This window comes from Narcine bancroftii, chromosome 3 (genome assembly GCF_036971445.1).
Source record: "Narcine bancroftii isolate sNarBan1 chromosome 3, sNarBan1.hap1, whole genome shotgun sequence".
Taxonomy (NCBI): domain Eukaryota; kingdom Metazoa; phylum Chordata; class Chondrichthyes; order Torpediniformes; family Narcinidae; genus Narcine; species Narcine bancroftii.
Window position 1 is genome coordinate 236421536 of NC_091471.1, and position 259618 is coordinate 236681153.

Sequence of the window (259618 nt, forward strand, 5' to 3'; positions counted from 1 at the left end):
GTTGAAAACAGAGGGGTAAATACAGAGGTGGAGAAACAGAGGTAGTGAAACATTGGGGTGGAAACAGAGGGATAGAAACAGTGGAGCGGAAACAGGTATGGGAACAGAGGTGTGGAAACAGATGGGTGGAATAGAGGGGTGGAAACAGAGGGTTGGAAACAGAGTGCTGGAAACAGAGGGATAGAAACAGAGGTGGGGAAATTCAGGGGTGGAACTGAATGGTGGAAACATGGGTAAAATAGAGGTTGGAAACAGAGGGGTAGAAATAGTGCAAGGGAAACAGGTGTGGAAGAAGATGGGTTTAAATTTAAGGGTAGAAACAGAAGGTTAGAAGGAGAGTGGTGGAAACAGAGTGGTCGAAACTGAATGTTGTAAACAGAGGGATATAATAGAGGGGTGGAAACAGAGGGGTAGAAACAGAAGGATAGAAACAGAGGTGGGGAAACAGAGGGGTGGAAACAGAGGGTATGAAAGTGAGTGGTGGAAACAGGGGTGGAAACTGAAGGGTGTAAACAGAGGGATAGAAACAAAGGGGTGGAAACAGAGGGGTAGAAACAGAAGGATAGAAACAGAGGTGGGGAAACAGAATGGTAGAAACAGAGGGGTAGAAACAGGTGGGGAAATAGATGATTGGAAACAGGGCTGTAATCAGAGGGGTGGAATAATTGGGGAAGAAACTGAGGCGTGAAAACATAGGTGGGGAAACAGAGTGATGGAAACAGAGTGATGGAAAAAGAGGGGAAGAAACAGAGATGGGGAAACTTAGTGGTTGAAACCAAGAGGTAGAAACAGAGAGGTGGAAATAGAGAGGTGGAAAGAGAGTGGTGGAAACAGAGGGTAGAAAGAGAGGTGGGGAAACTGAAGTGTAGAGACAGATGGTTAGAAACAGAGCAGCAGAAACAGATGTGGGAAAACAGAGGAGGGGAAACACAGGTGTGGAAACATATTGGTGCAAACAGAGGTGTAGAAACTAACAGAGGGGTGGAAACTGAGTGGTAGAAAAAGGGGGGTGCAAAGGAGGTAGAAAAAGAGGTGGGGAAACAAAGTCGTGGAAACAGAGGGGTGCAAACAAAGCTAGGGAACCACAGGTATGGAAACAGAGGGATTGTAACAGAGGGCTGTAAACAGAGGGGTAGAAATAGTGGAGGGGAAACAGAGGTGGGGAAACAGAGGTGTGGAGACAGAGGGGTTGAAACAGAAGGATAGAAACAGAGGTGGGGAAACGGGCGTGGAAACAGAGGGGTCGAAACAGAAGGGTAGAAACAGAGGGGTAAAAACTGAGGTGGGGAATAAGATGATTGGAAACATGGGGGTGGAAATAGGGTGGTGGAAACAGAGGCTTAGAAACAGAGGTTTGGAAACAGAGGGGTGGAATCAGAGAGGTGGAAAAAGAGGGGTGTAAAAAATGGAGTAGAAACAAAGGGGTGGCAACAAAGGGGTGGAAACAAATGGGTACAAATGGGAACCACAGGTGTGAAAACAGGGGAGAAAACTGATGGATAGATACAGAGGGGTAGAAACAGAGGTGGACAAACAGAGGTAGGGAAACAAAGGAGTGGAAACAGTGGGGTGGAAACAGAGGGGTGAAAAGAGAGGGGTAGAAACAGATGGGTGGAAACAGAAGGGTGGAAACAGAGGGGTAGAAACTAAGGTGGGGAATAAGAGGATTGGAAACACGGGGGGTGGAAATAGGGTGGTGGAAACAGAGGCTTAGAAACAGAGGTTTGGAAACAGGGGTGGAATCAGAGGGGTGGAAACAGAGGTGGGGAAACACAGGGGTGTAAACGAAGGATGGAAACAGAAGGGTAGAAACAGAGGGGTGGATACAGAGGGGTGGAAACAGAGGGGTAGAAATAGTGCAAGGGAAACAGAGGTGTGGAAGCAAATGGATGAAAACTGAATAGCAGAAACAAAGGGTTAGAAACAGAGGTGGGAAAATAGGATTGGAAACAGAGAGGTGGAAACAGAGGGGTGGAAACAGAGGGATGGAATCAGAGGGGTGGAAAAAGAAGGGTAGAAACATAGATGGGGAAACAGAGAGGTGGAGACAGAGTGATGGAAAAAGAGGGGAAGAAACAGAGATGGGGAAACTTAGTGGTTGAAACCAAGAGGTTGAAACAGAGGGGTGGAAATAGAGAGGTGGAAACAGAGGAGTGGAAACAGAAGGGTAGAAACAGAGGGATGGAATCAGAGGGGTGGAAAAAGAAGGGTAGATATATAGATGGAGAAACAGATAGATGGAGACAGAGGGATGGAAACGGAGGTGTAGAAAAAGTGGGGTAGAAACAGAGGTGGGGAAACTGAGGACTGGAAAGAAAGTTGAGAAACCACTGGTGTGGAAACAAAGGGCTGGAAACAGAGGTGTAGAAACAGAGTTGTGGAAACAAAGGGTGGAAACAGATGGGTAAATACAAATGGGTAGAAACAGAGGTGGGGAAATAGATGTGTGGAAACAGAGGGGAGGAAACCGATGAATAGATGCAGAGGGGTAGAAATAGAGGGGTGGAAACAGGGGTGGATACACAGGGGTAGATACAGAGGTGGGCCAAAAGAGGTGTGGAAACTGAAGGGTGTAAACAGAGGGTTAGAAACAGTGGAGTGGAAACAGAGGGATAGAAATAGTGGAGGGGAAACAGAGGTGGGGAAACAGAGGGGTTGAAACAGAAGGATAGAAACAGAGGTGGGGAAATGGGCGTGGAAACAGAGGGGTCGAAACAGAAGGGTAGAAACAGAGGGGTAAAAACTGAGGTGGGGAATAAGACGATTGGAAACATGGGGGTGGAAATAGGGTGGTGGAAACAGAGGCTTAGAAACAGAGGTTTGGAAACAGAGGGGTGGAATCAGAGAGGTGGAAAAAGAGGGGTGTAAAAAATGGAGTAGAAACAAAGGGGTGGCAACAAAGGGGTGGAAACAAATGGGTACATCCAAAGCTGGGGAACCACAGGTGTGAAAACAGAGGGGAGGAAACTGATGGATAGATACAGAGGGGTAGAAACAGAGGTGGACAAACAGAGGTAGGGAAACAAAGGAGTGGAAACAGTAGGGTGGAAACAGAGGGGTGAAAAGAGAGGGGTAGAAACAGATGGGTGGGAACAGAAGGGTGGAAACAGAGGGGTAGAAACTAAGGTGGGGAATAAGAGGATTGGAAACACGGGGGTAGAAATAGGGTGGTGGAAACAGAGGCTTAGAAACAGAGGTTTGGAAACAGGGGTGGAATCAGAGGGGTGGAAAAGTGCGGTAGAAACAGAGGGGTGGACACAGAGGTGGGGAAACAAAGGACTGCAAACAAAGCTGGTGAAACACAGGTGTGGAAACAAACTGGTAGAACAGATTGCTGAAAACAAATGGGTAGAATCAGAAGGGTAGAAACAGAGGTGTGGAAACAGAAGTTGGAAAACAGAGGTGGAAAAACAGAGGTGTGGAAAAGGAGGGGTGGAAACGGAGGGGAGGAAGCAGTGCAGGGGAAACAGAGGTGTAGAAATATAGGATTGGAAAGAGGAAGGACTAGAAGGGTGGAAGCCATAGGGTGGAAACAGAGGTGTAGAATCAGTGGGGTGGAAACAGAGGTGGGAAAACAGAGGTGTGGAAAAGGAGGGGTGGAAACAGAGGGGAGGAAACAGTGGAGGAGAAACAGAGGTGGGGAAACAGAGGTGGGGAAACAGAGGTTTTGCATCAGAGGGGTAGAAACATGGGTAGAAACAGTGCAGGGGAAACAGAGGTGTGGAAACATAGGATTGGAAAGAGGAAGGAACAGAGGGGTGGAAACAGCAGGGTGCAAACAGACAGATAGAAACAGTGGAGGTGATACAGATGGATGGATTCTGAGGGGTTGAAACAGAGGTGTAGAAATAGAGGTGTAGAAATAGAGGGGTAGAAACAGAGGCATGGAAACAGTGGGGTGTAAACAGAGGGGTAGAAACAGTGGAGGGGAAACTGTTGATTTAGGTTTTCCACGAGTATGTGCACTGCCACAGTGGTATAAATTCACTCTTTCCCAATTAATCTTGCATCAGAGACTTCCCATAATCCTCCATAGTAGAGTGAAGCTTTGTCAGTGAGCTTGCTGGGTCTGTCAGATATATCAGCACATCATCAGCAAATAGGTTGATCTTCATGTTCTTCCTGGCTCACTCTCAACTCCTAGATATCCAAATCTGGTTGTTTGGCTTAGCCAACAATTCTATCGCCACAATGAATAGAGATGAAGACAATGGACACCCTGTCTACTAGATCTTGATAGTGGGAAGGCATAAAATATTTGCCCATTGGTCACAACATTAGCCTTAGGTGCATAGAACAGCACCTTGATCCAATTTATAAAAGTTGACCATAACCCTAATTTCTCCTATACTTTAAAGAAATGCCTTTTCAGCATCCAGGGCCACTTGGGTCATCCCTTAACTGTACCAGATGTATGATGCTCAGCAATCTGCTTATATTTTCTGCAGTGTGACTCTTTTGCACAAAGCCTGCTTGCTCTACATTTATTAGCTTCGCTGCTCCTGTCACTAGCACTTGCTGCATCTCCTGACCCAATGCTGGATCTTCTTGTTAGAAATAGAAGTACCTTAACAGAAATTGCTCGAGACAAAAATTGAGAACAAAGAACATTTATTTTACAACAATGCAAAGTTGGGTGCTTCCCCTTACCCTGGGAATACACACATACACTGGGGCTCACCCAACTTTTATACAGTGAATTTCAGTATCAGAATACCCTCCCCCTTAATTTCTAATTTCCATGCTTAGCCTGTCCATACTGGTTTAATCCATCACTCCACATGTCTGCACTAGTTTCCCCATCTTTCATATTTTTATGTCAAGTTTCCTCATCTCTCACAATCCTCACTTCTCTTTTAGATCAGAGATACTGATCTCTCAAAAAGATCAGTGTTACTGATCTCTCACAATCTTCACTTCTCTTTTAGATCAGTGTCACTGATCTGTCAAATGAAATGTGCTATTGCTAAAGTTGGTCTTTCTCCCAGCGGGTCAATAAACGAATTGCAGTGTCATAAGCATCCATTTGGGAAACACACACCCCTTGAGTTATAGAAATAGGGGTCCGCAAAATCATGAAATGAATACTAGCCTTTAGGTAGGGGAGCACCACACTGACCAGAATAGTAAGTCCTGCTGCTATCAGGGCTGTGAGTATCAGGCTCCAGTTCTCAGTAAAAAGTCGAGTCCATCCCACATCAGTCCAAGGTTGTCAAGTCTGAACATGGGCATGGGAAGATTTTTGTCGAAGTTCTGAAGCAGTGTCTTTAACTGCCTGACTGTTGTAAGCATTGTCAGTACTGGGTCTTACACAAACGCTGCCTCCAGCAGCCAATGAGCAATAGAGAGCCAGGCAGTTTCGTTGAATCGTTGCTTGTAGCTGTCGTCTTTCTTCAGCCCCTACATTCAGGGCCATCGCCGTCCATTCGGCGACGATCTCCAAAGCCACCTGGAGTCTGAACAAACGATTTAAATGCCCAGCAGCTTTAGTATTCTGGAGCTGTTTACTTCGTTGATAATTGGAACTCCCTTTACAGTGGTGGCATTTAACATTTGGAATGGCTGTGTAACCCAAAGGATTCTTTAGAATAGCACAGGTTGGGGAGGGGTGTTTCTTGTAACTTAATCTGTGAGTTGTAGCCTGCCTGCAAACATTAGCATATGTATCAACTCTCTCTCTGCCACATGTACAATCCTTCACAAGTATCCTGTCTGCCTTTGTGCCCACATCTGCCATGTGCTAAACCATTAAAAGTGATGTTGTAAATATCTGCAGAGTCCAAAAACCCATTAAAATCATCAAATTGAGAGGTGTTCTGTGCTCCTGGTCCACATTTGAAATCTCTATTAACCCCTACCTTACTATGATCGTACCCTATATAAAGTAAAATACTGGCCATCTATGCTGTCCCTGTTCCAGGAGGACTTAATACATTTTGAATACTTCAGTGATGTCCCAGAATTTGGGAGGCAACAATTAAGCAGTGCAATAAATAATAAAAACAACATTACAAGACTTTTTCCCAGCGTAGTGTAACTTTCAAGTCAGGATGAAGGACTGCACGCCAGGTGGAGGGTGGATTTTCAAGATCTGTAGTCTGTGATTCAGAAGCTCGTTTGATTCGTTGGATGTGGCTCCAACCCTTTTCTTGGAGCGCTTACATCCCTAACGTCGAAGTACTCGAGATGGCAGAGGTCGACAGCATCGAGTCCACGCTGCTGAAGATCCAGCTGCGCTGGGTGGGTCACGTCTCCAGAATGGAGGACCATCGCCTTCCCAAGATCGTGTTATATGGCGAGCTCTCCACTGGCCACCGTGACAGAGGTGCACCAAAGAAAAGGTACAAGGACTGCCTAAAGAAATCTCTTGGTGCCTGCCTCATTGACCACCGCCAGTGGGCTGATAACGCCTCAAACCGTGCATCTTGGCGCCTCACAGTTTGGCGGGCAGCAACCTCCTTTGAAGAAGACCGCAGAGCCCACCTCACTGACAAAAGGCAAAGGAGGAAAAACCCAACACCCAACCCCAACCAACCAATTTTCCCCTGCAACCGCTGCAATCGTGTCTGCCTGTCCCGCATCGGACTTGTCAGCCACAAACGAGCCTGCAGCTGACGTGGACTTTTTACCCCCTCCATAAATCTTCGTCCGCGAAGCCAAGCCAAAGAAAAGAAAGACAGCGTGTCTGTAATCAAAAGTACACAGTAGGAGCCATCCCAGACAGGTTTTAGTTGTTTATCTTGCCAAGCTTTAACAAATACCTAATCACCAGGTTTAATAGAATGAATAGGATACTCCAGGGGGTGAGTTTGAGCTAGTAAACCCTTCTGAGCTGCCAGTCTATGCCCAGTCTTTTACAAACCCCCTGGAGTACCCGAGAAGTAAAGTGTGTACCCCGATCCAAGTCAATGGTCTGGATCATCCCATACCGTGGAATCACAGAATCCAGCAGTACTCAGATAATGGTGCTAGCACGATCATTTGGGGTCGAGAAAGCCTCAACCCATCGCGTGAAATGATCTACCATCACCAACAGGTACTTGTGAACACCTATCTTAGGTAACTCTGTAAAATCCACTTGTATCCATTGGAATGGGCGTACAGCGATATCGCGACCGCTAGGCATTACCTGGCGCATGACCTTCTTATTAATCTTCTGACAAATTGGGCACCCCTGGGTACTCTGCTTGGCTATAGTGTAAACGCCTGAGCAATGAAAGGAGCGAACAAAAGTGTCGACAAGTGCCTGGGATCCCCAGTGTGTCTGTTGGTGGAGCTGGTCAAACATTTGCCGTGCCAAAGCTTTATTCAGCACTTGGTGTCCTTCGGCTGTCCACCACAACCCATCACTAGTTTGACGCATCCCCTGATCCCTCATATAAACCTCCTCTTCTCGTGAAAAGATGGGAGTCTTTTTAAGCTCCTGTGGGATGGAGAGTAACAGCTGCATGTCCACTTTCGCAGTGAGCGCAGCCTGTTTAGCAGCTGCATCTGCCTGTCTGTTGCCCTGTGCTTCAGGGCTGTCACCAGTTTGATGGCCCTGTACATGAACCACAGCTATTTCTTCAGGTAACATCAGAGCCTCCAAGGATTGAACAATTAGGTTCTCATACATCAATTTCTGTCCTTTTCCCGTTATCATTTCCCGCTCCTTCCAGATTTTCCCAAAGGTGTGCACTACCCCAAAAGTGTATTTGGAATCTGTGTAGATTGTGCCCACCTTATTTTCCAGACCTTGGAGAGCTCGACAGAGGGCATATAATTCGCAAGACTGGGCTGACCAGTGACCGGGAAGGCGACCGGCTTCAATAACTACCCCCTCTTTCCCATCCACTACACTATACCCACTATAGCGAGTGCCATCAATACAGCGGGAAGAGCTATCAATAAACCATCGTTCTCTCTCCTGTAAAGGCTCATCACCTAAATCCTCTCTAATCTTAGTCTGCAGGTCTATCACCTCCAAACATATATGCTCTAACTCATTGATGGTGTTGGCAGAGCTTGGAGAGACTAAAAAGGCTGCTGGATTATGTTCTCTACTTGTAGTCAGAGTCAGATCATCCCTATCCATCAAGATCGCTTCGTATTTGAAAATTACACCATTAGCCATAACGATTCGGCGAGTGATATTAACTGTATTCTGAAATGAATTTATTTTAAAAATAGCCGAGTGGGAATAAGACATGTCTTTGTCACTGCAGACGGCAACGAATTTAACGATTATTTAACATCCCTATTGTAGTTTAAACATTAAATGCCTTGCGCCACAGCCCACAGGAGCTGGCCTTATTTAAAGCAATCTGTAAAAACGGGCACCGAAAACATTCAAAATATGTACTTATGAGGATTGCACACACAATCATTTAAGTACAGTCTAGTTTCTATTATATTCCACTTAGAGTTCTACTACATGAATCCTGGAGCTTGTGGGGTCATTATTGAATCAAGAAATATTGGTGCCCTGCCAATCTCATTCTAACATGCCAATTTCTCCAGTCCTTAAGTCAAGATGTACTGAATAGCATCTGGTACAAGATCTGTGAGCTATTAATGATATTGTTATGCCTATGCACCCAATTGTTCTGAACTATGCCACTAATTAAATCATATTCCAGAACTAAATTACAGCGGCAATACAGAGAAATTGTGCTGAGGCATGAGTTTCACTCCAGAGGAAAATGCACCAGAGAAATCAATCATTAACTTATTGGATTCCCCAGAGGTTTCTTTATTCTCCAGAAGTGGGCGATCTTTAAGCTCACAGACCTTGACTGCTGAATGTGTACTAAATCTATTGAGAGGGCTCCATACCTCTAACTGCAAGAGAGGAGCCTGGAGCCTCAGTTTCAAGTGAACAGCATACAATTCATTAGTGCCACAATGTGCTTAAAGGGACATGCACACTCCCCCTTCAACTGGCTGATCCAGCCACTTTACACATCAGATCCTTTCTTTATCTCATATACACTTAAAGTTAAGATGTATAGAACTCACCCTATTTGCGCAAACATTTCTCCCTGCAAATGTTATAACATCACTCAACTCTCAGGTACTCCCTGTGCAAAATCACATTTGAATACAATTTATTTCATAAATTGGAATTAACTGGTAGTTAAATTCACTCATTCTACAGTATTGATAAACGATCATTTATGACATTTAAATTTTAGCATGAATTTTAATCAATATTGGTCAGTGACTGAAGTGAGAAGTCGTGATTTATGAAATTATGTCTGGTCTCTACTCTCCCACTCCCGGCACTTCTCCCAACGTCCAGGAGCTGGTACACAGTCCCTACCTTTTCCTTGCTGCCCCTCCACAGCCCCCTTAAATGCCTGCATTAAAATCTTAGCCTTTCCCTTCTGCTTATCCTCAGATCTCTGTACAATGGCTTTTTGCGCAATTTGTAGAAGCTGGGTTATTCCCTGCTCATGCCAATTCTCAGTTTTCTGTAATTTCCTCCTTATGTCTGGGGCTGAATTTGTAACGAAACTCGTTAATACTAATTGTTCCCCTGCTGGGGATTCTATATCCAGACCCCCATATTGCTGTATAGCCGTACGCAATCTATTCAAAAATGGCGAGGGGGTCTCCTCGGGTCCCTGAGGAATTTAGAATGCCTTTTTAAAGTTCTGTCCCTTCGGAACAGATTCCCTGATTCCTTTAATCAGATTAGCCCTATACTCTTCCATTAATACCCGACCATCATTGGTATTTTTATCCCAATTAGGTATAGCCAAGAGGAATTTAGCTTCTCCAGGTACCTCATCTGGTCCCCCTTGGTGATCCCGATCCCAGACTCTAATCCCTGCCAGGCGAATCATTCCACACTCATCCAGGGTAAACAGAGTCCTAAATATAGCCGTTAATTCATCCCATGTATATATATATTTGGTCCCAACAACTGATCCAATTGTTCAGCGCATCACTGGGGATCCTCTATCAGGGAAATCATTTCCCTCTTAAAATTACGCACCTCTGTACTGGTCAAGGGCACATTTACAAAACCGAGACCCCCTCCCACGGGAACCTCCCATAGGGGTCTCATCCAGCTAACTTCTAGCTTATTATTTCTGAAATCCTGCTCTTCAAAAACTGACTCACATTGTCCTGCCCTTTCTTCCTGGAGGTTCTCACTCTGCTCAAAACTACCATTGCCTCTGTCTCTCGTCGACCGTGGAGGCAATCTAATACTTTGCGAACGGGTCATCATACCACCCCTATTCTCTTGAGGAAGGGAATGTAACACATCCCATCCTTGTGTTCCAGGTACAAGAGGTTCCTCATCTCTCTTGTCCTCACTTCTCTTTTCTTTCAGGACCAGTTCGTCAACCGATCCTCTGAGCCAGCAGGCGGCCTATTCCCTGCTTTCAATGTCATCCCTTTGATTCTTATACAGCCAGATGTTCAGTTCCTGACACATCCAGTCATCCTCAGATCCAAGCCTCGGCCAATATACCGAGCTCCCTTTAATAGGGCTTTTAACCCATTCCAGACAACAGTACTTAATCATGATAAGTTTGTCTTTTCCTCGGGTTCTCCTCGAACCCCAGTCAGATAACATTACTCCTAACGGACTCTGTTTAGTTATCTGATCATCCAATCCTTCACTAGGACTCTCTCTCTTACTGCCCATACCTCCCATACTGACAGGTATAAAAATTTCTCTTACCAGATCCAGTAGCTACTCTTATCGCGCTTCCTTAGCATTCTCCCGTCGTTTGTTCTCAATGCCTCTTCTCAGATATCACTCGCTTCTTCCACTGACCAGCCACCCGTCGTCCGTGAGTCCAGCTGAATCAGCTGGGGTGCACCTACTCTCGTTGTTGGGCACTCTGTCAGTGGAGGGAGTGTGATCCCGGACGAGCCCCATTTGATAAAAATAGAAGTACCTTAACAGAAATTGCTCGAGACAAAAATTGAGAACAAAGAACATTTATTTTACAACAATGCAAAGTTGGGTGCTTCCCCTTACCCTGGGAATACACACATACACTGGAGCTCACCCAACTTTTATACAGTGAATTTCAGTATCAGAATACCCTCCCCCTTACATTCTTCTGCCCCCTGGATGGGTTTGGCATAGGCAATCCTTCCTGCCTACGTGCAGTTTCAGTGGACTTGTAAGACCAGGGGGTACCCTGTCGGTGTCTTCTCATGTCATTATCCCCATTGTCCTTATTCACAACCTTGCCCTTGTCCCCATTCACACCTTTCCGACTCTCAGAGCTACAGTCCCTTCATATGCAGAGTTTGCTAATCCTGTCTAGGGTTTACTAATTAAATATGCATAACTTGATAAATCTGTGTATGGCTTACTAATTATATATGTAGAACTTGGTACTTCTGTCTAGGGCTAGGAGACCCTTATCTCATCCAGACTATCTCAACTTCCTACATTCTATTATTCCTTACCTCTCCTTATCTTATTCATACGGTGGGCTCACTGATCCTGTTGAAAAGACTAGAAGATTCTTATCTTACAGAGGCTGACTCTGCTTCCTGCATCCTAATTTCCATGCTTAGCCTGTCCATACTGGTTTAATCCATCACTCCACATGTCTGCACTAGTTTCCCCATCTTTCATATTTTTATGTCAAGTTTCCTCATCTCTCACATTCTCAATCTTGCTGGTTCCCAACTCAACTTGGTCCCCGAGCTTCCCGGTTGCTCCATCCTGCTGCTTCAACCAGTTGCAACGTGTATGTTGGATTCAATTTTAAAGCACCTTACCTGGTGCTCTTGCTGCAGGAGGGTACCCCAAGGCCTCCCCCTCCCCCAAAACACTCCTAGCTGCACCAAGGAGGTCCTACTGTCCATTTGCAGATCTGGGGTAACGTTACTTCCTCTCCCCAGATCGGTTTGACCTCAGCACTCCAGTGGGGTGGGCTGTACATTGTTCTCCACAGCAAGCCTCGAGGCAGCACCACGATTCTCCCAACCAGGTCAATCTCCTGGCATCAGAGCCGATTCCTTGCTGCTCTTGCTGGCAGTTTTGTTTCTTTTTGTCATCCTGGACCACTAGTGAGTATTATTTTTTGTTTTTCTTGGTTATTCTCCCTTGTGGATCTGGGAGCTCTGGGGTTTGGACTCCTCTCACTCTCCTCACATCACGTGACCCCTCTCCAAAGATAGGGAATTGTTCGGCACAACTTTGTTGGCCTAAGACCTGTATTGTGCTGCAAATATTCTGCTTCTATGAAAAACCATGTGAATGCATAGGCACTAACTCACAATGGTCACTTTTCAAATTAATAATTTTTAAATTTTGCTTTGTAATTATGTCAGTGTAATACACAATCTTGCTGTTTCAAAACAAATTTCATACCTATCCATGACAATGAACCCAATTCTGATTGGAGATCATGGTTTAGTTACTATACATGTGGTTACTATATATTTAAACACAGAACAACTGATGGCAGGGCATTTTAGCCATTAACTATACATAGAACAATTACAGCACAGAAATAGGCCACTTCAGCCTTCTAGTCTGTGCTGAACCACTTTTTCTACTGACCTCACTCAGTCCATAGCCCTCCATACCTCTCCCATTTGTATACCTGTCCAAATTTCCCTTAAATTTCAAAATTGAGCCCACATTCACCTCTTCAGCTGAAAGCTCATTCCAACACTCACGACTGAGTGAGGATATTACCCCTAAATTTTCTCCTTTCACCCTTTACCCGTGTTCTCTTATTTGAATCCCACCCACCCTCAATGGAAAAAGACTACCTACATTTACTCTGTCCATCCCCCTCATCATTTAAATACCTCTATCAAATCTCCCATCATTTTTCTATGCTCCAGGGAATAAAGACCCAACCTGTTGGACCTTTCCCTGCAACTCAGTTCCTGAAGTCCGGGCAACATCTTAGTCAATCTTCTCTGCACTCTTTCTATCTTATTGATATCCTTCCTTTAGTTAGACAACCAAAACTGCACAAAATACTCTAAATTTGGCCTCACCAATGTCTGATACAACTTTAGCACAACATCCCAACTCCTGTACTCAATATTTTGATTTACGAAGGCCAATCTGCCAAAAGCTCTCTTTACAACCTTATCCACCTTTGTTGCCACTTTCAGGTAATTATGTATCTGAATTCCCAGATCCCTCTGTTCTACACCACTCCTCAGTGCCCTACTGTTCACTGTGTCGAGTTTATCCTTCCAAAATGCAACACCTCACTGAATCTTTAAATATAGAAATACAGAACAGTAACAGGCCATCCCACCCTTCACATGTTTTGAAGGGTGGAAAAAAAGATGCAGGAGATTATAAACTCCTTCCACACAGAGACAGATCTGAACTTGGATTCGTATCACTATAAGAGCATTACACTAACTATGCCACAAATATTTTTAAACTATCATTCCAATCCAATGCCTAAAAATCAGTTAGGTGTTAAATCCATGTAAAGTCATTCTTCTTGAAAGAACAAGCAAAACAGAGCCCTTTCCAAAGCCAAGATCACAAAAAAATGAGGAAAAATAAATTCCTTTTTCAAAGCAACACAGAGAGTTGAGAAGTATTCACAAAACCAAAAATTGACCCATAGTATTTTGACTTTCCTGTTGTTAGCTGTATGGTCAGAAGGGGAAGGACTTCTCCATCATTGCCTGCAAAGAGAATCAATTACTTAAAAACAGCTATTCCTTGCCTCAGTCTTTCACCATAGTTGTGGTAGAGGAAGTTGTGATATCAGAGGAAGTCTTATTGCCCCATCTGCTACATGTTCAGCAACTCTACTTTGGTTCCCATCTTGACAATGTCTCAAAGCTGTCTGTAAGGAGTTTGTACATTCTCCCCATATCTCTGTGGATTTTTTCAGGGGCTCCGGTTTCCTCCCACCCTTCAAAAATGTACTGGGGAAGGTTGATGGGGTGTAAATTGGGCAGCACAGACTTGTAGGGCTGAATTGGCCTGCTACAGTGCAGTACGTTCAGTTTAATTGAAAATTCCCTTCTTTACAAATCTCTATTTTCCTCCTCTCTTTCTGCAAATGCTCTTCCTCAACTTAATCTTTTCTCCCCAGTACTTCAACTCCAGCCTTTTGGCCATTTTTGATTTTTATTGACAGCTGTGGCTCAATTCATCTTGTTCGCTTCCTAGCCTTGGCAGCCTTGAAATCATCTTTGTGCAATGGCTGAAGCTTGTTGTATGGACCCAGAGCATATCCCATCTGGACCCATGGACATAAGACATTGGAGCAGAAATAAGTCATTCAGCCCATTGAATCTACCTGTAATGGAAGATTTAAATCATGTTTTTTACTTTTGCAGCCTTTGCTTCTGGAAGGCTGAGAACCTGCTTGTTTTTTAGAATCAGCAGACATAAGCTAAATTCCACTGAGGGACCTGAGATGCTGTTATCTGATGAAAGGACATCTGTGTACCAAGAAAATTTAATCTTCCTGTTTGTTTTGGTCACAGACTGTCAGAGGCCTAGCCTTGATGCAAAATAAACCATTGTATTCAAAGTGATAAGCTGCTAGCTTGTTCGCTTATCTTTCTTGCTGTGCTGGGAATAGGTGCTTGGGTAAGCAGTTTTTGGGTAATATAAGCCATGGTCCCGCTGCTGAAGTTTGAGACTCTCTGAGAGGTGGCAACATCTCTCAGCAAGAAGAAGAACTTCTAGAGTCCAGCCAACGTCCCAGTCAGGGGAGATGGAGAAGCTGTTACCGGTGCCCTGACAACCTACTACAAGTGTGCAGTCATTGCCTCGCTTTGGCAGTTGGGACCAGTCCAAGCGTTGATAAGTATAGTTGGGAAGGGCTTGCATATTGTAGTGTGAAATCAGCTTTTGAATTTGTAATAAACATTTGTATAATCTGAACTGCTCTCGGTGTGTGTGTCTATTTTCTTTCGGTAGCTCAAACACTGTGACCAATCTAAAACGAACAAAATGAGAGGTATAAGTTTACCCAAGACAATTGGCGCTGTGAGCAGGATTGGTCTCAAGATGTTTCACCGAAAGAAAGAGGTGAGCCCTGAGCAGTTCTTGATTCCAGGATGGACTTCCAAAGATGATGAATTTGGCATGTTGGCCAATACCCTGTCTTTGTTGGGACCACCCATTAGTGGGGATGAGAAGTTAGACCCATCAAGTGCACCTCTGGGAGAGCGGGTTGCCACTCTCCTTCGAGAAAGTAAATTTCCTGGTAAAAAAGGAACGCTGACGGATGGTTTTTGGCTGCTGGCCACAGCCTTACGCCACTCCGTTCAGCGTGAAGCAGAATTAGTTCAAAGAGAAGTAGAACCTCAGCACAAGAGAGAGCAATTAGAAGAGGAGCTAGAAGCCATGCGACAACGTTGTTCCATGATGAGCGAGATTGTTCGCACCAGTCAGGACAGAGCCAAAGAATGGGAAGATAAGCATGTCCAAATGATCTGAAGTAATATTAAACTCCGGCAGCAGCTCTGTGCAGATAAGGAAAGGCATGGAGTAGAATCCGATCCATATTGTATTCATGCCATGATAAGGAATGGCGACAATCCTGATGTAATTGATGATTGGGATGGGAATATCTGGAATGACAATGGTAATAATGCAGATACTCCTCAGCATGTGTCTAACATACTACCCTCTCCACCTGCTGCTCACGCCCACCCCATAAGGCAGCAGACTTCCCAAACAGACGGAAGGGGGAATGATGTAAGGATAGAGATTGAAGGGATAGATACCCCGGTCTCCCACGTGGACCCAGGGGCAAATACCCAAACCCCTGCTTATGCTCTATGGCCCCCCTCCCTATGGGATGGCCTCAGCCTCCTCCCCTAGACTGGGTGGAGGGACCTGTGGGCCAAAGTGGGAATAGGGGTTGGAAGCAATCAATGATACATGACTTCTCTATAAAAGAGCTGGCTGCCATTGGAGATCGATTTAGGCAAAAGGCAGGATAAACTCTGGCAGCCTGGCTCCTGCGTGACTGGGAACAAGGAGGGGGTAATGTATTTTTAACCCCTGAGGAATTGTTGGGATTAGGAACATTGACTACTGATATCCGAGTCACTGCTGAGCTGCGGGGTAGAGGGAGAGAGGTGGATTACTTACTTATTACTCTAGGGGATGCCCTGATATGAGTATACCCATCACCAGTAGATTGGGATTTACATTTACAGAACAATTGGGGCACCCCAGAGGAGGGTATAGCAGTAATTCATCAACAGGCCCTGGCCTCTGTCTTGTATGCAGGGTGTTTGAGGCTGTGCGTACATGGGGGGAGCCCCTATGAAGATATATTCACAGCCGAATGCACACCAGATTGGTTCGTTCCGCCCAACCCACTGTACGGGGACTGGTTCTGTCCATAACTAGTCTGCTAATTGGGCACCCTGTGTCTGAGGCGGTGCACGCCTTATCTGGGCATAGAGAATTAGAGTTGGGAGGTAAAATCCACTCACGTACAACCCAGGTTAAATCAGACGAGCAGGATGAAAGGAGAGGGGCTGCTGGTAATAACGGACCGACAAGGAAGGATCTTTTTCTAACCTTGTTAAAGTTAGGCGTACCTAAAAGTGATATTGATGGGAAACCTACTGCAGTCCTTTATGCCCTTTATAAGAGGAAGGCAGGGGAACATCATCCCCAAGCTGTTGAGTCTTCCTGGCCCAACTGTGCCTTCTGCTCCCACTGCTGCTTCTATCGAGCCGGCTTCTCCTGCTCCAGTTACCCGTGATGAGGTAAAACAAATGGTTAACAAGACTCTTATGGATAATAGTGGCATGTGGGCCTGGAAATCCCCGAACCCTACTAAAGCATGAAGGTGTGGGCAGGGCTCCCGTGTCTACTCCATTGAGATACAGCGGATACACGGGGACCCACGGCCCTACATACCATTAACAATCCATTGAGGTGGGGGTAATGACCGCCAATATTTGGCCTTGGTCGATACCCGTGCAGAGCACTCGGTGATTCTGGGTAACCCCGACCTCTGGACTGGACCAACATTTCAAATAAAGGGGTTGGGAGGAGCGGTCACCCTGGCAAAGGAAATAAAAGTCAGCACCACGGTGGGTGATAGCCCTTCCCCTGTCTGGTTACATGCCCTGGTGGCTGCCACTGACGAGTGTATCCTGGGTATTAATATGTTGGCCGGTACGGCCCTTAATACTAGCCAAGGGGGATTTCCATTTGGAATTCGGACTATTACAAAAAGACTAGTGGTGGGTCAGGCTAAGTGGGATCCTGTGATGGTGCCTCCCCCCCCCCAAAACCAGTATGCATTCCACAATATCGCCTCCCTGGGGGGCAGGAAGAGATTACTGCCACCATCGATGCTTTGCAAGAAGAAGGGGTAGTGAGGCCCGCAACGTCGCCCTTTAATAGCCCTGTTTGGCCGGTCCAGAAGCCAGATGGCTCCTGGAGAATGACAGTTGATTATCGTTTCTTGAACAAACATGCCCCACCATTTGCTTCGGCAGTTCCGGACATTGTTACCCTTATTGAAAACATTGCTACTGGGAACTCGGGAACATGTTATGCTATCATTTATCTCGCTAACACCTTCTTCAGTATTCTTATAGCTGAGGACTCACAGGATCAGTTTGCCTTTACCTGGAAGAGGCACCAGTATACCTTCACCCGCTTCCCTCAGGGCTATGTACACTCTCCCACTATTTGCCACAGCCTAATTGCCAGTGATCTGGAGACGGTGCTAGTATCACCTTCCCTCTCAATTCACTATTATATTGATGATGTGATGATTCAAGGGGCCATGGAAGAGATGGTACAGAAAGCAGGACAAGAGGATGCCTGGTTTACTGATGGTAGCAGCCGGTGAGTGCAAGGAAAGTAAAAGTGGAAAGCAGTGCCCTACCATCCCAAGTCAGGAACTCTCTTATCGGAGGAGGGGGATGGTGGCTCCAGCCAGTGTGCTGAGTTGAAGGCAGTCACTTTACCACTAGATTCCCATGATCACCCTCTTTGCCTGTTTACTGATTCCTGGGCTGTGGCTAATGGACTTGTGGTATGGATGCCTGATTGGCAAAAGAACGACTGGCTGATACATGACCGCCCAGTATGGGACAAACAGTTGTGGCAGCTGTTGTGGGATGCTTCCCACCACCGTGAGATAATCGTATATCACGTTGATGCCCATACCAATGTGGCGACTAACATGGCACAACATAATGCAGTAGCAGATCAGCTTGCCACTATCAGCTGCGCTGATACCGTCTCCCTGGCTCGATGGGCACATGAACAGAGTGGTCATTTGGGGGAGAAGGGATCAGCTATGTGGGCCCATACACATGCTTTACCCGTCCATCAGGATGATGTCCGCATGGCCGTGCGTACATGCCCAGAATGTCAGTTTGTGAAGTCCTGTACCGTTCCTCCTGGTCCGCATGGCTGAATAAAACGGGGTGCTCGCTCAGCTGCGGCTTGGCAAATTGATTACATAGGCCCCATGCCAGACTGTATGGGTAAATGTTACATCCTAGTAATGGTTGACACCTTTTTGGGCCACCAAGATGGCTGACCAAGCTAGACCTATCCAAGGACTGAACCATTTAATTTCTTGTTATGATGTTCCAGAGGAGATTCAGTCTGGTAATGGCTCACACTTCTCCGGGAAGGCAATCTGTGATTGGGCAAATGACAACGGTATCTTATGGGTTCACCATATTCCTTATTACCCGCAGGCTGCTGGGTTAGTTGAACGAATGAATGGCTTACTGAAGGAAAAAATTTGTTTGTTAACACCACTGGGGACCCTGAAGGGGTGGTGCCATGTGCTGCAGCAGGCAGTCGACAATTTGAATCATCGCCCTTTAAAAGGAGGTTCACCTTTCCACCTTCTTCACGCTTCTGAATTGCAGCCTTTTCCTGAGGAAAAACAGTCATTGCCCCCCACTCCAGGACTAGAGAATGTCGGACAAAAGGTATGGGTGGCACCACCAGGTAGTGGCCCTCCTGTAAAAGGAGAAATAGTGACACCTGCTCAGGGTAACACTCGGTGGGTAGCTATTGAGGGACAGGATGATTTAGTTTGATTAAACACTGAACGCTTACAGTATCGTGAGTGACATGTGTCAGGCTTTTTTGTTCCAGGTTCTCCGTCTTAGGCTCCTGGTGATCTGGCTTAACAGTTGCTTTGGTGCCAACAATTGGATTTTCTATTAGCAAAACAGGGTGGCACGTGTGCCATTGTCGGTTCTGAATGTTGCTCGTATATTCCTGATGTATCCACTAATATTTCTGTTATTATTCGGCATGTTTCGAATGCTGTTCGTGAGCTCCAGTGTCTGGGTATTGTGGCCAACAAGGATAGTTTGAGCCTTGGTTGGAATCCATTTTCATGGTTAGCTGGTACATTTGGGGGGGGTTGGGCCACGCTATTCTCCGCTGGTTGCTCGCATTATTGCTTGTTTTTGTGATTATTGTAGATTTGATTTCTCTTTTACGCTCCTTCTGTACTCTTATGCTTGTTAAGTCTCGTGTCTGACAGCCTGTGACCAAGGGGTGGAATGTAATGGAAGATTTAAATCATGGTTTTTACTTTTGCAGCCTTTGCTTCTGGAAGGCTGAGAACCTGCTCGTTTTTAGAATCAGCAGACATAAGCTAAATTCCACCGAGGGGCCAGAGATGCAGTTATCTGACGAAAGGACATCTGTGTACCAAGAACATTTAATCTTCCTGCTTGTTTTGGTCACAGACTGTCAGAGGCCTAGCCTTGATGCGAAATAAACCATTGTATTCAAAGTGATAAGCTGAAAATTATGTTATTCGATAGAAGCCTAGCATGCTAGCTTGCTTGCTTATCTTTCTTGCTGTGCTGGGAATAGGTGCATGGGTTAGCAGTTTTTGGGTAATATAAGTCATGGTCCCGCTGCTGAAGTTGGAGACTCTCCGAGAGGTGGCAACATCTCTCAGCAAGAAGAAGAACTTCTAGAGTCCAGCCAACGTCCCGGTCGGGGGAGGTGGAGAAGCTGCTACCGGCGCCCTGACAACCTACTACAAGTGTGCAGTCATTGCCTCGCTTCGGCAGTTGGGACCAGTCCAAGCATTGATAAGTATAGTTGAGAAGGGCTTGCATATTGTAGTTTGAAATCAGCTTTTAAAAATGTAATAAACATTTGTATAAACTGAACTGCTCTCAGTGTGTGTGTCTATTTTCTTTCGGTAGCTCGAACACTGTGACCAATCTAAAACGAACAAATGAGAGGTATAAGTTTACCCAAGACACTGCCCCACTATTTAATCATGATCCGATCCATTTCCTCACTCAGCCCCACTGCCTGGCCTTCTCCCCATAACCTTTGATTTTCTGGCTAATCAAGAACCTATTAATCTCCACCTTCAATATACCCAATGTCTGGGCCTCCACAATAGCCTGTGGCTGCAAATTGCACAGATTCACCACCTCTGGCTAAGCAGATGCCCACCATGGGAAACAATCTTTCTGCATTCGACATGTTTTAATGAGATCAACCCTCATTCTCCTCAATTCCATTTAGAACAACCAAAGAGGTGTCAAATGTTCCTCATTTGATAACCCTTTCTTTCTGGAATCTTCCTTGTGAACCTCCTCTGAACCCTCTCCAATCCTTTCTTAAAAGACAAGCTGATACCTCACAATTCTCCAAGTTATGTCTCACTTATCTAATGTTTTGTGCCATCTTCTGAAACAGCAATAAGCTGACACTGGACTCCATCACACTTGACCAGGTCAGCCCACATCAACTCACCAGGTCAATGATGGATATCAGGTAAATGGCTACCTGCCTATTGTTAGAGCACAGAGAGCTTCATACATCTCGATAAGATGCGGCAATTCTCCCTTGTAGTAATGCTGGTGAACCAGATCTCCTTGGGCTCCAAATCGCACACAATGAATGTCCAGGGTGACTGCACAGTGACTCTAACCATGCAGGGTACAGACTAGAAAGACTGAACTTTTGGTGATGCCACAGTTCTGCACTGACGTGCTACTGGAACTTGATTTTCAATGTCACCTTGAAAGCTGATGATGGAGTTCGATGGGCCCCATCCACAGTTCAGCCCCACACCCCCCCAACCACATCGTATACAGCCATCAGCGCAGTTGATCTCCAAGCACAACCTCTAAGCTCTCCACACTTAAAATCACCCCTCCACCATTGTTCACCCACCTCACCCTCGACTGTAAACCTGTCGCCACTAAAAGTAGATGATACAGTGCTAGTGAACGGGGCCTTCATTCGGGCAGAGGTGCAGCATTTACTTAAGGAGGGGATCATCAAAGCCAGAACCAGCCCTTAGAGAGCGCAGATAGAGGTAGTGAGAAATGGGGAAAATAACAGGATGGTCATTGACTACAGTCAGACCATCAACAGATACAATTGGACACATACCCACTTCCTCCATATCTGATATGGTGAACCAAATTGCACAGTATCAGGTCTTTTCTACCATCGACCTGAAGTCAGCTCCTATCTGTCCGGAGGACTGCCAATATACTGGGTTCAAGGCAGATGGCCGTCTCTACCATTTCCTCGAGTTCTACTTTGGCATTACGAACGGTGTCTTGGTGGTCCAATGGGAAATGGACCACATAGTGGATTAGTACGAGCTGCAGGCCACTTTCCCGTACCTTGACAATGTGTCCATCTGTGGCCATGACTGCAGGACCTTGACACCAACCTCCAAAAACTCTTCCAAACTGCCAAACTCCTCAACTTCACATATAATAAGGCCAGGTGCGTATTTTGCACGGCCCACTTTGCCATCCTCGGCTGTGTCGTTGAGAACAGAGTCATTGACCCACAACCTGACCCCATGTAGCCGCTCCTGGAACTTTCTCTCCCACGTAGCCTTAAGGCCCTGAAAAAGTGTCTTGGGTTCTTCTCTTATTATGCTCAGTGGGTCCCTAACTATGCAGACAATGCCCGCCCCCTTGTCAAATCCATATCGTTCCCTCTAACGGCGGAGGCTCATACAGCCTTCAACTGCACCAATGCAGATATTGCCAAGGTCACAATGCCCACTATGGATGAATCCGTCCTGTTCCAAGTGGAAAGCTATGTGTCAGATTTTACCGTGGCTGCCAGCCTCAACCAGGCAGGCAAGCAGATGCTTTCTTTTTGACACTGGCAACAGCGGACCTCAAGCTCCCCAGGCAGGAGCTGGACTCTTGGGGTTCCAGCACAAGCCGGGCCTTGTTGGGGAAGTGTCAGTGATCGGTGGCCAGCATTTTTTTGGTGAGAATTAAACATTAAAAAGCCTTCCCTTGTTGCTTGTTGTAGCTTAACACAGTTACAAGTGATTTGTGTTGCTACTGTGCTGTTTATAAAAATGATCGGTTCTCTGAAAAAACCATTTATTTGAAATCGGCCCGGTCCCAACCATTTCAGATAATTAGAGTTGTACTGTACTTCCATGTTCATTGCCTTCATTCTTATTAATTTTCATGTTAAACACATTTCAACCCATCCAATGAGTGCCTTAATGCCCTGTCCACTGCCTGCCCTTTCTCACAGTCTCACTACACATTGATTCAACCTTTCCACCAACTGCTCCATCATCTGATCTAACCCTTTGATTCCCGCCCCCACCCCCCGCCTGGCTAATTTAAACTCCCAACAGTTTGAGCAAACCTACCTGCAAAATTGATCCCTCTCAAGTTTAGGTGCAGCCCATCCCTTTTGTACAGGTCAGAAGAGATCATAAAGATTCACAAATCTGAACCCCTGCCCCCTACACATCTTCTCCCCTCTTTTCTGAGCCCTGAGCCATATTCTGCTATGGCTTTTCCCTGGTAGGTTGTGCCCCATAACAGTATCCAAATGCAGTATACATTATTGAGGAAAACACTTCCATATTTCATCCTTATCCATGCCTATGCTAAAGGTGGTCACTATCTCTGAAATGCGCACCCATTGAGAAATCTGTTACCTGAGCATTGCTCAGTACTAGATGCAGTAGGGCCTATCTTGCAGTTAGCCTGTTCATGTGTTGTGTCAGGAATCATTCTTGGACATATCTGACAAATTCTGTCCCACCTGAAACTTTTGCACTCATGAGGTGCCAGTCAATATTAGTGAAATTAAAGCCTTTATTCAAAGAGCTGCTGTGGGCGGGGCATGACTGGGGCACTCCGCTGGCTGAATGTTTGCTCCCATCTTCACCAAGGGGTTGTGCCTTGCTTCGGAGAACATTTACTTTTACAATTTTAAACTTTCATTTAATTGCTCCTTTGAAATATTTATTTATTTGTTTCATCAACATTTTTTGCCGGTTGCTTGAATTCCAGATACTAGGAATTTTACTGTATATCAGGATTTCTTTTCCACTTTTCAGCCTGATTGAAGAACAAAGTAGCAACAATGAATTCCTCGCAATACCTGTCAATAGGAATTGTAGTCAACCTTAGTTCTTTTTTTTGGTTTCCCGTATAATTTGTATTCTTGATGGAGGCATCTGACTACAATAAGAAGAATATTGTGCACAGAGCTGTCAGCATGGTTTCAACCAAGGTTCTGCTTAATTGAGACTGAGTGACAAAATCAGTAAGCACGGGCATGGACTCATCAGTCTATCATGTCCATTTTGACCATTAGCTACCCATCTCCATTAACCCCATTTACCAGCTCTTGGTCCATAACCTCTCTGTTGGTGATGCAAGTGCTCATCTAGATACTTATTAGATGGTGTGTACCTACCTCCACCATCCCCTCGGGCAGTATGCTGCAGAAGGGTGACACCTCTTTACTCAAATATTGAAATCCTCCTGCTGCAGGGATCATCGTACTCTGTGGTTTCCCATTTGCATTTGCTGAGTGACAACAATCTTCTACTGTGGTGGAAGTAGTTGACACATACCCTCTGGTTCCTTCCTGTTCTGTGATAACACTGAAAGATTGGAGTCATTTGCCGTGGACCTCCACAAAGTGATATGAAGGGATTACTGCAGCTTTCCTTTCTGAGTGAGTCTTTCTTATTAATGTTGTTCAATCAGCTGTTAATTGTGGGGAAAAGAAGAAATTTGGGTTGGGGAAGATGTGTATAGTAAATAGGAATTTGTGTAAAATTTGAAAACTAGAACTGGGAGGGGCACAATGTCATCAGGTTGAAAGAACAAGTAAGTAAGATTGTGGTGCACCCCCTTTCTGAACCATTGCAATCCTTTTATTGAAGATGCTCCCATAATGCCAATGAATAGGGAATTCCAGGATTTTGACCCTGTAGTGAAGGAACGGAGGTAGATTTCTAAATCAAAATGGTGGGTGATATGGAAGGATCTGCTGCCCTTGTATTTTCCTTCTCAGTGGTGAAGTGACATTGGGGTAGCCTGAGTCACTGCGTTGTGTGGATATTGTAAACTGTGGGCACTATAAGCAAGTGGTGGAGGAAATGAATGTTGAGAGTGTAGATAAGGTGCAAGTCAAGCAGTCAACTTTATCCTCAATGAGCATAGAACAGTACAGCACAGGTATGGGCCTAACAACCCATGATGAATACCATACCAATCTAGTTCAAGTATATTCTCATCTGATTGTATGTGTTCTCCAATTCTCAGTGCAAAAATATTCAAGCATATATACAGACGTTACACACACACACAACATATGCAGTACGTATAGACATTATAAAAAAATAAATAGTTGAGTCTCGGAGGATTTAAATGAGCAGTTCATACATTGTTCAGCATCTGATTCTCAGGCTGGTGATGTTTGCTCTGATACTTCTGAATCTCTTTCCTCATGGGAGTAGATGTAAGGGGGCCTCACTGATTTTGCACGCCCTCTTCAGACAATGGACTCCAATGATCCTCTCTGCCTCTCTTTTGGTCCTGTGGATTGACCTCCTATTCAATGCTTTCAGCAACTGTACCATTCTGATATAAATTGACATTGCACATCTGCCTGTACATGGTCTATATTCCTCCATTCTCTGCTTGTTCATTAATCAGACTAAACAATTCTGAAGCATATCTTCATATCTTCTTCCACCCTGATCCCTGGCAGTGCATTCCAGGCACTCACCGTAACTCATAAATCGCCTTTCAATTTTCCCCTCTCACATTGAACTGAAGCCCTATCATGTATGTCATTTCCACTCGGGGAAAAACTCGATCTACCCCACCTATGCCTCTCATGTTTTCAAATAATTCCATCAGGACACCGCGCAGCCTCTGAAGTTCCAGAGAAAACAATTCACATTAATTCAACTTCTTCTTATAGATCGTACTCTTGAACCAAGGCAATGTCCTGGTTTCCTCTGCACCCTCCAAAGCCTCCACATCTTTCCTGTAATGAAGTGACTAAACTTCACACAATACTCCAAATGTGACTGACTAATGTTTAATCCAGCTGCAACATGATGTTTCAATTGCTGACCTCAATCCCCCAACCAATGAAGGCATTCTGTCTGGTTGCATCCCTGTCTGGTATGGAGGTGTCGATGCTCAGTCCAGGAAAAGACTATAGAGAGTTGTGGTCTTGGGTAGCACCATCATGGGCATTAGTCTTCTCTCCATTGAGGACATCGTCAAGAGGTGGTGTCTGAAGAAAGTTCCCTCTCTCCTCAAAGACCCCCACCACCCAGACCATGCCATCTTCACTCTATCATCAGGAAGGAGGTACAGAAGCCTGAAGTCACTCATCCAATGGCACAAGGACAACTACTTCCTCTCTGCCATCATATATAATGGGGTTAAAATTGACAATTTACCTTTTGATCCTAAAATTGTATATTTTTTAGTCCATACCTTTAATAGATTTTTTAATATTGGCACATTATATTCCCACAACAAATTTACATTCCATCAAAATATAAATTGATGTACTTCAACTTCAGAAATACAAGCCATCTCAACTTTAGCCCAACTCAGGGGTTGGTTCAAATCCATCAGTCTACTAATAAATTTCAACTGGGCTTCTTCATAATAATTTTGAAAATGGGGTAATTGAAGACCACCTAATGCATACTTCCAAATAAGTTTATATAATGCTACCCATGGTAATTTACCTTACCATAAAAATTTTCTCATAGCTTTATTTAAATCCTGAAAAAAATCCCTTTGAAAGAGAACACAGTATTATTGAAATAAATATATGGAATTCGAGGAAAAGTATTCATCTTAATACAATTAACTCAACCAATTAAAGTTAATGGGAGATCTTTCCACTTAATTAAATCTGCTTTAATCTTTTTAAATAAAGGAATATAATTTAAAATATAAAGATTGATAATCAACATTAACAATTATTCCTAGATATTTAATTTTATCAGACCATTTCAATTTAATAATATTTTTATATTCTGAATAATCTCCTTCTCCAACTGGAAAAATTTCACTCTTATCTCAATTAACCTTGTATCCAGTTAATGTTCCATATTGTAATAAACATTCCCGCAAATGTGGCAATGATTGTTCTGGATTTGTTAAATATATCAAAGCATCATCTGCAAATAGATTAATCTTATACTCTTCATCCATAACTCTCATCCCTCTTATCTGTTCATTCTGTCCTATTGTTTGAGCTCAATAGGCAATGCAAACAGGGCTGGTGACAATGGACACCCTTGTCGGGTTGAACGTGTCAATTTAAACAGTAATGAAACTTGACCATTTGTCACCACCCTGGCAATCGGGTTCATATATAAAGCTTTAACCCAATCAATAAAAAAGGGCCAAATTTAAACTTTTCCAACACCTTAAATAAAAAATCCCATTCAACCCTGTCAAAAGCTTTTTCAGCATTAAGGACAACCACCATTGGATGGTTGGGCTGCTGTCGATATGCATTGACCAAAGTAATTAATCGAAGAATATTATCTGAAACATTTCTATTTTTAATAAAACGTTTGATCAATATGTATTAATTTAGGTAAATACTTAGCAAGTCGATTTGCTAACATTTCCCCTATGATTTTATAAACTATATTCAATAAAGAAATAGGTCTATACGAAGACAATTTCAACAAGTCTCCATCTTTTTTTGGAATCACAGTAATTAAAGTGCTATAACAAGATTCTGGCAACTCATGCTCTTCACTTACTTGTTTTAATACCTCCTCAAACACAGAAGACAAATCTTCAGAAAAAGTTTTATAAAATTCCACAGAAGATCCATCGTCCCGTGGTAACTTCCCATTTGGTATCTCTAACATAGCTTCCTTAATCTTAAATTCTGTAAACGGAGTTTCAAATTCCATAACATGCTCCTCGTCCAATGCTGGTAACATTAATTTAGATAAATAAGATTCAATAGAACCACTATCCTGTTTCCCCTCAGAAGTATACAATTTTTTGTAAAATGAATAACACTGGTCATTGATTTCCTGAGGTGTATAGGTAACTATTGAATTCTTTTTAACAGCATTAATAGTCTGTGAAACCTATTCCATCTTTAACTGCCATGCTAGTACTTTATGTGCCCTCTCACCTAACTCATAATAACGTTGCTTAGATCAATTAATTAAATGCTCAAATTGATAAATTTTCAATATGTTATAACGTAATTTCAAATTAGTCAAAGGCACTTTTTTTTATATTCTGTTACATCTTTCTGAAATTCATTCTCCAATTCAGCAATTTGCTTCTCCAGTTCCAAACTCTCTGCCATATACTGTTTCTTAACTTTAGCAGTATAACTAATAATCTGCCCTCTTAAATAAGCTTTTAATGCATCCCATAATACAAAATGACTATCTACAGATTTAGCATTCTCAGTCAAAAACAAAGTAATCTGTTCCTTAAAAGTAACAAATGCTGTTTTTTTCAACAACATTGTATTAAATCTCCATCGACAAGATGAATGTACCACTTCTGAACTTACACAAGAGAAAAATAATAAAGAATAATCCGATATAACCCTACTTTTATACTCCGCCTGTAATACTCTTCCTTGTAAATGTGCCGATACTAAAAAAAAATCTATTCTGGAAAATGAATCATGTTGGGACGAATGAAAAGAGAAATCCTCCGTAGGATTGACCCTTCTCCAAATATCCACCAGATTTAAGTCCTTCATCAAAGCCCCAATTTGTGTCGCCATCTTTGATTTCTTTATACTTTTTGGAGATCTATCCAGTAAAGGATCCAAAACACAATTAAAAATCTCCCCCAACTATGATAATGTCATTAGCTTGATTTAACAACAAAAAAGTGTCAGAAATAAAACACTCATCATCCACATTAGGTGTGTAAACATTGAGCAAAGTCCAAGGTTCAGCAAAAACTTTACAATTCACCCTTAAGACCCGTCCAACATTTCCTTCCATATTTTGTAATTCAAAAGGAAAATTCTTATGAATTAAAATTGCTGCACCTCTTGCCTTAGAATTAAATGAAGAAGAAAACACATGTAAAACCCAATATCTCTTCAATTTCAAATGTTCTTTTTCAGTCAAATTAGTTTCTTGTAAAAAGGCAATATCAATTTTCATTTTCTTAATATAAGACAAAACTCGCTTTCACTTAATCAGATTATTTAACCCCTGAACATTAAAAGTTGCAAATTTCAAATTAGACATCCTTACAAATTAACATAATCTATCACTAAAAAATATAAAAAAAGAAATAATAATTATCCAAAAAAAAACTACCCAATGGTAGTAACACCCTAAGAAACTGGGTATGGTAAATCCCACTAGCCGCCCCAGCCAAAAATACATTATTCACATCAACACAATCAAATACGGTAAATATATTCAACCCAGTGACTCCATTCCCAATGATTGTTCTGGAACTTCAATGTCAATAAGACTTTGTGTTAAAACTTTATTTCCATTCTTCCCATTTTTCCCATTCTTCCCATTTCCATTTCCATTTGCCTTCTTTTTATGTGAGAGTGGTGAAGATCTTCCATATCTTCGCAAATCTGGTAGTGAATTAGCAAAAATCAATGCATCATGGTCATTTTCAAAAAATTGAGATTGAAAATGACCATAAAAGACTTTTAATACTTCAGGGTAACGAAAAGCAAATTTGTAACCCTTCTGCACCGCCAACTGTAATATAATTTCTCCGTCCTGGTATTTCAAACAATGAATTAAAACTGCTTGTGGCGGTTGTCCCGGTAACGGTTTCTATGTGCCCATTCCAATTTGAAGCTTTCCAAAAAAAAATTCCTTGCCCAACACCTTGGGAATCCAGTTCTTAAAAAATTTTATTGGATTGGACCCTTCAATATCTTCTGGGAGACCCACAATTTTCACATTATTTCTCCGACTTTGATTTTCCAATGAGTCATTTTTTTCACAAAGGAATCTTCCATCTTTTCCAACTTTCCCTTTTACGTTCAATTTGATTTTTACATTCAAAAAAAGCTGTTTCAATTTAAAAAAAATTTTCTTGCACTGTATCCACTGATTTAATACACTTATTAACATCACTCTTAACTGCAGACATATCTTCAGACATATGGTTGTCAATTCTCAAAATCCTTGAGTCATTTGTTTAAACATATTGTGGATTTGATAAGTAATCCCTTCCAGGACTGTACACACAGACTCTCCTGATGGCAGCCCAGGCTCAAGAGCTCTTCTCTCAGCTGGGTCGCCCGCACACCTGACATCGCGGACGTGCGCTTCGGCACCAGCTGAACTCATCGTCAAGCTGGCGCCATCTTGCAGAGGCAAGGTTGGTGCTGGCATGATACTTAGCTAGGCAGGAGTCCTCTGCACCTTGGAGGTTCCAAACATCGGGTCCATGACTTCAATTGAACAGGTAGGCCTCAATTCTTCAGCACTTTTAAAAGGTAGTTTCTTCTGCAGTTGAGTTTTTTTTTACATTAGTAGCCATTATAACCCACTAATCTTCCCAAAAATAAAAATACAACTTTTAATCACTTTTATAAACTTTAAAAACAGGTGCTTAAAATACTAGCTGAGGGAGGGTGGGACCGCACGTCTGTCCTCTATGTCATCTTGCCATGCCCCCCCCCCCCCCGCTATCAGATTTCTGAAGGACAATGAAACAGACGCTATCTTACTTTCACTTCTTTGGCACTAACAAACTTGAACAACCACCTTTCTTTGTGTGCTCTAACCATTGACCCGAAACATTCAGTCTGTCCACCAGTTGTGCCCTCTGGCTCCCATAATGCCTTACATAGGGCCCTCTGTGAAAAGCTGCTCCAAACAGATCCCCATCCATGATCACTCCCACCAAGAAGGAGAAGGGCAGGTGGTACATAGGAACACTACCACCTGCAGATTCCCTTCAGTCGCATACAACCTCAGTTGGAAATATCACTTAGTCCTTTATATTCATCTGAACTTCAAAAGGCATCCCTCCACCATTTTGTCCAAGGCTTTCAAAAGAACAATGGCCAGTTTTGGAAGTCCACAGGTCTGTTTTAGTATTTTAGAAGAAAAATATTGTTTCCAAATGCACATGAAAAAATTCTGAAAAGATGCCATAAAATTCTTGAAAGTAATGGAGTCAAATGGATAAGGCACAGGAATAATTAACGTGTGTTTATGTATTGAAAGGAATGTTGGGAACATGATTAAAAAAAATTACAATTGAATGTCATTTCAGAAAGTAATTTATATTTTCCAAATGAAGTTCCTTTGTGATTTTCAAACCTGCTGTTGATTATTAATTTCACAGTTGGAAGATGACTAGTCACTTGTAATAAAAAAAAGTCCTCCTGACTAAAGTTATCTTTCTCTTGATAAACAGACTATGCCTGTCAGTACATCAGTAATCTTAATTCAGTTAAGTTTAGAATGGAAATGAAGGTTGGCACTGAAGTAAAGTGCACTTTCCATGATAGTATTCAGATCAAAATGTTGGAGATTAAATTCCATGGTAACTAGAAATTAGTGTAACCCCAACTAGTCCCTGTGCTTGAGTTGCCAAAAGGCATCTTGCTCTGGTAAAACTCCGCCTTTAATGCCAAAACACAAGGATGGAGCCATTGAAGTAAAGAGTTAGAAGGACAAGAGAAGTTATTTTATTTTTTAAAATTTAGACATACAGCACTGTGACAGGCCATTTCAGCCCAAGAGTCTGTTCCGCCTGATTTACACCCCATTAACCTACACCCCCCAGTACATTTTGAACAGTAGGAAGAAACTGGAGTCCCCAGAGAAAACCCATGCAGACAGGGGGAGAATGCACAAACTCCCTACAGACAGCGTGTGACTCGAACCCCGATCTGGACCCAATTTCTGGCACTGAAGAGGTATTGTGCTAAGTGCCTCATCATGCAATGGTTTGGGGGGGAGGGGTAAATCTAAAAAAACTAATATTTCATCAATTCTACTCATGTAACATAAATGCTCATCTTCGTGTGTATTTATTGAGCTCAAAGAAATTGCAATGATGTAAATTTTGGATAGCACATGGCTAATCTGGAATTTTCTCCCTCACTCCTTGCCAGTTTTATGTGTGTGTACCATTTGGAGCAATCAGACAACTGATAACATGAAAGATTTGGGGAGAGGTAAGTATCAAGCACTAAACAGGTAAAAATGTGAAATGTGTGTCATTTCAAAATAATACTTCGGGAGGTATAAAAAATTCTAATTTTCAGTGAAGGTCATGAGTTCCAAGTCCAGCTTGCTGAAGACTAGACTGGAAAGAGTTCACATTGGTGATGGTGAAACCTCACTGTAAAGCTCAGCAATCTGAAACCCTCATACAAAATCCCAAAGAACCTTGGTTATACTGAAGCTCTCAGTATCCACTTCATTAAAAACTGACATTCAAAACATTACATCCGTGCATCTCTTGGAAACAGAGTATCCCTCATGGAGTCATAGACAGATATAGCACAGAAATGGCCTGAGCTGACCATCCTTCATTAATCCCTAATTTTTAAAATATTCCCAGTGGTGGACTAACTATCATCCAGGCCCTAGGCTGATTTTGAGTAAGGCCACTCCCCTCACCCCCGACCTTGCCCCACTGCCCCACCCTTCGTTGAACAGAATAAAGTGAAATTGTTCCATTTATGAGCCTTTGGGCATAATCCCCTCACATATTCTAAATTTGCCCACTTGGTATGTGCTGGGAATACACCAGTTGGTGTTTGGTTGGAGGAGGGGAGGAAAAACCATTAAAACCAAACTCACAGAGGCCGTCTGCTGGCCCCAAAAATATCTGTTAGTTTCAAAAGGATAAATAACTAAAAAACAGTCTCGATACAACATAACACAGGAGAAGGCGGGGGTCTATTTAAAAAAAGTAAACCTCCTGTGAGCGACGCTGCATGAGCCGAACTCTGCTGCATGAGGCAGACCCCAGACTCACTTCTGTGAACAAATGTGAGGATTGATTGACAGGTGGCATTGGGACCAAATTGATAGATGGGACCGAGATATCAGTACTGATTGACAGGTGAATGCAGTACTTCCACGAGCTGGGTGGACCCATGTCTAACACGAGCCCATATTGACAAGTGGTTACATTGGTGTACCAGTGGTTGTGACGGGCCCCCCTTACCTTTTGGGTCCCTAGGCTTCAGCCTAGTCAGTCTAATGGTTAATCCACCAGTGATTATTCCCTCATTTCCATCAACTTCCCTCACATTCTATCACTCTGCCACACACTAGGGGGCAAATTCCTGTGGAAAATTAACCAACTGACCACATGGTTGCAGTGTGGGAGGAAACAGGATTGCACAGAATAAACTCAGGTGATCACAGTGAGAATGTGCATACCCCTCGCAGACAACACCTGCATTGCTGCTCTTCCAGCTGTGCCACCTCAAAGTATAATGTTGGGTTTACCCAGAGAGAAAGAGAGGAAAGAGAATCATCAACCCACATTCTCAAACCATTTGGGCAGCAGTCCCACGTTGGGTCTTAGGTAGTTAGTCTCGTGTCATTTCAGAAGATTTACCAGCTCTTTCCTATAGTGTGACTCATCATTGTTGCTGCTGAGGAAAACTTGGTGACTATTGGAGTTGGATTTGGCATTGCAGACATGGGTCAGTAGCATGAACAATACCAGGCTGAGCACACAGCCCTGAGGTGGGCAAGATGGTGCTCAACATTCTGCTGCCAATCTGGGCAGACTGTGGTTTTTCCATTGGGAAGGCCAGAATCCAGAGAGGGGCATTGAGTCCCAACAAAGATATTTCTCTACAGGCTCTGGGCATGACAGTATTAAATGCTGAGTTGAAATCAATGTCATTCTCCAGTTAGGACAGCATGGAGTGCAGGGACAAGGCTCTAGCAGAATCATTAGTCCAACTAAATCAGCCGTTCAGTGTCCTGGGATAGGTTGGCATGGTTGTAGTTGCCAGCTGCAATCATGGTACCATCAGGATGGGATATCTGGACTTCACAGATGGCACCAGAAAGCTCCTACATTGCATCACCTTTGTTAGCTGAAGGTGGAACAGAAACTGCGGTCTGCATTTCACCATCAGGAATATTGTATTTTGCCTTCAAATTTGACATTCCAAAATGAACCACTTCACACTTTTCTGGGTGAAACTCCATCTGTCACTGCTCAGCTTATCTCTGCATCCTATCACAGAGAGGATCCACAGAGAGCTGTGCGACACCGGAGACATGAGGGTCATGTGGCAAGGAATCAAGACTATAACACATCACAAGTCAACTATGCGAATTAAGGACAATGACACCTCCCTTCAGGACAGACTGAACATCTACTATGCATAAGATGATGCAAAGAAAGCTCCCTGACCCCTTGATGAACGGGCCCTTGCATAGCTGCGGCTGAGGTGAGGAGAAACCTATCCAAGGTGAACCCAGCACAAGACAACATACCTGGATGGATACTGAAGGACTGGACAGACTGAATGACATAGGTCTTCACGGACATGTTCAACACTTCACTGCAGAGTCTATCATCCCTGTGGGTTTCAAGACACCCATCATAATCTCGGTACCCAAGAAGGTGATAATAACAGGCCTCAATGACCTGCACCATTATGAAATGCTTCAAGTGTTTGGTGATGGAACACATCAAAGCACAACCACCCAGAGACACTGGATCCAATTCAATTGAACATAGAAGTAGGGATGTTATACTTCATTTCTATAGGGTATTTGTGAAACCACATCTGGAGTAGAATACATAATATACACTGGCAAAACCACATCAATCGTACTCTGTATAATATCAGTGAAGTTAAATAAGTTTTATGGTCTAATATCAAGAATGGGTGGATTATCTTAGAAGGAAAGATTGGATAGTCTTGTCACGTAGCTTATTTGAACATTTGGGAGCATATGGAAACAGCGAGATCCTTCTTTAATTTCTTATTCTCAAGGGAATATGGTGCCAAATTTATATAAAGTGCCCTTTTCATTTAAGCTCAGGGACACTGGTTTTAATAAATGAACTTCATTCATTGATTCAGGTTGTTGCCAAGGCAATGAAAGTCCGTTACTGAACAATTTCAGGCAAGGTCAGTCCAGGTATTCAAACATTTTGCACTTTGTTTCTCTGTGCTTCAATACACTTGTTTATTGTGCAAATATATTGGCTGACCATGAGGGCACCTCCGTTCTCCTGAATATATCCAAAGCCTTTCCACCCCAGCCTTTATATGGATGTTGTCTGATCCACCACATTCCTCTGTTCCTCCTGCAGTGTTTTTGCGATTTGTCCCATGTTGTACTTCACCCACACTTCATGCCTACCAATGTGGCAATCTGGGATAGTCCCTTATTCTTTTTAAGAGATATTCATTATCTCTTCCAAATATCTTTTGAATATAAGAATTGTGCCAGCTTTTAGTTTCCTTTCACAATTTATTCCCGATGTTTATCACTGTATGGACTGGATACTGGCTATGATGACTTCCAGAAAAATCGTTCCATCATTCTCGATCTGCCACTCTGCTCCTGCAACTCAATCCCTTGCACACACTCACCAATTTTTCTATATTTTTCTCCTTTACCACTTGCTTCAAACTAAAAAACCTTATTATTATTAACAAAGGAACAGTAATGGAAAATTTGCCAGACAATAGTAAATTCAAAATAATAGGTTATATTAAACTGTTAATAACATAACATTTCTTACATATCTTTAAACTTTAACTCTATCTTAAATCCCACTGTACGCAAATGTATGCATGTCGGGGGGGGGGGGGGTGCACGTGCACGTCTATGTGCGTGCATGTCTGTGAGAGCGAGGTTAAATTCAAACCATTACAATTTAAGCTTGATTCTGAAAAAGTCAATTTTAAACTTCAGCTTCAAACAACTTGTTGACCTTGAAGATCCTTTTAAAATCACAGTTCAGAAGTAATTATGAAGCACTTTTAAACGTGATATCTTCAGATCTCTTTAAACTCGCAAGTCCGGTGATGTTGTTTCAGAGAGATATTCTTCAAGTAGGAGTGACCATCTTATGGACACAAATGAGGCTGCCTTTCTTAAAAGAAGGTTTGGAGTAGTCTTACTTATTTAAAATCCTCTTATGTTGTGTATTTCTTATAAGAATGAAACCATACGGAACAGCATCTCCCTCGTTTTCTGGAGACTACTTGCCCAATCCTGTTTTTCCAGGATGTAGTTTCTTTAGTCTTCCGATTCAAAAATGTCCAAGTCTCCATGAGACCCAACAGTTGAAAACAGAGCTTGGCTGATACCAGATGCCATTAGAAGAAGCTCCCAGTGTACAGTGTTGTTTGAGTTTAACAGTAAAGTGTTGACTAAGGTTACTATTTGTGTTGTCTACTTATTTGGTGCAATAACAAAAGCATCCTTCCTCGTCAAAAGAAACAGTGCGACTCTGAACCAAAGATAAAGAAGAATCATTCCCAAGGCACCCAAATTTATTTCAAGAATGTACTTGGCACTCTAAGGTGAAAGTCCCAAGCAGGGGCTACATAGATCAAGAGAAAGATGGGAGTCAGACCTGGGCATTAGAATTGACGAGAGATGTTGGTTGGACTGGTGTGACCACAGTGATCAACTCTAGATATGGAGTGGTTCAATACATCTTTCTACACCAGCTCTACCTCATACCACAAAAGATTCACAAGGAAAAACCAGAGGCGCCAGAGACATGCTTCAGCTATGGAGTGGAGCCAGGATCATTTGTTCATGTAACCTGGTCTTGCTCAAAGATAACTCCATTTTGCCAAGATTTAATTTAATTTTTATTAATAATTATGTTATTGTGTTTCAGAGAATGGTGAATCTTCCAGTGTAGTTGAGAAGGAGAGTGGGAACCTGGGACCAGTGTGCGACAGCGAGCGCAGGGTTTAAGAGCCAGGCAAATCGGGAGAGAGTGTGGGAAATATTACCCAATGAGCTAGATGCCAAATATTCAGATTTTCAAACAATCAGATCATAGATTTTCAGAATGTCATTGCAATTGAGATCACAGTGCCCAAAAATATATCAAGATTTTAATATTTCATGAACAAACTATCCAAGACCTTTTAGTTTGATGATTCCAAAGATACATAGATCTTCCTGAGGAAGTTTCACATCATCTCTTTAGGCCACACCAGCCATCTGAGGTTTATTCCTCAGGAGGGATTAACCTCAGCATTCTCATTTAAAGAAGATAAATAAGAGCATTGAAATCTGAAAGTAGGAATGTATTTTTTAGTTCCTCATTCATAGTCCATTCTTCAATACCAATCACATCCATAATTTCCTTCATATCCAAAAATATTAATATCTGTCAAACACATTCTACATCTGAAAGTCAAAATCCCAGCTATTAAGCAATGTAAGACATAGGAGCAGAAATAGGCCATTCAGCCCAGCAAGTCAGCCCCGCCATTTAATCATGAGCTGATCCATTTTTCCACTCAGCTCCACTGCCCAGCTTTCTCCCCATAACCTTTGCTGCTCTGGCTAATCAAGACATATCAATCTCTGTCTTAAATACACCCAATGGCCTGTGGCAGCAAATTCTACTGATTCACCACCCTCTGGCAAAAGAAATTCCTCTGCACCTCTAAGCGGACACCCTTCAATCCTGAAGTTGTGCCCTCTTGTCCTAAACTCTCCCACCATGGGAAGCAACCTTTCCACATCTACTCTGTCCATGCCTTTCAACTTTCAAAATGTTACTAAGTGATCCACCTTCACTTTCCTAAATTCTAATGAATACAGGCCAAGAGCTGCCAAACGCTCTACATATGGTAACCCATTCATTCCTGACATCATCCTTGTGAACCTCTTTTGAACCCTCTCCAGAGTTAGCCCATCCATTCTGTGAGACCAAAACTGCTCACAATACTCCAGGTGAGGTCTTACTAGTGCCTTATAAAGCATCTTAGTCTCCAACAAATCTCTAGTGATTAGGACATCTGGCTTAACGGACTCATCTGGGACTGATGAACACAAGGCAAATTTGGAATATATAGTTTTTTTTCTCTTCTGTACAGGTATAAAATATTGTAAAGAACGAATGTGTGGCAATAAAGCCCAGTGCTACCCGAAACGTTCGAGTTACATCTGCATCTGCACTCAAGGAAAGGAAGCTTCTGAAAGGCCCTGCATAGGTAAAAAAAAAATGACATGCTCTTTGACACTAATTGAATAGAGTTGCTTAGGAGTAAGCCAAGTAAGAAGAATGCTTTTGACCTTTTTAGTCTAATTTCCTTCTAACTATCTCCTGGTCTTGATCTCTACCTGGTCGTACACCAGAACTAAATTAATATTCCCCATGAGGACATTTTAAAATATGGAATTTCATGAATACATTCACCAAAGCTAACTTTTATATTGAAGAACGTAGCAGCGGCTACATTGCTCCTGCAATAACACACACAACCAGATGGGTTGAGCTCAGTGAGCAGACTAGTTTATTGAAGGCTGCTGGGCTGCACTTATACTCCCAGTCCGGACCTGGCTGAGAACTGCGCTGGAGGGCGTTGACGTCACGTGGTCCCCCAATGCAGGTTTCCGACCCCCTTGCTGGAAGGAAGGGAAAACCTGGATGGCGCCATTTTGGCTGGCTGCCCCGCCACATGGTTTACAAGTGGGGCCGGTTCGCCTGCCTTGCGGTTAGTCGCCACAAACGAATCAATTTTAAATTTCTTGCTTTGAAATTTGACCTAAATTTGCAGGCCTGCTTTCATTGCTCATAGAACTTGAGACTCTGGGAAATTGGATTTGTTAAGTGACAGAAGGTATATGAAGTAATGCTGTGGATGTAGGTACAAAGGAAAAAAATGCAGTGGAGGCAAGATGATACCAGTTCTATGAGGAGGAATATATGGAAACAATGAGTTCGTGGATCATGGTTGGGTGATAGAACTATGCAGTACAGAGTTGGGAATTGGAGGAAAACCTAATATTCTGTCTAGGAATTCTCCAATCAAATGGCATTAACATTGACTTCTGCAGTTTCCTTTAGTTCACCCGTCCTCTCTCTCTTTCTTTCTCTCTCTCTCTCTCCCCTCCCCTCCCCTCCAGCTCTACACGCAGGGAGCTATCTCCCTACCCCCATCACCCACCTTTTCCTCTTCTGCCCTCCCACCCACATCCACCTTTGACCTCTTGCCTGTGCTCCTCCCCTGCCCCTCCCCCACAATTATATTCAAGTGCATGCCTATCTTTTTCTCATACCTTGCTGAAGGGCACAGGCCTGAAATTTTGGTTCTTTACCTTGGTTCTATAAAGAACATTGCATGACTTGCTGAGTTTCTCCAGTATTGAACTCCAATAACAGCGTCTGCAGACTTTCTTCTTTATTGTTGGATTTTGTTTACTTTGTAGATATACAATGTCCTTCCAACCAGCAAAACATGACCGTGAAAGAATGTTCACCAGAGTTGGTATGTGATCGCTGTATCTCTGATAAGTCAGTCAGCATTTTGGCCCTGAGTCACCTCTATCAAATCTCCCCTCATTCTTCTACACTCCATCGAATAAAGTCCTAACCTGTTTAACCTTTCCCTGTAACTCAGTTCCTGAAGTCCAGACAAGATCCTAGTGAATCTTCTCTAAACTCCTTCAATTTTATTGATATCTTTCCTGTAGTTAGATGACCAAAACTGCACACAATACTTCACATTTTACACTTACACCTAGGCCTCCATCGGTTGTGGTCTACCATGGGTATTGCGTCTCTGGTAGTCACTGGCTTGTTGAGCAGGGTTGACTGTGGCTATTGAGGGCAATCCTGAAATGGCAGGCTCTGCCACAGTTGTTGCATTTGTAGGGCATAGATGAATTGTTGTCCGCTGTGCTCTCTGCTCCTCAAAATGGTGCAACATCACTCTTTCTCCTTGCTCTAGGTTTTGATGAAGTGTATCTCGTCATTTGTTGTGGTCATCTGCTGTATCCTCCCAGCACTGTTGATTTTTAAGGCTTTCATGTTACTCTTGCAGAGGTCCTTGACATGAAGCTGGGGTTTACCAATGTTCCTCTTGCCTGTTGTTAGTTCTCCGTAGAGGTTGTCCTTTGGTAGTCAACCATTCTTTATTAGACCTCTCAAATGAGATCTCACCAATGTCTTATAAAACTTTATCATAACATCCCAACCCCTATACTCAGAACTTTGATTTATGAAGGCCAATATGTCATAAGCTCTCTTTACAACCCTATCCACCTGTGACTCCACTTTCATGGAATTATGTATCTGTATTCCCAGATCCTTCTGTTCTACTGCAGTCTTCAGTGCCCAACCATCTTCCGTGTGTTTACCCTACTTTAGTTTGCCCTTCCAAAATGCAACACCTCCCACTTGTCTGCATTAATTAGATCTGCCATTCTTTTTCCCAATTTTCCACCTGGTCCAGATCCCTCTGCAAGCTATGAAAGTTTTCCTCGCTGTCCAGTCTTTGTATCATCTGAAAACTAGGTGATCCAATTTACCACATTATTATCCAGATAAGTGACATAGATGACAAACCACAATTGCCCCAGCACCAATCATTGAGGCACACCTCTAGACACAGACCTCCAATCAGAGATGTAATCGTCCACCACCACTCTCTGGCTTCATCCGTATATGGCGAATTCGGTTTACTACCTCACCATGAGTATCTAACCTTCCTAACCAACCTCTCATGTGGAACCTTGTCAAAGGTCTTACTAAAGTCCATGTAGACAATATCCGCAGCCTTTCCTTCATCAACTTTCCTGGAAACCTTTTTGAAAAACTATAAGATTGGTTAAGTACAACCTATAATGCACAAAGCCATGTTGACTATCCCTGATCAGCCCCTGACTATCCAAATACTTGATTATCTGGTATCCTTGATCATCTTCCAATAACTTACAGACCACTGATGTCAGGCTCACTGGCCTATAATTTCCTGTTATTTTTGGAGCCTTTTTTAAACAATGGAACAATATGAGCTGCTCTCCAATTGTTTGGCTCCTCACTTCCTCACTGAAGGACATTTAAAAAATTTCTGCCAGGGCCACTGCAATTTCTATACAAGCCTCCCTCAAGGTTCAAGGGAATATCTTGTCAGGCCCTGGAGATTTATCTACCTTTATTCATTTTAAAATAGTAAGTCCATGTCCCTTTCTCCTCTTTAATCTGTATAGGTTCCGGGACCTCACTGCTTTTTTGTTTCAATTCCCGAGACTGTGCCAGTTGCCTGAATAAATACCAATGCAAAAAAACTTACGATCTCCCATAACCCTAACCCTAACCCTAACCCATACATAGCCAACCTATCTGACCTTCAAGGGGACCACTTTTCTCCCTTACTATCCTTTTGTTCTTAATATGCTTCCTTAGGATTTTCCTTCACCTTATCTGTCAAAGCAACCTCATGTCTTCTTTTAGCCCTCCTGATTTCTTTCTAAAGCTTTTACTTGCATTTTTAAGTACTCTTCAAGTACCTCATTGGCTCCTATTCAGGCACCTTTCTCTTCTTGTTAACCAAATCCCCAATATTCTTCAAAACCAAGTTTCCTTATACCAGTCAACTTTGCCTTTAATTCTTACAGGAACATAAAAGCTCTGCATTCTCAAAATTTCACCTTTGAAATATTCCCTTACCTTGCACATCCCTGCCAGAAAACCACTTATCCCAATCCATGCATTCTGGATCCTTTCTCATCTTCTCCAAATTGCTCTTTGTCCAAATGAGAATCTCAAGGCCCAGACCTATCCTTACACAGAATTACCTTGAAACAAATGGCATTATGGTCACTGGATCCAAAGTTTTTCCATACACACTTCTATCACCTTTCCGGTCCTGTTTGCTAAAAGTAGTGACCCCTCTCTACTTAGTACCTCAATATATTGATTTAGAAAACTTTCCTGAACGCATTTGACAAACTCAAAGCCATTCTGCCCTTTTACAGTATGGGAGTCCCAGTCAATATGCGGAAAGTTAAAATCATATGCTATCACAACCTTATGTTTCCTGCAGCTGTACACTGCCCCTCTGCAAATTTGCTCCTCTAATTCTCAGTGAATAAATATTTTCCCTGACCAGCAATGCCAGTCCTCTCCGCTTAATACCTCCCATTCTTTTACATCTGAAACAATGAAAGCCCAGAACATTGAGCTGCCAGGAATCAAGTGCAACTCTTCTTTTCTCTTTACCCATGAAATTACCTTTTGAAGCAGTGAATAGAAAAGTGGGTCCTGAATGGGACATGGGCACCTTTTCCCTAGCTACGCTCTCTGGCAGCTTCATCTATAACTATACAGTCTTGCTGATAATATGCTTGATCTCTTTTTCCCATCTCATTCAGGAACAAGGCAATCAAGAAATACATAAGAAAAGAGATAATAAGTTCTTATGTTCCATCTATGATTTGGCCTCCAGCATCAATAATGATTGTCATAAATACAAGAAGGGTAACTCCTCGAAGTTGTTACTGATGGTAAGTTGGATGAAGGTCTCTCCTTGGCTGCTCTGGCTGATTGGTCCCTATGGGTGTTGCTGTTCCTTTAGTCACCACCCATCACTCAGGTGCCAGCACAAATGCAGAGTAAGGTCTTTCACAGCAAGAAGAGGAGCCAATTCAGTACCTCAAGCCTGTTCCATTTTACAAGATCAGTGCTGATCTGTGACCGATGTCCGCATCACTCAGGTATTAATATTTAGTTAATTAAATTCTATCAGTCTCAGATTTAAAATTAACCATTGAACTAGTACCTATGACCATTTGTGGAGAAGATGTGGAACTTCACCAGCATGTGTGCATAAATGTGTCTCATAGCTTCACTGCTTGGATGCTCTGGGCCCCTGATTCCTTGAGAGGATGAATACTTTCTGTTCCATCAATTCCACTAAACATCTTGATAGCTCATATCAAATCATGCCAAAACAATTTCAATTCCACAAATGTGAAGCCATTTGCACTCAGGTCATTTTAACCTTTCGTAATATACTCTGGACTGAGTCCATAGATAAACTACAGTGTGAACACCAGTGTGAACCAGTTTGTGGTTGGGTATAAAACCAATCTCAGAATACGGGACACCGATTAAATGTGCTTGTTGGGGGTCTCTGAAAACAGAGACACCGTGTCAAAAGGTTTAATCTTCTAACCAGAATTTATGTTGGTAAATCCATGCTGCACATCTCCAAAGCCATAGTAATTTTCCAGGATTGAAGACTGCCAGCTACATGCATGCCTTTGTGCTTCCCTCATTGATGAGCTTCTCTGCCCAGTCCAAGCTGTCGGAGTCCTGAATAAATCAGAGGATTTTTTGACTAACCATGGAATTGTCAAAAGGGCAGCAGCTCTTCATTAGAATCCAGCAACTGGATTGTCCAATCAACTCCATAGCCAATTTAATGGCTGCAATTGTCATTGACCCCTCACACTCCATTTCTTGTACCTTCAGTGCTGTGTCCCTGCCAGAACTCTGAATCCCTGGGCTAAGCACAACTGAAAGTTTATGTGGACCTAAAATACTCCAGATATCTTTAAGTAGGTGGTGCCACACACGGGATCATGTCCATCTCTGGGATCTGGGGGAAAAGGCAAAGGCAGTTCCAGCTGGCTCATGACTTAGATCAGTAACATTCAAGGTGTGCAGTCAGAAGGAAGCAGGTACCGAGGCCATCTCCATGATTCCCTGTCCTCCCATCTGAGCTAGCAATGGGCCTCAGCTCACATCCAGGTTGCTCTCTCTCTTCACAGAATGTATCTCATGAAATAAACCAGATCATGAAAGGTGATGGCAAATGGCAGGAAATGGGGCAGTATCATCGGAGGAAAGCTGGCTATCTTCTGACTGAGGCTCTGGAGAGCACCATGAAGATGACTGTGGTAAACATGGACAAGGAAAAATACAACTTAACAATGGATTATTTAGGTAGGACTCTGTAAGATCCGCCTTTCATTTAGCCAGCTGTTAACTTGCACATTCTCGAAGATTCTGGGCAAGGCTCCTTCTCTGCAGTGTGAGGTTATGTGTATGTCCTGCATTTCCAGTGCTCCAAATGCAGATACTTGAGATTCTCTGACCCACCTGTTCTACTTGGAACTGCCATGGGCCAGAAGTCCCCAGGAGTCATGTCGGGATGTTGCATTTTCTCAAAGAGATTTTGAGCATATCCTTGAATCTGACTGCCTGGTAATCTCTCACTATGAATATAGTGGAGAATAGTGTGGAATCTAGCTCCGCAGTTACTTTCCTTTCTGGGTACCACATACTGCATCTCAGGAAATGTACTCTGGAAGGAAAAGCATATCTGGGCAATAACCTAAAGGCTAACTTGATTCATTATCAGAACTACACGCATAGACCAAATGTTTTGCACAAGTTTGTGAATTATCCTGATGGTGGGGAGGAGAAGTAGGATTGAGGTTAGGAGGGGATGATGAGTCGATGGCGAGAGTGGAAATTCTTGGTTTGTAAGCTGCCAAAACAGAGTATGAGATGTCCTTCCTAATCGTATTTGACATCTCCATAGTAATGCAAAAGATTCTGCAAAGTGGTCCACATTTGGTCTCCCCGATGCAGAGGAGGCCACATTGAGAGCTCTGAAAGTAATGGAGCAGGTTGGAGGAGGAGCACATGCCTCACCGAGAAGAGCTGTTTAATTTCCAGAATGGCTTAGAGGGAGGAGATTTAAATTTAAATTTTGACATACAGCATGGTAATGTGTCCTTCTGGCCCATGAGTCCATGTCACCCAAATATCCTAATTAACCCATGCAGACATGGGAAGAACATACAAACTCCTCACAGACAGTGTGGGATTCGACCCCTGGCCCCAATCACTGATGCAGTAACAGCGTTGCACTAACCATAACAACCGTGGCATTTGGGGCATGAGTTATACTTTTTTTTCACACAGAAATTACGGGAATGGGGAGAGGTGCATGGGAAGAGAGAGATCCCAGATAGCAGAAAACCTGAGACGAAGGGAAAATTTCAATTTAAACATGGCTGGTGGCAGATTACCTCTCTCATTCCATCTCCTTATCCGGTTCCACCTGGCCAACATCCCATCCTCATCTGGCTCCTCCAATCACCCATCAGCTTCTGTTCCCCTGCCCACCCCTTCGTACTGCCGCATGCCCATACATTGAGGTGTGCCTAGGTATAGTGAAATATGTACTAATGGGTCAAAAACCAGGGAGAGATTTGTAGAAGTTAGGAGAAGAATGAGAAAGCAGAAGAGGAAAGAAGAGTTAAACAGGAAAGTCTGCAGCTGCTGGGGGAAGTGCAGTACACAAATGTGCTGAAGAAACTCAGAACTCAGCGGTCATGTAGCATCCACAGGAAGTAAAGAATGACCAATATTTATGGGCCTGGTCCTCATAAGGTTGTGGGACCTGAAACCCACGTGTGAGAGTGTGGGAGAGGCAGAGGGGCTTGTCACAGTCAAACCCTTGTATGTGTGCATAAAGAGCTGTCACCTGCAGGCTGCTGACCCTTAACCAGGAGGTAGGATTATGCTGGGAGGCTTTTTCTAAACTGGCATAGACTTAATGGGCTGATTGGACTCATTCTGTGCTCTACAGTTTCTTTGAGGACGTCATCAAATGTTGCTTGAGAGCAGTTCTGTGAAACACAAGGATATTTAGGAATGTTGAAGGTGCTACATGAATACAATCCCTAGTTAGTGAACTGTGTCTCTGGATTGAGTTCTGGTGGGGAATGTTTGATCAGAACATACCTGTTAGCTTGTCTGTTTCTTTAGCACTTCTCCAGGAAATACAATGTCTAAAACATGCTCATGGTTTTCAGTTACTTGTGTTCTATTTCAGATCTCCAAATCCAAGTTCTTAAAAATGAAAACATCAGCGTCAATGGAACTGTGATATTATCAGCTAAAGAAGATCAGATAAAATTTCACTGGGAAACAAAAAAGTCAATATCTCATTCTGGTAAGATCCTTTTGCTTTGTGATTCGTGAATTCTTAAGATACATTTGTGCATATTTAGTCTGGTGCCATTCAGGAGAGACTGAATACATGGACACATTAGCTCCGGGGCTCAGGCAGTGAGACTATAATGTACCTTTTAACCAAAGCTTTCTCACAGCAAGGGATTGAATTCATTTCCTTTTCTGGAAGTTTTCTTTGATTCCAACTCCAGTTTGGTCTATTTCTCCCTTTGTTCATCTCTGTTACCTTCTGGTCAGATGTCTATAAATCTGAAGAGGGTATAACCAGTGTAAATCTAGAGCAAGTTTCCACATTCACTCTGTCACCACAATTGATGGTGCTACTACTAGTACTAGTTTCTAAGTTTGTAAGGATCACTCTGGGAATGTAGTCCAGCCCAATAGGTCAACTGCATTTATACAAGTTTCTAGATGAAACCACATCCAAAAGTGTTTTATCTATGAACTCCTGCCACTGTGTACAATGGCATTCACTCAGAAAGTCATTTGGTCAACATATGCATGGGTATGTTGGGGAGCTGCAAGTGAGTGGGACATCAGCCAAGTGGGAAGATTGTTGGGATCTGGAAACCCCGAGAGGCAGCAGGCATTGGAATCTGGAGCCACACATAGCTGGATGGATGAACTCAACGGGTCGAACAGCATCAGTGAGAAAAAAAGAATGGTTGAGATTTCAGGTCAGAACCCTTCAACGACACTGAGAATACAAAGAGAGACATTCAGATGGTGAAAGGCTATTGGCCAGGGATGTGAAGACAGTGGGTGATTATAAGATGACCAGTGTGGAAAGGTACACTATGGAGATGTTCAGCCAAAAGGGATGGTGCCATTTGTGCTGCCCAATGGTGCAAGTCATCTCATTTATCAAAGAGTAGAATATAAGACCCTCGAGGTGATATTCAGGGTAGGCAGCATCTGCAGAAAAAGGACAAGGGTCATCAAGTTCAACTTGAAGTTGGGTCATTGGCAAGGATAAGGGAACAGGTTAGATTGAACTGAATTGTTTATTATGACATGACTGAGTTTTATGTACTCCTGGGCAACACAGCACACTAGTATAAAGTAAGCAAAGTGCAGAGTATAGTGTGATAGAGAAAACATTCAGTGCATGGGCAATCTAACATTACCATCAGGAAGTCCATTCAACAGTCATAGAAACATAGAAACATAGAAGATAGGAGCAGGAGTAGGTCATTCAACCCTTCGAGCCTGCTCCGCCATTCAACGAGATCATGGCTGATCTTAAAGTTCAGTACCTCGTCCCCGCCTTCTCTCCGTAACCTTTAATACCCTTATACTGAAGAAATAGATCTAATTCCTTCTTAAATATATTTAATGAACCTGCCTCTACTGCCCTCTGTGGCAATGAATTCCACAGATTCACCACCCTCTGGGTAAAGAAATTCCTCCTCATCTCGGTCCTAAATGGTTTGCCTATTATCCTCAAACCATGACCCCGGGTTCTGGATTTTCCCATCATTGGAAACATCCCATCTGCATCCATTCTGTCCAGTCCTGCCAGAATTTTATATGTCTCTATGAGATCCCCTCTCAATCTTCTAAACTCCAGCGAGTACAATCCCAATTTGCGCAATCTTTCCTCATAAGTCATTCCTGCCATTCCAGGTATCAGCCTGGTGAATCGCCTCTGCACTCCCTCCATTGCAAGAACATCCTTCCTTAGATAAGGTGACCAAAACTGCACACAATACTCCAGGTGGGGTCTCACCAAGGCCCTGTACAGCTGCAGTAAGGTATCCTTGTTCCTATACTCAAACCCTCTTGATATGAAGGCCAACATACCATTTGCATTTTTAACCGCCTGCTGTACCTGCATGCTCGCCTTCAGAGACTGGTGTACAAGTACTCCTAGGTCTCTCTGCACTTCCCCATCTCTTAATCTATTGCCATTCAAATAGTAATCTGCCCTCCGGTTTGTATTACCAAAGTGGATAACCTCACATTTATCCACATGTAATGCATTTGCCATGTATCTGCCCAGTCCCTCAATTTATCCAAATCACACTGGAGCTTCCTGACCCCCTCTTCCCCTCCTAGCACACAACCCCTCCTAGCTTAGTGTCATCTGCAAATTTGGAGATATTACATCCAATCCCCTCATCCAGATCATTAATGTAAATTGTGAACAGCTGGGGTCCCAGTACAGATCCCTGTGGTACCCCACTGGTCACCGCCTGCCACTCAGAAAATGAGCCATTTATCCCAACTCTCTGTCTTCTACCTGCCAGCCAGTTCTCAATCCACATCAATACTTTTCCCCCAATCCCATGAGCCTTGATTTTGGAAGCCAGTCGTTTATGCGGGACCTTATCGAAGGCCGTTGGAAGTCCAGGTACACCACATCCACGGCTCTCCCCCATCTATTTTACCTGTCTCCATCTCAAAGAATTCCAATAGATTTGTCAAGCATGATTTACCTTTTGTAAATCCATGTTAACTCCGTCCGATCCCTTCTCTGCTAGTCATATGCTCTGCTATTATATCCTTAATAATGGATTCCATCATTTTGCCTACTACTGATGTAAGGCTCACTGGCCTATAATTCCCTGCTTTTTCTCTACCCCCCTTTTTAAATAGTGGGGTAACATTAGCTACCCTCCAATCCATGGGTACTGATCCTGAGTCTATCGAGTTCTGGAAAATAATTCTTAAAGCATCTGCTATCTGAATGGCCACTTCCTTAAGTACCCTAGGATGTAGATTATCAGGCCCTTGGGATTTATCTGCCTTCAATCCCATCAATTTCCCCAAGACCATGTCCTTAGAGATACTGATTTCTTTCAGTTCCTCCCTTGCATTAGTCTCTGTTTCCCAACATCCTTGGGAGGTTATTTGTATCCTCTCTTGTAAAAACAGAACTAAAGTAAGAATTTAATTGGTCTGCCATTTCCTTATTCCCCATTATATATTCCCCTGATTCCGACTGCAAGGGACCTACTCTGGATTTCACCAATCTTTTCCTCTTGACATATTTATAAAAGCTTTTGCAGTCGGTTTTTATATTTGCCGCAAGCTTACTTTCGTAATTTACTTTTGCTCTCTTGATTAATCCCTTTGTCCTCCTTTGGTGCATCTTGAACTGCTCCCAGCCTTCGGTTGTGGTACCTTTTTTGACCAATTGATACTAATGCTGTCTCTAATTTCCCTTGTTATCCATAGTTGAGTCTGATAACAGCAGAGAGGAAACTGTCTTTGAATCTGAAGGTTCATGTTTTCATACTCACGTATCTGCTGCCTGATTGGAGGGGGCAGGGGAGGAGGGGTGTGGGGGGGTGGGGGGAGGAGGAGAAAAGATTGTGAATGGGTTGTTAATATGATAGCAGCTTCCCCAGAGCAGCAAGAAGCATAGATGGAGTTGACAGAGGGGAGACAAATTTCTGTGAAAACTTCAGCTGCACCCATCAACCTTTGCTTGGTCTTGCACAGAGTAGCTCCCATACCACATTGTGATCCATTTGGACAGGGTACTTTCTATGGTGCTTGAATAAAACTTAGAAGTAGGTGGAGGTACGTTTTCTTGGCCATTGTGTCGATTGGTTGGATCAGACAGGTGTTTGATGCTATTTACATTGAGAAGCCCATCATTATCAGCACCATTGATACAGACTAGCAATATCTGTTCTCAAATTAGCACAAATGTCAGGAGGGCAATGGCCTTCTTCAAACATTCATTCTCACAAACTGCATCAATCGAGTGATTTCCTTTATCATGTTTCTGAACAGATTTTGCAGCTATCTCCTTCATTGCCTGCAGACAGATGGGCAGTCTTCTGGGTGTGAATGAGCTGGAAATGGAGAATAAGAAGTTTGGGAAGGAGCATCTGGAACTAAATTCAAACCTGTTGATGGCCATAATGACCAGCTCCAATCAAAGTCTTCAAAATGCCACATTTATCATCAAAAACAAAAAGGTTTAAAATCAGGGAAATTTAGACTGCTATGATTAGCCCTCAAAATGAACTGTGACAGTGAGAGATGTGGGCTATATCTGAGTGCTACTATGAGGGTTGAATTGTGCACTAGAGTGTTACAGGTGTGATATATCTTAATGTGAGGGGTGTGTCACGTCATAGACACAGCAAGAGAGGAGATGTATGACCATCAGGAAATACAGGAGTCCCCTGGATTCATTCTCTTCTCAAACAGGTAATCTGTATTGCTGGGGAGCATGGCCTCACAACTGCACAACTGCCCAGGATTTCACTGTACAGCAGTGGTTCTCAACCTTTTTCTTTCCACTCACATACCACTTTAAGTATTTCCTATGCCATAGGTCTCTCTGTGATTAGTAAGGGATTGCTTAAGGTGGTATGTGAATAGAAAGAAAAAGATTGAGAACCACTGCTGTGCAGTAAAGTCCTAGGCAGTTGTGAGGCCATGCTCCCCAGCATTACAGTCTATCTGTTTTAATCATCCCGAATTGACTCGTTATGTGCACGGTTTCAGAACTTCAAAGGAAATGGGCCATTGACAATTTTTCTGAAGCAAAATATTTCAGTAACAATTGGGGCTAGATCAGTGATTCTCAACCTTCCCTTCCCACTCACATCCTACCTTAAGCAATCCCTTACTAATCACAAAGCACTGATGGCTACTTAAAGGGACTACTTAAAGTGCAATTTGAGGGAAAGGAAAAGTTTGAAAACCACTGCTGTAGAGGAAGAATCACACTGGAAGAGTGATAGTAAAAGGGAAGAAGACATTTCCGTGGCTCCAAGTATGTTGCCTCCCTGGTGTTGTGTCAAAGATGTCTTGCTGTGGTTGAAGGAAGGTAAACAGCAGAGGTTGTGATACATCTTGCTTCCAAAGTGGAAACTCTCTGTTTTGCTCATGGTATATAAAGTTAAAGAATTTCATGTATGTTACATTGTAAATGTAGTATTAGATGATAATAATGGAACTAAGCTTTCAATGCAAGGAGTCCAACTACTTTAATCAACAGCAGGAATTATGATTTTGTTGCCATCACTGAGTTATGTTGAAGGACAGTCAGGGCTGGTAACTCAGTATCCCGGGGTACAGAATCTTCCGGAAAGATAGAGAGGGTGGTGTGATTCTGTTTGACAAGGAATGCACTGCTTGAGTAAGGATTAGGAACAAAAAGGATCTTGGACTTTGCAGGGGTGCATTTCAGACCTCTGAACAGTTACTAGGATGGAGAGGGACATAATAAAAAATAGGGGATTTCAATTTCCTAAATACGGATTGGTACTATCTTGGCATAAAAGACTCTACACTTTTAAGATGCATCTAGAGCAGGTTGTTGGACTCTGTCTGCAGACAGACCGATGAGGGTCAGAGCATTACTGGACCATGTTTTGGGTAATGTGGCTGGTCACTTGGAAGGAGTATCAATGAGTGAATACTTTGGAAACAGTGACTGCAATTCTCTACATTTCAAAGTAATTATGGAAAAAAAAAGATGAATAAGAAAGATCTTAAAATGGGAGAAGGCCAATTCTATTAACGTAAGAAGGATCTGGCAATGGTAGCTTCAGGGCATCTACTTGCTGGTAAGTCTTTCTGCAAAGAAGGAATAATGAGAGTTCAGCACCACCAAGTTCCTTTATGGGTGAAAATCAAGTGTAGCAAGTCTATGAAATCCTGGATGTAAAAAACAAGTTTGGCAATTAGAAGAAGAGAAAAATGGAAGCATAAGGCTTGTGTTGAGAACTAAAGATGAGGGAAGTCTGTCATAATATAAAAATATTTATCGATATGCTTAAAAATGAAACTTGGAAGACAACTTGGAAAGCCTTACAAAGAGGTAAAGATCATGAATGTAAGGGCACTTGGGAGCACAGAATGTGGGAAAAGAGGAACCTTGATGTGCAGGTCCAAACATCCTTGATGATGGCAGCTTACATACTGCAGCTGTTATGGTTAAGAAGGCTTATGGGATATTGGCCTTCATTAGTTGGGACACTGGGTACAAGAGGAAGGTTATTCTCTAACAGTGCAACACACTATCATATTTCAGCTGGAGTACAGCATGCATTTCTAGTCACCACATCGTGGGAAGGATGTGATAGCACTGGGGGAGGTGGAGAGAAGATACACTAGGATGTTGCCTGGGAATAGAGCATTTGGGTTCTGAGAAGACCCTGAAGAGATAGACTGGATGTCCCTAGAGCTAAAAGGACATGATTGAAGTGCATAAAATGATGAAGAATATAGAGAGGGAAGACTGCAGGAATATTTTCCCTTTATCTGAGATGAATAAAACTAGAAACGTAAATTTTGGGAGAAGGGCAACAGATTTAGAGGGTACCTTAGGGGGAAGTAAGGGAAGCACTGCAGAAAGGTATGGAAGGTTTACTTGTGAAAGTGAGAATGGAAACAAAAAAAATTAAAGGAACCTTACAAGGAATAGATTGAAAAAGATGCTGAATTCTAGGAAATACATTCATCTTAATACAATTAACCCTACGTATTAATGTTATAGGTAAATTTTTCCATCTATTTAAATCCTCTTTAATTTTATAAAATAAAAGTAAATAATTGAGTTGATATAAATGATCTAACTGATTATCAATTTTAATATCTAAATATTTGATTTGATCTGACCATTTAAATTGAACAATTTTCTTACATTGAGAATAATCAACAGCTAATGGCAAATTCTCACTTTTATCCCAATTAATCTTATAAACTGATATTTTTCCATATTGTTTCAAACTCTCATTTAATAACCTTAATGAATTTTGTGGTTCTGTTAAGTAAATCAAAATCAGCAAATAAATTAATCTAAATTCCTCAGAATTAACTCTAATACCCTTTATACCACTATCCTGTCTTATCAATTGTACTAAAGGTTCAATAGCTCATACAAACAGTGCCAGGGACAAAGGGCATCCTTGTCTACTAGATCTCTCTAATAAAAAAGATGATGATACTAGTCATTTGTAACCACTCGAGCAGAAAGATTTAATCTAACTAATAAAGAGTGTTCAAACTTAAATATTTTAAAGATTTCAACTCTATAATAAGAAAGTTCTTGTGGAGAGGTAAAATGGCAAGGGTTTCTTTACAAAAAATAACTTGAAAATATAAACTGGGAGGTTTGCAGCTTCCAAATTTTCAAAATTATTACAAAGCAGCACAATTGAAGTTTGTTAATTCAGGTAGAATGTTTGATTTGGATAATTCATTAGTATAGGCTAATATCAAATCAGCTAATATTGGTGATAAAAATATGATGCAAGTTATTTATAAATGGAATACTACATTATTAATTATTAATATTGGTCCACCAATTTTGAGATATTTAATTGAATTATGGAATAAAATAAATGATGAGATAGGTATCCAGGGGAAAAGTTCAGCAAAAACATCTTGACATCAGAATAAATTCTTTTACTCTTAATAATCAGTTTTTGAAAATATGGAATCAGAAAGGAATTAAAACAGCACAATATTGTTATGAGGCTGATTATTTTATTTCCTTTCAGAGAATGAAAGAAAAATATGAAATTCTAAATAATACTCTTTTGATATTATCAAGTTAAGACATTAACTATGGGATAATTTTGGGCATACCTTAAGTTTACCAAAACAATCAGGTTTTGAAATTCTACTTACAGAAGGTGGATAAAAATAAATTTACTTCTGAAATGTATAAATTGTTACAAAGTAAAATGCCTAAATTAGATATTCATAAATCGAGATTGAAATGGGAAAATGATTTGGGAATTACAATTATTACGAGCCCAGGGGATCCCAAAACCCAGCAGCAATAGATATGCACCAAGACAAATGGTTACTTAAACAAAAGTTGCTTTTAATTATCTTTAAACATGAAAACAAGGTAACACTTTAACTTATCACTATTAAATTAACTAACCTAACTTAGCCCCCTTCTAATTCTAAATGCACATATATGTAATGTGTATGTAAGTTCAGAAAAGTTATTTGATTCACAGTCCAATCTCACTTCTAATTCCTCCAAGTTGCAGGCATTTCTTATACTGTGCACAGAATTTAACATTTATGAATCTTCACCAGGCCTTGGTGCTTGAAAGGTAAATGCTTACCACTCAGGAAGATTCTTGTTGGTTTTCAGAGAGAGATTTGTTGTTCCTGGACACAAACTGATCCATTTTAATCAGCCACGTCAGTGTCTTGCTGAAGAGACTTGACCATCAGGGTTTTCCAGATGATAACCTCTTTCTTTCAGGTCACCACAGAATTCCTTTTTGCTTTTCTTATTTCAAGTGAAACATTAGACAGCCAGACCTCTCCTCTTGCATGAACCACAAGGGTTTTGACCAGGTTGAACTAAGGTCTTCCAAATGGGGTTTTTCTACAAGCTTTCCAGCTTGTCCTGTTCCAGTCCCAGCTGCTGCTGACTGTAGCATTACAAAACTGATCTCTCTCTCTCTTTCAGAGAAAAAACTGTTCAACTCTCTCTGCTTGCAAAAACCACATGTCCCTCTTAGAACAGCAATCTGCACTCCCAGACAGCCTGCAGCTCCAAACTACTCCTCCGATTTCTTTCATCTGTTGCTTTTCAAAACAACAATCCATTAGTGAAGTCTCTTGGGCACTCCCCAAAGTTTTTCAAAGGCCCCCAGGAGCCGACTTGTCTGTCTTGAGCAGAGCTCCAGCATTTTAAATGAGATCTGTTTTGAAGTGTTTGTATGTGACCTAAACTAAAACACCTGCCCAATTTATCTCCCAAAAACATATCTATATACAATACAAATGCAACATAAACTGTCACACAATCGACCATGATGATTGGAGATCTATTTGTAAGGATAGTACATCTAAGATTATTAATGTTTGATATGGGTTAGTTCATTATAATTCTTGCATTAATTGCACTTAACTCCTCAGAACTTAAAGAAATATAATTTAAGTTCTTCAGATTTATATTTGAGATGTTTTAAAGAAGTAGGCTCTTTTTTACATTCGACTTGATTATGTGATAAGGTTAAACTTTTTTGGAGATGGCTTAAGGAATTTTTAGAGAAAGTCTTAAAGATCCAATTACCAATGGACCGCAACATTGTTTTTATTAGGGTAATGTGAAAAGGTTGAGTTTGATTTAGCGTTTGACTAAGTATCAAATTGGGCTTTTAAGGTTGGCGATTGCAGTAGCAGGGAAATGTATAGATTTTACTTGGAAAAATTAGATTGATTTGGGTTTGCAGAGGTGGGATCTGGAATTGAGGTCATGTATTCCTTTGGAAAAAATAATGTATAATTTACTTGATAATTATCTTTTTTCTGAAGTGTGGAGCCCCTATTTGGACTATATGGGTTTAAAATGTTGAACTCCCTGAAGCTTGTTGTGGTGATGTTGCTTTGATGTGGTTTACTGTATTTTGATGTTCAATCTCCATTTTATTTCTCTTTTCTTTCTTTGGGGTCCTTGGGGGTAGGATGTGGGTGGGTATATTGTACATTTAAAATTTTAAATAAAGTATCGAAAAAAAAGAAAGTGAGAATGGAATACATAAGATTTGCTATTGGAGAAATTAAGGAAATGAGAGTCCACCTGATTTTGCCTCCTGTTGATTTTCTTGCTGTAGGAAGATAACATTGATGATTATACAATCTGTGTCTTCTTGCGTAAGACAAAGGACAGGATTTTCTGGTCCACTGCTGGCTGTACAAAGGTGTCCTCTAATCATTCTCACACCATCTGCAACTGCAGACACCTGAGTAACTTTGCTGTGCTGGTCGCCCTGTACAAAGTGGAGGTGAGACGCTTCCCCCCCCCCCCTCCATAACAGTATCTGTGTGCAAATGCATTTATGCTTCAGAATGTGCCAATGAGCTGTCTTGCAGCCCTCCTGTTTGGTACAATGGACCAGTTTGGGTCTGGACCCTGCTGAACTTTCTAAGTATTGTGACTTTTAAACCATATCAGCATCATCAATTCCCCCCCCACCCCCCCGCCCCACCATTGCATTTATGTATTATATTCCACTAGGCGAAGTTGCTGAAGTACCACAGAAGATCCTGCAACCTTCTGCTGGAGACTGATTCCTAATCGATCTTCTAGGTGAGGGTTAGGGTTGCATTACAACCACAGAACATCCTGTCTCCTTCCTAAACATGGAGACACCTGTCAGTACAGGTCTGTCTGAATCCATCCTTCCCTGCTGAACCTCAGAGCCTGTCATTGTACCACTGATCTTGCTGTTCCTGCTGACCCCTGAAATGTCATCCCCCTGACACACATAAGTGTATCCAATACAATTACTCAGAGGAACAGCCATAGCGGAACCCTACACTCCCTGTCTTCTACCCTTTCTCATGGTCACTTGCCTGGATCTTAGGTGTGACCATCTCACTAAAGCTCCTGTCTTTGATGCTCTCAACATTGCAGATGGCCCGGAGTGAGTCCAACTGCAGCTACAACTACTCAGAGTACTCAGTCAGGAGTTGAGGTGGACACACTGCCCAGATGTGTTGTCACCAGGGACACTGGAAGTCCCTGTTTGACATCCTGGAACAGCACAACTGCCCTAACCTCCTCCTATAAACCAAAAAACCTGTAGAAAGTGGTAAAGGTGTTTCCTGCAACTTTGAATTGGCTTGTTTCTTAACTATAAGGCCATAAGACATAGGAACGGAATTAGGTAATTTGGCCCATTGTTTACTCTGCCATTCCTTCATGGCTGATGTACTATCCTCTTAAACCCAATTCTCCTGCCTTGATTCCTTTCCTGATCAAGAACATATCTACGTCTACCTTAAATATTCCCAATGACAGCCTCCAACAGCCATCTGCAGCAACGAATTCCATAAATTCACCACCCTCTGGGTAAAGAAATCCATCCTCTCCTCTGTTCCAAAGGGATGGTTGAGTATTCAGAGGCAGTGGCCTCTGGTCCCAGACCACCCCCCCCCCCCCCACAATAGAAAACATCCTCTCCACATCCACTCTATCCAGGCCTTTCAGTATCAATGAGACCTGCCCCTCTGTCCTTTGTATTGCCTCCAAACCTGGCCACAAAGCTATCAAATCCATCATCCAAATCAGATTTTCTACTTCTGATGAAAGGTCATCAAACTGGGATAATTCCCTTGATCTGCCTTGCCATGTCCTGTAAAACGTTTGAACATTCAAGAGAAATCACCTCTCATTCTTCTAAGCTCAACATGGAATAAACCAAATGCAGACTGGGCAATTATTTTTCTGAATATCTCCATTTGATCTGCAAGGGTGGCTAGAAACTTCCAGTTGTTGATCACTTTAAATCTCCATTCCACTCTGATACTCACCTCCAGCTTTTGGGCTCTTGCACTGGTCCATTGAAGAAAGCTGGAACACACTCAGGTCTCAATATTGAACTCTGCACTTTCAGAAAGGGAGCCTTTTTGATTTGTGTCAGAAGTGGGCAATTCTGATAAGAAGTATCAATATATAGCATTAACAGTTCCTCTCTCCACCGATGATGCCTAACTGGATGTGAACTTCCAGTATTCGCTGTTCCTATTTCACATTTCCAGCATATGCTAGCTTTAGTGTTCCGTGTGTTTCTTCCTGCAGGGCCATCAATGGACAAATTCATTGCCCTTACACAGTATCACGTTCCACTCTGTGATTCAAATTCCAAAATGCAGCTTGGAACAGCCTGGTTGAGATGTCAAAGTTGCAGTCACCTGATTGGTACACAGAAGTGTTCCAGAAGTGGGAACCTTCTGTAAAGAGAGCCAACTTTCTACATGGAGTAATAATGTCCTTTAACTATAGAACATGACAGCACAGAAAATAGGCTCTTCAGCCCCTCTAATCTATGCCAAATTATTTTTCTGCTTAGTCCCACTGACCTGCACCCAATCCATATCCCTCCATACCCCTCCCATCTATGTACCTGTCCAGATTCTTCTTTAATGTTAAAATTGGCCTGCATTCACCACTTCAGCTGGCAGCTTGTTCCTCTCCCCTGCCACTCTCTGTGTGAAGATTTTCCCTTGTATTCTCCCCTAAGCCTTTCCTCTTTCATTCTTAACCCATGCCCTTTGGTTTGTATCTCACCTACCCTCAATGGAAAAAGCCTAGCCCCCTCAAAGTTATAAATACCTCTATCATATCTCCCCTTATTCTTCTACGCTCCAAGGAATAAAGTCGTAACTTGTTTAACCTTGCCCTGTAACTCAGTTCCAATGGGGCTAACTAATTAACTCAAGGGGAGAGAGCAGGAATGTAGCATTGAGAAAGATGATCTGCAATGAATGGTTGAAAGGGCCAAATGGCCTTACCTTGCCCAAATTTTCTGTGTTTCCTTTGATACCCATGTGTAACTACAATTAATTCACCACCTTTCTGCCTCCTCTGTAGGATCCTGCTCTGAACACCATTACTTATATTGGGATAATTTCCTCATTGGTGACACTGCTGACTGCAATCATCACATTCTTGTTGTGCCGGACCATTCAGAGCCCACGGACCAGTATACACACCCACCTGTGTCTCTGTCTATTTTTTGCTGAACTGCTGTTCCTCATCGGCATTTCCAAAACCGAAAACAAGGTAAAACTCCGAGCTTTGGCTCTCAATCACTAACAGATTTCTCTGACGCAGCATGCACTGTCAGCTCCAAATCTAACTGCAAAGGGGCTTGAAAAACCTGGAGACAGCCACTTCCAATCAGATCAGAGTCATTGAACATCTTCAAGGCTGAGACTCTTGGTCTATGGAAGAGTCAAACGCTCTGGGGTTCAGACAAGAAAATGGACCAGAGACTATTCTGGATGTCTGATTTCTACTCTTCAATCTTGTGTTCTACCATGCTTGAAATTCCAACTGCATTTACCTGGATTGCATTTGCCAACACACATTGTATGACTCCAGAATGCTTTACAACCAAACTCTGTTGTCATTAGGTAAAACACACATAAGCCCACACTGACCATCAAGTGTCCAAGAATATTCAACCCATTTACCATCACTTTGTCTGTAACCTCCTCTGCCTTACATCAGATAACATACAATCAGAAATAGGTTATTCAGCCCGCCATGAGCTGATCCATTTTCCCATAGCCCCACTACCCAGCCTTCTCCCCATAACCTTTGCTGCCCTGGCTAATCAAGAACCTATCAATCTTGGCCTTAAATATACCCAATGGCCCAGGCTCCTTAATCACCTGTATCATCACATTCCACAGATTCATCACCCACCCTCTATTGAAGAAATTCCTCCACATTTCTGTTCTAAGTGAACGTCCTTCAAGTGAACGTCCTTTAATGCTGAAATTGTACCCTCTTGTCCAAGACTCTCCCACTGTGGGAAACATGCTTTTTACATCTACTCTTTCCACACCTTTCACCATTTGAATGCTTCAATGAGATTCCCCTCCCCTAAATTTCAACAAATGCAGGCCAAGAGCTTCTCGTCTGATAACTCTTTCATTCCTGGAACCATCCTTGTGAACCTCCTTTGAACCCTCTCCAAGGTCAGCGCATCCTCTCTGAAATGAGGAGACAAAAACTGCTCACGATTCTCCAAGTAAGGTCTCAACAGTGCCTTATAAAGCCTCAACATCACATCCCTGCTCTTTTATTCTATTCCTCTTGAAATGAACTCCAGCATTACATTTGCGTTCTTCACCACTGGCGCAACCTGCAAGTTCAGGTTATCCTGCACGAGGACTCCCAGGTCCCTTTGCATCTGTGGATTTTCTCCCCATTTAAAAAATAGTCTACTCATTTATTTTTTTCTACAAAAATGCATGAAACTTTCTAATATTATATTTCATTTGCCACATCTCTGCCCATTCTCCTAATCTGTCTCTGTCCTCCTGCAGCCTCCTTGTTTCCCCTTCACTATCTGATCCTTCACAACATTCGTATCATCCACAAACTTGGCCAGAAAGCCATTTATTCTATGATCCAAATCATAAAAGAAGTGGCCCCAACACCAACCCCTGTGGCAGACAAGCAGAATATGACCCCTGTGTTCCAACTCTCTGCTTCCTGCCAATCAGCCAATGCTCTTCCCACGCTGGTACACCAGGGGCTCTTATCTTGTTAAGTAGCCTCATGTGCGGCACCTTGTCAAATTCCTTCTGAAAATTCAAATACATAACATCCACTGCATCTCCCTTATCCAGCCGGCTAGTCACTTCCTCAAAAGAATTCCAATAGGTTTGTCAGGAAGTATTTTCCCTGAAGGAAACCATGTTGGTTTTGGCCTATCTTGTCATGGGCCTGTAAGTACACTGTAATCTCATCCTTGACAATCGAGGCCACCATTTTTCCAACCACTGACGTCAGGCTAACTGGTCGATAATTTCCCTTCTGCTGCCTCTCCCACTTGTGAACCATGGGGTTACATTTGCAATTTTCCAGTCCTCCAGGACCGTGCCAGAATCTATTGATTCCTGTATTATTACAGATACCTCCACAATCTTTACAACTGTCTCTTTTAGGACCCGAGTGTACAGTCCATCTGGTCCTGGAGAGTTATCTACCCTTAGACCATTCAGCCTTCTGAGCACCTTCTCCCTTGAAATAGTAACTGCACTCACTTCTGTTCCCTGATACCCTTCAACATCTGGCCTTGATAATTAAAATACTTGTCTGGATATTTCGAAGAGGTTCTGAGAGTGGCTTTCTCCACTAACCCCTCAGGCAGTGTGTTCTAGATTGAACTACCAGGTTCTACACTGAATGAATCTTCCTCACCTCCCCGTCCAACATTACAGAACACCTCTCTCCACTGTCACAGGACCCCCCTTCATTATCATAGTGCCAAGAAGAGACAAGTGACAGAATATCAGCTGGAATGTCACAGCTTGGTAAGGTTTTAATTTCTTGGGAGTCCTTACATTTGTCCTCTATGGTCCAGGGGATCCGTGTTGAATTAATTCCTGTCTAAAATGCCTAATGGCTCCTCTCATGCTGAGCATGACTCTCATATTAAAATGATTCCTCAGAACCAGAACAGGAAATAGACCAGATCCTGGTCCCCTAGCAACCTGCTACCAGTTGCATCGCTGGCTGACTGGATGCAGCAGTTTATCTCAGATGGAAACACAATAACTAAGACAACGGACTGTGTAAGGGTTCAATGCCACTGAACAGATTCTCTATTCCTAGGCAATATGTGGTGCCATTGCTGGTATCCTTCACTACCTCTTCCTGGCATGTTTCATGTGGATGCTTCTGGAAGGATTCCAGCTTTATCTAATGGTGGTGAAGGTCTTTCAGGCCCAGAGTCTTCAAGGGATGTACACCTACCCCGTGGCCTATGGCATTCCAGCTCTGATCGTTATTGTGTCAGCAGCGGTGTATCCACAGGGTTACGGCACCAGAGAACAGTGAGTGAGCCTGCCAACATGTTTCCCGTACACTTTGGCCTTGGATTCCTGGGCCAATGAGCACCAGACTGAATCAGACAGACAATGCCTCTGTTAAATTAGGAAAGTTATTGACAGAGAGAATAGGGAAGGAGATGTGAGAATAAGGAAAATGAGTAGCATTTACAATGATGTCGAATGAAAACAAGAAAACAAAATGTCCATACATCTTTCACGGATCTTTCTAGCCAGTGTAGTATATTCTGAGGTGGTGTCACAGTTCTAATGTAGTTGGTACAGCATCTTTGGCTTGGCTTCGCGGACGAAGATTTATGGAGGGGGTAAAAAGTCCACGTCAGCTGCAGGCTCGTTTGTGGCTGACAAGTCCGATGCGGGACAGGCAGACACAGTTGCAGCGGTTGCAGGGGAAAATTGGTTGGTTGGGGTTGGGTGTTGGGTTTTTCCTCCTTTGCCTTTTGTCAGTGAGGTGGGCTCTGCGGTCTTCTTCAAAGGAGGTTGCTGCCCGCCAAACTGTGAGGCGCCAAGATGCACGGTTTGAGGCGATATCAGCCCACTGGCGGTGGTCAATGTACAGCAGCAACGAGTACAAAACAGGCTGATATCTCATCACTAATCACTTCACTTGGGTCTCCAGACACACCTTCCTCATGCCACACCTACCTGGGGAACATCAGCCATGATAAGCTAGTTACTTGTCACTTATCAGCCGATGCCTGAATGTCATCTCTGTCCTGCCACATGAAGCCAGGGAGGGTTCAATATGCTTGAAGATACAAGTGGAATTGAACATGATGCACTTATCAATGAACACATCAGTTACTTACTGATCTTACATGATAACTTGTTGGGTCTGGAACACCACCCTGAGGAACTATCTTAAGGTTGAGATGCCTGATCTCCAACAACCACAATCATATTCCTTTAATTCAGGTATGACAGTGACGTTGGACAGTTTAGCCTTTGGTGTCCATTGTCTTCACGTTTACCATGAACCTTGATGCCCCCCTCAGTCAATGCTGCATTGACGTCAAGGGCAGTTAACTCAGAATCAGAAGTTTTCTCTTTGGCCCATGTTTGGACCAAAGGCTGTGACAATGTCTGAAGCTGAGAGATCTTGGCAAAATCCCAAACCATGCATTGAGGAGTAAGATATGAGTAAATTTTGGTTGCTTGATAGTGACTCCTTCCATCACTTTGCCGGAGATTGAATATTTTCTTTTGGACAGAATAGATTGATCCTGGTGTTAAACTCTTTGTCTGGATCCTTACACCAGCATTATATTTTAAATCTAAAGAGGTCCCTGCTCCATCAGAAGAGAGCTCCAAATACCGCTGCCCTCCCTCAGCCCTCCCCTTCTCTGCCCTCCAGCCCCAGATCTGGGCCTAGTCAGATGGAAATAAAGAAAAGGGGCAGAAGCGGGATGTTTTTCAATGAACTGATTGTGTTTATTTTTCCCTCAGCTGCTGGCTGGCCATGGAGAAAGGGTTTAAATGGAGTTTTTTAGTTCCTCTGTGTGCCATTTGCCTGGTAAGTGTTGTTAAATCCACCTGCTCTAAGGCTGTGACTCAGTAGCAAGAGCTCCTGACAAACTTAAGGTCAACAACTCAAGTTCAAGTTTATTGTCACATTTTATTTTAGATATCCAGCACAATAACAGGCCCTTCCAGCCCATGAGCCTGTGCTGCCCCATTAATCTATAACCCCCGCATGTTTCGTACAATGGGAGGAAACTGAGCCTCCAGAGAAAACCTACGCAGTCATGGGGAGAACTCCTTACAGACAGTGCAGGATTTGAACCCTGGTCCCAGTCGCTGGCGCTGTAACAGCATCACACTAGCTGCTATGCCAACCATGCTGGCTCAGTACATTGAAAAATGTTGTTTTTATGAACAGTCCAGTTGGACATCTCATGCATAGTACAGCAAGTAAGACACAGTACTGAAGTGCAGAGAGAGATATGTTGGTACGGAGCAAAAGCAGCATAGGTGCACAATTCTGAGGGTCACTCAGGTGTCTAATAGCAGTAGGAAAGAAACTTTCCTGGAATTTTGTGGTGTGTGATCTCACCCTCTGCAATCTTCTTCCTGATCGAAGGGGTCTGAAGACAATATGGCCTGGGTGAGATGAATCTCTTATTATGTTAGCTGCTTTTCCTGGTCAACAGGATGAAGGTTTATATGATGGACTGAGCCCTGTTCACAACCCTCTAGACTTTCTTGTGGTCTTGGTGGAGCAGTCCCTGTAACATGACAGGAAGCTTTCAGTGGTGTATCAGTAGAAGTTCAGGTGTTAAAGTGGACATGAGGAAACAAACACGAATACAGCTGCAAGAACAAACTTTTAATCACTTTGCATGAGAACTCCATTACAGCAAGAAACATTGCTGCAAGCAGCTAGTCTCACCCTAAGAGAAACTCCTCGTGGCTTACAAATCTAGAACATTCAAACTGTCTGCTCCAGACAAGTATATATTCCTCTTGGGATTCATTCATCAAGGTCATGCCCCTCACGCAATGGTTAATGATCTGTGATATTATTGTGGTTACAGCTTTAAAATATACATTCACAGAGGCATGTTGGTGACATGTCAAATTTCCTCAGGTGTGCTGTCTTAACAATTGCATTGATGAGAATGGACCAGGTCATGACTCTGGAGAAGTTTACTTTGAGGAAATGACAGCTCGGGTTTGACAGCAATATAAGTCATAGTACAAATGAATGAATTACCAAGGGGTCTGGATGTTCTTGAGCATGAATTGCAAAACGTTCAGTAGCAGCTGCAGTACACAATAGGAAGATGAACAGCATGTCAGCCCATATTGTAAGAGGGTTAAAGGTTACTAATTGTAAAATCTTGTTACAATTGAACAGGGTACTTGTGTGGCCACACCTGGAACAGTAGGCACAGTTTTAGTTCCTTATTTAAGAAAGAATATACTGGCATTGGGGACAGTCCACGAGACCCAAGGGGTAATTCCTGGGGTTAGAGGACCTATCACAAGTGGCTAAAGAGATTAGGTCAATATTCATACATAGATGGTAGAGGGGAGCAGGTGGCATTGTGTGGTAAGCCACTGTTATGTATAATTGTCTAGTCAGGTATACCCATTGACATGTAGCCCCTTTCAACAGTGTCCTGTATAAAGGTGGCTGCTCCACAGCCCCATCCTCAGTGCAGGAGAGTCGAACAGTATGGGTGTGGAGTGGTTCTTCAGTAAATAAAAGTCTATTGGTTTCTCAACAACAACCTTTTGAGTAATTAATTCACTTAAAGTTATTTTTTACAATGGAGTAGATCCTGAAGCCACAAAAGCTGGAGATTGACCCTCAATCGCCTGAGGCATCCTCCAACTTTGAGCTTGCTGTGCTGTTTTGAAGCATTCCTACAGGCTTCCTCCACAATTGTGTGATCAGAGACCCATAAACTACAAGTGCTGCACTCCTGGGTCGGCACCCTGGTGTAGTCCATGATCAGGAATGCTACATCGTACCAGGAAGCCATGGCCATACTTAAAGATGTAAGATTAATGTCATCTACACCAGACACCTAGTGATCCACAAACAATGACTGGTGAGTCCAACACCAAATATATTCGAGCCCTGCGAGCACTCAGCAGAGCCTGTGAATACATGGCTGTGTCCATCGTGGAGTACACAGAGGACCTGATCAGGGATGCCTACATCGCAGGGATCAGGTTGAACTACATCTGACAGAGACTCTTGAAGCAAGGAAAACTCAGTCTGCAGAGAGCAGTCGAGCTGCCAGGCACGCTGGAGATGGTTCTCCAGAACATGGAGCCCTACTCAACCAACATCACAGCTGCCTCGTGGTTACTTTGGGTGCCGCCATCTTGGGATGGGCCGCCACCCCTCCACTCCACTAATGACTCAACCATGGCAGCAGTGCTCCACGACCACCTCTCGTCACTTTAGTCCGACTGCGGAGGCGACCTGCACACAACCACGGTGCTAAGTGCTACTTCTGCAGCCTGGGCAAGCATCAGAGGAAACGCTGCCCAGTGAAGGATTCAACATGCTCCAGCTGCCAGAGGAAGGGACACTGCATCAAAAGCAGAGGACCACCAGTATACAGTGTTCGAGGTGGATGGCTGCCTCTACCACTTCCTGCGTCTTCCCTTCGGTGTCACAAATGATGTCTCAGTCTTCCAGCGGGAGATGGACCGTATGGTGGATCAGTACAAGTCGCAGGCCACTTTCCCATATCTCAATAACATCACCATCTGCAGCCATGACCTGCAGGACCATGACACCAATCTCCAGAAATTTCTCAATGCAGCCAAGCTCCTTAACCTTACATATAATTAGGCCAAATGTGTGTTTCACCCAACCCGACTGGCCGTCCTTGGCTGAGTCATGGAGAACGGAGTCATTGGCCTGGACCCTGACCGCCTGCTCCTGGAGCTTCCCCTCCCACACAGCCTCAAGGACCTGAAGAGGTGCCTTGGGTTCTTTTTCTATAATGCTCAATGGTACCCTGACTATGCAGACAAGGTCCGACCCCCTCATCAAATCCACATCCTTCCCCCTGGCGGCGGAGTCTCATGCAGCCTTCAATCACATGAAGACAAATGTCGCCAAAACCACAATGCATGCTGTGGACGAATCCAGCCTGTTAGACGTTGCCCTGGCAGCCACCCTTAACCAGGCAGGCAGGCCAGTCGCATTGTTTTCACTTACTCTGCAGGGTTCCAAGATTCAACACTCCTCAGTCGAGAAGGAGGCCCAAGCCATTGTTCGAGACATGCAGCTTTTGCACCATTACGTGGCCGGAAAGAGATTCACCCTGCTGACTGATCAACGTGGAGTCACATTCATGTTTATCAGCAGCGAAGTAAAATCAAAACTGACAAAATACTGAGGTGAAGGATTGAACTGTTCACCTACAATTACAATATCTTGTACTGGCCATGGAAACTTAATGAGCTGCCAGACGCTCTGTCCCGCACAACCTGTGCCAGTGTGCAGATTGACCGGCTGCAAAACCTCCACGACGATCTGTATCACCCTGGAATTACCAGGTTTTTTCATTTTGTCAAAGCACGCAACCTGCTGTACCCCAACGACCAGATCAGGTCCATGACAAAGAACTGCCAGGTCTCCAGTGAGTGCAAACCACACTTCACCCAGACAGACAGGGCACAATAAATCAAAGCCAACCTCCCCCTTGAGCAACTCAGGGTCAATTTTAAAGGACATCTACCCTCCACCAACCTCAATGTGTATTTTCTGAACATCACTGAAGTATACTCCTGTGGTGAGATGTAATTACACCACTAGGTAACCAGGGGTCACCCCGGTGACCTTGTATATAAAGCAGTCCAGAGCTACAGTCTATCTGGTCGCAGCACATGGCTAAGCCGCAGTCTCTGGTAATGTGGAGGCACCCCGGGGGTCGTTCCTGGTCTCCACGTAGTCTCTAGGTCTAAGTGTAGCAAGGGTAGACCCTGAGGTACTGGGAGCTGCTGGTAGAGCCTCTGTGGGGCTTATGTCGGCTGGAGGAGTAACCTGGGTGCTTGGGACTGTTGGCTGAGTCTCTGTCCTCGTGTGCACATGTGTGCTGGTCGTCCCTGGATTCCTTTCCTCAGGAAGAGTCTCCAGGTGGTTAGGAATGTGCGTTGGAGCAGAAGCAGCTTCCATCATAGTAGATATGATATTAGTTTATTAAATTGTACTAACAATAACCACACCAGCATTGTGAATATAAGACAGCTTTAATAAACTAATATGTACCCAAAGAGGTCTTGTCTCTCTGCAAGACAAACCTGGAAGGCTAGACTGTAGCTCTGGACTGCTTTATATACAATGTCACCGGGATGACCCCTGGTGACCTAGTGGTGTAATTGCATATCACCACAACTTCCATTTTCCATTGGCCATCCCCTGCTCGGACATGATGGCTGCCACAGTTATCAAGGCTCTGTGCAGCCTCTTCACCCTGTTTGGATTCCCCTGTTATATCTACAGCAAGCGGGGGCCTTCCTTAATGAGTGATGTGCTGCACCAATACTTGTTGGCCAGGGCATTGCCATGAGCAGAACCACTCATTCCTGGGGTAACGGGCAAGTGGAGAGGGAGAATGCTATAGTTTGAAAGGCAGTTGTCCTAGCCTTGCAGTCTAAGGGCATCCCAGTCTCCTTTCTGCAGGAGGTCTTCCCAGAGCCATGCCACCATCAGGTCCCTGCTGTGTACTGTCGCAAATGCCATACCACATGAAATCTGCAGGAAATCTGTGACAGGGACTACTTTACTGGCATGGCTGATGTCCCCAGCGCCCATCCTACTCCAGAAACATGAGCCACAAGTTTGAGCCCTTGGTTGAAAGGATCCACCACCTCCATGCCAACCTCCAATATGCCTTTGTGGCATACCCTGACTGACACAAGGACACCATCTCTGTCAGGGAATTGGCTCCCTCGGGGGCCCTGGAAACTGCTGCTGATCACCCTACACCGCCTCTCCGTTGAACACACATGATACACCTGACCCCTGGTACCCTGCCTCCACCCAAAGGAGGATACACTGGTCTCATCAGCTCCTACCTACCAGTACAGCACTGACGTGTATGTACAGGTTCCCGAGATCGTCCAGGATCCCGCTGCGGCATCACAGCTGCAACCGGTGCTATGACGGTCCCAGTGAACAACCACACCACCTGAAAGACTGAACTTGTGATTTTGAATTGTAACTTGTAAGTCCCACTTCACCCCACTGGACTCTTTAAAAATAAGGGGTGAATGTGATAAACCACTATTATTTATACTAGACTCTTTAAAAACAAGGGGTGAATGTGATAAACCACTATTATTTATAATTGTCTGGTCAGGCACACCTATTGGCCGATTGTACCTGTGGCCCCTCCCCACAGGCTCCTGTATAAAGGTAGCTGTTCCACAGCCCCTTCGTCAGTGCAAGACAGTCAAACAGTATGGATGTGCCGTGGTTCTTAAGTGAATAAAAGTCTTGGTTTCTCAACAACAGTCTTTCAGGCAATTGATGGAGTATCACATTGTTTACTTGGATTTCCAGAAAGTGTTTGATAAAGTGCCACATAAAAGGTGTATAGAAAACAAGGATGCCTGGAATTGGGGGAGATGTGTGAGCATGGATGGAGGATAAGTTAACCCGTAGAAAGCAGAGAGTTGGGGTACAGGGGTGTTTTTCTGGTTAGCAATCGGCAGTGAGGAGGGTGCCGCAGGGATCGGTGCTGGTCCCACAACTGTTCACAATTTACATGAATGATCTGGAAGAGGTCAGAGTTTATTGTATTTGTTGATGACACTAAATTCAATGGAAAAGCGAATTGTGCAGAGGATATGGAGAGTTCACAGAGCGATACAAATAGGTTGTGAGTGGGCAAGGGTCTGCCAGATGGGGTATACAATGTTGGGAAATGTGAGGTTATCCACTTTAAGAGGAAAAATGGTAGATCAAAATATTTTTTAAATGGCAAGTGATTGCAGCTTGCTGCTGTGCAGAAGGACTTGGGAGAGCTTGTGCATGAATCGCAAAAGATTGGTTTGCAGGTGCAGTAGGTAGCAAGAAAGCAAATGGAATGTTGGCCTTCATTGCCAGAAGGATTGAATTTAGGAGCCAGTGGGGGGTGGGGGGCGGGGGTATTCTGCAACTGTACAGGGTACTGGTGAGGCTGCCTCTGGAGTAAAAGCACAATGCTGGAGAAATTCAGCAGGTCAAGCAATGTCCTTTATATAGGTAAAAATACAGAACTAATGTTTCAAGCTTGAGCCTTTCCTGGTCATAGAGCTTGAGAGCAGCAGGGATTACAGATGGGATGCAGTGAGAGAGATTCCCACAGAACGCTCTTTGGAGAGCAAAGGAAAACTTCTGCAGGGTGGGCATCCCTAAAAGAGATTTCTCAGATTTTTCCAGTAGACAGAAGTAAAACATGAAAATCTGTAGATACCGTGATTGAAGTAAACCATAGCGTCTACAGATTTGCTTGTGTCTGGAGTACTGGATACAGTTCTGGTCTCCTTTCTTGAGGAAGGATGGACTGACTTTGGAGGGTGTGCAGAGGAGGTTCACCAGGTTGATTCCAGAGATGAGGGGTTAATCTACAAGGAGAGATTGAGTTATCTGGGACTGTACACACCGGAATTTAGAAGAATAAGAAGGAATCTTATATTAACATTTACAATTATGAAAGGCATTGATGAGACCTCACTTGGAGTACTGTATGCAGTTCTATTCACCCAGATATAGGAAGGATGTCGATAAGTTGGAAAGGGTGCAGAGCAGATTCACCTGGAAGTGGCCGGGACTGGAAGGAGAGATTAGATAGGCTGGGTCTTAAGCAGAGGAGGCTGAGGGGTGACATTGTAGCAGTTTATAAAATCATGAGGGATAACGTGGATCTGACAGGCTTTTCCCATGACAGATAATTGTGGAACTAAAGTGAAAGGGGAGAGATTTAAGAGGGACATGAGCAGCACTTTTTAAGTTCAGAGGGTGATCCTTATCTTGAATGAACTGCCAGAGGAAACAACAGAAGTGCGTACCACTATGATGTTCTAAAGACATTTGGGCAGATAAATAAATAGGAAGAACTGAGAAGAGTAAAGGGCAAATGCAGGCCAATGGGACAACTTAGTCGTGTGGATGTGTTGGGTCAAAGGGTCTGTCCCTGCAGTATGACTCTTTGACTCTTGGTACACAAGCACTCAACCTTGCCATCTGCACTCAAGCACACATACACGGCTCCATTCGGAATCACCCACACCAGGACAGACACAGCATCCATCCCTGCACACATGGGCACGCACATATGCATCAAAACACAGTAAACATTGAAGTACACAATAATTTATTTTCTTTTTACTTCCTAGGTAAATATCGTTTTCCTCACTTTGACAATATGGAAACTGATTCAGAAATTCAACTCTATCAGTCCAGATCTACCATTTTTACAGAAGATCCGGTATGGATTCAATCTATATTATTACATTAAAACTATAGTTTTAACCAAGTTCGGGCATCTGCCTACATTTTGGAAGTGTTAAAGGACAATTACAATGCTTAAAAGGAATTTAGACAGGTTCATGGAGAGGAAAGGTAAGTTCATTATAATCCCTGGTATCCGGCACTTACAGGGATTGCTAGATGCTGGATAAGTGTATTTTCCGGTTGCTTGAGACTTACACTTACAATGCCTAACTAGTACACCTGCATTAAGAATAAACAGTTTAAAAGACAAAAATACTAGACTGTCCTTACACTGAACAAACTTCACTTGCATGAATATGTAAGCTTTAAAGCATTTTACTTTATTTTCAGTCACATTCTTTGAAAACATCTGCAAGTTCCTCCTACTCCATGGAGTCGCCCGAAAGATGAACAATAACATTATAGATATAATTAACCCCCCTCCCCAAGTTGACAGATAAAGATGAGGTCACACAATTAGACAGCTGGCAGGGAGATTGCCTGGAAAGACAGGCAGATTGAATAAACACGCAGCTATCGGGATAAGTTGCAATGCAACAGGGACAGAGTCAAAAAAAGTAAGAAATACAGGGCAAAAGGTTTTATATTTAAATGCATGCAGTGTAAAAAATAAAGTGGATGACCTTGTAATACAGAAACACATTGGCAGGTCTAATGTTGTGACCGTCAGAGTTCTGGCTTGAGGATGGATGTCATTGGGAGCTGAATGTCCAAGCATACACAGGGTATCAAAAGGATAGACAGGTCCGCAGAGGGGGTGGTGTGGCTCTGTTGGAAAGGAGCAGCATTAAGTCATCAGGAGATGAAGAATTATTGTGGGTCAAACACAAGATTCTGTTGACAAAGTGGTTGCGAATTATTGTGGATTGAGTTAAGAAATAACAAGGTTAAAAGGATACTGTTGGCAGTTGTATACAGATCTCCAAACAGTAACCAGGACAAATTACAACAGCAAATAGAAAAGATATGTCAGAAGGGAAATATTATGGTAGTCATGGGGGATTTTAACATGCAATTAAATTTGGAAGACCAAGTTGGCACTGAATCTCCAGAGGGAGAATTTGCAGAATGTCTACAAGGTGGCTTTCAAGAGCAACTTGTTGATGAGCCCATGGGGGATCTGTTGTACTGGATTGGGTGTTGTGTGATGCACCAGAGGTGATTAGAGCATTGAGAGTAAAGGAACCATTAGGGGGCAAGAAGAATCTAAAATCAGATGTGTTGGTATTTCAGTGGAGAGGAACTGGCCGGAGTAGACTGGAAGGGCCCACTAGTAGGGAAGACGGCAGAGCAGCAATGGATAGAGTTTCTGCAAGAAACGGGGGGAGGTGTAGGATTAATATAGACCAAAACAGAGGAAATGTTCAAATAGAAAAATGTCACAACTGTGACTGACAAGAAGAGTCAAAGTTAGCATCAAAGCAAAAGAGAAGGGCACACAAGGAAGCTAAAATTAATGGAATATTGGGTTTTTTAAAACTTACAGAAGGTAATCAAAAAAACCTCATTTAGGGGAGAAAAGATAAAGTATGAAAGTAGACTGGCAAATAATATCCAAAAGATACAAAAAGCTGCTTCAAGTATATAAAAAGTAAAGGAGAGGTGAAAGTAGATAAAGGACCTCTAGAAAATGACCCTGGAGAAATAATAATTGGAGACAAGGAGATGGCAAAGGAGCTAAATGAGTATTTTCCATCAGTCTTCACTGTGGAAGGCATTAGCAGTGTGTCATATATCAAAGAGAAGTGAGTGTGTGGTGTGCTGAGGTAGCAGCAAGACTATACAACAGCCTTGGTGACTCCCCATGTGACTGGCTCAGGAGGGGCCGGCTCAGGTCTATATTCAGGTCAGCTGATTGACACCCTGCCAGGTGGAGTCATCCCCTTTGATGGTCTTCCTGCAGGTAGAGAGATCACCCCCCTCAGTATGCTGTGGTCATGTCACCACAGAGTGCAGTTACTATTTCAGGGAAAAGGTGCTCAGTAAGGGTAGATAAGATGGACTGCACCCTCGGACCTGAAAAAGGCAGTGGTGAAGATTGTGGAAGCATTGGTAATAATCTTACAGGTAATAATCTGGCATGGTTGCAGGAGACTGGAAAATCGCAAATGTCACCCCACTATTCAAGAAGGGAGAGAAACATCAGAAAGGAAATTATAGCCCAGTTAGCCTGGCGTCAGTGGTTGGGGCGATGGTGGACTCAATTGTCAAGGATAAGGTTATGAAGGCTCATGACAAGATAGGCAAAAGCCAGCAGGGTTTCCTTAAGGGAAAATCTTGCTTAGCGATCCTATTGGAATTATTGGAAGAAGTAACCAGCTGGCTGGAAAAAGGAGATGCCGTGGATGTTGTGGATTTTAAGTCAGCCTTGGACAAGGTGCTGCACATGAGGCTACTGAACACTGAGGCCCTGGTATAACAGGAAATGTACCAGTGTAGGGAGAGAATTGGATGATTGGCAAGAAGCAGAAAGTTGGAATACAGGGATCCTCTTCTGGTTGGCAGCCAGTTGCTGGTGGTGATCCACAGGGGTCGGGGTTGGGGCTGCTTCTTTTTATGTTGTATATCAATGATTTGGATAATGGAATGAATGGCTTTGTGGCCAAGTTTGCAAATAGGTGGTGGGGCAGGTAGTGACGAGGACAGGGAGGCTGCAGAAGGACTTAGACAGATTAGGAGAATGGGTAAGAGAAGTGGCAAATGAATTACAATTTCGGGAAGTGCACTTTGGCAGAAGAAATAAATGAGCAGAATATTACCTAAATGGGAAGAAAATTGAAAATTCCCAGATGCAAAGGAACCTCGTGCAGGATGGCCTGAAGGTAAACTTGCAAGTTGAGTCGGTGGTGAAGCAGGCAAATGCGATGCTGGCATTCAGTTCAAGAGGAATAGAATACAAGAGTAGGGATGTGATGTTGAGGCTTTACAAGGCACTGGTGAGACCTCACCGAGTATTGTGAGCAGTTTTGGTCTCCTTGATTAAGAAAAGATGTACTGATGTTAGATAAGGCTCAGAGGAAGTTCACAAGGATGATTCTGGGAATGAAAGGGTTATCATATGAGGAACACTTGATGGCCCTTGTCCTGCACTCATTGGAATTTTGGAGAATGAGGGGGATCTTATTGAAACATTTCAAATGTTGAAAGGTGTGGACAGAGTAGATGCAGAAAGGTTGTTTCCCATGGTGGGAGAGAGATTCCAGAACAAGAGGGCACAACTTCAGAGGAATTCAAAGGAATTTCTTCAGCCAGAGGCAGTGAAACTGTGGAATTTGTTGCCACAGACTGGGTCATTGGGTGTATTTAAGGCAGAGATTGCTTGGCTCTAGATTAGCCAGGGCATCAAAGGTTATGTGGAGAAGGCCGGGCATGGGGCTGAGTGGGAAAATGGATCAGCTCATGATGAAATGTCAGGAAAGACTCAATGGGTTGAATGGCCTATTTCTGCTCCTATGTCTCATGGTCTTATAAGTGATATGTGATCTGATTGACTGACAGATGACTGAGGCTTTCAGGCCCATTAGGAATCAGCTTATCTCAGGATCATCCTAAAGATGCTCTGCTCTGTTCCACACATTGTGCAGATGAGGAGTGGATAGTATATGGTGTGTAGGTGGAAGGGATACAGGGTGTTTGGAGATCAATGTTTATGACTGGCTTTGAAGTGTCCAGTAAGCACAGAAGTTCTGCAGTGCTCACAACTTCTTAAAAATCCTAATCTGACTGATGCATCTTTCCCACTGTACAGCTCTCTCACTCTCCCTCTACCCTCACACACAATGCAGAACCCACTCTCACACCACTTCCACCTTCTCTCACTGTATCCCCCAGCTCTACTCACTCAGGCATGATCCTGCACCCACCAAACCTTCACACCCTCTCCTTCATACACTGGTCCTACTTTCGCTAGCACTGTACATCACCTCACACCCTGCCTCATGTAGCCTGACACTCACACATCTTGCCCCATCTCCACAACCCCTGAAATCCCCTCCCCCTCTCTCTCTACCAGCCCCCTCCCTACTTCTCTCTCTCTTTCTCTCCCTCCCCCCACCCCCTTCTTCTCCCTCCCCTCTATTTCTCATACCTAGATCTTGACATTTAGGTTATTGATGTTCTGAGCCTATTTTCCTTTTCCCCATGTAGAAGGTTCATTGTGACTGCGATTGCTCAATTGACTGTGCTGGGCTGTGCCTGGATATTTGGAGTATTCCATTTCCAGAAAAGGACCATTGCATTAGCCTACATATTCACCATCCTCAACAGCTTCCAGGGAACATTCATCTTCATTCTGCACTGTGTCAACAACAAGCAGGTAAGAGCCAAAACAGCACAAAGCTAAATGGTGCAGCACATTGAAAAGGTCACAGGGCCAACTCTCACTCCTCCATCATCCTTTCATCGCATATTCCAAAGATGGTACCAACATGGAGTGTGAGCGACAGGGATCATGTCCCCACACTGAAAATGTGGGGACAGGGCACTGTGCCCCCCCACTGACTGTGTGTGTAACAGGTACTGTGACCCTTGTTACGAGCCTAGAGGACCCATAAACCCAGAAGCAATCGATATTCACCAAGACAAATGGTTACTTAAACAAAAGTTGCTTTTAATTATCTTTCAACATGAAAACAGAATCACACTTTAACTTATCACGATTGACTTAACTAACCTAACTTAACTCCCTTCTAATTCTAAGCAGATGTGTGTGTGTGTAAGTTCAGAAAAGTTCTTTGGTTCACAGTCCAAACTCACTTCTCATTCCTCCAAGTTCACTGGTTGCAGGCAATTCTTATACTGTGCTCAGAATTTAACATTTATAAAGTTCACCAGGCTTTGGTTCTTGAAAGATAAATGGTTACTGCTCAGGAAAGTTCTTGTCGGTTTTTAGAGAGAGATTTGTTGCATGATGGACACCTAGCCACTTCAGTTCTTGCCGAAGAAACTTGCCTCCTCAGGGTTCTCCAGATGATAACCTCATTCTTTCAGGTCACCACAGAGTTCCTTTTTGTTTCTCTTATTTCTTTTTTTTAAATTTTTTATTTTTCACACCATAAATCACATTAGCCATGATATACACTTTTTCTTTTTCACACATTTACAGTGACTTTTTCTCCCCCCCCCACCTCCTCCCAAGCCACCCCCCACCCCCCCCCATCCATTTTAGGTATACAATCTAGGTTGCATTAATTCAGTCAGACAATGTTGTCATTCAACAAAAATACACCAGAAATTCTACAGAGTCCATTCTTTTCTTTCCTTCTCCTTCCATCAACTTAGGTAATGTTTGTCCCCGGTAGGTTTTCGCTATTGTATTTAATGTAAGGCTCCCATACTTGTTCGAATATTTCAATATTATTTCTTAAACTATATGTTATTTTTTCTAATGGAATACATTTATTCATTTCTATATACCATTGTTGTATTTTCAAATTATCTTCCAATTTCCAGGTTGACATAATACATTTTTTTGCTACGGCTAGGGCTATCTTAACAAATCTTTCTTGTGCATCCTCCAAATCAATTCCAAATTCTTTGTTTTTTATGTTACTTAGGAGAAAGATCTCTGGATTCTTTGGTATATTGTTTTCTGTTATTTTATTTAATATCTGATTGAGATCATCCCAAAATTTTTCTACTCTCTCACATGTCCAGATTGCATGAATTGTTGTTCCCATTTCTTTTTTACATCGAAAACATCCATCAGATACTGTTGGGTCCCATTTATTTAACTTTTGCGGTGTAATGTATAGTCTGTGTAACCAATTATATTGTATCATACGTAGCCTCGTATTTATTGTATTTCTCATCGTTCCAGAACATAATTTCTCCCATGTTTCCTTTTTTATCTTTATATTTAAATCTTGTTCCCATTTTTGTTTAGTTTTACCATTTGTTTCCTCATTCTCCTTTTCTTGCAGTTTAATATACATATTTGTTATAAATCTTTTGATTAACATTGTATCTGTAATCACATATTCAAGGTTACTTCCCTCTGGTAAACTCAAATTGCTTCCTAATTTATCCTTCAAGTATGATCTCAGTTGGTAATATGCCAGCACTGTATCTCCAGTTATATTGTACTTATCTCTCATTTGTTCAAAGGATAAGAATCTACTTCCTGAAAAACAATTTTATATTCTTTTAATCCCTTTTTTTGCCCCATTCTCTAAAGGAAAGGTTGTCTATTGTAAAAGGGAGTAGCTTATTTTGCGTCAATATTAGTTTTGGTAATTGATAATTTGTTTTATTTCTTTCTACATGGATCTTCTTCCAAATATTGAGGAGATGATGTAATACTGGAGAAGTTCTATGTTGTACCAATTTTTCGTCCCATTTATATAATATGTGTTCAGGTGTCTTTTCCCCTATTTTATCTAATTCTAATCTCGTCCAGTCTGGTTTTTCCCTTGTTTGATAAAAATCTGATAGGTATCTTAATTGTGCGGCTCTATAATAATTTTTAAAGTTTGGCAATTGTAAGCCTCCTTGTTTATACCATTCTGTCAATTTATCTAGTGCTATCCTCGGTTTCCCCCCTCTCCATAAAAATTTCCTTATTATTTTCTTTAACTCTTTGAAGAATTTTTCTGTCAGTTGTATTGGCAGTGCCTGAAATAAGTATAATATCCTTGGAAAAATGTTCATTTTAATACAGTTTATCCTTCCTATCAGTGTTAGTGGTAGATCTTTCCAATGCTCTAAATCGTCCTGTAATTTTTTCATTAGTGGATTATAATTGAGTTTATATAATTGGCCTAGATTTTTGTTTATTTGTACACCTAGGTATCTTATTGCCTGCATTTGCCATCTGAATGGAGATTCCTTCTTAAATTTTTAGAAATCCGCATTATTCATAGGCATTGCTTCACTTTTATTTACGTTTATCTTGTAACCCGACACTTCTCCATATTCCTTCAATTTCTTATATAATTCTTTTATTGATAGTTCTGGTTCTGTTAAGTACACTATAACATCATCCGCAAATAGACTGATTTTATATTCCCTGTCTTTTATTTTTATTCCTTTTATATTATTATCTATTCTTATCAATTCTGCTAGTGGTTCTATAGCTAGTCCAAACAATAAAGGTGATAGTGGGCATCACTGCCGCGTTGACCTGCTTAAGTTAAATTGCTTTGATACATGTCCATTTACTGTCACTTTCGCTAACGGTCCCTTATATAATGCATTAATCCAATTAATATACTTCTCCGGTAAACTGAATTTTTGCAATACTTTGAACAAATAATTCCATTCTACTCTGTCGAAGGCCTTCTCTGCGTCTAAAGCAACTGCTACTGCAGGTGCTTTATTTCCTTCTACTGCATGAATTAAGTTAATAAATTTACAAATATTGTCTGTTGTGCGTCTTTTTTTGATAAATCCAGTTTGGTCTAAATTTACCATTTTCGGTACCTGTTCTGCTAATCTGTTTGCTAATAGTTTAGCTATTATCTTATAATCTGTGTTAAGTAAAGATATTGGTCTATATGACGCTGGTGAGAGTGGATCTTTCCCTTGTTTTAGTATTACTGTAATTATTGCTGTTTTGCATGAATCTGGTAAGCTTTGTGTTTCATCAATCTGGTTGATTACATCCAGGAGGGGCGGTATTAATAAGTCTTTAAATGTTTTGTAGAATTCTATTGGAAATCCATCCTCTCCTGGTGTCTTATTATTTGGTAATTTTTTTATTATCTCTTGTATTTCTACTATTCCAAATGGTTCTGTTAATTTATTTTGTTCCTCTATTTGTAGTTTTGGTAGTTCAATTTTAGTCAAAAATTCCTCTATTTTCCCTTCTTTCCCTTCGTTTTCAGTTCGGTATAATTGTTCATAGAATTCTCTAAAGTTTTCCTTAATTTCTTTTGGATTATATGTAATTTGTTTGTCTTTTTTCGTTGATGCCAATACCATTTTCTTAGTTTGTTCTGTCTTAAGCTACCATGCTAGGATTTTGTGCGTTTTTTCCCCTAGTTCATAATATTTCTGTTTTGTCTTCATTATATTCTTCTCTACCTTATATGTTTGTAATGTTTCATATTTTATTTTTTTATTCGCCAATTCTCTTCTTTTAGTTGTATCTTCCTTCATTGCTAATTCTTTTTCTATGTTTACTATTTCCCTTTCCAACTTCTCTGTTTCCTGATTATAGTCCTTCTTCATCTTGGTTACATAACTTATTATTTGCCCTCTAATGAATGCTTTCATTGCGTCCCATAGTATAAACTTATCTTCCACTGATTCCGTATTTACTTCAAAATACATTTTTAATTGTTTTTCAATAAATTCTCTAAAATCCTGTCTTTTAAGTAGCATGGGGTTTAATCTCCATCTATTCATTCTTGGAGGGATGTCCTCTAGCTTTACTGTCAATATTAAGGGTGAATGGTCCGATAGTATTCTCGCTTTATATTCTGTTTTTCTTACTCTATCCTGCATACTAGCTGATAACAAAAATAGGTCTATTCTTGAGTATGTTTTATGTCTAGCCGAGTAGTATGAGTATTCCTTTTCTTTTGGGTTTTGTTGCCTCCATATATCCAAAAGTTTCATTTCTTCCATTGATTTAATTATAAATTTGGTTACTTTGTTCTTCCTGTTAATTTTTTTCCCCGTTTTATCCATATTTGGATCCAAATTCAGGTTGAAATCCCCTCCTATTAGTATGTTCCCTTGCGTATTAGCTACCTTCAAAAAGATATCTTGCATAAACTTTTGATCTTCTTCGTTAGGTGAATATACATTAAGTAGATTCCAAAACTCCGAATATATCTGACATTTTATCATAACATATCTCCCTGCTGGATCTATCATTTCCTCTTCTATTTTAAATAGCATATTTTTACTAATTAATATAGCCACTCCTCTTGCTTTTGAATTATATGATGCTGCTGTTACATGTCCTACCCAATCTCTCTTTAATTTCTTGTGCTCCAATTCAGTTAAGTGTGTTTCTTGGACAAATGCTATATCAATTTTTTCCTTTTTCAGTAAATTTAGTAGTTTCTTCCTTTTAATTTGGTTATGTATTCCATTAATATTTAAAGTCATATAGTTCAGCGTAGCCATTTTATACTTTGTTTATCTTCTCCTTCCGTTTTTCCATCATTACCTTTCCTCCTTTTCCATTTCTGTTTTCTTATTTTCAACTCTTTATAAGACAACATTCCTACAACATCCAACATTTTCCTTATTCTCCTATTTATATCTTCTTTATCCCCAATCTCCCCTTCCCCTCCTGAGTTGTCCTTTATCCCTTGTCGGACAACCACATCTCCCCTCTCCATTTGGGTTTGCGAATTCACTCGCAAGCGTCAACTGATTTTGCAGTGATCGCTATTTCTCCTCACCCAGCCCTCCCCAGAAAAGATTTCACTTTTCATATGTAACAAAGGTCACTCTTTTAATTCCCTCCTTATTCTCTCTATTCCATTACCTTCCCTTATTCATTCTTGTCTATACTATCTATATTTTTCTCTAAGTACAGATACCTTCACGTATGCACAATTTATCTATTCACTCTTATACCTCTTTACCCACATACATATCAATCGTGATCATTTTTACTCTCATTACCCGTCTTCATCCCTCAGTCTATTTTTGTAATTGTTCTGCAAATTTTCGTGCTTCTTCTGGGTCCGAGAATAGTCTGTTTTGTTGTCCTGGAATAAATATTTTCAATACCGCTGGATGCTTTAGTATAAATTTATACCCTTTCTTCCATAAAATCGCCTTTGCTGTATTGAACTCTTTTCTCTTCTTTAGGAGTTCAAAACTTATATCTGGATAAATGAAGATTTTTTGCCCTTTATACTCCAGTGGCTTGTTGCCCTCTCTTACTTTTTCCATTGTCTTCTCCAGTACCTTTTCTCTTGTAGTATATCTGAGGAATTTTACTACAATAGATCTTGGTTTTTGTTGTGGTTGTGGTTTAGAGGCCAATGCTCTATGTGCCCTTTCTATTTCCATTTCTTGCTGTAGTTCTGGACATCCTAGGGTCTTAGGGATCCACTCTTTTATAAACTCCCTCATATTCTTGCCTTCTTCATCTTCCTTAAGGCCCACTATCTTTATGTTATTTCTTCTGTTATAATTTTCCATTATATCTATTTTTTGAGCTAACAGTTCTTGTGTCTCTATTGCTTTTTTATTAGATTCCTCCAATTTCTTTTTTAAGTCTTCTACCTCCATTTCTGCTGCTACTGCCCGCTCTTCCATCTTGTCCATTTTCTTTCCCATTTCTGTTAAGGTCATATCTATTTTATTCACTTTCTCTTCTGTGTTGTTTATTCTTTTTCTTAAATCATTAAATTCCTGTGTTTGCCATTCTTTAAATGACTCCATGTATCCTTTAATAAGAGAAAGTACCTCCTTTATCTTGCCTTTCTTTTCTTCTTCTATTTCACTGTACTCTTCCTCTTCCTCTTCTTCTTCCTCTGGGTTGGCCATCTGTTGTTTCTTTGTTGCACTTTTCTTCTCTTCTTTCTTGTTTCCATTGTCTTCTGTGGTCTCTTCTTGCTGCAGGTGTTCTGCAGCTGTCGTTGCTGGCTGTGGAGATCGACTCCCCAGCTGGTCCCCCCTCCTGTCGGTGTGTTTTTTTTCATGCGCGGTTGCGCACTTTTACTCGGCTCAACGAGCCATTTTTGTAGTCCATTATCTACCGACCTGAGGGAGCGGGTTTCTCTCTCCACCGCGGGCCTCTTCGAACAGGTAAGGCCTTCACCTTCTTCCTCCGTTGTCTTCTCTTCCTCTCTTCTTACCGTTGCTTTCGATTTTTCTTTTTTTGTCGCCATCTTCTTTCCACCTTTATACTCACTTTTCTTTAACTTTTATTTCTGTGCCTTTGTGTTTTCCTTTGTTTTTCCCGACTTTTCTGGAGAGGGCTGGAGTTCACTGTCCGGCCACTACTCCATCACGTGACTCCTCCTCGTTTCTCTTATTTCTAATGAAACATTAGACAGCCAGTCCTCTCCTCTTGCATGAACCACAAGGGCTTTGACCAAGCTGAACTAAGAACTCACAACCCATCTTCCAAATGGGGTTTTCCACAAACTTGCCAGCTTGTCCTGTTCCAGTCCCAGCTGCTGGTGCTGACTGTAACACTGTAGAAGTGATCTGTGTGTGTGTGTCTCTCTCTCTCTCCCTCCCTCTCTCTCTGAGATAAAGCCTGTTTGACTCTCTCTTCTTGCAAAACCACATGACCCTCTTAGAACAGCAAGTACCCCTCCAGACAGAAGGTGGCTCTGACAAGCTCTTTCATCTGTTGCCTTTTTGTAAACAACAATCCATTAGTGAAGCCTCTTCTCTTGGGCACTCTTCAAAGCTTTTGCAAAGGCTCTGAGGCCCTGGCATATCCAGCATTAGCAGAGCTCCAGTATTTTAAATAAGACCTGTTTTAAAGTTTTTGTATGTGACATACACTAACGAACCCTGCTCCAATTTATCTCCCCAAAACATATTTATATTCCGTCACACCTTGCACCGACTGTGTGTGTAACTGGTATTGTGACCCTGCACTGAGAATCCCATACATAAGCAACTTGCATGTAGGTGGCCTGCTTCATGAATTTATGGATGACTCCACTATGAATGGCAGAACGCTACAAGTTCGCTGAAAGTTGTGACACAGGTGGTCAAGGTGCCAAAGGAGGCCTTCATTAGTTAGAGGTCTGAGTACAAGAGTTGGGATTTCATGTTACAGCTGTACAAGATACTTGTGAGGTTGCAACTGGAATATTGTGCGCAGTTCTGGTTACCACAATATTGGAAGGATGCCCTTCATCTGGAAAGGGTGCACAAAGATTCACCAGCCTGTTATCAGGACTGCAGAGCTTGAGTCGATGGACAGGGACTGAATGAGTTCACAAGGCAGCTATAAATAGTTTGTTTATGGTGAAAACATTTTCTGCTGATTTCTTAACAGTTTTCTACTTTGGGTGTTACAGGTGAGAAATGAATACCGGAAATGGACTGCTTATTTCTGCAAAACCCTGAAGATCCAAAAATACTCGATCTTCTCTGATTTGACCCATCCTTCCTCCTCTTCCCATGTTGGCAACTCTGCTACCTCTATGTAAAATATGTCACAATGCACTGATTTTTGTACATTGGTGTGAGTGATGAAATCTATTCTCTCAAGGTCCTTCCAGTGAATTTCCTGCATTAGAACCCCTGTAATTTTTAAAGAAAATGAATGATAAAATATCAGCTTGGATAGTTAATATCACTGGACAACAAATGTTTTCAAAAAGTTTGCTTAATGAAAATAAATTGTGAATGCTGATAGACAACTTAAAACAACACAAAGATCATTTTAGATTTGCTCTATCACATAGGAAGTTGGAGAAGCATTAAATTAACTTTAGCACATTTAAACACATTCTGATGCTGACACGTTGCATTAGTTCAACTGACCTAAAAATGTTTTGCCACTGATTTTCATTTGTACTCAGCATCTGATGCCTCTCATGTCAGGGTCCAACAATAGTCGGCTGGCATTGATGGATTCCAGTTGCCCTGATCCTGCTTTTGCAAGGTTGCAATGTCCCGGTGAAACCTTTTACCATGTTCATCAATGACCAAACCCAGATCAGCAGGGAAGACGTCCAAGTGCGAATGCAGAAAGTGGATTTTCAATGACACGTTGCAATTCGTAGTTTTGTCTGCTTGAAATAGACTGTAAAAATATGACAGGAAATCACAAAAATAGTTTATATCTAAAAATGGTACGTGATAGGAAATTTTTAAGGTGATTTTCATGATCAGCAGCCCCAAATCCATAAAATACACCCAACATTTTAAGGGAGCAAAATCGTTCTTGTCTGGTATATTCAGTCACTATTCGTGGCCAGTAAGAAATTTTTTTTTAACTGTTTCCTATATCCTGGGCTTCATATCCATGGCTTTTGGTTTGTGATTTCTTGGTAATGACCAGATGAGCATGTAAACAACTTATCTTGACATTTTATCACATGCTATTGTTGAACAACTTTCCTACCTGCCAATTATACCCTTTTGATACATCTCATTTCCTTTTTCACTCATTTCATACTTTGTGGCACTTGGTGCTTCAATACTTAACCCTTTCATCATCAAGAATTCAACAACTGAAATAAAATAAACAGAATTTGGGTGAGATAGACAGTTAATTATAGGCCTGGTAATTATAGGCCCGTGAGTTTGACGTCTATGGTGGGCAAGTTGATGGAAAGTGTTCTGAGGGATGGTATTTACAAATATTTGGAGGTACAGGGATTGATAGGGAGTAATCAGCATGGTTTTGTCAGGGGTAGATCATGCTTGACAAACCTGACTGAGTTTTTCGAGGGGGTGACAAAAAAGGTTGATGAAGGGAAAGCTGTGGATGTTGTCTATTTAGACTTTAGTAAAGCTTTTGACAAAGTTTCCCACAGGAGGTTAGGAAAAAAGGTGGAGGCATTAGGTATAAGGAGGTAGTGAAATGGATTCAGCAATGGTTGGATGGGAGGTGTCAGAGAGTAGTGGTAGAAAATTCTTTGTCCAATTGGAGGCCGGTGACTAGTGGAGTTCCTCAGGGATCGGTCCTGGATCCACTATTGTTTGTTATATATATTAATGATCTGGAAGTAGGGGTGGAGAATTGGATAAGCAAGTTTGCGGATGATACAAAGATTGGTGGTGTTGTGGACAGTGAGGAAGATTACCGTAGATTAAAAGGTGATTTAGGAAGGCTGGAGATGTGGGCTGAGAAATGGCTGATGGAATTTAATACAGATAAGTGTGAGGTGTTAAATTTTGGAAAGGCAAATCTAAATAGGTCATATGCATTAAATGGTAGGCTATTGAGATGTGCAGAGCAACAAAGGGATTTAGGAGTGATGGTAAATAGTACCCTCAAGGCTGATAGTCAGATAGATGGTGTGGTGAAGAAGGCATTTGGAATGTTGGCCTTCATAAATCGGAGTATTAAATTCAAGAGTAGGGAGGTTATGATGAAATTGTACAAGGCACTGGTGAGTACTCAAATTTGGAGTACTGTGTACAGTTTTGGTCACCAAATTATAGGAAAGATATAAACAAAATAGAGAGAGCCACGAGAATGTTGACAGGATTTCAAGGTTTGAGTTACAGCGAAAGGTTGTGCAGACTAGAGCTTTTTTCTCTGGAGCGTAGAAAATTGAGGGGGGACTTGATAGAGGTGTTTAAGATTTTAAAAGGGACAGACAGAGTAAATGTGGGGGATTAAGAGTGGGGGAGATTCAAACTAGAGGGCATGGTTTAAGATTGAAGGGGAAAAATTATAAGGGGAACATGAGGGGAAATTTCTTTTCGCAAAGGGTGGTAGGGATGTGGAATGAGCTTCCGGCAGACGTGGTTGAGGCGGGATCATTGGTTACGTTTAAGGAAAGACTGGATAGTTACATGGAGAGGAGAGGACTGGAGGGGTATGGACCAGGTGCTGGTCAGTGGGACTAGGAGGGTGGGGATTTGTTACGGCATGGACTAGTAGGGCCAAACTGGCCTGTTCTGTGCTGTAAGTGGTTATATGGTTAATGCTTGGGATTGATGAAATCTTTCTCAGAACAACAAAAAGTTGAAGCAAGTGATGGTGCATCACCTGAGAAAGAGAATTGAAGGCTTGTTAATCAGGCTGGTGGAAAATTAACAGTAGAAGATTTTTTTTTAAATTAGAAATACTTATTATTAAAACTAAGGTTCATAAAAAAACATTGACAAGGCAATGCATTCAGAAGCTGGAGATAGGAACTAAAGCCAGAATACTGAAATTACAGCTAGAAACTAGTCCTTTGGTCCATCATGTCCACTGTACTTTTCTGGAAATCTCTGCACTCCTCTTCCTTCAGATTTATTGGATCTACAGTATTTTGCTTGGTTCGGCAAAATTTTGCCAAATGGGATTTTCATTTTTAATTAAATTTAAATTTAGACATAAATCACGGAAACAGGTCATTTCAGCCCACAAGTCCATGCAGCCCAATTACACTCCCACACGTTTTGAAGGGTGGAAAGAAACCAGACCCCCAGAGAAAACCCTCGCAAACATGGGGAGAACATGCAAACTCTTTACAGACAGCGCGAGATTTGAACCCTGGTCCTGATTCTTCTTTGGCTTGGCTTCACGGACGAAGATTTATGGAGGGGTAAAGTCCATGTCAGCTGCAGGCTCATTTGCGGCTGACAAGTCCGATGCGGGACAGGCAGACATGGTTGCAGTGGTTGCAAGGGAAAATTGGTTGGTTGGGATTGGGTGTTGGGTTTTTCCTCCTTTGTCTTTTGACAGTGAGGTGGGCTCTGCGGTCTTCTTCAAAGGAGGTTGCTACCTGCCGAACTGTGAGGCGCCAAGATGCACGGTTTGAGGCGATATCAGCCCACTGGCGGTGGCCAATGTGGCAGGCACCAAGAGCTTTCTTTAGGCAGTCCTTGTACCTCTTCTTTGGTGCACCTCTGTCTCGGTGGCCAGTGGAGAGCTCGCCATATAACACGATCTTGGGAAGGCAATGGTCCTCCATTCTGGAGACGTGACCTACCCAGTGCAGTTTGATCTTCAGCAGCGTGGATTCGATGCTGTCGGCCTCTGCCATCTTGAGTACTTCGATGTTGGTGATGAAGTTGCTCCAATGAATGTTGAAGATGGAGCGGAGACAACGCTGGTGGAAGCTTTCTAGGAGCCGTAGGTGATGCCGGTAAAGGACCCATGATTCAGAGCCGAACAGGAGTGTGGGTATGACAACGGCTCTGTATACGCTAATCTTTGTGAGGTTTTTCAGTTGGTTGTTTATCCAGACTCTTTTGTGTAGTCTTCCAAAGGCGCTATTTGCCTTGGCGAGTCTGTTGTCTATCTCATTGTCGATCCTTGCATCCGATGAAATGGTGCAGCTGAGATAGGTAAACTGGTTGACCGTTTTGAGTTTTGTGTGCCCGATGGAGATGTGGGGGGGGCTGGTAGTCATGGTGGGGAGCTGGCTGATGGAGGACCTCAGTTTTCTTCAGGCTGACTTCCAGGCCAAACATTTTGGCAGTTTCTGCAAAACAGATGTCAAGCGCTGAAGAGCTGGCTCTGAATGGGCAACTAAAGCGGCATCGTCTACAAAGAGTAATTCACGGACAAGTTGCTCTTGTCTCTTGGTGTGAGCTTGCAGGTGCCTCAGATTGAAGAGACTGCCATCCGTGCGGTACCGGATGTAAACAGCGTCTTTATTGTTGAGGTCTTTTATGGCTTGTTTCAGCATCATGCTGAAGAAGATTGAAAAGAGGGTTGGTGCGAGAACGCAGCCTTGCTTCACGCCATTGTTAATGGAGAAGGGTTCAGAGAGCTCTTTGGTGTATCTGACCCGACCTTGCTGGTTTTCGTGCAGTTGGATAACCATGTTGAGGAACTTTGGGGGGCATCCAAGGTGCTCTAGTATTTTCCAAAGCCCTTTCCTACTCATGGTGTTGAAGGCTTTGGTGAGGTCAACAAAGGTGATGTAGAGTCCTTTGTTTTGTTCTCTGCACTTTTCTTGGAGCTGTCTGAGGGCAAAGACCATGTCAGTAGTTCCTCTGTTTGCGCGAAAGCTGTACTGTGATTCTGGGAGAACATTCTCGGCGACACTAGGTATCATTCTATTTAGGAGAATCCTAGCGAAGATTTTGCTTGCAATGGAGAGCAGCGTGATTCCCCTGTAGTTTGAGCAGTCTGATTTCTCGCCTTTGTTTTTGTACTGGGTGATGATGATGGCATCACGAAGGTCCTGAGGCAGCTTTCCTTGGTCCCAGCAGAGCTTGAAAAACTCATGCAGTTTGGCATGCAGAGTTTTGCCACCAGCCTTCCAGACCTCTGGGAGGATTCCATCCATACCTGCTGCTTTGCCACTTTTCAGTTGTTCAATTGCCTTATATGTCTCTTCCCAGGTGAGGACCTCATCCAGCTCTAACCTTAAGGGTGGATTCTTGGACTGAGTGGTTGGCACTGAAAAGAGGTTGGAAGTGTTCTGACCATCGGTTGAGGATGGAGATCTTGTCGCTGAGGAGGACTTTGCCGTCTGAGCTGCGCAGCGGGCTTTGGACTTGGGGTGAGGGGCCGTACACAGCCTTTAGGGCCTCATAAAAACCCCTGAAGTCACCAATGTCCAGGCTGAGCTGGGTTCGTTTGTCGAGGCTAGTCCACCACTCATTTTGTATCTCCCGGAGTTTGCGCTGAAGATCCTGATTACTGGTGCTGTAACAGCGTTGCACTAACCACTACACTAATTAGTGGGGAAATTGTGATGTCTGTGGCAGTGTGAGCAGTAGAAGAAACACAGCCACCACGCTGAGGGTTGTTAATTACTTTTTATTCAAATTCAGCATGCCCCTTTAAGGGCAGCATGAGCTCAGTCCCCTGGTGCATTGTGGCGTCATCATGCTACCCAGGGTGTGCGCTGGAAGGGATGCTGGAGTCAGAGAGAAACTTCTGGCGATGCCATTTCCCCATGGCTGCCCCGCCATGTGGCCATACAAGGGGTCTGGTTCGCCATGAGGATGTGTGTTGACCCAGGTCAAACATATGAGAAAAGTAATCCAAAGGCAGATGATTGCTTTAAAGGAGAAAGATTGAATACTGAGGTGTGAGGTGTTCTTGTGCATGAATTGCAAAAGGCAACATCCATGTATATGAAATGATCAGGAAGGCTCGTGCATGCTGGTGTTTTTTTAAATAAAAGGTCTGGAGAGAACAAATAAGAAATGATTTTACGGGGTAGTGGTGTGGCCAGATCAGGAGGACTGTCCATGGTGGTGATCCCCTTATCTGAGAAAGTACATTGTTTGAGTTATTGTTTGATTTGTATCTCTGAATTCATTTCTGTATCCCTGACAAAATGAGTGGAGGGAAGCAACCTCTGCTCAGACAAGGTGACCAGACCCAAAGCACCCAGAGTTACTTCCACGCAGTGAAGAAAACAGGAGCAAATTGGAATGCAAAAGTAAAATTCTCTGCTGGAATTTCATTAGAAAGGTACATTGGAGATTTTATAGTGACATCTCAAAATCAAGCTCTGTCATTAACTGTTATCTGCCCTTTATCTTCCATCTTAAAGTACTAATCTTGTCAATGATTTTCTCCTACTCATGCACTTGTATTTATAAAGTCTGCCACCTGGCTGTTTTCAGTTTATTTAATCATCAGTTGTTCTCTGTACTGAATCAGACTGAATAATATGATCACATTGTTAAACTAATGAGAATCCAAAGCCAATCCTGGAGAGGGAGCAGTCGCTGGATATTTGAAACCATAATACAATATAACCACTCGCACTGTCCCTGCCTTGGGATGGAGACCTTAAATTCAACCTGTACTGTCCCTGTCCAGGAATGGAGACCCTAAATACAACCTGTACTGTCCCTGCCCAGGGATGGAGACCCTAAATACAACCTGTACTGTCCCTGCCCAGGGATGGAGACCCTAAATACAACCTGTACTGTCCCTGCCCAGGGATGGAGACCCTAAATACAATCTGTACTGTCCCTGCCCAGGGATGGAGACCCTAAATACAACCTGTACTGTCCCTGCCCAGGGATGGAGACCCTAAATACAACCTGTACTGTCCCTGCCCAGGGATGGAGACCCTAAATACAACCTGTACACTCCCTGCCCAGGGATGGAGACCCTAAAAACAACCTGTACTGTCCCTGCCCAGGGATGGAGACCCTAAATACAACCTGTACTGTCCCTGCCCAGGGATGGAGACCCTAAATACAACCTGTACTGTTTTTGCCCAGGGATGGAGACCCTAAATACAACCTGTGCTTTTGATCTCCTGGAAGTAGTGGCCATGAGATTATCGGAAAAAGAGAAGATTTGATACTGCATTTACAACAGAATGGCCCGGATATACTAAGAATCATACTACAAAAAGGGCAAATGAAACCCAGCCATTCTCAACAAGGGCTGTATGGCTCCCTCAAGGGCCACAGGTCATTTTGGGAGGGATGGGCATGAACTGAAATTGTGTTTTTATGTTTTTTAATGTAGTCAGTAAGAGAGGAGTACAGACAAAAACAACTAAACTTTGTGCTTCACAACTTTGAGCGATCCTCAGAGAACAAAGAAAGGGTATGAATGACTGGACTAGACATCAGCAGCAAGGTTTAGCATTAAACTGCTCAGCACAAATATGGCCATATGAGGAACTTCTGCTGAATATGGTATCAAACATGACCAGCACAATGTGGAGGTACAAGAGGAGAGCCAGCCAGGATTACTCAATTTTATATACAAATTCAGACCTTCATTCTCTTTCTCCTGAAAGCACCATACAATTTTCATCCTTGGTGCCGACATGTTGTACTCTAAGGGTTGACAAGATTCAGAGAGGCATAGATAGGGTGGAGAGCCAGCATCTTTTTCCCAGGGTGGCAATAGCATACACCAGAGAACATTTGTACAAAGTGAAGGGAGGGAGGTTTAGGGGAGACATCAGGAGTAAGTTTTTTTTACACAGAGAATGGTGGAGGATGGGAGGAAGTAACGTGATGGAGTAGTGACCGGTAAGAAAATACCAGCCCTCTCCAGAAAAGTTAAAAAAAAGAAAAGAAAAAGCAAAACCACAAACACAGAAACCATAACAAATTAAAAATAAAAGTATGGAGAAAAAGTGTGGAGAAAAAGAAAGAAAAACCAAAAACAACGGGAAGAAATGAAGAAGGAAAGATGTCGGAAGAGAAAGGTGAAGGCCTTACCGGTACGAGGAGGCCCGCCGTGGAGAGAAAAGCCTGCTCCCTGAGGTCAGTGGAAACCCCAAACTCAGGACTACAAATATGGCTCACGGAGCCAAATAAAAGTGCGCAACCGCGCATGTGCGAGGATTCGCGCATGCGCGATGCACAAGACAAAAACAACACCAACGGGAGGGGGGACCAGCTGAGGAGTAAATCTCCACAGCTGAAACAGACAAGTATAACACGACAGCAAGACTCTCAACAGGAAAACATAGAAAATAACGAGAACAAGAGGAAGAGAATAAAAATAGAATAAAAAAAGGAAATCAGAGAAACAACAGATGACCAACCCAGAGGAAGAAGACCAACACCAAGACACTTGTAATAAAAATAAGACCAAAAGTACCCAACAAAATAAAACAAACAACCCAACAAGAAAACCAGAAGAGACAGAGGTAAAGGACACAGACCCTGGAGTGGACTCAGAAGAAGAGGAGGGAGAACATCAAACTCTACACAGAGAAATGGAAGATGAAGGGAAGGGCAAGTACATGGATAAAAAAAAATTTCAAGAATATATGGAAACAGTAAAAGAATGGCAATCACAAGAATTCAGTGAAATAAAAAGAAGAATAAAAGGTACAGAAGAAAAAGTGGATAGATTAGAGAAGGTCATGACAGAAATAGGGAAAAGAGTAGACAAGGTGGAAGAATGAGAAACAGCCATAGAAATGGAAGTAGATGACTTAAAAAAAGAAATTAGAAGAATCCGATAAAAAAAGTTAAAGAGCCACAGGAGCTGTTAGCTCAGAAGATGGATATAATGGAAAATTATAATAGAAGAAACAATATAAAGATAGTGGGCCTTAAGGAAGAAGAAGAAGGCAAAAATATGAAAGAATTTATAAAAGAATGGATCCCCAGGGTCCTAGGAAGACCAGAATTACAGGAAGGAATGGAAATAGAAAGGACACACAGAACATTAGCCCCTAAACCACAACCACAACAAAAACCAAGATCCATTCTAGTAAAATTCCTAAGATATACAACAAGAGAAAATATATTGGAGAAGGCAATGAAAAAAATAAGAGAAGACAAAAAACCACTGGAATACAAGGGTCAAAAATTTATTTTCTATCCAGACATAAGTTTTGAACTCCTGGAGAAGAGGAAGGAGTTTAACGCAGCAAAAACGACCTTATGGAAAAAAGGTTATAAATTTATGTTAAAATATCCAGCGGTGCTTAAAATAGTTATCCCGGGGCAGCAAAGCAAACTGTTCTCGGATCCGGAAAAAGCACAAAAATTTGCAGAACACCTCCAAAACAGACAGAGAGATGAAGAGATATAACATGAACAAAAATGACAACAAACTATATATGAAGAAGAAGAATAAAGTATAAGTAAGAACTAAGAAGAGAAAGAAAGGGAAGAAAGGAAGTAAGGAGGGAATTAAGAGAGTGAGCTTTGTTATATATGAAGATTAAAATATTTTCTGGGGGGGCTGGGAGGGGAAGAATGACAGTCACTGCAAAATCAGTTGGTGCTTGCGAGCGGGTTCGCAAATCCAAATGAAGAGGGGAGATGTGGTTGCCCGACAAGGGACAAAGGGCAACTCAGAGAGGGGAGGGACTATTGGGGTTAAAGGAATTTTAGATATAAGAATAGTGGAAATATTTTATGTTTTAGAAATGTTGTTTTACAATGTGTTCAAAAAAAGAAAGCAGAAATGGATAAGAAGGGAAGGTGGTGATGAGGAAATGGAAAGGAAAGATAAACAAAGTATGAAATGGCCATGTTGAACTATATGACTTTAAATATTAATGGAATACATAACCAAATCAAAAGGAAGAATCTGTTAAATTTACTGAAGAAAGAAAAAATTGATATAGCATTCGTGCAAGAAACACATCTAGCTGAAGTGGAACACAAGAAATTAAAGAGAGATTGGATAGGGCATGTAACAGCAGCATCATTTAATTCAAAAGCCAGAGGAGTAGCTATATTAATCAATAAAAATGTACCAATCAAAATAGAAGAGGAAATAATAGATCCAGCAGGGAGGTATGTAATGATAAAATGTCAGATATATTCAGAATTTTGGAATTTACTCAATGTATATGCACCTAATGAAGAAGATCAAAAATTTATGCAAGATATCTTTTTGAAGATTGCAGATACACAAGGGAATATACTAATAGGAGGGGATTTTAACCTTAATTTGGACTCAAACATGGATAAAACTGGAAAAAAGACTAACAGAAAGAACAAAGTAACCAAATTTATAATTAAATCGATGCAAGAAATGCAACTTTTGGATATATGGAGGAAACAACACCCAAAGGAAAAGGAATATTCATATTATTTGGGTAGACATAAAACATATTCAAGGATAGACCTATTCCTGTTATCAGCCCACATTCAAGGAAGAGTTAAGAAAATGGAATATAAAGCTAGATTGTTATCAGATCACTCACCCCTGTTATTGGCAATAGAGCTAGAGGACATCCCACCAAGAATGTATAGATGGAGATTAAACTCCATGCTACTTAAAAGACAAGATTTTAGAGAATTCATTGAGCGACAAATTAAAATGTACTTTGAAATAAATACGGAATCAGTGAAAAATAAATTTATACTATGGGACGCAATGAAAGCGTTCATCAGAGGACAGATAATAAGTTATGTATCTAAGATGAAGAAGGACTACAATTGAAAAATAGAACAGTTGGAAAGGGAAATAACAAATACAGAAAAAGAATTAGCAATAAAGGAAGGTACAACTAAAAGAAGAGAATTGACAGACAAGAAAATAAAATCTGAATCACTACAAACATATAAGGTGGAGAAGAACATAATGAAGACAAAACAGAAATATTATGAGCTAGGAGAAAAAAACGCACAAAATACTAGCGTGGCAGCTTGAGCAGAACAAACTAAAAGAACGGTATTGGCATCAAGGAAAAAGGACAAACAAATAACATATAACCCAACGGAGATCAACGAAAATTTCAGGGAATTCTACGAACAACTATATCAAACTGAAAACGAAGGGAAAGAAGACAAAATAGATTAATTTCTAACTAAAATTGAACTACCGAAATTACAAACAGAGGAGCAAAATAAATTAATAAAACCATTTGAAATAGAAGAAATACAGGAGATATTAAAAAAAACTACCGAACAATAAAACACCGGGAGAGGATGGACTCCCAATAGAATTCTATAAAACATTTAAAGACTTATTAATTCCTCCTCTCCTGGAAGTAATGAACCAGATTGAAAAAACACAAAACATACCAGATTCATGCAAAACAGCAATAATTACAGTAATACCAAAGACGGGGAAAGATCCACTAACACCAGCATCGTATAGACCAATATCTCTACTTAACACAGATTATAATAGCTAAACTATTAGCAAACAGATTGGCTGACTGTGTACCAAAAATAGTAAAACTAGACCAAACTGGATTTATTAAAAAAAGACGAACAACGGACAATATCTGTAAATTCATTAACTTAATTCATGCAGTACAAGGAAACAAAACTCCAACAGTAGTGGTTGCTTTAGACACAGAGAAAGCCTTTGACAGAGTAGAATGGAATTATTTATTCAAAGTACTACAAAAATTCAACCTACCAGAGAAATATATTAATTGGATATAAGGGACCATTGGCGAAAGTGACAGTAAATGGATATATATCAAAACAATTTAAATTAAGCAGATCAACAAGGCAGGAATGCCCACTATCTCCCTCATTGTTCGCGTTAGCTATAGAACCATTAGCAGAACTGATAAAAACAGAAAATAAAATACAAGGGATAAAAATAAAAGAGAAGTAATATAAAATCAGTCTATTTGCAGATGACGTTATAATATATTTAACAGAACCAGAAATATCAATAAAAGAATTACATATGAAATTGAAGGAATATGGAGAAGTATCGGGGTACAAGATCAATGCAAATAAAAATGAAGCAATGCCAATGATAATGCGGATTTCACAAAGTTTAAGAAAGAATCACCATTTAGATGGCAAACATAAGCAATTCGATACCTAGGTATACAACTAAATAATAATCTTGGCCATCAATATAAACTAAATTATCAGCCATTAATGAAAAAATTACAAGTCAATAGAGCACTGGAAAGACTTATCACTAACACTGATAGGAAGGATAAACTGTATTAAAATGAACATCTTCCCAAGGATTCAATACCTATTTCAATCATTACCAATTCACCTAACAGAGAAATTCTTCAAGGATCTAAAAAAAATAATAAGGAAATTCTTATGGAAAGGGGGGAAACCAAGGATAGCACTAGATAAATTAACAGAATGGTACAAACAAGGAGGCTTACAACTACCAAATTTTAAGAATTATTATAGAGCAGCACAATTAAGATACCTATCAGATTTTTATCAAACAAGGGAAAAACCAGATTGGACCAGATTAGACCTAGATAAAATAGAGGAGAAAATACCTGAACATATACTATACAAGTGGGATGAAAAATTGGTGCAACGTAGGAATTCACCAGTATTGCACCATCTGCTCAACATTTGGAAGAAGATTCACATAGAACGGAATAAAATAAATTATCAACTACCAAAATCAATATTGACACAAAATCAACTAATCCCTTTCACAATAAATAACCTTTCCTTCAGAGAATGGGAGAGAAAATGGATCAAAAGAATAGAAAATTGTTTTTCAGGAAATAAATTATTATCTTTTGAACAAATGAAGGACAAATATAATATAACTCACGATACAAGGTTTGCATATCACCAACTGAAAACCTACTTGAAGGAAAAATTGGGAAACAGTCTGAGGTTACCAGAAGGAAGCAATTTTGAATATGTGATTACAGACACAATGATAATTAAAACATTTATAACAAACATGTACATCAAACTGGAAGAAAAGGAGAATGAGGAAACAAACTGTAAACCTAAACAAAAATGGGAACAAGATCTGAATATAAAGATAAAGAATGAAACATGGGAAAAGCTATGATCCAGAACTATGAGAAATACAATAAACACGAGGTCACGCATGAAACAATATAACTGGATACACAGGCTATACATCACACCCCAAAAGTTAAATAAATGGGACCCAACAGTATCAGACAGATGTTTTCGCTGTAAAAAGGAAACGGGAACAATTCATGCAATTTGGACATGTGAGAAAGTGAAAAAATTTTGGGAAGATCTAAACTAGATATTAAATAAAATCACAAAAAGCAATGTACCAAAAAACCCAGAGATCTTCCTCCTAAGTAATATAAGAAATAAAGAATTTGGACTCGATTTGGATGGAGCACAAAAAAGATTTGTTATGATAGCCCGAGCTGTAGCAAAAAAATGTATTATGTCAACCTGGAAATTAGAAGACAGCTTGAGAATACAACAATGGTATATAGAAATAAATAAATGTATTCCATTAGAAAAAAATAACATATAATTTAAGAAATAACATTACAATATTCAAACAAATATGGGAGCCATACATGAAACACAATAGAGAAATCCTACCATGGACTTCCACCACCTAAAATGACAGAAGGAGAAGATAACGAAAATAACTGACTCAGTAAAATTTCTTGTTTATTTTTATTAAGTGACAACATTGTTTAATGTATCTTATAGATTGAACTTTGAATAAATGGGAAGGGGGGAGAGGGAGAGAGGGAAGGGAGGGTGAAAAATGGGAGAAAATGACACTGTATATAATTCAAGAGAAAAATATCTATGTATTTTGGTCAGTATGGTTTATAACGTGAAAAATAAAAAATTTAAAAAAAAAGAATGGTGGAGGACTGGAATGCCTTGTTGGGGATGGTGATGGAGGCTGGAATATTGGGGGAATTTAAGACAGGCAAGTGGATGGAAGGAAAATAGGGTGGTAGGGCGTAGGGAGGATTTAGTCTTTTTTTTGATTGGAATATATAGGTCGGCACAAGATCGAAGAACTGTGCTGAAATGTTCTGTTTTAAATTTTACTTCCTTGTTAATATTTCAGAGGTTCTTCACTGCTTTGATGTTCAGAAGATCACAAGAAAAAGAAACAGAAGTAGGCCATTTGGCCCATCAAGTCTGCACTGCAAATCCACCCTGAGTTAAACCATTTTCACATCTAGTTCCAATTTCCAGCTTTTTCCCCCTATCCCTTGATCCCCTGACAAATTAGATACCTATCAATCTCCTCATTAAACTTCTCCAATGATCGGGCCTCCACAGTTGTACGTAGCAATGAATTCCACAAATCCATGACTCTCTGGCTAAACAAATTTCTCCTCATGTGTTTTAAATGGGTCCCCTCTAATTCAAAGATTGTGCCTGGATTCGCCAAGGGAAACATCCTTTAAGTATTGAAAATCCTTGTATGAGATCCCTCTCATTCTTCTATAATCCAATGAATAGAGTCCAAGAGCCGCTAAATGTGCTCATATGTTAGCCTTGCATTCCTGAAATCATCCTGGTAGATCTTCTCTGTACTCTCTCCAACATCATTACATTCCTACTGAGATAAGGGGCCAAAAACTACACACAGTTCTCCAAATTTGAGGTCTCATCAGTGCCCCAAAGAGCCTCATCAACATCTCTTTACTCTTGTGCACTATTTCTCTTGAAATAAATGCCAACATAGCATTCGCTTTGTTTACTGCTGATTCAACCTGATGGGTAACCTTTAGATTATCCTGCCCGAGATCCCCAAGTCCCTTTGCACTTCTGAATTTTGAATTTTCTCCCATCCAATAATAATCTGCCTGTTAGAAACAGAAGTACCTTCACAGAAATTGCTGGAGACAAAAATTGAGAACAAAGAACATTTATTATACAACAATGCAAAGTTGGGTGCTTCCCCTTACCCTGGGAAAACGCACATACACTGGGGCTCACCCAACTTTTATACAGTTGATTTCAGTATAGGAATACCCTCCCCCTTACATTCTTCTGCCTCCTGGATAGGTTTGGCATTAGGCATTCCTGTCTGCCTTTGTGCTGTTTCTGTGCACTTGGAGGACCAGGACGTATCCTGTCGGTGTCTCATCATGTCATTATCCTCATTGTCCTTATTCACAAACCTGTCTTTGTCCTAATTTACACCTTCCCAACTCAGGGCTACAACCTCTTCATATGTAGAACTTGCTAATACTGTCTAGGGCTTACTAATTACATATGCAAAACCTGCTAATTCTATCTGGGGCTAGAAGACCCTTATCTTATTCAGACTAACTCTACTTCCTACATTCTAATATCCATTTCTTATCCTGTTCATACTGGCTTTATTCATTTACCCATATATCTATATTAGTTTCCTCATCTTCATATTTTTAGATCAGTTTTACTCATCTCTCACAATCCTCACTTTTCTTTTAGATCAGTATTACTGATCTCTCAACTGAAATGTATTACTTGCAAACTTGGTCTTTTTCCCAGCTGGTCAGTAAACGAACTGCAGTCTCAGTATCATTAGACAGAAGTAGGGAAACATACATCCTTTGGCTTATAGTGTTCTGACGAGGGGTTCGATGAATTAAATACTGCACACGTCTTTAGGCAGGGGAGCACCATAATGGTCAGAATAGCGAGTCCAGCTGCTATAAGGGCTGTGGGTATCAGACTCCAGTTACCAATAAAAAGACTAGTTCATCCCACACTGGACCAAGTTTGCCACGTCTGAACCTGGGCATGGGAAGATTTTCGAAATCCTGAAGAAGTGTCTTTAACCGCCTGACCGTTGTGAGCATTGTCCTTAATCAATCTTTCACAAACGCCGCCTTCAGCAGCCAACGAGTAATCGAGAGCCAGGCGGTTTTGTTGAACTGTGGCTCGTATCTGTCATTTTTCTTCAGCCCCTAAATTCAGGGCCATTGCTATCTGTTCAGTGATGATCTCCAAGGCTGCCTGGAGTCTGATTAAACGATTTAAATGCCAAGCAGCTTTAGTATTCTGGAGCAGCTTACTTCGTTTACAGCTGGAACTCCCCTTACAGTGGTGGTTTTTTTAACATTCCGAATGTCTGTGTGACCCAAAGGATGCTTTACAGGAGACCAAGTTGGGGAGGGGTGTTTCTTGTCACTTAACCTGTGAGTTGCAGCTTGTCTGCGAACATTAGCATAAGTATCACTGAGCCTGTGAGTTGCAGCCTGTCTGTGAACATTAGCATATGTATTAACTCTATCTCTGCCACATGTACAATCCTGACTACCATTCTGTCTGTCTTTCTCCCACCATCTCCTTTGTGCTATCCCTTTAAAACTCCTCTCTTTAATACCTGTAGAGGCCAAAATACAAATCAAATCTACTCCTCTAGAGCCGTTCTGTTCCCCTGGTCCATGTTGGGATCCTCTATTAACCCATACCCCACTATGACTATACTTTATATCTGTGAAATAATTGTCACCTCTGCTGCCCCTATTCCAGGAGGACTTAATACATAATGAGTAATTTAGGGATGTCCCAAAAACGGGGAACCAACAAGTAAACAATACAGTAAATGGTACAAACAACATTACAGCACTTTTTCCCGGTGTAGTGTAACTTTCAGATCAGAAGGATGAAGGACTGCACACCAGGTGCAGGGTAGATTATCAATGTCTTTAGTCTGTGGTTCAGCAGCTCGTTTAATTTGTTGGATGTGGCTCCATCCCTTTTCTTTCATTCACACGGCAGTGTCTGTAATCAAAAGTACACAATAGGGGCCATCCCAGACAGGTTTTAGTTGGTGATCTTGCCATGCTTTTACACATACCCAATCACCATAGGATACTCCAGGGGTGGGCAGTAACAGCTGCATGTCTATTTTCTCCGTGAGCGCAGCCTGTTTGGCAGCTGCATCTGCCTGTCTGTTCCCCTGTACTTCAGGACTGTCACCACTTTGATGGCTCCGTACATGAACTACAGCTATTTCCTCAGGTAATGTAAGAGCATCTAGAGATTGGACAATTAAGTTTTCATGGATCAACTTTTGTCCTTTTCCAGATCTTCCCAAAGGTGTGCACTACACCAAAAGCATACTCTGAGTCTGTGTTGATCGTGCCCACCTTGTTCTCTAGACCCTGGAGAGCTCTACAGAGGGCATACAATTCACAAGATTGTGCTGACCAATGACCGGGAAGGTGACCGGCTTCAATCACCACTCCTTCTTTCCCATCCACTACACTATACCCGCTATAGCGAGTGCATTCAATGCAACGAGAAGATCCATCAATAAACCACCTTTCACCCCCCTGTAAAGGCTCATCACTTAAATCCTCTCTAATTCTGGTCTGTAAATCTATTACCTCTAAACATACATGCTCTAACTCATTTATGGTATTGTCAGAATTTGGAGAAACCAAGAAAGCTGCTGGATTGTGTTCTTTATTCGTAATCAGGGTCAAAACATCCCTATCCATTAGGATCGCTTCATATTTTAAAATTCTAGAGTCTGTGAGCCACCTTCCAGCATGTTGTAAGAGAATATTGCGGACTGTGTGAGGGGTGTGAACTATCATCGGGGCACCAAACATAATTTTTCGTCCTTCCTCAAATAAAATAGCAGTGGCTGTGATGGCTTGCACACACTCTGGCCAACCACGACAAACAGGGTCTAAAACTTTTGACAGAAAAGCAACTGGCTGTCTACAGCCTGCCCTCTCTTGTGTTAGTACTCCGGTGGCTACACCTCCTTTCACATTGGTATATAGGTCAAATGGCTTATTTAGGTTGGGTAAAGCCAACACTGGGGCACTAATAAGGTGCTGTTTCACCAAGTTAAAATCTTTAATCTCTTCCTCTGTCCAGACAACAGCTTCGCCCCCTAGAATCGTGAGTTTATCATAGAGAAATCTGACCAGGCTAGAATAATTTTCAATCCAGATTCTACAGTATCCCACTAAATCAAGTAATTCCCTAAGTTCTTGGGCATTCTTGGGAGGGGGGATCTGTAGAATACCACGTATCCTCTCTGGACTTATTTTCCTAGTTCCCTGACTTACCAGATGACCTAAGTATTTAAATTCTGATTCAATAAATTGTAATTTGGATTCGCTCACCCTGAGACCCTTATTCTCCAGAAAATTCAAAAGTTCAACAGTATACTGTTTAACTAATTCGTAAGTTTTTCTCGTAATTAACAAATCATCAACATATTGTATCAACTGACAATTCTCTCTCCGAGGAGCCTCATCTAGTATTTGTTCTAAGACCTGGCCGAATAAATTTGGTGATTCTGCAAAGCCCTGGGGAAGGACCGTCCACCTTTACTGCAACATTACAGTTTCTTCAACATTTCCTACTCCACCACCCCTCTTGGTGTCGTCTGCAATCCGTCCTGTTTAATTATGTGTTTCCTTTTTTATCTGATGCTATTTTTAACTTTCTAGAGGAAAAGACAAGCAGTAGTTTGACTCCCCTTTTTGTTGGAATGTACCATGCTGTACATACAGAACAATCCATTTAATTGAGAGCTGCAGAAATTTGTTTTTCTGATCCACTAACCTCATTTGTCAGTTCAGTTTAGTTGTGACATTCACAATCCCAGGACATGGGTGACCGCTTCACTGAACACCTACACACTGTCTGTGGATCTGGGCTTGAGCTTCCTGTAACCAATCAATTCTCTTCATCATTCCCACAATGACATGTCTGATCTCAGCCTCAGCCATTGTCAGGGTTAGCCTAAACGTAAATGAGGAATAATATATCATTTTGCCAGGGCAGTCTTAATGGCATGTTTCAACTTATTACATTCTGACTAACCCCCACATCTCTGCTTTATCTCCTTTGCTCTTTAGTTCCACTTTACTGCCTTTTCTCCTCTTCCACCTTTTGTCCAATACCCTTTCACCTTTCGGCTCTCCCCAGTTCCTCTCCCCCTTCATATAGGTAATATCACCCTTTTTTAACTTTAGTCTTGATAGAGGGACCAAGCTGAAACATTGACTGAACCTTCCTAACCATGGATGCATCCTGGTACCACTGAGATCTGTAGCAGCTTGTTAATGGCTGATTGGAGTAAAAGGCAAGATTTAATGAAACTAATGCAAATGTGTGAAGTAATCAATGGAAGGTAAATAAGAATAATTTTCACTACATTTTTTATTGAAATTTTGCACAGAGCAAGATCCCAAACAAAAGGAAAGTGAAATGGGCTAGATGTTTGTTTGGTCATTTGGTCAGCCAAAAAACCATGGAAAATCTTCCTGTTTGTCTTCTAAATCAAAATCACGAACATTACAGAGCAGATGGAAGCAATTTGTTCCACCAAGCCCATGCATGCTCGATGGATTCTCCATTCAGTCTGCAAATTGTTTTCATTCAGATTCTTGTTCAATTTCCCCACCACTACCCCTGGAATACATGCTACACCTTAACAACCACTGTGTCATTAAGCTTTTCCTCATATCATTTTTGGCTCTTTTACCAAATCCTTCATTTCATCTTCCAATACACACAGATTTAGTTTCGCTAAAGGGTTCCAACCCGAAATGTTGACTGGCCATCTATCCCTGCCTGTGCCATTTAGTCCCACCTGCATCTCTGTGTTCACTCTCTGTGAGGTTCCTCGTCCAAAGAATCATTTTTGTAAATTTCTACGCACTCTGTCTCAAGCCTCTCCAATTTTCCTTATGGATGATCAAATGTTTTATAAAGGCTTGTCACACCTTCATCCATATTGTTATTTCTATCATTTTTCCTGCCTTCTTCTCCTGTTCCACCACTTTCCACGAATCATATAAACATACCCCAGGTCTCTCTGCTCTTGTACTCCCATATAATGGTGGCCTCTTTTCATTCTTCCCACTAAATGTAACATCATAGATCTTAGTTTACATACCCATTTCACCAGCATTGTTATCTATTACCACATAAGTATTGGCCACCTGTTCTGTGTACATATCCAATCATAAATGTAAATTTAAAGTAAAGTTTGGGGTTGTTTTTCCGATCCCTGTAGAACACCTTGATACATTTCCCTCAGATCCAAGGAACCTTTCACTACTGCTGACTGCTTACTGAGCCAATGTTCAATTCAAGTTCCACAACCCCCTTTAGTGCCTGGATCATGATTCTGTCCATTACACAGTGGCAATCAATCACATCCCCTTTGGAAATATTAAAGGCAATTTCTTATTTTATTTCTGGTTGTATTAAATCTCTTTCTTCATCAAACCATAATCAGGAACAGAATTGAAGACTTGATTAAAAACAGATTGACTAGACAAATCAAACGAGTTACACCAATTACACAAAGGTTACACCAATAGATGAGTCTGCTGGCATAGCAGTTCGTGCAACGCCATTACAGCACCAGCGATTGGCATCGGGGTTCAAGTTCAGCACTGTCTGTAAGGAGTTTGTACATTCTCACTGTGTCTGCATGGGTTTCCTCCAGGGGCTCTGGTTCGAAATGTCCTGGGGGGGTTGTCAGTCATAGAACAGTACAGCACAGTACAGGCCCTTTGGCCCAGAATGTTGAGCCAACCTTTAGACCCTGCCTCTCACATCACCCACCACTTCAAATTCATCCATATGTTTGTCTCATCGTCTCTTGAAGTTCACCAATAAACCTGCATCTACCACTGAGACGGGTCATGTATTCCACACACCAACTTCTCTCTGGGCAAAAAACCTTCCTCTAATATCTCCCTTGAATTTCACACCCATGACCTTAAAGCCGTGCCCTCTTGTATTGAGCAGTGGTCCCCTGGGAGGCTGTCCACTCTATCTATTCCTCTTAATATCTTGTACACCTCTATCAAGTCTCTTCTCATCCTCCTTCTCTCCAAAGAGTAAACCCTACCTCCCTTCATCTCTGCTCAGAATGCACACTCTCTAAACCAGGTGGCATCCTGGTCAATCTCCTCTGCAGCCTTCCCAATGCTTCCACACCTTTCCTATAATGAGGTGACCAGAATGGGATACCGTACTCCAAGTGGGATCTAACCAGAGTTTTGTAGAGCTGCATCATTATCTCATGGCTCTGAAACTCAATCCTTTGACTTAAAAAAGCTAACACCACATAAACTTTCTTAACCACCCTGTCTATCTGTGTGTTCAGGGATCTGTGAATATTGGCCCCCAGGTCCCTCTGCTCTTCCACACGAGTGAGAATCCTGCCATTAGCTTTGTTCTCTGCCTTGGAATTTGTCCTTCCAAAGTGACCACCTCACATTTCTCCAGATAGAACTCCATCTCTTCTCAGCCCAGCTCTGCTTCCTATCAATGACCCTCTGCAATCTTCTACACTCCTCCAAACTATCCACAACACCACCAATCTTGTGTCATCTGCAAACTTGCCAACCAACCCTTCTACCCCCTCATCCAAGTCATTAATAAAAATCACGAAAAGCAAGGGCCCCAGAACCGATCCTTGAGGGATTCCACTAGATACATCCACTCTGAATTACTCCCTCCACCACAAGCCAATTGTGAATCCACATGACCAATCTTTCCTGAATCCCATGCATTCTGACTTTCTGTATAAGCCTACCACGTGGAACCTTGTCAAATGCCTTATCAAAATCTATATAGACCACATCCACCACACTAACCTCATCAATATGTCTGGTCACCTCCTCAAAGAACTCTATCAGGCTTCTGAGACATGATCTGCTCTTCACAAAGCCATGCTGACTGTCCCTGATCAAACCATGATTCTCTAAATGTCCATAGATTCTATCTCTAAGAATCTTTTCCAACAGCTTGGCCCCCCAACAACCCCCTCCCCACACAGCCATAAGGCTCACTGGACTATAATTACCTGGACATTCCCTACTTCATTTTTTGAACAAAGGGACAACATTTTCCGTCCTCCAATCCTCCCTCACCTCGTGGAGCAGTTGGGGAATATTCCGTCAGGCCCCAGGATTTATCATTATAATGCATTTTAACTGCTCCAACACATTATCTCTCTTAATATCAATATGCTCTAGAACACTTACCCCACCCATATTGTACTCAAGGTCCCTCTTATTGGTGTATACTGGAGAGAAGTATTCATTGAGGACCTCACCCACTTCCACAGCCTCCAGTCATCTTCCCATCTTTATCTCTTATCGGTCCGACCTTCACTCCTGTCATTATGTGAAGAACAGGTGAAGAATGCCTTGGGGTTTTCCTTAACCCTACTCGCCAAGGCCTCTCATGTCCCCTTCTTGTTCTCCTCAGCCCCTTCCTAAGCTCCTTTCTTGCTACCTCATATTCCTCAAGAAACCCATCTGATCCTTGCTGTCTAAACCTCATGTTTGCAGTCTTCTTCCACCTGACTAGATTTTCCACTTTTCTTGTCAACCATAATTCCTTCACCCAACCATTCTTTCTCTGCCCCACCGGGACAAATTTATCCCTAACATTTTCAATTGAGTGTAATTGGACAGCATGGTCTTGTGGGCCAAAATGGCCTGTAACCGTGCTGCATGTCTAAAAAAATTTAATTGTCTATAAAAATCCCTTTTGGCTTTTCCTACTTGTTCATGATGTTTCTGTTTATTCTTCCTACAACTTTCCTACCTCAGAATGTTACTGTTTATGAAATAACGAAACAACATATCCAATTTCCCAGACTTCCACTGCCAATATGGTGTTAGTCTTTACAAATACCAGAGGATGAAAATCCATGTGACGGGTGGCACTGTTGATGTTTTTATTCATTCAGGCGATGTGAACTTCTCAGGCTGAGCCTGGATTTAATATTTTTTCCAAAAATAGTCTTTATTCTCAAAATATTATTGACAAAAAGAAAACTGTTCAGACTTTTCACACTCATCATGTCAGTAATATTTATACATTCCCATCAATGTAAGCTTTTAATATTTGTTATCTAGTTGCAGTTATCCTGCATACATATTTTTTGTCTGCATGTGTGTTATGTCTTTTTGTGTGTGTGTGTGTGTGTGTGTGTGTTTGCACCGAGGACTGGAGAATGCTGTTTTGTCGGGATGCACTTGTACAATCGGATGACAATAAATTTGATTTGACTTGACTAAAACACCATTACCATCCCAGTAGCACCTTGTTGTTTGAAGGACTTTCCCTCGGTCCCAGCCCCTTAGAGCCTGGTGATGGAAGGACTCCAGACTGTAGTCGTTCCCCACAGTTTTCTCACGCTGGCTACACCAAGCCTCAGTGTGTCCTTCAGCACAAACCCCTGCAGCCTGGAATGTGCCAGTTGGCAGTATTCCCTCACCAGCAACTCCGTGTGCTGAAAGACCAACAGGTTTCAAGAAGACTAAAGTGTGTCCATCACTGGGCTTATAGTCTCCCAGCAGTTCTGCATGTCTGACTGTGTGAGTCCCCGGAAACAGTCTGTAGATCAGAGAGTCCTCTGTCACGCTGCCGCTGGAGGTGAAATGTGAGCCTGCATTTAAATTGTCCATCCATAATTGTTCTTAAGATGTTGTTGAGTAGCCTTCTTGAACCACTGCTGTCCTTCAGGAATGGGGTATTCACAATTCTGTTGGAGGGGGGGGGGGGGAGTTCCAGGATTTGACCTAGTCACAGTGAAGGAATAGCATTATATTTCTGAGTTAGGATGGATGTGTGGCTCTGAGGGCAACTTCAAGTTGATGACATTCCCATGGTTTTGCAGCTCTTGCCCTTCTAAGTTCTTAAATTAAATTTTTAATATAAAAAATATTAAATTCAGACATACACCACATTAACAGTCCCTTTCAGCAAACTCTGTCATCCAATTACACCTAATTGATCTACAACCCCTGATATGTTTTAGACGGTGGGAGGAAACAGGAGCATCCAGAGAAAACCCACAGAAACATGGGGAGAAAGTGGGATTTGAACCCCACTCCCGATCGCTGGTGCTGTAACAGCATTGTGCTAACCGCTACGCTAACTGTTCCTCCAGCAGTGCATCCTGTAAATGGTACAAACTGTGCCTCCTGTAATTAGGTGGCAATGTGAGTGAGTATTTGTGGATGGTGTGCCTCTCACACAGCTGTTATATCCTGTATAATGTCGAGCTGCCTGAGTGTTGCACTCATCTTGGTAGGCTAACAGAACCCTTAGAGATGGTGGATAAGCTTTGGGGAGTTAAGAGGTGAGCTAATTACCACAGGATTCCCTGCCCTTGATCTGCTTTAAGAACAAAAGAAATAGGAGCATAATTTGGCCCGTTGAGCATGCTCCACTATTCAATGTGTTCATGGCTAATCTGATGACAGGCTCATCTCCACCTACCTGCCTTTGCCCCATGTACCTTAATTCCCCAACTGTATAAAAATCTATCCAAACATCCTAAATATACTTACCTGATTCAATGGGCAGCGAATTCGATAGATCCCCTCTGTCCTAAGTCTACTACCCTGAACATTGAGGCTATATCATCTAGTTCTGGTCACCTCAACCACTGGAAACAAATTACCTACCTCTATTTTTTTATGCTTTTCCTAATTTTATGTTTCTATAAGATTCCCCTCTCATTCTTCTAATGCATGTGATCCACATTATGAATATGGCTCTCCAGTTCAAAGGTAACCCAGCACAGTACACCCTAATAACCTGGTCAACCATAACCCAACACAGTTCACCTTCACAACCTAGTCGACCATAACCCAGATTAGTACACCCTCACAACCTGGTCAACCATATCCCAGCACAGTACACCCTCACAACCTGGTCGACCATAACCCAGCACAGTAAACTCTCACAAACTGCTCAACAATAATCCAGTACAGTACACCTTCATAACCTGGTCAACCATAACCCAGAAGACTACAGCCTCATAACCTGGACATCCATAACCGAGAACAGTACATCACAACCTGGTCAACCATAACCCAGCACACTACAGCCTCACCACATGGTCAACGATAACACAGCAAAGCACACCTTCAAAACCTGGTCGACCTAAACCCAGCACAGCACACCCTCACAACCTGGTCGAACATAACCCAGCACAGAACACGCTCACATCCTGCTCAACTATAACGCAATACAGTACACTCTCACAACCTGATTGACCATAACACAACACAGTACACAATAACAACTTGTTCGACCATACCCCAACACTATACACCCTCACAACTTGGTCAACCATAACCCAAGCACAGTACACCCACACAACCTAGTCAACCATAACCCAGCACAGTACACCCTCACAACATGGACAACCATAACCCAGCACAGTACACCCTCACAACATGGACAACCATAACCCAGCACAGTACACCCTCACAACCTGCTCAACCATAACCCAGCAGAGTACACCCTCACAATCTAATCAACCATAACGCAGTACAGCACACCCTCACAACCTAGTCAACGATAACCCAGAACAGTACACCCTCACAACATGGACAACCATAACCCAGCACAGTACACCCTCACAACCTGCTCAACTATAACCCAGCAGAGTACACCCTCACAATCTAATCAACCATAACCCAGTACAGCACACCCTCACAACCTAGTCAACGATAACCCAGAACAGTACACCCTCACAACCTGGTCAACCATAATCCCGCACAGTACACCCTTACAAACTGATAAACCATAACACAGCACAGTAAAGCCTCACAACCTGGTCGACCATAACCCAGCAAAGTACACTCTCACACCTGGTCAAACATAACCCAACATATTACACCTGCACAACCTGCTCAACCATAACCCAGCACGTTACACCCTCATAACCTGCTCAACCATAACCCAGCACGTTACATCCTCACAACCTGCTCAACCGGAACTCAGCACAGTACACTCTCACAACCTGGTCGACCACAACCCAGCACAGTTCAGCCTCACAACCTGGTCGACCATAACACAGCATAGTACACCCTCAAATCCTAGTCAACCATAACCTAGCACAGTACACACTCTCAACCTAGTCAACCATAACCAAGAATGGTACACCCTCAAAACCTGGTCAACCATAACCCAACACTGTACACCCTCACATCCTTGTCAACCATAACCCAGCACAGTACACCATCACAACGTGGTCAACCATAACCCAGCGCAATACACCCTCACAACCTGATTGACTTTAACCCAATAGAGTACAGCCTCACAACCTGGTCGATGATATCCCAGCACAGTACACCCTCACAACCTGGTCAACCATAACCCAGCACGTTACACCCTCACAACCTGATTGACTTTAACCCGACACAGTGCCGCCTCACAACCTGGTCGACAATATCTCAGCACAGTACACCCTCAAATCCTAGTCAACCATCACCTAGCACAGTACACACTCATAACCTAGTCAACCATAACCAAGAACGGTACACCCTCAAAACCTGGTCATCCATAACCCAACACTGTACACCCTCACATCCTTGTCAACCATAACCCAGCACAGTACACTATCACAACCTGGTCAACCATAACCCAGCGGAATACACCCTCACAACCTGATTGACTTTAACCCAACACAGTACCGCCTCACAACCTGGTCAACCATAACCCAGCTCCGTACAACCTCACAACTGGGTCAACCATAAGCAAGCACAGTACACCTTCACAACCTGGACAACCAGAACACAGCACAGTACACACTCACAAGCTGGTCAACCATAACCCAGCATAATACACCGTCACAATGTGGTCGACCATAACCCAGCACGTTACACCCTCACAACCTTCTCAACCATAACCCAGCACAGTACACCCTCACAACTTAGTAAACCATAACGCAACACAGTACATCCTCACAACCTGATCGACTTTAACCCAACGCAGTACAGCCTCACCTCCTGGTCGACGATATCTCAGCATAGTATACCCTAACAACCTGGTCAACCATAATCCAGCACAATACATTCTCACAACCTGGTCAACCATAACCCAGAACAGTACACCCTCACAAGCTGCTCAGCCATAACCAAGCACAGTACACCCTCTGATCCTGGTCAACCAGAACCCACCACAGTACACCCTCACAACCTGCTCAACCATAACCCAGCACGTTACATCCTCACAACCTTCTCAACCAGAACCCAGCACAGTACACTCTCACAACTTGGTCGACCATAACCCAGCACAGTACAGCCTCACAACCTGGTCGACCATAACCCACCACAGTACACCCTCAAATCCTAGTCAACCATCACCTAGCACAGTACACACTCACAACCTAGTCAACCATAACCAAGAATGGTACACCCTCAAAACCTGGTCAACCATAACCCAACACTGTACAACCTCACATCCTTGTCAACCATAACCCAGCACAGTACACCATCACAACCTGGTCAACCATAACCCAGCGCAATACACCCTCACAACCTGATTGACTTTAACACAACACAGTACTGCCTCACAACCTGGTCGACGATATCTCAGCACAGTACAGCCTCACAACCTGGTCAACCATAACCCAGCACAATACAACCTCACAACCTGGTCAACCATAACCCAGCACTGTACACCCTCATAAACTGGTCAACCAGAACCCAGCACAGTACACCCTCACAACTTAGTTAACCATAATCCAGCACAATACATCTTCACAACCTCGTCAGCCATAACCCAGCACAGTACACCCTCACAACCTGGTCACCCAGAACCCAGCACAGTACACCCTCACAAGCTGCTCAACCATAACCAAACACAGTACACCCTCAGATCCTGGTCAACCAGAACCCTGTACAGTTCACCCTCACAACCTGGTCAACCATAACTCAGCACGTTACACCCTCACAACCTGGTTAACCAGAACCCAACGGAATACACCCTCACAACCTGCTCAACGATAACCCAGCACAGTACACCCTCACAACCTGGTCAACACCCTCATAAGGACTTTGCACCCATTTTACACTGCGTTACTTAACCAGAATTTTAGAAAGACTTCTTTCAAATAGCATCTCTCTGCCATTTACTGATTTATATTGGAACTGTAATGTCAAAATCTCATTCTTTTCCCAAATGATGAAATCCTGTTGGTGACTGTGGTTTCTGTTTACTCTGAGGTGAAACACAAAAGTCTGCAGACTCTATGATTGTACCAAAGACACAGAGATGCTGGAGGAACTCAGCCGGTCTCAAAGCATCAGTAGGAGATAAAGATATATTACCGATGTTTTGGTCCTGAGCCCTTCCTCAAGGTATGAGCAAAAGCAGGCAGGCATCTGAATTGAAGGGCTGGGGAGAAGGGAAGAATGGGAGGGGGAGGAGTCCAGATGAATAGACAAAAGGTGCTAGTTGGATATGTGGAGGAAGACTAGAGAGAGGAAATGTGCAAAATTAACACCTTTTGTTTGTTGGCCTGGACTCCTCCCCCTGCCCATTCTTCCCTCCCAGCTTTTTAATTCAGATGCCTGCCAGCTTTTTGCTCATACCCCGAGGAAGGGCTCAGGCTCAAAGTGTCAATGATGTATCTTTACCTCCCATGGATGCTGCGAGACTGGCTGAGTTCCTCCAGCATTTCTGTGTTTTTTCTGCAGACTGGGCAGGTTTGGTATTTATAAACATTTTATAAATTTTATAAATTTTAACCTAACTCATCAATGCATCATGAGTGTTCAAAAATATAAACGTTGATCTTTCTGTCTTTGCGAGATGGGCTGTTAAAAATAGGGAAAAACATGTCCTTCTAGAGAAGAGTTTTAAAATCCTCTAGTCATCCACTAAACGCAAAATTGTTTAAAATTGTCATAATCCAATCACAATGTTCATCAAGAACATAAACTCACTAAACACATGAACAGATCAATTGTTATTTTTCACAAAGCGGTCTGTTGATGTTTGGATGCATGGTCAGTGCCCTGAACCAACCAAATGTACACACAGCTGTCCCAAACATAGCACTTCTTCACCCTTTCTTAAAAACTGATGATTAATTCCTAATGTCTGCAGAGATTATCTGCAATGATAACACATCAATTATTCATTGATTAATCACAGACCATTATTCAAAGGATGATTTAAAAAAAAGCTTCGAGCTCCATCTTTACTTGAAACAACTTCCTGATTCTGTCATGGTTACAATCAGAGGATGTGGTGTGGAGCTCACTGTGTAATGCGGCACAGTTTTACACCAAGTTTCTCTGACGACACTTTGAGGCAACATGGCACTCAGGAGATTCCTACTGGGTAAGTCCAATTTATTTCACTAATAATAAGATTTACTGTAATCCTCTGCCCCATCAAAAGGCTAGAGAAAATGTTTAACTCTTAGTTAACAAGACAAGTCATTGAGTTCTTAGTTTTATTTTTTTGTTACCATATCAAAGCCAGTTCAGTATTTTGAACATTAAGTATTAAAATCTGCCAGACCTTCTGAGTTAAGTCTTTGAAGAAACTGCAATCTATTTCTAGCTCAGAGCCACTGAGTCAACTCTGAAACTAATAAGAGAGTTTGATATTGTTAGGGAGAGGATTTCCATGGCCAGCGGGTCAGTGTCAGACTACACATTAACAAAAAAAACGCCGGCAAAGTGGCAGAAACTTTGATTGGTTGTCACACAGTAAACTGTTAGGATCTGTAATCCATTGTCTGAAAGGGCGATGGCAAAAGATTCCAAAGGAAAATTAATGTAAAGGAAAAACAAAGGCTGAGGAGAAAGTGCAGGAGCAGACTTGATAGCTCGTTCAGGATGGGGCCAAGGATTTCTTCTAATCAATAAGATTTACTGAGAATATGTTTTGCATGTTTTAATATATCCCCTGGCTTTTCAGATAGCACTCCACAATGTGCCATGAACATGTCTTGTGGTTGCACAAGATTTGTAAATGTAAAGAATCGTAATTTCCAAAGTACAGATGTTATTTCCCAACAACTCATTTCTCACCCTCAAAAATAAAGAAACAATAAACCAAAAATTAATAAACTTGAAAATGACAATTTGGTATAAAAATGTAATTATCAAAATAACTTGAATTAAGCAGCTTTACATAAAGAAGCAGGCTGCAGTTTTGTTTTCCTAAATGGTAAGATGAGGTTTTAATTGAATAAGTCATGTTATGTTGAACCAATATTATGATTTGGATTGTATGTGGTGACTCAGCACTAGTTTATTGAGAGAACCACCCATCAAACATTAGTCACAAATATAAAACTGGGGTCCCATGTTTGATGCCTAATTTAGCTTGAAATTTGCAGATATGAACCAAATACACCAGTGAATGGAATTGTGTGTCACATATTGATATAATCTTGCATTGACAAGAATAGCATGGCTTTGAGCTGGGGAATAACTGCTGTGAAAATACTGCGGCTCCAGTACAAATATTTAATATATTGATGATCCACTAACTCCGCATTTAATGTACTAGATGTCCAATCTGCACTGAATTAGTGAGCTCAAACAAGGCATGTTGGATTACTTTATTTGTCACAAACTTCTCCCTGATAGAGAAAGACTCTATCAGGTGGAGTCCCTCTTCATTATCAGGGAACGTTGAATGGTGAACGAGTGGGGACAATGCATTGAAACTCAAATATAAGCCCTCGTGATGGACCCAGAGAACATAACACCACAAAAAACAAGCTCTAATTATGATTCTGCCTGGTCCCACTGAACCTCCAATAAGCTCTGATAGCTCAGTGGTTAGAGCACTGGTCTTATAAAGCAGGTATTGTGGGGCCTCATTTCTGTGAGGGATACTGGACAAAGTGGCGACTCTCAGCCCTCCTTAGGGTGAAAGACTTTCATGTGTTACATTCTAAATGTAGCATTATGTAACAATTTTGGAACCTTTACCCCTCCCATCCTTATACCTTGTCGAAATGTTTCTTCAATGTTAAAATTAAACCCACATTCATCACTTCAACTGACAGTTCTTTCCATAATCCCACCACTCTATTTGTGAAGAAACCCCTAAATTTTGTTTATTTCATCCTTGACCTTTGTTACCTCACCAACCCTCAGTGGAAAAAAACTTACCTATATTTACTCTGTCTATTCCCCTCATAATTTTGAATACCTCTATCAAATCTCCCCTCATTCTTCTGCGCTCCAGGGAAATAAAGCCTAACCTGCTTAACTCAGATCCCGAAGTCCAGGCAACATCCTAGTAAATCTTCTCTGTACTCTTTCTATCTTATTGATACCTTTCCTGTAGTTAGGTGATCAAAACTTCAAATTTGGCCTCACCAGTGTCTGATACAACTATAACTACATTCCAACCCCTATACTCAGTACTTTGATTTATGAAGGCAAATATGCCAAAAGCTCTCTTTACCACCCTATCGACCTGTGGCACCAATTTCAGGGTATTGTGTATCTGTACTCCCAGTGCTTCTGTTCTACTCCACTCCTAGTGCCCTACCATTCACAGTGTATGTCCTACCTTGGTTTGTCCTTCCAAAATGCAACACTTCACACTCGTTTGCAATAATTTCCATCTCACATTTTGCAGCTCATTTTTCCAGTTGGTCCAGTTCCGGCTGCAAGCTTTGAAAGCCTTCCTTGCTGTCTACTACACCTCCAATCTTAGTGGCATCTGCAAACTTGCTGATCCAATTTAGCACATTATCATCCAGATCATTGATGTAGACAACAGACCACAATGGTCCCCGCACCGATCCTTGAGGCACACCTCTAGTCACAGAACTCCAGTTTGAGAGGCAATCATCCACTACCACTCTGTGGCTTCTCCCAAAGTCGAATCCAGTTCACAATCTCCCCATGAATACTGAGCATCTGAACTTTCCTAATTCACCTTCATGTAGGACCTTGTCAAAGGCCTTACTAAAGCCCATGTTGACAACATCCACAGTCTTCCCTACATCAATTTTCCTCAAAAAACTCTGTGAAATTGCTTAAACATGAATACCACACACAAAAAGCCATTTTGACTATTGTCAAGCAGTCCCTGACTACTAAAATACTTGTATATCTGATCTCTTCAAACACGTTCCAATAATTTGCCTACTACTGACACCAGGATCACTGACCTATAATTTCCAGGGTTAATTTTCGAGACTTTTTTAAACAATGAAACAATGTGAGCTACACCTCCCCTGGGGCTAAGGACATTTTAAATATATCTGCCAGGGCCCTGAAATTTCTGCATTAGGTTTCCTCAAGGTTAGAAGGAATACCTTGTCAGGCCCTGGAGATTTATTCACCTTTACTCGCTTTAAGACAGCAAGCACTTCCTCCTTTTTAATCTGTACAGGTCACTGCTTGTTTGCCTCACTTTCCTAGACTCTATGCTAGTTTCCTGAGTAAATTCAGATGTAAAAAAAAATGATTTAAGATCTCCCCCATCTCTTCTAGCTCCAAATATAGCTGATCTTCAAGCAGACTAACTTTATCCCTTACCATCATTTTGATTTTAATATTCCTATAGAAGCCCTTTGGATTTTCCTTCACCTTGACTGCTAAAACAACCTTGTGTCTTCTTTTAGACCTTCCTGATATTCTTCTTATTTTTTTCTGCATTTTCTATACTCCTCAAGTACCTTATTTGCTCCATGTTGCATATAACTGCTACACACCTCCCTCTTCTTCTTAACCATGTCCCCAATATTCTTTGGTTTCTTATGCCTCTTAACTTTTAATTTTACCTTTAATCCTGACTGGAACATACAAACTCTGTACTCTCAAAATTCCACCTTTGAAGGTCCTCCACTTACATAAAACAATCTATCCCAATCCACACTTTCTAGATCCTTTCTTATTTCCACAAAATTGCTTTCTCTAATTTAGAATCTCCACCTGAAGACCAGACCTAGGGCTGATGCTACAATTAGGCCAACTAGGCATCCGCCAAGAGTGTAGACATCAGCAGGGCACTGTTGAAGAGAGATTCCAACAGCCCTATCACCTCAGCTCAGTTAGCCCCCTCCCTCAGCTTGGTCAGTTCACCCCACCCCACCACATTCAGCCCTGCCTAGGGTGCAAAATGGTCTGGCATTGGCCCTGACCAGACCTATCCTTATTCCATAAATATCTTGAAACTAATATTTTTATGATCACTGGATATAAGGTGTTCCCTTACACATGCAAGAGTTAAACGGTTAAGTAATTTATTGCTGTTAAGTGTTGAGGCTGTGATTGGATAGATGAAGACAAGTGTGAGAAATAGTGAAAATTGTCTAGGGCTGCACAGTAGTTGTGTTGCTAGACTTTAGGCTACATAAAAGGAGAAACAGTCCTGATGTTGGTGAGGAGTAGTTCAGGGATATTATGTGTCTCTCAGCTTCCTTGTTGAGGAGAGCTGCTTGTTTGAAACTGGGGAGGTAGGTCCAGGTATGGAAGTTTATCGTACAAGTTAATGGAGTCACCTAGGATTGTAGATTGCTCCAGATATGGGATGTGGGAGATCTGGGATAGTATAGTTGTCTGAGTCAGCCATACCTGCAGAAAGTACATTTAGCTCTGGCTACTTTCAGAGTGAGTTTCAAATGGAGTTGGATGAACTGTAGATTCTGCAGGAGGCAGAATGAGACACTCCAAATAGGACATGGATAGCTAGGTGACTATCTGGGGAGGAAAAAGGAAGGCATAGGTAGTTTAGAGTACCCCTGTGGATGTTCACACTGAAAATAAGGATACTGTTGGTGGGGATGATCTACCAAGGACAAATGTCTTTGGCACAAGCTGGCACCTTGGATCAGAAGGGAAGGGCTGAGGAGAACCTTAGTAATAGGGGACTTGTTGGTTAGGAAGGCAGACAGGAGGTTTGTTGGAATGTATTAAGACTCCTGGTTGGTTTGTTGCCTCCACAGCATTCTGGAAGGGGAGCAACTGGGTGTTGTGGTCCATGTGGGAACCAATGATGTAGATAGGAGTAGAATGAGAATTTAGGGAGATAGGAAATAAGTTAATAGGTAGAACCTCAAAGGTGGTATCTTGGGATTGGTGCCTGTGCAATGTGCTAGACAGGTCACAAATAGGAAGTTATGGCTGATGAATATGTGGCTGAAGATTTGGTGCAGGGGGCATGACTTCAGATTCCTGGATTATTTCTGGGAAAGGTGAGACATCTTTAAAAAAAAAAGGGCTGTTCCTGAACTGGAGGGGGACAAATTTCCTGGCAGGAGGGTTTGCTAGAGCCGTTGTGGAGGGTTTAAATAGTTTGGGGGGATATCAAAATGAGAGATTTGGGTAGTAGGGAGACAGGAAACTATGATGGAGAAGGGAAAAATAGAAAAGTCAGTCAACGATGACAAACATGAAGGGCAGGTGAGCAGGCAGGAGAAGGGGCTGTTCAACAGGAATCCAGTGAAAATGATATCAGTAGTGGGTCTCGGGGAACTGAACTTAAATGCATGTAGCGTTCGAAACAAAGTAGATGACCTGGTTGCACGATTCAGCTTAGAAAATATGATATTGTGGCCAATGCTGAAACCTGGCTCAATGAGGCATGTGATTGTGAAATGAATATCCAAGGATATGCAGTCTATAAGCAGGTGGGCAGAGTGGAGGGGTGGCTCTGATATTTAATGACATTAAATCAATGGAAAGAAGGGACATAGGGTCAGAAGCAAGCGAATCATTATGGGTTGAATTAAGAAATGAGAAGGGTAAAAAATACCATATTAGCAGTTATATGCAGACCACCAAACAACAGCTGGGAAGTTGACTGAGTTACAGCTGGAAATAGAAAGGGCATGTTACAAGGATAATGTCAAAATAATTATGGTGATTTTTAATGTGAGTGGGTGGGAATTGGGAAGGGCAGGAAAATACTGGATCCCAGGAAAGAGAGTTTGAAGAAAGATTAAGGGATGTTTTCGTTTGGAACTGCTTGTTGATAAGCCCAACAGTGGATCTGCAGTTCTGGATTGGGTCATGTGAAATGAACCTGAGGTCATGAAAGATATTAGAGCCTCTAGGAATTAGCAATCATAACATGGTTGAATTTAGTTTCAATTTTGAAAAGGAAAAGATGTTATTCAATTTTTCAGTGGAATAAAGGAAATTACAGTAGTATGAGAAAGGAACTTGCTCAAGTTGACTGGAAAAGCAAACAGGTTGGAGGGATGGCAGCGTATGAATGGAAGCTATTTTTACAAGTAATAAAAAAATGAAGAATAGAGCTATTCCAAGGAAAAGGAAATTAGTCAAAGGAAAGATGATATTTGTGTGGCTAACAAAAGAGGTGAAGGCCAAGATGAAAGCAAAGGGGAGGGCATGCAAGGAAGGCTAATTTAGTGAGAAAGCAGGACTGGGAATCTCTTAGAAACTTACATAAAGAGACAGTCATTAGGAAAGAAAAGATAAATTGTGAAAGAAGATTGGCAAACAATGTATAAAAATATAAAAGAGAAATGTGTATTGACATAGGACAGAGAGAAAATGATACTGAGCAAGTTGTAATGGATAACAGATGGCAGAGGAACTTGATCAATATTTTGTCAGTCTTCACTGTGGAGGACATTGGTAATATTGCTGACAGTGGTTTCAGGGAGTAGATCTAGATACAGTTACTATTACTAGAGAAATAGTGAATGAATTAAAGATTAAAGATTGATAAATCTCATGGACTGGTTCTGAAAGAGGTGGCTTTGGAGATTTTGGACCCATTGGTGGTGATTTTTCCAGAAGATGGTCGACTCTGGCATAATTCCAGGGGATTGGAAGGTTGCAAATGTGGTTCTGCTGTTTAAGGTGGGAGACAGAAAAGGAAACTATAGGCCTATTAGTCTGACATTAGTGGTTTGGAAGGAATTAGTTGATCCTAAAAGATGTGGTTATGAAATACCTAGAGATACAAGACCAGTCCAAGATGGCATATTTTTTCTTTATTTTGAAGGGTAGATCCTGCCTGACCAACCGATTAGATCTTTTTAAAAGAAATCTCATGTAGGATGGACAAAGGGGAGGCGGTGGATGTTGTATATTTGGATTTTCAAAAGACTTTTGATATGTTAGGCTGCTTAATAAGATGAGAGTCCTTGGAATTATAGGGATATTAGATTGGATAGAAAACTGACTGATAAGCAGGAAGCAAAGGGTTGAAATAAAGGGATCCTGCTTGGTTTGGCTGCCTAAAACAAGCGGGGTTCCACAGGGGTCAGTTTGGGGCCGCTACTGTTTACAATTTATGTTAATGATTTGGATTGTGGATTGAATGGTTTTGTGGCCATATTTGTAGATGACACCTAGATAGGAGGCGGAGCAGGAAGAGTTGAAACCATAAAGTTGCAGAGGGAGATAGACAGATTGGGAGACTGGGCAAAAATATGGCAGATGAAGTACAATGTTGAGAAGTGTTTAGGCGATGGAAATAAACAGGCAGAGAACTATCTGGATGGGGAGAAAATTCAATCCTTGTGCTGAGAAACCTAAAAGTTGATGACTAGGAGGGATTGGTAGTGAAAAAGTGAATGCTATGTTGGCATTCATTTCAAGAGGAATAGTGTACAAGAGTAAAGAGGTGTTGATGAGGCTCAGTGGGGCACTGATGAGACCTCATTTGGAGAACTGTTGGAGAGGGAGCAGAGGAGATTTACTAGCATGATTCCTGGAATGCAGGGGCTAATGAGGAACATTTGGCAGCTCTTAGACTGTATTCATTGGAGTATAGAAGAATGAGAGGGGATCTCATAGAGACCTTTCAAATTTTGAAAGGTTTTGACAGTAGATGTATATAATATTTCCTTTGGTGGGTGAATCGAGGACAAGAGGTCAGTTTTCAAGGTGGAAGTTGTCCATTCAAAACAAATGAAGAACTTCTTTCATCAGAGGGTCGTGGATCTGTGGAACTCACTGCCGCATACAGCAGAGGAGGCCAAATTACTGGGAAAGTTTAAGCAGGAGATTGATAAGTATCTAATTGGTTGGGGTGTCATGGTATATGGGCGAAAAAGCTGGTAATTGGAAGTAGTTGTGAGTATAGTTCAGCTTGGGGTCAAGTCTCAGAACAGACTCAATGGGACAAGTGGCCCACTTCTATTCCTTTGTGATCCCTGTCACCTGTCCTGTCTTGTTCTCCAATTGGAGATCCAGTATTGCACTCTCTCCGGTTGGTATTTGATAAATTGATTTGTAAAACGTTTCTGAACATATTTGACAAAATTTAAACCCTTCAGCTCTTTTACAGTATAGGAGTTCCAGTCAGTATGTGTGTTGAAAATTAAAATCACCTACTATCGCAACTTTGTTTCTTGCAGCTGTTTGCTATTTCCCTGCAGATTTGCACCTCCAATTCTCATTGACTATTGTGTGGTCTATAATACAACCTCGTTCCTCAGCTCCACCCCATATGGCCTCCGTAGACGATCCCTCCAGTCTGTCCTCTGCCTGAGCACAGCTGTGATATTTCCCTAATGAGAAATGCCACTCCTCCCCCGGCTCCTCAGGACTGTGGCCTACTCCCACCCATGCTTTGGATTCCGCCCTGACCTCATTCAGTTAAAGGTCAGGGAAAGGAATTGTGGGGGAAAAGTGTGTTTAACTTTCAAAACTAAAGTGCTTTGAAGTTTTAATTTTGGGAATGGTCAGTCTAGAATTAATGTAAACAAGAAAACCTGCAGATGTTGAGGCCTAGAGCAGTACACAAAATTACTGGAGAAATACAAAATTCAGCAAAAGTTTTTTTTTAAATTGACTTTTTAGGCTCGAAATGGCATTTGCCTTTTGCTTCCTATGGACGCTGCATGACCTGCTTGGTTTCTCCAGCACTTTTGCACACAAGTGTTTTGAAATGACCCGTCAAGAATAGAAAATGGGGCAAGATCTTGCATCATTACAGGATGGTGCAGGGGCACCACAGCTGAACACCAAACCCCATTGAGGAAGCCTACCATTATATGGCTTGAATTAGTAAACAAGGTTGATGGCGGAGAAAATAGAATAAACAAATGGACGAACTAAGAATCGGACTTTTTTCCTTCTGGATAGGAATATGCTGCCCCAGTGGCATGTTCGTGTGTCTGAAGCACCTGCTTTATAAGACAAATATTTTCCAATCTCATTGCATTTGGACCCTTTACAGTTCAACATGATGACCCCATGATTCGCTCAAGTTGAATCCGAAAGCTTGATGTTACATTTATCAGACTCTGAAATGTAGGGCTGAATCCCAACACTTTGATCATGTACCTTTATCTTTGCTGTGTGAAGTATGCTGTCTGACCTACTGAATTTCTCGAGCATTTTGTTCTGCAATCACGGTGTCTGCAGACTTTAGTGTTTTACATCTGAAATGAGGAGTACTTTAATTTGTTTTTCCACCAGCAATCCAAATACTACCACTCAAAATATAAACATGACTATGTCAGGGAACAGTTGGAGATGTGGTGCACCATGGGAGCTTTCCCAACCTATTAACTGTTGATGTGATGACTTGAATGGCTGAAGTGCATGTACGTTGAGTCCTAACCCCGATGTTTTATGGCAGAATCTCCCACTTTACATGAGCGATCTTCATTCCCTGCTCTCTCTTGTCTTGCGATATCTCTGCAGTATACAGGACAGAGATGATGGCTGACGATGTCACCGCGACATCATCAGCCCACCCCCTGGCAGCCCCTGCTGCTTTCAGCTGCAATGGAGGATACTCCAAGCAGGATATCACACCTACTGGAGAAGAGTTAGGTAAGTAGACCTCCTGGCCGGGTACTCCAGTTTCAGGTGGCCACCCAACAGTCGCATAGGAGTACAATGTGCGGTTTTACAGTCAGGTATTGTGGCCACCTGAAAGTGGCTAATGTCATAATTCCAAGTGCCAATCCACACTCTAAGTTGGTCAGTCTTTACAACAATACTCCTTGCATTGAAGTAAATGCACCTGAGAGCTTTATTTCTGCCACCCACAACCCTTTCATTTCTGTCTATAGCAGTCTTAACATCTTTTGCCTCCTCCACTCCTCTATCTACTCTGGTTCCCATCCCCCTGCAAATCTAGTTTAAATCCCCTGGATGAACACTAGCAAGCCTTCCCACAAGGATATTAGTCCCCCTCCAGTTACCCCCCACTTCTCCAAACGACCTCCTGTATGAGACCAGACAGAATCCTTAGTAATGTTTTTTTGTGCTTATGTTACTTGTAAATCATAATTCCCATAGATCACTGAAGGTAACGGCAATAGTAGTGAGATAAACAACTAGTAAATTAAAATTACTCCTTTAAATTTCAATATCATGCAACTTCATTCTCAAAATGGTTATTGATCTCAGTTCACAAATACTAAGGACCACAATATTGTTGCTAAAACACCAGAAAATTTGACAAAAGCAGTGACTGTAAAAATACCAGCTGCCACGGAAACAGCGCGGGCTTATTGTCAGAGTACATGCACACATCACCCTGAGATTCCTTTTCCTGTGGGTGTGGCAGAATTACACTTTTTGATAACGTGCAAACAAAGTACACAATATACAAATGTAAACAAATAAAGAACAGTAAACAACTGACAGTACACTGCAGAGAGAGAAAAAAAATCTACAAAATGCAAAAGTAAATGAGTCCCTGATTGAGTTTGTTGTGGAGGAATCTGATGGTGGAAGGGTAGCACTTATTCCTGAATCTGGTGGTGTGAGTCTTGTGGCACCGATACCTCTTTCCCAATGTCAGCAGCGAGAACAGAGTGTGTGCTAGGTGGTGTGAATCCTTGACCATTGCTGCTGCTCTCCGATGGCAGCGTTCCCTATAGAGGTTCTCAATGGTGAGGAGGGTTTTGCATGTGATGTCCTGGGCTGTGTCCACTACCTTTTGGAGGGCTTTACACTCAGCAGCATTGATGTCCCTATACCAGTCTGTGATACAACTGGTTAGCACACTTTCCATCACACCTCTGCAGAAATTTGCCAGGGTTTCCAATGTCATACCAAATCTCTGGAAACTCCTGAGGAAGTAGAGGCACTGACTTGCTTTTTTAATGATGCCATTAGTGTGTTGGGCCCAGGAAAGTTCCTCTGAGATAGTGACTCCCAAAAACTTAAAATTTCTCACCCTCTCCACCTGTGATATCCCAATGATCACTGGAATGAAATACAATGTTGGAAAGCATACGGTCATGCACTTTGGTAGAAAAAATAAATGAATAGACTATTTTCTAAATGGGGAGAAAATTGAAAATCCCCAGATGCAAAGGGACCTAGGAATCCTCACGCAGGATAACCTGAAAGTAAACTTACTGGTTAAGTCAGTGGTGAAGAAGGCAAACAGAATACTTGAATTGTGTTTTCAAGAGGAAGAGAATATAAGAGCAGGGATATGATGTTGTGGCTTTATAAGACACTGGTGAAACCTCATGGATTATTGAGAGCAGTTTTGGGCTCCTTGTTTAAGGAACGATATGCTGACATTGGAGAGGATTCAGAGGAGCTTCACTAGAATGATTCCAGGAATGAAACGGTTATCATATGAAGAGTGTTTCACAGCCCTGAATTTGTTGGCATTTAGGAGAATGAGGGGGTTCTCAATTAAACATTTTGAATGTTGAAAGGTATGGAGAGAGTAGATCTAGAAAGGCTGTTTCCCTTGGTGGGAGAGTAACAAGAGGGCACAACTTCAGGATTGAAGGGTGTCCACTTAGAATGTGGAGGAATTTCTTCAGCCAGAGGATAGTAAATCTGTGGAATTTGTTGTTGGGTCATTGGGTGTATTTAAGACAGAGTATTCTGCATGAACTCAGTTTTGCACATGTTCATTTGGATTTCTGAAACTAGTTTTACTTTTAGTGTATATTTTCGATAATTGAGTGATCATGGCTAATCCTACTGAATTCTTGAGTTGGAATGTGAGAGGTTTAAATCATCCAGTGAAATTAAGGAAAGTGGTTTCACATTTAAAACAACAAAGCTGCAATTACAGTTTTACAGGAAGCACAGATACATGGCAGTGATGTTTCACACCTGATGTGGTGGAAGAGGTAGCAATATCATTGTTCATTTCAAGCTGAATCTAGAGAGGTATCAGTTCTCATTAATTAGAATATTTCTTTTAGGTTGTTTCAGACTCTAATGTTTGATTTGTTATTATTTTATGGAAATTACATGATAAAATTGTGGTTTTTCACAAATGTTTGTACTCTTAATATTGATGTTTTGGGGTATTTTGAAATTATTTTAACTTCCTTGCTGGATTTAAGTTTATACTCATTTAATTCTAGATGGGGATTTCAAATGTTGGTTGGACCCTATCCTGGATCATTCATCTTCCAACCCGATCACATTAAACCAATCTGCCCTATTAGTATATTCTTTTTTTAAAATCAGATTATGGCATTTCAGATATTTACCATTTCTTTTATTCCACCAATAGAGAATATTTTCCCCTGTTCATTGCATTTACTCAAGATTTTTGTTGATAATCATTTATTAACTCATTCTTGTGAATATCACAGTGCATTGTAATATCTGATCATGGCGGATAAAATGTTACTGAACCTTCCTTCCTTTTTCAATCATTTTATTAAACACATTACAGTAAATGATACACGAGGAGCTTAGAATCCAGAAATGAACAGTAAAAACAGAAACATCAATATATTGCCATACAGAATACATTGTAGAACATTCTAACATATTGAACAATGTTATTCCTTTCTCCTCAAAAAAAGGAAAAAAATGTTATTAAAGCCTTGTCCAACCTATAAACAAAAAACAGTAAATAAAAAGTGTCGGGCAGCCTAAACCGAGGATTCACGACAACAAATCAGTACAATCTGGTCCTTGCCAATAAAAAAAAACAACAAAAATCCAAACAGCATGGAGAGTTAAGTCAAAATACAAATTAACTCATACAAAAATAGTTTATAACAGGACACCGAGTCTCTTCAAATTTAACAGAGGTATCAAAAGTTCAACTTCTAATTTTTTTCTAAACTTCAACATGACATAACTTGAGGGAATCACTTCATCGAAAGAGGTGAATTAGGATCTTTCTATTTAAATAAAATGGCTCTTCAGGCCAACAGTGCAGTAAAGACCACAACCCGATGTGCAGAAGTGGGAACTGGACCCACCTCTGGAACTAATTCCAAAAATAGCAGCCAGTGGATTAGGTTGCAATCTAATACCCAGTGTAATTGACAAAGTCTCTCCAGTACAGAGCAAGACCAAAACATATGTGTAGTGCTGGCCAGTTATGATTTTCATATTCCACATGGGATTACCATTAGGAAAGATATGGTCCAATCTATCTTTCGAAATATGAACCCAATGTACCACTTTAAACTGAATCACATAGTGAAGAGATGTTAACCATTCCAAAAATCTTTTCCCAAAGTTCCTCTGGGAGAAGTGATTGAAGTTTTGGTCCCAAGCTCCTCTAATTTTGTCATTAGAGACTGATTGCAATTTTAATAAATTATTGTAAATATTCCCTATTAAACCCTTCTGGGAAAGATTCAAATAAAAAAGAGTATCAACCAGATCAGGTTGATATGATAGAGGAAAGTTAGGTAATATCTTATTCAAAAAACATTAAACATCCATCTATAAATAGATCCAAAAAATAGACAATTTCTTTGCTTTTCCAAAAAGAAAAGGCTTGATCCATTATAGAGGATGAGGAAAAAAAAAGAGTTGAGATAAATAGTACTAGATAAACTAACATTTTTAAATCCAAACGTTTGTGAAATTGAAACCCAATCCATAATGTATGTTTAACTATCCGGTTAAAATTATGTCAACTAATCATACAAAGTGCAACAGGAAGAGCAGCTCCCAATATGGAAGTGAATGAATACCTCAGTACAGATTTCATTCCAAATCTGTCCAAATTTGGCAGAATAATATACCCAGAAAATAAAATTTCTGATATTAATGGCCTGATAATAACATCTCAGATTAAATAAAGCCATACCACCATCTTTCTCTAATTTATGCAAATGAAATTTACTCAACCTGACATTTTTATTGTTCCATATACAAGAAGAAATTTTAGAGTCAATAATTGTCAAAAACTGCAACTGCTTGAAATATATACAAACATTTGGGTAAAATTATCATCTTGATAGCATTTGTACAACCTACTAAAGTGATGGCCAACAGAGACCATCTAGAAAGTGTTTCACAGAGTCAATCAAAGGGAAAAAATTAAACTTGTATAAATCTTTAAATTTTTTAGTGATGTCATGGAACCTTTCTTAGCTTCCTCAAGATAAGACACTGGTGTTTTAATTTAAAAATTTGTGAAATTGAAACCAAATCCATAACGTATGTTGAAGTATTATCAGATAGGGACTTTGTTAAATTTATAAAATTTATTTATAGTTTTCTTTTTTATACCAATCTCTCTTCTGAGACCTCTAGTTAAAAACTCTTCTTAAGTGGAAAATTATTTCATATACTGTAAAAAAGAAAAGGAATATCTGAGTGTACCTAGCCAATTAAATGGTTAGGTACACTCAAACTAAAAAACGGATTGAACTTAAAACTAAATTTGATCTTCTCTCATCATACACTGCCAAATGCCAACTTTTGAAATCTAAAAGTTAATTTTACATCCATAGTGATAAATCTGGTTTTTTTTTTATCAACCGTAGAATTGGTGGAGTGAACAAGGGCTGCAGTTCCTCTAACACGTCTTGACTCCCATAGCCACATGTAGTCTCACTCTTCCCTGTACCTCTAAACTACAGTAAAAGGTGTGACTGCCACATGGAACAAAATCTCTAGATAACCTCCCCCTCCTTTAATGTGTTATGGCGTCTAAATTCTCAGTCTAGTCAGCTGCCTAATTTTTTAAAATTTTTCAAATTTTTAAATTTGAAAAATTAATCTTTAAATTTAAGCATGCAGCCATTTCCGCCCCACAAGCACATGCTTTCCAATTAATCTAACCCCCCCCCCGGTACATTTCATTTAATGGAAGGAAACCAGAGCCCCCTGGGAAAACCCACACAGACACAGGAGAATGTAAAAACTCCTTACAGACTGCACAGGATTCGAACCCTGGTCCCGATCACTGGTGCTGTTAAGGCATTGTGCCAACTGCTTAGTCAACCGTGCCACCCCTGATCTGCAGACACGTTCTGTAGATGAGGTTTCTATCTGTATCTATAATCAAGTTGAAGACAAAAAGGGTTAAATGGGAGATTCAGCAGATTGCACAAATCAAATTAAACAGTTGAAGGGTGATTGAAGTCAGGTGACCCGGACATCACTATAAGAGTGAGGGACTGAGCAGTTATCATTGGAATGGACTGAGCCCGAGTGGTAAGGCTTTGGCGCAAGAGACTTTGGCGAGAAGAGGCTGAGGCTATGGTGCAGGAGTTGAATTAAGAAAAGGCCACCCTATTTGAGAGAAAAAAAAAGATTCAGTAGGTAGGTGCAGGTAAGGATGGGCATTAGATATCATATTTTTTTTCCTCTATTAATAGACCTAGCAGCCAAGCCAAGGGAATGCTCGTCTTGCAGCATCCCAACGATTTCATCTGTGAGAAGTGGATCAAGCTGCAGCTCCTGACAAACCTAGGAATTGGAGCTGGAGTTGGATGAATGCTGATCATTTCAGGAGGAAGAGGGGTTACAGGGGTACTATTACACCTAAGAGGCAGATGGAGAGTAGAGGGGTGAGTCAGGAGAAGGAAAGGGAACAGGCAGGCAGGCAGGGCACCACTGTGGTTGTTTCCCTCAATATTCTATCTTGGATACTTTTGTGGGTTGGGGGGGGGGTGTGTTGGGAAGAAACAACCTACCAGGGACAAGGCACAGTGATCAAGTCTCTGGCATGGAGTCTGGTCCTGTAGCTAAGAAGGGAAGGGTGGAGAAGAGGCAAGCTGTATTGATAGGGGATTCCATAGTTCGGGGGACAGCTAAGATGTTCCGTGGAAGAGATTGCGTATCCTGGGTGGCATGTTGCCTCCTTAGTGCCAGGGTCCAAGATATCTCAGATTGAGTTCAAGACATTCTCAGGAAGGAGGGTGAGCACCCAGATGTTGTGCTCCATATAGGGATCAATGATTTGGGTAGGAAGGGTGAGGAGGTCCTGTAAGGTGAGTTCAGGGAGTTAGGCACTAGTTTTTTTTTTAATATTTTATTTTTAATTTTTAAATCATATATCATCAATTATAATAAATTCAAACAGAAAGTATATAATTGAATTAAAAAAAACCAACCTCCCTCATCCTCTCCACTAACACCCACCATCCTCCCCCACCTACCCACTAAGAAAAAAGAAAGGAGACTATCATTTAAAAAACAATCAACTATTAAATCTTCAAGAATCTTTAGGTATTGTGATTTATGGTGTGAAAAATAAAAAATTTAAAAAAATAAAAAAATTTAAAAAAAAAGAATCTTTAGGTATGGGCTGCATACTTTCCAAAAAAAAAGATATTTATCAATCAAATTCGCTTTCCTTTCGAAAGGAATACAGGATTTAATTTCAACATGCCATCTTTGCATTCCTAAAACTGAATCAGATTTCCAGGTAATGGCCAAACATTTTTTTTAGAAACAGCTGAAGCTAAATGTAGAAATTCAATTTGATACATAGTCAATTTTAATCCTAAGGCATTTGACTTAATCTCCCCTAATAAAAACAAAATTGGATCAAATGGAAGACTCACTTTTAATACTTGCTCCAAAAATAATTTAATGTACCCAAAAAATCTTAACCTGGAACAGGTCCAAATCGAATGAAAATAAGTGCCTAACTCTTCACATCTAAAATACAGATCTGAGGAAATTAAATTAAATTTCTTTAATTTTTGACAGGTTAAATATAGTTGAGGTTAAAAGTTATATTCTACTAATCTATATCTTATATTTATAACCTTAGTCATTCTATCCTTACATAAATTTCTCCAAACATTTTCGTCTATCTTCCTGTTTAAGTCAGATTCCCATTTTAATCTTGATTTATGAACAGTTAATTTGGATATTTTATTTTGTAATAACATACATTTCAGAAATAAACTTATTTATTTTTTCTTTAGTAAATAATAATTCCAAAGCAGATTGTCAACGTAATTTTAAACTATGATCTAATTTTTCCAATGAAAAGGGTTTTACCTGATAATAGCAAAAAAAGTATTACAAGGAGCTTGACATTTTTCCTTCACCCGACGAAAAGATACAAACTTCCCTGCCTCAAAGCAATCCTCAACTTTTTAAATTCCCATTTGATTCTATATCTTCAAAAACTGATTATTGACAGTAAAAGGAAAAAAAATTATTTTGATATAAAGGCATTCACGCTGAAATCTTTCTTTTTCCACCTATCTCATAATCAATTTTATTCCATATTTCAATTAAATGTTTCAATATTGGTGGATCTCTACCAATTAGCAATTTTGAATTCTATTTATAAATAAATTGACTTAAATTTCTCATCAATTTTATCTAACTCTATACTTGCCCAAATTAAAGGTTTATTTAAATCAAACATTCCAATAATAAATTTCAATTGTGCAGCTTTATAATAATTCTGAAAATGTGGAAGTTGTAAACCACCTAATTCAAATTTCCATGTTAATTTCTCCAAAGATACCCTATTTATTTTCCCCTTCCATAAAATTTTCCTTACAATTGAATTAAAATCTTTTAAAATGTTTGAGGAATTGAACAAGGAATATATTGAATCCTTTGGAAAATATTCTTTTAAATACAGTTCACTCTACCTATTAAAATAATAGTTAAGTCATTCCATCTATTTAAATCATCTTTAATTTTTTTAACAGTGGTACATAAGTTAACTTATACAAATTATCTAAATCTCTATCAGTTCTAATATCTAAATATTTAATCAGATTTTATGTCCACTTAAATTGAGCTACTCATTTACATCAATCATAATCTCCTTCAGCTAGTGGCATAGCTTCACCTTTATCCCAATTAATTTTGTAACCAGATATTCTTCCATAATCTTGTAATTTTTTATATAAAGAAATTAAATAATTTTCAGGATCTGTTGCATAAATCAATTTATCATCTGCAAACAAACTAATTTTATACTCCTCCTTATTAACTTTAATTCCTTTAATACTAAAATCTTTCCTTATTGATTGTGCTAGCAGTTCAATTGCCAAAACAAATAATGGAGGAGATAAAGGACATCCTTGTCTAGCTGATCTAGTTAATGAAAAAGAAGAAGAAACTTGTCCCTTGGTAACTACTCTTGCCAAAGGGTTTCTATATAAGCTTTAATTCAACTTATAAATATTGTCACAAATTGAATTTTCTGCAAAACCTTAAAAAATAAAAATAAAACTATTGCTAAGTCCAATTTCTTCTGAAAGCTATGAATTAGACTAATTAATTTAGCTATATTATCAGCAGAATATCTAAATGAACCAACTCGGGTAAATATTCATTCAATCTCTTAACCAAAACTTTGGCAAAGTTTTAAATAATCAATATTTAATAATGATATAGGTCTATATGACTCTGGTTTTAATAAATCTTTATCTTTCTTGGATATTACTGTTATTATAGTGTTTGAAAAAGATTCTGGTAATGAACAAGTTTCATTTGCTTGTTTTAATATTTCCATTAATAAAGGCATTAATAAGTCTTTAATTTTTTTATAAAATTCAGACGTAAACCCATCTTCACCAGGAGATTTACTATTTTGCATAGAATTTAAAGCCTTAATAATTTCTTTCAACGTAAATGGAGAATCTAAATCCTTTCAAGCTTGGTAATTCAAAGATGGAAGTTGAAGCTTCTGTAAAAAATCATTACTTTCTCCTTCATTATTTAATGATTGAGATGAATATAACTTAGTATAATACTCTCTACATGAATCATTTATATCCTGTGGTTTATCAGTAATTTTTGAATTCTTTTTAACAGCATTAATACTTCTTGATGTATACTCCATTTTCAATTGCCAAGCTAATAATTTATGTGTTCGTTCTCCTAATTCATAATACTTTTGTTTCATTCTATCAATTAATTTCTCAGTCCTATATGCCTGTATTGAATTATAATGCATTTTTAAATTTATCAATTCCAACCTCTTTTTTTCAGATGTGTCTTTCTGTAAATTTTTTTCCAAAATTGCTATTTCTTTCTCTAATTTATCCACTTCTTTAAGATAATTTTTCTTAATTTTAGTCAATAATATTATTTGGCTCCTAAAATAAACTTTTAATACGTCCAATAAAATAAATTTAATATCAACTGAATTAGTATTTGTATCTAAATACATCTGTATTTGATTCCTCAAAAAGTCACAAAATTCTACATTTTTCATCAATGAATTAAATCTCCATCTATAAATTGAATAAATTCTATCAGAACTTAAACATGACATCAGTCATAGTGAATGATTTGATACAATTCTAGATTTATATTGTACATGTTCAATTCTTCCTTGTAAATGAGCTGAGTTTAAAAATAAATCTATTCTAGAACAAGAATCAAACCAATAAGAATAAAATGAATAATCTCTCTCCCTAGGATTCAATTTCCTCCAAATATCCAATTTCCTCCAAATATCCACCAAATTTAAATCTTTCATTAACATCAATATTTTTTTAGCCATTTTTGTTTTCATTGAGGACTTTGTAGATTAATCTAAAATTGAATCTAAGCAACAATTAAAATCTCTGCCAATTATATTTCCATATTCTTCTAGCAGATTAAGAAAAATATCTTGAATAAATTTTTCATCATCTATATGACTTTTCACATACCCTACCCTCCCTATCTACAAAGGGTCCAAGGAGCATACTGTTACAAGATCAGACCAGCAACCACAAAGAAGGCATATCACACAGGGGTAAAGATGAATAATTACTTTATTAACTAAAATACACCTTCAAACTTTAATTCAAAATCCCCCCTTTTATAACAATGCCCACTGGTTACCATGCAAATCTCTATAACAGTGTAAAAGTAATAAATTCCGCAGCCTAAATATAACATATATAATTAAAGGCTGCCTGCGGAATGTTCATCCTTTTTGAAATCCCAACATTCTAAACTATCCTCCAGACCATGACTCATGCTCTGGGCCTTCTTCCACTCCACAGCACCCTCAGTGGTGGTTGATCATCCAAGTCCAGAAAATTTTAGATCATTTTCTGCACATGCTCAGTCCGTCTCCACTTTCTCAGCAGTCCACCTTCACTTGGGCTCTCTGTCACTTTTTAGCATAAAACACACAACACATAGGCCAATACACAACACAGAACTCTGTAAATTGGGTCTAGTGATCACAAATCTATTAGTTTTAGGGTAGTTTTAGGGAAGAGCAAAGAAGGGCCTAAATTTGAGGTTCTGGATTGGAGAAAAGCAAATTTCAAAGGAATGAGAATGGCTTTGGGGAGTATTGAGTGGAACATGATTTTTTTCAGGAAAGGATGTAAATGAAAAACGGAGAATATTCAAAGAAGAAATTTTGAGAGTACAGAGTAGATATGTCCCAGTGAGGATCAAAGGAAAGGCTGGAAGTCATAGGGTGCCTTGGATTTGGAGGAATATTAGAAATTTGGTTCAGAGAAAGAGGGAGGTGTACAAGAGGTATAAACATTAGGGTGATGAGAAATTGAAAGAGGACTACAAGGAGTGTAGAAAAAATTTTAAGAAAGAAATTAGAAAGGCCAAAAAGAGGCACGAAGAAGCTTTGGCAGGCAGAGTAAAAATAAATCCAAAGGGTTTCTATAGGTACATTAAAAGTAAAAGTTAATGAGGGATAGAATTGGACCCCTTGTAGATAGGGAGGGTAGGGTATGTGAAAAGTCAGAGGAGATGGGGGAAATTTTAAATGATTTCTTTTCCTCGGTATTCAATAGGGAAAAAAATATTGTACCAGTTGAAGTAAAGAAAAATAGTGGGGAGGTCATGAGTCATATAAGGATAACTGAGGAGGTAGTGATAGCCATGTTAAAAAAGATAAAGGTGGACAAATCTCCGGATCAGGACAATGTATTAACAAGGACACTCAGGGAGACTAGTGTACAGATAGTGGGGCCATTAACAGAGATATTTAGGATGTCACTGGTCACGGGGGTAGTGCCAGAGGATTGGAGGGTGGCTCATGTTGTTCCGCTGTTTAAGAAAGGGTTCAAACGTAAGCCTGGAAATTATAGACCTGTGAGTCTGATGTCTGTGGTGGGTAAGTTGATGGAAAGTGTTCTGAGGGATGGCATTTACAAATATTTGGAAGAACAGGGATTGATAGATAGTAGTCAGCATGGTTTTGTCAGGGGTAGATCATGCTTAACAAACCTTATAGAGTTTTTCAAGGGGGTGACAAAAAAGATTGATGAAGGGAAAGCTGTGGATGTTGTCTATTTAGACTTTAGTAAAGCTTTTGACAAAGTTCCCCACAGGAGGTTAGGAAAAAAGGTGGAGGCATTAGGTATAAATAAGGAGGTAGTGAAATGGATTCAGCAATGGTTGGATGGGAGGTGTCAGAGAGTACTGGTAGAAAATTGTTTGTCAAATTGGAGTCCGGTGACTAGTGGAGTTCCTCAGGGATCAGTCCTGGGTCCACTATTATTTGTTATATATATTAACGATCTGGAAGAAGGGGTGGTAAATTGGATAAGTAAGTTTGCAGATGATACAAAGATAGGTGGTATTGTGGACAGTGAGGAAGATTACTGTAGCTTAAAAAGAAATGTAGGAAAGTTAGAGGAGAGGGCAGAGAAATGGCTGATGGAATTTAATACGGATAAGTGTGAAGTGTTGCATTTTGGAAAGGCAAATCTAAATATGTCATATACATTGAATGGTAGACAAGTGAGGAGTGCAGAGCAACAAAGGGATTTAGGAGTGATGGCAAATAGTACCCTCAAAGTTGATACTCAGGTAGATAGTGCTGAAGAAAGCATTTGGAATGTTGGCCTGCGTAAATCGGAGTATTGAATTCAAGACGTGGGATGTTATGATGAAATTGTACAAAGCATTGGTGAGGCAAAGTTTGGAATACTGTGTGCAGTTTTGGTCACCAAATTATAGGAAGGATATAAACAAAATAGAGAGAGTACAGAGAAGATTCACAAGATGTTGACAGGATGTCAGGGTTTGAGTTACAGAGAAAGGTTGAGCAGCCTGGGGCTTTTTTCTCTGGAGCGTAGAAGATTGATGGGGGATTTGATGGAGGTGTTCAAGATTTTAAAAGGGACAGAGAGAGTCAATGTGGATAGGCTTTTTCAATTAAGAGTGGGGAATATTCAAACCAGAGGCCATGGTTTGAGATTGCAGGGGGAAAATTATGGGGAACATGCAAATGGTGGTTGGGATGTGAAATAAGCTACCGGCAGAGGTGGTTGAAGCAAGGACATTATTTACATTTAAGGAAAGACTGGATAATTACATGGAGGGGAGAGGATTGGAGGGGTATTGACCAGGTGTTGGTCAGTGGGACTAGGAGGGTGGGGATTTGTTCCGGCATGGACTAGTAGGGCCAAACTGGCCTGTTCTGTGCTGTATATGGTTATATGGTTAATACACATTCATAAAAATCCAGGATTCTGAATAAATTTGACAATTTACCAAAACAAATCTATCAACAGGATCAATAACTGTTGATTGTAAATGGCAACCTTTTTATAAGTTAAAATAGCCACTCCTCGTGCTTTAGAATTAAAAGACAAATCTATAACTGTACCAACCCATTCTCTTTTTAACTTTGGTGACCTTTCTCAGTTAAATTAGTTTCCTGCAGGAAAGCAATATCTACTTTCAACTTTTTAATATGAGCTAAAACTCTCTTCCTTTTAATTGGGTTATTGAGCCCATTCACATTAAACCACATAATTCAAACTATATACTGCCATAATATAATTTAAAGAATACGCAACTCCCTTCTCCACCCTGGGCCATTCCAGCTCCACAGCCAACTTTCAAAGCATATAACAGCTCTTAGAGATAGAAAGTAAGAAACTCCAAATAATAATAAAATAATAAAGAAAAAAGAAAACACCAAAAAGCACTGATTAGGTCAGCACTAACTCCCTTAATTACAAGAAGTGGCTCTCACCACTAGTGGCATGAGGCCTAAGAAGAGGAAAGCAAAAAAGAAAATCCTCCTCCTCCAGACAGAATATCACAGTTTAATTTCAATCAGTCACTCAGTTTCTTCAAGGTCTCTATTGACTTTGTCATCATCAATTTGACTTGAACCTCAGTCAGCTTTTGACTTGCTGTTAAAATCTCTCCCTTCAATTTATCTTGATCCCCTTCCATTTGATGAAATGAATATCGTTGTCTTCCATTCTGCTTATTATTAGGCAGTGAATTGGCAAATTCCTAAGCTTCAGATTCATTTAGCAAAACATTGTGTTTGATATTGTCCATAAAAGACTTTAAGAACTGCTGGGTATTGAAAAGCAAATTTATATCCCTTCTTCCACAAAACTGACTTTTCTAGATTAAATTATTTTCTTCTTTTAACAATTTCATTACTTAAATCTGCATAGAAGAATACTCCGTTATTCTGAAGGGCTTTGTTGATCCCTGGCTTTTTGAAATGCCATTTTCAAAATAATTTCTCTATCTGAATAACATTAACATTTAATCAAAGTAGAGCATGGTGGTTGTCCTGTATATGTTTTTTTTCCTAAGAACTCAAGGCTCTCTATCAAGTTCCAGTCCATTTGGAAAATTCTCTGGTCCCAAAATTTCAGGCAGCCAACTTTGAAAAATTGTACTGGATTAGTACCCTCAAAATCCTCAGGCAAACCAATAATTTTTACAGTATTTCTTCTATTCTGATTTTCCAACATATCCAACTTTTTGCTATATATTCTTTTTCTGAATTTCCCATGCCGTAAAAGAACATTCTATACTATTAACTGTATATTTACATTCTTCTACCTCCATATGACAATCCTGAAAGTCTTCAAATGTTTGAACTTTAATTTTAATTTTATCAACAGTTTTATACATTTTTCATGACAGTCATATCTTCTCTAATAGCTCCCAGTTGAGTAGTAAAATCTGTTTTCACTTCTGCAAATTTTGTATCCATTTTTTCAAAAATTTTATCAAAAATCTGTGGTTCAAGAGGTTTTGGGATTCCAAAAACTTTTATAAATGGGATAAAAGCATTATATGATCAGCCAAAAGCAAAAGTGATTACAAATAAACAAATGTGAAAACCTTTTTTGTTGGAAAGGTTTTCGAGACAAGGTTACCCATTATCACCTTTTTTATTTGCATAAGTAATTGAACCAGCAGAAATAATTAGAATTGATAAGAAAATAAAGGATTTGAAGTAGGTAATAAAAAACATAAAATTAGTTTATTTGCAAATGCTGTTATAGTATATTTAATGAGACCAGAAACATTGTTATATGTTGGATATGGATTATTCTCAGTGTAAAAGATTGACTAAATTTAAATGGAAAAATGATGCAATTAAATATTTAGGAATAAAAATTAATAGAAATATAAATAATTTGTTTATGTTAAAGTATTTGCCATTATTAAAAAAGCTGAAAGAAGATTTGAGAAGATGGAAAGATTTACCAATAATGCTAATAGGATGAATGAATTGTATAAAAATGAATATTTTTCCAAGATTACAATATTTATTTCATTCGTTACCTATTCATGCACCAGAATCTTTTTTTTTTCAAAATTTGAATAAAATAATATGAAAATTTATTTGGAAAGGCAAGATGTCAAGAATTGGTTTGGAAAAATTAACATGGAAATTTGATCAGAGTGGACTAAGATCACCAAATTTTAAGAATTATTTTGAAGCAGTTCAATTGAGATTTTTGACCTCCTGTTATCAAAGGGGTGAAAAGGCCTTTCAGATCGAAATTAATAAAATTGGTGAATTTATTCCAGAGCAAATTTTGTATGAATGGAAGGAACTAAGGAGACGTTAGTTTTAAAGCATTTATTAAAAATATGGAATGGAATTCATATTGAGAGAGAAAGTAAAAACTACCAGTTACCAAAAATGTTGTTTAAAAAAATCAATTTCTTCTTGTTACTTTGAATAATTCTTTATTTGACAATTGGTAAAGTAAAGGTTTACAGAGGATAAAAGATTGTTTTTTTAGGGTCTTTCTTTGTATCTTTGACCAATTAAAAGATAAATAAAATATACGTAATAATACAATTTTTGCATATTATCAATTAAAATTGTATTTGAAAAAGTACTTGGGAACAGATTTGAGACTTCCAAACAAAGTCAATTCGAAGATATAATAACAGATACGTTCATGGTTAAGAAATGTATTACTAATATATATATATAAAATTACAAGAAACCACAAAGAAAAAATGTGATGTGTGAAAGATTTAAACACACAAATTCAAGAGGAAATATAGTCAAAATTGTGTCAAGAAAGTGTTACAAATCCAGTTAATCCTAAATACCAAATGGTTCAATATAATTCACATACCCCACATAAATTAAATGGGCTTAACTCTAATTATTCAAGTAAGTGCTTTCAATTTACAAAAGAAATAGGCACTTGTTTTTACATTCAGTGAGGTCTTGCAAAAAAGTGAAAAGGTTTTGGAATGATTTGAGTATTATTTGGACAAATTATGAAGATAAAGATACAAAAAGATCCAAGAATTTTTTTACTTGGGGATATACATATATATGAAAAGGAAACAAAATTGAAATTGGACAAATGCCAAGAACTTTTTTTTTAAAGTCTGGCAATAGCAACTGCAAAGAAATGTATAGCAATTACATGGAAAGCTGATACCTGTAATGAAGTTTATTAAGTAGGTGGCATCGTGAAATGCAAAATTGTAGACCTTATATAAAAAATTACATGTAGTTTAAGTAATCAAGTTAAAAATCTTTATAGTATTTGGATACCATATATGGATTTTATGAATAAATTTCCATCCACCCCTTCCACCTTATCCACTCCTCTCAATTAGAATTTATATTAATAATTAATGAATATATATATAAGTTAATGCTATTGTATATGTAGTAGTAGGTGTTTCTTTTTTTTTCTTACTTTATGGGAGGGATGGGGGTTGGGGAGTAAAATTTAGAAGGTATTTTTTTGTATCACTAGGAATGATCAGATGATTAATGTTATGTTATTTTTCTTTTTATCTGTATTGATACAAATGATAAATAAAATTTTCAAAAAAGGAAAAGAGGTTTGGGGTAAACATAATATACACCCACTTTACCTTGAATATATTGATCTCTTTTTTCTGATTCCTCTCCCTGTGATTGTGGCACAAGACTTGCCTCTTTCACTCCTACCTCTTTTTCTTCTGTAGATGTAACCAGTGGTTGAAATTGTAGGTGGGCTCTCTGCTAGGCCCTGGTCTGGCTTGCTACCATGGTTGCTACCATGGAGCCCACAGGCTCCGAATCGATCACTTTGTAGTGTGCATGTGCATAGGTTCAACAGTCATCTTCTGTGCTCCAGCATCTTCTCCAGCTCCCCGAGAAGGTGGTGCTGGAGATTGAATCCTTACCTAAGGAGGCTTGGCAGATCATGGCTGGAGAGGAATCAGGATTGGAGGCTGAGTTTTCAAGGTAGGCCCATCACTGTAACTTCAGTTGTAGCCAGTTTTTTTGCAGTCTGTGTTTTAGATTTTTTTTTGCAGCCATCTTTTCAGACCTTTAGAAGAGTTTTAGAACTGTTCATTATTTTTAAAAGTTTTTAAAAAGTCAGGTATCAATTAATTCTGCCAAGAGAGGCATTTTCCACGTCTTCTCCATACGCCATCATGCCACACCCTAGTTAGGTGCTAGGTTGAAGATCAGGACTTTCAATGTAATGATCTCAGGATTGCTACCATTGCCACATGCTAATGAGGTTAGAAATAGGAGAATAAAGCAGCTTAACACATGGCTGAAGACATGGTGTAGGAGGAAGGGCTTCAGGTTTCTGGATCATTGGGCTCTCTTCCAGGGAAGGTGAGACCTGTTCTGATGGGATGGTTTGCATCTGAACTGGAGGTGGACAAATATCCTCACAGGAAGGTTTCCTGTGCTGCTCTAGTGGATTTAAACTAGATTTGCAAGGGGATGGTAACCAGAGTGCCAGAAAAGATAGGGGAGTGGAGGAGGAATAGATGATGTGAACATTTCATGCTCTGTTAGAGGTCACTGGGTTGTACATGGTGGAACTTTTCTCACGTGTATCTATCTCAATGCAAGGAATTTTGTAGGATGGATGGAGCTGAGGAATGGGAAATTTATTACCACACTCATGGCATTGTATATAGACCGCCCAATAGTCAATGAGAATTGGAGGAGCTAATCTGTAGATTGTGATAGTATGAGATTTTAACTTTAACTGGGACTCCTACTATAAGAGGGCTGAATGGCTTGGAGTTTGCTAAATGCTTTCAGGAAAGTTTTTTAAATCAATATGAGGTATCAACTAGAGAGAGAGCAATACTGGATCTCCTGTTAGAGAATGAGACAGGACAGGAGACAGAATTTTGTGTAGGGGAATGTGTTGGGACCAGCGATCATAATGTCATTAGTTTCAAGTTAATTATTGGAGAAGGATAGGTCTGGGCCTTGGGTTGAGATTCTATATTGGAGAAAGGGCTATTTTGAGAAAATGAGAAAGGATTTAGATTACATGGATGGGATAAGGCAAGGATGTGTGAGGTAAGTGGAGGAACTTCAAAGGGAAAATTTTGAGAAAGCAGAGTTTGTATATTCCTGTCAGGATTAAAGGGAAAGTTATCAGGCATAGGGAACCTTGGTTTTTGAGAAATACTGGGGATCTAGTTTGGAAGAAGAGGTGTACAGCAGGTATAGGCAACATGGAGCAAATGAGGTACTAGAGGAGTATAAAAACGCAAGAAAAATCTCAAAGAAATCAGGAAGACTTAAAGAAGACGCAAGGTTGCTTTGGCAGAGCATGTGAAGGAAAATCCTAAGGTTGTTTTACAGATATATTAAGAACAAAAGGATAGTAAGGGACAAAATTGTTCCCCTTGAAGATCAGAGTAGTCAGCTTTGTATGATGCCAAATGAGATGGGGGAGGTCTTAATAAGGATGGATAACCCCCCCCAGGGCCTGACAAGATATTCTCTTAGATCTTTACTGTAGAAATTGCAGGGGCTCTGACAGAAATATATAACACAACTTTAGTCATGGGTGTGGTGCCGGAGGATTAGTGAGTGGATCACATTGTTCTGTGTTTAAAAAAGGCTCCAAAAGTAACCCTGGAAATTATAGGCCAGTAATCCTGATGTCAGTAGTAGATAAATTATTGGAAGGTGTTTAAAGATATCATATATACAGTGTGAGCTTGCAGGCGCCTCAGATTGAAGAGACTGCCATCCGTGCGGTACCGGATGTAAACAGCGTCTTCATTGTTGAGGTCAGCCTGAAGAAAACTGAGGTCCTCCATCAGCCAGCTCCCCACCATGACTACCAGCCCCCCCCCCCACATCTCCATCGGGTACACAAAACTCAAAACGGTCAACCAGTTTACCTATCTCAGCTGCACCATTTCATCGGATGCAAGGATCGACAAGGAGATAGACAACAGACTCGCCGAGGCAAATAGCGCCTTTGGAAGACTACACAAAAGAGTCTGGAAAAACAACCAACTGAAAAACCTCACAAAGATTAGCGTATACAGAGCCGTTGTCATACCCACACTCCTGTTCGGCTCCGAATCATGGGTCCTTTACCGGCATCACCTACGGCTCCTAGAACGCTTCCACCAGCGTTGTCTCCGCTCCATCCTCAACATTCATTGGAGCGACTTCATCTCCAACATCGAAGTACTCGAGATGGCAGAGGCCAACAGCATCGAATCCACGCTGCTGAAGATCAAACTACGCTGGGTAGGTCACGTCTCCAGAATGGAGGACCATCGCCTTTCCAAGATCGTGTTATATGGCGAGCTCTCCACTGGCCACCGAGACAGAGGTGCACCAAAGAAGAGGTACAAGGACTGCCCAAAGAAAGCTCTTGGTGCCTGCCACATTGACAATTGCCAGTGGGCTGATGTCGCCTCAAACCATGCATCTTGGCTCCTCACAGTTTGGCAGGCAGCAACATCCTTTGAAGAAGACCGCAGAGCCCACCTCACTGACAAAAGACAAAGGAGGAAAAACCCAACACCCAACCCCAACCAGCCAATTTTCCCTTGCAACCGCTGCAACCGTGTCTGCTGGACTTGTCAGCCGCAAACGAGCCTGCAGCTCCTGACGTGGACATTACCCCTCCATAAATCTTTGTCCGGGAAGCCAAGCCAAAGAAAGAAAGATATACAGTTACTTGGATAACCAGGAACTGATTTGGGATAGTCAACATGGCTTTATGTATGGTAGATCGTGTTTAACCAATCTTATATAGAGTTTTTCGAGGAAGTTACCAGGAAAGTTGATGCAGGAAAGGCTGTGCATGTTGTCTACATGGGCTTTAGTAAGGACTTTGACAAAGTCTCACATGGGAGGTTAGTCAGGATGGTTAAGATGCTATATTATTCATAGTGAAGTCATTGTATCACCAGGAGGAGTCAGAGATGGAGTGTGTAGCATAGGGGGAATGTTGCATCTTGGGAATGCTGTTGCATTTTGGGTAGTTTCAAGATGGATGGCTCCACGATGTCTGGAATATGTATGTTCTGCCCTTAGTGCTGTTTGCTCAGTTAATAAATCTAGTTGTAATAAAAGAAACATCACAGTGGTCAACTGGGTTCGACAATGGCTGGATGGAAGAAGCCAGACAGTAATGGTGGATGATTGTTTCTCAGTCTGGAAGCCTGTGACTAATGGTGTGCCTTGGGATCATTGCTGTTTGTCCTCTATATCAATAATCTGGATGATAATGTGCTAAACTGGATCAGCAAGTTTGCAGATGCCATTAAGATTGGAGGTATTGTGGATAGCAAAGAAGGTTTTCAAAGCTTGCAGAGGGATCTGGAGCCATTGGAAAAATGGGCTGAAAAATGGCCAATGGAATTCAATGCAGAGAAGTGTGAGATCTTGCATTTTGAAGGTCAAACCAAGAAAGGACATACACAGTGAATGGTCGGGCACTGAGAAGTGTGGTAGAACAGAAGGATCGAGGAATACACGTACACAAATCCCTGAAAAGTGGTGTCACAGGTAGATAGGATTGTAAATAAGGTATATTAGCTTTCATAAATCAATGTATCAAGTATAGGAGTTGGGATGTTATGGTAAAGTTGTGTAAGATATTGGTGAGGCCAAATTTGGGGTACTGTGTGCAGTTTTGGTCACTTAACTACTGGAAAGTTATCAATAAGCTAGAAAGAGAAGATATACTAGGATGTTGCCCAGACTTTAGGAACTGAGTTACAGGGAAAGGTTGGGTTTTTATTCTCTGGGGCATATAAAAATGAGGGGAGATTTGATAGAGGTATTTAAAATTATGAGGGGGATAGACAGAGTAAATATAGATAGGCTTTTTCCACTGAGGGAAGGTGAGATGCAAACCAGAGTCATGGGTTAAGGGTGAAAGAGGAAATGTTTAGGGGGAATGTGAGGGGGAAGTTCTTCACACAGAGAGTGGTGGGAGTGTGGAATGAGCTGCCAGCTGAAGTAGTTAACTTGGGCTCAACTTTAATATTTAAGAAGAATTTGGACAGGTACATGGATGGGATGGGTATGGAGGGCTATGGAGTGGGTGCAGGTCAGTGGGACCAGGCAAAACAATAGTTGGGCACAGACTAGAAGGGCAGAAGGGGCCGGTTTTTGTGCTGTGATGTTCTATGTAATACAGCTGCAATACATCCATGCCCTGCTGCACCTGTCAAAATGTAATCCTTTGGTGCAAAATATTTCATGTTTTGATTCTAAATGGAAAGTTAGACCATGGCCCTACTTCACTCAAGTACAATACTCACAAAAGTGCACTAGTGCACACTACACGGTGCTTAGAAATAACTGTCCTTTGGCTGACGCAAAGACTTTATTCTCAGGGACCCCAGGCTCTGAGCTAGCAGGCATCTTTCACCATTTACCATACAGCATCGCAGGCTACAGGCAACCTGTTTATTATTTTATACTCTTGCAATTACAAATTGTAAAGTTCAGAATATTTAACATTTAAAATAAAAATAATCCTTCAAACTGTTATAGATTCTGCACAAGATGGACATTAATTACTATGCTAAAAAGTTGATGAACTTTCACAAGATAAACTACTCACTCTGTTTTATCAGAGGTGAGTGAACGTGACCTACAATATGTCATGAGAATATGCCTTGACTGTGGCAAATTGTTCAATCATACACTAGTGTAGTGTGCACTAGTGTACTTTTGTGAGTATTGCACTTGAGTGAAGTAGGGCCATGGCCTAACTTTCCATTTAGAATCAAAACATGAAATATTTTGCACCAAAGGATTACATTTCTCCAGCCATGTTGTGCTAGAACCTGTGGTTGATATTTTCCATTAACTTGGGCTTGAATGGGCTTTAAGCTGGGCGACCACAACAGTTTCAGTTACTTTTTCACAAAATGTCTACAACAAAATAAAACACAAGGACCGGACTCTGGGGGCTGCAGGAGATGAATCCATGGCCATGGACATTCGAGATTTCACTTTCTCAGAATGTAAGAGGAACTTCAGTCAATTTCTGCCGATTGCATATCTGTCTGCCTTACAGAAGACAAAAGAAAATTCTGTGTAATATTGTACTGTCTTTATTACATGGCAATAAAGGAATCTTGAATACAAATGGACAAGGAGGGTTAATGGAAGGATGAGGCATTGACAAATCTTCAGCCAAAGTACATTCATAAAAGAGATGATCAGTGATTGGAGACTCATTTTGCAGGGAGCAGTTTTAGAGAAGGTCATGGTTTTGGGCAATAACATTTCTGAAAAAATGTTGTGCATGGGAGGATCTTTTGATTCTGCCGAGTAATTAACTCCATCAAATTAGGCTTCCAAAGCATTTGGTTCCAGAGAGTTGGCTGCAAAAAGTCGAGTTCCACATCGAGTTCATCCTATAGAGAACAAATGCTTGGTGAATAGCAGAATGAGATAAAACAGGTGAAAGCAGTGCTGCTGTTAGACTCTATTTTTATCCATGAGGTAATGTGCAGAAGTTTGGCACAGCATCTCAGCTAAAGAATGCAGAACTCAGAATGATATAGAGGAAGGAGGTGTTACCAGCAGGATGAGCTGACTAGCATATTTCCAAACATTTTAGTGGTGACATTCTTGGGGTTTGCTAAATCTTCAATTCTCTAATACAGACGGTCCCAAGGTTACGAATGAGATCCATTCTTATATCAGTCTTTAAGTCAAATTTGTACGTAAGTCAGAACAGGTACATATGGTTCCTATTTAGCATTTTTGGTGTCAGTTAGTCAAATATTTATAGTATACATTTTACCTCTATAGGTAAAGAAAAAAATATCATAATTAAAAGTTAACACTTATTCTCGTTCCATCGATGTAATGCATACAGGAATGGAGCATTCATGGGGGACTGCCTGTACTTTTGTGGCAGACTTGGTGGTACTTGTGTTGATAATAAGAGGTGGGATTATGAATTTGGCGGAGATGTAAATTGTCTTCAAGGCAACATGGACAAGTTAGGTGAGCAAGAACATGGCAGATAGAATAAAATGGAGAAATAGAAGGCATTCACTATGTTGTAAATAATGGAAATGTGGACTATTCGTTAAATGGTGAGAGGTGGGTAATGTTGATATTCAGAGGGAAAATGGTGCTCGTACATGAGTCAGTGAAGGCCAACATGCAAGGGTGACAAGCAATTAGAGCAAATCGTACATTGGCATTTATTTTGAGGCAGACTGATTACAGGGATATGAACTGAGCAAAATGCCGTGTGAAGTCAGAGGATGTGGATAACACATTTGATAAAAATATTTGCAGCTGCCTTCACAAAACAAGATTTTAATGTTGCAGTTAATGAGGATGTTTTTGCAAAATAAAGCAGTATTAAGAGGTTTAGTGTCTTGGAAAGTAGTTCAACTGCCAGATCCAAATGAGAAGCATCTCAGGTTGTAAAAGAAACACTGGAGGGAAACAAGAAGTCTGCAGATACTGCTTGGCCCACTGAGTTCCTCTATCACTGGGCTACAATGGAGGGACGCAATTACACCCAATTTGCCTACATTTTGAAGGGTTGTCAGAAACCAGGAACCCCTGGGGAAAACCCATACAAACACAGAAAGAAAGTACAAACTTACGGCAGTGCAGTGTTCAAACCCCAGTCCCAATTGCTGGCGCTGTAACAGTGTTGCGCTAACTGCTACACCACGATTCAGTACCAGGAAGATTTGTTTGAATTTAGGAGAATGAGAGCGATCTCATTAAAATAGTTTGAATGTTGAAAGGCTTAGTCAGAGTAGATGTAGAAAGGTGGGAGAGTCAAGGACAAGAGGGCAAATCTTCAAGATTGAACAATGCCTGCTTTGAAAATAAATGTGTAGGAATTTATTCAGCCAAAGGGTGGTAAATCTATGGAATTTGTTGCCATAGACGGTTGTGGAGGTCAGGTCATTGGGTGTATTTAAGGCAGAGATTGATAGGTTCTTGATTGGCCAGGGCATCAAAAGTTCTGGGGAGAAGGTCGGGCAGAGGGACTGAGTGGGAAAATGGATCAGCTCAGGGCAGACTCGATGGGCTGTATGGCCTATTTCTGCTCCTTTGTCTCATGGTTTTTGGTCTTATATGTGGAATTTCAGGAACTTTAAGGTACTAACCTTCTCCACTGTCCTCTCATCAATGCACCTCAATCCACAATAGGTTCTTTGGACGTTGACTATGAGACCATTGGATCATGACTCATTATTTGACTAACAACAGTCGTATAGTTAGCATTGGAGCCAAAATTGGCCATGTAGTTATAATTGTTGAACAGTTGGAAAGGACTGAATATCCTCAAGGGTGTTTCTATAGGAGAGGAGACAAGGTTGAGTGAAGGGACATAAATGATAACACATTTAGGAAGAGATCAAAGAGCATGGGCTGCAGGGATTTCACTAGTGAAAGGAAGAAGGGGGATGAAGGAAACATTTTCACAGGGTTATGGGGCCTAGAACGTTCTGCATGAAAGAGTACATTCATTCCGATTAAGCAGCACTGAACGTGTGTGAAGATTCTTCACCTTCAGGGCAATTCCTTGTTCCTGGAGATGGGATTAGGCTTTTTAAGGTTTTTTTTGACCAGCACGGGCAGGGGGCCATATGGCTTCTCCCATATTAAAAGCCTTCTCCGATGCTATGACACACAATGAGTGGCATGGGAAAAATTGTAAAGGAATAACATAAATGTTGCAACCAACTCCTTTTCTTATTTCCAAGTTCTTAACCACTGCCAAAAGCATGGAATGAACAAGGCACTGGTCTCTGCCTGGAGGACCCTGCATTGAAACATTTGCCCTCCTCAGTTTCAGGTTTTAATGTTCGGAATGTGAGAGTTAGGCTTGAAATAGATGAGATCTTCATGTGAAAGCAGGATAAGCAATTTACAGAGGACACCCCAGATTTGCTCATGACTAAGTCACAATCACAGAAATTGCTATATACATTAATACTTGTACCAATGTAACTGCGTAAGATTAGCTGAGGGAGATGTGTTTATAGAATTTTGAGGGACAAAGATGGTCTTTTACTCCCCAGAGTAAGGGGCTAACTTTGGTCTCGACCCACAAAATCAACAATTCTTTTTCCTCTTGATGATGTTTCACCTGCTGAGTTCCTCCAACACTTGAAACACTAGGCCATTGGTGATGGTGAGAGGGAAAAGATTTAAAGGGGACATGAGGGACATGTTGTTTCCACATTCAATTTAACAGTGGGAGCATTGGAGGGAAAAACAATTACAATGTTCAGGAAACATTTGCACATGGTAAAGAGGAATATGGATCAAACGAAGGCAAGCAGCATGAGCTTAGATCAGCATCTCCAAGTTTTCCACATCCTTTCAAGCAGTTCAATGAGTTTTTGAAACTCGATGCCTATTTGTTCTGATAAAGCCACCCACCTCCACACATCACACGTGGCATTATTACAGATGTTCCCTTCACATCAAAAGTGAAAAAACTTACATGAGTAATATTGCCAACTTAAACGGGGATTTCCACACCACAAGACAAGGTTAAACATCATTTACTGAAATGATATGTACCTGCCAGTATGGCCTGTCAGAAAGATGCAGAGGGAGTTCAGAGGAATCATGGCATCAGCAGATTTCCTGGTTTAACTTGAATCCTTGCGCCTGCTTTGCCATTCAAGGAGATGTGATTTGGCCCTCAGTGTTTCCTTGAATGGGGTGGGGTGGCAGGGGTGGGGACCAGGTAGGTCAGGGAAAAGAGCTGGGAGAAAGGAAGGTGGGCCAGGCTGGCCTCACCTCAGCAGTGTTGGTGTGCTCTCCCGCAGCCTTGGGGAGAGTTTCCTTCCTTCCCGCCCTCCCCCACCCCCATTCCCATCTATCACCATGTTAATGTGTCCCTCTCCCTGTCTCCCTCACTGTGTAAACATTGGAGGTATTGGCCATCTCTGGCTTCATCACACACTATTCACTCACAATCTCTGCCACATAAGCATTTTTCAGTTCTGGACAAAAGTCTTTGTCCTGAACCTTTGACAGTTCCTCTTCCCATAGGGTACAGCATGACAAGCTGACTTTCTGTAATTTTTTATTACAGAAAATTCTGTGGTTGTGAAATGTTTTGTGATATTCTTTGATTGCAAAAGAGGACTCCCACACATCCAGTTTATGATCAGCAAATATTGTGGGTAAAAAGGCAAAAACTTGGAGAAACTCAGCAAATATTGTAATGTCTCTGAGTCATTATGCGATGAGCATGTTGTACATTATTTGCCTATGTTTCATTCAGAAGAACTGAGATTCAAACACCACACATCCCATCCATGCCCCATTTTCAGCTGATTGCCATCAGATTGAAACTCGTCCAGACTGTAATTGTAGTGAAATACCTCCCAAGGTGCAATCTTGTCGTTTTTTTATAGCAGTATTAGTTATGCCACCATTGTTGTGATGTGTCAGTTTCCTATTAACTCTGCACACCTGCACATTGGACACTGCCCTTTAGGAGGTGCTTTAGGTTTGCAGTTTGTACTGTTGTCAACCCTTTTACCCAGAAGCAAATGTTGTTGTGGGAAGGGAGAGAAGAGATTGCTGGGGCATTGATCATTTTTGCATCCTCTCAGTCATGAGAATTAGAGAATTGCAAATGTAGTCCCCTTGCTTAAAAAAGGTAATAGGGAGAATCCTGGGAATTATAGACCTATGAGTCTTACGTCACTGGTATGAAAAATATTGGGGAGGATTCTTAAGGGCAGGATTTGGACAACTTGGAGGTCCAATCATTTCAAGGATTGCCACCAGGGCTTTGTGAAGGGAAAGTCGTGCCTCACGAACCTAATTGAGCTTTTAGAGGAGGTAACAAAAGAAATTGATGAAGATAGGGTGGTTGATGAGGTCTATGTGGATTTTAGTAAAGCATTTGACAAGGTCTCCCTTGACAAGTTTGTTCAGAAAGTGTAAAAGTAAGAGTCCTTAAATGAGTCCCTGATTGAGTTTGTTGTTGAGGGGTCTGACGGTGGAGGGGGGAGCAGCTGTTCCTGGACCTGGTCATGTGAATTTTGTGGCACCTGGACCTCTTTCCTGATGACAGCAGCGAGAACAGGGTGTGTGCTGGGTGGTGTGCTCTCCGACAGCAGCATTCCATGTACATGGTCTCAGTGGAAGGGAGGGTTTTGCCTGTGATGTCTTGGGCTATGTCCAATGTCTTTTGCAGGGCTTCACACTCAGACGTATTGGTGACCCCATACCAGATTGTGATGCAGCCGGTCAGCACATTTTCCACCACACATCTGTAGAAATTGAGTGTTATTGGAAATCTAGAGCTTACCATGGCTGAATGAAGTGATAAAATAACTATGATGTAATGCAAAGGTTTTCAATTGTTTCCTTTCCACTCACGTACCACCTGAAGTAATCCCTATGCCATCGGTGCTCCGTGATTAGTAAGGGATTGCTTCAGGTGGGATGTGGGTGGAAAGAAAAAGTTTGAAAACCACTGGTGTAATGGAATGCTGTCAGAAGATAGAAGGTGGAATGGCTCCTTCCATGCGATCTCCTGTCTTTTTGCTTGACTGAGCCAAACAGGCTGATTCATATCCAGACCATTCTGTCCCTGCCATGAGGAAGTTCAACAGGAACAAGGAGTTTTACAGCGATGAAACTAGAAGAACTTAGGTCATGTAGTGCCTGTCAGAGAGAAACTGTGCCAACATTTTAGGTTGGCGACTTTTCACTGATCTAATAGAAATGTAAAAACATAGAAAATAGGTGTAGGAGTCGGCCATTTGGCCCTTCAAGCCTACACCACCATTCATTATGATCGTGGCTGATCATCTACTCAGTACCTGCCTTCTCCCCATACCTCTGATCCCCTTCACCACAAGGGCCAAATCTAACTCTCTCTTAAATATAGATAAGGAACTGGCTTCAACTACCTCCTATGGCAAAGAATTCCACAGATTCACCCCTCTCTGAGATAAACTTTTTTTCTCATCTCAGTCGTAAAAGACTTCCCCCTTATCCTTAAACTGTGACCCCTGGTTCTGGTTTTCCCGAACATTGGGAACAACCTTCCTGCATCCAACCTGTCCAGTCCCTTAAGAATTTTAATCTTTTCTATGATCCAGTAAGTATAAGCCTAGTCAATCCAGCCTTTCTTTATATGTAAGCCCTACCATCCTGGTTATCAATCTAGTGAACCTTCTTTGCACTCCCTCTATGGCCAGGATGTCTTTCCTCAGATAAGGAGGAGACCAAAACTGTACACAAAACTCCAGATGTGGTCTCACCAAGGCCCTGTACGGCTGCAATTGAACCTCTCTGCTCCTGCACTCAAATCCTCTTGTTATGAATGGCAACATACCATTCGCTTTCCTCACTGCCTACTGTACCTGCATGCACACTTTCAGGTGATGGTAGTGATTCGAGCTCTGGCTCTCTCGTGTAATCACAGTACCACAAAAAGGAAATTTAAACATTGTGCATTAGATCAGCCATTATTTTACTAGGGCAGCTGCAACAGGAAAACCCTTTTCATTACCTCCACTCACATGACATTTTACCCTCCTTGTTACAGATTTTAGAGATGTTTATTCTCTAATGGGGCAATTGTGAAACGTTTGCAGTAATCTTCTATCCAACCTAATTGTTATTTTGCTTCCTAGTGATTTATATCCATTCCACCTGGAATCAATACATCTATTATTTGACACGTGCACAAGGATGCATACCACTTGGCAATGCAACAAGCATTGGTGAGTTTTGAACTTTTTTAATGATACCTGATCTCCTACAACTTTGTTCTCAGTTTAATATTCAAGCTCTAGATTTGAAGTCTTCCATTCCTTACACCATTTTTGTTTTGATTGTCGTTAATCTCTGTTTGGCTTTGACTTAATTCAAAATGACAACACCTTAATATAGTGAAACTCAAAAGTCTCCAGAGATTGTGATTGTTGTAAGATCACAAAAAGATTGAAGGACTCAGCAGGTCTTGCAGTGTCAAAAGGAAATAAAGATATAAAAATAGAAACTAGCTAGGCCCATCTATAACATGGGGCCCAGAGGAAAGTCAAGTTTATTGCCATCTGATTGTACAAGTACAACCTGATAAAACAGCTTTCTTCGGCCCTCGGTATAAAACACACAGACACACAACCAGACATAACACACATACAGACACACAATACACATGCAGGACAAGTATTTCGAATATACAAATGATATTGTTTTGTACATATGGGAGTTTTGGATGAAGTGTGAGCAGTTCCTTTGGGTGTTCAACTTCTCACTGCTCAAGGGAAGAAACTGTTCCTCAGCCAGGTGGTGCTGGCTCTGATCCTCCTATATCTCTTCCCTGATGGGAGCAGCTGAAAGATGCTATGTGTGGGGCGGAAGAGGTCCTCAGTGACTTTGCTTGCCTTCTTCAGGCAACAATCCTGGTAGATCATGTCAATGGGGTGGAGGGAGACCCTCTCTGCCTCTATTATGGTCCTGTGGATTGATCTCTGATCCATTTCTACGTAAGATGGAGAAACTTTTGTCATAGATCAGTCTGAACAACTATGCAGTCTTCTTGAATCCACCATCTGAAGTGTCATTTTACCCTATTGCATCCCTGCCTTGGAGTCATCAACTGCAACATGATCTTTGCTTGTATCTGGAATTGGGTGTTTTGCCAATGTCATGAATCCATGAGGGAATTCCGATTCCTGTGTTAATCACCCCACTGGAAGGTCCACTTTGATGCATTCCATCACCAGCCAGTCAAGGTTCCATAGAGCCTTGGCTGTGTGGACTCAAAATTGACATGCCTTCAGAAAGTAGAGAGCAATAGTGGTCGGAATATTCTGCCTGGAGGTCAGTGATGAGTTGAGTTCTGCAGAGATCTGTTCTGAGATCCCTGCTCTTTGTGATTTTTATAAATGAACTGTTTGAAGAAGTAGAGGGATGGGTCAGCCTTGATACAAAGGTTGGAGGTGTGAATAGTGTTTAAGGTTGTCGTAGGTTACAACAAGATACAGACAGGATGCAGAGTTGGTGGAGAAGTGGAAGATGGAGCTCAATCCAGATAAGTGTGAGGTGATGCATTTTGGAAGGATAAATGAAGATAGAGTGCATGGTTAAAGGTAGAATATTTGACAATGTGGAGGAACAGAGGGACCTTGGGGTCCAAATCCTTGGATCTCTCAAGGTTGTCGCATAGGTTGATAGGATAGTTAAGAAAGCCTCTGGCATGCAGGGCTTCATTAATTGGGGGATTGAGTTCAGGAGTCATGAAGAACTGTTGTAGTTCAATAAATCTCTGGTGAGACCACACTTAGAGCTATTCATTTCTGGTCATCTCATTACAGGAAAGATGTGGAAGCTACGGAGAGGGTACAGATAAGATTTACCAGGATGTTGCTTAGATTGGAAAATGTATCTTATGAGGCAAGGTTGGCAGAGCTGGGGCTTTTCCCTTTGGACCAAAGAAGGGTGGGAGGACTTAATAAAGGTCTTCAAGATTCTGAGAAGCATAGATAAAGATGGACAGCCAACATCTGTTTCCAAGTGTAGGAGTAGCAAACACAAGAGGACATCTGTACAAAGTGAAGGGAGGAAAGTTTAGGGCAGTGGTTCTCAACCTTTTTCTTTCCACTCACATCTCACTTTAACTAATTCTAATGCCATAGATGCTCTATGATTAGTGAGGGATTGCTTAAGATGGGATGTGGATGGGAAGAAAAAGTTTGAAAACCACCGTTTTAATCGAACCTTGTTGACTCGTTATGTGCATAGTTTCAGAACTCAAGGAAATAGGCCAATGACAATTTTTCTCAAGCAAAATATTTCAATAACAATTGGGTCTAGAGCAGTGGTTTTCAACCTTCCCGTCCCATTCAAATCCCACCTTAAGCAATCCCTTACTAATCACAGAGCATCGATAGCATAGGGATTACTTAAGGTGGGATGTGAGTGGAAAGAAAAAGGTTGAGAACCACTGGTTTAGGGGAAATGTGAGGGGTACATTTGTTATACAGAGAGTGGTGGGTGCCTGGAATGCATTGTCAGGGGTGATGGTGGAGGCTAGAACATTATAAGCATTTAAGAGACTCTAAGACAGGCGCAGGGATGAAATAAAAATAGAGGGTTATTAGGTAGGGAGGATTTAGTTTTTTGAATAGGTTTATATAAATCAGCATAATATCATGGGCCGAAGGGCCTGTACTGTACCGTCATGTTCTAGGGTCACCTTTTTCCTCAGCTCAGCATTCTTCCTTCTTTCCTCAACCTACCTGTTGTGAGAAACCATTGGCCAGTTGAATTTCACCTTCTCAAACATTCAAATTAATTGCTCTGATTCATGACTCTCTCTCCACAAGATAAAAACACGATGCTGGTGAAACTCAGCAGGACAAATGATCCACTTCACACGGTGTGACAGATTATGTGATATATTTATATGTTTTAAAGGAGATAAATTGTATGGGGTTTTTAGTTATGTCACGCACAGATACAAACAGTTCAAAACAGATCTCAGTTAAAATGCCAGAGCTCTGCTCAAGCCAGACAGTCCAGGCTCCGGGTCCCTTTGCAAAAACTTTGAAGAATGCCTATAAGGACTTCACAAGTAAGTGTTAATTGGTCATGCTGTGGAGTAATAGATTATTGTTTTGAAAAGCAACAGGTGAACGAACTCAGAAGATTGAGTCCGGTGCCACAGTCTGAGTGCAGTTTGCTGTCTAAGAGGGTCATGTGGTTTTCTCTGAGAGAGAGAGAGAGAAAGAGAAATAATTCAGTTCTACAGTTCAGTAGCAGCAGCTGGGACTGGAACAAAACCCCATTTTGAAGACGGGCTGTGAGTTCTTAGTTCAGCCTGGTCAAAGAAGAGCTGGCTGGCTGTATAATGTTTCACTTGAAATAAGGGAGACAAAAGGAACTCTGTGGTGACCTGAAAGTAAAAGGTTATCATCAGGTTAACACTGATGGGGTAAGTTTCTTCGGCAGGACACTGAAGTAGCTGATTGGAAGGAATCAGTTTGTGTCCAATGTGCAACAAACCTCTCTCTGAAAACCAACAAGAACCTTCTTGAGTGGTAACTATTTACCTTGCAAGCACCAAAGCCTGGTGAAATTCATAAATATTAAATTCTGTGCCCAGTATAAGAATTGTCTGATACTAGTGAACTTGGACTGTGAATTAAAGAATTTTTCTGAACTTATATACACATTACATATATGTGTGCTTCGAATTAGAAGGGGGTTAAGTTAATAGTAATAAGTTAAACTTTCATCCTGTTTTCATTTATAAAGATGATTAAAAGCAACTTTTATTTAAGTAACCAGATGTCTTGGTGAATTTCTATTGCTGCTGGGTTTTGGGGTCCTCTGGGCCCATAACAACAGCAAAGATTAAATAACCAATTTAAGCCCTTCATCAAATTATGAGCAATATTTTGGCAGGAAGTACATTGACCTCCAGCTTTGTGTTTTTACTTCAACCACGGTGTCTGCAGACTTTCATGGTTTGTTCTTTTATCCATGTGATGTTGGCTGAGAACCAGTTCTTTGGCCAATCTCCTCCTGATGCTTCCATCCCAAGCTTAGTCAGTTTCTAGTCTGATTCGACCCCAGAGAAATGTCCAGACCCTCTACCTAGGTAAAGGTGAATTTTACCATTGTTTCCCATTGCTGATTTTTATCTTGTTGATCATTTGGTGGGAACCTAATGTGCAATTTGTCCTCTGTTAGGCAGTAGATATATGAAGCCATTTCATTGTACAATGGTGAAATTTTCTACAATAGCAGAGATCTCCCAGTGGCCATCATTTCAATTCCCTGTCTCATTCCCTGGCTGACATGCCTGTCCATGGTCTCATGTCAGGCTAAATCCACCCATAAATTGGAGAAACACCACCTCATCTTCCATCTAGGCATCCACCAAATAGACACCATTAACATCAAATTCTCTGGTTTCCATTAAATGCCCCTTCTCACTCCCCCCACCCACCCCATCTTCATCTCCTGGACTCCATTCGTCCAGTTCTGAATCTCTCTCTCTCTTTCTCTCGCTTCCCTTTTTTCTTTCTCCTTTCACTTTTTCCTGTTGGTCTGGACTCTGCTGCCCTCCCATTCTTCCCCCTTTCTCTCCCCAGTCTTTATTCAGCCTGCCTGCATTTTGCTTACAATGAGGAAATGCTCAGGTCTGAAACATTGATAATATACCTTTGCTTCCTATGGACACTGCAAGAATGGTTGAGTTCCTCCAGAAATTCTGGGTGTTCTTATTACTAGAAGATGAAGCGGAAGCTGCGGATCCAGGGAATGAGCAGCAGACTTCCTGTATGACTCACTTCATTAAAGATGTGAAAGGGCGACAGCATAATAGCAATGATGGCATCAAATTCTCTCAACTTGCCTTTTCTAGATCATTCATGATTAGCAGTGAGCCTTCACATTCATTTCTCAGGACAATGCCAGCATTTATTGTCCATTAACTGTAGAAGATGAGGTGGGTTCTCAAGCAGCTGCACTCATTCTGATTCCTACAGCTGCTGGGAAGGAATACCAATGCCTGGCCAAGTCATGACGAAGATGAGCAAAACATGCCCACCTCAAGATGGGGCCCTATTAGCTGGTGCCCTTCCCTCCGGTCTGCTGTCCATGTGTTCAGGGTGGTCGAAGTTGCGATTTTGCACAGTGTTGTTGGAACAGTGACTGAACCCCATGTCGTGGACCAGCCCAACAGACCACACTATATTCATGAACAGAGACAGGCAGATGAATGATAGGCAGAAATGACTCGTTCCAGTACAGACAGGCAGAAAATGCAAGTTATCTAAAGTTGGAGGTCGTGATTGAATCTGGAAGGGAATGATAGAGTGAATTAGAGCTGCTTTACATTTCTTTTCCTTTAACCACAATATTAAGGGGAAAAGCTGCATATTCTCCCTGGCTCTGCCTTAGGCGGATGCTACCCACACCATCTGGTCACCTGGTGCCCTGTCCTTAATCATTCTCCAGTAATGTGAGTGATAAAATCACATTCCTTTTCCCAGAAATCTTCACGCCTTGCTTTTGTCCTCACCTCATGTCTCCTTTCCATCTCCATCTGGCCTGCATTCCGCGACGCAATTCCCAACTTCTCTACATCTTCAACCTTCACTGTAATGTCCTTTACACTGAACCTTTGTTAACGATGGTGAGTATCTCACCAAACCATTCTTGACAATGTTAAATTTATTTAGTAAAGCACAAACAACATCTGAAGTTTGACACTGTAAGCTTTTTAATTTCTGTCTTTGCACAGTTTTTGCTTCATAATCATTTGGTATTTGAGAGTAATTTTATGGTTCTCTCATTCCCTGGTTGTTTGCCAATTATTGTTTAACTTCTGGTGACACCATAGTTTTCATTGAAGTTCATTATTTTTTCATTAGTTATTTCATTTGTCTTTTCAAAGCCAGCGATCAGTACTGGGGTAGGAATCCTGCGTTGTCTGTAAGGTGTTTGCACAATCTCCCCGTGTCTGCGTGGGTTTTCCCCGAGGGCTCTTGTTTCCTCCCACTGTTCTAAATGTACTGGGGTGGTAGGTTAATGGGTGTAAATTAGGCGGCATGAGTTCATGGGTTGAAATGGCCTGTTACCATGCTGTAAGTCTAAATTTAAATTAATTTTTTTAAAATGTAAATTCAAAGCAGAAAGAGAAGAGAATAGAAGAGGAGAGGATTGAAATCATTCCTTAAGTCTGGTTATTGCTTTCCTATGTTGCAGGTAAGGATGAATATCTGTCTAGCCCATGTGGATCTAATGCAGCCTGTCACAACACCATCGGGAGCTTTTACTGCACTTGTAATGAAGGATTTTACTCAGATTCTGGAGACCACAAGTTCACTGATCCAACGAAGTCTATCTGCAAAGGTGAGTCCACCTAGAAACAAGACCCACCTACTCAGACACAAAATGTAGCTACTTTTCTGCAACCATCATCTCAGCCTCAACAGCAGCATCTTCGCAACCATGTGAATGTGAAAAGGGTGTTCACTGTGGAGGGAACGGGGTGGTGTCAGGAGAAAGATTCATGGGTCATGCTGGGGTTTCACGGGGGTGGGGGATAGAGGGGTGAAATCACTTGGGGACTTTCAGAGTTTGAGCTGTACTGGGGTGATAATGGCTGTGGATGTCATGATACCATGCAATGCTGGTAGAGAACCTGAGGAACACCATGACATTTCACAGTAATAGAATATCTGGGCAGGGACCTGTTTGGAGACATCTCTATGGATAGCAGAGTGGGCAACACAATGGGGGAAGGCCTGTTCTTCCTGTTGTCCAGCGAACAACAAATCTCTCTCTGAAAAACAACAAGATCCTTCCTGAGTGGTAACCATTTACCTTTCAAGCACCAAAGTCTGGTGAACTTCATAAATGTTAAATTGTGTGCACAGTATAAGAATTGCCTGCAACCAGTGAATTTGGAGGAATGAGGACTGTGAATCATTTTCTGAACTTACATACACATTATATACACATGTTATTAGGATTAGAAGGGGATTAAGTTAATAGTGATAAGTTAAAATGTGATTCTGTTTTCATGTTTAAAGATAATTGAAAGTAATTTTTGTTTAAGTAACTATTTGTCTTGGTAAATATCTATTGCTGCTGGGTTTTGGGTCCTCTGGGCTCGTAACAGAATATTGTGTTCAGTTCTAGTCACCACATTACAGGAAGGGTGTGGAAGCTGTGGAGAGGGGGCAGAGGAGATTGACCAGGAAGTTGCCTGGATTAGAAAATGTTTTAGTTTAGCAGAGCTCAGGCTTTTCTCTTTTGTGCGAAGAAGGATGAGAGGAGGGGAGATCCAAGATAGCAGTGAAGGGCCTGTAGGGAGACCCAAGACCTCCCTGAGGAAAAGAGAATAAAGGATAGATACAAGAAGATCCTCTAAAATAAAACCCCAAAGAAGAAGGAAGGGAACCAAGAATACAAATAGAAGAAAGAGAGAAATGAAATAAAAAAGCTGGAAATAAGGACAGATACAGGATGGAGGAAGAGACTCACCATGTGGTGAAGGTGGAGAGACTGAAGGAAAGTGGTAGGGTGAGGAAGTGGGAGAAGATAGAACCCTCAGAAAACATCAGCAGGAGGAACATGGTTAAAATTGTGTGCGAGGAGGGAGAGACATGGTGGAGTTCCTGGAAAAGTGGATCCCAGATACACGGGGGAAGGGAACTAATTGAAAATAATCTAAGAATAGATTGGAGCCCTCCGGTCTCTACTACCACCCCCTCCCGTCCCTCCTTTCTCCCCCCCTCCCCCAGTTCTCCCTGGCCCAGGGCCAAACCAATGGCCACACTCTGTACTGGTAAGGTTCCTTCACTACCAGGATAGAAAGAGGATTTTTCTGGCGGTGGCGGTCGGTGTGAAGTCTGGCGTGGGGGAGTTCCAGTGGAATATGAGGGGGAGAAGGTTTAATTCTACCCAAACCTTAGTGCGGCTCTATTGAAACATAGGAGGGAATTTGAACCAGTTAAAAAGAGCCTTAAAGAATTGAGTTTACCCTCCTTCACCTGGCAGCACTGAAGATAGGGCGGGAGGGGAAAGAAAGATTTTTAAGGATCCAAGGAAGGCAATGGACTTTGTAAGATCCTTGCCACCTCTTTGGGATTTAATGTAAATGTAAATAAGGTGGAAAAATGGAATCGGGGAAAGATGGGCTGTAGATATTGTCATTGTGAGGAACACGAGGTGAATGTGTTTGTTTTTCATAATGTTAATGTTTTAAGATTCAAGAATGAATATGGGGAGCTCAAGGAAAGGGAGGGAGATACAAGTGATAGACGGGTACATTACGCATGTCTCAAAATGGGGGGAGGGAAGTGTTTGGCACCAAGAGCTTGGTTATTGGTGCCTGGGGTGGGGGGAGGAAATAAAGATAAACTGGGAGGAGGGGTAATTTATGGGATGATTTTCATTTGCTATCAAGTTAATTTAATCGATAGTACTTTCAGTTTTACTATTGAGGGTGGGGGGAAGAGATAAATACAGTCTCTGTATTACATAAATGTTAAAAAACATTATAATGTTTGTTTGGCGAGTCTATGAAAATTAAAATAAAATATTCAAACAAAAAAGGATGAGAGGTTGACAGATGTCTTCAAGATATATTATATGGATAATGTAGACAGCCAGCACCTGTTTCCAAGGGCTGGAGCAGCAAACAGAGGACTTCTGTACAAAGTGAGAGGAGAAAAGTTTAGGGAAGACATCAGGGGTAGGTTTTTTACACACAGAGCAGTGAGAAGCTTTGCCGGGGGTGGTGGTGGAGGCTGAAACATTGGGGGAATTTTTGAAAGACTCTTGGACGAGCTCATAGATGAAAGAGAAATAGAGGATTTTCAGGTAAGAAAGGTTTAGTTTTTACTGTGGAAGGTATACATCGGTCGGCACAGCATCATAGGTTAAAAGTCCTGAACTGTGCTGTATTATTCTATATTGGAACATGGCACAAACAACTCTATAGCACAGTACAGGCCCTTCGGCCCTCAATGTTGTTCCAACCAATATATTCCTTAAAAAACACTAAACTCTCTCTGTATCATCCACAAACTTACTGACCCATCCTTCCGCCTCTTCATCCAGGTCATTTATAAAAATCACAAAGAGCAGGGGGTCCCAGAACAGATCCCTGCAGCCCCTCCACTAGTCACTGACCCCTAGACAGGATACTTTCCTCCAACTACCACTCTCTGCTTTTCACTTGCAAGCCAATGTTTGCATCCACACAGCCTCATGATGTTCTGAACGTGTCTCTCATGGGGGACCTTGTCAAATGCCTGACTAAAATCCATGTCGACCACATGGATCCATGTGCCCTCATCAATACTTTTCCTTTGTTACTTCCTCAAAAAAGTCATTTTGACTCATGAGGCACCCACCCCCCATCACAAAGTCAAGCTGTCTATCCTTGAGTAGACTGTACTCCAAATGCTCATAGATCTTATCCTTAAGACTACCTTCCAATAGTTTGCACACCACTGGCGTAAACTCATTGGTCTATAATTCCCAGGACTATGCCTATTACCTTTTTTAAACAAGGGGATCACTTTTTCCATTCTCCAATCCTCTGGCACCTGTCCCAGCTATCTCTTTTCTCATTTCCCCCAGCAACCTGACGTATATCCTGTCTCACCCCAGGGACTTAAAAATTAAGATTAATCAGAAGATCCAACACTTCCTCTTCATTAATCTCCACATGGTCCAGCACACAAGCCTGCTCTATTCTTACCTCACCCTGATCAAGGTCCTTTTCATTTGAGAATACTGAAGCAACGTATTCATTTAGGACCTCCCTAACCTCCTCCGCCTTCAGGCACACGTTAGCTCCTTTATCCTTTAGCAGCCCCACCTTCATTCTCGTCATCCTTCTGCTCTTCACATATGCCTGGAACACCTTGGGGTTCTCCTTAATCCTACATGTCAAGGCCTTCTCATGCCCCCTTCCAGCTCTGCTAAGTCCTTCCTTAAGTTCCTTTCTGGCTACCATATATTTCTCATGAGCCCTTCCTGTTTCCTGCTTCCTATTTGCTCCCTTCTTCCTCTTGACGAGTTGCCTGACCTGTTTCGTCAGCTTTTCCCACCATCTTTTCCCTGTCCCAGTGGGACAAACCTATCCTGAACCCAGTACAGGTGGTCCCTAAACTTCCTCCACATTGCTTCTGTGCTTTCACCCTTGAACATCTGTTTCCAATTTACTCTTGCAAGTTCCTGCTTCCCCTTCATAATTAGCCCTTCCCAGTTAAGCACTTTCCCAGTTTGTCTGTTTTTATCCTTTTCCATAACTATGTTGAACCTCAGGGAGTTGAGATCACTCTCACCAAAATGCTCCCCCACCGAGAGGTTCGCCAACTGATCAGGTTCATTCCCCCGAACTAGATCCAGTATGTCCTCTCCTCTCATTGACTGGTCCACATAACTGTGTCAGGAATCTTTCTTGACAACACCTGACAAATTCAGCCCCATCCATCCCTCTTGCAGTCAGCAGGTGCCAGACAATATTAGAGAAGTTGAAATCACCCATAACTACAACCTTGTATTCTCGATGTCCCGAGGCTATGTCCCGAGGATTACTCCCAGCATAAAGATAACTTCCTTCCTATTTCTGACTTCCACCCACAGTGGACACTCTCTCTGCAGCGTCCTCCCTTTCTATACCCATGATACTATCCCTGACCAGTAATGTTACTTCCCCCACATCTTTTCTACCTCTCATCCTATTCCTTTTAAAACACCAAACCCCGGTACCTACATCAGCCAATCCTGCCATTCCTCCACCCAAGTCTCTGTAATGGCTACAACATTGTAGTTCCACATACTGATCCAGCTCTAAGTTCATCCCCTTTATTCCTAATACTCCTAATACACACATTTCAACCCCTCTAGCTGCCTACATTTATGTTCTGACCCCTGCCTGTCCTTCCTCACCAACTCAGACTGCATAGCAACATGCTTTAGACCTTCTGCCCTAATCTCTGCATTCACATTCTGGTTCCCACCCCCCTGCCAAACTCTCCCTCTCCAACAACTCCAGCAGACCTGCCCACCAGGATATTGGTCCCTTTTCCAATTCAGGTGCAGCCGTCCTTTTGTAGAGGTCAGACCTTCCCCAGAAGAAAACCCAATGATCAGAATCAACCCTTCAGCCACGCATTCATCTGCCACAATTTCCTGTTCCTACCCTCTCTAGCGCATGGCAATGGCAGCAATCCTGAGATTACTATCCTTGAGGTCCTGGTTTTTAACTTTCCTAACTCTCTATATTCCCTCTTCAGGACTTCATCCCTACTCCTATTCATGTCATTGGTCCCCATATGGACCACAACATCCAGCTGCTTGCGCTCCCCCTCCAGAATGCTATGATCACAGATGTCCTTGACACAGGCACCTGGGAGGCAACGTACCATCCGAGAGCCTTGATCTCATTCACAAAACATCCTATCTGATCTTCTACCCAACGAGTCCCCAATTACCATAACTCTTCTCTTCTTCCCCCCTTCCTTTCTGAGCCGAGGGTCCAGCCTCTATGCCAGAGACGTGACCATCACGACTGGTCCCTCAACCCTCTCCAGAACAGTATAGTTATTATGGAGGGGAATGGCCACAGGGCTGCTCTGCTCTGTCAGCCTCTTCCCCTTTCCTCTCCTAACAGTCACCCAGCTACTTGTCTCCTGCCATTTGGGGGTGACCATCTCCCTGAAGCTCCTCTCTATCACTGCCTCTGCCTCCTGAATGATCTGGAGTTCATCCAGCTCCAGCTCTTTAACTCAGTCTCCCAGGAGCTGCAACTGGATGCACCTCTTTAGAGGTGTAGTCATCAGGGACAATTGTGCTGTCTCCGATTTCTCACATGCTGCATTCAGACCTTTCTGCTGCCCGAGCTGCTGTTTCCGTGATCTTATTCCTAGTTTAAATACAAATGTCTTACCTGGACGTACCAATTTTGAAACATTTATTAGAAATTTGGACCAAAATGAATTTATTAATAGGATCAAAAATGTCGTTTCTCAGTTCAAACCCCAATATATCAAAATAAATTGATTGCTTTTTCATTGAATAATAGAGTTTTAGAAGATTGGTGGATTAAAGGAATAAAAAGATTGCAGGATTGTTTTGAAGTTAAATTTTTATCATTTAATCAGCTTAAAGAGAAATTTTGGATTTTAGAGAATTCTCTGTTTGTTTATTATCAAATTAGGGCATTAGTGAAAGATAATTTTGGAAGAGAAATGAACATTTCTCAGTTAACTAAATTTGATTTTATGGTTTCATATTTTTCAGATAAAGGTTTTATATCAGAAATGTATGCATTATTACATGATATTATGGTTAAAAAATTTAGATCCATCTAGGATTAAATGGGAGCATGATTGAAGTTGTGAGATTAGTCAGGTGTATTGGGAAAATATGTGTTATGGTGGGTTGACTAAATTAATTAATGTAAGATATAATTTGGTTAATTATAATATTTTGCATCAGTTATATTTAATCCCTGAAAAATTGAAAAAATATGGATTTAGTAATTCAGATCTGTGTTTTAGGTGTGGATTATGTGTTGGAATATTGTTACATTCTGTTTGATTTTGTGATAAAGTTCATCCTTTCTGGTTTAAAATTAGGAATTTCCTTCAAAATTTATTTAAAATTCAATTTCCTTCAGATCCAAAAATTTTTTTGTTAGGTTATTTTACTCCGTTAGTGGACTTGGGGTTGGATAAGTTTCAGACAGCGTTTATTCATCCAACATTGACAGTTGTTCCAAATTGCACCTGACCAGGTCTGCTGCTTTGTGTAGGTTCACCCTGTATCAGGTGTTTGTCACCTTGGCTGCTGTTATGCAGGGTGCCTGTAGTTCAGGAGGAGATGAGGCTTTCTTGGATGTCTCCTTGTTTCCTCATTAGTCTGTGCATGGAAGGTATTCAACCTATCAGGAAAGGAGGCTTCACTGTCGCTGAGCTGCAAGGCTGACTTTGTCAGTTATTGTTTGAATACCAGTCCCATGCACCTCGTGATGCTGGTGTCACATGGGTGTCTGTGCGTACCCACAATTTGCCTTCCTGATTGCATGGGAGAGTTCAGACTTCTCTCTTCGCGTCCATTCCCTGTCTGATTGCTGGTCTCCACGTTCACTTTCTTTTACCCTCAGCATCTTGGACTTTACCAGCTACATTTCAACGTCTCAACAGTTCAATGAGTTTGCTGTCATACATACAAGTTCAATGTAAATATCCACTAAAATTGTACTTGCTGGAGCCACACAGGTATTTTATATAAAAACCAGCTCCAATGGTATGTGTTAAATTACCCCAGTATAGAAAGAGAAAATAAATATAAAACATAGATAAATAATATTCACAGTTACAGTTCGTGCAAGATAAAATATGTCTTGTTCCCATGGAACAGCCAGGTCTTTAACTGGTGTTGGTATAGTTTATGATTAGGTTAGTGTCGATAACTATTGGAAAAAAAGTTCTTGAAACCAGACGTGGTGAACTTCAGGCCTTTGTACTTTCTCCCTGATGGTAGCAGTGAGAAGAGGTTGTGACCAGGGTAATGAGGGTCCTTTATAATGTTGTCTGCCTTCTTGTAGCCTAGAGATGGTGCCCTTCCCTCCCATCTGCTGCCCGTGTGTTCAGAGCGGTCGAAGTTACGATTTTGCACAGTGTTGTTGGAACAGTGACTGAACCCCATGTCGCAGACCAGCCCAGCAGACCACACTATATTCATGGACAGAGACAGGCAGATAGGCAGGAATGACTCGTTCCATTACAGACAGGCAGAAAGTACAAGTTATCTAAAGTTGGAGGTCGTGATTGAATCTGGAAGGGAATGACGGAGGGTGAATTAGAGTTTAGTTGGAGAGTCAAGAACTTCATGGCTGCTTAATATTTCTTTTCCTTTAGCCACAACATTAAGGGGAAAAGCTGCATATTCTCCCTGGCTCTGCCTTAGGCGGATGCTACCCACACCATCTGGTCACCTAGTGCCCTGTCCTTAATCATTCTCCAGTAATGTGAGTGATAAAATCACATTCCTTTTCCCAGAAATCTTCACCCCATGTCTCATTTCCATCTCCATCTGGCCTGCATTCTGCGACGCAATTCCCAACTTCTCTACATCTTCAACCTTCACTGTAATGTCCTTTAAACTGAACCTTTGTTAACGATGGTGAGTATCTCACCAAACCATTCTTGACAATGTTAAATTTATTTAGTAAAGCACAAACAACATCTGAAGTTTGACACTGTAAGCTTTTTAATTTCTGTCTTTGCACAGTTTTTGCTTCATAATCATTTGGTATTTGAGAGTAATTTTATGGTTCTCTCATTCCCTGATTATTTGCCAATTATTGTTTAACTTCTGGTGACTCCGTACTTATCATTGAAGTTCATTATTTTTTCATTAGTTATTTCATTTGTTAGCGCAATGTCTTTACAGCACCAGCGATCAATACTGGGGTTAGAATCCTGTGTTGTCTGTAAGGAGTTTGCACGATCTCTCCGTGTCTGCGTGGGTTTTCCCTGAGGGCACCTGTTTCCTCCCACTGTTCTAAATGTACTGGGGTGGTAGGTTAATGGGTGTAAATTAGGCGGCAGGAGTTCATGGGCTGACATGATCTGCTACCATACTGTCTGTCTAAATTTAAATTTAAAAAATTTTAAAATGTAAATTCAAAGTGGAGAGAGAAGAGGAGAGGATTGAAATCATTCCTTAAGTCTGGTTATTGCTTTCCTATGTTGCAGATAAGGATGAATGTCTGTCTAGCCCATGTGGATCTAATGCAGCCTGTCACAACACCATCGGGAGCTTTTACTGCACTTGTAAAAAAGGATTTTATGTCAATTACGACAACTTACGATCTAATGATCCAACGAGGTCTTTCTGCAAAGGTGAGTCCACTTAGATACAAGACCCGCCTACTCACACACAAAATGTAGCCACTTTCCCGCAACCATTTTCTCAGCCTTAAAAGCCGCATCTTCTCAACCATGTGAATGTGAAAGGGGTGTTCAGCCATGCATTCATCTGCCACAATTTCCTGTTCCTTCCCTCTCTAGCGCATGGCAATGGCAGCAATCCTGAGATTACTATCCTTGAGGCCCTTCTTTTTAACTTCATTCCTAACTCTCTATATTCCCTCCTCGGGACCTCATCCCTACTCCTATTCATTTCATTGGTCCCCATGTGCACCACGACATCCGGCTGCTCGCCCTCCCCATCCAAAATGCTATGAACTCGATCACAGATGTCCCTGTCCCTGGGAGGAAACGTACCATCCGAGAGCCTTGATCTCATTCACAAAACATCCTATCTGATCTTCTACCCAACGAGTCCCCAATTACCATAACTCTTCTCTTCTCCCCCCCTTCCTTTCTGAGCCGAGGGTCCAGCCTCTATGCCAGAGATGTGACCATCACGACTGGTCCCTCAACCCTCTCCAGAACAGTATACTTATTATGGAGGGGAATGGCCACAGGGCTGCTCTGCTCTGTCAGCCTCTTCCCCTTTCCTCTCCTAACAGTCACTCAGCTACTTGCCTCCTGCCATTTGGGGGTGACCATCTCCCTGAAGCTCCTCTCTATCACTGCCTCTGCCTCCTGAATGATCTGGAGTTCATCCAGCTCCAGCTCTTTAACTCAGTCTCCCAGGAGTTGCAACTGGATACACCTCTTTATAGGTGTAGTCATCAGGGACAATTGTGCTGTCTCCGATTTCCCACAAGATACATTCAGACCTTTCTGCTGCCTGAGCTGCTGTCTCTGTGATCTTACCCCTAGTTTAAATACAAATGTCTTACCTGGCCTTACCTTACTGGAAGCAAGCTCGTTATAAACATGTTCTGTGTTCAGAGCACTTTGTGACCTTAAATGTCAGTGCCACTGGGCGGTTGTCATTCATTTTGGTTCCTCTGCCTTTTTATCATGTGCTTTCTTCATTAGATTCTTCATCACCTTGACAGAGCTCTCTGCTAGGCCATTAGACTTTAAGTGATGTGGGCTTGATGTTATATGTCAAAACACCCAAGTTTGCCAAAGGACTCTGTAATATTACAAAGTTATTCTTAATTGTTAATGAGCTTGTATTTCATATTTGGTTGATCCTGACAGCCACTACTCCTCCTTGATATTTAGAATTTAGAATGTGTCTTTTAAATTCTAACTGTAACTGTATAATTAAGTTGAGTGAAGCTTAAAATGGAGCCACCAAATGTTTTCATTCTCACATCAGTCTCAAATTCACACCTCAAAAATTGATGACCTCTGTAGCACGATCAATAATATAAGTAGACATGAAGTGAGTGATTAAAGGCTGTAATATCCAGAAACATCAGGCACATCTCTACGTGCTGCTGGCCTGGATCCAAGGCTGGAATTGAGGGACGAGACCAGGGGAATCACCCTTTATTGGGAATCTACGGGGTGGAGTTACAGGGTCGGAGGCAGGCCAGCCTGTATAGTCTAGTGAGGTCACACCTGTGCCACCTTGTTCCACCACATTCACCCCTCCTTTTAGATAAATTCTAGTGAGGTAAAGTGGGCACTGTCCATCATTACCAATCATTAATAGTTCACAGATTCAGCCGGACCTGTGGTTTTATCCACTGCTGCAATTGCTACAGTACCGGTTACATTGTTGGCTCCTGTGGGACGGTAACCTGTAGGGTGGGCTGAATGCCCAGGGGCTGAACTGTGTTGGTGTGAGCGGGTTCTGGGGGGGAGGGAGGGGTGTGGATGTCTTGGTGGTTCAATTCCTGGTTGTATTGGTGGTGGGGGTGGAGGCCACAGGTAGTGGTGGTGGGTTGAAGTGGACATTTGGCTGGACATTAGAAGGGATCAGTTTATCACTGAGAAGGGCTTCTGGGGCTCCTGCTCGAGCCAGGTCCTGGATGGACACAGTGTCTTCCCACCTTTCTGGGTACTGTATGTTGGCGTACATGGGGTTTGCACGCAGGAGGTGCACTTCCTCAACCAGTGGGTCTGACTTGTGGGTTCTAATGTGCCTGTGGAGAAGCACTAGCCTTGTGGTCTTCAGCCAGACCAGCAGTGAGGTAATCGACCTCCTAGGGAAGGAGAACGGGTTGTCATGTAGGATGGCATTAGTAGCAGTACAGGGTAGGGAGCTGGTGGCATGTAGTGCCTCCAAAAGGACCTCACCACTGGGAGACGGGCATTCCTTTTGACTTGAGGGCCAAGGATTGCCCTCCAGATCATGCCATTCTCCATTTCCATCTGCATTCCTGCAGGAGCTGCAGCTGGTGTTCATGCTTGTGGCTATCCCCTCAGTCAGGAAATATTGGTGTAACTCCTCACTCATGAATGAGGACTCCCAATCATTGTGAATGTAACTGGGGTATCCAAACAAGGTGAAGAGGTTGCGGAGGGCTTTAATGTCCATGGGTGTGGTGATATCCGGGCAGGGGATGGCGAATGGGAAACGTGAAGACTCGTTTCCGATATTCAGGGCAGTACAGTTTCTTATTCATGGATGGAAGGGGGCCCTTGAAGACCCAACTGAGATGTTCAAAGGGGCGAATGGCCTTGATCAGCTGAGCTTTCTCCAGCCAGTAGAAGTGCGGCTTGCACTCCGCACAGACCGAGCAGTTACAGGTCAATTCCCTGATCTTCTCCACTGAATAGTGGAGGTTGTGGGCCCTCAAAAAGTGGTAGAGCCTGGTGACACTGGGATGACAGAGGCTTTCATGGAGAGCTTGGAGGCGATCTCCCTGTGCTCTGGCACAGGTTCCCCAGGACAGGGCATCGGGTGGCTCAGTAGGTAGACAGTTCGATTCTCCACCTCATGATCTTGTCATTTTTAATCTTCCCTCATTGTTTAATTATTAAACATAAATGTGACGGCTCTCTGGTCCATCAGCAAGGTGAAGGGTCTGCCAGCCAAATAGTGGTGCACAGCTTCTACTATAGCCTGGGCCTCCTTCTCGATAGCCATGTGACTGAGTTCAGGACCTTGGAGGGTCCTGGAAAAGAATGGCATGGGCCTGCCTGCTTGGTTCAGCGTGGTGGCCAGGGTGAAGTCGGAGGCATTGCTCTTCACTTGGAAAGGGATGGATTCATCAACGGCATGCCTTGACAACCTCATCCTTAATGCTCTCGTAGGCCTTGTGGGACTCCAACAATGGGGGAAACATGATGGTTTTCACCAGGGGATGGGGATTGGGGATCCATTGGGTATAATAAGAGAAGAACCCCAGGCACTTTTTCAAGGCCTTGAGGTTTTGAGGCAGTGGGAGTTCAAGAAAGGGATGCATGCACTCAGGGTTGGGGGCAATGACACCATGCTCCACAACGTACCCCAGTTTTGCCAGACACAAGGTGAACACTTTTTCTGGTTGTATGCTAAGTTCAGAGTTGTAACTGAGGTGTGGAACTTCCACAGGTTTGCGTCATGATCTTCCTGGTGATGGCCGCAGATGGTGGCATTATCCAAGTATAGATATGTGGCTTTTAACTTATTGTCATCCACCATGCAGTCCATCTCCCGTTAAAACATAAACACCCCATTCATGAGGTTAAATGGGACCTGCAGGAAATGGTAGAGGTGGCTGTTGGCCTCAAATGCCGTGTATGGGAGTCACGTGATGGAGTAGTGGCTGGTAGGAGAATACCAGCCTCTCCAGAAAAGAAGAAATAAAGTGAAGAAAATACAAAGTTCAAGAAACACAAAACATAACAAATAAAAGATAAAGTTGTGGAGAAAAAAAAAGAAAATGGCACCCAAGAAGGAAAAAGTAAAAACAACGGGAAAAAAAGAAGAAAAGATGCCGGAAGAGAAACGAGAAAGCCTTACCTGCATGAAGAAACAGGGAACCGTCAAGGAGACAAGAGCCCACTCCCCAAGGTTGGTGGCGACCCCGCAGAGTCACGATCTCCTGACTGCTGGACTGCAAAAATGGCTCTCTGAGCCAAACAGAAGCGCACAATGCACACGCTAAGGAAAAAGAAAACACTGACGGGAGGGGGGGCCCAGCTGAGGAATGAGCTAACACAGCGCGACCAGCTGAGGGATGCCCGACATCAGGGCTCTCATCTGGAAGAAGAATAACGATAAGGTAATAAACATCATGGCAATCACCAGACTTGATAACCCCACATTGATGTCATTCAATTTAAATTTAGTCATACACCGCGGTAACAGGCCCTTCTGGCCCATGAGCCCATGCCACCCAATTACACACAATTAATATAACAGTAACAATAAGTTTTTTAATTTCTGTATTTGTACAGTTTTTCTTTGTTAATCATTTGGTATTTGAGAGTAATTTTATGGCTCTCTCGTTCCCTGGTTGTTTGCTAATTATTGTTTAACTTCTGGTGACTCCGTAGTTTTCATTGAAGTTCATTATTTTTTCATTAGTTATTTCATTTGTTAGCGCAATGTCTTTACAGCGCAAGCGATCAGTTCTGGGGTTGGAATCCTGTGCTGTCCATAAGGAGTTTGTACATTCTCCTTGTGTCTGCGAGGGTTTTCCCTGAGGGCTTTCTCTGAGGGTGCTTGTTTCCTTCCACAGTTCTAAATGTACTAGGGTGGTAGGTTAATGGGTGTAAATTGGGCGGCAGGAGTTCATGGGCTGAAATGGCTTGTTACCATGCTGTATGTCTAAATTTTTTTACAAATGTAAATTCAAAGTGGAAAGAGAAGAGAAGAAGAGAGGATTGAAACCATTCCTGCAGTCTGTTATTGCTTTCCTATTGTTGCAGATAAGGATGAATGTCTGTCTAACCAATGTGGATCTAATGCAGCCTGCCACAACACCATGGGGAGCTTTTACTGCACTTGTAATAAAGGATTTTACTCAGATTCTGGAGACCACAAGTTCACTGATCCAACGAAGTCTATCTGCAAAGGTGAGTCCACCTAGAAACAAGACCTGCCTTCTCAGACGCAAAATGTAGCCACTTTTCTGCAACCATCATCTCAGCCTCAACAGCCGTATCTTCTCAACCATGTGAATGTCAAAGGGGTGTTCACTGTGGAGGGGGTGGTATCAGGAGAAGGGTTCATGGGTCATGCTGGGGTCTCATGGGGATGGGCGGTAGAGGGCTGAAATCACTTGGGGATGTTCAGAGTTCGAGCTGTGCTGGGGTGATGATGGGGTGATGATGGCTGTAGAGAACCTGAGGAACACCATGTCATTTCACAGTATTGGAATCTCTGGGCATGGACCTGGATGGAGACATTTCTCTGTTTGGCAGAGTGGGCAACACAATGAGGGAAGGCCTGTTCTACCCGGCTGTCCATGAGTGAAGTGCCATGCGGGCGTGTGTTGCCTGTTCCAGATACTGCAGTGTATTTCTACTCCTGCTGTGTGCATTGCAGCAGATCCCCAGATAACAAAGTGGTGCAGCCAACAGATGCGCTACCTCCTAGCTCCACCAATTCGAGTTCAACCCTGACTGCCAATGCTGTTTCTGTGGAGTTTGCACAGTCTCCGTAACCATGTGTGGTTCTCCCATTTGGAGAATGAGAGAATCTGGGGGAGTTGATGGGGATATGGGGTTTACATGGAATACTATAACACAGGAATGGGCCCTTCAGCCCATCCATCTGTGCTGAACACAATAGCCCTCAGATACACCACTGGCAACACCCCATACCCCTCACTGTCCACCCACTGACCACACCCCTGTGCCCCCACTGTAACCCCCACTGACAACATTCCCATGACCCCCCCTCACCCCCGTAACCCTCACTGACCATTTCTCTCCACCAGATTGTGCTCTTGTGTTCAGTGGCAGGGCTGTGACCAGATTCCCTGCCATATTCCTGATGTTGTCCTCCATCTCCCATCTCTGCCACCCCAGCAACAAAATGGTCATCCACAAATAATAGCTCTAATAGACTGTTTCTTGCTTCTGTTTGTCGAGGCAGATTATGACGAATGTTATACCATCCCAACAATTTGTGGTAAAAATTCCAACTGCTTCAATACCAAGGGAAGCTTCATCTGTGTCTGTCAGAAAGGATTTTCTCAGCCATCAGGAGTGGTGAACTTTACTGGATATGGCAGTCATTGTGAAGGTGGGTGCCCATTCCTGTCACACCTGCAACTGCTGTGTAGTTTTGGTCTTGCTGCTGAACTGTGACAGGAAAGTATTGTGAAGACTGAAGGTAACTTGCTCCAGCCACCATCTGTGCCTTCAGTGTGGCAGGTATCCTGTGTTCTGGGAGTCTGGCCCCTGGTCTCTAAATCCAACCAACATTGATCCTTCCCCTTCATCTCCACCCTTCACCAACCCCCCCCCCCCCCCCACCCTGTAACCCACACTTTCCCTCCCTTTGTTCTGCCCTAGTGTTGCTTTATTGGAAGGAGGTATTTAAGGCAGCTTTTCTACTTCTTTCCTCCTTCTACCACTGGTCATCCTCTCCGGCCAGTAGGATTCCCAGAGCGCAGGTTGAACTGATGACAGAGGGATGAATTTCTGAAATGGCATCCATATGCTTAGCTCACCCAGAGCATGGTCCAAGTAAACCCCTTCAGTCCCAGTGATTTTCATGATGAATGGAAACCTGACAGTGCTAGTTAACTATGACAGAGACTCTGACATGTTGGAGGGAGTGGGTGAGGGGGTTGGGGAGCTTGTTGTGCTCCATCTGCATTTCATGGCCTCTTTTACTGCTCATGTCATGACGTTCTGTCACGCCCTGTCTTGTGTTTGACAAAATGGCAACTCTCTTTCTTACCATAGACAGTTGTCGAATTTCATGTAAATGTAGTATTACATGACAATAATGAAACCTTTACCTTTGATAATTCCAGGACGTAATGCAGAGATCTGGATAACTGGTCACATGATGCTGGTTTTCATGCTGTTTTAGCACTGAGCATTTTGTCAATGAGAGTAACCAGAATCAGAATTTATTGCCATGAAATTTGTGTTTTGTGGCAGTTTCACCGTAAAAATTGCTGCATACAACTTAAATAAATAAAATGGATAAATTACTGCAAAGGAAGAGAAAATGTGAGGCCATGTCTGGGATTCATTGTTCATTCAGGAATCTGATGGCAGAGGGGAAGAAGCTGTCCTTGTGCTGCTGGGTGCTTGTCTTCAGGCTCCTGTACCTTTTCCCTGATGGTAGCAGAGTGAAGAGGGCACGGCCTGGGCGGTGTGGGTCCTTGAGGATAGAGGCTGCTTTCTTGAAACACCGCCTCATATAGATGTCCACAATGGAGTGGTCTGGTACCCACAATGGCACTGACAGAGCATTAGCACCTCTATACCAACTTCCCTGTGCATTGTCACCTTGTCATGGTGGAGAAGCTTATGTGGTCCTGAGATCCCAAGAGCGATACCATCTGGAGCTATGCTCCTGGTAGAGCCATCCATGGTGGTAAGGTTGAGGGTGAATTCCCTGACAAAGAACAATCCAACCAAGACCTCAACGGTGGATGAAGTTACTCTGAACTTGACATCTGTGAAGGTGGATGAAGGCTGCAACAAATCCATCAGCTGCAAGAGTCATGGTTTCTAGGCCATTGGAACTAGTTGGTTGATTTGTGAAGTCTCATGTGTTTTGTGGAGTGCATTACATTAAACAAGTACACATACAGGCATCTTCACTCTGTGTAAAATGGAACGAATGCCATCATCCTCAAACTCAAAGCATAGCCATGACTACCAGACAGGAATGCAGCCAGTCAGAATGATCTCCATAGTACAACTGTAGAAATGTGCAAGTCTTTGGTGATGGACCAAATCTCCTCAAACTCCTCAGGAAGAAGAGCCGCTGGCGAGCCTTCTTCACGATTGCATTGACATGAAGCTCCCAGGACAGATCTTCAGAGATGTTGACATCCAGGAATTTGAAATTCTTAACCCTTTCCACTGCTGACCCCCTCAAAGAGGATGGGTCTGATCTTCCCCCTCCTGGGATCTACTATCAGTTCCTCAGTTTTGCTAATGTTGAGTGCAAGGTTGTTGTTGTAGCATCACTCAACAAGTCAATCTTTCTCCCTCCTGTACGCCTCCTCGTTTTCCGTCTGTGATTCTGCCAACGACCATAGTGTCATCAGTAAATTTGTAGATAGCATTGGAATTGAGCCTGGCCACAGTCGTGGGTGCAAGGCCAGTAGAGCAGTGGGCTAAGTTCGCAACCTTGAGGTGCACCTGTGTTGATTGTCAGTGAGGAGGAGACATTTCTAATCTAAAATATACAAATTTAGTCTCAGTAGTAGGGTGCCTATAACTTGTTGCAAAACACAGCTGGTTTCACTGGTGTCTTTAAGGAAAACATTCTGGTTAATTTGCATAAATTGTTCTTTGGATGCCTACAATTCATGTCCAACTGCCTCCAAATGAACCAATTAACTGCTCAATGGTAACCAGCAGATGGGTGTAAGTAGGATAAATGGGAATAAATCATCTACAAGTCTTTCATACCTTCAGATATTCTCTTTGTCTTAATAGTCTCTTGTCCACAGACCCTGCAACTTAAAACAAACTAGTTTTCCTCCTTCCCAGCACTGACAACTTCCTTCTGATTCTCTGCCCATCCTGTTCATTGTTGTCAGCTGTTTCACTTTTATTACAAGTATCTACAATATTTTTGATTATCAAAACCATAGAGGCTTCAAATTTGCAGCTTGTGCAGAGCCACAGTTTACACAAGTGAAACAGCAGGTAATCTTGGTCTGTTTCAAACCCGCAACCTTCAGAATCAGAAGCAGCTTTGCAACCACTGGGCCACAGCTGACATGCAATATTGCAAAATAACTGCACGAGTTCCTCCTTCAACCACCACAGAGTGCTTTGAAGGATATAGAAGACACACGACAGTGGTAAAATGGGGCTGAAAGGAGTGGTGTCAGCTAAAAAGCCTTCTTTAGAAGGTTCCTCTTTGGAAAGATGGCCTTGACCCAAGGTATTGATTGGGTAGCATTTGAATGTTAGAGGCAAGTTGTGCAAAGGGAGACACTCTGTCTGAAACAGTTTGGTTTGGACAAACCCTCATTTTGGGCTGTTTCCAGATGCCCAACAAGGATAAACATTGCTATCCCATCCATGCTGCCAAAACCTGTCAGAACTTGTTTGTTTTGTTGAGATTATTTTGCATTCCATGAAACCCATATATTAGATATTATTCACATATTTATCACATTAAAACAGGCTCCTTGGATCAAGGCAACACCATCCCTCAAGGCTATTCTATCCCATCAATCATATTCCTCCATGTAGCTTGTTCTCTCCCTCAACGGCCCGATTCTCCTGACCTCCTCCTTCATGAGGACTCATTTACAGCAGCCAACTTGCTGTTGAGATGTAAAAGGAGACCGAGTTGGGGATTCCCCACATAAAAAGCACTGAAAGTTAGGATTAAATCTGGGTTTCCTGCACAAAATTCCAGGGAAGATGAACTCCTGTCAGTTTAATCTCTTCACACGCACATCCCGTGAATTGACATGGCAGCCTTCATTGCACACCTGATGTCCCCAGTGTATTAAGTAGGATCATGCTTCTGCAAATTATTCCAGGTGCAGTCTCGCCAGGGTACTCTATAATCGGATGGTGCGGTTATTGCATCACGGTTACAGTGCCAGCAGCTGTGGTTCGATTCCGCACTGTCTGTAAGGAGTTTGTACATTCTCCCTGTATACTATGGGTTTTCTTCAAAACCTACAGGGGTTCTAGGTGAATTGGGTAGCATGGGCTGTATGTCTACATTTAAAAATTAAAAATTTGAAGTCAGACATTTAAAACCCCTCCTGCTACCGACCTATTATTTCCACCAAAGTGGAAGACCACCTATTTTCTCCATGCCCTTGCCCATTCACTGAACCAGTCTACATACCCCCTAAAAGCCTCATCAGAGAGCAGTGCTAAAAACCTCGAGGCAGCCTTCAGGCTGGTTAGTTATTTCTCCACTCTTCCTTGAATGAGAGCTGCTTTGGGTATGCCATTGTGGAGACAATGCTTCGGAACAGACTGAAGGGCTTTAGGCTCATAGCCTTGTCGCCTGAGTGCACTGGGAGCCTGTTTCCACCTCCAGTGCTGCTCCAAGTGATGTATTCACTCCCTCCACACCATCCTTCACTCCCTCTGACAACTTCTTCTGTCCTGCTCTGACCTATCAGCCAGCATTTTGGACCCAAATGCTTTTCATTATTCATTTTTCAAATGCTTGGTTTTCATTATTCATTTTTCAAATGCTTGGTTTTCATTATTCATTTTTCAGATGCTTGGTTTTCATTATTCATATGCCCACCAACTTTTCCCTCTGGATTCTGCCCAGTGTTCTGCCAGATGTTGCTGCCTCAGCATTTTCATATTGCACAGAGATGGAAACTAGGTTTAAAGAAGAAAAAGTGGGGATTGATGTCGAAATTGTAATTGAAACAAATCTGTGTGTTTATTGAATTGTTCATTGCCAAGTGACACAGTTGAGTGACCTGCAGAAGTTGCTGTAATCGGTGATAGTATGATCAGTATCAAATCTTTGCTGCAGATGTGGATGAATGCCTTCTCAGCCCGTGTGAATCCTCAACAACCTGTAGCAATGTGGTGGGGAGTTATACCTGTGCCTGTAACCCTGGCTTTATTTCATCATCTGGAGGGAGCAGGCTGCACCACGGAGATGTCTGCCTCGGTAAGTGCTTTACACTTTGTCCCTCCTCCTTTTGTGGGACTCAGCAGTGGAACATGGACACGAATGCAGGTGAGTTGCCAGCCTTGCTCACCCTGTGCACATGCCATTGCCCAATGCAGAGTGTTGCATGCACTTTGCTGAACATCTGCTCACCGTTGTGAAACCAGAAATATTACCCATAACAACGTGGATTTCAGCATTGTCTTGAAAGCAGGAAAATGTTGCAAGATGCACGAGAGTTCTCAACAAAATTTGTCATCCACTTTAATTGGGAGGTATTAGGTTAGGTGACTGACAGCTGGGTCAAGGTTCATGCCTACCATGCAATTGTAGAAATACAACTGGATGAAACAGCATTCTCCAGTCCTTGGTGTAAAAACATGCAAACACATATATACACACCACACATATTTACAAATGATTTATTCACAGTTCAGTAAAAGACCTAAAATCCAGACTGCTCAGGGATTGGGTTGGTCTGGATTTTCGGATTTTCCAGATTCTCAGGCAGTACTTTTACATTCCAATTTAAGGAGGAATAAATAAATAGTTTATTCATTAGCAAATACAGCACGCTTCATTTATCAAAGTGAGCAGTTGTAAATAAAATTAATGTGAACATGATATAAATTATTTTCTCTACAAAAAATGTGTAATGTTAAAATTGTTTAAAAATGAACACTGTAAAAGGAAAATCCAGTATACAAATGAATTTCTCTGTGATCAGACAACCTGTGTTAAGTGTGTTTGCTTGTTGCGGCTGTGTATCTGTGGCACCTACATACGCTCACAGACAAAAGGTCGCTACATTCCAAAAGTTTGTGTCTGGATTCTCGGGTGGTCCAGAATTTTGACATCCAGGTTTTTGGACTTCTATGTACATAGATAAAAATATATAAATATTGTTTAATAAATAAGAGAATCTCGGAGGGAGCATTGTCACTGCTCATGGGAAGAAACTGTTCCTCAGCCTGGTAGTTCTGGCTCTGATACTCCTGTATCTCTTCCCTGATGGAAGTAGCTAGAAGGAGCTGTGTGTAGGATGGAAGGGATCTAAGTTTTGCAAGCCCTCCCGAGAGATCATGTTGATTTTATATTTATTTTTCTGTTACATAGAAACATAGAAACATAGAAGATAGGAGCAGGAGTAGGTCATTCGACCCTTCGAGCCTGCTCCGCCATTCAACGAGATCATGGCTGATCTTAAAGTTTAGTACCCCATCCCCGCCTTCTCTCCGTAACCTTTAATACCCTTATACTGAAGAAAGATATCTAATTCCCTCTTAAATATATTTAATGAACCTGCCTCTACTGCCCTCTGTGGCAATGAATTCCACAGATTCACCCCCCTCTGGGTAAAGAAATTCCTCCTCATCTCGGTCCTAAATGGTTTGCCTATTATCCTCAAACCATGGGCCCGGGTTCTGGATTTTCCCATCATTGGAAACATCCCATCTGCATCCATTCTGTCCAGTCCTGCCAGAATTTTATATGTCTCTGTGAGATCCCCTCTCAATCTTCTAAACTCCAGTGAGTACAATCCCAATTTGCGCAATCTTTCCTCATAAGTCATTCCTGCCATTCCAGGTATCAGCCTGGTGAATCACCTCTGCTCTCCCTCCATTGCAAGAACATCCTTCCTTAGATAAGGTGACCAAAACTGCACACAATACTCCAGGTGTGGTCTCACCAAGGCCCTGTACAGCTGCAGTAAGGTATCCTTGTTCCTATACTCAAACCCTCTTGATATGAAGGCCAACATACCATTTGCCTTTTTAACCGCCTGCTGTACCTCCATGCTCGCCTTCAGAGACTGGTATACAAGTACCCCTAGGTCTCTCTGCACTTCCTCATCTCCTAATCTATTGCCATTCAAATAGTAATCTGCCCTCCAGTTTGTATTACCAAAGTGGATAACCTCACATTTATCCACATTGTAGTGCAATTGCCATGTATCTGCCCAGTCCCTCAATTTATCCAAATCACACTGGAGCTTCCTGACCCCCTCTTCCGTGCACACAACCCCTCCTAGCTTAGTGTCATCTGCAAATTTGGAGATATTACATCAAATCCCCTCATCCAGATCATTAATGTAAATTGTGAACAGCTGGGGTCCCAGTACAGATCCCTGTGGCACCCCACTGGTCACCGCCTGCCATTCAGAAAATGAGCCGTTTATCCCAACTCTCTGTCTTCTACCTGCCAGCCAGTTCTCAATCCATATCAATACTTTGCCCCCAATCCCATGAGCCTTGATTTTGTAAGCCAGTCATTTATGCGGGACCTTATCGAAGGCCTTTTGGAAGTCCAGGTACACCACATCCACTGGCTCTCCCCCATCTATTTTACCTGTCACCATCTCAAAGAATTCCAATAGATTTGTCAAGCACGATTTACCTTTTATAAATCCATGTTGACTCCGTCCGATCCCTTCTCTGCTAGTCATATGCTCTGCTATTACATCCTTAATAATGGATTCCATCATTTTGCCCACTACTGAAGTAAGGCTCACCGGCCTATAATTCCCCGCTTTTCCTCTTCCCCCTTTTTTAAATAGTGGGGTAACATTAGCTACCCTCCAATCCATGGGTACTGATCCTGAGTCTATCGAATTCTGGAAAATAATTCTTAAAGCATCTGCTATCTGAATGGCCACTTCCTTAAGTACCCGAGGATGTAGATTATCAGGCCCTTGGGATTTATCTGCCTTCAATCCCATCAATTTCCCCAAGACCATGTCCTTAGAGATACTGATTTCTTTCAGTTCCTCCCTTGCATTAGTCTCCATGTTTCCCAACATCCTTGGGAGGTTATTTGTATCCTCTCTTGTAAAAACAGAACTAAAGTAAGAATTTAATTGGTCTGCCATTTCCTTATTCCCCATTATATATTCCCCTGATTCCGACTGCAAGGGACCTACTCTGGATTTCACCAATCTTTTCCTCTTGACATATTTATAAAAGCTTTTGCAGTCGGTTTTTATATTTGCCGCAAGCTTATTTTCGTAATTTATTTTTGCTCTCTTGATTAATCCCTTTGTCCTCCTTTGGTGCATCTTGAACTGCTCCCAGTCTTCGGTTGTGGTACTTTTTTTGGCCAATTGATATGCTCTCTCTTTGGACCTAATGCTGTCTCTAATTTCCCTTGTTATCCACAGTTGAGTCACCTTTTTTGGTTTATTTTTATGCCAAACCGGTATAAACGCTTTTTGCAATTTCTCCATTAGATCTGTGAATGCTTTCCATTGTCTATCCACAGTTAACTCCCCCATAAACACCACCCAATCAATCTTACTCAACTCCCGTCTCATACCATCATAAGTCCCTTTATTTAAATTCAGGACCTTAGTCTCGGTTTTAATTTCATCACTCTCCATGTCGAGTGAGAATTCGATCATATTGTGATCGCTCCTACCCAAAGGGCCTCGTACAACAAGATTGTTGATTAGCCCCTTATCATTGCATAATACCCAATCTAAAATGGCCTGCTCCCAAGTTGGTTCCTCGACATAATGGTCTAATTAACCGTCCCGTAAACATTCAAGGAATTCCTCCTCCTCAGTATTTTTACTAATTTGGCTAGTCCAATATATATGCAAATTAAAGTCTCCCATGATGACAGCTGTTCCCTTATTGCACGCTTTTCTAATTTCTCTTTTAATGCCTTCCCTCACCTCTACACTACTATTTGGAGCCCTATATACCACCCCACTAACGTTTTCCGCCCCTTGCTATTCCTCAGTTCTACCCATATAGATTCCGCAACTTCCGAGTTGATATCCTTTCTGTCAATTGTGTCGGTCCCTTCTCTCACCATCACTACTACCCCACCCCCTTTTCTTTCTTGCCGATCCCTCCTAAATATCGTATACCCCGGGATGTTAAGTTCCTAGGCTTGCCCACCCTGCAGCCATGTTTTTGTAATCCCAATCAAATCATATTTGTTTATCTCAATTTCCACAGCTAATTCATCTACCTTGTTCCGAATGCTTCTTGCATTAAGATATAAAGCCTTCAGATATGCTTTTTTCACCCTCCTTGCTCTTTCTGATTTTTTATTTTCGCTGCCTAACCTAACTTTTCCTGTTTTATCTTTTCTGTCCTTTGCCCTCTCATACAAGTTCCCACCCCCCTGCCAAATTAGTTTAAACCGCACCCGACGGCTGTACCAAACCTAGCTGCCAATATATTGACCCCTTTTGGGTTTAGGTGTAACCCATCCTTCTTGTAGAGGTCATGCCTTCCCCAAAAGAGATCCCAATGATCCAAGAAGCCTAATGTACCATTGCACAATGAAGAAAAATGTGCCTGTCTCTGTAGAAAGCCATCACATTAGCTGCCTTCTATCTGCCCCTCTCAATAAAAGCTGAAAGTCTATGCACCTGTCTTCATCGGCAGGACTTTAAGACCAATAAACCTGGAAGCAAAAAGAGGCCATTCAGCCCATCAAGTCTCCATCTTTCAAATGACAGCTGATGTATTTTTCATTTCTACCCCATTCTCCTGCAATATCCCATAACCTTTGATGCACTTACTAATCAAGAACCTATCAACCTCCACCTTAAATATCCCCAGTGACTTGATCTCCACATCCGTCTGTGGCAAAGGTTTCTGTAGATTGTCCACCCTCTGGGTAAAGAAATTCCTCCTCATTTCAGTACCAAAAAGGCATTTTTGTATTCTGAGGCTGAGCCCTCTGGTCCCAGACTCCCCCACCACAGGAAACATCATCTCCCTGCCCACTATATCCAGGCCTTTCAGTATTCCATGTATTTTAGTGAGGACTCCCCCCCCCCAATTCTTCAAACTTCAGTGAGTATAGACCAAGAGCCTTCACACTTTCCTCATGTGAAACCATTTTCCCTCTGGGGATCATCCTTGTAACCCCCTCTGGGCCCTCTCTAATGCCAATACATCTTTCTTTAGATATTAGACCCAAAAGGTAACTCCATATGTGGTCTGACCAATGCTTTGTAAAGCCTCAATCCTTCCTCAATACTTCCCACCCCGCAGCCTACTTTCATACCATCCGCAGTGGTGGAGTCCTTCATGTTCCTGGGGGGTCCACATTATAGGAGGATCTTTCCTGGAGGCTTCACATCGAGGCACCTGTTATGAACACCAACTCTTTCACTTTTTAAGAAGTCTGAGGAGATTTGAAATGTGATTGAAGACTCTACCCAACTTCTGCAGGTGCTCTGTGGGGAGTGCACTGACTGTTGCATCTTGGCCTAACCCTGAAAACACAAGTGCCCTAGAATGCAGGGGGCTGCAGATAGTGGGAGAGCTGGCCAAGTCCATCAGGGGTACTTTTGATCTTGTCATTTCCCTGTAGTCGGCTGTAATCTCATCTGTGAAGATGCGATATATTTGTTTGATTTCACATCAATCTCCTTATTCCCTGTGTTATGAGCCCAGAGGACCCATAAACCCAGCAGCAATAGATATTCACCAAGACAAATGGTTACTTAAACAAAAGTTGCTTTTAATGATCTTTAAACATGCAAACAGAATCACACTTTAACTTATCACGATTGACTTAACTAACCAAACAACCCCATTCTAATTCTAAGTGCTCGTGTATATTATGTGTAAATTCAGAAAAGTTCTTTGATTCATAGTCCAATCTCACTTCTCATTCCTCCAAGTTGACTGGTTGCAGGAAATTCTTATACTGTGCACAGAATTTAACATTTATAAAGTTCACCGGGCTTTGGTGCTTGAAAAGGTGAATGCAGGAAGGTTCTTGTCGGTTTTCAGAGAGAGATTTGTTGTTCCAGAACATCCACAACTGATTCCTTGTAACCAGCCACTTCAGTGTCTTGCCAAAGAAACGCCCCATCAGAGTTCTCCAGATGATAACCTCTTTCTTTCAGGTCACCACAGAGTTCCTTTTTGTTTCTTTTATTCCAAGTAAAACATTAGACAGCCAGTCCTCTCCTCTTGTATGAACCACAAAGGCTTTGACCAGGCTGAACAAAGCACTTAAAATATGTCTTCCAAATGGGGTTACCACAAGCTTTCCAGCTTGTGCTGTTCCAGTCCCAGCTGCTGTTGATGACTGTAAAACTGTAGAAGTGATCTGTGTGTCTGTCTCCCTCTCTCTCTCTCTAACAGAGAGAAAAAAAAAATAGCTTGACTCTCTCTGCTTGCCAAATCACATGAACCTCAGAACAGCTCCAGACAATCAGCAGCTCCGACAAGATCTTTCATCTGTTTCCTTTTTGTAAACAACAATCCATTAGTGAAGTCTCTTGGGCACTCTCCAAAGCTCTTGAAAAAGCTGTGGAGGCGATATGTCTAGCTAAAAGTTTTAGTATTTCAAATAAGATCTGTTTTAAAGTATTTGTATGTGACCTACTCTAACAAACCTTTCCTAATTTATCTCCCAAAAAACATATCTATACACTCTGTCACACCAGCTATTGCTTCCATTTCAATCAGATGAGGACACGCTAGCAACTTATCTTTTCCTTTTTATGCACCTGGTGGGTTATCAGCACCTTGAAAAATCTTTCTCACTGGATTACTCTTGCATCTACCTTCCTCCCCCTTCTACCTCCCCCCATCCTTCCTCCCCATCTACCTTCTTCCCCATCTACCTTCCTCCCCATCTACCTTCCTCCCCATTGACCTTCCTCCCCATCGACCTTCCTCCCCATCTACCTTCCTCCCCATCGACCTTCCTCCCCATCGACCTTCCTCCCCTTCTACCTTCCTCCCCTTCTACCTTCCTCCCCATCTACCTTCCTCCCCATCTACCTTCCTCCCTATCTACCTTCCTCCATCTACCTTTCTCCCCTTCTACCTTCCTCCCCAACTACCTTTCTCCCCATCTACCTTCCTCCCTCCCCATCTACCTTGCTCCTCATCTACCTTCCTCCATCTTCCTTCCTCCCCCATCTACCTTCCTCCCCATCTACCTTCCTCCCCATCTACCTTCCTCCCTATCTACCTTCCTCCATCTACCTTTCTCCCCTTCTACCTTCCTCCCCAACTACCTTTCTCCCCATCTACCTTCCTCCCTCCCCATCTACCTTGCTCCTCATCTACCTTCCTCCATCTTCCTTCCTCCCCCATCTACCTTCCTTCTCCATTTACCTTCCTCCATCTACCTTCCTTCATCTACTTTCCTCTCCAATCTACCTTCCTCTCCCATTCAGGGCTTGATCCTCTGCTGCATCCCAGCACCTCACTGCTCACCTATTTTTTGGTGCCATTATGGTTGTTTCCGCCATGTTCTGACCAAGGAAACCTCTCATCGTTCATGGATGCACCTTCCACAATATTACAGCCTTTTTGTACGATCATGATGCCCCTCCTTCCTAGTTGCATTTGAAGCCTTGCGTTAACATTACTGAGGTTTCTGGGGTGAATTTACATTTAGCTTTTTGAATTTTTTGTGGATTTGGAAGTTTATTGTAGAAAAGGTGAACACTGAGGCTTGTCTCTGTTTCTCCCTAGAGTTTGAATGCCCAACTACTACTTTTGACAATTGTCCACCTGTAACCATGGAGATGGGGCCGATGCAGGTAGGCCCTTACAGCCTAACACTGTTCCTTATTTTGGTTCATTTTCTACTAAAGGTATAAGTTGTTGACCACCTCCCTTTCCTCCTGAGGAGTGGATGGTGACTTGCTAATGTCGTACAGTCTGCGCTGCACTCATTCAGTGGGAGTGAGTCCTGGTTTTCCTCACTGCAGAAACGCAGAAGGCCCTGCTTGATTAAAAAATAAATCTCCATCATCTCCCAGCCCCTCCAATATCCTGAACATTCCCTCTTTCTCGCTGGCTATGCATCGCCCCATTGCAAGGTGAGTGGGCTCCTCACTGCATGGAGCTCAAACACCGAGCTCTCACAAGAACTCTGATTTGTGTATTTACTTGCTGGCTGTAGTTTATTACCCTTCTCCAGTTCTCCCAGGGGCACGAATATCATCTACATCCATGGATCCAGTGTCACAGTGGTCAAGGATGGCTAACTCCTTGCCTGGAATCCTTGACTGTCGACCCCACCACGATTCTGGTTCTCATTTTACGTTCTCACTGCACCTTGGCACATTTAAATTAAATTTAAATTGGGATATACAGCACGGTAACAGGCCCATTTGACCCACGAGTCCATGCCACCCAATTACATCCTATTGATCTGCAACCCCTGGTACGTTTTGAACAGTGGTAGGAAACCCCATGCAGACATGGGGAGAACATACAAACTCCTTATGCTGTAACAGTATTCAAGATTCAAGATTTAATTTATTATCATGGTTATAAAACAGTGTTGTATTACATGAGATTTCTTTTAGCCTGCTGCAAGACAGACAGATTTGCCAGTGGGAGGAATTCCCTAACACCTCTTACAGTCAGAGAAAGAGAAGCAAAAGAGATTCCCCCCCAGAGTCACCAAGTGTCCAAGGATTTGCCTCCAGTGCTACCGCAGCCCCTGCAGTCACACACAGTCCAGTTCAAACCATTGGCAACCCGAGCTCCAGATCCGATCCTCTGACACAGTCAGGAACCCTTCAGCGCCCTTGCCATCTTCTCGCATCCTGGCTCCAGTACCTAGTGCTCCTCCACCCTGTTCGAGCCAGTCTCCAGCAGCCCACAGCTTCCCCGGGTTCCTTGCCTCAAGCCGCCAGCAGCTGTCGCGTGCTCTGGTCCATCAGCCACAGAGCTCCCTCACTGGTTCGTCGCCATCCCCGTGGGTCATCTCCTCCACTTCTCCCTCTCAGATGGGGGGGTGGGGGGGCGATATTCGCATCCTCTGGTGCCCTGCTCCAGCCCTCCACTTCCCCGGACTCTACATCTCCTTGTGGTTGCTGCCGATTAATAGGTGCCTCTATCTTGGGCACAGACCTCGCAGTCGTGGGATTTCAACTAAAACCACTGTCAGATCCCTCAACAGGCCGTTCAAAGCCCATGCGCTAAATGCTATGCTAACCGTGCTGCCCAGTTATGTTACAATAATCTTGAACTTTCCTGTGTGTTTTAAATGATTTTAGGAATAGATAACTAGATAACAAAAACTATGATTAAGACACTAGTTTGCATTTTATCAGACATATTTCAGCACATGATACATTCCACTGGCCAGTGAACTGGTTGTGCAGTGTCCTGGGACAGGAGACTGTTTCTGCTGTTTCCACTGGGCCACTTTTAACTGGGACACTAACTGCTTTTCCACTGAACACAACTTATCCCCGGGGATCAGAGAGTCGACCTTCGAATGGAATGGAATGGACGGAAGTTGGTTTAATCAGCGCACCGGCATCAGCTGATGCTGGGGATATGAGTAGGGGTCGAGGCCACTAATCCACGGTGTGATTTGATGTCACTTGACACAGGCCTGCTGATTTGTTTTCCTTTTCTACTGGTCCCTTTAAATCCCTGTTAATTCCTCGGACAAGGTGCCAGTGGAAAAGAGCCTATTTACATTCTAAAAGATAAAAATCCTGGTTGTACATTTGTATTTGAAAAGATATCACTGTGATCACATCAAAACAAGCTTTCCAAAAGAACATAAAGACTCAAAATGCATGTAAAAAGTATTCTAATCTTCTGGAACTTCACTTAACCAAAACAATGTTACCCAGTAATGTTAGAAAATCCAAAACAAGGCAGGAAATTATTAGGCCCTTTGGGACAGGGAAAAAGTCTAAATGTAAAGGCAGAGAACCTCTGCCAAAATGCATAACCACATACCTCTCTGAATGTGTGGAGCCGCCTCTGAGCCATATAATCCAACCCCTCTCGGTGAGGGATAATTGGCAGAGCGCAGTGCTCCGCCAATCGATCTGAATATACAACTGCTTTAAACGGCTGTTTAGGGCTGGGCTAATTGCCACATCTGTCCACGAACCAACTTTCCGGTACCTGATAGCCCCGATAGCTGACCCCCCCAACTGGGGAGGGGAGGTCGATGGGGGCCGCTGGGACAGGGGTGGTTGGCAGGGGACATCAGGGGCAGGGGAGGTCTGCGGGGACCGTCGGGCAGGGTGGCCGGTGGGAGACATCAGGGGGCAGCCATTGTGGGCTGTGACAGCCCGCTGGCCATTCCAGCACCTCACTGGGCACTTCAGTCTTCAGGGCCATCCTCTGCAGCTCAAACTGCAGCATAGCAATGGTGATCTTCCCTACCCATAATCCCTCACACATCTGGAACTGTTCTGGGAAACATAGCACTTCCAGCTGCGTGGGGTATTATGGGCAGGGAAGACCGCCATTGCTTTGCTGCATATTTACGATGGGTGGCGCTGCGACACCAGTCCCCCTGCCTCTATCGGATCTGGAGGGCGCTACGAGATGTCTCTGGATAGGAATGGGACACTGGAGCAGCCTTTTAGGCTGAAAGGTGAGTTCTTAGTTTTCCATCTGCTCCTGTAGCCAGCCTCAAGGAGGAGGCCTGGCATGAAATGTCCTAAAGATGGTCAATGCATCTTTTAGAGAAAGATCCTGTTTGACTAATTTGACTAAATTTATTTTACAAGATAACAAAATATTTTGGTGAAGATCTTGTTGTCCATGCAGATTTCACTGAGGCCTTTGACAAGGTCCCAGATTGGGAATTGGTCCAACATTCAGAGCCATGGAAAATTGGCTTAGTAATCGAAGGAAAATTGTGTTGGAAGTGGGTTATTTTTGTGTTTAGAAGCCTGTGGTCTGAGATGAACACAGAGACCCTCACTGTTAGATATGAATGTATATTAGAAAATCTACAGGTGGTGGTGTTGATGGGGTAAATGGATGCCCCAGAGTAATATTCAGATAAGGCAGTTATAAGATGAACAATAGCCAAAGTTCTTATGGAATCAAATCCCAGCAAGTGTGGGCGATTCTCATTGGGAGGATCAGTAAGAATACGAATCAGGCATAATCCCAGCCAATTCAACCTCTCCTTACAATAGAAGACCCCTCAGTCCCAGTACATTTCTGCAAATGCTTTCAGGATCTTTTCCAGCCTGATGATATCTTTCGAATAGCTGGGTGACCAGAATAACTCAAATTACTCTCAAAGCATTTGTCTTTACAATTACGAACACAGATTTCATCAAGAAAGTGTAACTACATCACAAGCTATTGAGGATTTTATTAAAATATTACTGACCAGACTTCTTATCATTCATTTATTCATGGCTTTTTTGGAGAAACTTGATGGAAGTTCTTGTACATTTTGTGAAACGGTTAGCAAGATATGCACACTGCCCTTTCCCTTCTACATTCCAGTCTCCACACCACCTGCCTTCACATCCCTGAACACCACCTCATCTTGCCCCCCGCCCCTCCTCATGACCATTTCCTTTGCAATAAAATGATTGAACGCATAGATTTGGGCCTGATCCCGGTCACGCTTTGTGAAAGTCCCTGATGATCCCACTGAAGATTTGTTCCTGACAGAATACTGGTGCCAGTAAATGCGGTAGAATTTAAATTTAGAATTTTGACATACAGCACGATGACAGACCTTTTCCGACCCACGAGCGCGTGCCCCCCAAATTCACTAATTAACCAATTCAAACCCCAGTTGCTATAATAGCATCATGCTCACCATTACCCAACCATGCTGCTCTAACATTTGTCTGACAAGTGTAATCACAACACATGAGGAAAGATGACATGCTTTAACTTTCTCTTCAGGTGGGTGACTCTGGCTCTGAGACTGGCCAAAGGTCAGTTGATCCATATTGCTCTGTCATGAGCTTTCTTCATCATCTCAGTGTGTGTGAAATGTTACAGAACGAAGAGGACTTTGACCCTGACCATCATCTCAAGGTGAGCACGTTGAGGGAGTGTTGCAGAGGGAGAAGTGGTTCTGCCACCGTTTGCTGCTCATTCTCCTTCATCCTGGCCTAGGCTTGCAAAAAGGCAAGGCCTAGCTGTATATATTAGCCTATTAAAACTAGCGTTTACTTGCACTCTGTCTCGTGTGATTGATGCTAGTCGCCATCAGTCTCACAGGTACTTATGGAGCCCAAGGAAACTCTCACCTCTTTTCTTCCAACCTTCCATACTAACTCCTTTGAGTGGCAAGCTCAACTTCAAATGATGACTTCTGATCCTGCACTGTTATAATGAGGCCCAACATCACCTTGAGGAGCATCATCTCCTTCTCAGCCTGCAGCCTTCGAGATTCAAAGTGAAATTCTACAACTTTGATAACTTATTTATCGGACTTTAGTCAGGCCCTTGATAAGGCCGTGCAATGGAGGTTCCTCTTGAAGGTTCATTCGCTCAGTTTTCAGCACGCGATAGTAAATTGGATTAGACATTGGTTTGTGGGAGAACCCAGAGAGTGGTGGTAGATGATTGCATCTCTGACTGGAGGCCAGTAATTAGTGGTGTGCCTGAGAGATCACTGCTGGCTCCATTTGTTATCCCCTGTGCTGGGTCCATTGTTATTTGTCATTGATATCAGTAATCTGGATGATAATGTGGTAAACTGAATCTGCAAGTCTGTGGGTGTAGTCGATGGCAGGGAAGGCTTTCAAAGCTTGCAGTGGGATCTAGATCAGCTGGGAAAATGGGCTGCAAAAGGGGAGAAGTACAGATTTTTTTAAAAATCAACCAGAGTAAGACTTGGATGTTGTTTGGGTGCCTACCGACATTTTCCACACCTTGATGAAGGGCTTAAGCCCAAAATATTGGTTCTATGTCTTTAGCTTCACTATACAAAGGACACTGACCTGCTGAATTTCTCCAGCGTTGCTTTATTTTGACCACGGTGTCTGCACACTCTCGTGTTTTACTCCTCATCTTGTTTCCTGGTTTTCCAAGATTCTCCCCTTCTTACCAACCCATCATTGCGGTCTACCCCTTTATAGTTCCCATTGTTGATGGAGACGACACCTCCGCTGCCTCCCAGACATCAATGAGTGGGTGACGCAAGATCGGCTGCAGGCTCTGCGATTGTAGTAAAATGCTGCAGGAACTCAGCCAGTTTATTCAGCATCTACAGAGATATATTCGGGCGTGAGCTCTTCTTTGAGGTAACATCAGAAAAGGCAGAATCAGGATGTATCAGGAAGTCAACGAGTGAGTGAACAGAGTGAAGGGGAAAGGCAAATGGTGTTTAGAGGCTGCACTGATGGAAATATTTACATCTTGCAGAGTGTGTCAATGTTTACAAACCAGCTGCTGGGAAATCATTCTTTGCTGAGCAACATGAACCATCAGGAGCGGCAAGAAATGTTGGTCTTGTCTCTGAGGATGGTGGAGAGCTCGGTGATGGCTATGATGTTCACGCTGATGGACCAGGAGAAGAAGAATATGTCCTTCGACAACATAGGTAATGAGGATGGAAGAATATTCATCCCTGGCTCTGAGACATAATAGTGGGATCACAGAGAAAGGGAGCCAGACTTCACAACATTCACAGCACATTACAAAGGAGAAGATCTATTCAATGACCACATTACAGCACAGAAAACAGGCCCTTCTAGTCTGTGCCAAACTATTATTCTGTGCCTAATCCCACTGTCCTCCACCCAGTCCATAGCCTTCCACACCTGTCCAATTTTTTCTTGTTTTAAAATTGAGCCCACATTCACTACTTCATCCGGCAACTCGTTCCACACTCCCAACACTCTCTGTGTGAAGAAGTTCCCCCAAAAGTTCCCCTAAATGTTTCCCTGTAACGGACATCCCCCTTGTTTCATCCATGGCCCTCTTGCACCTCCATCACTGACTTTCTGGCTTCCTGAGTTCTGATGAAAGATCTTCGACATGAAATGCTGACTGATCCCTTCTCTCACAGATGGTGCTCGACTGGCTGAGATCTTCCAGCAGCTCTGATTTTGAGTTACTAGAAGAATTATTTTCACTAGTTGTGGCCTGGAACTTGAGGACATAGCATTAAGGGATTTTCCTCTTTTTGGTTCCCTGACCTTCATTTCCATTAAATTATAAATATTCCCCAAAACTCTTGTCAAGGCTGAGGTCAAGGGAACTTTCCAAGCAGAGAATAGGGTACAGGATGAGACCTGATGAATGAAATTGGAAGCAGGCCACTCGAGCCTGTCCACCTACCCTCTTGGTGTTGCCAACCCCGTGTCACCCTCCTGTCGTGTTAGCCACCCTCTCTGTGTCACTCACCCACCCTGTCACCCATGATGGCCACCCACCTCACTGTGTTGCCCACTCCGTGTTTGATGGTGCCTCATTATCTGGGCTGGGTAGGGATGAGAATCAGGCTGGGTTTTAATTTCACAAATCAGAGCAACTGGTTCATGTTTCCTGATGACCAACCCTGTGCTGCAGTAAACTTGAAGATGTGATTGTAATAATGTTTATGCATTCAGGAATTGGAAGGATCTCCAGAGAGACCTGTCTCTAGGCTGCCCTGCACACCCTGTTTCCAATGTCACTCTCTCCCACATCCTTTCCCTGTGATCTTCCCCTGATCTGTCTTTACCATCCAATGTGTCTGCTTCACCAGAAGTCGAAATGGAAGTTCTGCGAGATCTCAACAGTTCAGCTGCGGAAACTGCGATGCTCTCAGCGAAAGGGAACCAGCTGGATGTCCACTGGCGATCCGTCATCGACGAAGGCGATCTTGGTAAGGCAGTCTGAGGCGGGGGCAGGAAGCTGACAGATAATGCCAATCATTAGCCTGCCCTGCTCCTCTGATGAGACCAGATTTAGAAAGATATGTCTATTTCAGAGAGTCACAGCAACGAACAAGACCATTGACCCATGCCCTGTGCTAACTCCTTGGAAACCAGTTATTCCCAGAATCTGCCCATCACAGCAATTGAGAAGTCTGCCCTGATCTGATTCGAAGCCACTGTTGAATCAGCTTCCTCTCACCAGCCTGTGAACATTGAATTTTCCAATTTCAGGTTAACTTCACCCCTGGTGTCCCATTCTCCAGGCCGCCTTTATTTATGTCTCCCTCCCCTTTCCCTATCTAGTTCCACCTGTCACCCTCCCCATACCCACCTCAGCAGTCTTACCTTGCCAAGGCCAGACACCTCCTCTTACTTACCCCTTCCATAAAGGACCTGCTGAGTTTCTCCAGCGTTTTGTGTTTTTACTTCAATCATGGCGCCTGCAGATTTTTATGTTTTACGACACCTCACCATATGACTATACCCTGGCTATCTTCCCCTTGGTCCTGATGCATGGTCTTGACCTGAAACATCAACTTGCATCTTTTGCCTCCACACATGCTGCTTAACCTGCTAAGTTCTTCCAACATGAGGCCTTTGGGCTTGACTCTGACATCCACAATTTCTTTTATCTGTATTCTAATTCCAGGTCACAGCAACTTCAAGTTCTTCCTAAATCTCCCATGATACGATGATAAGTTTGTTGTCAATATACATATGTACCAAAATGTCTACTTGCTGCGGCCATGCAGATACTTTGCTTAACATAATAAGACCATCAGGGGTGTGGTTAACCTGAAATTGGAAAATGCAATGTTCAGAGGTTAGAGAGAATAATACGCATTAAATTGCCACACAAATGGATACAGTAAAAGACCAAAATTCCAGACGCCAAAAATCTGGACCACCTGAGAACCTGGATTTCTTAACAACTCTCTGCTTTTGTGAGCATGCGTGCATTTTGTATCGTGTCTGTGTCTGTGCGTGCATTTTGTGCGTCTGTGTACATTTACATGTTTGTGTCTGTGTGTGTGTATTGTGAGCATGCATTACATAAGCACCACAGATGTTCTGACTGAGAATCAGGAAAATTCAAAAATCTGATCCAACCCAATCCTCAATCAGTCCAGGTTTTAGGACTTTTACTGTAATAAATCTAAAGAATAGATAATAAATCTTCACAATTATGGTGATGCGAGAAATGTTCCAATAGTGCAGGCAGGTCTTTATGTGGTGTCAGATTAGTTTATGATGAGTGTACCAAGGTGAGGTTCAGGAGTTCAATATCCATTGGGAAGAAACTGTTCCTAACCCTAGAGGTGCTGGTCTTCAGGTTTCTGTTCCTTCTGCCTGAAGGTAGCAGTGAGAAGAGGTTGTGACCAGGATGGTGGGGGTCCTTTATGACGTTGCCTCACGTAGATGTCTTCAGTGGATGGGAGGTCAGAGCCTGTGTTTGGTTCCTTCTACAGCCTTCTGCACTCAAATGACCAAACCAAGCTCTGATGCAACCAATCAGTATGCTTTCCACAGTCCACCTGTGGAAATCTGAAATATTCTCATTGTTCTTTGTAGAAAGGAGTTGGCGTGTCTTCACTCTTGCTTCAATGTCCATTGAACATTTATGTGAAATAACTTCCTCAGACCAGGCTCTCAGAACCTTTTCTGATCAATCCATTTTGAATACTCAACCATGAAGAGAAAGCCAAGAACTGCGCCATCTAGACCTCAAACCTGCTTCACCTCAGCACCACTTCCTTCAGTAAATGTATTCCTTGCTTCCCCCCCTTAATATCCAAAATCTACTGATCTCACACTCGACAACTGAGCCTCCACCTCCCTCTTGGATAAAGAATTTTAAAGGTTCATCAGCTGCAAAGTCAAGGAAGTTTTTGTTTTTCCAGTCTCTTGTTTTGAGATTGTGAACCTGGTTCTGAATTTCTCAGGAAACTCTCCCATTAGAATTTAGTATGAAGTCGTTTCAAAATTCGATACAATGTCAGCTCCTTGAAAATAGAAACCAGAGCTGTATAGAATATTCCAGGTGCATCCTCAACAGGATGCTATACCGATAAACAGGATATCCAATCTTTAGCTCTCAAATTCTCTTATGATAAAATTCACTCTTTTGTAATTCCTCGCTGAACCTGCCTGTTAACTTTCAGTGATTCAGTCCCAGATCCCTCTGACCGCTGGAACCTTTCAGTCTCTCAATATTTAAAACCTCAGCATGTTTATTCTTCTGACTTGATGGGTGACGTGCTGTTGATCGATATTATATCTGCCATACCCATGCCCATTCACTCATCTACACACCGTTCCCCATGACAAGAAATGTGACTGGGGGACATGGATTGGGGGATAGAAGTCCCCCTCATCTTCTTTGACCTCCTTGAAAAAAAGATAGCCCAGGATGTACGAAAGAAATTTCCAGATAAAAGTACTTTTAAAGCACCATTGTTGCTGGTATATTAGAAATGAGATCACCTAATCTGTGCACAGCAACTGCTATAGAAAAGGGATATGACAGTACCTGTTCTCCATTGTAGTTGTATTGATGGAGAAAGCAAGGTTAGTAAAGACACTGAAAATTACAAGCTTTCTCTCTCTGAGATAGTGGTTCTGGCATTTCTCGAAGTTCCCTCAGACAATGCAGCACACAATCCATAGTGCACTGGAGGTTTACGCTGTGTTTCTGCAGGTCTGTGGGTTTCTGTGCTACAGGAAGCAGACATCGCATGAACATGGTTGGTGCTGACCTGTTGGTTTGCCTCGGCAGGGCTGGCGGGAGTAGCTCTGATTGCCTTCTCCCAGATGCAGTATGTACTGAACAGTTCCATGGATCAGGAGAAGCTGCAGCTGAACTCTCACATTCTGACAGCAACATCAACCCGGAAAAGCAACAAACCCCTCATTGACAGGGTCAACATCACGTTCCAAAACGAAAAAGTAAGTCGAATATTCTGACCAGGGAGATCAGCGCAGGCTGGTCCTGTCAGCTCATCTCCTCATTGTGGTTTGTCTCAGTCAGTGAGGGTCAGGAGGAGGTGCCCCAGTGCAGCATGGTGCATCGTGGGAGGGGGTGACCCAGAACAGCAAGGTACATCATGAGGGGAGGGGCAGTGGTACTAAGATCACCCCTCCGAACATTCTTGCAGTTCCTAAGGTGCCCTTCAGTATGATGTGAGCTCATGAAATTATCCTCCATGTCGGAGTAGGTTGAGTTGATGTGCCGCCCCAGAGAATGACTTCCCTCAGTGTAGGGCAACTCCCTTGCCTGTGGAATGAGTTCACTCAGTGTGGAGTGACTCCTTCCCTGTGCACTGTTTCATGGAATTCTCCAGGATGGAACCAGACCATTCGGCCCAACTCAACTATGCTGACTAAGCTAGTCTCATTTGCCTGCGTTCGGCCAATCACCCTCCAAATCTTTCCTATTCTGTAGAACTGTCCAAATCTCCCAACATTACAGTTATCCCTGCTTTTCCCACTTCCTCTGGCAGCTCGTTCCACAAAACCACCAGCCTCAGGTGCTCCTCAGATTTCCCCTCTCACCTTAAATCTGTGCCCTCTAATTTTGGACCCCCCAACCTTGTGTCAATTACCATAGCTATGCCCTTCATAATGTTATACCTCTGTTGAAGTCAGCCCGCACTATAAGAAAACACAGCAGAACCAAGTGAGCGGACAACAGCTTCTTTATTAACCCCTTGAAATGCTAACGGGAGTGAGGGGGTTCAAGGAACAGTTCAGTGACTCGTTCTCTACTCTGAGCCTTGCAGAGTGTTCACTGTGCATTATTCTTTTAGGCAGGAGTCTTCATGAGATCCTTACAAGTTTCACACGAGTTACACACACCTGCATTTTGTGCTTACAATTGTAGGTTACCCTGTAATGTCTACAAATGTCTGGGAAAGTCAGAGTGTCCCTATCCCAAGGCATATTGACATTCTTGTGGATAAGCTGGTATCTCACAACGGCACAGGCTCCCACCACCTTGCAGCTATTCTCTTACTTGATTCATTAACCCTTTGTGAAACATATTCATTAAACTTGTTCTTCACACCCTTTATAAGGACCTGCAGCATGAAGTTGGCTGGCAGAGCCACAGTTTAACACCACTGTGCCTTCTGCCCGATTAATCAAGCTCATCTCAGTAACCAAAACAGGAGAGGCTGCTGGGTTGTAGAAGGAGTGAGTTGAGGGATGTGTCTGTGGTACAGAATCGTATTGTAAGGGTGGGGGTGGGGGGGTAAATGTTAAACCTTCCATTGGTTGCTCAGTCATTAATGGTTGGGGTCGTTTCCTAATGCAGGCAAAGAAGGCCGAAGAGCAAGTGGTTTGTGTGGCTTTAAACCACACGGTGGGTGGAGGCCATTGGTCGCGTCAGGGCTGCACACTGATAAGGGCGAATCGTACACACACTGTGTGCCAGTGTACACACTTCACCAGCTTCGCTATATTGATGGCTCTGTACAACACCCAGGTATGGCACACTGCTCCACATGTTCGCGGACGGTACACTGCTTCAGGGGCAGAGAGCTCCGTGTGCGTGCAGACAATACACTGCTTCAGGGGCGGACTGCTCCACCTTTACATGGAGTGTGAGAGATTGCAGCCCCTCTTCGCCTACCTGAAGGGGCTGCTCCTCAAGTTCTGGCTGCATTTCAGCCCCACACTCCTGATCTATGGCCACCCGGTGCAGAGGGATGTCAGGCATTCGGAGAATCTCCTTGTGGGGTGCCACTGGGCCTGGCCAAGTTTAGCATTCACAGGTTGAGGGGGCGGGTGGTTGAGGGTGTGGGGTGAACTGACTGCCTACCCCTCTTTGGGGTTACGTCCGAGCCCATGTGGTGTTGGAGCGGGAGCACGCAGTGTCCGAGGGGACGGTGGCCGAGTTCTGATAATGATGAGTCCCCAAGGGGATCGCGCGCATCATCGAGAGCAGCAGCAGGATCTTAATTTGAAAATGTTAATTGTACATAACAGAGGTGGTATTATCTACCACTTCTTGTGAGTTTTCAACAATGTGTGTTTAGATATGTTTGGGACATGGGTTAAGGGGGAAAGGGGAAAAGTTTAGAGGGACTTCACGTAGAGAGTGGTGAGAGAGTGGATCGAACTGCCAGCTGAAGTGGTGAACGCGGGCTCAAATTTAGCATTTAAGAAGAATTTGGACTGATACATGGATGGGAGGGGTATGAAGAGATATGGACTGGGTGCAGGTCAGTGGGACTAGGCAAAATAATAATTTATCACCGATTAGAAGGGCTGAAGAGCCTGTTTTCTGTGCTTTAACGCTTCTTTGCTTCTCTATGCAACTGGACATAAGTAGTTAAGATGCTTACCTTCCCCTGCAGGAACCCTGGCACCTCCTGAACCTCAGCCTAATCTCGTACATTGGAATTAGTATCTCACTGGTGTGCCTCTTGCTTTCATTTGTCACCTTCTTGGCATGTCGGGCAATCAAGGGCACGCGGAGCACCATCCACATGAATCTGTGCCTGTGTCTGTTCCTGGCAGAGATGTTGTTCCTCATCAGCATTTCTCAGACCAGAAACAAGGTGAGCTGCTCCCTTGGAGTTGAATCCTGCGTAGATGAAAGGTGGGTAAAGCCACGGAATCAATGTCACAGTTTCGTCAGACAACAGCAAATTCGGCGCCAGGGCCAGGCAGCTGTTGTGATGAGAATCACCCTCTTTCTGAATGTCCCCTTCCTCTTCATTTTGCTGTGGTTGCAATTTGATGGACCCCGTCTGGACTGGACTGGTTCAGGGAGGGTAAGCGGTTGAACCTGAAAGGATTATGTAGGTAGGTTGCACAGATGTGGCTGCCTATTTAAATAGAAGTGATTGAGGAGTGGTTTAAGAAAGTTGTTAAGCTATCTTGAAGAGATTGTCTGCCTAGACCCAGGGGTCAGAATCTGAATTCATTGTCATGAACATGTCACGAAATTCATTGTTTTGTGGCAGCGTCACAAACAAATATTTCTATAAACCACCGTACAAAATAAATAAAAATGGTGCAATAAAAATGAAAAGTCAAAGTGAGGCCATGTCTGGCGTTCATTGTCCGTTCAGAAATCTGATGGTGGAGGGGAAGAAGCTGTCCTTGTGCCGCTGAGTCCTCCTCTTCAGGCTCCTGTACTTTTTTCCCAATGGTAGCAGAGTGAATAGGGCATGGCCTGGGTGGTGGGGAGTCCTCGAGAATTGAGTAAAGGGTTAGCCATTCAGTACAAAAATGCAAAGAAATGTCGGGCCCCAGAGATCTCATTCGCTGTCCTGGGAAGCAGTGGTACATGTCACTCACAAAGACCATTTGTGTTCCAGGTTGTCTGTGCCATTATTGCTGGCTTCCTGCATTACTTCTTCCTGGCAGTGTTTTCCTGGATGTGTCTGGAGGGCATCCAACTCTACCTGCTGGTGGTGAAAGTTTTTAATGCAGACTGCCTTGGAAAGCGCCACATGTTCCCAGTTGGCTATGGGCTTCCACTTCTGGTCGTTGGGATTTCAGCTGCCATCTACAGTGAAGGATATGGGACACAACAACAGTGAGTACCACAGCTCCGGGATAACACCGCCAAAGGCTGAGCAACGGTGTGTACTAGTGTGATGAATTAACTTGGCCAGCAGCACATCACCGATAGACCCAGCCTCACTCTCCCTCTCTCCTGTCTGCTACCAGGGCTCTGTGCTCAGTTCTCTGGGTCGAGGTAAATCCCACAGCAGGGAGCTGTGTTTGAAAGTTGAGGATCCCATGTGGTATTGGGGATTTGTGGCATCCCGAGAGCGAGACCCATGCCATTCCTCATCTGGGCACATTGCAACCTTCTGGACTTAATGTCCAACTCATCTTCAAGAACTTGGTTTCTGTCGGTGTCTGTCATTGTCAGTGGTGTTGACTCAATTCATTCCTCTTATTTTTCTTTTTTTACTCCACTGGAATTGGAAGACTTGCCCAGCACATCCTCCTGCTCTGCAGTTCGCAACTGCTACATTCTCACTCCCTAACTGCTCCCATGATGAAGAGTGTTCGCAAAGCCATCCCCCCTCCCCCTGTTTGCTGCTGTGCCCTCCCTCCCTTACCTCCTGCCTGTGGGTCCATGCTCCTCCTCCTGCACTTCATCACCGTTTTGTATGAGCGCCTGCTCGTATCTTGTTGAAGGGCTGAAGCCCGAGATGTTGGTTCTGTATCTTTATCTTTGCTGTATAAAAGGTGCTCCAGCATCGTGTTTCATCCACACACTGATCAAATAACCTTGTTGACAGTGTATCTCCAGTGTCACCCAGTTTTACCCGATCAGAGTTACCCCCTAGAAGTTAAATAAGCATCTTTTGAATATTTAGTTCGGATGAAGGGTCTTCTACCTGAATCATTGAGTTTGTTTCTGCTCCCACCAGTGCAGTCCCACCTGCTGAATACAATAAACCCCTGTTAACTTGAATTTTGCAACCAGCAAAAAAACCGGAGAAAATAAATAGGTTTAAAAAAAGGGTTTAAAATTGGCACACCTCACCCTTAGTTTGTCCATCATGCAACACAGTCTCAAGCAACTGGAAAATCCACTTATCTGGCATCTACCAATCCACAGAGGTGCCAGATGCAGGGGTTTCACTGTATTTCTGACCAGTGATAGATCCTCTGGCCCAGAGAAAGCAGGAAAGATGGTTCAATGGTGATTATCATGTCTGTGTGGGTTTTCTCCGTGGGCCCCAGTTTCCTCCCACCTTTCAAAAACGTGCTGGGGTGTAGGTTAATGGGGTGTAATTGGGCGGCACGGGCTCGAGAGCCGAACTGGCCTGCATGTCTAAATTTAAGTTTAAATCGAGGGAGTTAACGATAGCATGAGATGAAAGAAGCAGACCTGTTGTGTAACATCAGCCTAAGGCTAGATTCCAGCAGAGTCCAGCGCAACACAGATGAGGGATGAAGCAAGCTGCAAACATGGTCACTTGTGTATTTTTTAAAAAGTGTGTGAGTGAAAATTGTGGGTTTCTGTTAAGACAGCAAAAGGCAAAATTATATTGAGGAACAAGGTCATGATAACTAAATTGAAAAACATTTCATATCTATCCAGGCGGAAGCTGTGGTGATATGTAATTACACCACTAGGTCACCAGGGTATAGGGGTGGGGAGTGCAGTCTGCCTTTCGGCCTTTCTTGGTGGAGGTGTGGGAGTGGGAAGTACTAGATGGCCATGTGGCCGTATGGGCTGGGGATCCTCTTGAATGGGATTACGTCCTGCCATCAAGTCTAGGGTGGTGATATTTTGTGGGGCGGGCGTACCCAGGGTCCTGATTTCCGGGGTGGGTGGTATAGTCCTCTGGGGTGACTCGATGGACAACTGTTCTAGTGACTGCTGCTGCGCTCCTTGTTAATCCGTAGACATCTGTGTTTCTTCTGCATTGTTCACACATCCGGCCGAAGCGAGATCCCTGGTGGCCACCGAGTCTTCTCTTCCATTTGGGAATGTGACTGCATACTGAGGGTTTGCATGCCTCAACTCCACTTGATCCAACAGCAGGTCCGCTTTGTGGGGTCTGCAGTGCTTCCGGAGGAGAACAGGTCCCGGTGTCATCATCCATTTTGGCAGTACTGGGCTTGTCGTGGCTTTTCTTGTGAAAGAAAAGATACGTTCATGTGGAGTCATGTTAGTGGCAGTATACAACAAAGAACGTATAGAGTGTAGAGCTTCTGGCAACACTTCTTGCCATCTAGTAACAGGCAGGTCTTTTGCTTTTAAGGTCAAGAGGACTGTTTTCCAGATAGTGGCATTTTCCCTTTCGACTTGTCCAATACCCCCTGGGATTGTAACTTGTAGTGCAGCTGGTAGTAATCCCTCTCTTGTGCAGGTACTGCTGTACTTCTGTGCCCATGAATGCAGCACCCTTGTCTGGGTGTATGTAGTTCGGGTACCCAAATATGCTGAAGATGGGTTGGAGGCATTTTATAACAGTGGCTGCAGATACATCAGAACACGGGATTGCGAAGAGGAAATGGGAATATTCATCTATTACGTTTAGGAAATAGACATTTCTATTATTGGACGGGAGTGGGCCTTTAAAATCGAGGCTGAGGCGCTAAAAAGGTTTGGTAGCTTTTATCAGGGTGGCTTTGTCTGGCTGGTAAAATTGCGGTTTGCATTCCGCACAGATGGGCAGCTCTTTTTCACTGACCTCACTTCCTCAACCGAAAATGGGAGGTTTTGGGTTTTAATGAAGCGAAACAGTCTAGCGACCCCCAGGTAACCCAGCTCATTGTGCAAGCTCTGCAACTGGGACGAATGGTTAAGGATGGCACAAATGCCTCTGGACAGCGCATCCGGGGGCTCGTTGAGTCTCCCGGGGTGGTGTAGAATGTCGTAGTTAAATGTAGACAGTTCTATCCACCAGTGCAGGATTTTGTCATTCTTAATTCTCCCCCTGTTCTGGTTATCAATATAAAAGTCACAGACCATTGGTCCGTGACGAGGGTGAAGTGTTTGCACGCCAGATTATGTTGCCAGTGCTTTACTGCTTCCACAATTGCTAAGGTCTCCTTCTCTACTGCTGAGTGTCTTACCTCAGACCCCTGTAGGGTTCACGAGAAAAAGGCCACCGGTCGTCTGTCTTGGTTTAGGGTGGCTGCCAGAGCCACATCGGATGCATCCGTTTCTATTTGAAATGGGATTGACTCATCTATGGACCACATGGTAGCTTTAGCGATATGGTCCCTAATCTCCCTGAATGCTCTGGTGGCTGCTGGGCACAGTGGGAAAACTGAGGCTTTTATAAGTGGACGGGCCCTATCGGTATAGTTGGGGAACCAATCGGCTTAGTAAACGAACAGTCCCAAACACCTTTTTAGTGCTTTCAGCATGTGTGGCACTGCGAGGTCTAGGAGAGGGTGCATACGCCTTGGGTCTGGGCTGATTTCCCCGTTCTGCACTATGTAGCCCAGGATTGGCAACTTCCTGGTGCTAAAGATCCATTTGTCCCTGTTGTATGTTAGGTTCTTTTCCTCGGCTGTCTGGAAGAAGCGTTTTAAATTCGTGTCATGATCCTCCTGAGTGTTGCCACAGATTTGTCACGTTGTCTAAGAAGGGGAACACTGCTTTCAGTTGGAACTCATCTACTATTTGGTCCATTTCTCTCTGAAACAGGTACACTCCATTGGTGACACCGAAGGGAAGTCGCAGAAATTGATACAGCCTGCCATCTTCCTCAAATGCCATATAAATCCGATCGCTGTTTCTAATGGGCAGTTGGTGGTATGCTGCCTTCAGGTCTATGGTGGAGAACACCTTATACTGTGCAATGTTGTTGACTATGTCTGCTATGTGTGGCAGGGGGTAGGCATTTAGTTGTGTAAATTTGTTGATTGTCTGGCTGTAATCCACTACCATGTGCAGTTTTTTTCCTGACTTTGCTACAACCACCTGGGCTCTCCAGGGGCTGGTGCTCTGCTCTATGATGCCTTCCTGTTGTAGCCTGCGGACCTCTGTCCTAATGAAGGCTCTCTCCCTCGGGCTGTACCTCCTGCTCTTTGTGGCTATTGGTGTGCATTCTGGGGTCAGGTGTGTGAACAGCAGAGAGGGTTCTATGCTCAGGCAGACAGGCTGCAGTGTTGTTTCTTCGTAAGGCGTATTGGGGGGTGAGGCCTATTGTGCACTATTGTAATGCTTCCTAACTGGCACTGAAAATCTAACCCCAGTAGTACCGGGAGTGGGGTTTGCTATGCCATGCGTCAGCACCCTCTACATAATTCAGAAAGTATCTCTGCCAGCGGCCAAAGTGCATGCCAGCTCCGGGATTTCTGGGGTCGAGCTCCAGCCTGTCTGGTCGCAGCACATGGCTAAGCCACAGTCTCTGGTTGCTTAGGTGTAGCAAGGGCGAACCCTGGGGTACTGGGATCTGCTGGTAGGGCCTCTGTGAGGTTTGTGTCTGCTGGAGGAGTAACCTGGGTGCTGAGGCTGTTGGCTGAGTCTCTGGCTTTGGGACATTTTCAGCAGGCTTAGGGGGGATCCCAGCGGTAGTATCAGGTCTCCGTGGTACTGGGGAAACTGTTGCTGGGGGGAGTGATGGTAGCGGTGTCTGCTTTCCCTGGTTCTGGAGTGGTTGGGAATTCTGCACATATGTGGCAATCGGGAGCATGACTTGTGGAGATCCTTCCACCCGCGCTTGTAGTGGTCCCTTTCAGATCGGACCAGGGTTTAGGGTCGGCGGCGCCTGTACCAGCGAACCCATGGGCAGGCAGGGCTCTTGGCCATTTCTTCCCTGTCCTATTATACTTCTGTGGTCTTCACCGCATTCCACCACGATTCCAGTACAGCTGTCCCTCACCGTGTCTGTCCTCGGATGCACGTGTGTGCTAGTCATCCCCGGATTCCATTCCTCGGGAAGAGTCTCCAGGTGTTTGGGAATGCGCATTGGAGCAGAAGCAGTTTTCATCCTAGTAGCTATCATATTAGTTTATTACATTGTACTGACAATAGCCACACCAGCAGTGCGAGTATAAGACAGCTTTAATAAACTAATCTGTACACTAAGAAGTCTTGTCTCTCTGCAAGACGTTCTCTCTGGACTGCTTTATATACAAGGTCACCGGGATGACCCCTGGTGACCTAGTGGTGTAATTACATCTCACCACCAAAGCATCTCCTGGAAATAATGGGAAACTAGAATGTGAATGAGGAGCTGAAAGCTTATAGTCTTATGAAAATTTATTCTTTAAGAAATTAAATTTTAAAAAGCCCAAAAGTCATTGCTCTCCATCCCCAGAATTTGAAAGCTACTTCCTGAGTGAGAGTTGTGAGAGGTTTCCAGTTTCATGTTCTCACCTCCTTCCTGTTTTTTTAACTTATTTCTCTGTAGAAACTTCCAGGCATTTCTGACCACTGATGTTTGTGGGGAGGCCCCTGCTGAAAACACATGGAGTGTGGTGGCTGGGACCTTGATTTGCTTGAAGTTTATTCAGCAGGGACTTCACATACTTGTCAACCTTGAGCATTCATCAGGCTGGGGTTTTTTTACTGAATGAACAGTGCGAATCATGATTGCAGATGAATTTTGGACGTTATACCATAGGTGCTACCTGTAAACCTGCACTCGGTGTAAGATAACCCTCCCTCAAATCCATGACACTACATTGCACTATTAACTCTATTGAAAACAAGGACAAAATAAGTTTAGTCCAAGTTAGCATCAGCTTTGTCCACACAATGTCTCTGTTCTCTTGTGTTACTGAACTTGCCTCTCACTGTTTAAATATTATAATCATTATGAATGAACATGCAGTGGGGTGAGTCCACTCAGTACCCTCTTTGTACCCTGACACCACCACCCGGCCTCCACACCCCTGATCCCTGCGTGTTGCCCTCTTGTAATGTCCTAAACAAGGTTGATAAAGAAATAGAGAGAAGAGCAGTCCAGTAACCAAGCCTGTGGCACATTAGTGGGAGACATTATTCCAGATGCACAGAACACGGCTTCAGTCTGTGTTTATGTTACTGAAGCCATGTTCTATATTACCAGATCCATGTACAATATTACTGGAGCAGTATTCCATGAGACCTGATAACATGGAACATGGATTCAGTAACGTGCTCTGCTAACGTGCAGCAGAAACTTTTCCCTGAGACTTCACTGGATCTGCATCAGTTGATAGAAACCACACAGGGATGAAACTCCCCTCGATCTCCGCTCTGTTCCTGAGAAGCCTCCGCTCTTCATTTGCGTCAGTTTCCTTCTCACAGGTTGGAAGTGAATCACACACCACCAAAGGACAGATCCCAGGCTCTGCCTGTGCCCGAGACAGAAGCAGAGGCACGGTGCTCCCAGTGCCTTGTGTGAGATCATTATTCCAGATGTAGCAATCCCGGATAACTTGTGTATTGGTGTGTGCTCTTCCATTTGTTAGTTTGAAATATGAAGTTTTACAGAAAGTCTCAGACCGAGGTCAGTGCTGGTGTTTCTACTCTGCCAATGGGAGCTGAAGTTGGTCATACCTCCCCTTGATCCCACCCTGACATTCAGCTTTGATAAGATCTTACCATTGCTTCCACTTCCTGTCTCCTCGGTCTTTGCAATTCCTATAGTCCAAAAGACTGTCTTCCTCGACCTTGAGTAAATCCAGCCACTCAGCCTGCACCCCAGATCCCTCTCAACCCTGTGTCCTCATCTCCTGTGCCCTCTATCTTCTGTATTCATCATCTCCTTTCCACTCATCTCTCAGTTTGGCCTTTCCTCTGTGTAGTGGAACATGGTAGTATATGCATGACATTACCATACTGTACAGGCTGACCCACCTCTGACCCTGTAACTCCTCCCCGTAAGATTCCCCAAAATAAAGACTGAGTCGTCCCCCTTCATACCAGCCTTGGAACCAGGCCAGCAGCATGTGGAGTCGTGCCTGTCATTTCAGGTTATTAAAGCCTTTAATCACTTGCTTTGAGTCTGCTTGTGGTTATTGATTGACCATCACTCTGGCAGTAATCATTCTGTCCCTCCTGCTCTCTGCATTCACTTTCTCCTGAATTCTACCTTGGATTTATAAAAACCTTCCTCTATATCTCTCACATTTGAAGGCTCTTTCTCAGACCTAAACTTTGTCTACCCTGATGATTGGAATCATCTCAGTAAATCTTTTGTGCATTTATTAAATTTTCTACGTTTCATATTGAGACTGAGCCTAACCCACGTCTGTAATATAAATGGCACAACTTGGCTATTCTGCAATTGTATTCATCGAGGATCCAAAGCTGGTACTTTGTTTATATTTTAATTATCTTGTTTATTTGCATTTTCATTTTTAGAGAAAAAGCTATTTTTGCCCAGAGATTAAAATCACCTTTTCTAGCCTCGGGAGTGTCGATACTGTTCCATTTGTAGTGCAACCACTATTCCAATCTCCTCTCCATCAACTCCAACTACACCACCCACTGCCTTGGGAGAGCAGCCAACATATTAAGGCTCCTCACACCTCTCCCCCCACCCCACTCCCTTCCATTCAGATAGAGGATAGATGAATTTAAAAACACAAACCCTCCATGTGCACATCAGTTCCTTCCCTGTGGTTCTGGGGCCCCTCATCAGTAAAATTAGGCCGTCCTTGCACTGTTTGAACTGAACTTTTTCTCTGCAATATTGAACCTTGCACATTTGTTTTATTTTGCAATTAAGTATAGGTTGCCTTGTCAGGAGAGCACGCAGAACAAAGTTTTCACTGGAGAGAACCAGAGAACCATCTTGGTATACATGACAATAAACCAATCCAAAACTAAGCAAGAATCAAAACATTATATATGGGGCGAGGTGGGGGAAGGACGTCATTTATTGCAGTTAAGATATTGCACTTACGATGCAATGAATGAAGAGTTGAATAGCAACATGATCCAACATTGCTGCTTGGTTTACACTTCATCAGACTGGATTGACATAGAACCCTGCACCATAGTACAGGCCCTTCAGCCCTCAATGTTGTATATTCCTACCAAAAAAATCTAAACCCTCCCTATGCCATAACCCTCTATTTTTCTTCCATCCATGAGTCTCTTAAATGCCCCCTAACATTCCAGCCTCCACCACCACCCCTGGCGAGGCATTCCAGGCAACCACAAGGTGTTAAAAAATCTTACCCCTGACATCTTCCCTAAACTTCACTCCCTTCACTTTTTACACACGTCCTCTGGTGTTTGCTGATCCTGCCCTGGGAAACAGGTGCTGGCCATTCACCCTCTCTATGCCTCTCAGAATCTTGCAGACCTCTAAGTCTCCTCTCATCCTTCTTCACTCCAAAGACAAAAGCCCTAACTCTTCTAACCTTGCCTCATAAGATATATTTTCCAATCCAGGCAACATCCCGGTAAATCTCCTCTGCCCCTCTCCGTAGCTTCCACATTTTTCCTGTAATGAGGGACACAGAACTGAACACAATTCTCTAAGTTTGGTCTCACCCGAGAAAACAGCAAAACGAAGAAGGGGAAACCCCAGGAAGCTGCAGACTGTTTTGTTTCCCCTCTCCTGTCGATTTGTTGAATGGTTTGGATGGACCGGGTTAGTTCACCACTGAATGCCCACAATGATAAGTGATTAAGGTGAGGGGATCTATCTGCCTCCCTCCACACCACTAAAAGACAACTATCTGAGTTGTCTGTGTGCCCTTGCTGTGTGTAACACAACACCCCTCCCCTCAGTATGAGAGGCATTGGTAAACAAGGTGTGATCACAGAGCAAGAAAAAGCAGAAGCATCAGTAGGCCATTCAGCCCCTCCTCCTGCTTTCTCATTCAGTTTATGCTGACCCATCCTTACTGTTAGAAACAGAAGTACCTTCACAGAAATTGCTCGAGACAAAAATTGAGAACACAGACATTTATTATACAACAATGCAAAGTTGGGTGCTTCCCCTTACCCTGGGAATACACACATACACTGGGGCTCACCCAACTTTTATACAGTTTATTTCAGTATAGGAATACCCTCCCCCTTACATTCTTCTGCCTCCTGGATAGGTTTGGCATTAGGCATTCCTGTCTGCCTTCGTGCTGTTTCTGTGAACTTGGAGGACCAGGGGGTATCCTGTCGGTGTCTCATCATGTCATTATCCTCATTGTCCTTATTCACAAACCTGTCTTTGTCCTAATTTACACCTTCCCAACTCAGGGCTACAACCTCTTCATATGTAGAACTTGCTAATACTGTCTAGGGCTTACTAATTACATATGCAAAACCTGCTAATTCTATCTGGGGCTAGAAGACCCTTATCTTATTCAGACTAACTCTACTTCCTACATTCTAATATCCATTTCTTATCCTATTCATACTGGTTTTATTCATTACACATATATCTACACTAGTTTCCTCATCTTCATATTTTTATATCAGTTTTACTCATCTCTCACAATCCTCACTTTTCTTTTAGATCAGTATTACTGATCTCTCAACTGAAATGTATTACTTGCAAACTTGGTCTTTTTCCCAGCTGGTCAGTAAACGAACTGCAGTCTCAGTATCATTAGACAGAAGTAGGGAAACATACATCCTTTGGCTTATAGTGTTCTGACGAGGGGTTCGATGAATTAAATACTGCACACGTCTTTAGGCAGGGGAGCACCATAATGGTCAGAATAGCGAGTCCAGCTGCTATAAGGGCTGTGGGTATCAGACTCCAGTTACCAATAAAAAGTCTAGTTCATCCTACACTGGACCAAGTTTGCCACGTCTGAACCTGGGCATGGGAAGATTTTCGAACTCCTGAAGAAGTGTCTTTAACCGCCTGACCGTTGTGAGCATTGTCCTTAACCAATCTTTCACAAACGCTGCCTTCAGCAGCCAACGAGTAATCGAGAGCCAGGCGGTTTTGTTGAACTGTGGCTCGTATCTGTCATTTTTCTTCAGCCCCTAAATTCAGGGCCATTGCTATCTGTTCAGTGATGATCTCCAAGGCTGCCTGGAGTCTGATTAAACGATTTAAATGCCAAGCAGCTTTAGTATTCTGGAGCAGCTTACTTCGTTTACAGCTGGAACTCCCCTTACAGTGGTGGTTTTTTTAACATTCCGAATGTCTGTGTGACCCAAAGGATGCTTTACAGGAGACCAAGTTGGGGAGGGGTGTTTCTTGTCACTTAACCTGTGAGTTGCAGCTTGTCTGCGAACATTAGCATAAGTATCACTGAGCCTGTGAGTTGCAGCCTGTCTGTGAACATTAGCATATGTATTAACTCTATCTCTGCCACATGTACAATCCTGACTACCATTCTGTCTGTCTTTCTCCCACCATCTCCTTTGTGCTATCCCTTTAAAACTCCTCTCTTTAATACCCGTAGAGGCCAAAATACAAATCAAATCTACTCCTCTAGAGCCGTTCTGTTCCCCTGGTCCATGTTGGGATCCTATATTAACCCATACCCCACTATGACTATACTTTATATCTGTGAAATAATTGTCACCTCTGCTGCCCCTATTCCAGGAGGACTTAATACATCAGGAGTAATTTAGGGATGTCCCAAAAACGGGGAACCAACAAGTAAACAATACAGTAAGTGGTAAAAACAACATTACAGCACTTTTTCCTGGCGTAGTGTAACTTTCAGATCAGAAGAATGAAGGACTGCACGCCAGGTGCAGGGTAGATTATCAATGTCGTTAGTCTGTGGTTCATCAGCTCGTTTAATTTGTTGGATGTGGCTCCATCCCTTTTCTTTCATTCACACGGCAGTGTCTGTAATCAAAAGTACACAATAGGGGCCATCCCAGACAGGTTTTAGTTGGTGATCTTGCCATGCTTTTACATATACCCAATCACCATAGGATACTCCAGGGGTGGGCAGTAACAGCTGCATGTCTATTTTCTCCGTGAGCGCAGCATGTTTGGCAGCTGCATCTGCCTGTCTGTTCCCCTGTGCTTCAGGACTGTCACCACTTTGATGGCTCCGTACATGAACTACAACTATTTCTTCAGGTAATGTAAGACCATCTAGAGATTGGACAATTAAGTTTTCATGGATCAACTTTTGTCCTTTTCCAGTTATCATTCCCTGTTCTTTCCAGATCTTCCCAAAGGTGTGCACTACACCAAAAGCATACTCTGAGTCTGTGTAGATCATGCCCACCTTGTTCTCTAGACCCTGGAGAGCTCTACAGAGGGCATACAATTCACAAGATTGTGCTGACCAATGACCGGGAAGGTGACCGGCTTCAATCACCACTCCTTCTTTCCCATCCATTGCACTATACCCACTATAGCGAGTGCATTCAATGCAATGAGAAGATCCATCAATAAACCACCTTTCACCCCCCTGTAAAGGCTCATCACTTAAATCCTCTCTAATTCTGGTCTGTAAATCTATTACCTCTAAACATACATGCTCTAACTCATTTATGGTATTGTCAGAATTTGGAAAAACCAAGAAAGCTGCTGGATTGTGTTCTTTATTCGTAATCAGGGTCAAATCATCCCTATCCATTAGGATCGCTTCATATTTTAAAATTCTAGAGTCTGTGAGCCACCTTCCAACACGTTGTAAGAGAATATTGCGGACTGTGTGAGGGGTGTGAACTATCATCGGGGCACCAAACATAATCTTTCGTCCTTCCTCAACTAAAATAGCAGTGGCTGCGATGGCTTGCACACACTCCGGCCAACCACGACAAACAGGGTCTAAAACTTTTGACAGAAAAGCAACTGGCTGTCTACAGCCTGCCCTCTCTTGTGTTAGTACTCCGGTGGCTACACCACCTTTCGCATTGGTATATAGGTCAAATGGCTTATTTAGGTTGGGTAAAGCCAACACTGGGGCACTAATAAGGTGCTGTTTCACCAAGTTAAAATCTTTAATCTCTTCCTCTGTCCAGACAACAGCTTCGCCCCCTAGAATCGTGAGTTTATCATAGAGAAATCTGACCAGGCTAGGATAATTTTCAATCCAGATTTTACAGTATCCTACTAAACCAAGGAATTTCCTAAGTTCTTGGGCATTCTTGGGAGGGGGGATCTGTAGAATACCACGTATCCTCTCTGGACTTATTTTCATAGTTCCCTGACTTACCAGATGACCTAAGTATTTAACTTCTGATTGAACAAATTGTAATTTGGATTCGCTCACCCTGAAACCCTCATTCTCCAGAAAATTCAAAAGTGCAACAGTATACTGTTTAACTAATTCGTAAGTTTTTCTCGTAATTAACAAATCATCAACATATTGTATCAACTGACAATTCTCTCTCCCCGAGGAGCCTCATCTAGTATTTGTTCTAAGACCTGGCCGAATAAATTTGGTGATTCTGTAAAGCCCTGGGGAAGGACCGTCCACCGGTATTGATTTTTGCGTCCAGTAAAAGGATTTTCCCATTCAAAGGCAAACATGTCTCTGCTCTCTGTTGCTAACGGACAGGTCCAGAAAGCATCTTTGAGGTCAATCACACTAAACCATTTACTATGGGGATCGATTTTACCCATTATTGTATAGGGATTAGGTACAACCGGGTGATGGGTGAGAATAATTTTGTTCAGCTCCCTCAAGTCCTGCACTAATCGATAGGTACCATCTGGTTTTTGGACAGGTAAAATTGGGGTATTAAAAGGTGACATACAAGGTTTGAGTATACCATCTTTCACCAATTGGTCAATTACTGGCTACAGCCCCTTTCGGCCAGCCATAGGAATTGGATACTGTTTTCGTCTAATTACTTGTTCAGAATCTTTTAAAGTAACTTGCAGGGGAGGAATATCTAACACTCCTCTATTGCCTCTTTCTGCCCATACTCCAGGATTTATTAGTTCTCGATCTTCCTCGCTTAATTGAACCCTGATACCTGATTCCTGTGGTCTGGTGCCGATAGCCAATTGGTCCTGTAAATCTCGTCCTAAAAAACAAACTCCAGCTTGGGGAACTAGTAAAATATCCTCTGTTATTATCTTTTCTCCCATTTGTATTCTTACATCTCTTAATACAGGGACTGTAAAGTCTCTTCCTCCTACTCCCGAAATCATCACAGTCCCCTCTATCTTAACACCCTCGGGTGGTTGTAAAATACTAGACCGGGCTGCCCCAGAATCTACTAAAAAGGTCATCTTGTCACTGTGGGGTCATATGCTTAAATTTACCAATGGTTCTCCGTGCAGCCCCACGGTGTGAATTGAGTGAGAACTGTGACCCCCCCCACCACCCCCTATTCATAATCTGCTTCCATCTGTCGGACTCTGGCTTTACTCTACCCTTAATTTAGTCTATGTGTAGTCTGAGTCCAGCGTGCTCGTTAAATGAAGTGATAGGAGAATCAGTTTATTACACAGCATAAGAATAAAGCTTAACAAAGCTCTGGTTCAGTCATTAGTTCATAGGTCACCTGCACAGTGAGCTATTCCCCAAGACTGACCTCTACTGTCCAGTCTCTAACAGTTTATATAGCTCAACCTTATACAGAACAAAAGTTGGCTTCCTTTGCTAGATTTCTTGCATACGATTTATCACAAGTAATTTCCTGGTCTGCAGTTATCTGGGGTGTAGAGCTCCCATTTTTTTTTAATCCTCAAGGTCGGAATATCCTGTTGTTTTGATCAGAAATCAATTCATACCCCAGATATTTCTAATTATTTCTTTGTTCTCATCTGGCCATATTCTTCTGTTCTACTAAACACCTTCTTCTGTCTTAGCTTCTTACTGATTCCATTCTCTTTGTTTCTGACAGTCTCTGTCAGGATTATTTTGTTTGTGCTAATCAACACCTCCTTTTGCCTTAACATTCCTACTAAATTGTTTCATACATATCCTCTCTTTTGTATTTTGGGAGCAGGCAATTCTAAACCTTCTGTAATCAACCAACTTTGCTACATACTGTGGCTGCCCCTTACTTACATTACTCTTTCCCTTCACCATGAGGTAAACATTAAATTGTTACATAGTACTGGATTCATGTATACAAACTGAATAGTACATAAGCATATATTCTACATATTTTCTATGATTAATTAACCCCTATATTCCAACACATCAGTGCGTAAGGTCGCGTCTCCCTGGCTTGCATTGGGCATTCTCTCTTAAAATTACACACCTCCGGATGAGTCAGGGGCACATTTACAAAACCGAGACCCCCTCCATGGGAACTTCCCGTCAAGGTCTCATCCAGTTAGTTTCTGGTTTATTATATCTAGGTTCCTGCTCTCTGGGAAATGAATCAAAGGATTCTGTCCTTTCTTCCTGGAGGGTCTCACACTGCTCTGAATTAAAGTCGCCTCTCTCTCTTGTCAATAGAGGTGGTAATCGAATACTTTGTGAAGGGTCATCATTCCACCCCTACTTTCTTCTCCTTTCTTTTGCTGTGGGGGAGGAGGGGAAGGTGCAGAAGGGTAGAGCAAAGGAGGGGGGGAAAGATAGGAGCCGGCATAGGAGGAGCATAAGGTGGAGGAAGGGAATGTAACACATCCCATCCTTGTGTTTCAGGGACAAAAAGTTCCTTATCTTTCTTGTCCTTGCATTCCTTTTCATTCAAAACCAGTTGATCAAATGATCCCCTGAGCCAGGAGGCTGCATATTCCCTGCTCTCAAGATTATCTCTTTGGTTTTGATAGAGCCAGATGTTCAATGCTTGACACATCCAGTCATCCTCGGATCCGAGCTTTGGCCAATATACTGAACTCCCTTTAATCGGATTTTTAACCCATTCCAAACTGGAATACCTGACCATGGTCTGTTTGTCTTTCCCATGGGTTCTCCCCGCACCCCAATCAGATAACATGAATCCTAACGGACTTTGTTTGGTTATCTGATCATCCCATCCTTCACTAGGACTCTCTTCCTTACTACTCACACCTCCCATACTAACAGGTAAGTAAAATTTCTCTTACCGAGATCCAGTAGCTAGTTCTAGCGTGCTTCCTTAACGTCCTCTCATTGCTTGTTCTCAATGCCTCTTCTCGGATATCACTCGCTTCATCCACTGACCAGTCACCCTTCGTCCGTGAGTCCAGCTGAATCAGCTGGGGTGCACCTACCCCCGTCGTCGGGCACTCTGTCAGTGGAGGGAGTGGGATCCCAGACGAGACCCCATTTGTTAGAAACAGAAGTACCTTCACAGAAATTGCTTGAGACAAAAATTGAGAACAAAGAACATTTATTATACAACAATGCAAAGTTGGGTGCTTCCCCTTACCCTGGGAATACACACATACACTGGGGCTCACCCAACTTTTATACAGTTTATTTCAGTATAGGAATACCCTCCCCCTTACATTCTTCTGCCTCCTGGATAGGTTTGGCATTAGGCAATCCTGTCTTGACTACGTGCTGTTTCTGTGAACTTGGAGGACCAGGGGGTATCCTGTCGGTGTCTCATCATGTCTTTATCCTCATTGTCCTTATTCACAAACCTGTCTTTGTTCTAATTTACACCTTCCCAAACCTCAGGGCTACTGCCTCTTCATATGTAGAACTTGCTAATACTGTCTAGGGCTTACTAATTACATATGCAAAACCTGCTAATTCTATCTAGGGCTAGAAGACCCTTATCTTATTCAGACTAACTCTACTTCCTACATTCTAATATCCATTTCTTATCCTGTTCATACTAGCTTTATTCATTTACCCATATATCTATATTAGTTTCCTCATCTTCATATTTTTATATCAATTTTATTCATCTCTTACATTACTGAGCCCTCCATGTGAAGCCGTCTCTGCAGCAGACCCAGAGACCTTACTCTGCAAGGAAATGCTGACTGACATTCAGAGCTCCTGTTGTGGCCTTCTCTATGTGGGAGATACTGAATGCGGACTGGGAGATTGCTTCGCTGAGTACCTTCTCTATGTCAGGGATCTCCCAGTAACCAACTATTTCAGTTCTGTTCTGTGCCCCACTCCTGCGCTGATACATCTGTCCATGGCATCATACATGGCCAAACCAAGGTCACCCGTAAAATGGAGGAGCAACACCTAATTTTCCATCTGGGCCACTCTCCAGCTGGATGGCATCAACATCAACGTCTCTGGCTTCTGCTAGCCCACTCCCTCCCTTCCCCATCCCTCTGTTTCCTTTCTTCCAGCTCTCCACCCCTTTCCCCCTCCATTCACAGAGCCATCTTCCCTCCCCCTGTTGGCTGCTGTGCCCTCCCTACCTTATCCACCTATTTCCTCCTGCCTGTGGGACCATGCTCCTCCCCCTGCCCCTCCCCCCATCACTTTGTTCTGGTATCTGCCGACATTTTGCTCACACCTTGATGAAGAGCTCAAGCCTGAAACATTGGTTCTGTATCTTTATCTTTGCTATGGACACTGACCTGCTGAGTTTCTCCCACATCGTATTTTTACCATCTGTCTCCTTCCACTTGCAGTTGCTGGCTCTCGCTGGACAAGCACTTTGTCTGGAGTTTCCTGGGGCCGGTGTGTGCCATTCTCCTGGTGAGGATCATACAGGACCGTGTATGTTGGTGGGAAAGAGCTGGGATGGCTAGTTACTTATTATGATTCTGAACTCATGACATTCGTCAATTAAATCAGAATGGAACTGGGGATGTGAGTAACTGAGTGTGGTTTAAATCACCAGAACAAAGGCTATGAGGGATAACCTAGGTCGAGAACAGAGTAATCACCTGGTGAGGTCTAGAAAGAATATTCACAGCTAGCATGGGTCAGTTGGGCTGAAGGACCTGTGTCTGTGCTCTGTAACTCTACGTTCTAGGAAGGATAATCATCTGATGGTGCAGGAGAAGGAGCAAGTTTTTGGCCCCCTAGTCTTCTCTCATAACTCCGCTCCTCTACTGTAAATCTGTTAGCCCCACCCCCATCTTTTCTGATGTCTCCTTCCCCCCAGCTGTTTCTCTCTCTCTCTTCCCTTTTCTCTCTGTCTCCTTTCACAGAGTCAAAAACAAAGCCCGTCCGCAATCAATTCTCATCTTCCCTCTCTCCTGTCCTCATCATATCCAATTAATACCTTTTGTCTGTCAGTCCAGACTCCTCCTTCTCCCATCCGTCCCTTTTCCCAGCCTTTTAATACAGGCACCTGCCTACTTTTAGCTCAGGCCCAAAATGTCAGAAATATATCTTTACCCCCTATAGTCCAGCTGAGTTCCTCCAGCATTTCTGTGTTTTTAACTGCAGACTTCCAAATGTGCACCCAGTGGGTTGTTGGTGGTGAGAGTCAGTGACACCTGTGCAATATTTCTGAAAGAGTTCAAACAATGTTCCTGGAAAAGCAGGTCAACTCAGACAGAAGGTGAGAGAAGTCAGAGTGGAGACGCTGGCCCATGAAAGTTGCTTCCAATTCATGCTGAGCTGCAACTGATGTGGGAAACAAAGCTCACACTTTGAGTATCACTGCATTAAAAAAGACTGGCATATTCACTCCCTGAATTTTACTGTACCTTTCCAATTTCAGATCAACGCCGTCTTTTATTGCATAACTCTGATCAAGCTGGCAAAGAGGATGTCAACTCTGAAGAAAGATAAGCCTGCATTGCAGAAGATCAGGTACAATGGAGCACTACCTTTTCCTCTTGTTCAGAGACAAGCCAATCAGCCCATCATGCACAACTCGCTAGCGTCATCCCTGGCCCTATCCACAGATATATATTTACCTCATTCTCTCTTAAGGGACAGAGAGGACCCTGTCTCCACTGTATCATTACTGCCACTTTCAATGACCTCTGCATCCATTGATGGGTTGGAGGAGTCTGAACATGATCCTTTGTTCTCTTTTGCCATTCCTCAAGTTTTCCATCCAAAATGCATCACATGTATCTCTCCACATTAAGTATTGTCCATCAGGTCCTGTTTATATTGAGTTGCAACCTATCACTGACCAGAACTGCCAGTGTTTGTCATTGTCAAGTTCAGACCTTGTGGAGTACACACGAAGTCTGGATCATTAATACAGATCAAACTAAGCAATTGGCCCACCCAAATCTCTGTGGAACAGTACCACTCACCTTCCCCCAATCTGGAAAACAAGCATCTACCAGGACTCTGCATTGTCTATGACCGAGTTCAAGTTTAAGTTTGTTTCTCTGAATAATGGTGGACACACAAGGACACAGCACAGAATAATCACGTGTCCCTTCTTTACCGCGAGCTGATATCCCTGTTAGATGATGTGCCACATCACCACAACCATTGTATTAGCCCTCATTGCCTCCATCTGCTACCTCGACTTTCCTTCATTTCACCAACATTCCCAATGTTCCATCAGATCGTTCACTCTGGCAGCTATTGCTCAGCTCTTCCTCCTGGGATGCACATGGATTTTCGGGATTTTCCATTTTCGGAAAGAAACCATCGCCATGGCTTATATATTCACCATTGTCAACAGCTTTCAGGGAATGTTCATCTTTATCCTTCATTGTCTCCTGAACAAACAGGTATGGCCAACAAATGGCACAGTTCACTCAGTCAACACAGATACACCCCTCACTGTTACACTCTCATCTCTCCTACACCCCTCACTGTAAAGCACGCGCTCACTGTAACCCACACACACCCCTCACTGTAATACTTATTTACCCCAAACCCCTCGCTGCAGCATTGACACACTCTGCACCCTCACTGTAACATTGATGTGCTGTAATGGACCATGTTCCTGTGGTTCTCCTGTACTTTTCCCTTGGTCCTAGTTTTCTGGTTTGGAGCCATTCCAACCTAGTTGATGATTTAGGCCAGGGGTCGCCAAATGATGGCCCTTTGACATATAACATGAGTCTCCTGGAAGTATTTTGGTGGTGCTGTGTAGTGGCCATGGGTTGTGATCGTGCGATTGTACTGTGTGTGGCTGTGTTGCACTCAGTAGGATTAACAGAGTTTTAGTGTTATCTGGACCTCCCACCCATCTGAGTTCCCGCTGCCTCGAATGTGGACTTACCCCTCAGTCCTGGCTGTTACCCATCCATCCGATCTCCCGACACCCCGGCCAGACTTACTACCCAGTCCCAGCTCCAGCTCCCATCCGAACTCTCAGCGCCTCAAACAACTCGAGTCCTTACCAGGGTCACAATTTGTACACGTGTAATAATCGACCCCCTAAATGTTACCCTAAAAATTGGACTATTATACGTGTATATACATTATGTGTACATTTTGATTATTGAAACCAATATAAATTTAAAAATACATGCAATAAATATTATTACGGACAAGTATTTCTTAATATTTATATAAAGCTTTTGTAACAAAATGTGCACGTCAGGGTAAAAACGTGAATGTTATCCTTTTTCATGACTTGCAGCTCACAAGCATCTGAGGTTTATCATTTGTGCCTGTTACCCTGTGTCAGCCAAACCTGCTTTAATGTATCTCCACATTCTACTGCCATTTCCTCACATTTCCTTCCTCTACTCTCTCACTCCTCCATCCCCCAACTCTAACCCTCACCCTCCTCCGTCTCTCTCCCCCTCCTCCAACCCCACCCTCCTCTATCACCTTCACCTCTACCCTCCTCTATTTTTCACGCTCTTTGCCCCCCCCACCCTCGTGCACTTTGAACCCCCCAACCTCGTGCTCCTCGACTCCCCCCCTCGAGCTCCTCAACCTCCCCTCCACCCTTGTGCTCCTTGGACCCCTCCCCCCAATTTATTCCTCTCCTCCCTCAACCTGTGCTTTCACCTCAGGCTTCCCCCCAACCCTGGCCACCAATGGAATCTGGATTCCCCCCTCCCGGATGCCAATGGAATCTGGTTTCCCCCCCCCCCAGCCACCGATTGGTTCCCTTTCTTGCTTGAATCCATCTGTTGACCTTCCCCCTTCCTTGTATTTATTTTTTCATTTCCTTCTGAAGTTCAGTGCAGCCATTTGGCTCATCCTGTCCCTGCTAGCTCTCAGAACAATCTTGTCATTTCTCTTCTCCCCTCCCACTCCGACTGTCCCAGCACCATCCACATTGAGGGTACAAAAGCTGGCCAACTTGGTTTGGGAAAGTGAGGGTGTGCATGAGGTTGGCTGGGAATCTCCAGGGGAACTTGCAGACTGCACACAGATAGAACCAGAGGTCAGGGAGAAACCCCAGCTGCTGAATCTGTGGGTAGTGCCTGCTGTGATCCTTGCTTCCCAGTGTAATGTTAGGTGTCGAGTCAGGCCAGTGTGGACAGGGCATTCAAACCTTTCTGTTCATGAACCGTACATTTCCCTGTAGGTGCAGGTTTTTTGCATTGGTATTAGGTTCCCCACCAGCCCCACCAACACATGGCTTTACTAAACCACTAGAATTCAAACTCCCCTTGGAGCAAATAGCTGTCTCCCTCCCCAGTCCTTCCCACTTCTCGGACCAATCATTTTAATTCTGTGCCCCACTCCCTCGTGCAAGGCCATCCATAAATTGAAGGAGTGACACCTAATTTTCCATCTGGGCCACTGTTCTCCCCCATCCTTGTCTCCTTCAGTTCCCCACCCCTTTTTCCCTCCATTCACAGAGCCATCCCCCCTCCCCCTATTTGCTGCTGTACTCTCCTTCCCTTATCCACCTATTAGCTCCTGCCTGTGGGACCGTGCTCCTCCCCCTGCCCCTCCCTCCACCATTTTGTCTGGGCGGCTGCTGATATTTTGCTCACACCCTGATGAAGGGCTTAAGACCGAAACGTTGGTTCTGTATCTTTGCTGTATAAAGGACTGTTGGGTGAGCTGGCTTTTTCCAGCTTTCATCAGTGACCCTAAGACCCATGTGTCCCCCCAGGATGGATACTATCATATCCCTCACAGTGTTTGCTGTCCATTAAACACTCGTCAGGAAGCGTACCTGACGTGTACGGCTCAGTGAGACCCTGGCAGCTCAAATCCAGAAGTAATTCATTTGGAGGGTGACAGAATTTTGATCTGAATCTCAGGAAGGATTCAGAAACAGATTCTGCCATAATTTGCAAAGGAAAGTTGAATACATGCCACAGAAAAAGATTTCCAGCTATTTGGAAGGGGGTGGGGTGGGGGAGATGGGTGCTGGAATTCATTGGAAGCATGGTGAAAGTGAGTGGCAGGCTAATATCTGAACAGTCTCTGGTGCTGAAGGTTGTTGAGATCTGAACTCGCTCTCCGTGCATCCTTTTCCTCAAGGAACACAGTGTTTTTTTTCAGCCGCGTTCCACATAGAGAAAGGAAGGGAAATGCAAATTCTGACTTTCAACTATTTTACATTCTCTGCATTTTGTTTTTAAAGGTGCGAGAGGAATATTGGAGATGTTTCACCAGAGCCTTCAACTTAAAGGGCCCTCAGTACTCGGAGTTTGTTGCCAGTTTCTCTGTGCCACTGTCTAGTTTACAACACAGGGCCACCTCCACCAAGCAGGTCTGTGTCCTCCTTCTCAAATGACTTGTCCAGTTTAATCAGGGGCTCGCGTGGTAGTCCCTGCCATACAGGCCACAGGAGAGGTCCAGTGGTACGTCGGGGTCCCATAGCAGATTAATCCAGAATGTCCTCTTTTCCTAATCTCTGAGTGAAAAAAGGAGTTAATTTTCCCACTTCGCAGGCATCCGAGGCTCATGGTGGACTCATTAATAAGCTGAAGCACCAAATGTTGGACCCAGGGAATGGTGCTGGAACTCATTGGAGACTGTGTGGAGAGGTGAAGGAAGTGTTGTAGGGCCAAGAATCCAGTGTTGGAAAGAGGCACAGTTGGTTCTTTATCAATCAGCTCAGATGCAGTGTGCTGAGTGGCCTCCTCGTGTAAATGTTAATGTTCTAAACCCATAGTCTGCACCCTTTCCTCATCAGAGACGACTTTAAATATTCCATTGCTTGTCAGTCAGTGGTGGTGAGCTCGAGACCTCCCCAAACTGTTGAACGGAGTTTTATTGGGGGGGGAGTGGTGTTTCAGGTGATAATATTTTTAGAGAATGTTGATTTTCTGCCTTCAAATTTACATCTTTGTTTTACATGTCATTTGTCTTTATCAGTAATAGATCATTGCCCGCAGCATAAAAACAAGCTCTTCGACCCATTTTCTTGCCACCCCTAACGTCAAAATTAAACTATAACTCCTCTGCCCACACACAGTCAATACCCCTCTATTCCCTGTGTGTGTCTATAACCATTCTAAATGCTGCAGTCTCTCGAACACTTTGCTACGTGTCACCTGGACCACAGGCTACGAACCACCTTGCTTCTCCACATGGCCCGAGCCAGGAACTCAACTTCCTCTCATCAAATCATGGTTTGGGAAGAAGCCACATTCTTCACTGAGCTGCATGTTGTCAACACTCCCTGTGGTCTTAACGACCCACCCATGGTTTGACTGATGCTCCCCGTGGTCATAACGACCCACCCATGGTCTGACTGATGTTCCCTGTGGTCTTAACAAACCACCCATGGTCTGACTGATGCTCCCCGTGGTCTTAACGACCCACTCATGGTCTGACTGATGTTCCCTGTGGTCTTAACAAACCACCCATGGTCTGACTGATGCTCTCTGTGGTCTTAACAACCCACCCATGGTCTGACTGATGTTCCCTGTGGTCTTAACGACCCACCCATGGTCTGACTGATACTCCCCGTGGTCTTAACGACCCACCCATGGTCTGACTGATGTTCCCTGTGGTCTTAACAAACCACCCATGGTCTGACTGATGTTCCCTGTGGTCTTAACAAACCACCCATGGTCTGACTGATGCTCCCTGTGGTCTTAACAACCCACCCATGGTCTGACCGATGTTCCTTGTGGTCTTAACGACCCACCCATGGTCTGACTGATGCTCCCCGTGGTCTTAACGACCCACCCATGGTCTGACTGATGTTCCCTGTGGTCTTAACAAACCACCCATGGTCTGACTGATGCTCCCCGTGGTCTTAACGACCCACCCATGGTCTGACCGATGTTCCTTGTGGTCTTAACAACCCACCCATGGTCTGACCGATGCTCCCCGTGGTCTTAACGACCCACCCATGGTCTGACTGATGTTCCCAGTGGTCTTAACAAACCACCCATGGTCTGACTGATGTTCCCTGTGGTCTTAACAAACCACCCATGGTCTGACTGATGCTCCCTGTGATCTTAACAACCCACCCATGGTCTGACCAATGTTCCTTGTGGTCTTAACGACCCATCCATGGTCTGACCAACACCCTCCTCCACCTCCCATCCCACCCTCACCTTTCTACACCCCTAGCCATCTTTCCCCACCTTTCACTCTCCTGCCTATCATCACTACTCCACCCCGTTCCTCTCTCCGCCACCCCGTTCCTCTCTCCGCCTCCATCCCTCTCTCCGCCTCCATCCCTCACTCCGCCCCTCCAACCCACATCCCTCCCCATTCTCTGACTCCACTTGTTCCACTCCACTCCTACCCTCACAGCACATTACTCTGCTCCATTAGTTGTGACAGAAATTTGCTTTTGACTTAAACGTGAAAGAACCTGAGTTAAATCCTTGATATTCCCTAACTCCCACCTACCTCACAATTTCTTTCAGATGCAAAACAGCCCTGCCCTGGAACACTGATCATCTTCAAAAGAGATCAGCAAATGGACTCCTGTGCACATTACTGCAACATTGTGCCAGGAAGAGATCCTGTGTGTATCTTACAACGGATATTGTTAGGGGTTTCAGCCAGAAACTTCCAAAGACTTGGTTCCTTGATGATTCTTTGTGGCCTGGAAGGTCCATACACTGGGTCACCTAAATTCAGAACCTAATTGCAAGATGGATTCAGGTTGATTTGGATTCTTAGAAAATACACAGACAAAACCATAAAAAACAGGCCTTTCAGCCCATCGAGTCTGCTCTGCCATTCTGTCATGATCTGATCAGTTCTCCCACTCAGACCCACTTCCCTGCCCTTTCCCCATATCCTTTGATGCCCTGACTATTCAGATACCTGTCAATCTTTGCCTTAAATACACCCAATGACCCAGCCTCCACAGCTGCCCGAGGCAGAAAATCCCAGAGGTTCACCGCAGTCTGGCTAAAGATCTTCCTCCACATCTCTGATCCGTGGGTGCCCTTCAAACCTGAAGTTGTGCCCTCTTGTCCTAGACTCCCCCTCCATGGGAAACAACTTTGATGAATCTACTCTTCTCAGGCTTTTCTACATTCAAAATGCTTCTATGAGGTCCCCCACCCCCGCCCCCACCAATTCTCCTGAACTCCAAGGAGTCCAGTCCAAAGCCATCAAATGATCCTCAGATGCTAATCCCTTCATTCCAGGAATTATTTTTGTGAATCTTCTCTGAACTGTCTCCAATGCAGGCATATCCTTTCTTAAATAAGGAGCCAAAAAGTGTACCCCGTACTCCAAATGAGGCCTCTCTAGTGCCTTATAAAGCCTCAACATCACATCCCTGCTCTTGTATCCTCTCCCCCTAGATATGAATGCCAGCACTGCATTCACCTTCTTCACCACCAACTCATCCTGGAGGTCAACCATCAGGGTATCCTGCACGAGGATTCCCAGGTCCCTTTGCACCTCCAAAATTTGAATTTTCTCCCTATCCAAATAATAGTCTCCCCTTTTATTCATTCTACCAAAATGCATGATCATACACTTTCCAACATTGTCTTTCATTTGCCACCTCTTTGCCCATTGGAGCCCATTCCCAGTGCCTTAAAGCAGCTTCCTAAAGGTTCCTGCAGAACACTAAGCAATGAGATGTTGTAAGGTGATGGTTTAAGAAGCAACAACAGATTAACGGCTTCACAAAGATGTCAGCGACATTCCAACTGTGCATTTGGAGGCTGCTTCATGGATGTTGTCCTGACCTCTTGTGTAGGCGCTGTATCACTGCCTGACCGGTGTAAAGAAAGTCAAGCTGTTTTGCCATTGAATTGAATCATTTATCGTGACCAAGAATAGAGCAAAAGACTTTGTTTTGCATGCTATCCAGCCTAGTTAACCCTCGATTAAGAATAACAGAATGTGTGTGAAGTACGATCAATTACACAAAGACAAGTTGCTGAGACTGAAGGTTCTTATTTACAAGAGAAGGACAGCATCCCTGTGTTAGTCGCTCACACTGACCTGGACTCGAACGGGGGGCCGGCTTGTGGTATTCAGCCTTTCTGGGGGAGAAACAGGGAGGAGTCATGAGCCGGCCACTGAGAGCAGGGTCAACCAGGAAAAGGCCATGTCATTTATATATGGCAAATATGTACAATAATGGTTTCACCACAATGTGGATAGAAAATAAAATTTCAGAGCAGAGCACAGTGTTACAGAGGAAAAGGTTCCGTTAAAATAGTGCAAGGGCTATATTACCTTACTGACTGGAGGTTCGACCACTTGGTGCGTGATTTGAAGATATTTTGCTGACAGGAAGAGGGGAAGAGAGTGTGACCAGGGGGGATGGCTCCTTCAGTATGTGAGCTGCTCTCCCACAACTTGCAAAGTTGCTGACCTACGTGTCATTGGTGGAACCAGTTTTTACTGGCATCACCAGTGCTGACTCCCCACCATCCACATCATGAGGAACACCTTGATCAGAAATGTAATTGGAACAGGAACAAATAAAAAACATTCTTTTTATTTAAGAAAAACCCTTGAGTGAAAAGTGAGATGTTGAAATTGATCACTGCAGATGTCAAACCTTCCTCATTACAGTCTTGAAGTTGGAGATTTTGTAGCTTGGTAAAGCCCTCTCACAGACATAAAGACATTAGCTGCAATAATGGGATGCGCGAGGGTGTCAAGGGCACTGAAGGGTTCCTAATCATGTCGGAGGTTTGGATGTCGAGCTCGGGTTGGCGATGGTTTGGACTGGACTCCGTGTGGCTGCAGGGGCTGTGAGAACACTGGAGACGAATCCACGGATGCTCAGTTTCTCTGGTGGAGACTCTCTTTTGCTTTTCTTTCTTGGACTGTAAGAGGGGCTTCAAGCAATTCCTGCTGATGGCGCCTTAAAGAAGGCAAAAAAAAATGTCATGTTATATGACCCTGCTTTTGTTCCACCACAATAAGTTGAATCTTAAATTTGTAACTTACATTTATGTATTTTTAACAATCAGGGCATTGTCTACAGGAGTAGACAACTTTAAAGTGAATGCAAAGAAAATTTCAGATTTGCTGTATCATGTAGGAAGTTGAAGAAACATTAAATTGACTTTGATTGAATTTAGCATGTTTAATCGCATAACGATGCCAACACATTGGGTCAGTTCAACCGACCGAACAATGTTTGGCCGCTGATTCTCATTTGAACTCAGCATCTCCTCCATTTCCTGCTCATCTGCCCTGACCCCCAATGCCCCCAGACACAACAAACATACAGTCTCCCTTCTCCTTACCTACCACCCCACCAGCCTTTGTATCTACTAGAATTTCCAGCACTTACGACAGGATCCGGCCACCAGACACATTTTACCTTCTCCCCTCGACATCTGATGCCTCTCATGTCAGTGTCCAACAATAGTCGGCTGGCACTGATGGATTCCAGTTGCCCTGATCCCGCTTTTCCATGGTCACAATGTCCTGGTGAAACCTTTCACCATGTTCGTCACTGAACCAAAATAAACAGGGAAGAAGTTCAAGTACTAATTCAGGAAATGAATTTTCAATGATGTACTCCATGGTTTTGTCTGCTTGAAGTAGATGCAAATTATGACAGGAAATCTAAAAAATTAGGTTATAGCTAAAAGATGGAAGTAATAGGAAAATTTTAAGGTGATTTTCATGATCAGCAGCCCAAAACCGATATAAATTACCCAAAAATGTTCAAGAAGAAAAATCACTGTTGTCCATTGTGATTGGTGTTTTTGGTAATGTCTTCAAAAAACATTATCTCCCCTGAACAAAACCATACTGACTCCTCCTATCAATCCCTGCCTTCCTAAGAGAAGAGAAAATTAAACACCTTCCTGAGCACAGATGTAAGGCTCACTGGCCGAGAAAATGACAGAGTTTGGGGACGGTGGCAGGCATCATGTGGAGCTGCATTGTTGTGGAATTTCATGTCGTGTTCTGATGTTTGTCCTGGGGTGATAATCCCCGGCGAATGCAGGCAGGAGCCATGCATCTCCTGAGCTCAGTGGCAGACTGGCCACTGAATGAGAGGAAGAGAGTGGGAGACGTTGCTCATCCTCAGGTTCAGCTTCCTTCAGTTACTCAGTCCCACGGCTCAGATCAACAGGTGGCTCCTATTGACTGTTGTGTGGGAACCTCAGACAATAAGAGGTTCTGTTCCCCTGTAAACCACCTCAAAAATGATTAGACTGAGAAATGCTAGCATCGCAGAGCTAACGGTGAAAGTCGTTAAAATAGTGGAACATCTTTAAAACAGATTGCATGCACTGGGTTTGATGACTGACAGGAGATGTATTAACGTGTAGCTAGTGAGCCCCTATGAATTATCTTGAGGGAACTCTTCAATCTGTTAAAGAATTTGTGAGATTACTATTCAGGAAAATAGAAGTTTATGTTAAGAATTAGATATGCCAAATCTAACAAGGTCATTGCAGGAAGTTCTGGAAATGTATGGGGGTAAGATCATTGAAAAGTAAACAAGGTAATGTCAGTGTGTGAAGTGATTCCTGACACTCAACTTCAGTGAATGCTGAGGGCCATCAGGCTGAACCTCCTGCAAGAGCTTTGCTGCTCCCTGGACATACAGCAGGGAAACAGGCCCTTTGACCAATGAGTCCACGCTAACATGGTGCCTACTCATGTCCATAGCCCTCCAACCCTTTGCTCTCAAATGCTTTTTAAATGCTGCAATTGTAATTGCATCAACCACTTCCTCTGACAATGTTCAATACATCCACCACCCTCTGTGTGAAGAAGGTGCCCCTCATGTCCCCCTTAAATATTCCCTCTCACCTTCAATCTATGACTTTGAATTTTAGGCTCTCCGACTCTGGGGGCGAGATTGTGACCTTCCTCGTTATCTGTGCCCTTGTATTGTTTTAAATTACTGCAAGTTCACCCCTCAGCCTCCTACAGTTCAGTGAGACAAGCCCAGTCCATCAAATATTTCCCTCAGGACACTTTGGTTTGGTGCCAGGAAGGACCCCTCCACCTTTTCCCTCTGCTTCCTCTGACCAAGCCAATCTTGCATCCAGTTCATCAAAGCACTTCGGACCACATGTGCTTGAACTTTCTGGAACAACGTTCCATATAGGAGTTTGTCCAACACCTCAAGGACCATGTAAACCTCGACTCCTGCCCTGCCTTCATCAATCTCAGAAACACCCAGTCCTGCTTGGCCAAAGGTAGAAGCCCATGGAATCTGGAACGGGGGCAAGTTAAATGCAGAAATGTCTCTGTGGCAGGAAGGAAAAGGTATAAAAGGAGAAGATCCTGGAAGTAGCATCGGCAGCATCGGTGGAGGGAAACAGTTAATGCTTCATCAAGGACATTCAGATGGCGGAAAGTTAGAAATCAAACATTTTAATTGCAGAGAGGGGGAGGAGTGGAGACTGAATCATTTGCATCTTATTATCTGTTAAATTTATACATTTTTTAAAAATTATTTATTTATATTTAATTGAGACGTTCATGGCCCTTTCGGCCCATGAACCTGTGCCACATTCAACATTCAATTTATTATGGTAATAAAACAGTTTCGTATTACATGAAAATGCCTCTTGCAGTCAGAGAGAAGCAAAAGAGAGCCCCCCTCCCTCCCAGAGTCACTGAGTGTCTGTGGATTCGCCTTCAGCCCTTCCACAGCCACAGAGACCAATCCAAACCAATGGCTACCCGAGCTCCAGATCTGAATCTTCAACATGATCAGGGCCCTCATCACCTCCTCGCATCCCGGTTCTGATACCTGGTTCCCCTCCAGCCAGTTCGAGCCAGTCTCCAGTGGTCTGCAGCCGGGCACAAGTCTCCCGACAGCAGCCCAGAGCTCTGTGGATTCCTCCGCTCAGTCGCCAGTAGCGGCCACGTGCTCTTGTCTCTCAGCCACAGAGCCTCCTCACGTTCGCCGCTGTTGTCGCCAGTCCTGTGTGTCATTTCCACCAGTTCTCCCTCTCAGATAGTGCGTGATCTTCCCGCTCTCTGGTTCCCTGCTCCAGTCCTCTGCTTCCCCAGAGTCTGCAGCCCCTCATGGCTGCTACCGATTAATAGGCGCTGCCATCAATTACATCCAATTGACCTCCAACCCTCCAGTTCATTTTGAAGGAAGGGAGGAAACAGGAGTCCCCAGGGAAAACATACATAGACACAGGGAGAACATACAAACTCCTTACAGACAGCGCTGATCAAAACCCCTGTCCCGATTGCTGGTGCTGTAACAGCGTAGCACGAACTGTGCTGTCCGTTCTCTGATTTTTCCCATTGTTCCAGTTCCTGCACCTATTTCTATAACATATTGTCCCAAAAATCACACCTCACTGATGTTCCCAGCACCCAAACACTGGGGATACTGACAACCTTCACCTCTGGGACGAGAGAGGAAGCAACGCACATGCAAAATGCACATGAGACCCTGAATGAGTTCGGGATTGACCCCGAGTTTACTGGAGCTGAGAGTAAACAGCACTACCTGCTGCACTGCAATGTCACCAAATGAAGCAAGAGGTGTGGGGCGAATGGTTGAACGAGGGAGGCGAAGACTGCCACTGCAGCTGTGCTGTCTGGGGGAGGGTAAATGGAAAGAGGTAACTGAGGATAAACAACAGTCACAGGAAAAAAGAGAATTTAGAAATACTCCAATTTATTGCCAGAGTCCATACACAACATCACGTACAACACTGAGGTTCTTTAACCTGTGGGCATGGCAGAATTACCACTTATTGGGAGTGCAAAATAAATGTACTCCATGCACATTAAAAACCTATTACAGATATCCTCAACATCTCACTCCAGCAGGGCATGGTATCAACCTGTTTCAAACACCACGATGAGTGTGGTGACCTGCCTAAATTACTATTGTCCCAATGACACTCACATTCACAGGGATGAAGTGTTTTTAAAGGCTGGTATTGGTGGTCGGGCAGCATCTGCTAAGAGAAAAGAAAGAGTTAAAGCTTGAGGTTGATCGAGGTGGCACAGTTAGTGTTACGGTCAGCGTCAGCGATTGGGACCAGGGTTCAAATCGCGCGCTGTCTGTAAGGAGTTTGTACATTCTCTCTGTCTCTGTTTGGGTTTCCCTGGGGGCTCCGGTTTCCTCCCACCCTTCAAAACATACCAGGGTTGTATGTTAATTGGGTGTAATTGAGTGGCACGGGCTCATAGTTCGAAAGGGCCTGTTACCTGCTGTATGACTAATTTTTTAAGATGTATATCAGAACTGGCCAGTTCTGACACAATGAGGAATGTTGTTACCTACCAGAATCGCTGAGGGTTGCAACAACCCCAGTCATTTGCTCCATCTGGAAGTAAAACACGAAAATCTGTAGACACCGTGGTTGACACAACGCTGGGGAAACTCGGCAGGACAAGCAGTGTCCTTTATATGGCAACAGTAAAAGTACAGAGCTGACGTTTTGGGCTTGAGCCCCATGTCAAGGTGTGGGAAAATGTCGGCAAGCATTCGAACAACAGGGAGCGGGGGAGCGGGGTGGTCACAAGGAAGGAGGTGATCTCTGCTGTCCCATCCCACCCCTATCAATGCATCACCTATGACCTTGTGACCAAACCCCTCCCCCCCCACTCTATTGTTTGGACGCCTGCCAACATTTTCCCACACCTTGATGCGCGGCTTAAGCCTGAAACGCTGGTTCTATATCTTGACCTTTACGACATCAAGGACACTGCTTGACCTGCTGGGCTTGCTTCATCTGAGCAGTTCAGGATCCTGCCACCAGAGGTCAACATCTCTGTACTCTCTCTATTTTATTGATAGGTTTCCTGTAGTTCGGTGACCAAAACTGCACACAATTCTCCAAATTAGACCTTAGCAATGTCTTATTCAACTTCAAATAATATCCCAAATCCTGCACAATATTTTGATTTCTGAAGGTCAATGTGCCAAAAGGACTCTTTACAACCCTATCCACCTGTGACACCCCTTTCATGGAATTATGTCCTGGTATTCCCAGATCCTTCTGTTCCATTGCACTCCTCAGTGCCCAACCATTTACTGTGTATGTCCTTTCTTGGTTTGTCCTTCCAAAATGCAACATCTCTGTGGTGATATGTTTCCTCCATTGTATATAGTTATGATTGTGTCTATGGAGCTGGCCCACCCATGGATGACTCATACCCTAGAACTTCTCTCCCATGGTCCTGGGCCATAAAGGTTGAGCCACCTTTCCCTTGCCGCCATTCCTATCCTGGGATCCAGGCCAACAAGGTTCCTCTGTGTATTAAAGCCTATCATTTCCTCGGCTTGTCTCTGTGGTTACTGATAGTGCCCTACAATCTCACACTTGTCTGCATTAAATTTCTTCTGCCATTTTACAGCCCATTTTTCCAGCTGGTCCAAATTCCTCTGCAAGCTTTGAGAACCTTCCTCGCTGGTCACAACGCCTCCAAGCTTAGTGTCATTCAAATCCACTGATCCAGTTTACCACATTTACATCTGGATTGTTATACAGACTTTACATTGACAGTACAGGCCCTTCGGCCCAGGATATAATGCTGCCTTAGATAAACCTATTCACCAATTGTAGAGCTCGTCGAAAGAATCAAAGATTTGTTGATCCAAACCAAGGCTTTTATTAGCAAAAGACAGGAGCTCTTCACAGGTGGCCGACCAGTCCGGAATGATCCAACCTGGCTAGGGACACCACCCTTTAAGGCCAAAACAGTAGGCGTGGCTAAGCTCTCAGCCAATCGCTGTAAGCACAGTCTAGATACTGTATATATATTGGTGATAGATCTGTACTATCACACCAATCTAATCCTCTAATTTTCTTTCAACTATGTGCCTATCTAAGATTCTTTTAAATGTCCAGGGTTGTATGTTAATTGGGTGTAATTGAGTGGCACGGGCTCATAGTTCGAAAGGGCCTGTTACCTGCTGTATGACTAATTTTTTAAGATGTATATTGGAGTATTTCTAAATTCTTTTTTTCCCCGTAACTGTTGTTTATCCTCAGCATTTCAGGCTTAAGCCCCACATCAAGGTGTGGGAAAATGTTGGCAGGCATCCAAACAATAGAGTGGGGGGGAGGGGTTTGGTCACAAGGTCGTAGAAGTTGCCAGCCTCCACCAGCACCCCCAACCACATGTTCCAGGCCCCCACAACTCTGAGTAAAAAGAAAACATATTCCTGACGGCTTCCCTGAACTTTCCTCCCCTCACCTTAAGCAGATGTCCTCTGGTGTTGACTACTGATGCAGGTGCTAGCTGTCACCCTATCCATGCCTCATAATCTTCTGGACCTCTACTAAGTCACCTCTTGTCCTTCTCTCCAAAGGGGAAAGTTCCAGCTCTGCCAACCTTGCCTCATAAGACTTACTATATTTTTCAAGCCAGGTAACATCCTGGTAAGTTTCCTTTGCCCCGTCTCCACAGCTATCACATCCTTCTTGTAATGAGGTGACCAGAACCGAACACAGTTCTCCAAGTGTGGTCTTACCGGAGATTTAAAGAGTAGAAACGTCACCTCATGGTCATGAATCATTGATGCAAATAACAAATACCAACGAGCTCAGCCCCAGTTCCTGAGACACACTAGAAGCCACAACAGAGAGGCAGCCACAGCCGACCATCCCTGTGGTGGGGATGAGAGGGTGACCGGGGAGGGGGTCTGCTGCCCATGGAGGGGACAAAAGGGTTCAGTTCCTATGAGGGTGACCAGGGGGGGTCTGCTCCCCATGGAGAGGACCAGGGGGCGTCCACTCTCCATGGGGGGGGGGACTAGGGGGTTCACTCCCCATGAGGGGGGACTAGAAGGGGTGTGCTGCCAAGGGGTGGACCAAGAATCCACACCCTGTGGAAGGGGACCGGAGAGACCAGGGGGTTCACTCACTGTGGGGGGGGGGGTCCAGGGGTCTGCTCCCTGTGGGATGGACCTGGGAAGCCCGCTTCCCGTGGAGGGGACTGGAGAAACCTGGGAGGCCCGCTCCCTGTGGGGAGGGACCAGGGGGTCTGCTCCTTGTGGGGGGACTAGGAGGTTCACTCCCTGTGGGGAGGGTCTGGGGGGGTCTGTTCCTCATGGGGGGACCAGGGAGGTCCTGTGGGGGATTTCTGTGTTGACTGTGGCTTTCCTGAGGCAGAAATGGTCAGGGGTGCTGCTGCCCATTAAAAGTGATGGAAATCACTTTCTAATCTTTGGAAGTTTTAGGTTTTTGCAAGGAACATGGCTTCCACAGCTGAGCCTGCTTTCTATTGCCCATCCTCTCGAAGAGGCCCTCTCGAGAGAGCCAACACAGGTAATTGTTAGGCCACAACAACAGCCTCCACACCCAGGCTGAATATTCTTGGTCACTAATAATTATCAGGTTTCTAACAGGCCTAGATGGGAGGGCCCTGCGTTACACACTGAACATTTTGTATGGGTACAGGTCACAGCCTCAACATAGCAGACAGAGCTGGGAGAGGTCCCAAAGAGTTATTCCACAAATCCAAACAAACAGACATGAATGTTTAATGTGGAAACAGGAAATGAAATCGAAGTAGAGGTTGTTGATCGTCAGAACGAGGTTCAGCAGTCCGATGAGTGTGTTGTTGGGGGATCTGGATGAGTCTTTGAGGAAGGAAAGGAGAGCCCTCATACCTTCCCTGTGCACGACAGGGTGGGCATGAAGGATGCGATTGCTTGGGGGGGGTGGGTTTTGGGCCTGATTCACCGTAATATTGTAGGGGGATTGAACATTTCTCCCTCCAACATGCTGCCTGATCCATCAGACTCTTCAAGAAGTCATTGTTAATGCCAACTGTGCAAAGAGCACAGACGGAAGATGAGGTGTTGCTCCTCCAATTTGCAGGTGGTCTCAGTTATGATACCATGGACAGACATGTCGGCAAGGGAATGGGGTGTGGAATTGAAATGGGCGGCCACTGGGAGATCAGCGATCCCAACCGCAACCCAACAATCGGCACTTTGCCACTCAGTACAGAAGATCAAGCCACTGGACTGGCTTAACCTGTAAGACTTTGTGCCCAACGTCACCCCGCCGGACAATAAAAAAAAACAAGGGGTGAATGTGGTGAACTGCTTTATCCTGATTACCTGGCTTCATCTCATCCTGTGACTGTACCTGCAGCCTCTTCCTCTTTTGACCTTGAATAAAGCCTCCAGCATCCTGTCCCTTCCCCAGAAATCCCGGCTCACGACACAGGATGAGGTCCTTGTCCGTCTCGGTGCATCAGAAACCTAGTCCGATAAAAGCTCAATGAACAATCTGTGCAAAGTCTGTTACTTCGTGCAAACAATACAGCTGGGAGATGAGCACTGGCAATCTCCAGCACAGCTATCCCACAAACTTCACATCCACCCATTCAATTCAGTCAGATAATGTAATTGCAAGATTAGGCAATTGCCTCTGGCAGGTTCAATGTCCAATAGTGTTGTTCCATGAGATGTTCACTGTCCAATGGCAATGTGCTCTGTGGAGCTCATTGTCCAATGACATTACTGACTGTGAGGTTCACTGCCCAATGACATTGTTTTGTGAGGGGCATGCTGTCCAATGGCATTGCCCTCAATGGAATTTCATCATCATCTCAGAGAACCCCTACTACATCACCAATTTTGATGTCATCCACATATTTACCAACCACACTAACAACATTCTCATCCAAATAATGCAGACGATAAACAACAATGGTCACAGAACTGATCCGTGCAGGACATCAGTGGTCACCGGTTTCCAAACTGTAAGTCAACTCTTCCACCTCCACCAAACCAATTCTGCATTGAATCGGCCAGCTTGCCCTTGGTTCCATGATCTGAACTCCCATTTCATCCTGCCAAAGGCTTTGCTGAAGTCAATGGAGAGAGTATCTATCATCCTAGCCTTATCATCCCTCTTCCTCACATCCTCAAAAACTATAGTATATACTCATGAAGAAGTCATTTTTAAGACCATTTTTTAACGTTAATTACACATCTACTACTTTTGACCACAGTAAATACCTGTCCTGTTTGAGGCATTGGGGGTTCTGATGGGCAGGTGGACAGTCAATACCAGGTGGTAGGTTTACAGTCAGGGCAGAAGGCTGGGGCCTGGGCAAGAGTCTGTGATCGAGGCTTTGGGAACTCAGATGGGCTCTGGACAAGTTGCCAATGACACAGAAAGGTAATAAAGAACACTGATTGGAGGATACTCATCGAAGATGCAGTTGATCAACACTTTCCTCAACGTTCTCAGAGCATTGGCCCTGCCCCCAAGGATCTAAGGTTAGTTCTGGAGATGGGAGTCTGCTCCAACAGTTGATGTCCGGCGGCTTCAATCGTATCCACTAACATTTTTATTTGTTTTTCAACAAATTCTCTAAAATCCTGCCTTTTAAGTAACATGGGGTTTAATCTATATCTATATATTCTTGGAGGGATGTCCTCTAACTTTACTGTCAATATTAAGGGTGAATGGTCCAATAGTATTCTAGCTTTATATTCTGTTTTTATACTCTATCTTGCATACGAGCTGATAACAAAAATAGGTCTATTCTTGAGTATGTTTTATGTCCAGCCGAGTAATATGAATATTCCTTTTCCTTTGGGTGTTGTTTCCTCCATATATCCAAAAGTTGCATTTCTTCCATTGATTTAATTATAAATTTGGTTACTTTGTTCTTTCTGTTAATTTTTTTTCCCAGTTTTGTCCATATTTGAATCCAAAGTCAGGTTGAAATCCCCTCCTATTAATATGTTCTCTTGCGTATCTGCTACCTTCAAAAAGATATCTTGCATAAACTTTTGATCTTCTTCGTTAGGTGAATATACATTGAGTAGATTCCAAAACTCCGAATATATCTGACATTTTATCATTACATATCTCCCTGCTGGATCTATTATTTCCTCTTCTATTTTAAATGGCACATTTTTACTAATTAATATAGCTACTCCTCTTGCTTTTGAATTATACGATGCTGCTGTTACGTGTCCTACCCAATCTCTCTTTAATTTCTTGTGCTCCAATTCAGTTAAATGTGTTTCTTGCACAAATGCTATATCAATTTTTTCTTTTTTCAGTAAATTTAGCAGTTTCTTCCTTTTAATTTGGTTATGTATTCCATTAATATTTAAAGTCATATAGTTCAACGTAGCCATTTTATACTTTGTTTATCTTCCCTTTCCGTTTCTCCATCATTACCTTTCCTTCTTATCCATTTCTGTTTTCTTGTTTTGAACCCTTTATAAGACAACATTCCTAAAACATCAAACATTTTCCTTATTCTCCTATTTAAAACTTCTTTAGCCCCAATCTCCCCTTCCCCTCCTGAGTTGTCCTTTATCCCTTGTCGGACAACCACATCTCCCCTCTCCATTTGGATTTGCGAATTCACTCGCAAGCGTCAGCTGATTTTGCAGTGACCGCAACTCCTCCCCACCCAGCCCCCCCCCAGAAAAGATTTCACTTTTCATATGTAACAAAGGTCACTCTTTTAGTTCCCTCCTTATTCCCTCTATTCCATTTCCTTCCCTTATTAATTCTTGTCTATACTATCTATATTTTCCTCTAAATACGGATACATTCATGTATGCACATTATACATATACACACATATACCTCTTTACCCACATACATATAAATCGTGGTCATTTTTACTCTTATTACATATCTTCATCTCTCTGGTTGTTTTGTAATTGTTCTGCAAATTTCCTTGCTTCCTCTGGATCCGAGAATAGTTTTTTATTTTTTTCCCATAAGATCGTTTTCGATGTATTGAACTCCTTTCTCTTCTTCAGGAGTTCAAAACTTATGTGTCTTTTTAGTTCTCAGTCTTTTGTACTCTCGTTACACGTCTTCATCCCTCAGTCTATTTTGTAATTGTTCTGCAAATTTTCGTGCTTCCTCTGGATCCAAGAATAGTCTGCTTTGTTGTCCTGGAATAAATATTTTCAATACCGCTGGATGCTTTAGTATAAATTTATTCCCTTTCTTCCATAAAATCGCCTTTGCTGTATTGAACTCCTTCCTCTTCTTCAGGAGTTCAAAACTTATATCTGGATAAATGAAGATTTTTTGCCCTTTGTACCCCAGTGGTTTGTTGCCCTCTCTTACTTTTTCCATTGTCTTCTCCAGTACCTTTTCTCTTGTAGTATATCTTAGGAATTTTACTAAAATAGATCTTGGCCTTTGTTGTGGTTGTAGTTTAAAGGCCAATGCTCTATGTGCCCTTTCTATTTCCATATCTTGCTGTAGTTCTGGACATCCTAGGATCCTGGGGATCCAATCTTTTATAAACTCTCTCATATTCTTGCCTTCTTCATCTTCCTTAAGGCCCACTATCTTTATCTTATTTCTTCTGTTATAATTTTCCATTATATTTATTTTCTGAGCTAAAGGTTCTTGTGTCTCTATAACTTTTTTATTAGATTCCTCTAATTTCTTTTTTAAGTCCTCTACCTCCATTTCTACTGCTGCTTCCCGCTCTTCCATCTTGTCCATTTTCTTTCCCATTTCTGTTAAGGTCATATCTATTTTATTCATTTTCTCTTCTGTATTGTTTATTCTTCTTCTTAAATGATTAAATTCTTGCGCTTGCCATTCTTTAAATGATTCCATATATTCTTTAATAAGAGAAAGTATATCCTTTATCTTGCCTTCCCCTTCTTCTTCTATTTCACTGTACTCTTCCTCTTCCCCTTCTTCTTCCTCTGGGTTGGCCATCTGTTGTTTCTTTGTTGCCCTTTTCTTCTCTTCTTTCTTGTTTTTGTTGTCTTCTATGTTCTCCTCTTGCTGCAGGTGTTCTGCAGCTGTCATTGCCGGCTGTGGAGATCGACTCCCCAGCTGGTCACCCCTCCCATCGGTGTGTTTTTTTTGCATGCGCGGTTGCGCACTTTTACTCGGCTCAGCGAGCCATTTTTGTAGTCCACTTTTTACCGACCTGAGGGAGCGGGTTTCTCTCTCCACCGCAGGCCTCTTCAAGCAGGTAAGGCCTTCTCCTTCTTCTTCCGTTGTCTTCTCTTCCTCTCTTCTTACCGTTGGTTTTGATTTTTCTTTTTTCGTCGCCATCTTCTTTCCACCTTTATACTCACTTTTCTTTAATTTTTATTTTTGTGCCTTTGTGTTTTCCTTTGTTTTTCCCGACTTTTCTGGAGAGGGCTGGAGTTCACCGTCCGGCCACTACTCCATCACGTGACTCCCATCTTGATCTGCCCTCCTGAAACTCAGCCCTGGCTGACCTTTGCCCTCCCATCCTGGAGATCTGGCAGATTCTCTATTCAATATTTTTGTTCATTCATTTTACAGGGACACCTTTTCATTTCCAACTCAATCTGACCTAATTAGAATGCAGAAAGTGGTGAGGTTGAATTATTTGAGTTTTTAACCACTTCCTCTGATTTTGTGTGGCCTTCTGCAGCTTGTTGTGGAAAGTGAGCTCGAAACATGAGTTCCATTTGTCCAGCTTTCATCAGTGAGGGGAGAAGTTCTTGACAGTAGATTACATAGGACAATAATGATTTTCAAAAGGTTGGCTTCATGAAAAAATTGGGGATTATGATGGATAACTTCAAGCTGAACACAAAGATAATTTCACATTTGCTGAAATTAGATAAACATTTAATTAATTTTTATAAAATTTTGATGTTTAATCACATAATGATGCTGACACATTGCGTTATTTCAACCGACCTAAAAGTGTTTTGCCGCTGATTTTTGTTTGTACTCAGCATCTGATGCCCCTGTCTTGCAATGATGGATTCCAGTTGCCCTGGTCCTGCTTTTCTATGGTCGCAATGTCCCGGTAAAACCTTTCACTGCGTTCCTCATTCATTGCACCAAGATCATCAGGGAAGACGTCCAAGTGTGAATGTAGAAAATGCATTTTCAATGACATGTTGCACTTCATAGTTTTGTCTGCTTGAAGTAGACTTAAAATATGACAGGAAATCACAAAAATATATCTAAAGATATATCTAAAGGTATCATCTGTGATAGTAAAACTTACAGATGATTTTTCTGATGTGTGGTAGAAAGTGTCCATCATTGACACTGATGTTCCTGAACGTAAAGGGTAAAACACAAAATTCTGCAGTAAAAATACACAATGCTTGAAAAACTCAGAAAGTCAAACGGTGTCCTTTATATAGCAACCATAAAAATACAGAACCGGCGTTTCGAGCTTGAAACCTGCATCACGGTGTGGGAAAATGTCAGCAGGTCTCCAAACAAAAGAGTGGGGGGGAGGGGTGGGCACAAGGCAGGAGGTGATATCTGCTGTCCCCTTCCTCCCTTCTCCACCTATCACCTCCTGGCTTGTGACCTCCCCTTCCCCCCACTGTTTGACCTGTTGAGTTTCACCAGCATCGTGAGTTTTTACTTAGAGTGTAAAGCCCTGCAAAAGGTAGTGGACACAGCCCAGGACATCACAGGGGAAACCTTCCCCACCACCGAGAACATCTACAGGGAATGTTGCCATTGGAGAGCAGCAGCAATCATCAAGGATCCACACCACCCAGCATACATTCTGTTCTCGCTGCTGCCATCAGGAAAGAGGTGTAGGTGCCACAAGACTCACACAACCAGGTTCAGGAATAGCTGCTCCCCTTCCACCATCAGACTCCTCAACAACAAACTCAATCAGGGACTCATTTAAGGGCTCTTACTTTTGCACTTTATTGTTTGATTTTATTTCTCTTTATATTGCACTGTCAGCTTGTTTACATTTGTTTATTTGTTTACATGTGTACATTGTTGTGATGTTTCTTCAATTATGATAAAGAAACTTGGGTTCTTTTGATTTAGTTATATTTTATTATCAACTCACGACCTTGTGGGGCACATCCATTTTGTGCATCCAACCTGAGGTTGGACATCCCATCTCCAACTCCCTCTAGTGGTCAGGAGGATCACCAACTCTCAATCACCACATCCCCTTTCCTTAAGATGTTCAATCTAGCAACATTACATGGTAACACAGTATTCATTTCAATTTAAAGTTAAATACTTAAAGTTAAAGTTTAAAGTTAAAAACAAACATCAACGAAACAAATGTTTTAAGTGTGCAGTTCTTTTTCTTTTAGAGATTCAGCCTGTCAGATGCTTTGATAATGTGTGTGGATCTTCTCAATACAGGTGCATGTGTCAGCTCCACTGGTCCATGACTGTCTAGCTCTGATGGTGTTTCCTCGCTTGCTGTGCAGGCTGGATCCTCTGCATTTGTCTGTTCTTGCAGCATCACTTGCATTTTCAGCAGGCTCTTTTCATTCTTCCTCAGTATTTAACCCTCCTCTGCTCTGACAGTGTAGATTTACCTGGCCTTCTTATCCCAGGGGTTAAAACCTCTGAGTCTCATTGTGTTGTGTTGTGTCAGTGGCCCTAAACCTCTTGCTGCCTTATCAGAGTTTGCTTTATGTTTCCTTTGCAGACGCTTTTGTTTCCATTTGACATCTCTGTTCTTGTTTGAGTCTGCAGAGTAGGAACATAGGAACATAGGAAGTAGGAACAGGAGTAGGCCAAAAATGGCCCATCGAGCCTGCTCCGCCATTCAATAATATCATGGCTGATCTAATTTATGACCTAATTCCACCTACCTGCCTTCTCCCCATATCCCCTAATTCCTCTATCATGTAAAAAATTATCTAACCGAATTTTAAATATGTTTAATGAAACAGCCTCAACCACTTCCCTGGATAGAGAATTCCAAGCATTCACTACTCTCTGGGAAAAACTATTTCCTCATCTCTGTCCTAAATCTACTCCCCTGAATCTTGAGACTGTGTCCTCTCGTTTTAGGTTCCCCGGCCAGCTAAAAAAACCTTCCTACATCTATCCTATCCGTACCCTTCATAATCCTATATGTTTCTATAAGATCTCCTCTCATTCTTCTGAACTTGAGCGAATACAATCCTAGATGATTTAATCTTTCATCATAAGTCAACCCCTTTATCACAGGGATCAACCTAGTAAACCTCCTTTGGACCTTCTCCAAAGCCAGTATATCCTTCCTCAAATTTGGAGACCAGAACTGGACACAGTACTCCAGGTGCGGTCTCACCAGTACCTTATACAGTTGCAACATTACCTTCCTACTCCTGAATTCAATTCCTCTAGCGATGAAGGCCAACATTCCATTTGCCTTCTTAATAACCTGCTGCACCTGCAACCTAACTTTTTGCGATTCATGCACAAGCACTCCCAAGTCCCTCTGCACAACAGCATGCTGTAGTTTTTCACCCTTTAAATAATATTCAGCTCTTTTATTTTTCTTGCCAAAGTGGATAACCTCACACTTAATAACATTGTACTCCATCTGCCAGACCTTTGCCCACTCATCCAGCTTAACTATATCCCTCTGCAGACTCTCCACATCCTCATTACAATTTGTTCTTCCACTCAATTTGGTGTCATCCGCAAACTTGGCTACACCACATTTTGTCCCCTCCTCCAAGTCATCAATGTAAATGTTGAACAGTTGTGGGCCTAGCACCAATCCCATGCGGCACCCCACTTACCACTCTCTGCCAACCTGAAAAACTCCCACTTATCCTGACTCTCTGCCTCCTGTCAGACAACCAATTTTCAATCCAGGCCAATATACTTCCCCCGACTCCACTTTTCTGTAACTTACTGATAAGTCTCTTGTGTGGCACCTTATCAAACGCTTTCTGGAAATCCAAATATACAACATCAACCTGTTCCCCTCTATCCACCGCACCCATTATATCCTCAAAGAATCCTAACAAGTTTGTCAAACAAGATCTTCCCTTTCTAAAACCATGCTGTGTCTGCCTGATTGAACCCTTACATTCCAAAAGTTTCACTATTTCATCTTTAATGACAGCTTCAAGCATTTTTTTCAACTACAGACATCAAGCTAATTGGCCGATAATTTCCAGTCTTCTGCCTACATCCCTCCTTAAAAAGTGGCGTGACATTTGCTGTCTTCCAGTCTGCCGGGACCTGCCCAAAATCCAAGGAATTTTGGTATATGACCACCAATGCATCAACTATAACTTCTGCCATTTCCTTCAGAACCCTTGGATGCATATCATCAGGACCAGGTGATTTGTCTGGCTTTAGTCCCATTAGTTTCTCCATCAATACTTCCTTTGTAACAACTATTTTATCAAGGCCCTCCCCAACATTCGCATCCTTAACTCCGCACTTGGGCATGCTGGACGTGCCTTCCACTGTGAAGACTGATACAAAATATTTATTCAATGCCTTGGCCATTTCCTCATTTTTTGCTACCAGTTTTCCTTTCTCATCCTCCAAGGGTCCTATGTTAACTCTGGCCACCCTCTTCCGTTTCATATATTTATAAAATTTTTTGCTTTCTGTTTTTATATTTTGTGCCAGTTTACTTTCATAATCCTTTTTCCCATTTCTTATTACCCGCTTTGTAACCCCTTGTTGTCTCTTAAAGTTATCCCAATCTTCCAGTTTCCCACTGCTCTTTACAGCTTTGTACACCTGCGCCTTCAATTTTATACTCTCCTTTATTTCCTTTGATAACCACAGTTGATTTTTCCCTCCCTTGCTGCCCTTTTTCCTGACCGGAATATATTTTTGTTGAGCATTACCAAATATTTCTTTGAAAATCTTCCACTGTTCCTCAACAGTTTCATCAATTAGCCTGTGCTTGTCTTTATTACTTGGAAATGTAAACAGAAGGGCGGCCAAAGAAACTTGTAAAGAGTTGTCAACATATGTCTTTGGATTGAAGATCATCAGCTAAGTATTTACTGGAGAAGAATTTTGGTAACAAAGGTTGAATTGCTTTAGCTTGTATGGATAAAGCCCTTAAATGGTCATCAATAAAACCAAATGATGAAAGACTCTACAAGAATACATTCTCTTTTTAAGAGGATGTTGTAATGCTATGGAAGATATTGACAATATTCGTGATCTTTTTTTTTAGTTTTTTTATTTTTCACACCATAAATCACATTAACCATGGTACACACTTTTTACTTTTCACACATATACAGTGCCATTTTCTCCCCCCCCACCTCCCTCCTCCCATCCCACCCTCCCTACCTCCCCCCTCCCGTCCATTTAAGGTATACAATCTAGGATACATTAAACCAGTCAGACAATGTTGTCATTCAATAAAAATACACCAGAAATTCTACTGAGTCCATTCTTTTCATTTCCTTTTCCTTCCATTAACTTAGGTAATGATTGTCCCCGGTAGATTTTCGCTATTGTATTTAATGTAAGGCTCCCATATTTGTTCGAATATTTCAATATTATTTCTTAAACTATATGTTATTTTTTCTAATGGAATACATTTATTCATTTCTATATACCATTGTTGTATTTTCAAATTATCTTCCAATTTCCAGGTTGACATAATACATTTTTTTGCTACGGCTAGAGCTATCTTAACAAATCTTTTTTGTGCATCCTCCAAATTAATTCCAAATTCTTTGTTTTTTATGTTACTTAGGAGGAAGATCTCTGGATTCTTTGGTATATTGTTTTCTGTTATTTTATTTAATATCTGATTTAGATCTTCCCAAAATTTGTTTACTTTCTCACATGTCCAGATTGCATGAATTGTTGTTCCCATTTCTTTTTTACATCGAAAACATCTATCAGATACTGTTGGGTCCCATTTATTTAACTTTTAAGGTGTAATGTATAGCCTGTGTATCCAGTTATATTGTATCATACGTAACCTCGTATTTATTGTATTTCTCATCGTTCCGGAGCATAACTTCTCCCATGTTTCCTTCTTTATCTTTATATTTAAATCTTGTTCCCATTTTTGTTTAGTTTTACCATTTGTTTCCTCATTCTCCTTTTCTTGCAGTTTAATATACATATTTGTTATAAATCTTTTGATTATCATTGTATCTGTAATCACATATTCAAGGTTACTTCCCTCTGGCAAACTCAAACAGCTTCCTAATTTATCCTTCAAGTAGGATCTCAATTGGTAATATGCCAGCGCTGTATCTTGAGTTATATTGTACTTATCTTTCATTTGTTCAAAGGATAAGAATCTATTTCCTGAAAAACAATTTTCTATTCTTTTAATCCCTTTTTTTTCCCATTCTCTAAAGGAAAGGTTATCTATTGTAAAAGGGAGTAACTTGTTTTGCGTCAATATTAGTTTTGGTAATTGATAATTTGTTTCATTTCTTTCTACATGAATCTTCTTCCAAATATTGAGGAGATGATGTAATACTGGAGAACTTCTATGTTATACCAATTTTTCATCCCATTTATATAATATGTGTTCAGGTATCTTTTCCCCTATTTTATCTAATTCTAATCTCGTCCAATCTGGCTTTTCCCTTGTTTGATAAAAATCTGATAGGTATCTTAATTGTGCGGCTCTATAATAATTTTTAAAGTTTGGCAGTTGTAAGCCTCCTTGTTTATACCATTCTGTTAATTTATCTAGTGCTATCCTCGGTTTCCCCCCTCTCCATAAAAATTTCCTTATTATTTTCTTTAACTCCTTGAAGAATTTCTCTGTCAGTTGTATTGGCAATGCCTGAAATAAGTATAATATCCTTGGAAAAATGTTCATTTTAATACAGTTTATCCTTCCTATTAGTGTTAGTGGTAAATCTTTCCAATGCTTTAAATCGTCCTGTAATTTTTTCATTAGTGGATAATAATTGAGTTTATATAGTTGGCCGAGATTTTTGTTTATTTGTACACCTAGGTATCTTATAATTCCATTCTACTCTGTCAAAGGCCTTCTCTGCGTCTAAAGCAACTGCTACTGTAGGTGCTTTATTCCCTTCTACTGCATGAATTAAGTTAATAAATTTACAAATATTGTCTGTTGTGCGTCTTTTTTTGATAAATCCAGTTTGGTCTAAATTTACCATTTTCGGTACATACCCTGCTAATCTGTTTGCTAATAGTTTAGCTATTATCTTATAATCTGTGTTAAGTAAAGATATTGGTCTATATGACGCTGGTGAGAGTGGATCTTTCCCTTGCTTTAGTATTACTGTAATTATTGCTGTTTTACATGAATCTGGTAAGCTTTGTGTTTTATCAATCTGGTTGATTACTTCCAGGAGGGGCAGAATTAATAAGTCTTTAAATGTTTTGTAGAATTCTATTGGGAATCCATCCTCTCCTGGTGTCTTATTATTTGGTAATTTTTTTATTATCTCTTGTATTTCTACTATTCCAAATGGCTCTGTTAATTTATTTTGTTTCTCTATTTGTAGTTTTGGTAGTTCAATTTTAGTCAGAAATTCATCTATTTTCCCTTCTTTCCCTTCGTTTTCAGTTCGGTATAATTGTTCATAGAATTCTCTAAAGTTTTCCTTAATTTCTTTTGGATTATATGTAATTTGTTTGTCTTTTTTCCTTGATGCCAATACCATTTTCTTAGCTTGTTCTGTCTTAAGCTGCCATGCTAGGATTTTATGCGTTTTTTCCCCTAGTTCATAATATTTCTGTTTTGTCTTCATTATATTCTTCTCCACCTTATATGTTTGTAGTGTTTCATATTTTATTTTTTTATCCGCCAATTCTCTTCTTTTAGTTGTATCTTCCTTCATTGCTAATTCTTTTTCTATATTTACTATTTCCCTTTCCAACTGCTCTGTTTCCTGATTATAGTCCTTCTTCATCTTGGTTACATAACTTATTATTTGCCCTCTAATAAATGCTTTCATTGCATCCCATAGTATAAACTTATCTTCCACTGATTCTGTATTTATTTCAAAATACATTTTTATTTGTTTTTCAACAAATTCTCTAAAATCCTGCCTTTTAAGTAACATGGGGTTTAATCTCCATCTATACATTCTTGGAGGGATGTCCTCTAACTTTACTGTCAATATTAAGGGTGAATGGTCCGATAGTATTCTAGCTTTATATTCTGTTTTTATACTCTATCTTGCATACGAGCTGATAACAAAAATAGGTCTATTCTTGAGTATGTTTTATGTCCAGCCGAGTAATATGAATATTCCTTTTCCTTTGGGTGTTGTTTCCTCCATATATCCAAAAGTTGCATTTCTTCCATTGATTTAATTATAAATTTGGTTACTTTGTTCTTTCTGTTAATTTTTTTCCCAGTTTTGTCCATATTTGAATCCAAAGTCAGGTTGAAATCCCCTCCTATTAATATTTTCCCTTGCGTATCTGCTACCTTCAAAAAGATATGTTGCATAAACTTTTGATCTTCTTCGTTAGGTGAATATACATTGAGTAGATTCCAAAACTCCGAATATATCTGACATTTTATCATTACATATCTCCCTGCTGGATCTATTATTTCCTCTTCTATTTTAAATGGCACATTTTTACTAATTAATATAGCTACTCCTCTTGCTTTTGAATTATACGATGCTGCTGTTACGTGTCCTACCCAATCTCTCTTTAATTTCTTGTGCTCCAATTCAGTTAAATGTGTTTCTTGCACAAATGCTATATCAATTTTTTTCTTTTTTCAGTAAATTTAGCAGTTTCTTCCTTTTAATTTGGTTATGTATTCCATTAATATTTAAAGTCATATAGTTCAACGTAGCCATTTTATACTTTGTTTATCTCCCCTTTCCGTTTCTCCATCATTACCTTTCCTTCTTATCCATTTCTGTTTTCTTGTTTTGAACCCTTTATAAGACAACATTCCTAAAACATCAAATATTTTCCTTATTCTCCTATTTAAAACTTCTTTAGCCCCAATCTCCCCTTCCCCTCCTGAGTTGTCCTTTATCCCTTGTTGGACAACCACATCTCCCCTCTCCATTTGGATTTGCGAATTCACTCGCAAGCATCAGCTGATTTTGCAGTGACCGCAACTCCTCCCCACCCAGCCCCCCCCCCAGAAAAGATTTCACTTTTCATATGTAACAAAGGTCACTCTTTTAGTTCCCTCCTTATTCCCTCTATTCCATTTCCTTCCCTTATTAATTCTTGTCTATACTATCTATATTTTCCTCTAAATACGGATACATTCATGTATGCACATTATACATATACACACATATACCTCTTTACCCACATACATATAAATCGTGGTCATTTTTACTCTTATTACATATCTTCATCTCTCTGGTTGTTTTGTAGTTGTTCTGCAAATTTCCTTGCTTCCTCTGGATCCGAGAATAGTTTTTTATTTTTTTCCCATAAGATCGTTTTCGATGTATTGAACTCCTTTCTCTTCTTCAGGAGTTCAAAACTTATGTGTCTTTTTAGTTCTCAGTCTTTTGTACTCTCATTACACGTCTTCATCCCTCAGTCTATTTTGTAATTGTTCTGCAAATTTTCGTGCTTCCTCTGGATCCGAGAATAGTCTGTTTTGTTGTCCTGGAATAAATATTTTCAATACCGCTGGATGCTTTAGTATAAATTTATACCCTTTCTTCCATAAAATCGCCTTTGCTGTATTGAACTCCTTTCTCTTCTTCAGGAGTTCAAAACTTATATCTGGATAAATGAAGATTTTTTTGCCCTTTGTACTCCAGTGGCTTGTTGCCCTCTCTTACTTTTTCCATTGTCTTCTCCAGTACCTTTTCTCTTGAGGTATATCTTAGGAATTTTACTAAAATGGATCTTGGCTTTTGTTGTGGTTGTGGTTTAAAGGCCACTGCTCTATGTGCCCTTTCTATTTCCATTTCTTGCTGTAGTTCTGGACATCTTAGGATCTTGGGGATCCAATCTTTTATAAACTCTCTCATATTCTTGCCTTCTTCATCTTCCTTAAGGCCCACTATCTTTATGTTATTTCTTCTGTTATAATTTTCCATTATATCTATTTTCTGAGTTAACAGTTCTTGTGTCTCTATAACTTTTTTATTAGATTCCTCTAATTTCTTTTTTAAGTCCTCTACCTCCATTTCTACTGCTGCTTCCCGCTCTTCCATCTTGCCCATTCTCTTTCCCATTTCTGTTAAGGTCATATCTATTTTATTCATTTTCTCTTCTGTATTGTTTATTCTTCTTCTTAAATCATTAAATTCTTGCGCTTGCCATTCTTTAAATGACTCCATGTATTCTTTAATAAGAGAAAGTATATCCTTTATCTTGCCTTTCCCTTCTTCTTCTATTTCACTGTGCTCTTCCTCTTTCTCTTCTTCTTCCTCTGGGTTGGCCATCTGTTGTTTCTTTGTTGCCCTTTTCTTCTCTTCTTTCTTGTTTTCGTTGTCTTCTATGTTCTCCTCTTGCTGCAGGTGTTCTGCAGCTGTCATTGCCGGCTGTGGAGATCGACTCCCCAGCTGGTCACCCCTCCCGTCGGTGTGTTTTTTTTGCATGCGCGGTTGCGCACTTTTACTCGGCTCAGCGAGCCATTTTTGTAGTCCACTTTCTACCGACCTGAGGGAGCGGGTTTCTCTCTCCACCGCGGGCCTCTTCGAACAGGTAAGGCCTTCTCCTTCTTCTTCCGTTGTCTTCTCTTCCTCTCTTCTTACCGTTGGTTTCGATTTTTCTTTTTTCGTCGCCATCTTCTTTCCACCTTTATACTCACTTTTCTTTAATTTTTATTTTTGTGCCTTTGTGTTTTCCTTTGTTTTTTCCGACTTTTCTGGAGAGGGCTGGAGTTCACCGTCCGGCCACTACTCCATCACGTGACTCCTCTCAATATTCGTGATCTTGAAGTGCCTGGCAATATGTGAATCATCTTAGATAAATTACCCCACCAGATAGGGGGTAGATGGCAAAGACTGGCTTGGTGGGGGTAAAGATATATAACCAACACTTTGGGCTTGAGCCCTTCTTCAATGAATGGATACTAATGTCTTAGCTGGGTGTAGGGGAATGGGTGTTTCCAATGCATAAACATCCCGTTCTCACCAAAGTTCCACTGAACTTCCTTACTCTGATTTTCAGTTCCTCTCGTAAAAATCATCCTCGCTTCCCCCGCCTCCCCCTCCGCCTACTCTAGTTCAATGGCTTTCTCAAGCCACTGCCTGCTTTAATTTAGAGAAAATTAGAAGGGCTACATTTGACCCCCTGTTCAATTTGAAGAAACTCAACACCCATTCGTATAATATTTCCGTATGATTTAATTTCTAACATTTTCTCTGATTAATTCTCCCTTCTTGATACCATTAAGTTTCTCTTTTGGGTGACGACCACGCTTCTTATGTTTGATGAATGCTGATCCAAGGTTTTCCAGTTTCCGTTTTCATTTTTTTTCTCATTTAGATTAGAACAGGAGGTTTACTATAACGTGAATTCTTTGTTGTCCTGTGAGTACGGAGAGATGAAGACACTTCTGTTATTTACATTGTACATTGTAACCTTTTCAATCATGTATCTATTCCCTCTTTACATTGGCATTCAAGTCTTTTGTCTTTTGTCCATTGTCTATTGAACGTTTTATATTAAAACCAATAAAAAGATTTAAAAAATAGAAGAAAAATCTTTCTATTCTATAACTTTCTTTATTAAGCTTCACCCATCTCTAATGCTTTGTGAATTATGCACTGATACAATCAGACCGCTCTGAATCCCATAGCTTCTGCAATCTCTTGCCACTCAGATAATGTGGGTTTATTTTTGTTTTTCTGCCAAAATAGACAATTTTACATTTTCGCTCATTCCATTCCATCTGAGATCTTTGTTTAATCATATCTCGTTATGTTCCCTTCACAATCTTCATGGATGAGCTGGGATGATGGTTTCTGTTCTCCAGCTGGTTGGAGGGACGCTGGACACCCCTCACTTTGTGACAGAAATAGCAAGAAGGGGAAATCCTCCATGTGACAGGCAGCATCTGTGAAACAGTCAATAATTCTGATCTTTCCAAGGATCCTTCATCCAATATTTTAACTCCATGGATGCTTTCTGACCCAGGTAAAGCACAACAGTCTGCAGACACCACGGATGAAGTAAAAACACAACACTGGAGAAACTCAGCAGGTCAAACAGCGTCCTTTATACAGCAAAGATAGAGACACAGGCCCAACTTTTCAGGTATGGACAAAATGTTGGCAGGTGCCCGAACAACATGGTGGAGAGGGGGAGCAGGGGGAGGAGCACAGACCCACAGGCAGGAGGTAATAGGTGGATAAGGGAGGGAGGGAACATCAGCAAACAGGGGAGGGGATGGCTCTGGGAAGGGGGGTGGAGAGCTGGAGGAAAGGAGTGGGCTGTTTTATGTTGTCTGACCTGCTGTGTGAGATGGAGGTGGGAGTGGGGTAAAAAACACTAACAAACAGTAAATAAATTGCCAACAAAGCTATCAAATGAACCTGGACTCCAGCATGTCCAGGGCTCAGGATCCAGATGGCCCCATTGCATTCGGCCTTCCCGAGCTACCTGTGGCCTGCAGCCTGGAGTCAAGTGATGGTCTCAATGCAGCACCAGAAAACAAAGAGAGAGGGCAGAGATGGCACATGCTCGGCTTTTCCAATACAAGATCCATCCAAGTGACCTGTGAGGACCATTCGTGCGTTGCCCTCATCTGTGGGGTTCACGCAACATCACGACATTGATCACCGTAAGAGCACCGTTCAACTTCAGACTGAGCTCGACTAGAATGTGTTTGGCCATGTGGAGAATGCATTTGGCCATCTCAAAGGTTGCTGGACGTGCCTGTCCAAACGAATAGATATTCATACCGTCTTTGTGTCAGATGTGGCTGTTGCCTGCTGTCCTTGCATGATATCTGCGAGCTTAACAAGGAGCACATCCTGGAAGAGTGGAGGGTTGAAGTCTCTGATCTCCCTCCTCCAGAAAATGTCCCTTGCAGAGGTGCCACAGGCCATGGTCCTCAGGCTGTGGTCTGCAGGCCATATGTGAGGCGATTGTGGCCATCCTGTATGGAAATGAGGGTAATGACTGAGTCTAATCCTTTAAAAGTCAATATACTGCACACTGCAACTGTAAAATCTGAGCTTTAAAATAAAAACTCTTTAATAACCATTGGAGCTTTGTGTACAACATCAATGTAAACAATAAAACCAGTGCAAAAACTTTATTTTTTTTTTTAATTTTTATTTTTCACACTATAAACTATATTGACTAAGATACATACAGACATTTTTCTTCTTAAATATATAGTGTCGTTTTCTCCCCCTTTTCCCCCCTCCCTTCCCTCCCTCCCTTACCCCCTTCCCCATTTATTTGAAGTTCAATCTATAAGATACATTAAACCCGTTAAACAATGTCGTCACTTAATAAAAATAAACAAGAAATTTTACTGAGTCAGTTCTTTTCATTATCTTCTCCTTCTGTCATTTTAGGTGGTGGAAATCCACGGTAGGATTTCTCTATTGTGTTTCATGTATGGCTCCCATATTTGTTCGAATATTGTAATGTTATTTCTTAAATTATATGTTATTTTTTCTAATGGAATACATTTATTCATTTCTATGTACCATTGTTGTATTCTCAAGTTGTCTTCTAATTTCCAGGTTGACATAATACATTTTTTTGCTACAGCTAGGGCTATCATAACAAATCTTTTTTGTGCTCCATCCAAATCGAGTCCAAATTCTTTGTTTCTTTTATTACTTAGGAGGAAGATCTCTGGGTTTTTTGGTATATTGTTTTTTGTGATTTTATTTAATATCTGGTTTAGATCTTCCCAAAATTTTTCCACTTTCTCACATGTCCAAATTGCATGAATTGTTGTTCCCGTTTCCTTTTAACAGCGAAAACATCTGTCTGATACTGTTGGGTCCCATTTATTTAACTTTTGAGGTGTGATGTATAGCCTGGGTATCCAGTTATATTGTATCATGCGTAACCTCACGTTTATTGTATTTCTCATAGTTCCAGAGCATAGCTTCTCCCATGTTTCATTCTTTATCTTTATGTTTAGATCTTGTTCCCATTTTTGTTTAGGTTTACCGTTTGTTCCCTCGTTCTCCTTTTCTTGCATTTTGATGTACATGTTTGTTACAAATTTTTTAATTACCATTGTGTCTGTAATCACATATTCAAAATTGCTTCCTTCTGGTAACCTCAGACTGGTGCAAAAACTTTCTTGAATAAAACTTTAATGTCTTGAAAACACATTTACTGCCTCCTGACTCTTCATGGGCTTCTTACATTTCTGCCTCCTTCTGGTTCCTAGATATCAGTGAGACAAATTTGTGAATTAAATGCCAGGCCCTCACCTTTAATTCAAATTTTCTTTGAACAGATTAATTTTGAGTCTTATCAGTTCCCGGTACAGCAAAAGGTGTGATCCCTGTATTATTGTCACTTGATATCGGGTCAGTTGCCGTCTGCTTTTCAGCCAAGGTAGTGGCAGTGGATGAGGCAGTGGGAGGGGATGAAGTACTGGGGGAAGGGAGGGCACCAGGAGCATATGAGGGACCAGTGGTGGTTGATGGATCTGTGGGAGATGAGGCACAAGGGACATCCTGTTCCTGCTCCTCACCCTCATCAACCTCCTCCTCCACCTCAGGTTGCACACTGGTTGAGAGGATTGAGTCAGCCTCCCTCCCAGCCTGAAGCCTGCGTACAAGGGTGAGTGGTGTCACCTGCCTGCCTGTACCCCAGATGTCCTATGCCAGGTCATAATAAGGCCAGTCCCAATGGTCTGCACCATTCCTCCCATTATGGTCCATGATCTGGTGAAGCCTCCTCAAGTGTTTTTAATTTGTTGATAACCTAACTTTTGTCCCTCTGATGTCCCAGTTCCCTGAGCTTTGCTGTAATTCCCTCATAAAATCATCTATTCTTGACTATGGCTGTTAACTCATATCCCGATCCCTCCTCCAGCCTTCATGTTACAAGCTGCTGCACCTCCCTATCTTTTCTTCTAACTTTTTTCACTGATTTGAACTTCTTTAAAGTCAACCCCAAATAAACTCAGATCTTATAAATTACAGCACGTAGCAAGCCCAGCCAAGTGCCTGCTAGTTATAACATCAGAGGAGAGATGGAGGAGGAGTGTCTGCATTACCTTTGGACTCCAGCACATCTGCAGCCCACTTTAGCCCAGAGCTCAATGTGATCACGCCAAAAGTTATATTACAATGCAATTTCCCATTTCACATTTGCAAAATTGCAACGCTGGCATCTGCAGGCGCTAGGGATTGTTCCAGGGGTCGAGGTTGACAATCCCCAGTGTGAGATGACATCATCCGATGCCGGCATTGACCTGATTTTGGTTTCATGCTTGGCACTTTAAAGGCCAATTGGCGCTTAATTCCTGGGATCACTGGCAAGTGTGAAAGGGGCTGTTGTAAAAATGCAAGGTTCTGCTGATGGTGAAGCTAGGATGTTGGTCTACTTATAGCTCTCTGAGCTTGTTGAAGTTTCTCTATGGTTCAGGTGGTTCTTGTTTCACTGCATAAACAGTTTCCATTTCAGATACATGATATAAATTGTTCAGAAAATATACCAGTCTCCCAGAAGAATGCACTGGTCCCCATCATAATGCACCAGCCCACAGAGTAATGTATCAGTCTCCATCACAATGCACCAATTCGCAATACAATGCACCAGTCCGCAACACAATGCACCAGTCCCCAAAACAATGCCCCGGTCCCCAACACAATGCATCCATCTCCCAACACAATGCACTAGTCCCCAACACAATGCACCAGTCTGCAACACAATGCACTAGTCCCCAACACAATGCACCAATCAACAACACAATGCACCCATCCCCCAACACAATGCACTAGTCCCCAACACAATGCACCCATCCCCCAAAACAATGCACTCATTCCCAACACAATGTACCAGGCCTCCACACAATGCACCAATCCCCAACACAATGCACCAGGCCTCCACACAATGCACCAATCTGCAACACAATATTCCAGTCCCCAATTACAATGCACCAATCCTGCACTCTACTCATCTATGGTTTATGATGTTGAGGCTTGTTGATATATTAAAATTTCTATCAATAGTTAGTGTGAGTATCAGAGAGGAGAGGTTAAGAGTGCCAGAGCCCAATGAGCATGGGAGGGGTGATAAAAACATTTCCCTTCTTTGAAAAGGAAGTTGCAATTACAACTTTGTGTGGAAGTTAAATTTTACTTTCAATTATAGATGTCCCAAGCAGGCCAGTCAAGTGCAGTCAGGGAAGGGTGACCATAGGACACTTAATGATACATCTCAAGTGGATGGCCCAAGTTTGGCACAGGGAAAAGTGGTGAGAAAAGGAAGGGTTCAGAAAGGAAAGGATATCCTGCCCTTGGCTGTTGCATTGAGATAACTATAACCTTCCAACCTCACTAAAAGGCATCTCACAGCCAAATAAGGAATTTAATTAATCAATGGTCATCAGCAGGAACTCAGTTACCACTCTACTGTCAATCCAAGCAGCAGGGACACCCTTTACTCATCTCTGAAGCATCCAGAAGAACAGCAATCTCAGAGGTGGGGCCAGGTCTGAGATCTTTATCTTCATTCACACTACCTTAGGTGGCCAGTGGCTGTACTTAACCAGAGAGGGAGATTCACGAGGCCAGTTCCAGTGTTGGCACGTTTGTTGGAGGAGAGATGTAGACCAGTATACAGAAGAATTACAGATTATCTCATTGAAACGTACAAACTTGTTAAGGAATTTGACAGGTTTAGTAGATGGAGAATTCTTCCTCTAGTAGATATCTGGGACCAAGGAAACAGTTTGAGAGCACAGAGAAGATAGTTTGGTATAGTTTGGGAACACAGTGAGGGCTGTTTAGAACAGTTTGGTAACACAGTGAAGGCTGTTTAGAACAGTTTGGGAACACATTGAAGGCTGTATACAACAGTTTGGGAACACAGTGAAGGGTGTTTATAACAGTTTGGGAACACAGTGAAGGCTGATTAGAACAGTTTGGGAACACAGTGAAGGCTGATTAGAACAGTTTGGGAACACAGTGAAGGCTGTTTAGAACAGTTTGGGAACACAGTGAAGGCTGTTTAGAACCGTTTGGGAACACAGTGAAGGCTGTTTAGAACCGTTTGGGAACACAGTGAAGGCTGTTTACAAACGTTTGGGAACGCAGTGAAGGCTGTTTAGAACATTTTGGGAACACAGTGAAGGCTGTTTAGAACAGTTTGGGAATAGAGTGATGGCTGTTTTGAACATTTTGTGTGGACATCGAGTGCTGTTTAGAAGTTTGGGAACAGAGTGAGCTGTTTAGAACACTTTGGGATCACAGTGAGAGCTGTTTGCGAACACATTGAAGGCTGTATACAACAGTTTGGGAACATAGTGAAGGGTGTTTATAACAGTTTGGGATCACAGTGAGGGCTGTTTAAAATAGTTTGGGATCACAGTAAAGGCTGTTTAGAACAGTTTGGGAACACAGTGAGGGCTGTTTAGATCAGTTTGGGATCACAGAGAGGGCTGTATAAAACAGTTTGAGAGCACAGTGAAGGTTGTTTAGAACAGTTTGGGAACAGTGAGGGGTGTTTATAACAGTTTTGGATCACAGTGAAGGATGTCTAGAACAGTTTGGGATCACAGTGAGGGCTGTGTTCCCAAACTGCTCTAAACAGCCCTCACAGTGTTCCCAAACTGCTCTAAACCGCCCTCACTGTGTTCCCAAACTGCTCTAAACAGCCCTCACTGTGTTCCCAAAATGCTCTAAACAACCTTCACTGTGTTCCCAAACTGTTCTAAACAGTCCTCACTGTGTTCCCAAATTAGAACATTTTGGGAAAATAGTGATGGCTGTTGAGAACAGTTTGGGAACACAGATAAAGCTGTTTAGAACCGTTTGCGAATACAGTTGCAGCTGTTTATAACTGTTTGGGAACACAGTGAGGGCTGTTTAGGACCGTTTGGGAACACGGTGAGGGTAGTTTACAACAGTTTGGGAACACAGAGAAGGATGTTTAGATCAGTTTTGTATCACAGTGAGGGCTGTTACGAGCAGTTTAGGAACACAGTGATGGCTGTTTAGAACAGTTTGGGAACACAGTGAGGGATGTTTAGAAAATTTTGAGAACACAGTGAGTGCTGTTTAGAACAGTTTGGCATCACAGTGATGGCTGTTTAAAAAAGTTTGGGAACACATTGAAGGTTGTTTAGAACAGTTTGGGAACAGTGTGGGGTGTTTATAACAGTTTTGGATCACAGTGATGACTGTCTAGAACAGTTTGGGATCACAGTGAGGGCTTTTTAGAACATTTTGGGGCACAGTGATGGCTGTTGAGAACAGTTTTGGAACACAGAGAAGGCTGTTGAGAACTGTTTGGGAACACAGTGAAAGCTGTTTAGAACCATTTGCGAACACATTTGCGGCTGTTTATAACTGTTTGGGAACACAGAGAGGGCTGTTTAGGACCTTTTGAGAACACGGTGAGGGCAGTTTACAACAGTTTGGGAACACAGTGAAGGATGTTTAGAACAGTTTTGTATCACAGTGAGGGCTGTTTAGAACAGTTTGGGATCACAGCGAGGGCTGTTTAGAACATTTTGGGAACATAATGAGGGCACTTTGGAACATTTTGGGAACACAGTGATGGCTCTTTAGAACAGTTTGGGACACAGTGAAAGCTGTTTTGAACCGTTTGCGAACACAGTTACGGCTGTTTATAACGGTTTGGGAACACAGTGAGGGCTGTTTAGAACAGTTTGGGAACACAGAGAAGGCTGTTGAGAACCGTTTGGGAACACAGTGAGGACAGTTTACTACAGTTTGGGAACACTGTGAGGGCTGTTTACAGCAGTTTTGGAACACAGTGAGGGCGGTTTAGAGCAGTTTGGGAACACTGTGAGGGCTGTTTAGAGCAGTTTGGGATCACAGTGAGGGCTGTTTAGAGCAGTTTGGGAACACTGTGAGGGCTGTTTAGAGCAGTTTGGGATCACAGTGATGGCTGTTTAAAATAGTTTGGGAACACATTGAAGGCTGTTTAGAACAGTTTGGGAACAGTGAGGGGTGTTTATAACAGTTTTGGATCACAGTGATGACTGTCTAGAACAGTTTGGGATCACAGTGAGGGCTTTTTAGAACATTTTGGGGCATAGTGATGGCTGTTGAGAACAGTTTTGGAACACAGAGAAGGCTGTTGAGAACTGTTTGGGAAGACAGTGAAAGCTGTTTAGAACCGTTTGCGAACACAGTTGCGGCTGTTTATAACTGTTTGGGAACACAGTGAGGGCTGTTTAGGACCTTTTGGGAACACGGTGAGGGCGGTTTACAGCAGTTTGGGAACACTGTGAGATCTGTTTAGAGCAATTTGGGAACTCAGTGAGAGCTGTTTAGAACATTTTATGAACACAGTGTGGGCTGTTTTGATCCGTTTGGGGACCCAGTGAAGGCCGTTTAGAACAGTTTGGGAACACAGTGAGGGCTTTTTAGAGCAGTTTGGGAACCCAGTGAAGGCCGTTTAGAACAGTTTGGGAACACAGTGAGGACTGTTTCGAGCAATTTGGGAACTCAGTGAGGGCTATTTAGAACATTTTAGGAACACAGTGTGGGCTGTTTAGAACCGTTTGGGAACCCAGTGAAGGCCGTTTAGAACAGTTTGGGAACACAGTGAGGGCTTTTTAGAGCAGTTTGGGAACCCAGTGAAGGCCGTTTAGAACAGTTTGGGAACACAGTGAGGACTGTTTCGAGCAATTTGGGAACTCAGTGAGGGCTATTTAGAACATTTTAGGAACACAGTGTGGGCTGTTTAGAACCGTTTGGGAACCCAGTGAAGGCCGTTTAGAACAGTTTGGGAACACAGTGAGGGCTTTTTAGAGCAGTTTGGGAACCCAGTGAAGGCCGTTTAGAACAGTTTGGGAACACAGTGAGGACTGTTTCGAGCAATTTGGGAACTCAGTGAGGGCTATTTAGAAAATTTTAGGAACACAGTGTGGGCTGTTTAGAACCGTTTGGGAACCCAGTGAAGGCCGTTTAGAACAGTTTGGGAACACAGTGATGGCTTTTTAGAGCAGTTTGGGAACTCTGTGAGGGATGTTTACAGCAGTTTGGGAACACAGTAAGATCTGTTTAGAGCAGTTTGGGAACACAGTGAGGGTTGTTTAGAACAATTTAGGAACAATGTGAGGGCTGTTTTGAGCAGTTTGGGAACACAGTGAAGGCCATTTAGAACAGTTTGGGAACACAGTGAAGGCCGTTTAGAGCAGTTTGGGGACAGTGAGGGCTGTTGGAACATTTTGGGAACACAGTGAGGGCTGTTTTCAACAGTTTGGAAACACAGAGAAGGCTGTTGAGAACCGTTTGTGAACACAGTGAAAGCTGTTTAGATCCGTTTGCGAACACAGTTACGGCTGTTTATAACTGTTTGGAAACACAGTGAAGGCTGTTTAGAGCAGTTTGGGAACACAGTTATGGCTGTTTATAACTGTTTGGAAACACAGTGAAGGCTGTTTAGAGCAGTTTGGGAACACAGTGAAGGCAGTTTACAACAGTTTGGGAAGACAGTGAGCGCTGTTTAGAACAGTTTGGCATCACAGTGATGACTGTTTAAAATAGTTTGGGAACACATTGAAGGTTGTTTAGAACAGTTTGGGAACAGTGAGGTGTGTTTATAACAGTTTTGGATCACAGTGATGACTGTCTAGAACAGTTTGGGATCACAGTGAGGGCTTTTTAGAACATTTTGGGGCACAGTGATGGCTTTTGAGAGCAGTTTTGGAACACAGAGAAGGCTGTTGAGAACTGTTTGGGAACACAATGAAAGCTGTTTAGAACCATTTGCGAACACAGTTGCGGCTGTTTATAACTGTTTGGGAACACAGTGAGGGCTGTTTAGGACCTTTTGGGAACACGGTGAGGGCGGTTTACAGCAGTTTGGGAACACAGTGAGGGCTGTTTAGGACCTTTTGGGAACACGGTGAGTGCAGTTTACAACAGTTTGGGAACACAGTGAAGGATGTTTAGAACAGTTTTGTATCACAGTGAGGGCTGTTTAGAACAGTTTGGGATCACAGCGAGGGCTGTTTAGAACATTTTGGGAACATAATGAGGGCACTTTGGAACATTTTGGGAACACAGTGAGGGCTCTTTAGAACAGTTTGGGACACAGTGAAAGCTGTTTTGAACCGTTTGCGAACACAGTTACGGCTGTTTATAACGGTTTGGGAACACAGTGAGGGCTGTTTTCAACATTTTGGGAACACAGAGAAGGCTGTTGAGAACCATTTGGGAACACAGTGAGGGCAGTTTACTACAGTTTGGGAACACAGTGAGGGCTGTTTAGAGCAGTTTGGGAACACTGTGAGGGCTGTTTTGAGAAGTTTGGGAACACAGTGAGGACCATTTCGAGCAATTTGGGAACACAGTGAGGGCTGTTTAGAACATTTTAGGAACACAGTGTGGGCTGTTTAGATCAGTTTGGGAACACAGTGAGGGCTGTTTAGAACAGTTTAGGAACACAGTGTGGGCTGTTTAGAACCGTTTGGGAACCCAGTGAAGGTCGTTTAGAACAGTTTGGGAACACAGTGAGGACTGTTTCGAGCAATTTGGGAACTCAGTGAGGGCTGTTTAGAACATTTTAGGAACACAGTGTGGGCTGTTTTGATCCGTTTGGGAACCCAGTGAAGGCCGTTTAGAACAGTTTGGGAACACAGTGAGGGCTTTTTAGAGCAGTTTGGGAACCCAGTGAAGGCCATTTAGAATAGTTTGGGAACACAGTGAGGACTGTTTCGAGCAATTTGTGAACTCAGTGAGGGCTGTTTAGAACATTTTAGGAACCCAGTGAAGGCCGTTTAGAACAGTTTGGGAACACAGTGAGGGCTTTTTAGAGCAGTTTGGGAACACTGTGAGGGCGGTTTAGAGCAGTTTGGGAACACTGAGAGGGCTGTTTAAAATAGTTTGGGAACACTGTGAGGGCTGTTTTGAGCAGTTTGGGAAAACAGTGACGGCTGTTTAGAACAGTTTGGGAACACAGTGAGGACTGTTTCGAGCAATTTGGGAACACAGAGAGGGCTGTTTAGAACATTTTAGGAACACAGTGTGGGCTGTTTAGAACCGTTTGGGAACCCAGTGAAGGCCGTTTAGAACAGTTTGGGAACACAGTGAAGGCTGTTTCGAACATTTTGGGAACATAATGAGGGCACTTTGGAACATTTTGGGAACACAGTGAGGGCTCTTTAGAACAGTTTGGGACACAGTGAAAGCTGTTTTGAACCGTTTGCGAACACAGTTACGGCTGTTTATAACGGTTTGGGAACACAGTGATGGCTGTTTAGAACAGTTTGGGAACACAGTGAGGGCTGTTTTCAACATTTTGGGAACACAGAGAAGGCTGTTGAGAACCGTTTGGGAACACAGTGAGGGCAGTTTACTACAGTTTGGGAACACTGTGAGGGCTGTTTACAGCAGATTTGGGAACACAGTGAGCGCTGTTTAGAACAGTTTGGCATCACAGTGATGACTGTTTAAAATAGTTTGGGAACACATTGAAGGTTGTTTAGAACAGTTTGGGAACAGTGAGGTGTGTTTATAACAGTTTTGGATCACAGTGATGACTGTCTAGAACAGTTTAGGATCACAGTGAGGGCTTTTTAGAACATTTTGGGGCACAGTGATGGCTTTTGAGAGCAGTTTTGGAACACAGAGAAGGCTGTTGAGAACTGTTTGGGAACACAGTGAAAGCTGTTTAGAACCATTTGCGAACACAGTTGCGGCTGTTTATAACTGTTTGGGAACACAGTGAGGGCTGTTTAGGACCTTTTGGGAACACGGTGAGGGCAGTTTACAACAGTTTGGGAACACAGTGAAGGATGTTTAGAACAGTTTTGTATCACAGTGAGGGCTGTTTAGAACAGTTTGGGATCACAGCGAGGGCTGTTTAGAAGATTTTGGGAACATAATGAGGGCACTTTGGAACATTTTGGGAACACAGTGAGGGCTCTTTAGAACAGTTTGGGACACAGTGAAAGCTGTTTTGAACCGTTTGCGAACACAGTTTCGGCTGTTTATAACGGTTTGGGAACACAGTGATGGCTGTTTAGAACAGTTTGGGAACACAGTGAGGGCTGTTTTCAACATTTTGGGAACACAGAGAAGGCTGTTGAGAACCATTTGGGAACACAGTGAGGGCAGTTTACTACAGTTTGGGAACACTGTGAGGGCTGTTTACAGCAGATTTGGAACACAGTGAGCGCTGTTTAGAGCAGTTTCGGAACACTGTGAGGGCTGTTTTGAGAAGTTTGGGAACACAGTGAGGACCATTTCGAGCAATTTGGGAACACAGTGAGGGCTGTTTAGAACATTTTAGGAACACAGTGTGGGCTGTTTAGATCAGTTTGGGAACACAGTGAGGGCTGTTTAGAACAGTTTAGGAACACAGTGTGGGCTGTTTAGAACCGTTTGGGAACCCAGTGAAGGTCGTTTAGAACAGTTTGGGAACACAGTGAGGGCTGTTTAGAGCAGTTTGGGAACACTGTGAGGGCTGTTTTGAGAAGTTTGGGAACACCGTGAGGACCATTTCGAGCAATTTGGGAACACAGTGAGGGCTGTTTAGAACATTTTAGGAACACAGTGTGGGCTGTTTAGATCAGTTTGGGAACACAGTGTGGGCTGTTTAGAACCGTTTGGGAACCCAGTGAAGGTCGTTTAGAACAGTTTGGGAACACAGTGAGGACTGTTTCGAGCAATTTGGGAACTCAGTGAGGGCTGTTTAGAACATTTTAGGAACACAGTGTGGGCTGTTTTGATCCGTTTGGGAACCCAGTGAAGGCCGTTTAGAACAGTTTGGGAACACAGTGAGGGCTTTTTAGAGCAGTTTGGGAACACTGTGAGGGCGGTTTAGAGCAGTTTGGGAACACTGTGAGGGCTGTTTAAAATAGTTTGGGAACACTGTGAGGGCTGTTTTGAGCAGTTTGGGAAAACAGTGACGGCTGTTTAGAACAGTTTGGGAACACAGTGAGGACTGTTTCGAGCAATTTGGGAACACAGAGAGGGCTGTTTAGAACATTTTAGGAACACAGTGTGGGCTGTTTAGAACCGTTTGGGAACCCAGTGAAGGCCGTTTAGAACAGTTTGGGAACACAGTGAAGGCTGTTGAGAACCGTTTGTGAACACAGTGAAAGCTGTTTAGATCCGTTTGCGAACACAGTTACGGCTGTTTATAACTGTTTGGAAACACAGTGAATGCTGTTTAGAGCAGTTTGGGAACACAGTTACGGCTGTTTATAACTGTTTGGAAACACAGTGAAGGCTGTTTAGAGCAGTTTGGGAACACAGTGAGGGCAGTTTACAACAGTTTGGGAACACAGTGAGCGCTGTTTAGAACAGTTTGGGGTCACAGTGAAGGCCGTTTAGAACAGTTTGGGAACACAGTGAAGGCTGTTTAGAGCAGTTTGGGGACAGTGAGGGCTGTTGGAACATTTTGGGAACACAGTGAGGGCTGTTTTCAACAGTTTGGAAACACAGAGAAGGCTGTTGAGAACCGTTTGTGAACACAGTGAAAGCTGTTTAGATCCGTTTGCGAACACAGTTACGGCTGTTTATAACTGTTTGGAAACACAGTGAAGGCTGTTTAGAGCAGTTTGGGAACACAGTGAAGGCAGTTTACAACAGTTTGGGAACACAGTGAGCGCTGTTTAGAACAGTTTGGCATCACAGTGAGGGCAGTTTACAATAGTTTGGGAACACAATGAAGGCTGTTTAGATCAGTTTGTGAACATAATGAGGGCTCTTTAGAACAGTTTGGGAACACAGTGAGGACTGTTTAGAACAGTTTGGGAACACAGTGAAGGTTGTTTACAGCATTTTGGGAACACAGTGAGGGCGGTTTAGAGCAGTTTGGGAACACAGTGAGGGCGTTTTAGAGCAGTTTGGGAACACAGTGAGGGCTGTTTAGAGCAGTTTGGGAACACAGTGAGGGCTGTTTATAACAATATAGCAACAATGTGAGGGCTGTTTTGAGCAGTTGGGATCACAGTGAGGGCTTTTTAGGGAATTTTGGGAACACAGTGATGGCTGTTTAGATCACTTTGGGAACACAGTGAGGGCACTTTGGAACATTTTGGGAACACAGTGAGGGCTCTTTAGAACAGTTTGGGACACAGTGAAAGCTGTTTTGAACCGTTTGCGAACACAGTTACGGCTGTTTATAACGGTTTGGGAACACAGTGATGGCTGTTTAGAACAGTTTGGGAACACAGTGAGGGCTGTTTTCAACATTTTGGGAACACAGAGAAGGCTGTTGAGAACCATTTGGGAACACAGTGAGGGCAGTTTACTACAGTTTGGGAACACAGTGAGGGCTGTTTACAGCAGTTTGGGAACACTGTGAGGGCTGTTTTGAGAAGTTTGGGAACACAGTGAGGACCATTTCGAGCAATTTGGGAACACAGTGAGGGCTGTTTAGAACATTTTAGGAACACAGTGTGGGCTGTTTAGATCAGTTTGGGAACACAGTGAGGGCTGTTTAGAACATTTTGGGAACATAATGAGGGCACTTTGGTACATTTTGGGAACACAGTGAGGGCTCTTTAGAACAGTTTGGGACACAGTGAAAGCTGTTTTGAACCGTTTGCGAACACAGTTACGGCTGTTTATAACGGTTTGGGAACACAGTGATGGCTGTTTGGAACAGTTTGGGAACACAGTGAGGGCTGTTTTCAACAGTTTGGAAACACAGAGAAGGCTGTTGAGAACCGTTTGTGAACACAGTGAAAGCTGTTTAGATCCGTTTGCGAACACAGTTACGGCTGTTTATAACTGTTTGGAAACACAGTGAAGGCTGTTTAGAGCAGTTTGGGAACACAGTGAAGGCAGTTTACAACAGTTTGGGAACACAGTGAGCGCTGTTTAGAACAGTTTGGCATCACAGTGAGGGCAGTTTACAATAGTTTGGGAACACAATGAAGGCTGTTTAGATCAGTTTGTGAACATAATGAGGGCTCTTTAGAACAGTTTGCGAACACAGTGAGGGCTGTTTAGAGCAGTTTGGGAACACTGTGAGGGCTGTTTTGAGAAGTTTGGGAACACAGTGAGGACCATTTCGAGCAATTTGGGAACACAGTGAGGGCTGTTTAGAACATTTTAGGAACACAGTGTGGGCTGTTTAGATCAGTTTGGGAACACAGTGAGGGCTGTTTAGAACATTTTGGGAACATAATGAGGGCACTTTGGAACATTTTGGGAACACAGTGAGGGCTCTTTAGAACAGTTTGGGACACAGTGAAAGCTGTTTTGAACCGTTTGCGAACACAGTTACGGCTGTTTATAACGGTTTGGGAACACAGTGATGGCTGTTTGGAACAGTTTGGGAACACAGTGAGGGCTGTTTTCAACATTTTGGGAACACAGAGAAGGCTGTTGAGAACCATTTGCGAACACAGTTGCGGCTGTTTATAACTGTTTGGGAACACAGTGAGGGCTGTTTAGGACCTTTTGGGAACACAGTGAAAGCTGTTTAGAACCATTTGCGAACACAGTTGCGGCTGTTTATAACTGTTTGGGAACACAGTGAGGGCTGTTTAGGACCTTTTGGGAACACGGTGAGGGCAGTTTACAACAGTTTGGGAACACAGTGAAGGATGTTTAGAACAGTTTTGTATCACAGTGAGGGCTGTTTAGAACAGTTTGGGATCACAGCGAGGGCTGTTTAGAAGATTTTGGGAACATAATGAGGGCACTTTGGAACATTTTGGGAACACAGTGAGGGCTCTTTAGAACAGTTTGGGACACAGTGAAAGCTGTTTTGAACCGTTTGCGAACACAGTTACGGCTGTTTATAACGGTTTGGGAACACAGTGATGGCTGTTTAGAACAGTTTGGGAACACAGTGAGGGCTGTTTTCAACATTTTGGGAACACAGAGAAGGCTGTTGAGAACCATTTGGGAACACAGTGAGGGCAGTTTACTACAGTTTGGGAACACTGTGAGGGCTGTTTACAGCAGATTTGGAACACAGTGAGCGCTGTTTAGAGCAGTTTCGGAACACTGTGAGGGCTGTTTTGAGAAGTTTGGGAACACAGTGAGGACCATTTCGAGCAATTTGGGAACACAGTGAGGGCTGTTTAGAACATTTTAGGAACACAGTGTGGGCTGTTTAGATCAGTTTGGGAACACAGTGAGGGCTGTTTAGAACAGTTTAGGAACACAGTGTGGGCTGTTTAGAACCGTTTGGGAACCCAGTGAAGGTCGTTTAGAACCGTTTGGGAACCCAGTGAAGGTCGTTTAGAACAGTTTGGGAACACAGTGAGGGCTGTTTAGAGCAGTTTGGGAACACTGTGAGGGCTGTTTTGAGAAGTTTGGGAACACCGTGAGGACCATTTCGAGCAATTTGGGAACACAGTGAGGGCTGTTTAGAACATTTTAGGAACACAGTGTGGGCTGTTTAGATCAGTTTGGGAACACAGTGTGGGCTGTT

At 42.5% G+C, this 259618-nt stretch overlaps 2 protein-coding genes across 8 annotated transcripts; both read left to right on the plus strand.

Annotated features, from left to right (window-relative positions):
* Nucleotides 1-23830: 23830 nt before the first annotated feature.
* Nucleotides 23831-81690, plus strand: LOC138758344 (adhesion G protein-coupled receptor E5-like). Of its 5 annotated transcripts, none has more exons than XM_069927122.1 (15): nucleotides 23832-23914; nucleotides 31328-31390; nucleotides 37280-37396; nucleotides 38616-38674; nucleotides 41562-41693; nucleotides 42963-43137; nucleotides 45041-45160; nucleotides 48925-49112; nucleotides 54738-54908; nucleotides 57500-57691; nucleotides 60260-60480; nucleotides 61942-62008; nucleotides 69346-69437; nucleotides 73610-73778; nucleotides 81415-81690. In XM_069927122.1, the coding sequence occupies exons 1-15, from the start codon at nucleotides 23884-23886 to the stop codon at nucleotides 81544-81546; spliced, it is 1929 nt and encodes a 642-aa protein (XP_069783223.1). In that variant the 5' UTR covers nucleotides 23832-23883; the 3' UTR covers nucleotides 81547-81690. The 5 variants fall into 5 exon arrangements, with proteins under 5 accessions (XP_069783225.1, XP_069783223.1, XP_069783227.1 ...); XM_069927125.1 differs by lacking the exon at nucleotides 23832-23914 and adding an exon at nucleotides 29334-29664; XM_069927124.1 differs by lacking the exon at nucleotides 31328-31390 and having other exon boundaries at nucleotides 23831-23914.
* Nucleotides 81691-110104: 28414 nt separating this feature from the next.
* On the plus strand, nucleotides 110105-220616 carry LOC138758345 (adhesion G protein-coupled receptor E2-like). Of its 3 annotated transcripts, XM_069927128.1 has the most exons (21): nucleotides 110105-110206; nucleotides 119476-119607; nucleotides 148060-148149; nucleotides 154151-154297; nucleotides 162673-162819; nucleotides 167647-167793; nucleotides 168818-168967; nucleotides 173390-173530; nucleotides 180994-181061; nucleotides 185164-185298; nucleotides 186634-186811; nucleotides 187961-188080; nucleotides 190909-191078; nucleotides 192445-192615; nucleotides 193490-193693; nucleotides 194459-194679; nucleotides 210935-211001; nucleotides 211978-212069; nucleotides 212788-212956; nucleotides 215734-215862; nucleotides 217982-220616. In XM_069927128.1, the coding sequence occupies exons 1-21, from the start codon at nucleotides 110182-110184 to the stop codon at nucleotides 218009-218011; spliced, it is 2733 nt and encodes a 910-aa protein (XP_069783229.1). In that variant the 5' UTR covers nucleotides 110105-110181; the 3' UTR covers nucleotides 218012-220616. The 3 variants fall into 3 exon arrangements, with proteins under 3 accessions (XP_069783229.1, XP_069783230.1, XP_069783231.1); XM_069927129.1 differs by lacking the exon at nucleotides 119476-119607 and having other exon boundaries at nucleotides 110107-110206; XM_069927130.1 differs by lacking the exons at nucleotides 119476-119607; nucleotides 148060-148149 and having other exon boundaries at nucleotides 110107-110206.
* Nucleotides 220617-259618: the final 39002 nt, after the last annotated feature.

Bases quoted from the DNA above. Each gene is read 5' to 3' on its own strand.
- LOC138758345 (XM_069927128.1), top strand. From the start codon at position 110,182: ATGGCACTCAGGAGATTCCTACTGG. The intron at 181,062-185,163 runs GTAGGCCCTTAC...CTTTCTCTTCAG, and splicing joins TGGAGATGGGGCCGATGCAG to GTGGGTGACTCTGGCTCTGA. The intron at 194,680-210,934 runs GTGAGTACCACA...TTCCACTTGCAG, and splicing joins GGATATGGGACACAACAACA to TTGCTGGCTCTCGCTGGACA.
- LOC138758344 (XM_069927122.1), top strand. From the start codon at position 23,884: ATGAAGGGATTACTGCAGCTTTCCTTTCTGA. The intron at 23,915-31,327 runs GTGAGTCTTTCT...ACTCCTTGCCAG, and splicing joins ACTGCAGCTTTCCTTTCTGA to TTTTATGTGTGTGTACCATT. The intron at 31,391-37,279 runs GTAAGTATCAAG...TCTTCTGTACAG, and splicing joins CATGAAAGATTTGGGGAGAG to GTATAAAATATTGTAAAGAA.